This window comes from Microcaecilia unicolor, chromosome 7 (genome assembly GCF_901765095.1).
Source record: "Microcaecilia unicolor chromosome 7, aMicUni1.1, whole genome shotgun sequence".
NCBI classification, from domain to species: Eukaryota; Metazoa; Chordata; class Amphibia; order Gymnophiona; family Siphonopidae; genus Microcaecilia; species Microcaecilia unicolor.
This window is the reverse complement of record NC_044037.1, coordinates 100,793,665-101,082,022: the sequence shown is the minus strand read 5'-3', so window position 1 is coordinate 101,082,022 and position 288,358 is coordinate 100,793,665. Positions and strand designations below refer to the sequence as shown.

The following is a 288,358-nucleotide window of genomic DNA, read 5'->3' as shown; positions in this document are numbered from 1 at the left end:
AAAAGAAGAAGGGGTTTGGATGCCAGGATGGGTTGAAGAACAGGTAATGAGCTGGAGTTGGTTATGAAATGAGACTTGGAAGAAGATACATGAGGCAAAAGTGGAAGATAGCTCATAGACAGGTAAGATGTGAAAAGAGGGAAACAGGACTACAGGGTGTGAGAAGGGGAAAACAAGAGGTAAAATATAGTTGCTGAGTGGAGATGCACATAAGAGAGCAATAGAAAAAATAATTAAGGGGAATAATCAATGTCGGGGACAGATGCAGAGAGAAAAGGAAAACAGAAGTACAAATGAGACCCTGGAAAAGAGCTTAGATGAAGACAACAAAAGAAAAGTTGAAAGGAGAGGCTGGGACCAAGCAGTAAAATAAAATGCTCAGTCAACAAAGATAGAATACATTTTGGGCCCTGTTTACTAAGCTGCGCTAGAGGTGCATTAGCATTTTTAGTGCACGCTAAAATAATATTCCTATGGGCGTCTACAGGGTTAGTGCACGCTAAAAACACTAGCACACCTTAGTAAACAGGGCCCTTTCTTTTTAATTAAGTGACTGGCGTATGTCAGCTTTTGAAATATGCAACCCTGATAGCTTCATATTTTACACAGTATAGAATTAAATACATTTCTGTTTCTGACGTGTTGCACTGCATGCAGATTTCTCAACACTCCTATTTATAGTTTGTGGTTGTTATTCTGTATTTGCTGCTCTATCTGTATTCTCCATCGCCTCCATTACCAAGGAAAGCATGAGCTAAATACAAATCAATTTACTTAAAATACACTATAGAAATATTTACACCTTCAGTTTTTTTTGTAGATTGACCTTATTACTTATATTAAGCATGTGAATATTGTCAGCCCAATATTCAGCCATGGTGGCAAATGTGGTCTTTTAAAACACCAGCTGATTCACTGTCATCGTTGCATGCTAATAAAATGTTAGTGTGTGGATGTTAAACTTTTTTAGTTTGCATGCTAATATAAGGCCGCCAACTGGATCCAGATTTGCAGGCCAGGGTTGATCCAAGCCTTGGTTTACCCCAGTGCATGCTGGGAATGTAGTTCTGATTTCCTTATTGCATCCCTATGAAAAGCAAGAGTACAAGTCCCTGCATGCAGCGGGGTAAACTCAAGACTGGATCAACCCTGTCCTGTGAGCATGGATCCAGTTGGCAGCCTCATGCTAATTTCACATCTCTGCACTAATTGCTTGGGGTGTTTCAGTATTTACTCCATCCCTTAACACAGAGAAAATATCTTTAGCACATGTTTATGGCATGGCAAGTAATGCAATGCAATTAGTTAGCCCTTTGATGGTTAGCAACCCATTAACTGCTCTGCATTATCTGGTGAGTTAGGCCAGTGGTTCCCAAACCTGATCCTGGATTCACTCCAGCCCCAGTTTTTCAGGATATCCACAATGAATAATCATGAGAGACATTTGCATGCAGTGGAGGCAGTGCATGCAAATTTCTCTCATGAATATTCATTGTGGATATCCTGAAAACCTGACAGGCAGAGGTGCCTCCATGACCTGGTTTGGGAAACACTGGTAGTCATTAACTCATGGTAACTACCTCCTTGATAACTGTAAGGTACAGTCCCCACCCATTTCATGCCCCCTTCTACATTAATTGTTTAATGCAAGCATTCTGAATGTGTCAAGGTGTCTGCATTAACTGTTAGTGCACAGTAAGGTAAAATTAGTTCTTACCTGATAATTTTCTTTTCATTAGTCCCAACAGATTAATCCAGAGATGAGTGGGTTATGTCCCCCTACCAGCAGGTGGAGATAGAGAGAACTTCAGAGGTTTACTATATGTGGACACGTGCAGCCACTTCAACCTCAGTATGATCGATACCAAAGCAGAGGAAGCAGAATAAGAATAAGAAGATCAAAATGTGAGCCCTCTCCTGCCTCTATACAGCCTTAGCAGGCTTCACCTCCACCGCTCCTGTGAGAGGAAATAACCGAAGCTGGCACTGCCCCATGCCGCAACGTTCTTGTTGAAATATTTAAAGGTCCTGAAACAAAGAGGAAGAAATACCTCATGAAGAATCACAATGGGTTGGCCTCTGGATTGATCTGTTAGGACTAATGGAAAGAAAATTATCAAGTAAGAACTAATTTTACCTTCCATAGTTCCCACAGATCAATCCAGAGATGAGTGGGATGTACGAAAGCAGTCCCAAAGCGGGGTGGGACCACAGAGACAGACTAACCTGTAAATTGCAATGCCAAAACCAGACTCCCAACATGTAGGCAGAAGAAAAGTGAGGCCCGAAAGACCTCAACTTCCTGATCCTATGATCTAAATCCTCACCAGGAACAGCAGAGCCTACCAGAAAGCTGCGCACTGAGGAAGGCCCGTCAAACCAAGGAGGAACATGTAGACGTCAGACAAAATGTGAGCTTTCAGAATGAAAAATGAAATGGACGACCCCTGGTGACGAGGCCAGTACTGAATTCCCAAGACGCGACCAGTCAAAATGACCGACCTGCGCCGGAAGGCCTGACTGCTGCCCCGTTGCACACAAGAGGAAACCTTACTACTAATGCTCCAACAGATCCCCATTTCGACAGAGCAGGGCAGTCTGAGACAGCCCTCCAGACTCTCCAGCCAAGGCAAAGTCTGAGTTGTCTGCCCGAGAAGGAGCAAGACCCAACAGAACTAAAATTAGAGACCAGACCCCGACTGACTCAACACGAGGAGGCCACAGCTCAACCTGCAAGGCCAGAACCTCAGTAGAAGTGGAACCCAGGCTACCTCTAGCCAAAAATAACAACATGTTCACTTGCCCAAGATGGAGCTAGGTTCAACCAATGAGCCAGACACAACCGCCAGACCCTGATCCAACCATGAATGGGAAACAAGGAACCCTTCTCCACATGCAGCGAAGAACCAAGGTGTAGCTACTGTTGGTGGAGGTGTACATTGTACTTATGAAGGCCTGAACCAAGCAGTTTCAGTGCTGCTAAGTATCTAATATCTAAGAATTAATGTACAGACGATGAGAAGTGGAAATTTCTCTTTTTTCTGTAAATTACAATGATATTAAGCAGGCCAGGTGGAGCAAGTACCCCCCACCTCTTTCCCCCACCTTCCTCTGACCAAGCAAGTGAAAGATAATGAGCTCCTGCCATTTGTTGTCCATTTGCTGTTCACATGAATGTGTGTATTAGCCTTTGAGAGACTTTTAGGATGCAGATCAAAGGAAGTTCCAGGTGTAGGGGGCAGGGTTGACAGAGGAGAGAGAGAGATAGAAATCCTGTAGTAAGGACTGGATAAGAAAATATTATTGCAGAAGAGGGAGAATCTCTCCTTTTGAATATGGCCAAGAGACAGAATTCTTTCCCATGCCCTTGAAAGTAAGGCTACTATTCAGGACAGAATTACCCTTTTACAACCACGAATCAGGTAACACCTTATTTCCTTCTCTGCCTAGAACAATTCAAACACTATCTCCCTGACAAGAGAAACATAACACCTCTATAACAACTCTATAAGGAAGCAGTAATTAACTTTTGTCTCCTCTTTCAGAATAGGAGAAATACTAATTAAAGGTTTGAGAAATGTATGTCCAAGACACTTGGACAGCAGACCAAATGTTTTCCTCAAAACAGATGCTATGTATTTCTTTATTGATGGGAGATCCTGACTGACTGTGGGATACTAATTGAGGAGGTGAGGGAAGCCCTCCCCTATCTCTTGCTCTTTTGTACTGTAAGGGAAAGAAAGTTCTATATATTATGTCTTTGCCAGATAAGAAGTTGGTCAGTGTCTAGTGCACTCTGCCCCATGCCAGGGGATGGAGAGCCTGACCTGATCATTTCCATTGTCCTTTCATGTTTTTTCTCCTCTTTTCTATACTAGACAATACTTGAATATTTTCTTATTTTTTTATCCTAATCTCTGGATAATTAAATAAACCTGTGTTAACCCCAGGAAGCGCTTCCTTGGTCTCTTTTTGTCTTTGTTACAGTCTAAACAGTGCTACCAGTTGTCTGGTTCTTTTAAGGCATCGGTCTAGGGGATTGCATTTGTGTGAGTAGTGCCCAGACGTGATTAGAGACTCTGGAGGCGGCACAAAAAGCACAAACACTACAGAGACCAAGTCTGGCTCAACGGTCAGAGACGGAACAGGATTTCCCTGCAGAAACGGGAAAGGAATGCTAACCAGAGGCAAAGGCAATCCTGACCTCAACAGAAACCAAACAAGGCCCATTCAGCCGAACTGGGCCCCCTGGGACCTCTGAGTGAGGATGGAACCCCAGAAGGGAGTAAGGGAATGGCTCTGGAGAAAGAACTCCAGTCATGCTCCAGAAGATGAATGTGGCTCTACCTTAAGGTAAGGAGCCAATGCCGAGTTCTAGATGGAGACAGAGGGAACCCCCAAGACAGGGCAAGACATGTGACCAAGGGGAAGAGAAAAGCAGCAGATAAAGATGGAGGCAGGAGGGACATACGAACGGCCCGGCCTGACAGCAAAAAGCGGAGAAGCCTCAGCATGGAACGGCCTGTAGACCAAAACAAGACCAGTCTCGATAGCTAGAGACGAAGCTCAAAAAACATCATCTGGAGACAAAATAATCACGACGCCCATTCAAATAGACAAGCGCCAAGCAGGAAAGAGAGAAGACTGTTTCCATACAACAGGATCCAAGTCCCTGCCCCCAGGGAAGGAACAGAAAAATGAGGCCACTGAAGGCGCCTCTACCAGAATCAGAACAAGGCTAGATACCCCCAGATGGGGAAAAAGCCCAACCCCCCAAGTAGCCAGAAGGTTCTACTAAGGGAAGGCCCGGCAACCAGCATCAAAGCGAGAGCCAGAACAAGTCTGCCCTCCAGAGGTGGAAGACTCAACCTCAAAAGAAGGGCAAAGCTGAAAACCAACAGCCCAAAAGCAAGCCAGGCCCCCCACTCAGCAATAGAGGGAGGCTCAACACCGAAGCACACAGTAATGCTCTATGTCCAGAGACCGAGCAAAGCCTGACATTCATAGACAGAGCACGGTCTAATGTCCATAGGCAAAGCCAGGCTGACTGCTAGAGATGTAGTGAGGCCTGACATCCAAAGCAGGAGCAAGGCCCAACTCCCAGGGACAAAACCAGGTACATCATCCAGAAACAGTGCAAGGCGCGACAGAGAGACAGCACTAGGCCAGATGACCTGAGGTGCAACGGTTAATGTGCTGAGAAGGTGCAAGGCTGGAGGTCCCAAAATGGAGAGAGGTTCCCTATCCAGAGATGAGACAAGACTCAACGTCCACAGATGGAACGAGACTCAACATCCGGAGACGGAGCAAGGCGCAAAGCCCAGAGATGGAGCAAAGTGCAACATTCAGAGATTGAGCAATGCGCAATGACCAGAGACAGAGCAAGGCACAGCATCCAGGGACAGAGCTAGGCCCCGTATCTGGAGAAGAAGCAAGGCTTGACATCCAGAGGTCGAGCATGACTTGATGCCCAGACACCAAGCAGGGCTCGACGCCCGGAGGCGGAGCAAGGCCCAACACCCGGAGACAGAGCAAAGCTCAATATCCGGAGACAGAACAAGACTCAACGTCCGGAGACGGAGCATGTCTCAGCGTTCAAAGATGGAGCAAAGTCCAGACTGAGTAAAGAGCGATGCTCAGTACCATAACCAAGCTTCATGTCTAAAGTGAAATATCCCATGGTTTCTACGCCCTAACGATTTTTGACTTGACTTTGTCTTCCCATAACTCCTCACAATGTAACCCATAATCGTACTGTAACACACTGTATTTCCATCATTCACAATGTATTGTAAGCCACACTGAGCCCGCAAATAGGTGGGAAAATGTGGGATACAAATGCAATAAATAAATAAGTCAGAACAAGGCTCAATGGAAAGCAATGGTACAAGGCACAGCCTGAGTAAAGATCGGCGTCCAAAGCCGAAGAAAGACTCGATGTCCAGCGACAGAGCAAAGTTCAACAACCCAATGCAGAATAAGGCCCCGCATCCGAAAACTGGACCAAACCCAGCCCCACAGATGGAGCAAGCTCGACGCCCAGAGGCTGAGCATGATTGGGCACCTAGAGTCAGAGCCAAGTTCGATGAAAGGAGACGGAGCCAGGGTCAAAAAGCAATGCTGAAGCAAGGCTTGGCCCCCCTAGAGATCAAATAACTCCAATGATTAGCCACCCAGCAAGGCTTGTCTGCCAAGCAGGAGCGAGACCTGACCCTCCAGGACTGAGCGAGGCTGGGCACCCAAGCACTAAGAAACTCGACGGCCAGGAACAGTATCAGAGCAAACACCCTCATACTGCACCTGGACACCCAAGAAACGGAACCCACCTAGGGCACCCTGGGACCATAGAACAAATGTGGCTGTACAGACAAGTACTACACTCCACTTCGCAGAGATCAAGGGCACCATAAAAAGAAGACCAGAGCAGCCAGAAAGCGGCCCAAGTGACAGGGAAGAGGGCTATCACCCCACAGGGCACCAGGAAACCAAAAACTGCCCCGTATGAATCTCCCAGGGGGGCAGAATAAAAGACAGTAACCACCCCAAGGGTGCAATCGGACTGGCCACCTAGCTAAGAATACATCACACAGGAGACAAGGAAAAGGCAAAGGCCTGCCACTCCATGCTGCCAAGCCCAAGAGAAGCACTGACCCTCTACAGCAAAAAGGCCACTCAAAGCAAACCACACTAATGCAGAGCCCAGAGATGTGAAACAACCCGAGCACAAGGAATCTTATGCATAGAGACAACAGCCCTGAGGACTGCAGCCGCCTACCATCAATAACAGCCGAGCAAAAATTCTAAGGGGCTGCACCCAAGGAATTAGAGCCACCGCAAAATACAATGCTCCTGCTAAAAATGTTTGCTAAAAATGGCAACAGCAAGAATTGCGGCTTAAAACCAGAAAGGATTACCGAGCCCTAAACTAAGTTAGGGAAAAAGGCAGGCAGGAACGAGCAAAGGGAGAACAAAATGGCGGCTAAGAACGGCCGCCGCTCGCTCCCCAGAACCGCCCGCTCCGCCACACTAAAGTGCCTTATACTGCTGGAGCCCAGCGCATTATAGGAATAAACCAAACCCAAAGAAAATCGCCACTGCTAGGGAGAAAAACCAGCCTAAAGGCTGTTCGAGAAACCTCACGGCAAACTGCGTGTAGGAACGGCAGTGTCTCAAATGACAGGAGGTGCTAACGAGATCAGCACAGCTAGCATGCCGAAGCAGGGAAGATAAACGCGGGAGACAGAACCACCGGAGCAGAACCACTCAAAGCATCAAGCCCCCCCCCCCCCCCCCGGCCCCCAGCGGGTCACTACTATCCCAATAGCCTCCCAAACCGCAGAAGTAGGAAAAATCAAAATGGCGGGAGCAAGAGCTCCCAAGCCCGCCAAAAACACCACAACGCTGTCCTGGCCCGACTTCCCTCCATCCTGGACAGCCCAGGACCTGGAGAGTACCCAAGAACAAAAACACACAGGGCAGGACCCAATGTTATTAACCAGAACCGACACCGGACCCAGTCCTATAAACACAGAAAGAACTCACCCAGAACTCTCACGATCTGGAAGAAGCAAAGGAGAAAGATCCTCATATGGTGCAGCATAATCCCTACTCCTGCAGCACTTGAAATTTCTTAATAGATTTTTTTTTTTAAGAGACAGGAGTACAGGCTCACAGTGCCATCAGGGACAGAAGACGGGATGGGGGGAGGGACCTGTCACCATCAGGTGTACCCCGCACTGGCTAAACAGCGCCATGATCCCCAAGCTCAACTAATGCTGTGGGAACAGGCTAGGAGCACATCTCAATCCAGAGAGCTGCACAGGATATGTTCATCCACATGTTGAGATAGAGAGAATACTGAGGTTGAAATGGCTGCACATGTCCACATATAGTAAACCTCTGAAGTTCTCTCTATCTCCACCTGCTGGTAGGGGGACATAACCCACTCATCTCTGGATTCATCTGTGGGACGCTATGGAATTCCCATGTTGAACAGCTAATGCAAGCTAAAATACTGAGGTTGAAGTGGCTGCACATGTCCACATATAGTAAACCTCTGAAGTTCTCTCTATCTCCACCTGCTGGGACATAACCCACTCATCTCTGGATTCATCTGTGGGACGCTATGGAATTCCCATGTTGAACAGCTAATGCAAGCTAATAAGTAGGAGCTATTCACAAAGACAAACATATGCAGATTGCATAAACATTATTTGGGTGCTAAAAAGTTTATTGTGCATACTTGTGGAAAATTAACACTTGCAAGTTAATAATGGCTGTATGCCATGATACTTACTGTCATTGTGCTGTTCCCAGGGGCAGCATGTGGGAGATGTAGAAGGATGTGGGGCCATGTGTATAGACTCATCAAGGGACCTCATCTGTAGGGGCTGTAAAGCAAGACAAAAAACCAAGGCCATGTGCGAAAAATACAGTTGCTCAATGGTAGGGCCAGCCCTAGCTATTTTGCACATGTGCAGTGCTGCTTTTCTCCTAGCTCCCAAAATATATAAAAGGGAGGCAAGCACTTGCTCTCGCTATCAGTGTAGAAGGCAGACAAAGGAAAGTAACCAGACCTGAGTGTGAAAGCAGAAAAGCAGGTGACGGAGAAGATTTGGAAAGAGTGCCGTGTGCAGTGTCTTCTGCTTTTTGTTTTCTTTACATTTCCCTTCCTGTTTTTTTGCCTCTTTGGTGAGGGTTAGTGTTTGTTGGTTTCTGTCTGAGTCATGTGTTACACAGTAACATAGTAATATAGTAAATGATGGCAGATAAAGACCAGCATGGCCCATCCAGTCTACCCAGAAATGTGGCCAGGATTGTACCTGTGATTTTATGCAGGGCCGCCAAGTGACACAGCCAGGCTCAGGGCAGGGCCACTGCAGCCGCTGCCCCACCGCCTTTACCTTCCTTTGTCCGTTCATCCCTTGGTCTGTCACTCTTCTGCTCCTGTGTGCTGGAATCCAGGTTATCACGTTATGCAATCTCCTGGGTCCAGACACACAGGAGCAGGAGAGAGACAGATCCAGAGAGCAGAACCTTCTGCCTGCCTCCGGAAGCCTTGCTGGTGCCTCCCCCCCCCCCCCCCCAGCGGCCCTGATTCCATGCAGATTTACACTCCACCCCCCCACCCCCCCTTATCTTTAGGATTACAACTGACACCCAGTGAAAGTCAACCTCCTTTATGTCTCTTTTTTTTTAATTCTTTCAAGTTTGAAAGTCATTTAAGTTGTCAGTTTTTATATTAGGGTTTGAAAGAAAGGAATCACAGGGTGTCAGAATGGAAATAATGATGCATGACTGTTTTGGAACAAACAGATAAAAGAAGAACCACACTCAAGAGCAAGACAAGAGTGAAGATGACCAAAGGAAGAGAAAGGGACACCACAGGAACCATACAATGTTGATGAAATTTTGATGAAATGAATCAATAATATTTCATCATTATTGCACAGCTCATGTGGTGTTCCTTTGTCTTCCCTTGGCTGTCTCCACTCTTGCACAAGAGTGGTGAGCTGAAGGAGAGGGGAAGGATGAGCATAAGAAGAAAGGACTTACCTGCAAAGAATAGCAGTGAAGCTCAGCTCATGCTGGAGAGGGAGGCAATGTGGAAGGGAATGAAGAATCTAGTATTGGGTGAGTGAAACAGTAGGAAAGGAGGTAACAAAGCAACAAGAAGGCCTAAGAACACCAATGCAATGCGAGAGCATGAGGAAGAGAAGGAGGAGACAAGCACCAGTGGTCCTGAAGCAAGGGCAAGGTTGTGGACACTCTAGTACAGCAAAAAGGAACATAATGAGAACTTGGAATGCATTCAAAACAACTACAGTATCTTATATAGCCAGGGTCCTTAGTCGTTCAATAGTTTCACCTAGGCAGCTGCCTAATCATTGCCCAGAATCATAGCAATACCCTGCATATAATAATATTTATAGATTTTGGGACCAGAGCCTGGGACTGGATTACTCCATGAGGCTGGAGGCAATGCCACATGCTCTGTAAGTCTCTCACTCTCTCAATCAATAATGTAGACCAGTTGCTCTCAACCTTTTAATGCTCGCATACGGGACACACTGCATACCTAACCATCACCGATCTTTGTTCTGAAACAGTATACAGTTCTTATGAATTAAATGTAACCATTTTTTGCATCCACAAAATAACTTATCTCACCCCCCCAACAATAGGTACAAATCTGAATTAGCACTAATTATAGCACTAATTCCTATGATTCAAACAAAATGAGCCCTACCTAAGAACAGGCAAAGTTACAAATATTGCACGGGACCCTAAAACACCTACTACTCGTAAAACACAACACATGGGACTGCTACGGAGTTCTACACAGAAACTACATACAAGCAGAATCCTACACCTTGGTCACACACAAAACCCAGACAAACTTTCACCAAATACAGAACAAGGGAGTGGAGGAGTGGCCTAGTGGTTAGGGTGGTGGACTTTGGTCCTGGAGAACTGAGGAACTGAGTTTGATTCCCACTTCAGGCACAGGCAGCTCCTTGTGACTCTGGACAAGTCACTTAACCCTCCATTGCCCCATGTAAGCCGCATTGAGCCTGCCATGAGTGGGAAAGTGCGGGGTACAAATGTAACAAAAAAAAATTAGAAATAGAAAGACAAATATTGGACTGAGAACCACATGAAGTCAAACTAGGGAGCTACAACATGGGAGAAATAAAAACAGAAATGCTTTTCCTCCTGTACTGAACAAAATACAAAGACATCTGTGATTAACATTTCCCAAGGCTTTGGGAAATTTGACATGTTCTGTCTCTGGTAAAAAGCTATGTTGCTTAGGATCTTGTAAACGTCCTTTCCTTCAGCAGTATCACCATTACTTTTCCCACCACTGAGATGAAGCTTACAGGCCTATAATATCTCACCTCTTCTTTGCTCCCAGTTTTGTGAATATCATGGGTTCCTGGCTGCAGTATTGCAAAGTAGGCCTCAAGTAAGGCCTACTTTCTGTTAGAGAGGCAGATAGCAGGACTGCCGAGAGACTGAGTCGGGCCCGGGGCAAGGCCGCCCCCCCAATCCCTACCACTGTCACCTCCCTCTCCTGCTCCCAGGCCACCGGCGCTGCAGTCCCCGGTCTCACCTGCCCACCCTCGTCTCCGTCGATAGCCCCCCTCCGTCCGCCACCGTGACCAGGCCCCCCACTAGACACCTGAGAAACATCAGGTAAGAGCTGGGGTGTACAGGATGCGAAGGGTATGTTCTGATGCTGGCAAAGTTTTGTGGGGGAAGAGTTCAGATGCATACTGGGGGATTTGGAGGGGTAGAAATGTGTCCTGGGGAATTGAGGGTTTGCATTATTTTTGTATCTGGCTCTTTTCTTAAATCCCAGATATAAACTTGGAGCCACTACTTGGATTGTAAAATGAGAATATATATCTATTTTTGGTCAACACCATAGCCATACCCAAACCACACTTCTGCCATGTCCCTTTGAAATCTCTGCATCTCGGTGGATATGCACATACAAATAGTGGCTTTTGAAAATTGCTGTTTGCACATGTATGTGATCTAGATTTGTAAATTATGATATTTACACATCTATGTAATTCTAAAATGACCTCCAAAGGGTATCAACTGTGCAATGGTCCAAGCAACACATCTTATACACATCATCTTGACCTTGGATGAGTAGTAATAAATGATGTCCATACTGACAAAATAAGCAAGCCAGACAGCATTAGCACCTTTGTTACTACTCTGCCAGAGAATGGACACACATCATTATTTGAGCCATGTACTAACCACTTCTCCATAAGACAGACACTTGATCATAAGAACTGACCAAGTCATGATCCTAATGTAACCTCACCTCCAAGAGTGAATGGTTTACCCTATTGTATACCTCAGGTAAGTTTCATTAAAATGGAGGTAAAAATATTAAAACTAACCACGCCTGCCTATTTCTGTAAATAGGAGGGGAAACTATCTAGATAAAAGTAACTCAGAAGCAAGTATGTTATATTCAGATTTAATCAAATTTATTTATACCTTTAAGTTTTAACTTTAGTGATTTACTAACAATATTGTCTATTTTTCATAGGATAAAATTTAAAGTGTTTCAGTGAGTTCTCACTACAGTTTACAAAAAATTCTATCAGATAAGTACAGCTTAAAACAATTTTCATCCCTATTAACATGTAATTAAAAAAAATATCAACTCATTCATTGTGTTCCTTCTTAGAATTTGATTCTTTGTGCTCACTGGTTTTTCAGGTTCCTCAACTTTGCAAAGCAGGTAAGAATGTATTTGTTTCTCCCTTAACTCTATCTTCTCCCTATCTCAGTTCTCTTATGTCTTGCAATGTAGAATTTAAAAACTTAGCTGGGTTTCACGCTTTCTTGTATATCTTCTTTTCTTGGCCTTTCTTTACATTGGGTACCTTACTTCTGATGGAGATGAGCAGGAACCAGGTCCAGTAATACCTACTACACATGTAAAAACTCAATAAAACCGATTCCCTATGTTATTCAGGCAAAAAAATACTAGTCAGTTTGTTTTAGTCTATTATTATATTCTTATGTCTTTTCTAACTACCCCAAAAGAAATTCACAAACCCTAAGCTAGCCCACCCTCATTAAGGGCTAGGTTTACTAAGCGGCACTATGGGCATGTTAGCGTTTTTAATGCGTGTAAATGGTTTACGCAAATGCTAACGCACCTTAGTAAACATACCCCTAAGTCTTTTCTAGCTACCCCAAGAGAAAATCATAAACCCTAAGATAGCCCACCCTCATTAAGTTCCCCAGGAAAACCTTTGGGGGTCCTTTTACAAACGCACTGAAAAATGGCTTGCGGTAGTGTTGGCGCGGGTTTTGGGTGAGCATCGATCTATTTTTTAATATGCCTGTAAAAATGGCCTCTTTTTTTGCAGAAAACGGACGTGCGGCAAAATCAAAATTGCCAGGCGTCCATTTGAGGTCTGAGACCTTACCGCCAGCCATTGACCTAGCGGTAAAGAATCTGGGCAGTAATGATCTACGCATGTCAAATGCCACTTGGCGTGCGTCCGTTATGCATGCCAGAAAATGAAAAATATTTTTCAGACGCACGTAGTGGACACGCGCCAATATTGAAATTACCAAAAGGGCCACATGGTAACTGTGCGGTAATTCCAATTTGGTGTGCGGTCAGCACACTGCCAAAAGAATTTCTCTAATCTTTTAATACAGCACCACTGAACCTCTTTACCATTCACAGAAAATAGAGAATGACTGTGCCTCAGACAGCATTCAGAAATTGAATTCACATTAAATGTGGTCAGAATTCTGTTTCCACCCAATACAAGGTTTTTTATTCCCACCTTTACATTCAACACTGCAATGGAGGCAGTGCATGCAAATCTCTCTCATGAATATTCATTGTGGGTATCCCGAAAACCTGACTGGCTGGGGTGCCTCCAGGACCAGGTTTGGGAACAACTGACTTAAAAGTTTTGAGCTAGACCTGTTTTTATAAAAAAAAATAGCTGAGGAGGGAATTGAACCTGCTCCTTAGGATCAAGGTCATCAAACATATAATATGCGAGTGACCGTACTCACCCGCAAAGGCGCATTAGAGACTTCCCTCTCTGTCCCGCCCCCGAGTCAATACGTGATGACGAGGGCGGGACAGAGAGGGAAACTGCGCGAAGGGGAGGGAGGGAACCGCTCCCCCCCCCCCCGAGGTCGCCGCCGCCGCCCCCCTCCACCTGGCCCGGGCCCTCTCTTCGCTATTGAACTTACATCGCCGAAAACGCAGCAGGGCAGATCAGCTGAGCTCCCGTCAGCCTTCCTTCACTGCCTGTGTCCCGCCTTCGCCGACGTTACGTCACATGAGGGCGGGACACAGGCAGAGAAGGAAGGCCGACGCAGCTCAGCTGATCTGCCCTGCTGCATTTTCGGCGATGTAAGTTCAATAGTGAAGAGAGGGCCCGGGCCAGGTGGAGGGGGCGGCGGCGACTCCGGGGGGGGGGGGGGGACCGGTAGCAGCAACCTCGGGGGGAGGGGCGGCGGCGATGTTGGGGGGGAGGGCGGGCAGGAGAAAAGCTGGACATGGGAGGTATTAGAAGGAGGGGGACCTTGGAGCTGGCAGGGGAGGGAGGAACGGACGGAGGGGGGCCTTGGAGCTGGCAGGGAAGGAGGGAGAGCATGGGGCCTTGCAGCGGCGAGGTGGGGGGAGGGGGCCCTGCAGCGGCAGGGGGAGGGGGCCATGGAAAACCCCCATACCAATACTCGCCCGTTTTAACGGGCTTAATGGCTAGTAAGTACATCTATATAAATAAAATCCCCCCTCAGACGTTCTGAAGCTCACTCCATCTGTCCTGAACTCCTGTCCTCCTGATAGGCTAGGCTATTCGGACTACTCACCCTCAGTCTCAGCCATGCCCATCTGGGCCGTAGGCCACGCCCCATCTGCACATAAAAAGCACCCTCAACGTTCTAAAGCACACTCTGAGGCTTCAACAGTTCGTATGTTCGAAGCTCTGTAACCATTTTTAAGCACACTACATCTCTGTCCCGCCCTGACCTATCAGAGAAGGGAGGAGAGTCACAGCTGCACCGCTATGACCTATCAAAGGGAACTGAAACAGGAAAAGGGAGGAGCATCACACCGAATGACGGACCTATCAGAGGGAAGTCAAATAGAAGAAGGGAGGAGCGTCAGAGGCCAAGGGGATGGCTGTATCTACATCTCATAGGTTTCCTTGCTTTCTTTTCTGTGTATTGCAGCTGCAGCCACTTAGGTAAGTCTAGAAAGCCTGTCAGCTACTGAATACAGAAAGCAAAAGATAGCATGTGGGAACTTGCTCCATTTTGTTCTCTGGAATGCAGTGATTATTATACAAATGGTCTTGCTTTCATTATTTTGGTAGGGGCTGCCTTCATGACTGTCCACAGTCCCCCCAGTCCTGACACCTGACAGGGGGGCCAGGGAAGGACACTCACTGTCTCACATACGCACTCGCACACACTCATTCTCACATACACACACGCTCTCTCACAGACACACTCACACCCACTCTCTGTCACACACACACACTTGCACATTCTCACTCTCACACAGTCACTCTCACAGACACTCTCTCAAACATACACACTCCGCGCAAAACCTTGCTAGCGCCCGTTTCATTTCAGCCAGAAACGGGCCTTTTTTACTAGTAAGTACATAAGTAATGCCACACTGGGAAAAGACCAAGGGTCCATCGAGCTCAGCATCCTGTCCACGACAGCGGCCAATCCAGGCCAAGGGCACCTGGCAAGCTTCTCAAACGTACAAACATTCTATACATGTTATTTCTGGAATTGTGGATTTTTCCCAAGTCCATTTAATAGTGGTTTATGGACTTGTCCTTTAGGAAACCGTCTAACCCCTTTTTAAACTCTGCTAAGCTAACCGCCTTCACCACGTTCTCCGGCAACGAATTCCAGAGTTTAATTACGCGTTGGGTGAAGAAAACGTTTCTCCGATTTGTTTTAAATTTACTACACTGTAGTTTCATTGCATGCCCCCTAGTCCTAGTATTTTTGGAAAGTGTGAACAGACGCTTCACATCCACCTGTTCCACTCCACTCATTATTTTATATACCTCTATCATGTCTCCCCTCAGCCGTCTCTTCTCCAAGCTGAAAAGTCCTAGCCTCCTTAGTCTTTCTTCATAGGGAAGTCGTTCCATCCCCGCTATCATTTTAGTCGCCCTTCGCTGCACCTTTTCCAATTCCACTATATCTTTCTTGAGATGCGGCGACCAGAATTCAACACAATACTCAAGGTGTGGTCGCACCATGGAGCGATACAACGGCATTATAACATCCTCACACCTGTTTTCCATACCTTTCCTAATAATACCCAACATTCTATTCGCTTTCTTAGCCGCAGCAGCACACTGAGCAGAAGGTTTCAGTGTGTTATCGATGACGACACCCAGATCCCTTTCTTGTCTGTAACTCCTAACGTGGAACCTTGCATGACGTAGCTATAATTCGGGTTCTTTTTTCCCACATGCATCACCTTGCACTTGCTCACATTAAATGTCATCTGCCATTTAGCCGCCCAGTCTCCCAGTCTCATAAGGTCCTTCTGTAATTTTTCACAATCCTGTCGCGAGTTAACGACTTTGAATAACTTTGTGTCATCAGCAAATTTAATTACCTCGCTAGTTACTCCCATCTCTAAATCATTTATAAATATATTAAAAAGCAGCGGTCCTAGCACAGACCCCTGAGGAGCCCCACTAGCTACCCTTCTCCATTGTGAATACTGCCCATTTAACCCCACTCTCTGTTTCCTATCCTTCAACCAGTTTTTAATCCACAATAGGACATTTCCTTCTATCCGATGACCCTCCAATTTCCTCTGTAGCCTTTCATGAGGTACCTTGTCAAACGCCTTTTGAAAATCCAGATACACAATATCAACCTAGTGGTTAGTCTGCTGCACTAACCACTAGGCTACTCCTCTACTCCACACAAGAGGTGCCCCAAATGACCAGATGACCTTCCCTTACTCCCCCAAATCACAAAACATTTTTCCAAACAGCATTTTCAAAAGGAAAAGATAGACTTGTTTTTATAGAAAATGACTTTTCCTGTTCTGATTTTAGACGTTTTACAAAAAACATCCAAATTCAGACTTGGATGTCCTATCCAAAAATGCCCCTTGTGCAAATGACTTGCCCAAAGTCACAAGGAGCAGCAGTAGCGGGTATTGAACCCATGTTGCCAGGATCAAAACCCACTATATTAACCATTAAGCCACTCCTCCTCTGTTTCGGACTTCTTGCATTTGGACATCTTTTGTTCGAAAATGGACCAAAAAACGTACATCCAAATCACAAGACATCCATAGCATTTTTGAACACAAAAGATAGGCGTCTATCATTTTTGAAAATGACTTTCTTTCCTGTTCAGAATTTGGACGTTTTTGTAAAACATGTTCTATCGAAAATGCCCCTCTAAGTCACCTTGAGCCCAAAACGTTTGTGGAGCTCAAAACTAAAGCTAGCTCATTCACTTCAACACACGCTTTCTCTTACAGTCTATACTTTTTTTTAACTTAAATTTTAAACTATGACCACCCAGCACATTGGCGCATGTCCTTTCTATATCAACTAGCCGTTAAGCCCGTTAAAACGGGCGAGATTTGTAATTCTCACCTCCATGTCCAGTAAACCTCCTCTCTCCCCTGCCCTCCCCTCCCCCGATCCATGTCCAGCAACCCTGCTCTCTCCCATGCCCTCCCCCCGTCCAGCAAACCTCCTCTCTTCCCTGCCCTCCCCCCATGTCCAGCAACCCTCCTCTCTCCCCTGCCCTCCCCTCCCCTCCATCGATCCATGTCCAGCAACCCTGCTCTCTCCCCTGCCCTCCCCCCCATGTCCAGCAGCCCTCCTGTCTCCCCTGGCCTCACCCCGTCCACCGACCCTCCTCTCTCCCCTGCCCTCCCCCCATATCCAGCAACCCTCCTCTTTCCCTTGGCCTCCTCCCCCCCACCCTGCTCTCTCCCCTGCCCTCCCCCCATGACCAGCAACCCTCCTCTCTGCCCTGCTCTCTCCCCATGTCCAGCAACCCCCCTGCCCTCCCCTGCAGTGCTTCCACACGGAGGTGAGAGGCGCTGTCATGTCAGTGTAGGGGGCCCGATACGAAGAGGGGTGGGAGCGGCGGCGATGACGTCGGGCATGGGGGAGTGGCGCTTGGTGCGCCGGCGATGTTCCTGCTTCTCCACAGGCTCCAGTGGCGGCGTCCGTTTCCCTCTCTATTCCGCCCTCTGACGCCATCACGTCTTGACACGAGGGCGGGACAGAGAGGGAAGTCTCTACTGCGCATTTGCGGGTGATTCGGTCACTTGCCATTTATATGCTTGATTCACTCTCCCACCTAACACTGATCAGCAACTGTAGCATTTAGAATGTTTACCCTGGTACCCAGGGCAATCAGCAGGCACCTGCATTCTTGTCCCAGCACAGCTCTACTGCTCAAACACAACTTTTCCAAAATTAAACAAATTTAAATGTTTGGGGGTTTAAAATATTTTTTAATCCAAGGGGTTACACTAGGACCAGCATGAACATTTCCACAACAAAATATGGGAAGAGCATTTGGGGAACACAATATAACAAAAAAAAACTTGCCCTTTCCATGGAAGACACGGAATTTCTGAAAATAATTAACAGAAATTCTGTAAAGAATTCTGTAAAGATTTCACACACCCAGATTTTGACTCGAAAAACAGGCCCTCAAATGGTTTATTTCATTACATTGAACCCTGTAGAGAAAGCTAGAGAAAAATCACTACTTTGTGACCATCATGAAAGACATATTCAAGAATGCTTGTGCAGAGCCAGCTCCATCTCTGAAGGAGAACGTTGGTACCTTCCAACTTTTGGCTTATACCCTCCACACAAACCAGGTCAAATCAGAGTTGCATTCAATTCAAGTGGCCGGTTTCAAGAAGTCTCTCTGAACAGTATGCTCTTTACCGGGCCTGACGTAACCAACGGCCTTTTGGGATCTTGATTCATTTCAGGAAAGAGGCTGTTGCTAAACCAACTGATATCCAGCATGTGTTTTGCTGTTTTGTTGTTCAAGAAGGCTAAGGAAACTACCTAAAATTCCTGTGATACATGACATCAACAACAAGAATGCTGAGTATAGAACAAAAGTGCATGTCTTCAGCAACAATTCATCATTTGCAGTGGCAATGTAAGGACTTAGAAGGACAGTCCAGGAAAGAGAAAAGGAGTGTGGCATAGTTGCCAGACAGTTCATAAAAAGAGACTTTTATGTGAATGATGAATTAAAGTCCCTTCCTAAACAGAACCAAAGCAATGTTTAAGCTGATGCGAATCTGAGCTTATGCAAAACAGATTCCAACAGCACCAAAATAATGAAGGCAATTTCTTCAAAGGGCAACAAGAAAGACCTGAAGAACTATGTTCAGGGAAGGAAAGAAAGAGTAGGGCTAAACTTGCCATTACTTTAATACAATCTTGGACTCATTCATATTCCAAGTCTCAGTTCAGGAAAAACATTACACCCGTGTGGCATCTTGTCGACAAGTGAACAGTCTATGTGATCAAAAGAGCATAAGAATAACCATACTGGGTCAGATTAATGATCCATCTAGCCCAGTATCCTGCTTCCAACAGTGGCCAAGCCAGGTCACAAGTACCTGGCAGAAACCCAATTAGTAGCAACATTCCATGCTACCAATCCCAGGACAATCAGTGACTTTCCCCATGTCCATCTCAATAACAGACTATGGACTTTTCCTCCAGGAATTTGTCCAAACCTTTTTTAAACCCAGATACGCTAACCACTGTTACCACATCCTCCGGCAACGAGTCCTGGAGCTTAACTATTCATTGAGTGAAAAAATGTTTCCTCCTATTTGTTTTAAAAGTATTTCCATGTAATTTCATTGAGTGTCCCCCTAGTCTTTTTACGTGAAAAATCAATTTACTTTTACCATTCAGGATTGTGACTCCAGTCACCATATAAGGTAAGTATTAAGAGACCATTAGTCAGAGATAAGAGAATGTGATACTACCTCATTATCCCTACAGAAGAAGTATGGAAAGACGCCCTATGAATTCTTGCGTATCTCCAAAATTCTGCATACATATACATTTGTATCTCTCACTGCAGCTCAGTATAGAGAACATGCTTCAGTGAAGGCCGCAGCTACAGTAGCCTACTTAAAGGAAGGACTTAATTCAGTCAGTGGCATAGCTAGGGGGGTGTGCAGGGGGAGCGGTTGCTCCCCCAAATTGAGTTTTTAAAAAATGGCGCCTATGCAGGTCTCAACCGGCGGGGCTGGTACACTGCAGCCAGGATTTTTTTTTTTAATTTGCCATTACTTTCTAACCTCCGTTTCCCACCCCACCATGTTCCCACCACCACTTTCTGTTCTCCCTCTTCCACCCCACCCCGTCCTGGACTGTCATCAAGCAAGTCATAATGTTTAGCAGCCCCTGCCTGCACTCCTGCAGCTATAACACGCTGCCTGTTTGAGCCAGCGTCCAATCCTGCCCTCTGCTTGCTGCATGTCCCACCCTCACGTAACAGGAAGTACTCGTGTGAAGCCAGAGGCGCACTGCTGCAGATCCAATGCCAGCTCAGGCAGCGTGTTATCGCTGCAGGGACCGCTCAACAGAGCAGGCAGGCTTGACAGTCCGGGGGGTGGCGACAGGTGTGGAGAAAGAAAGGAGAAACAGAAGGTGCTGGTCTCGGGGAGGGTGATTGATGGCAGAGAGAGGGGAAACAGAGGGTGCTGGTCTCGGGGTGGGGCATTGATGGCGGTGGAGAGAGGGAAACAGAGGGTGCTGGACTTGGGGAGGATGATTGATGGTGGTGGTGGTGGAGAGAGAGAGGGGGGAAACAGGGTGCTGGACTGACAGGGGGATTGAAGGCAAGGAAGTTAGATAAAACAGGAGTCAGGGTGAGGCTTTCTAGCCTTTTGACCCAAAACAATAGCAAAAACTGATTATTAGAAATAAGGGACTGCCTATGCATAGTCCATCTATAAAACGTTTAAGCTGTTCTAGTTGGATAGGCAGTGCCTTAAAAGGTGGAGAACAAAACATATATTTTAATTTTTTTACTTATTTGATAGCTTTTTAATTTATTTGAAAGCTTCCCATATGTAGACATAAATATCATGAAATAATAACTGAATATCACTAAAACAGCTTAAAAATTTAATGTAGCTGGTAGAAACAACACTAGTAAACTCTGTATTTTGTGATCATTTTTCTACACAGTTCTATATAATACAGATGGCCAAATTTCAGTGAGGATATCCTGCTTCCTGATGGATTCAGTTTTATGTTAACTATTGTAATCTGCTTTGGGAAGCCTGGTGTTATAAAGATGGAAAGCGGGAAAAGAAGAGGAAGATGGCAGACCATAAGAGGAGGAGGAGGAGGGAGAGAGTGCGTAAGAGAAGGGGAGAGATATGATGCTGGACCTACAGGAGATGCAGCTACACAAACCTTGATGGCTTGGTTCCTTCCTGGATTGTGTACACTTAGCAGGCTTTCACTTCTTGTGTGCAGTTTGCTGTCTATACAACTTGGAAGGCACATGGCATTGGGGATTTGTGTAGCCATGTCTCCTGGCACAATAAGGAGGAAAGGGGGAGAGAGGGGACAGGGAATTGCTGGTCTGTAGGGGTGGAGGGGAGAGGGAATAGGGAAATACTGGACCATAATGGTGGAGAAGGGTTGGGGGGGACAAGGAGATGCTGGGCTACAAGGGAATAAGAAGAGAGAGGGAGGGGAGATGTTGGCATGGTGGAACAATGTGGGGAGAGATCATGGAGGTTCTGAAGGAGAGATGAGTGAGAGGAGGACGGTAAGTACAGAGGGTAGAATTGTATAATGTGGAGTGGGTGAAAAAGAAGGGAATATGAGGCTAGGGAAGGAGTGAGACAGGAGAGGTAGGGGTGAGAGAAGATGGAAAGTTGATAGATACTGGAAAGAGAGCAGAAGACAGACAGGGAAACAGAAAAGAAGAAACTGGGACCAACATGCTTGACAAAATAAAATACCCAGACAACAAAGGTAGAAAAAAGTGTTTTATTTTGAATTTATTTGGTGGAATATTTTAGCTTTGGGAAGTGTGCATCACAGATGCCTTTTGTAATTTTTTTTTTCAGTACAAGAGAAAATACATTTGTGTTTTCATTTCGCTTATGTTGTGGAACATGCCTAGTTTGAATTCTTGGGGTTCCCAGTTCAATTTTTATCTTTATATTTCTAATTTGTGATCCCTTGTTCTGTATTTGGTGTGTGACTAAGGTGTGGTATTCTGTGGGCAAGTAGTTTCTGCATAGAACTGTTTAGCAGTCTCACTTGTTCTGTTTTATCAGTAGTAGATGTATTGGTGTTCTAGGGCTCTGTGTAATATTTATAGTACTAGCTTTTCACAGGTGAACTAGGATTGATATGGTGTGGTGAGTTTTCTGTACAGGTTTTAGTGCCTTTTTGCAGGGTTTTGTGTTATTTCATAAACTGTCTGGCTCTATTTGAAAGTAGGCTCTGGAGCAAGGGCTGCCTTTGGTGGCCCTTGTCACCAAAAATAAAAATGCTCAGGACTAATGGGCTCTACATCCTGTAGAGTCAGCACATAAACAAAAGCCCATCTGATTAAAACAGTTTCTACTAGTGGAAGGAGTGTTCCTGAGGTGATGGCCACAATTTGAATAATTTTACTTGCAATTAAGAAGACAGGTTGCTTGCTCTGGCCGACCCGGGACCTCTGCTACCTCCCGCCTCCTAATGTAACTTCCAGTTTCCTTGTAGGTGGGATGCAGCAGGCAGCCTGTGTTAATCAATGACGGCCACAGTCATTGCACCTGAGCGACAATACCGGCACTGCCGCCTGTCCGACACTGACTAGCACCTAATTTACAAAAGTTTGCGCCCCCTGATGTCAAAACCTGACTACGCCTCTGAATTCATTGGTCCTCAGATCCAGTCTTTGAGGGCCACAACCCAGCTTGGTTTTCAGGATTTCTACAATGCATATGTATGAGATCTATTTTTACGCAATGGAAGCTGGGTGGGGGACCTTGAGGACTGGATTTGAGGACCATGACCTAATTTCTAGAGGAATGTCCTGCAGTTCTGTCACTTCTTTTCAGACCCCAGAAGCAAATAAGCAGCAGTGTTATTCTCCAGCCCCTCTCTTCCAGGCAGCCTACAAGGAAGAGGAGGAAAGGGAGTGAGCCTGGAGCAGACAAAACAGAGAGCCACCATTCTGCTTCTTAATGTACTCCACCATTCTTTTCAAATTGGTCCCTCCTGCAGGGAACAGGGAACCAAATATAAACTGCCATAGAGCAAACATGTAAGAGATTAATGGAAAGAAATAAAAAAAGAGAGAGGGAACACACTGTCCATGCTTCCCAAGCTCAGTGCATCCCTCTGCCAGTCTCTTGCCAACCAAAAAGGAGGGCTGCTATCTCATTCCTCACAGGCACCCAGAATACATTTCCGTTCACAAATTTCAGATTTCTGCCAATTCAATCTTTTTTTTTTTTTTGCATTTGTGGATGTGGATAGATGTGTTATCATACTTTGTTTAATTTTGTTATTCTTTCCAAACTAATGAAATATTTGGACATTGATCTATTCTAACTGACCCTCCACAAAACTAGGAAAAGCATGCAGAGCGTTGCCCATGGAATTCTTTCCAATTCTTCTGCATTTGTGTTTGAGTATGTGTTGGGTCTGTGTTTTGTGTGTATGTGTGTGTATCTCTGTTTTCTATGTTTATCTTTTGTGTGTGTGTATGTATATATATATATATATAAACATACTTTTATTCATGCACAGACGCAAGCATTCATGTACACACATACAATCAATGCACAGGCACGGATACAAGCATACATGCACTGACACACATGCGTATATATGAACATATATATATTTGCACTCTGGTGCATAAATCATCTACGGTGAAGCCCCAGCTTATATGGACACCCTAATCAACCTACCACCTAGGAACTCTCACAGATCAGCTCATTCGTACTTAAATCTCCATTACCCAATACTTTGTGGCCTCAAGTATAAGACCACCTACTCATCCACCTTCTCCTATATTAGCGCTCATTTGTGGAATGGTCTACCTAAATTGGTCAAACTTACCCCTGATCACCCGACCTTCAAAAAACGGCTCAAGACCTTTTTATTTGGAAACGCTTACACTCCAAACCCGCCTGCCATTTCTTACTGCTGAACTGTAACTGTCATAGCGGCATTTTGATCACCACTTCTCTTTCTCCTTTTCCCTCCTTTGCTATTTCCCTTTCTCTCTTTCACTCCTTTGCAATTGATTGTTTGCTGAATTGTTGTATGTTTTTGTAAATTGTTGTAAGCCACATTGAGCCTGCCCGTGGGTGGGAAAATTGTGGGATATAAATGCTATAAATAAATAAATAAACATGCACAAACATGCCAGCTCACAAATACATATATATATATATATATTTTTTTTTTTGCACAAACATGCCAGCCCAAAAATATATGTTCCTACATATGCATGTGTGTCAGTGCATGTATGCTTGTATCTGTGCCTGTGCATTGATTGTATGTGTGTGCATGAATGCTTGCAAGTCTGTGTCTGTACATGAATTGGTGTGTTAATAAGTGTGTGTATATGTATATTTATATCTGTGTTGAACAGTTATGTTACTGTGAATCAGTGTATGAATGTTGCAGCTTTTGGAACTACTTTTCTTATTTTGAGGTTGCTTCATTTCTCTTCCATCTCTCATCAGATGCAGAGATTTCATTTCTACAGCCCAAGATTCACCACCTCTCTTTCTGTAACTAGAGCTGCATTCCAGTAATGTGCCCCCATAACATTCCTGTTGGCTAGATCCTACCCACAGTCTTTGCTGGTAGTTACCCTGGAAACAGGGAGGGCAGACTCACCCATACAGGAAGGATGACTGGATAAATTCTAATAGAGATTTTCAACCAGTGCTTATCAAACTTTCTGTAGCTGTGACCCCACTATCACAGTCACAGAAAGCATATGGCTGATGAAGTTTCTATGGATTGTCCGCTCAGGTCATGACCTCAAACATGGGTTTTGTGACCCCATTTGAGGACATGACTCCCAGTTTGGGAAGCCCTGTTTTAAACTCTGAAAAATATCTAGACATGTTAGCCATCCCTGTAGCTTCCAAACATGAAAGTAAAAATCAGCAGAATCCTGGGGAAAAAAAAGACAGCTGCAAATCCTAACATCCTGGATTCTGAACAGGTCTGGTAGGGCTCCTCTAAAAGTATTTGCCAATGCCTTAATCTACTCTGCGTCTGCACTAGATGGCACTACCAATAAAAAAGCAGTACAATTCAGTGAGGAATAGTAACCAATAAGAAAGGAGTACAATTCAGTGAGGAAAGCATGAGAGATGATGGAATTATTTCCAACTCCACTGCATATACTATAAATACATCAATAGAAATCAAACAAAATAAAACATGGAAAAGAAAATAAGATGATACCTTTTTTATTGGACATAACTTAATACATTTCTTGATTAGCTTTCGAAGGTTGCCCTTCTTCGTCAGATCGGAAATAAGCAAATGTGCTAGCTGACAGTGTATATAAGTGATAACATTCAAGCATTACTATGACAGTCTGACAGGGTGGGAGGATGGGGGTGGGTAGGAAGTATGCATGGGGACATCAAAGCATATCATTGATATTCTAACAGGGTGGGTGTGGATAGGTGAGGGGAGGGTGATCAACAGAGACCTAACCTATTGATAACCTTAAGAGTGGACTAACACGGCTACCACACTCCTCTACTATAAATACATGAATGTGTGTGTGTGTGTGTGTGTGTGTGTGAGGGGTTTGTGTGTGTCTAGAGTCAGGAAAGATGAGAGGGGAAGGCAGTTTGAAAGGTGCAATTCCTCAAAGTATATGCAAAGTTTGTCAAAGGCTTAATCTGGTCCTGCCCCTGGAATGTAAAGAATAGTTGTAAGGGAATAGTTTTGTAGGCAATTTGTGGGGTAGTGAGGCAGTTGTGGATACAATAGTTTTAGAGAATGAAACGGTTTGAGGGTAGTATGGCAGTTGCATGGAATATTAGTTTTGAATGGGGCACTATGTGGGACAGTAGGGAACATTTTAGGAGTAGGGGCAGTTTGCAAGATGGTGGGGCATTAGTAGGGAGGATAAATTTTGGGGTGGGGCAATTTGTGGATTGTGGAGATTCCAGGGCAGTTGTAGAAGGACATTTTTAGGGTGAAGGCAGTTTGTGGAAAGGTGATACAATTCTGCAGAGTAGTTTTTGGTAGTGGGACAGTTTTGGGGGGGGAAGGTTTGAGGTGAAGGAGCACTTTGTGGGGTTGGGGCAATCATGGGTATGGTTTTGGGAGATAGGATTGTTTGCTTGGTAATGGGACAGTTGCAGGGTTAGATTATGGAGGTGGGAGCATTTTGCAGGATAGTGGGACAGTTTCAGGAGGTAGTTTTTGGGGGTGTGGGTAGTTTGCTTGGTGTTGGGGCAGTTGCAGGATGTAGTACAGATGACAAAAAAAACTATTCAAAGTTGTTAAATCACATTCAGACTGTAAAAAATTGCAGGAAAACCTTAGGAAATTGGAAAACTGCGCATCCAAATGGCAGATGAAATTTCATGTGGGCAAATGAAAAGTGATGCACATTGGGGAAAATAATCCAGATCATAGTTACTTGATATTAGGTTCACCTTAGCAGTCAGCATCCAAGAAAAAGATCTAACATAGTAACATAGTAACATAGTAATGACGGCAGAAAAAGACCTGCATGGTCCATCCAATCTGCCCAACAAGATAAACTCATATGTGCTACTTTTTGTGTATACCCTACTTTGATTTGTACCTGTCCTCTTCAGGGCACAGACCATATAAGTCTGCCCAGCACTATCCCCACCTCCCGCCACCGGCTCTGCCACCCAATCTCGGCTAAGCTCCTTAGGATCCATTCCTTCTGAACAGGATTCCTTTATGTTTATCCCACACGTGTTTGAATTCCGTTACCGTTTTCATTTCCACCACCTCCCACGGGAGGGCATTCCAAGCATCCACTACTCTCTCCGTGAAAAAATACTTCTTGACATTTTTCTTGAGTCTGCCCCCCTTCAATCTCATTTCATGTCCTCTCGTTCTACCGCCTTCGCATCATCATGGACAATATGCTGAAATATTCTGCCCAGTATGCAGTGGGAGCCAAAAAAGCAAACAGACTGCTAGGAATTATTATGAAAGGAATAGAAAATAAGACAAAGAATATTATAATGACTCCATATCGTTCCATGGTTCGACCTCACCTTGAGGACTGTGTGCAGTTCTGGTCGCCATATCTCAAAAAAAGATATAGAGGAATTAGAAAAGGTTCAAAGAAGAGTGACCAAAATGATAAAGGGGATGGAACTCCTCTCATATGAGGAAAGGCTTAAGAGGTTAGGGATCTTCAGCTTGGAAAAGTGACGGCTGAGGGGAGACACAATAGAGGTCTACAAAATCCTGAGTGGTGTAGAACGGGTAAAAGTGAATCAATTGTTTATTCTTTCAAAAAGTACTAAGACTAGGGGACACTTGACAAAGTTACATGGTGATACTTTTAACATGAATAGGAGAAAATATTATTTTCACTCAATGAATAGTTAAGCTTTGGAACTCATTACCAGAGGATGTGGTAACTGCCGTTAGTATATCTTGGTTTAAAAAAGGTTTAGACAAGTTCCTGGAGGAAAAGTCTAGAGTCTGCTATTGAGACAGAAATGGGGAAAGCAGTGCTATCCCTGGGATCGGTAGCATGGAATCTTGCTACTATTTGGGATTCTGCCAGGTGCTTGTAACTTGGACTGGCCACTGCTGGTAGCAGGATACTAGATGGGCAATTGGTCTGCCCCAGTTTGGCTATTTTTTATGTTCTTATATAGTTCTTGGGGGTGGTGCAACTGCAGGATGTAGTTCTTGGGGGGGGGGGGGTGGAGAGTTGCAGGGAATAGTTTTGGGGAGAGATAGTTTCTGGGAGTGTTGTGTACTGCTATGGATTTACACAGCCTGCCTTCACTGACACAGACTACTCAATAATTACTGTGGATTCTTTTGGATGCATATTAGGTAAATGAGACCTTTATTAGAGGTTCTAAAATCTACAATGATAAAGATATATATATATATATACAATGATTAAGCTATATACACACACAATGATTAGCAATATAACTAAAAAGAAACAATGCCTATCTATAAACAATCATTACATCACTGGTCTCTACATCTAAGCAATGCTTAGAGTTTCTAGACTAGGAAAAGACGCAACAAAACAATCTTCACTGGACCTTACAACATCCAGGCTCTTATCATCAGCTGGGGGAGGGGGGCCCTGTTCACAGCGAAAGCCAGGAGTTTCTTTGACTAGGAAACATGGTTCTCTGCGCAGTTTGTACGTTACTCACAGATGAGCTCCCAATTTCACTGAAAGAAACTCCCCTTTTTATTAGGCTTAGAACTCGTGTTCAGAGCTAAGGAAAATTACAGGATGCTTCTCTGTTTAGGTAAACAAGCCATACTGTGGGAATGTGGTCACATGTTTCCTAGTCCAGGTGGTCAGTCTGAACTCGAAAACAGGCCCCATCTTTCCCTTCACATAACAAATTAATTAGAGCTGTGTCTTATCTTCTACATTCCAACTTATTTTCACACAATCAAAGTTAAACAATCATTTCTAAACAGAATTACTTCTAATCACAAATACAGAACCCGAGTGCACTGGTCGGTCAAAGCAGAGTTGAAAAACAATCTTTAAAATTCACTTCCACTACATGTTGGCACTTGTGGGAGGTAATTTTTAGGGGTTGGGTAGATTTAGGTGGGGGGAAGTTGTGGAGAGGTTTCAGTATAGTAGGACAGTTGGAATAGTTATTGGGATGGTGTGCAGTTGCCAGTGCAGCTTGTGTGAGGCTGGGGCAGTTTTCTGGGTGGTATGTAGTTGCAAGAGATTAGTCTTTTTGAAAGGCACTTTGTGGGGGCAATTTTTGGGGTGGAGGCAATTAGTTTGGTGGTGGGTGTCTGTGGGGGGTTGCTTTTGGGGTGGAACTAGTTTGCTTGGTGGTAGGCAGCTGAGGGATTATGTTTTGGGGGATTGGCTATTACAGGACTAGCTTTGGGAATGTAGTCTTATGGGGTAGGGCAGGTGTGGGGGCATGAATTTGGAGTGGGGCATTTTGCAGGGGCTAGTTTTTTGGGGTGGGTCACTTTCCCAGGTGGTAGTACAGGTTCAGGAGGGTAGTTTTGGGGGTGAGGCAGTTTGCTGGATGACAGGCAGTTACAAGGAGTTGTTTTGGGGGATGGGGCTTTTGCAGGGTGATAGGATAATTGTTGAGGATAGCTTGGCAAAGGGGAAACAGTTGCAGGGATATTTTTTAGGGGTGGAGTTGGCAGAGTGGTGGAACAGTTGTGAGGCGGAATAGTGTTTGAGTGAGGGCAGTTCTTGGTGGGGCAATTGCAGGGGAAAGTTTCAGAGGCAGTTCAGAGGGACAAGAAGTTTTTCTGAGGTGGTGCAGTTTGCAGGGTGATGGGGCAGTTGTTGGGGGTAGTTTTGGGTTAGTGGCAGTTTACAGGATGATGGGACAGTTACAATGGTTGGGGTATGTGGGGTAGGTGCAGTCTCTGGGGGCAGTATTTCTTAAGGTATGGCAGTTTGCAGGGTGCTGGGCTATTGTGGAGATAGATTTTTAGGGTGGGCAGTTTTGTAAGGTCATTGGTAGATGTGGAGACAGTTGTAAGGGTGTATTTTTTGAGGGTGGTGGCAGAGTGGTAGGGAAGTAATGGGTAGTTTGGGGGAGATGGTGCATATTTCACAGTAGTGGGATAGTAATTTCCAAAAGCTAGGAATGGCCAAAATTATCTCCCCTCTCCCTGCCTGGAGAGGACATGACTATTACTGGTTAAAAAAAGACAAAAGAAAATATTTAGGATACTTGAAGCCATCAAGGAGCCATATTTACTCCTGGCAAAGTTGCATGTTTCCACATCTGCTGTGATAGTGCAGCCATGACAGTTACTGGCAAGAGTCAGAAGTAACAAAGACTACTAGTTCACCTTGGAAGTGGAACCATATTGATTACTGGCAAAGCTACCTAAGCTCCACCTTCCAGTTTGTCCAGCTCATCACAGGTACTGAGATGAGTGATTCCTCGGAGCAAGTGTCTGGCTTCCCTTCACTGCCTGAAGTCTCAGAAGGGGACAGCAAAGAGTCAGAGTTTAAAAGAAATAGCCCGGGAAGAAGTATCTGCAGCAACAGGAAGCAGGAAGAAGGCGTTCCAGAAAAAAAAAATCAAATACTATTTTATCTTACCCGGGCAGAAACAGGATCTTGGTTACTTTAAAGAAGGAAGGCTCAAATCTAGCTTCCCTATACACCACGTGGACTTAGCCCACAGCCCTCGCTGGGAATAACTAGCGCCGGGGGAATTGTGTGGTTTGTTTTGCGATTACTGAAGGTGGAGGGGCTAAGGGGATTAGAACTCTGAATTATGGAGAGAAGGAATATGAACTGGAAGCAACAATCTGATTCGGAGTGGGAAGGTATGGATGACTGCAACGGGGCGGGGAACAGCGATGATATTGTATCTATTATATCAGTTTGTTACTCTGTATTCTGTCTGCATCTCTTTTTTTTTTTTTTTTTTTCAGAACAGTGACTTGTTTGTTGTCCCTGCTATCCTCTTAATAGCAGTTTTATCTGGTGTTAAAACCAGTGCTTTCCCTTCTGTCTCTTCTCCCTTCACAGCAGACGTTATCACTGTTGATTGCCTCAGATTTTTCCTGTCTGCTTCTCTATCTGTTCAGCACTTCTTTATGCATCCAAAAGCTACAGTGGGATAGCAGCTACAGCCCTTGTTTACTGGGAATCGCATGCATCCTAGGGGTTAAAATATACGTAACACATAGAGAGAGCGTTCACGACTTGAGTGGGGGCTGGGAGTATCTGCTAGTGATATCTAGTAGGAATGTGCAGGTTCTGTATTTTGCAGTCTGTGCAGATAGATGCGCTCTGCAGCCTTGCCGAAGGGCTGTTACTGTAATGGCTATTGGCTAGGCTAAAGTGGAGGGAATTTTAAACTAGGGGGAAGACCCCCGGTTGTCATGCATGAAGGATATGGTGCTGGAACCTGACAAATCAAAACTGGCCTACTGACACCACATCTCATCAGGGTTTCAGGACATTCACAAGAACATTTGAGTCTGGTGGGAAATGGTGTACTTATATGTTGGGCTTGATTGTTGTAAATGGGTGAGAATGTTTTAATTTTTCATTTGATTTTATTTTTTTTTTACTTTCAGACTTTTATTGAAGTTTTCAAAGTACATAAGTAACAAACCAGTCAAGTATCACAAAAGATGAACATATGTGTTGCACAGTAGAATAAAACATATAGAACAAACAAACATAGGCATAAAAGCAAATTACTTTTGTATGTATCAAAGTATATACTGATATGTATCTGTAAATTTTGTAAAGCTTCTTCACTTATATGCCAAATGTTTCTCATGTTGATAAATTAAAGGGAACGGGAAATGGGACTTGATATACCGCCTTTCTGTGGTATTTTAAGTAGAGGAGTGTGGTAGCCGTGTTAGTCCACTCTTAAGGTTATCAATAGAAATCAAACAAAATAAAGCATGGAAAAGAAAATAAGATGATACCTTTTTTATTGGACATAACTTAATACATTTCTTGATTAGCTTTCGAAGGTTGCCCTTCTTCCTCAGATCGGAAATAAGCAAATGTGCTAGCTGACAGTGTATATAAGTGAAAACATTCAAGCATTCCTATGACAGTCTGACAGGGTGGGAAGGAAGTATGCATGGGGACATCAAAGCATATCATTGATATTCTAACAGGGTGGGTGTGGATAGGTGAGGGGAGGGTGATCAACAGAGACATACAGCTTTATGGTTTATAATGGGCTAGGTATTTTGCAACTACATTCAAAGCGGTTTACATATATTCAGGTACTTATTTTTGTACCAGGGGCAATGGAGGGTTAAGTGACTTGCCCAGAGTCACAACGAGCTGCAGTAGGAATCGAATCATAGGAGCCAACTTTTCAAAATTATTGGGGGTGCTAAGCCCAGTGGAAATAACCCCTCCCTGGACACATACAAGGAATTTTCACAATATTGGGGGTGCTCAAGCACCCACAGAGTTGGCTCCTATGCCCAGGATCAAAGTGCACTGCACTAACCTGCTACCAAAAATGAGATTTAATCAACTTTAAGATTTTCCAGTTGGATAAAACTTGGTGGACAGCTATCGCCAGCAGAATATCCAACAAAGGGTACAGGCTTGGAAATGTATCCTTCTTGTATCAATGCCATTGAGTGAAATATAACAATTTTTAAGTAAGATCAAAAATAACAGTAATCTTTTGCCACATGACTTCCCAAAAATACATAAACATGAACATTGAACCAATATGGGCTCCTTTTACTAAGTTGTACAAAAGGGTGACCTTAGTGTGCCCCTTACATGAGTCTTTCCTGTATGCTGAGGATGTTTTTAGTGCAGCTGGAAAATGGCCGATTTTCTGAATTAATGGCCATTTGCTAATGTTATTTCAACAAAGGGGAAGAGGTAAAAGTGTATCACTAAATACTGATTATCAAATCAAATTCAATGTATTGTTGGTGAAGCGTGAGTAAGGCTTCACTGCAAGTTAAATTAAAAACTAAAACCTCAACCCCTATGGTGGGATGCTGAATTGCTCCTTATCCCAAATATAGGCTACTATTACTGGTTTTCTAACAACCGGAAAGTGAGTTTCATTTCATCTCCTGATGCACCCTCGCGAGGCCGCCATGTGAAGTCTCGGCAGCCATTTTAAAGAAACAGTGACAGCTGGCAGGAAAGAGTGGGGATCTTTCCTGCCTGTAAGAGACCACCACACCACCAGGATGTACTGAGGCACGTTTGGGGAGGGCACCTAGGGCTGCAGGAGAGGGGAGGCAAGATTAGACTTGCCTGCACTTGGTGGGATCCCCGCAGGACCCAGGTCCATCCCCATGGGATCCCCGCTGGACCCGGGTCTATCCCCACTAGTCCCATTCCCATGCAGCTCTCTTCTATGGACTCTTTAAGACAAGTGAAAGCTAAAATTTTGGGACTTATTTTCTAAGCTGTGCACAGTATTTTTGAACTCGCATTGGACTTTTGGTTTGTTAATGCCTTTTGTTACTTGAAAAATACTCTTTGGTTCAATGGGTTGTGATGGGGCTAGCACTTCAGGATAATACCAGGTTTTTAAAGTAGTAATTTTTCTCCACAATTGTTTCTTACCACTTCTTTTTCCAGTTGTTAGAAAACCAGTGATGGTGGCCTTTATTGGGGGTTAAGGAGCAATTGAGCACCCCCCCCCCCCCAGGGCAGCTGAGGCTTTAGGTTTTAATTTAAATTGTAGTGCAGCCTTATTCACGCTTCACTGACAATACACATGTGCTAGCTAGTGTTGTCATTAGCACACAACCATTAACAAAAATTAGCATGGGAGTACATACTGACACCGAAGGGCTTATGTGCTATATCAGTTAGCGTGCGGTAATGCAAATGCGCTGATTAATGCAGAAACGCTCACTCTCTGCCCCTAAACATGCCCTCACTGTGAAAAAATATATAGTTTACTTTTTAGCTTGTGTTTTGCACACGTTCATTGCAGAGTTACCATGGGACACCTCAGCGTGTCACGCATTAATCCTTTTTAAGCTGTTTTTAAGCACACACTAGTTCATACCGCAGCTTAGTAAATGGACCCCTATATGGTCAAAGGTACCAGGAGCCATCAAATAAGACCAGTACAAAGAATTATGGTGAAGGTGTACCTGAAAATCTAACAAGAGTCCAATATACCCTATGAGCCACAAAATAGAGTTAAATTGGCAAAACCTATGGTTTTGATGGCCAGATATCTCTAGGATAGTCTAGTGGTCGGTGCAGTGCACTGTGGAGAAGGACGCCCAGGCCCATAATCCATGCTAACTGTTCACTTGTGGTGGAAAGTGTGAACCTTCCAAAATCCACCCAAAACCTACTGTACCAACATATAGGTGACACCTGCAGCCATAAGGGCTATTGTAGTGGTGTACAGTTAGGTACGGTGGGATTTGGAGTGTTCGCCATACAATATAAAGGGGTAACAGATGTGTATGTAGGATCTTTTATTTATTAATGTATTTATACCCCACATTATCCCCACAAACATGCAGGCTCAGTGTGGCTTACATAAACCGGAGTGAGAGAGAGGACTCCGGGTGATATCAGATACAAATGAGAATAGTAGAGTTGAAGGGCAAGAAAGAGAGGATATTTTACATACAACAGTACATAAGAATAGGGTTAATCAGGAGCCACGTATGCCAGCTGGCAGAGGCTATAGTTCTATATTCTTGGAGAAAATGCTTTGGTAAACAGGTGCATTTTTAATGCCTTGCGTAAGGTAAGGTAGTCTCTCAGACTGGTTATGTTTCTAGGGAGTGCATTCCACAGTTGTGCACTGATAAAGGGAAAGCTTGACGCCTGAATAGATCCGTGCTTACAGCCTTTCCACCTGGGGTAGTGCAGGGTGAGATATAATCTTGAGGACGGGTCAGCATTTCTGGCTGGCAAGTCAGTCAAATTCAGTGTGTAACTTGGGACATCCCCACAAGAAGAGGCTTCGCGCTATCGAACCGGGCTTTATTGAAGACAAGTCTCGCTGCCGTATTTTGGACAATCTGTAGTTTTCTCAAAACATAGCCCTTACACCCTGCTAATGTACCATTGCAGTAGTCCGTATGACAAAGCACCAAAGATTGTACCATATTTCTAAAGAGTGGTTTTGGGAAGAGGTGGCGTACTCGCTTTAGCTTCCACAACATGATGAACATCTTCTTGGCTTGCGCCTTCGCTTGACTTTCGAATGTTAAATATCGGTCAAATATTACTCCCAAATTTTTCAAACTATCAGAGATAGGAAGGGTTAGACTATTGACCACAATAGAAGTGGGATGGATGTACTTGCGCTGGGAAGCCAAAACAAGGCAGTGTGTTTTGTCTGCATTAAGTTTCAGCTTGAAAGTGTTTGCCCAAGAGTTCATTACTTGCAAGACATTTTCGATGGACGTAATAATCTCTGATACTGTAGAATAGAATGGAATATATACTACAACATTGTCGGCATAGATAAACGGATTTAGTCCCAGATGAGCTAATGTGTGTGCCAATGGGGTCATCATCAGGTTGAAAAGGATAAGGGACAGGGGAGAACCTTGAGGCATGCCACAATCTGCACTCCATGCCGTTGATAAGTGTGAATTCACTTTGACATGATATGTTCGAAGCGTGAGGAAACCTCTCAGCCACTTGAGTACGTTGCCACCTACTCCCAACTCATCTAGCAGTCTTAAAAGAATATGGTGATTGACCATATCAAATGCACTTGACATATCGAATTGAAGGAGCAGTATGTTCTTGCCGGTAGCAAGTTCCTGCCTGAGCTTTGTAAGTAGAGTGAGCAGTGCTGTTTCCTTGCTGTGCCCCGCACAGAAGCCTGACTGAGATGCAAGCGGATTGAAATTTAGTGTATACTCCATGAGTTGACTGGTGACCACACTTTCCATTAGCTTGACTAAAAGTGGAATGGATGCTACCGGCCTATAATTAGTCATATCGGCAACCCTTTTCTTGCAGTCTTTCGGTATGGGTGTTAAAACAATGTTTCCATAATCCCCTGGAAATAAGCCACACTGAAGCATATTGTTGAGATAGGATGTTAGGTGATCGAGAAAGCAGGATGGGGCTGATTTCATTAGATAATTCGGACGTGCGTCTAGACAACAATACTTTCTGGAGAATTTGCTGAGCGCCTTAGAAACTGTGTCAACGGTGACTGGTGCAAAGGTAGTCCAGAATCTGTCTGCCGGAAATGCATCCACGGCGGGCTCAAAAACAGCTAGGAAATCTTCAAAAGCAGAGGCGGCAGAAGGTAGTGATAAACGGAGTTTTGCAATTTTGTCTTTAAAGTACTGTTTAAGCTGAGCAGCAGACGGGTGGTCAGTGGTTGAAGAGACAACCATGTTGGTGTTAATTAGCTTATTTTAGAATTGATATACCTTCGAGTCATAATTATCTTTTCCCACTTTGACATAATAGTACCTGCGCCTGGCTTGCCTGATAGCGTACTTGTATTTCCTCTACATATTCTTCCATGTAAGGAAAGTTGACCCGTTTTTCGTTTTCATCCAAGCTCTTTCAAGCCATTTTGTTTGTTTTTTTTAACCGTTTGAGCTCATCAGTGAACCACGGGGAGAAGGAATGCACACGCGGAGTCCTAATTTGAAGTGGTACTATGTCATCCAGTACACGGGTACAGGTTGAAGTCCACTCCGCTAGGAAGTGTGTGGAAGCAGGCTGTACCAACCAATCCGTATCATAGATGGTCTGTCAGAATTGTACCGCATCTATACGACCCCTTGTGGTGAATGGAGTATAGTGTGCTGTTAGATGGGTTACCTTTTGTGTCCAGTGAATGGATAGATTAAATTTGAAATGATCAGACCATGGAACTTGTATCCATCTAGGATTAGCTATGGCTATGCAAAGTTCTCCATATAGATTATTTGAGAAAAGGTCTAAGGTGTGCCCTTTAATATTCGTCGATTGTGCTGTTGTACACGGGAGATCCCAGAGTTGAAGAAATTCCTTAAAATCTTGAGCTGTACTGGAGTCGTCGTCCTTGAGGTGAAGGTTGATATCCCCTAATAAGATAATGTTAGTGCTAGATGCAGAAGCCTGGGATATGTAGTACGTGAAGGTTGTTGTTGGACCCAGGTTTCTGTTAGAAAGAGAAGGTCAAGTTTGTCAGCCTCAATCCAATCGGAAAGTATAACTGTTTTGTTTACTGCTGATCTGGGGTTGGTGTAGCCTATGCGGATTAATCTGGAAGGAATATCCACAAATGGTTTCCTATGAATCTTCCTAAGCTGCCTCGGTAACCTCACCGGTTTTCTTTTTGGTTGTAGCCGCTGGCACGCAACTATCCTACCACTGCAAGGATTACCATTGATAAAGAGAAATTTGGAAGCACCGACCGGCCTAAGAAAGCGAATGATTATAGGAATGTTACTGGTATCCTCAGAAGGGGAAGTTAAGGAAAGGCGAATCAGATTTAGCGAGTGTAAAAAGAGGACTACTTTTAATAGATCCATTTGCTGTTATAATGTGAGTAAGGAGAGTTAACAAGTGGTAGCAGGACCCACTACAGAGAGGTGATTTAAACTCAGGAAACAGGCGCTGTAATTCATTGCTTCACTTTCTGAGCACAACTTCCACACAGCTGGGATGCCTGCAATTCTCTCCCTTTCTCCCCCTTTTTTATGTGATGTCCACTGCAGTGCTCCCTAGGTACCCCACTGCTTTGCTGGGATGTCTGTGTGGCCAGTCTATTAAGAATGCTACCTCCCCCCCCCCCCCCCCCCCAAAATACATACCAATGGCTTGATTTTCTGCATTTTTCCCTTGGACTTTTTTTTTTTAATTGTCATAAAAGAAAAATGCATGGAGCAAAAAGCATCTAGGAAATGGCCATTTTTAAAGCAAAAAGGTAAACTTTTGAAAATGGCCATGTTCACCATTTGATTTTTGGATGTCTTCAGCAAAACATCCAAAATCGGATTTAGAACTGTGGAAAATGCCCCTCTATATCCATTGTTTTTATTTATATAAGTGAATATGGTATGTTGTTTTTCTCCTGCTGATTTCAAATTGGCTACTTGTCATTATTTTACCTGTCCTTTTTCTACCCATTTCTGGGTGTTGTTTGTTGGGTGATCATGGCCCCACCTTTTCTTTTCAGAATACTACATTGCCTTTTGTGCCCATAGTACCTGTTCTTTATTGGCCTTCCATGTCCTGTGTGTGGCTCTATAACTTGAGTTCTGTCTATCCTACAGATGAGGAAGTGGGGTCTTTTCCGCTGGTCCCTCCACTCCAAGCCTCACGTTGGAGGAACACTGCTGGGTTTTGGTAAGCTGAAGGTTCTGCTCCTGCATTTGTATCAGTCTACTTACATGTGAACATACATATGCACACATTAATGCATGTCCATGCAATTATCTTTGAAAATACATCACTAAGTACTTGTAAAATTACATCACCCTGCATTAATAAATATCATGTGACAACAGGTAAGGACCATCCTTTCATTTTTGTTGAAGTACCATAGACCATACTTTATTATGTTTTAATACAGAAAATAACTGCAAATAAAGACCATGTGGTCTTATCAAGTCTACCCATCCATACCAACTACTAAGCTCTACAATCTCTTCCTCTCCCTTGGAGATGCTCTGTGCTTGTCCCTTGAATTCATATACAGTCCTTGTGTCCATCACCTTAGCTGGGAGCAGGGCCAGTCCAAGGCAAAATGCTGCCTGAAGCAGATCTAGAATGCCACCGCCCCCCTGGACGATATGCCGCCCCTCCCCGGCCTCACCCACCTCTTCCCTTTACTGTGGCTACCTGAGCCCCTGATGAAACAGGAAGCTACACGAGAGAGGTGGCTGCAGTAAAGGGTGCCGGCAGCTTGGCACGGGCGCCTAAGGTGGGAATCTTCAGGAGTGGCATCTCCCCAGCATTACCCGGCAGCTTGGCAGCGTATGGAAATCACTGCCGGGTAATGCTGGGGAGATGCCACTCCTGAAGATTCCCACCTTAGGCCCCTGCCTCAGGGGCCTAGTGGTTGGGCCGCCCCTGTAGGAGGCTGGTCCATGCATCCACCACCCTTTCCATTAAAAAGTATTATTCCTGAGTACATTCCCTTTCACCTCCATCCTATGCCCCTTCATTCCAAAGTTCCTTTCGATTGAAGGAGACTTGTGTTACTGTCCAGGTCAGTGCCCGGTGCTACTGTCCAATCCAAACACTGTCCAGTGTTACTGACCAGTATGACCTCACAGTCAGTTAAACCTCCTCCTCCTCCCTGAGTAGAAAACTTACATAAGTACATAAGTAATGCCATACTGGGAAAAGACCAGAGGTCCATCGAGCCCAGCATCCTGTCCCCTGACAGCAGCCAATCCAGGTCAAGGGTACCTGGCAAGCTACCGAAATGTACAAACATTTTATACATGTTATTCCTGAAATTGTGGATTTTTCCCAAGTCCATTTAGTAGCGGACTTGTCCTTTAGGAAACCGTCCAACCCCTTTTTAAACTCTGCCAAGCTAACCGCCTTCACTACGTTCTCCGGCAACGAATTCCAGAGTTTAATTGCGTTGGGTGAACAAAACTTTTCTCCTATTTGTTTTAAATTTACTACACTGTAGTTTCATTGCATGCCCCCTAGTCCTAGTATTTTTGGAAAGCGTGAACAGACGCTTCACATCCACCTGTTCTACTCCACTCTTTATTTTATATACCTCTATCATGTCTCCCCTCAGCCGTCTCTTCTCCAAGCTGAAAAGCCCTAGCCTCCTTAGTCTTTCTTCATAGGGAAGTCGTCCCATCCCCGCTATCATTTTTGTTGCCCTTCGCTGCACCTTTTCCAGTTCTACTATATCTTTTTTTTGAGATGCGGCAACCAGAATTGAACACAATACTCAAGGTGCGGTCGCACCATGGAGCGATACAACGGCATTATAACATCCTCATACCTGTTTTCCATACCTTTCCTAATAATACCCAACATTCTATTCACTTTCCTAGCCGCAGCAGCACACTGAGCAGAAGGTTTCAGTATATTATCGATGACGACACCCAGATCCCTTTCTTGGTCCGTAACTCCTAACGTGGAACCTTGCATGACGTAGCTTTAATTCAGGTTCTTTTTTCCCACATGCATCACCTTGCACTTGTTCACATTAAACGTCATTTGCCATTTAGCCGCCCAGTCTCATAAGGTCCTGTAATTTTTCACAATCCTCTCGCAAGTTAACGACTTTGAATAACTTTACCCCTAGACTCTTTATTGCAATTCTCCCTGTGCACAAAGAGAATCTGATCTACAATTCAGCTGCCTGTAAGAACTGTGCTATTGCAACATGGATTCCGTACCCCAGTGCCGAGAGGCCAGATCTCAGCACTGCTGAGAGGCAAAGCTGTAAACTCAAACAGGGAGAAACAAAGGGAAAATGCCTTTTACAGCACACTAAGGGAGAAGCCTCTAAGAGACTTGGGAAGGGACTTGCTCTAAGGAAAGAACTTAAAGGAGAGAGAAAGAGAAGGTATAAAACCTTGATGGAACCACAGTGAAACTAAGAAAGGTTAGCTGTCAGAAAAGCTGCTAGCACATGCCATGCAAGGCACAGACTGAGCCTCTCACACCCAGCCTGTGGGGCAAAGAAAGAGGGCTGGCCCTAGCTCAGAGCCAGCAACCAATAGGAACAAGCTCACAAGGAGCCAATCACAGGACACTGCAACTATAGACGGGGAAGGGGAAGCCCCAGCAAACAGTGCCATCCACACAAACACATTCCCATTAAATGTATACAACAGTGCCCCCTGCTCCCATGAATATGGGGCAGCACAACTTGCCTCCTGTGTATTTATGCCATGAAGGTGTTTAAATGCCCCTATCATATCTTCCCCCTTCATCCTCTTTCAAAGTATCACAACACTTTGCCAACAAAACTTTCTCGGTGCTTACCCCTTGATTTCTTGAATTCTCTTCCTGTATTTCAATATCTCTATCATAATCCCTGCTCCTCTAAGCTTTACGTATAAATCTGCATGTCTCATTTCATAGAGATTTTGCCCTATTTTGATAGCCCTTCTCTGGAATGCTTTTTTTCCATTTACTTTTGAAAGATATAGATGCTCATTTTCAAAGTACATAGATTTACATAGATGCTCATTTTCAAAGTACATAGATTTACATAGAGGCATATTTTCAAAGCACCTAGACTTACAAAATTATATGGTAACCTATGGAACTTTGTAATTCTAAGTGCTTTGAAAATGAGCCTCATGGCTTCCAGAATTGGACACAATAGACTACACAATGTCTCACCAATGACTAATAACAGACATTCTCGCTTCCCTATTTTCCTGCTGGTTTGTCTTTCCCTGTGCACCTTAGCATGTCTCTGACTTTAGCCACTGTCTTCTCAATCTTTTTTGCTACCTGTGATACAATATGTAATTCAGATTCTCCCTCCTGATTGATACATATCACTGTCTCACCCCTCCCCCACTCCTTTGTTCTTTGCTCTTTGCTTCCTTGCATTCTATCTATAATGTTAATAATAATGAACATGCTGCATAAATATAATGAACTCTACACTTTCTGCACCTAAGCCCTTGGCCATTCTTCAAGCTTTCTTAGACTGCTTGTGTTTTTACCCACCTCACTGAGAATATCTAGATATCATCTAGAAAACCTCAAACATTTTAGCTAAGTATTTTGAAATATCACTTATGAAACGAGTGAAAAGAACTAGTCTAGGCACGTAAGGCAATCTACCAATCATCCCTCTTTCTTTAACATGAACTCCATTTACCAGTATTACTTATCATTTATCGTATAATTAGACTTGATATATCGTCTTTCAGCCAGAGAACCGAAGTGGTTCACCAAATCAAAGTCAAATGAAACAGAAAGGAACTCTATCATATACAGGACAGAAACAGGAGGAAAAGAGAAGAGAGAGAGAGAAAGTTCTGTGCTGTCTACGGCCTACTGCACTCTCCTAGGGAGCTCTGGGGAAGGGCTAAGGAGAAAAGATGAGTTTTTGACGCAGAGAGGAATTTAACATAGGACTGCTCCACTCGAAGGTTGAGAGGAAGGGAAACCTAGAGGGCTGTGGTTTAAAAGAAAAAGGCAGATCGTAAAGTAGCGGAAAGATGGGAACAATACACTGAAGGAAGGACCAAATGGAGAGGGCATGGATGGGTATATGGAACAAGGAGGGAGGAGAGATATGAGGGGGGAACCCAAGATGGAAGACCTTATGTTCCAAAGTGAGGATTTTATGATGTATTCGGAAAGACTGAGAGCCAATGGTGCTGAATGAGAATTGGGGTAACATGATCCTGATGGTGTTCATGGGCGAGGAGTCTGACAGTTTGTAGATGTTTAAGAGAAGGGACAGGTAAACCTGAATACCCAATATTACAGTAATCAAGGGAGAAGAGAAGGCTCCCCTTGAGTACAGAAGAGAAACACAAGTAGAGTCATTGAGGTAAGTGTGCAGAGTTCTAATAAGACAAAGTGAAAAACAGGAACGAACAACAGTGGAAGTATGGTCATTGAACGAGAGTTCGGGATCAAGGTTAACGCAAGGACTCAACAGTGATTGGAGAATTCCTCAAAAGAGGGGACAAATCAGGGCGGGGCCTACACCCAAATACCAAAAGTGCTGCAGTTTAGTAGGATTCAGGATAAGCTTATTTGAGGATAGCCAAGTATCTATTAGCATTCATACAGTTCTAGAGAGAAGACAGATCTGAAGCAGAAGGGTTATGTTCTGAGACCAACAGGATTTAATCTGCATAGATGTAGAAATGAATAGAGAAAGACTGGTTCAGTGTTACGAGAGGGCTAAGGAAAAGATTAAAACAGTGGGGACAGTACAGAACCCTGGGGGATGCCAGAGGAAAGGGGGTGGGACTCAGAAGTGGAACCAGGGAGATGGACTTGAAAAGTACAGTCAGCAAGGAAGGAAGAAAACCAGTGCAGAACTGTGCCAGATATCCCGAAGGAAGATAGCCTAGCAAGCAAGAGTGAATGGTCAACCAAATTGAATGCAGTGCTTTGTCAAATGCCTTTTGAAAATCCACCACTTCACCTTTATCCACATGTTTGTTCACTCCTTGAAAGAAATGTAGTAGATTGGCGAGACAAAATTTCTCTTCACTAAATCCATGTTGGCTTTGTCTCATTAATCCATGCTTTTGAATATGCTCTGTAATTTTGTTCTTTATAATAGTCTTCACCATTTTGCCCGGCACCAACGTCAGGCTCACTGGTCTGTAATTTCCTGGATCACTTCTGGAACTTTTTTTTAAAAATTGGCTTTACATTGGCTACCCTCCAATCTTTCGGTACCATGCTTGATTTTAAAGATAAATTACATATTACTAACAATAGTTCTTCAAGTTCATTTTTCAATTCTGTCAGTACTCTGGTATGAATACAATCCGGTCCAGGCAATTTGCTACTCTTCAGTTTGTCAAATTGCACCATATCTTTCCAAGTTTATAGAGATTTCATTCAGTTTTTCTGACTTCTCAATTTTGAATTCCATTTCTGGCACTGGAATCTCTCCCAAATCTTCCTCCTTGAAGACCAAAGCAAAGAATTTGTTTAATCTCTGTGCTATGGCTTTGTCTTCCCTGAGTGCCTCTTTTATCCCTCGGTCATTTAGCAGTTCAACTGATTCTTTGCCACCTTCTTGCTTTTAATATAGCTAAAAAAGTTTTTATTTTGTGCTTTTGACTCCAACTCAATCTTTTTTTTTTTTAAGTCCCTCTTTGCCTTCCTTATCAGCACTTTGCATTTGACTTGCCATTCCTTATGCTGTTTCTTATTATTTTCAGTCAGATCCTTCCTTCTATTTTCTGAAGGATTTTCTTTTAGATCTATTAGCTTCCTTCACCTCACTTTTTAACCATGCCGGCCGTCATTTACCTTCCTTCCTACTGTCAAATGTGGAAAACAAGAAAACAAAAAAAGACTACCAACCAGTGGCGTAGACAGACTGCCAATTTTGGATGGGCCTGAACCCAAAGTGGGTGGGCTCTCTACCCCCCTCCCCCAGCAAAATTTAGTCACGCTAATCAGATGCATTTGTCACACAGGGTAAAGTGCTGCTTTTCAGTGCATCAGATTTCAGAAAATTTATTTAATAGCCTAACACCCTTTTCAAGTGAGCTTTCAGAGGCCAAAACCTCCTGCCTCAGGTCAGTATAATGCTGTTACGGTATCCTCGCCTGACCTAAGGAAGGAAGTATTGGTCTCTGAAACTTCATTAACACAGGTACCATATTACTTTATCCTAAATTAAAAATAAAATTATTTTCTTTACCTTTCTTGTATGGCCATTTACTTTTTCTCATTGTGTCGCTCCCAGTCTCTAGATTCTGCTTTCCTTCGTTTTCGCTTAACTCTTCTGCCACGGTTTCCTGGCCATTTCTCATTTTTCTCTCCTTTTTCTTTGCTTTCTTCAATATTTTTCTGCCTCTCTCTCTCTGTCCTGATTTAATTCATTCTTACTATCCATTCTTTAATTTCCTTCATCTACTTATGGCTTTTCATCTTTTTCTCACCCTTGTTCTCCCCATGCCCCTTCCTCTTATTCTCCAGTCTTTCACTACTCTCCTTTTCCATCCAGCAGCTCTCTTCTTTCTCTCCCCATCCTTCCAGTCTCCCCTCTCTCTCCCCATCCTTCCAGTAGTCTCCCCTCTTTCTTTCTGCATCCTTCCGTCCAGTGTCACCTCTTTCTCCCTACCCTTCCATCCAGCGTCTTCCCTCTTTCTCTCCCCATCCTTCCATCCATCTATCCTCTCTCCTGATCCTTCCATCTAATGTCTCTCTCCCTCTTTCTAACCAGTGTCTCTGTATCACTCTACCCTTTTCTGTTCAGTGTCCCTTCTCTCTCCACATCCTTCCAGTCTCTCCCCTTTCTCTCCCCATCCTTCCATCCAGAGTCTCTCTCCCCATCCATCCGTTTTCCCTCTTTCTCTCCCCATCCTTCCATCTGTTTTCTATCTTTTCTCCCCATCCTTCCATGTTTTCCCTCATTCTCTGCCATCCTTCCATCTGTTTTCCCTCTTTTCTCCCCATCCTTCCAAGTTTTCCCTCTTTCTCCCCATCCTTCCATGTTTTCCCTCATTCTCTGCCATCCTTCCATCTGTTTTCCCTCTTTTCTCCCCATCCTTCCAAGTTTTCCCTCATTCTCCCCATCCTTCCGTTTTCCCTCTTTCTCCCCATCCTTCCATGTTTTCCCTCATTCTCTGCCATCCTTCCATCTGTTTTCCCTCTTTTCTCCCCATCCTTCCAAGTTTTCCCTCTTTCTCCCCATCCTTCCATGTTTTCCCTCATTCTCCCCATCCTTCCATGTTTCCCTCTTTCTCCCATCCTTCCATCCTTCCATGTTTTCCCTCATTCTCTGCCATCCTTCCATCTGTTTTCCCTCTTTTCTCCCCATCCTTCCATGTTTTCCCTCTTTTCTTCGATGAGGCCCGCCCTGCATGCCAGCGCCAGCCCCCATTGCCGGCCACTGCTGCTTTTCCTGTTGAGCAGCAGGGCCAGCGCTACAAAAAAGAAGAAGCGCTAACGGCGCTAAGGACGAGAAATGTTAAAAAAAAAAAAAAAAGCGCGGCACCGGCAGGCACTGTCTCGGCAGCCTTAAGGCAGACGGGAGGAGCCTGCGAGCCAGCAGCCAATGCCTCAAGGCTGCCGAGACAGTGCCTGCCGGTGCCGCGCTTTTTTTTTTTTTTTAAACATTTCTCGTCCTTAGCGCCGTTAGCGCTTCTTCTTTTTGTAGCGCCGGCCCTGCTGCTCAACAGGAAAAGCAGCAGTGGCCGGCAATGGGGGCTGGCGCTGGCATGCAGGGCGGGCCTCATCGAAGAAAAGAGGGAAAACATGGAAGGATGGGGAGAAAAGAGGGAAAACAGATGGAAGGATGGCAGAGAATGAGGGAAAACATGGAAAACATGGAAGGATGGGAGAAAGAGGGAAACATGGAAGGATGGGGAGAATGAGGGAAAACATGGAAGGATGGGGAGAAAGAGGGAAAACTTGGAAGGATGGGGAGAAAAGAGGGAAAACAGATGGAAGGATGGCAGAGAATGAGGGAAAACATGGAAGGATGGGGAGAAAGAGGGAAAACGGAAGGATGGGGAGAATGAGGGAAAACTTGGAAGGATGGGGAGAAAAGAGGGAAAACAGATGGAAGGATGGCAGAGAATGAGGGAAAACATGGAAGGATGGGGAGAAAGAGGGAAAACTTGGAAGGATGGGGAGAAAAGAGGGAAAACAGGAAAAGCAGCAGTGACCGGCAATGGGTGCTGGGGCTGGCGCTGGGCGGGCCTGGGCTGAAATTGGGTGGGCCTGGGCCCACCCAGGCCCACCCGTAGCTACGCCCCTGCTACCAACTGCTTTCATACACTTAGCTTATCTGCATGTATGAAAGCTGTCTGTAGCATGTGCAGAGCAGCCATGCTTAGCAATTGGCTGTTCCACACATGCTCAGCAGACCGATTGGCTCTCCCCCTACTGAGCTGCTCACTGTTTTTGCAAGCAGGTCATTTGCATCCCATTTCTTGAGTATTGCTCACTATTTCCAACAATGTGATTTTTTTACTGAGTTGGAAATAGCAATCGGTGCTTTAACAGGAAATTAGTGCATCGAGGCCTGAGTTTGTACCCAAGGCAATGGAGCGGGGCTTCCATTATTTTACTCACCAGTGAGGTCAAACTGCCTGGCTGTCACTTACCAGCCTTCTCTCCAGTTTCATTTTTATGAAGAAGAGTACCCTCTGCCCTTCTCCAGTCCTGTGGAACCTCTTCTTTCTTAGGACACTGGGTATGACATCCAGGAGTGCCTGGTTCAAATCCCACTGCTTCTCCTTGTGATCATGGGCAAGTCACTTAACCCTCCATTGCCTCAGGTACAAAATTATTGTGAGTTCTCCAGAGACAGAGAAATACCTAGTGTACCTGAATGTAACTCACCTTGAACTACAGCTGAAAAAAGTGTGAGCAAAATCTAAATAATAATAAAGGGTGATTGAGCAGATCTGTTAGTGCTGCCAGCACCTGAGTTCTCTTAATTTCCTAGATTGGATGTAGTCCATTTGGCTCCATTGCCTGGTTTTTCTAGTTCCATGCACTTCCTTTCTTATGTACCTTAAATGGAGTGTCATTTATCGCTCTTCCTTATGCCTGCCAACTACCCCCTGTTCTTCTTTAGTTCCTTTTTTGTACACAGATTAAAAGTATTTGTTCAGTATTTCTCGTTCTGTCTTTTCACCTCTGTCTTAGTGATATCCCTGTACTGCTGATTTAAAGTGAAGTAAGGTATCAGCTGTGTTTTACTCCATGTACATGTTTGCTGTTGTAATTACCTTTCCTACTCCCCTGCTTCTGTTTCTGAGATCACCTTTGGAATGCCAATTTTGTGCCCTGACCTTGTCTGCCACCTCTTTTTTTAATTTTCTTCTCAGGAGAGTAAACATCTATGATTCTTTTTAGATTAGTCTTTTATTGGACAACATCTTCCAACCCTGCCAGTGTCTAAAATACAGTGATGCCCAGTCTTAACAGAGTTGTAATTCGTAAAGCTCAGGGATCAGACCTTTGTGTGACCATCTGTGCCTTTCCTCATAAGTAAACAACACCGTCTGATGATCATAAGAGCCCTGGTGACTACCATCTTGGGGGTCGATGCTCAAAGCCAGGTGCCAAAGCCCACAACTCAACAACCCTGCTAAAAAAAAAATAGCTCAGGGATGCTCAAAAGGAATCGATATGCAACTGATATACATGCTTAAGTCACGCTAGTAAACTGAAAGTAGGGGAAGGAACAGGACTGGCGCATGTGCACAAAGGTTTTGCATTAAGCATGGCTCTTGTGCGCATGTCCAGACAAAACCGGAACTGCAAACACACATCAGTGCTGTTTTCTGCGCTTTTATATGTGAGCCTTCCAAAATTTTAAGCGCAGAAAAGCAGGTGCCAGTGTGTGCTTTCACTTTTGGTTTGCTCGGACTCGCACACGTTTGTTTCTCACTATCTGTTCTTACAGTTGCAAGGGCTTCCTTCTGCTTGCAAAAGGAATCTCCTGAAAACCTTTAACACTACCTATGGCCTGAATGAACCCAGGATCTTTGATTTCTGCCAAAACCGAATCTGCAACCAAAGTTGGCTGCTAAGTTTCAGCAGAAACTGAAACTGTAAATGAAACTGTCCCCGCCTCACTCCCTCTTCCACATCTGACCAGAAAAGCTCCCCTCCCAGGCCTCTTCCCTCCTGGTGGAAGCCCCCCCTCCCCCAGCGATCACTGTCCGCTCCCCCATCTCACCCGACCACCCATAGGCCCTCCTGACACAATGACCACTGCTTCTGATTCAGTGGCTGCGGAGACTTCCTGAAAGGGCCTATGTGTGGTCGCGTGGGATGAGGGGAAGTGAGGCATTTTTTGGCAGAAATCTGAATTCAGATTTCAGTCTGATTTTGGTGAGGAAACTGAAATTCAGTTGGCCTCTAACACTACCCCTAAGCTAGCGGTAAGTTTTCAGTGTTAAAGGCCATCCTTTTGCCTCTGGGCATTGCAGTGCTTCTGTTTGAACATTGGGAAGGAATACTACAGACCTCATTTACACCCATTTAAATATAATTTCAAATAAAATTTGTGGCTATCTTTGGCATGCACGTTAACACTGGTGCTTGACGCCTCCGAGCTTTCGGCGCTGTATAACCTGCACGAAAACCTGGTGTTAACTGTATATTAATGCAGGCGGTAGTTTTGAATATCGGCCCCTTGGACATTAGAAATATTTTTCTTGCTTGTGAAAAGCAGGACCAGTATCGCCTTCTCCCTAGTGGATTCTCATAACATTTGTCCAAGGAGCGCTTGTTGAACAAAATCTGGGATCTAAAGCCATCTTAAGAGACTAAAATGCAACATGTAAAATAGAATATATTTATATTTCTTTTCTGTCTTTACAATGGTAGTTAAAGTTAATCAACAACTGGGAAAAGCATTCAGAGCTTGACTTGAATTCTTTCCAACCTCTCTGCATGTTAAATACATGTCTATGTATGTTAATGGAGAGAGGATTGATTGGGGGGGGGGGGGGGGTGCAGACTTGCCAGCATTCAATGAGTCATCTTCCTCACTCCTGCTAGGGAGCAAGGATCTCCCACTGAACCAGGGGCTGTCCTCTGCTCTCTGTCCCCACTGTTTGTCTTCCTTGATCCTGACCTGCTCAAGTGTCCAATACCACTCTCCTCATTCCCCCACCCCCTTGCGTGTCCAGCATCTCCTGCCCCCTTCGGAGGCCCTCCCAAAACAATGATGGCTGGATGGCAGAGGCAGTGCTATAACCAGGCTGCCTATGGATGGCTCCACCAGGGCCTTTCCTCTGCCATGTCTGCTTACAGGAAGTGATATCACAGGAGGCAGACATGGCAGAGAAAAGGCCCTGGCAGGGCCAACCTCAGGCAACCTGTTTACAGCGGTATCTCTGCTGGTGAGCCACTGCCGCCGCTTTGGGAGGGCCATGGGGTGGGTGAGAAAGGAGAGTTTGGACCTACGTGGAGGGGGAGGGGAACAGAGAGAGATGCCAGATCTAGGGGGGTGGGGAGGAATAAGCAGATAGAGTGGCCAGACATACACAGGGGGATGGGACATAGAAAAATGCTGGACCCTCAAAAGAGGTGGATGAGGGGAGAAGGAGGAGAGAGGCTGGACTGGGAGGGTGAAGGAAGAGAGAATGACCCGGACCAGAAAGGGGGGTGGGAAGAGGGGATGTATGCTTGACCAATGGAGAGAGGAAGAGATAGATACCAGACCATGGTGGAGGGAGGGGATTCAGGATGCGAGAGGGAGATATGCTGGCCTCAAGGTGGGTAGGTGGGTTGGGGGCAGGCGTAGCAGAAGACAGGGAGAAATGCTGGCCTCACGGTGGGTGTGAGGCTGTGGTAGCAGAGGAGAGAGGGAAGGGGAAATGCTAAAGCCAGAGGGGGTGCATGAGGGAGAAATGTTGATGGTATGGTAGGAGGTGCAAGAGGAAAGGATGAGAGAAGGAAGAAGCTGGATATGGAGAGGGGCAGTGCTAGATGCAGGAGGTGAATATGGAGAGGGACACAGAGGGGAGATATAGGATAGGATGGATAAAGGATGCAAAGGAAAGATGGATGGTGGACATAGAGAGAGAGAAAAAATGTGAAAAGGACAGAGATCCTGGAAAGAGAGTTAAGAAAAAATAGAAAAGCAGAAAAGAGACACTTGGACCAAAGCAATGCTGAGACAACAAAGGTAGAAAAATATATATATTTTTCTAAATTTGTTAATATGTCAGCTTTGGGAAATGTGCATCTCTGATAACTTGCATTTCAGTTTCTATTACTAGGATAGATTTTCTATATAAGTCTGGAATGTGTTTGCTTTTAGAATGGTTTAGTTACTGGAGCTCTGAAAGGGTTTTCCCTCCTCCCCCCTCATCCCCAGTACCTTGGGAGAAATGGTGTTATAGGAGTCCCGATTTAATTTTTTCTCCCGTGGTTCACTGTGCTAAGCAGCCTCCTCTTCCATCGGCAGCAGGAGATGGCGTTAATAAGACAAGACATCATCTCCTGCTGCCGCGAAGCCAGTCTCATGATAACTGCAAAATCTCATAGCTCTTATTGCAAGACAGAAGATAATATTTTATTAAGACATTTCCTGCTGCCTGAAGGGGAGGTGGCTTGTTGGTGCTGCAGCTGAGGACTAGTGGAGTGGCTAGGCCTGGGGGCTGTAGCTTTATCTATCTATCTGTCTTTCTGTCTGTCTATCTATTTATATTCTGTACAATCTTGGAATTCTTGTAAGAAAACAAAGAAACATACACAAAATAAAATATAGCATTCATCATACACATCAAATAGACAAAAGCTCCATCGTGCCCATAAAATAAAGTTATTACCATTTACCCTCTGATATCCCACTAGTGGAAATATATGCACTTATTTGACAAACAGTAGCACTGCTCTAACTCTTTCAGTATCACCGTCCACTGTGTTCTAATTCTCTGGTGCTTTCGCTATCCTGGATACTGCCCAACAGCTAAATTCCAAAAAGTGTTATAAATTCTTCAACAAGAGTGCCTTGTTTCGCCATTCACTTTTGCTGCTTCAGGAAGAATACCATTTCCACTCGAAATTGCGAACTTGCCTTATCCTGACAAAAGATGGCTTCGGATTTCAAAAAGACACCAAGAATCTCTGTCAAATCAACGAACTGAAAAATTTAAATGGGCCAGTGTAAGCTAATAAAATGCATTCCACTCAGTGCTCTTATTCAACCCCCCCCCCCAGCATCTCCACAGTGTCAAGCTGATAAATCCATTGTTGTTCTGTTCTCCAAAGAAGTTTTTTTTGATTCCCACACCCACAGTCTCTTTCCCTTAGAAACTTGAATCTATGACAATGCATTGCAGTTGTTCAAACGTATGATTCAAGGGGAGGCTGTTAAAATTGTAGAACAAGCTTTGGAGTCTCACCCTAAGCCAAATCAAGTACCTACACAATTTTTGTTAAGTTTTTTAGAGCTGGCCCTTAAAAACAATTTTTTCTTATTTGATGACAAGCTGTATCTTCAGGTTTCTGGAGTAGCAATGGGGGCATCATTTGTCCCTTCGATAGCTAATTTGTGTATGGGTCAGTTCGAAGAATACTATGTTCTTTCACAACAAGGTTCAAAAGATAAACCTTGCTTTCTCTACCTCACCACCTCTCCCTCCACTAGTCCCTTCCCCTCTCTCTCCTTCCCCTAATTCCCTTTCCTCCTTTCCTGAAGTTACTATTGAGGAAACTACACTTCTCCTTTCTTCCTCAAAATGTACCACCTGTTCCTCTGATCCCATTCCCACCCACCTTCTTAATGCCATCTCTCCTGCTCTTATTCCTTTTATCTGTCACATTCTCAACCTCTCACTTTCCACTGCGACTGTCCCTGCTGCCTTTAAACATGCTGTGGTCACACCTCTCCTTAAGAAGCCTTCACTCGACCCTACTTGTCCCTCTAATTACCGACCCATCTCCCTCCTTCCTTTTTCTCTCCAAATTACTTGAGTGTGCTGTTCACCGCCGCTGCCTTGATTTTCTCTCCTCACATGCTATTCTTGACCCACTACAATCTGGTTTTCGCCCTCTCCACTCAACCGAAACTGTGCTTACTAAAGTCTTCAATGACCTATTACTGGCTAAATCCAGAGGTCAATATTCCATCCTCATTCTTCTTGATCATTCCGCTGCTTTTGACACTGTCGATCACAGCATACTTCTCGATACCCTGTCCTCACTTGGATTCCAGGGCTCTGTCCTTTCCTGGTTCTCTTCCTACCTCTCCCTCCGCACCTTTAGTGTTCACTCTGGTGGATCCTCTTCTACTTCTATCCCTCTGCCTGTCAGTGTACCTCAGGGTTCTGTTCTTGGTCCCCTCCTCTTTTCTATCTACACTTCTTCCCTTGGTTCATTAATCTCATCCCATGGCTTTTCCTACCATTATGCTGATGACTTCCAAATCTACCTTTCTACCCCTGATATCTCACCTTGCATCCAAACCAAAGTTTCAGCGTGCTTGTCTGACATTGCTGTCTGGATGTCTCAACGCCACCTGAAATTAAATATGACCAAAACCGAGCTTCTCATTTTCCCCCCCAAACCTACCTCCCCGCTCCCCCCGTTTTCTATTTCTGTTGATGGGTCTCTCATTCTCCCTGTCTCCTCAGCTCGAAACCTTGGGGTCATCTTTGACTCTTCTCTCTCCTTCTCTGCTCATATCCAGCAGATTGCCAAGAGCTGTCGTTTCTTTCTTTACAACATCCGTAAAATCCGCCCCTTTCTTTCCGAGCACTCTACCAAAACCCTCATCCACACCCTTGTCACCTCTCGTTTAGACTACTGCAATCTGCTTCTTGCTGGCCTCCCACTTAGTCACCTCTCCCCTCTCCAATCGGTTCAAAACTCTGCTGCCCGTCTCATCTTCCGCCAGGGTCGCTTTACTCATACTACCCCTCTCCTCAAGACCCTTCACTGGCTCCCTATCCGTTTTCGCATCCTGTTCAAACTTCTTCTACTAACCTATAAATGTACTCACTCTGCTGCTCCCCAGTATCTCTCCACACTCGTCCTTCCCTACACCCCTTCCCATGCACTCCGCTCCATGGATAAATCCTTCTTATCTGTTCCCTTCTCCACTACTGCCAACTCCAGACTCCACGCCTTCTGTCTCGCTGCACCCTACGCCTGGAATAAACTTCCTGAGCCCCTACGTCTTGCCCCATCCTTGGCCACCTTTAAATCTAGACTGAAAGCCCACCTCTTTAACATTGCTTTTGACTCGTAACCACTCGCCTCCACCTACCCTCCTCTCTTCCTTCCCGTTCACATTAATTGATTTGATTTGCTTACTTTATTTATTTTTTGTCTATTAGATTGTAAGCTCTTTGAGCAGGGACTGTCTTTCTTCTATGTTTGTGCAGCGCTGCGTACGCCTTGTAGCGCTATAGAAATGCTAAATAGTAGTAGTAGTAGTAGTTTATCCCTCATCAGGTTATAATGAGGTTGTATACTTGGACAGATACATAGATGACATATTTCTGTTATGTAATAGAACTTCAGCTGAATTACGCCAATTTGTGGAAGAACTTAATGGATGTCATCCTACTATCAAATTTGATTGTAATTTCCATCAAGAACAAAAAAGCAGCATGAAACCGTGCATGGGGCTGTAGCCCTTAGTGCTGCTGCCCACTTCCTTTCCTCCTCCTTCCCTTCAGGATATAACTTCCTGTTTTGGAGAGGGAGGAGGAATGGAGCCAGCAGTAGTGCGCGCAGGTCTATGGCCCCACGCATGGTTTCATGCTGTTTTTTGTTTTGCCACTTCAAGGGTCGGAGAGGAGGAGAGCAAGTGAGATGTCCAAGCCACAGGGCAGCTGGACGCTGACGCCACCAGGAGGGGACCTGAGTCACCCCAGCCCAAATTTTTGGAGCCGGTTGTTAAAATTTAACAACTGGCTTCCAGAATTCTTTAAAAAATAACAAGCGGCTCTGGTGAGCCGGCTCCAGCATACCGCTATGTATGGTCATAATTTTAAAAAAAAACAATTAACTAAAAATAAGTCCAATCAGAGTTATTAGGCCCACGAAGAATGGAATCAACAGTGAATGCCTGAGATCATGGCCAGGATGAAAACCATGTTGATATGTATAAATATCATGAATATCCAGAATGCCCTGCAGCTGTTGACAAGCAGCCTGTTCAAATATTGTGGCAACAAAATGGAGCAATATTGCTTACCTCTGAAGGCTCAAATAAAGACTTCCTTCAAAACGGTGTGAATTAATGCCCACTTAAGAGAAGGATGCATCAAGCTTTCAGTAATGGTACTCATAGATTGTAAGATCATGAGAATCCTGTCCACATCAACCAGAAACATGTTTTTATGCCAAAATCATCTGTTCTTTGGAGCTAGCTAATTGCAAGTTACATCAGCTATTTGAACAGAATTTGTAATATAATCTACTTTTCTTCCATACAATGTGAAAGGATCCACTGAGGTGATATGAACGCGATGAGTCTCACAGCAGGTAACTGACAAAAGAGTTGTTGGACCATGTAAAGTAGATCTCAGGGATGGCTTAAAGCTAATTGAATTTTCCTGTGGATGGTCTTATCTGTCATAGAGCATGTCCAACACCAGATAAGCTCAGCTGGTGTACAGAACATTTTTTTTTTCACAACTAAATCCTGAGAAAACGAATGCCTTCTTTAAATTTGAGGAGACAGTTTTCACAAGGGCCTGCTCTACCAATCCTAGAGGCCCACAAATTCACTAATGAAGTTACATCCATCAACTTGGGGCCTCCCATTCTCAAAGGACCATTTAGCAAAAGCAACTAAGCCATCATTGTATTATCCTATATAATAAAAAGCACCTCCAACGTTCTGAAGCTGACTGCATGGACATAAGCCTTGAGGCATTCGTTCTACTGTCTCCCACTTCGGTCCAGAAGCGTCACCAGCGACAATGCCCAATCAGCAGCTTTCGGAACGTTGGAGGTGCAGTTTCAGGCTTTTGCCACGTGTCTCCCCCCCCCCCCCCCCCCCCGAGGTCGCCGCCCCTCCACCCCCCCCCCCAGGTTGCCACCCCTACCCCCTCCATCCCCCCCCCCCAAGGTCGCAGCAGCCACTGCTCCCCCCCCCCCCCCCCCCAGGTCGCCGCCCCTCCGTCCGACATCAGCTCAGCTGCCATTTCTGGCCACTGCTGCTTCTCCTGTCGAGCAGCAGCGACCGGTACAAAAACAAACAAAAAAATTAAACCTGCAGAAATGCTTTCAAAAAGGAAGCAGGGCACCGCAGGCAGCCATCGGCTGTCAGCTCTGCATCCGCTCTTCCTCTCACCTCTCACATCACTACCCCTAGAGTAGAACCCCGGAGGAGCGCAACGAGGTGAGAGGAGGAGCGGATGCAGAGCTGACAGCCGATGGCTGCCTGCGGTTCCCCGCTTCCTTTTTGAAAGCGTTTCTGCAGGGTTTTTTTTTTTTTTTGTACCGGCCGCTGCTGCTCGACAGGAGAAGCAGCAGTGGTCGGAAATGGCAGCTGAGCTGACGTCCAACGGAGGGGGGGAGCGACGGCAACCTCGGGGGGGGGGTGGAGGGGAGGAGCGGTGGCACCATGGGGGGGGGGGGTGAGCAGCTGCACCCTGGTGGGGAGGGCGTGGTGGCAAGGGCGGCAGGGGTGGGGCCTGAAACAACAGAGGGGGAAGGGGTCCTGAGACCAGAGGGGGGGGGTCCAGAGACCAGGGGGAAGGGGAGTCCTGAGGGGGGAGGGGTCCTGTGACCACAGAGAGGGAGGGGGAAGGGATCCTGCGACCACACAGGGAGGGGGGGGGAGGTATCTCTGGCACTCTCTCTCTCTCTCTCTCTCTCACACACAGTCAGTGTCTCTCATACACTGTCTACCACACACTCTATGTCTCACACTGTATCACATTCACTCTCTATGTATCACACAGTCACTCTCAAACACTCTCTCGATCTCATACACTCTCGCTCTCACAGAGAGTCTGTGTATCGCACACATACTCTCTCACACTATGAGGCATATTTTCAAAGCACTTTGGGAGGCTAAGTTCCATAGGTTTCTATGGAACTTTGGGAGGCTAAGTGCTTTGAAAATGAGCCTCTATATCTGTCTCACACAAACACTCTCTCACACACACTGTATCTGTGTGAAACACACTCTGTCACACTCACTGTGGCTCACACACTCTCTCAAACATACACACTCCGAGGAAAACCTTGCTAGCACCCGTTTCATTTGTGTCAGAAACGGGCCTTTTTTACTAGTGACATATAAATGAGCATGATTATAGCTTCACTATAGGCATCAGAATATTTAATTGAATATTAAGAGATCACATGATGGTCTGACCAGGATACAGAGAACACTCACAAGGGCAAGCTATTAATTAAATTCCTGAACCACTTGGCAAGAATGTAAGATTAAGAATATGGCCTTATTTATGTGGGTGTGGCCACCATCTGCATAATGCAAACATTACCAATAAAATTCCATTGGCTAAAGATAAAGAAGTAGAGCATCAATATGTGAATTAAAATCACCTAGTATAAGTAGATTAAAAACACCAAAATCCAAATGTATTTATTTGGTAAAGGCATTAATCACTAAGGCAGAATGTATACCTAACAAACAGTCCAGGTCTTAGTTCGGAACAAGGTCATTTTTGATTTATTAGGGAATGATGTTTCAACCCGGTGAAACTGTAGAGCTACCTGTGCTAAAATAAGCACTTCTCCACCACTACCTGATAGTCACGTTTGATGCCTTAAGTGAACAAGGCTTGATCCAGTAAGACTACATCCAGTTTAAGAATCTATGCTTCAGTAATGCATAAATGTTGCAAAATTAAAATCCTTCACAACTTCATATAATAATATAAATCTTTTTAAGAACTGAGAATCCTAAAATCACTTTCTACATTGTTCCCAGTGGCATTTGAATCAAAGCTGGTGGAGGCTGAATAGAGCACACCTTAAATATGGGGTTGAAGAAACCATGATGACTGTTCTCCAAAACTCAGAAGTAGGCAAGTGATTCATAATGCAAATAGACATCAACTGGTCTACAAAATACTACAAAAAAAAAAAATCCAGCATAAGCAAATTAATCCCCCAGTGGTCTGACAACTTGCAATCTTTTTGTGTGTAGAACTAAAAAGGTAAAAATATGCTGTGAATGGACTTTGTCATGACAAGGTTTGGATAAAATATCTGAACAATATTAAATGTTGGTTTGCCACCCTCTTCTCTGCCTTTCAGGAGGAGTTACAACAGCCCCTTGCGAAACTTCTGCCTGAGAGAACTGGGTAATTATTACAGCCTCTTGATGGGTTGATGGTGGGCAAACTGGCTTTTGTTATTATTCAGAGTATTTTCCAAAAGTTACCATGATATAAAAGTGCGTTCATAGTATAACCTATACTTTAAGCATTACAAACAGGTCACTCAATACCTATTCATTAAACCTTTAAACAGTATTTGAGAGGCTGGGTTTTCCATGATATACACCCAGAAGGGACAGATCACTATCTAACTGCTCCTCAGACAACCTCTCCCTAAGACTCCAATGCTCAAAACTCCGGCGCTGTACTAAACAACTCTGGAACAGTACATCTGAACAACTCCCTAATGCTCAACGCTAATGAGATGCAAGTATATGTGCGCTCATAGCGTTGAGCACCAGGGAGTTGTTTAGAAGTTAGGGGGAGGATGGTGCCTGGCTGCTCAAGAGTTGTGCGCTAAGCACAGTTCTTCAGCGTATCCCCAGAAAGCCGGAGGGAAGGAGAAGGAAGAGGTGCCAGTTACCAATTCGCGAAATACCTTTAGCACTGGTTCATGTTCTGAAGCACACATTGGGATTCTGTTTTCCGCGCCTTTAAATATGTGTTTCAATTTTTTTTTTTTGTTAGCTTTTGAAGGCTTATATTTAAATGCAGGAAACTGGTGCCAATGTCCGCTCTCACTTTAGGGTCTGCTCTGACTCGTGCACATTCGTTTTTCACAACCAGCTCTTAGGCTTCCACAGGCTTCCTTCTGCTTCCAAAGCCAATCAAAACTGGCAGATTTTAAAGAAGACTTGCTCATGTCTCTTTGCTTCAAACTCCCTAACGCCTGCTCCGAGCTGGAGTTATTTTTTTTTTTTGCAGAGGTAAGGCGGCTTTGTTTTGTGCTCTGTAATCCGAGCATTGGGAGGAAATAGGAAATGACCTCATCTACATCCATTTGACTATATTAGCATGCTAATTGCCCTAATCCTTGATGCACTCGTTTCCTGCGCTTAGAGCCTTCTGAGCATTCTGCGCTAGTTAATGCAGGCGCTAGTCTGGCGCTGATGGCCTCTAGTGCCCGTGTTTTCTTCTGAGCATCAGAGCCTACGGAGGGTAGGGGGTGGAAGCAGGGCAAGTCATCTGCCTCTCTGAATCTCATTTGTAGGATGTCTCTCTGATTCACAGTGCTTATGTGCCTGAACTCACTATAATCCAGCTACTACTGCTTGTTTTTCAGATCCTCTGTTGGAATGCAGTGATAATTAGTAGATTCTATATACCAGTGGTTCTTAGTCCAGCTAGTCAAGTTTTTAGGTATGATCAGGGCTTTTTTTGAGGGGGTACTTGGGGGTACTGAGTACCGGCACCTTTTCCATTGTCTGCTAAAATTGACCCATGGTCCTCTAGTTTTAATGAAAGAGCTCAGGCTCTACACACCAATTCTGCCTTGTCATTGATTCTGTGACTGGTTGCAGGGGGGCTGGCTATTGTGGGGTGGGTCCCTCAGTGATCACCCCACCCCTGAAGGGTGGCCTAGCATTTAAGTACCGCCACCTTTTTTGCTAAACAAAAATGCACTGGGTATGATGTATGTGCAGGTTTCATAAAATACATGAGTACATGCAGATATTTACACCACTTTAGAAGCAAGAGTAAAACATTTATTGTTTAATAGAACGTTCTATACCGCCTGGGCCATGTGATCATGACGGTTCACAAGTTCAATTAAAACAAAAATATAGAAAGGAATGTCATATTTCTAGGAAAGACCTATTCAGTCACTTCAGAGCCATGTATCCAACCCTGCACCCTAAAATCCTAGTATATTATTACAACAAGAAAACAGGTTTATATAAAAGCATATCTCTCAGATTACCCTAAATTCAGACTGTTCCCCCATCTGAAATATTCAATATTCCAAATGCTTGAGTGAAGAAGTACGTTTTTAACCTTTTTAAATGTGTGCATAGAGCATTTACATTCTGTTGTTTATAAAGTCACATATGTGCTATCTGGCGTTTGTAAAATAAGCACCTTTTGGGGTTTCTCACATAGGTGTTCTTAAAGCATATATACATGCACACCGGTTGGCCAAGCAACCTGCTTTATACAGTCCAGTCCTGTTCTTTAAGTAATTCCACTATGCTGCTTAAATATGAACAGGACATACATCTGTCCTGTTTTTCAATCTGACCATTGAAGAAGAAGACTTAGAAGAGATTGTTCTGAATATCATAGAGCATACATATGGATAGATCCAGGATTTTATAAAGGAGGCTACAGATGATGTTATGCTTCTTCTGATCTTATCTCGACCCATCTTATTTCTGCTCTGCTCTCCCCCTCTTTTGCTCATTCCAGTTTCCTCTTTACCAGCCTTTCCTGTTTCTGGCCTTTTCTTTGCTTTGCTTCCCCCAGCATTTCTTCCATTGCTGCCTCTTACTCTCTTAGGTTCCATTCCATATCCCCTTGCCCTTGAATTACTCTCTTTCCTCTTTCTCCAAGCTCCTCCTTATTATCTTTTCCTCCTTTTTGTCCATGTTCCTTTTCATCTCCTCCTCCCCCCATGCTCCGTTTCATCTCCTCCTCCTCCTCGCCCACCGCGTTCCTTTTCATCTCCTCCTCGCCCACCGCGTTCCTTTTCATCTCCTCCTCGCCCACCGCGTTCCTTTTCATCTCCTCCTCCTCGCCCACTGCGTTCCTTTTCATCTTCTCCTCCTCCTCGCCCACCGCGTTCCTTTTCATCTCCTCCTCGCCCACCGCGTTCCTTTTCATCTTCTCCTCCCCCTTCCGCGTTCCTTTTCATCTCCTCCTCCTCCTCGCCCACCGCGTTCCTTTTCATCTCCTCCTCCTCCTCCTCCCCCTCCGCGTTCCTTTTCATCTCCTCCTCCTCCTCCTCCCCCTCCGCGTTCCTTTTCATCTCCTTCTTCTCCCCCCATGTTCATCTCTTCTTATTCCCTTCTTTCATCTTCTGTTTTCTCTGTTCCTCACGTTCCTTTATCTCCTCCTTCCCCCATGTTCCTTTTCATCCCCCCCCATGTTCCTTTTTCCCCCTGTTCTTTTTCATCTCATCTTATTCCCTTCCTTCATCTTCTGTTTCCACTCTTCCATGTTCTTCTCCATTTTGTCTCCTCCTCCTCCCCCCATGTTTCTTTTCTTCTCTTCCTTCTCTTACCTCCGTGTTCCTTTTCATCTCTTCCTTCCATGTTCCTTTTCATCTCTTATTATTCCCTCCTTTCATCTTTTCTGTTTCTTCTCCTCCATGTTCTTCTCCATTTCTTTCTCCTCTGTCAGCATTCCCTTCACCATTTCTGCCCATTGGTTCTCTTCTGTTTCGTTTTCTCACTCTCTTCTTTTCTTTATGTTCCTTTGTTCCTTTCCACATTTTTCAGGTTCCTCTTCAGCTCCGGCTCCTCTCCTTCGTTGGTGCAGATAAGATGACTGGGGAGGAGAGAAATAAAGAAGGTTGACCTTTAAAATGTGGTAATGTTCAGTATAGATTTGTGCAAATGGATGTATTGTGTTTTAGAGATGCATCATTGGCCACTGCCCTATAACATATACATGTGTATATAAAACACACAAATGTGTACACGTGTAAAGAACAGGTATGCATGCAGACACATAAGTAAGACACTTTCTTCTCTGATATCTGATATTCTTAATTTAATTCTCCACAGGTTGCTGGGACTCTGTAATAACTTTGCCTATGTAGTGATGCTGAGTGCAGCCCATGACATCTTAAGGGGTCAGGAAGCTCAAAACAGGACTGCAGAGGTGAGTGATTTTAAAGCATTTTAAGAGGGAACCCAGGGGTGATTGGACAGGGGGACACTGGGTAGGGAGTATGGGTGACTGATGGAGAGCTTAATAGAAAGTTTTTACTGACACTGCAAACATGAATAAATGTATGTTGGAACAGAAAGGCAGGACCTTTTATACAAAAGGGGCATGGCATCAAGGAAGCAGACACACTAATGCATAAGGGAGGGAGAAAGGGAACTGGATGCATCATGAGCAGGGGAGTAGGACAGAAAAGAAAAAAGCAGAGTTCTATTCCTTTTATCTCTATCTATATCTAATGTCACTGTTTGTATTTTTTTCCAGTTTGAAGTCTTCACTACAAGTATCTCTTATAATGCCTCCTCCCTTCCACCATTGTCTTCACCTCCGCCCAACTCCAACAGTAGTCGTTATGATTGCAATGCCATCTCTACTGCGGTGAGTCCCTTAGGAAGAGGTGTGGAGAAAGGGACAACACCACCTTCATCACCATAAATTATCAAAGAAGAGGGGAGGAGGAGAGCTGCTATCACAGACACTGGCCATGTTATTGTGGGATGACTGAGTTATCTCCTTCTCTTTCTTTCTCCCTCTGCAGGCGATTCTGTTAGCTGACATCCTGCCCACCCTGGTGATCAAATTCACAGCTCCCTTCTTCCTGCACCTTGTCCCGTACAAGTAAGGAACTTCCTTACCCATTATAACCTGGGAGTATCTCTGTGTGCTGCATCAATCCTTGATCTAGGGAGAAAGTGTGTCCTGTGGCAGTCCTCAGTCCTAGAGAGATGGTGTTTCCTGTGACCATCCTCAGTTGCAGGGAGAGGGTGTATCCTGTGTAAGTCCTCAATCCTGAGGAGATAGTGTGTCCCATGATGGTCTTTGGTTGCAGGGAGATGCTTTGTTGGGGCAATTTTAAATAGCACAATACTAGTGAACAGCAAAAAATAGACCCAAAGGGTGAAATAATTTAAAGTTCTTAGTATATGGGTATAGCCCTCAGAGACCGAGAATTAACCAAGGTCTGACCTGCAAGACTCCAATATCTACATAAGATTGTAGTGTCTGCGGTCCTATCTCTTTCATAGGGCTATTTTATACCTTTTTACAGGCTTCTTCAGGTTTGGCCCAATATAAATGTTAAACCGGGGTGTCACTTGACCGTGCTGGGACGCAAATACTAGGACCAATTCTTAACGGGCCCGTTGTTTATTCAATTAGAGGGGTTATTGCGCCACTCCAGTGAAAGCTAAGTGCTGTTTTGAAGTCTTCACTGTTGTTTACTGAGATTGTATTATTCAGCAAAAAGAATGATTCTCTTGATATCAACTAAAAAAATGATTTTCTTTACATAAGTAAACACCAATATGGGTATAAAATAGCCCTATGAAAGAGAGAGGACCGCAGACACTACAATCTTATGTAGATATTGGAGTCTTGCAGGTCAGACCTTGGTTAATCCTCGGTCTCTGAGGGCTATACCCATATACTAAGAACTTTAAATTATTTCACCCTTTGGGTCTATTTTTTGCTGTTCACTAGTATTGTGGTATTAGATTACAGAAGCAAGAAGAACAGCTCATACTGTTTTTTTGAAGCAATTTTAAATAGCCCACATTATTTCCAATACATGAAGGCATTTTTAGCCTGCGCATTGCGGTAAATCTTCAAAGGGAAACAACATGCATTGTTCCCCTTTGAAAATTAGAAGCTGCAAAGTATGCATGGTAAAAGCACCATCGTATTTTGAACCTGCTATTTTGTGTAGGTATCAGAGAAGGGGATAACATAGCTCATGTTCTTTTGAAAATGCCAAGCATATATACTGTTGTTCTCCCCAGAGCTAAACACTCCTGGGAATGGTTCTTTTGAAAATGCCAAGCATATATACTGTTGTTCTCCCCAGAGCTAAACACTCCTGGGAATGATTCTTTTGAGCCTCATTGAAAAAAAGCATGCTGCACATGCCTGCCCGTACTTATATCCAGTTGTCAGCAAAGTTGTTTTATCCAGGTAAATGGAAAATTATCCTCTGCTTGTTTCCTCCCCTTGCTTAGTCCAAGGAGTCCCTTGTGGTAAAGCACAATTTTCAAAACCTTTCAACCAAGTATATAGGCCTGTCTGAAAATTGTTCCTGCTTAATCTGGTAAAAGCATACATGGGCTTCCATAGACTCCTTTTCAGCCCGATTGTAAGGAAATGTTCCCAAAGGGATGTTTAGGTAGGGGTGGGGGGAAGCATATATGTGACATTTTCACAAGCAGCTGTATTATTCTCTCCTCTCAATTGCTGTCACAAAAGAGCAATTGCAATGTAAGTGGCCATTTTAACATTTGTGACCAAGGTGAGATGTTCTACCAGCATGTCATTGCAATGCAGGGATCTGTAGCAGTCTAGCTGGTTATGTTTTCCTAACTATACCTTTCAATTAAAGATATATTATTGGTATAGTGCCAATGGTAATTGCAGTGGTTCTTTTTCAAAGTTTGGATTTTTACTGTTTAAATCCTGGGAGTTAGTACTGTTTTGGAATGGCAGGTTTTGGTGTTCTAGGAGATACCGTTTGTGCTGCTGTTACTGAGATGACACCAGAATTTGAATATTCTGTTTTTTTTTATGTGAGTGTCATAGTGTGTGGGGAGTTGTGGATGTGGAAGATTTACAGAATTGGAGGTTCAGGTTTTCTGTTGAGGTTCTTTTACCTTGGTTTCTATGACAATACTCCTTTTTATAGGCACATATTATATAAAGGAAAATAGATGCCTACTTCCCCCTGGTTCTCAGCCTGCTGCTCTAACTATTAGGCTACTCCTCCACTATGGCCTACCCGATTTCAGATATACTCTGTGCTTATTCTGCCTTTTACTGCCTGCAGGTTGCTTTATAATCTTGCCGTGCATGCTGGTAGATGCTGTATAAACCTTCCTTGAAGATCTCTGCTTCAAGTTAAATTATAGGCTCACTTTTTTGATCTACCAGGTTACTTTGAATTTGAGTTTTGTGTAAGCAGGCTAGTAATTCCCATACTGCCATGTGGAAATTTACATTTAAAATCTTCTTGCTTGGTTGGTATAATATAAGAGAAGGGTGTTGATCTGGTTTTGAGTCTCTGGGGAGGGGTCTGGGTTCTTTTTGTGTATTCTTTAATTTATTATATCCATGTTTAAGGGAAATCTTTTTGGGTGAGGCAGTGGCTATTGGCATTTTATATTTTGATGTATTGGTATGGTCTGACAGATAAAGATTATGGTCTCACTATCAGTGGATTTGATGTGTAGATCAGTTATAGCATAATCAATGACCCTGTGGCCCTGTATTCAGTTGAAAGAAAACTTGCCCAGGGAGGCTTCTTGTGTCTCTTATTGAAGATATGCTGACCTAAGCTGTCCAGCATATCTAAGAGTCTCTTCTCATTTCTGTTAATTACATTGTCGGAGCTTTTTCCTTTTTCTAGAATACTAAAGGCCATGTGTATGAAACGTTAGCTCTTGCTAACATTTCTTAAATATCTTACAAAGTTTCTTTTTATATACCGCTTGCAAATAAAAATAATCAAAGAACAAAAGATAATGTGCCTCCCTGTAACCACCTGCCTCCTTCCTATGCCCAATATATATCCTTAAAATATTTTGTCCTCAAGTATGTTGTGCTTCTTGCCCTGATTGAAACTGAATTTTGTTCACTGTATGCAAGACCACTGTAAAGGTATTAAGTACACTAAGAAAACCTTCAACGTGTTCCCCTCTTAACTTTTAGGCCCTTTGCTGCCTCCCTCCCCCCCACAAAAAAACCCATTCATGATCACCCCAATACCAGCCCTCCAATACCATCCCAATACCAGCTAATGGAAAACTGCTCACTCTTCCTGTAGGTAAAAGTATATACTGGTCATTAGATTTTCTCGGGCTGTCCATATCCATGTTTGGCTTTTACTGCACTGGCTTTTTGCTGCTGCCCTAGGTGACTGCCTAGCCCTGTCTAATGGCAGAGTTGGCCCTGACTGTATGTTAAAATGTTCCCTTTTGTTTGAGAAGTAGAATTTACAAATTCAATAGTTGCAAAATATTATGGATCAAAATAAGGAGAATCTTCAGGCTTTATCTAGAAGACGAGAGGTTTCATATGATATCTGGAGTAAATCATTTGCTATTTGAATCCACGACCGTGTTGCATTTTTCTTGAGAGGATGAGTATATCCATGTTCTTAGTACCAAACTACAATCCCTGCTGGTCACTGCCAATCCTGGTCCTTCTTTTTTTGTGGCTGAAACTAACCACTGTTTGAAACCTTGTAGACAGTCTGTAGTTGAGTCTTTGAATCAGCAAGTTTCACGTGATATAACCACACTGTAATTTATCACATATCCGTGAAATCAGTTTCTGGTTTAGTCTGTGAAAGCTGTTGATGTTCCAGTTACTGATTCAGAATGATTTCTTCTTATACTAACTGGGGAGGGAAATTTTCAATAAAGCCATTTGATCCGGGTAAATACCTTTTGAAAATCACCCTGATCAAGTGCAACTAAAAGACTAAAGAGCATTTTTTAGCACGTTTAGATCAGGGAAAGACAACATCATAATCTTCAAATATATGCATGTTAATTTGCCGTCCCTCTGCCACCTACACAAATAGCAGGATGCAAAGTGCACAGACACTTTTGGCGTGTATACTTTGTACTGGCTGATTTTTCAAAGAGAAATAGTACAGATCGCTTCTCTTGATAAACTTGCAGAAAGTACACACATTAAAATTGCTAGTGCAGAAGGTAAGTCTGTAACAGGGTGCCTATTAAAAAATTGAAAAACTGGCGGGCACAGGTGAAATTTCTGTTCCCGTGCAACTATCTAACGTATTCTTCTGTGTAATATATTCACTATCTAACATGTACCTTGCAGCTCTGGCCACACATCACCTGGCACACATACTTGTGTGTAGTTATACATATTCGATAACGACCATTCTCATGTCTAAAGCATGTTTTACATAAAGACGTGTGAAGCCCCATTTTGTATAGGATTGTCCAAAGCTGGGCATTCACAATTTCCAGCCTATTTTACAAAAGGCCCATTGAACACAAAGCCATAAGATACATAGAAAAATAACATATGTATTTGTCTAAATGTGCAGCTGGACTCCCCACCTCTGGAACAGTTTACGCATGTCTCTTTGATCTGAACCATCCTTATAAAGCCTTTCAAACCTTACTAAAAACAAACTGTTTTTGCATGGTGTTTTGTGGGGGCGGGGGGGGGGGGGGGCTAAACAATTGATCTAGGCTTGGTTGGATTGAGCAACTGTGATTCTCTTGGAATGTTTTTCTCTGATTATTTTAAACCTTTTCTATTTCATTTTTCTTATAAACCGCCTTGACTTGCTTTTACAAATGGTGCAGTATAACAAATCTCTAATAAATCATAAAAAGTGACGATTTTCACTACTTATTCATGTAAGTGCCAGCAGTTAAAGATAGTCGTATTTCAGATAATTATACATATACCAGTAGGCAGTTAAGATGCCAGGCTCTTAAAGTGAAATTATAACTTCTTATGTTTAAATCATATTTATTCAGAAATTTTGCAGCAAAACACAACACATTGCATGTTAGAAAAATACTAGACAGAGATACTCTAGTTTCATTTCAAACATTAATAAACCCACCCCCATTCAGCAGCCCCCCCCCCCCCCCCCCCCCCACTGCACAGCTGCAAAAGTCCAAATGACATAGAGGTGTATTTTCAAAGCACTTAGACGTACAAAGTTGCATGGTAACCTATGGAACTTTATAAGTCTATGTCCTTTGAAAATGAGCCCTGAAGTCGTTTAAGAATGCGGTTCTGGGCTGCTGGCTGCAAGGTTCCCCAAAAGCATTCCCAAATCCTTTGTAGAGGAGTGTGGTAGCCGTGTTAGTCCACTCTTAAGGTTATCAATAGAAATCAAACAAAATAAAACATGGAAAAGAAAACAAGATGATACCTTTTTTATTGGGCATAACTTAATACATTTCTTGATTAGCTTTTGAAGGTTGCCCTTCTTCGTCAGATCGGAAATAAGCAAATGTGCTAGCTGGCAACCTTCGAAAGCTAATCAAGAAATGTATTAAGTTATGTCCAATAAAAAAGGTATCATCTTATTTTCTTTTCCATGTTTTATTTTGTTTGATTTCTATTGATAACCAAATCCTTTGAAAATATTGTCCTTGAGTAGAGTCACATTTTTATGTAAAATACTAGACAGATAATCACAATTTGCCCCTCAGTCACTCCTCAAAAGTTAGAATGAACAGTTATCTAACACTTACTTACATGTGATTCAGAGGAAGTTCATAAACCAACAGGAACATTTTAAATAATATATCCGTCCAGTATTCAAAGCGATTCTGTTGAGCAGGAGAGGCTCCTGCCTGGCTAAATTGCATGTGGCTATCTAACTGGTGATATTCAGCGGGATTAACCACCCCTGCACTGCAGAGCATCAGCAGAGCCTGGGAGGAGCCAGTACTGTTAGCTGCATATGCACACCACTAACTGGTTAAGTAAATGGCTAAAGTTAGGACAGTGTAAAAGCTGCCCTACTGATAGCTGTGGAGAGAACCAGGCAACAGGATGAGTATCAGCCAGTGCCTGGTTAACTCCTTGGTAACGGTCTAAGGGATTCTTGGGCCCCCTCCCTCCCACCCTCGAAGGCAGTACACCCCAGACCAGGCCCCCACAAGTCCTCCTACTTCCATAGCGCCCCCCCCCCCCAATGGCCTACATGGTCATCTAGCAGGGTCCTACAGGCAGGAGTGATGCCCACTCGCTCCTACTGGTCATGGCTTCTGCAACCCCTAGCAACAGCCCTGCGGTAGCAAATGTGAGACTGCTGCTAGGGGTTGCAAAGGACGATATTTAGCACTTAAAAAAATGCTGACCACTACAGGCTAACTATCAAGCAGTATGTGTATTCCCATGCAAGATGGAAATGCATATATAAATTTGTGTACTGACTAGAATATGCACCCTTTTGAATCTGTATGTCCTGCAGCAATTATATGTCTAAATAGTGGTATTGTAAATGACACAGAAGGTTTCCAAAATGACCTCCTTATATATCACTGTATCAGTCAATTACTATTTTTTTTTAAGTAGAGTGGGTGTGGTAGCCGTGTTAGTCCACTTTTAAAGGTAATCAATAGAAATCAAACAAAACATGGAAAAGAAAATAAGATGATACCTCTTTTTATTGGACATAACTTAATACATTTCTTGATTAGCTTTCGAAGGTTGCCCTTCTTCGTCAGATTGGAAATAAGCAAATGTGGTAGATGACAGTATATATTAGTAAAACATCCAAGCATTTCATTGACAGTCTAACAAGGTGGGGATGGGTAAATTTTTTAAAATTGTATTCAGATTTTCTAAACATAAGAAAATACACGAAATGGAATTTACATTCAAAAAATATCACAAAGAAAAACCCATTGTTATTAAACCACCATCAAGCCCCAGTTAAGAGAGAAGTAGTAGCAAATAAAGACGTAAATATCGTAATATAATCAGATCTAGTTAATCACTTATCAGGTGCAATTAAATATTTAAACTCCACAAATACCATTTCTCATGTCCTTTAAGAAAAATCTCAAGCTGTAAAGAGTCCCATAAAACATATTCCTTCCCTTGATAAGTAATAAGACACTTACATGGGTATTTAAGAAAAAAAGTTGCTCCCAGGGCTAGAACTCGAGATTTCAAAGCCAACAAGGTCTTCCTTCTGAGTTGCGTAGCCCTGGAAACATCTGGAAAAACATTAATCTTCTCCCCACAAAAACTCACATGTTTTTTCCCAAAGAACAATGTGAAAATCATAAACTTATCTCATTCATTCTCAAGTGTAACCAGCAAGGTAGCTCTTCTACTAATAACATCATGCGTATCTTCTAGGAAAGCTGTTAGGTCAAACTCAGTTGTTACTAATTGATCAACCACTTCTTAATCTAATTGAAGCATCTTTTGATCTGGTAAATATTAACAATTAACCAAGGAAATTGTCTCAGATGTTGGTAAACTCAGAATTTCCTTGAGGTACTTCCTCAAGAGAATTTCTGGAGATAATAATAAATTCTAGGAAAGTTCAAAAATCGCAGGTTACAAGCTCTTCTGGCATTTTCTGTCATTACAGTTTTTAAGTGAATTGCATGAGAATCATTGAAATTCGAGATTGAAGCAGCCTTCAAAACTGAAACCTGAGATTCCAAACCTGAAACAGATGTATCTTACGACTTTAAATTAGTATCCCCACAGTCAATTACTGTTTGATACAGGGATACATTAAACTTTTGGTCATTCTGCTATTGGACTTTATACTATTGACCCAGCTTATACCAGTTTATAGCCGTTTCTGGTTCCATTTTATGAGTTTCTCACTGGTGGTTAAGCATTTTTTTTAAATCATTCAGTTTATGGTCTCTACGTTCAGTTTACCTCCTGTGTCCCATTGTGTTTGTTTAAAGGGTTATCCCCTAAGTCTGTAAATGTATGAGCACAGCATCTCCCTGTCTCTTGATACTCCTTTGAAGGCCTTTGCTGGATCTGTAATTTGTCCTGGGTTGATGCTGCCTCAGTGAAGGTTTTATATTAGTTCTGGTATTGTTTGTAGTGGATGTTTATGGGTATCAGGTGCGTGCACTTTTGGTGGGGGGGGGGGGGTATCTTTCCATATATGTTCTAAATTGATTCATGCCTCCATGTTACATCTTTATGGGATCGGACCAAAAGTCTGGCCCCATCTTGTGTTGTGGTGCACTTCGCCATATAAAGGTTCTCATTGCGGTTGATTTCCTGGTGATGAGCTACCTATGCATCAAGTATCTGAGAGCATTTCCATAACTGAGAGTTGTTTTGCAAAATACTGGTCTTTCCATCCCTTCTTATTTTCAAACTGGTGAGGATTACCTTTGCTGATGGGGATCTGTCATGGCTCCCGCCATACCTTACCGTCCACACCCCCCGGGCTGCGACTTCCACCTGTACTGGGAGGATGGCTCGGGGCAGAAGAGCCCCCACCGGTGTTCAGCAATGGGTTTGTGGCGGCAGCAACATTCCTGTCCACCGTTGCAGATGGCGGCATTCCTTTTTGGCCACATGAGTGCTTGGCAGCGTTTCTCTTCAGCCACATGACTGCTCAGCTGACTGCAACCAGGGATGAGCACGCATCCCTCCTCCTCTTCAAGGAAAAGCCACTGGAAGTTCCAGGGAGGACCTGGGAGATACCTCTGCCCTCTGGACAGTATTTAAGCTCTGCTCCTTTTCATGTTCTTTGCCTCAGCAACGGGTTCCTGGACTTGTCCTTCCTTGCTGGTTCGTTCTTCCTGTTTGATCTGACCCCGACCACTGCCTGTACCAGTATTCTGCATTGCCGCCTGTCTCGTCAGCTGCCTGTATATGGAATCATCTATCTCCTGACCACTTCTCTCCATATGGAAGCCTTGTCTAGACCAAGTCCTGCTGGCCGCCTGAACCCGAGGACTCAACTCTCAGGAAACGGTGGTTGGATCAGGTGAAGAACCCCAAAGGCTTCACAGTGGTCTTCTGACCGGTACTTGGGCATATTCCTCATCTCCAAGCCTGACAGGATCAGTGTGTTGGAACAGATATTGTGTTGATTTGAGACATTCTTCTGTTAGAATTGTTTAATTATTTGTCTATGGATGAGGATATCATTGGGCTTCCTTAGGATTTAGCATAACTTTCTTCTCTTTTTGCTCATGCAGTTAATTTTCATGATTTTGAAAATAAGTGCCTCAAATCTGTTGAATCCATTAGCAATAATACATCAACTTCTGGGTTCTTTGCGGTGCTACTTATGGCAGCGCCTTGTGATAGTTACTGCCTGGTAGGATTTGTTGACTGAGTCTCGGGGAACACCAGTCTTGAGTCCTCAAGACTGACTTATCTTCTCCATGGTAGGTTTTATTGACTGGGTATCTGTCTTTGTGTCTCCTTTTTTTTTTCTATCTTTTTCTCACAAGTTTCTCAGTTCCCATATGTCTCTGTATCTCATGAGATTGTCTCTCTTTTTCTCAGGGTTCCATCTCTCTGACTTTCATCTCGATGCCTATCTCTGTCTCTCTCCAGAGTCTATTTACCTCACTTGCTGTCTCTCTCCTTTTTTTGTCTGATGGATCTGACTCGCTCATACTTTCTCTCTGTATCATATGTCTCTCTCTCACTTTCCCAGTTACCGGGTGCTGCTATGTTTCCTGACAGCTGCAGGAAGCTTCCTCATTGTTTCTTACTCCACAACGATTACTGTCAGCCTTCTGGGTAAGTCCTATGTGGGAGGAGGGAATCATTTCCTGAGTGAGTATGGGGAATCTCTCCTCGGAGCATGTGTGTGTACGAGGGAGGGCTTCCCAGGATGAGTGTGTAAAGGAGATATACCTCTCAGATCTTTACATGTATGAAAGAGGATCTCCTTCAGCTATGTGTTTTGTGAGGATATCTTATCCAAGTGTATGTTTGAGATGGGAGCCTCTCTAGGGGGCCAATGCTCAGAACCAAACGCGGGCGCTAGAGGCAATTAGCACCGGACTAGCATCCACATTAGTGAGTGCAAAATGCTCAGAGGTTGTAGAGCAGGAGACAATTGCATGCCAAAGATTAGCACAAATAGCATGCTAATCTAGTCAAACGGATGTTAATGAGGTTATTTCCTTTTCCCTCCAAATGTTCAGAGAACACTGCACAAAACAAAGCCGACTTACCGCTGAAAAAATAATACCAGCTTGGAGCAGGCGTTAAGGTGTTTGAAGAGCAGAGTTCTCATGATCCTTTCTTTTTTAAATCTGTCAGTTTTTATATAATAAGGAAGCCCATACAAGCCCCTAAAGCACCGGTAGTGAGAGACGAATGTGTGCGAGTCAGAGCAAACTGAAAAGTGAAAACATATATTGGTGTCTGTTTCCTGTGTTTAAATATAAGCTTCCTAAGTAAAAAAAAAATTGAAACGCTTATGTTTAAAGGCGCAGAAAACAGAATTCAATGTGTGCTTCACTTTTGGGTTTGCCAGGCACATGAGCACAAGAACTGAGCTTACAGCGAAACTGTTCTGTGCATGTGACAAGCACATCCCCCCCCCCCCCCCCATGCTTTCACTCTTAGGAGTGGAGGAGTAGCCTAATGGTTAGTTCAGTGGCCTGAAAACCTGGGGAACTGGGTTCAATTCCCACTGCAGCTCCTTGTGACTGTGGGCAAATCACTTAACCCTCTATTGCCCCAGGTACAAAATAAGTACCTATATATAATATATAAGCCGCTTTGATTGTAACCACAGAAAGGCGGTATATCAAGTCCCATCCCTCGTATAATGAGAATACCATTTCCTTTGAGCATTGGCGAGCTAGAGTTTTGCACTGTTCCAGCGGTATGGTTTCTGCACTGTTGGCTTACAGCGGGTGCTTGAATGTAACGGAGACTAGGAGTTGCAAGGTGAAAGATGTCAGTGTTTCAGAGGTAGAATTCTTTACTAAATGCAAAACCTCAACACAGAGGAAATTAATCATTCATGGACATATCCCCACACTCCACAAAATATTATAGATATTATATTTATAGCGGGCAGAGTATCAATGTTTTGTTTGAGTTAAATTTTTTTTTCTTTGAGTGTTTCTGAAGTGACAGTTTCTCTCTCATACTTCCTCCAGGTGTAGTCTTTGCCAGTATCTCTTCTGGACTTGGGGAGATCTCCTTCCTTGGCCTGACGGCTTACTACCACAGGTATGAGATGGAGGGGTACAGAAGGAGTTGTGTACAGACCCCAGCACTGCAGATAAACACTGGTTTAATCCTGCTTCAGTTTAGCCAGGTTCTGTGGCTTAGTGCTTTAGCTACATACAATACAGTCACTGAGTTCTGGTCTAACTGCAGTCTCATAACTATTTTGTCAGTTAATTACCTAAGTTACAAGAGCATATGCATGTGGTGGTTAGTGTGTCTTTGTATATATTTCATAATATTAAATGAGCTGCTATGGAATTCCTTCTGTTTGATATAGAAAGATGTAGCTAATTATTTCTGGTACATTCATTGTTCAGATCTTCTTTGATTTGTTTTCCCCTGTTACCTCTCCCTCTCTTACATTTTCTCCCCACCCTGTTTCCTTGTTTCTCCTCTTATACCCTAGAGATGTTGTGGCCGGTTGGTCCTCGGGTACAGGAGGGGCGGGGATCATTGGAGCCCTGTCTTACCTCGGGCTGACGTGGGCAGGCTTCTCTCCACAATGCACCCTCCTGGTGATGCTGGTGATACCAGTTGTTATGTTGTGCAGGTAAAGAGCTCATCCTGGGGCAGAATCAGAGAGCTAGATGAGGTTACTGGGGGATGCGGGCATAACTGTCTCCGTATGCAGTGATGACAGAGTTCTAAAAAGTGATGACAGCGCTGCGTAAGTCTAGTAGCACTATAGAAATGTTTAATAGTAGTAGTAGTAGTAGTAAAAAGAAAGAATTGGAGAGGACCTAAAGAAGTCCTCTATCGGAAAATAGGGCTGGAAAGGATCACAGGAGGCTATCTAGAATTAAAACTTTGAGTAGGGAGAGTCCTCAGGAGGTCATCTAGAAACATGGAGACAGAGCTGAAGGAAAACTTGGAAGGTCATCTAGAAAAATAGAATTGTTGTATAACGAAAGGTGGTCTAGATGATCAGCTAAACTAATATTAGAAAAATGGGACTGGACGAGATCTGGAGAATCCATCTAGGGTGAAGAATAGGGCGGGACATGTTCATCTAGCATCAGAAAAAAAGATAAGACTGGAAGCTACCTGGAGATGTTATCTGATATTATCAGAGATAGTGCTGAAGATGACCTCAAGATATGATCTAGAAGTACAGAAAGATAGAGCTTGGATAAGCTTTGAAAGTTCATCTAGAATCCTAAATAGATGGAGGTGGAAGAGCTATCAGGAAGTTGTCTATGTCACTCTTTTACTTCTATACAAAATACAGTGTAGCTTAACCATTCAGGAAGGTGCTTTCCAACCTCCTATTAAATATTTGCAGTAATAAATTCCACCACCTTCCTGTGTAACTTGTTTCTGTGATCAACAGTCTTTTCCAGGAGTTTGTCCAGTGTCTTAGTGGCACTGATGCATGAATTCACACGTAGGACCTTACTTTGATTCCCAGGTCAGGTCTTTCATTTGCTGGGTGTGCCAGAACTGGTAATGCTGCAAAAGTAGTGTTCAGAGCCATTGACTGAGGGAGTGCCAGTTATTATGTAACAGTTACATCTGGGGGCTGAACATAAAGGCTAGAGTTGCAGGGTTCTGGCAGGAGCTCTGGTGCTTGGCCCATTGCAATTGAAGATTCATGGTGCCCAGCAGATTTTGGGCCCAAAGGAACAGGAGGAAACTGCTGGACCCAAAAACTCACCTAGTCTTCCCTAAGCCTATTACTTCTTGCCATTTCTTTGTCAAAATGGAGCACAAGCCCTTGCCATCATCACTGTAGCCCCCATGTATGTATTTGAAAACTGCTATTAAGTCACCACTGTGTCTTCTCTTTTCCTGGTTAAATAATCCCAATTTTTCTAGCTTCAGGTCATATTATTTCGACATCATATCATTTTTGTTAATCTGCTCTGGACTTTCTCCAGAATCTTCACATCTTTCTTGTAGTTTGAAGTTCCAAACTGGATACTACCTTTGAGTAGCATGAGAAAATTATTACTTTTATCTTACATGTAAAAAACGTCTTTCAGTATATCTCTGTGCTTTGATAGCCTTCTTTATAACAGCCTACATTGTTATCTACCGTAGCCCTCTAATTCTTTCCTACAGCAACAACCTAATTAGCCATACCCCCTTTTCTATGGGTACCTATGTTTTTCTCTCTCCAGCTACTTCTTGCTCTTGATCCATCCTCCATCTGTCCCAAGATGGAAGTGGCACACTCCAGCATGGAGGTCCCTTGAGGCAACATCTGACCGGCAGCCACTCATGGATCATGACAGCTGTGCGCAACACACAGGTATGTTATTTTATGGCCTGGAGTCATCTTGTAATTTAATCTCCAGAAATTCCCTTCCAGTTCTGAGTAGAGAGTTGCATGGGGACAGAAATCTTACCCATCCCCATTCGTCCCCGCAAAAATGTAACCTATCCCAACCCGTCCCCGCAAGAATTTAACCCATCCCCACCCATCACTGTAAGAATTTAATGGTACATAAAAGAAAATTCCAGTCAGCTCCTTCAGTCTGTCTCTGGATTTGAGCCACAGCACTGTAGGCAAGGAAGGAATGGAAGCTGAAACTTGGAACACTCTGGTGTGCACATGTAAGATTTGTCTCTGATTTACTGGCATTATGTGCTGAGAGGTCACCACATGCACATTCCAGTAGGTCAGGTGACATCTGATGCTCATGCCTGTGTCAGAGCTGAGGTCTGCTCATCAGCCCGGGAGCAAAGAGGATTAATTGTAACATAGTAAGTGACAGCAAATAAAGACCTGAATGATCCAACCAGTCTGCCCAATAGTCACACTCGTTATCAATTCATGATTAAATCAACGAGAGTGATGTTACGTACTTGATTATGGTCTTTCTTTTGTGTTTCTGGAACATAGACCATAGAAATCTATCTGGCCCTATCCTTATGTTCCAACTGCTGGAGTTGTCGTTGAAGCCCACTCTAGTCTATTCATCTTCTCATTTGTGGGACACAGATCATAAAAATCTGTCCAGAACTGTCCTTATGTTCCAGCCAATGAAGTTGCTGTCTAAGCCCTTTCCAGCCCATCCTAAACCAGACTTCCATATATTAGACACAGACCATACAAGTCTGCCCGGTATTGGCCCTAGTTAATCACAGCCAGAGTTGCCATCTAAGCATTACTTCACACATCCACACACATGCAGCCATTTAAGGTTAGGTTTTTTATATCCATTTTCTAATTAGAGATCCTTTGTGTTCATCCCACGCCTTTTTGAATTCCACCATCATTTGTGTCTCTACCACCTCCTTAATGGAAAATTTTCCACATTTGTGCTGTTAAAGCAAGGAGGAGGAGGAGAAGACAGCACTCAAAGAACTTGGTAGATGAGAGACTGGTGCAGGTGTAGCTTACACTTCCACGGGAACCCCACAGGAACTGCTTCCATCCCTGCAGCTCTCTAGTTCTGAGTTCCAAAGCATGTTTTTAAACTGCTGAAAACCCTTTTAAAACCATGCTTTCGTGCTTTATGTATATTAGTGTGACATCTACTTGGGGTTCTGAGTGATAATCAGCATGAAAGTGCCCCATGATTTCATTTAGCTTTGTAACCATAAGAATGACTAATCAAGAGGAGCTTTTAAACACTGTCCCACCAATATTCAGCCAGCAGTGGTCAGCATTTTTTAAACGCTGATCATCGCCGGCTAAATTATGCCCCAGTATTCAGTGCCAGGCCATGTCCAAGGTACTGATACTGAATATAGGCAGATAATTTTGGACAGACAGGCTGCTAGAGGTCGGGACAGCCATTTTGAAGAACCTGCCGCTAGGAGCAGGAGTGAAGGGTGGTTCGCTCATGCCCCCATGCCCTGCTGGACCACCAGGGAGGGCTGTTGTTGGGAGTGGGAAGGGGGAAAATCCATTTTTTATGCGGGTCCCAGCCCGTTGTTCGGCCGGGCCCTCATAATATAAGCAGATGAATTTAAGACAGCTTTTGAGCTGTCCTAAATTCACCTGCTTCACTTATGCGGGCCTTGGCTAAATATTGTCTTCACCCACATAAATCGCAGTGCTGCCCTCTGGCCTTCCCCCCCCGACCGGCCCCCCTTTTGGGGAGCCAGTCAGAGGTGATATTCAGCCTCCCCACTTTAGTGTCGCTGAATATTGGTGGTTGAGCAGCAACAGATGATTTTAAGCGAGCAGGAGAAGCTTAATACCCGTCTACCTGTGCCGCTGCCTCTTGGACCCAACTGGCCACATTTCCACCCCCCCTTTAGCCATCTGTTCAAAGCTTTAAAAATAGATCTGGAAATGGAATGGAGGGTGTTGAAATAGATAAAGCAGTCCAGGCAAAATATTCACCTTTATTAGGTTTATCCTCCTTCATGATATGAGCAGGACCATCCATAGCTTCAGACTGGCATTAATCTTGGTGAGGGTTGGGGGGAAATTAACCCCCTGGAGATCTCGCAGCTGGGATGGGATAAGGATCCCTAAGTAAGTAAACTCCATTACCCTATGGAATTGCCAAAGCACAGAATACAGGGTCCACTGAGCCCAGCATATAGATCTCAGATTTCCCACCACTGTCCCCAGCTCATCCAACAATGTCATCAGAGTTACTCCAGAAGTATCTAGGTGGCCCAAGCACTATACAGTGTCATCTGCATCAATTCAAATTTTATGTTGTGTCCCCTAAATTTTAACTGCTGTTTGGCTTCTATCAGTGGGTCTGCGTATTGTGTAATCCTGTCCCTTGCCCCTGGGGAGGGGAAAACACTTCAGCCCTAGAGGCTGGAATAAGAGAGAAAATCAGACTTAGATATAGGCGCAACCAGTAAAAATCTTTATTGGTATCTCACTAAGTCAATACAAAATAATTGTTCTCTCTGGAGCAGGTTGTCATGCAGTAGCCAGACGCACAGCCTGAATAACAAAACTGCCCAGCAAAAACTTTCGTAGCCATCACATATATACTGTTGTAAGTTTCGTTTCTCCCAAATCATGTGATTTCTCCTAAACTAACTTATGATCATATATGGATTTTCCTGTAATATTCTGTTATATTTTATATATGTACATATATGGCAATTTCCTACATTGTATCATCCTCTCCTCTTGTGTGCACATGCACACTTTGTGGCAATTGGCTAATTCCTTATCAGTAATGTGTGTTCACAGCGTGCCAAAACAATGTAGCAAGCTAGTATGAAACACCTGATGGCCTTCCTCTCTGAACACATATTTCCGTTGGAACATCTTGGACTCTCAGGGTCCTCAGTCTCTCATCACCACCAAGGTTATATCCAATTGTGTCTGCCATATATGGACCGCATAGCCTCATTTCATTTCCTCCCAAGTGTCACCTTGACATGTAACATGTACTTTCTATTTACTGAGAAAGCACTGTAGCTCACATGCAGCTGCAGGAAGAAACTAAAAATATGCTGAAGACAGCAAACTAGGAAATCTAAGGGCTAGCTGGACCATATTAGAGGCCTAGTATAGGAAGTAATATACAGTATCTCAGTCATTACATGACGCTAACGGACAGGAAAAATGGACCATAACAGGGTACTAACTCTTTCTTTTTGGGCATGTTTTTCACAGGTGTGGGGTCTCGCAATCTGACGTTCTCTGAGAAAGCTTGCATCATCCCTGTAAGAAAAGCTGCTGTGTGTTCCTGTGTGTATTAAGATGCAGTGGAGAGGGTCAGAGGAGACAGTACAAGCAATCCAAACAGAAGCAGAAAGGGCTCTCATTCATGGGACAAGTATACTTTATTAATGACCCAGCACGGACTGTGTTTTGGCGTAAACCAAAGCCTACCTCAGAGGTCAATCAACCAAGTATTTTCAAGCGTCCTGCTCCGCAATAGGAATTAATTTACTTTGTCTTCAGGTTTTCACTGTGACAAGCTGCAACATTTTGAGTATCCACAGTATTCAAGGTTGCTTGGTTGATTGATCCCTGAGGCTGGCGTTGGTTTATGCTGAAACACGGCCCATGTCAGGTAATCAATAAAGTATACTTGTCCCATTTATGAGAGCCCTTTCTGCTTCTTTTTGGATTATTTGTGTTCCTGTGTGTGTGTGTGTGTCTCTCTCTCTCTGACTGTTGTGTGCATACCTTTTATGTGTGTGTTCCTGTGTATATGTGGTAGTATTTTCCCCAGTGCTTTTGTACATACAATGGGCAGTTCTGTAAACTGGACACCTGCATTTGCCTGTGTATTACCTGTGTAAATATTTTAGAATACTAGTGTTAACACATGTATGGGCACTTATACCCACATAAATGCTAACAGAGCACTTAAACACTATTCTGCGAATACCCAGTTAATGTGTAGGGCAGGTATTTGCAAGGTGGAGACATACACAGGAGTGGGACATAGGTGAGGCTAACTTTTACAGAACAGTTTAAGTTACTCGTGTCCCTGCCACATTTAGATGCCCACAGTTATGCCGGCTCTATGGTTGGTGTAATTGGGGTTCCTGAATGCTGGCAGGGACATGTAACTTAAACCAGGCTATGTTTGTATCTGTAATGGAACCAAGGCCTTGAAGTACCTAAGTGGAAGCACCCAGTTCTAGATGTGGCTCCTTTATGTGTCCGTGTGTTTTCATGTGCATGCCTGTATAATATGTATTGCATTTTCATTAGAACACTCCAAAGTGACATGCCATCAAGTCTGAAAACATATTTAGCCATAATTCTAGCTAGCTAGGCTGTAGCAGAACATTTTCCTAACTTGGAGACCTGAGCAATTTATAAAACTAAGGGTACATAAACAGGCAGAAAGGAATTACAATTTGAGATAGAAAAGAATTATATCATACAGACGCACGGAGCATGTTTAAATTAAAAAGCAGCAAGTAGGAAGGGTCATAGAAGGAAAATGGGGATGGGAAGGAAGGAGAGCGGAAGAAGAGCTGAGTCGAATCCAACCTATAGAGAGGGTCACGAAACATCAAAGGCTTGATTAAAAAGCCATGTTTTTATAGCAATCTTGAATTTTCTAAAAGACAATTTGCCCCGATTGTTGAGAAGAAGAGAATTTTAGTGAAAAGGAGCAGCAAAGAAAAAAATTGTGGTGTCTAGTAAATTCTAGCTGTTTAGTCTTTGGGCTTGGGAGAACCGAGCGATGATCGTTAATCAACCGCAGGAGGCGAACAAGGGAATACAGAATAGTCAGTGATGCTAGGTAATCTGGAAGACCTAATCTGTGGGCTTTAAATGCAAATGTGATAATTTGAAAATGATTCATTTCTCGGCAGGGAGCCAGTGAAATTTCTGGAACAAAACGTGCATGTGATCGAACTTACTTGCATGAGATATTACTTTTATAGCAGTGGTTTGTGTTGATTTGAGTCTTTTTAGGTTTGCGTGTGAACAGCCAAGGTAGATTATGTAGCAATAATTGAGTCTAGTACAGTGAAAGGACGAGGGAGTGAAAAGTCTCATGTTTAAAATAACGCCAGACTGACCGCAGTTAACGCAGGACCAGAAAACTGGTTTTGGCAAAATGGGAAATTTGCTCAGTGAAAGTGAGATGTGAGTCGAGTATGACTCCCAGATACTGGAAAGAGTTAACTGGCTGAATGGAGGTACCACAGAGAGTCAAAGGAGTGGAGGGAATGGATACTACTCCCATAAACCCAACATGCTTATTCTACAATGGCATCTGGGCACCCAAATTCTGTAGTAGAATTACCAGCATAACAAGACGCCCCTTAAGGGAGGAATTCTGTGAATGGTGCTGAAAAAAAAAAGTGTGTAGTGGTATTCTATAATCCACACCTAACTTTAGGCACGGTTTATAGAATAGTGCTTAAGCCCAGGGATTGCACCTACATTGAGACGCAGCCATTTACATCAATGAAAATGTGAAAATGATAGGCGTGGAGCCCCCTTATTCTATAATTACGCATGTAACTAAAAGTCGCACCTTCAGTCCGCCCATGGCCCTCTCATTTCCACACTCCCTTTTCTGACTCGCTCATAAAATTTAAGCGTGGATCCCGCACCTAAATTTACATGCATAAATGTTAATTGAATCTAATTAGTGCCAATAGTTGCTGGTTAAGCCAATTGGTACTAATTAGCTCATTCAATTAAAATGCATATACTTTTTTATAGAATTAGGGGGTTAGTCTGTACATCTGCAGTTGCACCAGCCAGAGAGTGGCAAGGGGGTGTGTAGCATGTGCAAGTTGCAGCCCTGCCCATGCCCTTCCTATGCTGCACCCAAGTGACACACCCCTTGCATGTACGCACTATGCCACTTAAAGTGTACCCTTACAGAAGAGCACTAAGTTGTTTTGCTGCCACTTAAGTGCCAGTTTTCTATACATGTATGCATGCAAATGGTATGTAACTGAAAGCAACTTGTACATATGCAACTTTACATGAACTGAGTGGAGGTGTTCCATGGGCTGGGGACGGCTTTGCATGTATGTACATAATTTTGAAATTACGTACTTACGCACATAAAAGAAGTCAGGGGATAATTTTGTACACTTTTCCCACACGTAAGGCAGCTTTTATAAAATAAGCCCAGAGGATTTGTGTGTACAAAAGCACTTGTGATAAAACACATATTTGTACAGAATAACACATGTACAAATGTTGTGGGGTAGAGTTTAGGCAGAGTGCAGATGGGGTCTCCGAGTACACGTGTTCTTTATGTGTGCCATCATTTATGCCTGCTCCCATGTCTTCCATTTCAATGTAGACATGATTTCTGCCAGTTTACCACTTGTATATTATAAAGACACTATGGGGGGGGGGGGGGGGGGGGGGGGAATTGTATATATGGTGCCTAAAAATAATCTGCATGGAAAACGTTTCTGCCTAAGTGTATTCTGTAAGCGGCACCTAGATTTAGGCACGGTATATAGAATACGCTTAGTTGATATCCCGGCACCTAGATTTAGGCACGGTATATAGAATACGCTTAGTTGATATCCCAGCACTTAAAACTATGAGCATCCATTTACACCAATGAAAACATGGATTAAATCCCATTGTGTACATTTAGTACGCGTGTAAATTTTGGAACGCCCACTTCCCCACCCATAGCCACACCCCTTTTTGCCTGCACACATTAGAACTTAGGAACACTGCAATACAGAGTACGCTTAGTGAGTTGTGCATTTAAATTCTAATTATTGCCTATTAGTGCTCATTATTGTTAAGTGCTGTTAACGCTGATTGGCCTGTTAAGCCAATTAAGTTATGCACGTTGTTACAGAATATGCTTAGATTTTGACACAGATCTCTAGACAAGCTGTATAGAATCCGGGGGTATGGGGCTCATTTTCAAAGCACTTAGACTTACAAAGTTCCATAAGTTAAGCCTAAGTGCTTTGAAAATACGCCTCCATGAGTCTTTATAGAATAGGCACCTTGTTAACCTTCAAGTGTGTTACAAAGCAATCCTCATTATGTATGCACGCCATAGAGCAAGTGCAAATGCATAACCATAAATTCCCAGGAGTAATTTTTCCAAATGGAAGTAAGTGTGTATGTTCCGTTATTTTCCAGTACCCACATAGGGAGAAATAAGTGCATCCTATTGGTGCATGCGTTCCGTTATTACTCCCATTGCGAACAATTTTCAGGGGTTTTTTTTCCCTCTTTAATTTTAAAGAGGACTTTATTTTAATGGCGCCAGGGAAAATAACAACATAAAAATGAACACAGGCACAAACAGCCCAACCTTGAGACGTGTATGTAATATAAAAGCAAGCTATATACCAAACCGACGTAGTCTATCCACCCACTGCATGCTGCAGACCTTGCAGACTTTATACTGGCAGACTTGGAAGCTCATTTTCATATGGGAAATTCCCTGTAGTGCATAAATATAAGTGCCCTGTTATAGAATTGCCTCTCAGATGTATACATATTGCTTTGTATGTTGTGTGAATTTGTTTTCTTGTGACCTTTTTTCCTGAATCGCTGCTCTGTGAATCATTTCTCCTGTCTCCTCCCCTTTTCTTTCCTCCCAGGGACTACTGAAGTACATGCTGCCGCTGTCTATTGTTTACTTTGCTGAATATTTTATTAACCAGGGCCTGGTGAGTGTTACTGGGTGATCTGTCTTTGAAATGAAAGTGTGGAAGCCCATGAAAAATTGCAGAGTGGGTCTCCAGTCCTGCAGTTATTTCTTTCTTCATGAGCCCAAAATAGGAGATCCCTAGTACTGTATCTCGTGCTTCAGAGCCCCAGTGAAGGGATCACATGTTCTGTGGCAACTCCAAGGCTTGCCCTGATTTCTCTTCTCATGAGCCTAGGGATGGGTGTTCTGGACCAGTGCCATGTCAGACCTAGGGATGAGATCCCTGGTTTGTGCTGACTTTTGCGTTCTCCTGGGTTTCGAAGCTGGGATACTCCAGGTCTTGCGCAGGACATCGCTGGCTGCTCTAATGCTGCGTAGGTTAGCCATTTTTACAGCAGCTGCTGTAAGAGCACAGCTGCCACCTAGACCTCTTTTATCTTTCTTTCTTTTTTAAACACCAGTTGACTTTCATTCATTCATTCAAGTATTTATATACTGCTTAGGCCTAAGCAGTTTACAGTTTCATTTTACAGGTACTGGGTCTGTCGCTAGTGGGCTCACAATCTAAGTAATACATTGTACTACTGTTGTACCTGGGGCAATAAGGGTTAAGTGACTTGCCTGGGTCACACGGAGCCGCAGAGAGAATTGAACCTGGTTCCCCAGGATCTGAACTCATTGCTGACCATCAGGCAGCAGAGGGAATTGAACCTAGTTCCCCAGGTCCACAACCCACTGCACTAACCGTTAGGCCACTCCTCCACATGTAGTTTTTCAGAAGACACCTCGCTCTAGTTTCTTGCGTCATGGGCAGGGCCAGTCTTAGGCATGGGCGACAGGGGCGGTCACACAGGGCCCCGCATCTCTGGCATGTGTGTCCTCCTGTCTCGGAACACCTCCCTGCTCCGTACCTTAATGTGCATCCAACATTTCAGTAGAGAGCATCAGGCAGCAGCAGTAATTTCCATATCCCGTCAGTTGCTGAGCCCAGAGGCTCCTTGCTGCTGCGTCCCTCCCCCTTTTGATGTCACTTCCTGCTTCCACAGTGACAGGATGCAGCAGCAGCAAGGAGGCTCTGGGCTCGGCAGCTGATGGGATATGAAAATCGCTGCTGCTGTCTGTCACTGTCTACTGCAACATGGTGGATGCACATCAAGTTACAGGATAAGGTGGGGTTCCGAGAGCTCTAAACCTCTTATTAAACTCTGATAAATTATGACTTACAGTGGCGGGCACAGGAGGGGGGTGCAGGTGGGGGGCGCTTGCGGGGGATGGGGGGCGGGCATGGGGCCCCACTGAACTGGTCTGCACAGGGCCCTGCAATTGCTAAGACCGGCCCTGGTCATGGGAAGCAGCAGAAAAGTGCATTCACTCAGGATGAGTTCATTATTAGTTATAAAAATACTACACCAAGGGAGGGGTGAAGGGCCAAAAAGAGAGCTTTACAGGAATGCCTGGACCCAGCTTTCATTCCCCATGCTTCCACCATATCTTACTATGGGGCTGATACTCAAAGGTTCATAGTATAGTGAAACTAGCGCTGAAAAATTGCCGTGGCATGCTCAAAGTCATGAGCATCCAAATTAATGCTGTGTTAAAATTGAAGCAGTAATCTAGTGCTCAGTGTAAAATGTCAACATTCCTGTAAGTGCCTGAGCAGCAATTGGCTCAGGTACTAACATGAAAGTTGACATTTTAAAAAAACACACAAGCATCAACACCTTACCCCCAACCCAACTAGAGAGCTACACAGGAATGGGGATTGCTGGAATCCTGTGGAGATAAAAGAAGTTGCCACGGGATTCCTGTGGGGATAGAAGAAGTTGCAGTAGGCTAAAAGAGAATATGAAGAAAAACTTGCCATGGAGACAAAAACTCAGTTACACCTTTTTCAGGTACATCAGAAGCAGAAAGCTTGTGAGGGAATTCATGGGACCATTAGATCATGAAGGAGCAAAAGGGGCACTCAGTGAGGTCAAGGCCATAGGGGAGAGATTGAATGAATTCTTTGCTTCGGTCTTTACGGAAGAGTATGTAAGAGATCTACCTGTACTGGACATAGTTTTCAAGGGTGACAATGCGGAGGAACTGAAAGAAATTTTGGTGAACCTAGAAGATGTACTGAGCCAAATTGACAAATTAAAGAGTGATAAATCACCTGTACTGGATGGTATACACCCCAGAGTACTGAAAGAACTCAGACATGAAATTGCTGATGTTGTTAGTGATCTGTAACCTGTTAAAATCATCCGTAGTACCTGAAGATTGGAGGGTAGCCAATGTAACACCAATTTTTAAAAAGGGTTTCAGGGGTAATCCAGGAAATTACAGACTGATAAGCCTGACTTCAGTGCTGGGGAAAATAGTGGAAACTATTATAAAGAATAAAATTACAGAACATATAGACAAACGTGGTTTAATGGGACAGAGTCAGTATGGGTTCAGCCAAGGGAACTCTTGCCTCACCAATTTGCTTCATTTCTTTGAAGGTGTAAATAAATGTGGATAAAGGTGAGCTGGTTGATGTAGTGTATCTAGATTTTTCAGAAATATTTAGACAATTTAAGTTCCTCATGGAGAGACTCCTCCTGAGAAAATTAAAAAGTCATGGGATAAGAGGTATTGTCCTTTTGTGGATTAGGAATTGCTTATTGGAGAGAAAACAGAGGGTAGGGTTAAATGGCCATTTTTCTCAATGATGGAGGGTGAATAGTGGCTTGCCGCAGGGATCTGTCCTAGGAACAGTGCTATTTAACATTTCTAAATGATCTGTGGAAAGATGAGTGAGGTGATTAAATTTGCAGGTGACACAAAACTATTCGGAGTTGTCAAACCATATGTGGATTGTGGGAAAGGGAATGGGACTTAATATCCTTTCTGTGGTTACAATCAAAGCAGCTTATTTATTAAAAACAGGTACTTATTTTGTATCTGAGGCAATGGAAGGTAAGTGACTTGCCCAGAGTCACAAGGAGCTGTAGTGGGAATCACTAACCACTAGGCTACTCCACTCCTTATAATGTGAAATATAATGTGGAGAAATGCAAAGTGATGCATATTGGGAAGAATAATCCCAGTCATAGTTACCTGATGCTAGGGTCCACCTTAGGTGTCAGCACTCAAGAAAAAGATCTGGGTGTAATTGTAGACAATATACTGAAATCTTCTGTCCAGTGTGTGGCAGCAGCTAAAAAAGCAAATGGGATGCTAGGAATTATTAGGAAAGGGATACAAAATAAGACCAATGATATTATATTGCCTCTGTATCACTCCATGGCAGGGCCGATCTTAGGGCGAGGTGACCACATAGGGCCTCGCGCTCAGAGGGGCCCCACGCGGTGCGCCTGAAGTCACCCCGACCGCCCAAGCTCCAGTCCCCCTGCCCTCTGAATTTGAAGTTACCTCGTCGTCGACGTCGGAGCGGCCGGCAGGTAGTAGCAGCAGCGTGAAAAGCGTGCGAGCTGCTGGGCAGCGCTTCGGGAGCCTTCCTTTCCCTCGTTCAGCTCTGGTCCCGCCCGGGACCAGAGCTGAACGAGGGAAAGGAAAGCTCCCGAAGCGCCGCCCAGCAGCTCGCACGCTTTTCACGCTGCTGCTACTACCTGCCGGCCGCTCCTACGTCGACGACGAGGTAACTTCAAATTCAGAGGGCGGGTGGCTGCAGGTATCTGCAGTTTGCAGACTTTTTTCTCATATTTTTGGTTTAACAGACATAGCATATATGCAGGGCATCTTTGCCTGCCTTGTTGAAGAATTCCTAAAATTGACATCACTACAGATTGATTAAATTATCTGTATCTAAAAGGATTTTCTGGCAGAATCCAAGGGACATTCCAGTTTTAGTCACACAGAACACATTATCTGTATGACTGGACAGTGGTAGGACTTAGTGCACATGGATACTCAGTGTTTGAAGTTCATAGGGAGGTTAGCTATGGTTATGTTGGTTGGGTGGTTTATTCTTCCTCTTTGTTGCCAGCTTTTATAACAGAGTTTACTACAGATTTAAATCTTTCTGGATACTTTTTATTTCCTAGAAGTTGTCCTTAGCTTCGTGTTTTAAAAAGAGAGAGAGAGACCATACATTATCTCATTTTGCAGGCTGTACTGAAGAAAATTAAGGATAAGGCATGTAGAAATTATAGGCTTTGTGACAGATTACGAACGTTATTGGGGGTTTTTTTTCCTGCATTGGTTATTCACATGATTAAAGGCTGAGAAAGCAGTGGTGCCTTGCATTAACTTGTCACGAATCCTGTTTCACTTCTAAAACATTCATCTTCCTGTACATAGCAATGTGAGTAAATGATGGGGCTAGGGCAGGGGCGGGGCTAGGATGGGGCCCCACCAAATTGGTCTGCACAGGGCCCCGCACTTGCTAAGACCGGCCCTGCTCCATGGTGCAACCTCACCTTGCGTATTGCGTTCAGTTCTGGTTGCCATATCTCAAAAAAGATATAGTGGAATTAGAAAAGGCTCAAAGAAGAGCAACCAAAATATTAACGGGGATGGAACTCCTCCCATATGAGGAAAGGCTAAAGAGGTTAGGGCTCTTCAGCTTGGAAACGAGACGGCTGAGGGTAAGATTGAGGTCTATAAAATCCTGAGTGGTGTAGAACGGGTAGAAGTGAATCGATTTTTCACTCTTTCAGAAAGTACAAAGACTAGGGGACACAATGAAGTTACATGGAAATACTTTTAAAATAATAGGAGGAAATATTTTTTTCACTCAAAGAATAGTTAAGCTCTGGAACTCGCTGCCGGAGGATGTGGTTAACTTATCTGGGTTTAAAAAAGGTTTGGACAAATAAGTCCGTAGTCTGTTATTGAGATGGACATGGGGGAAGCCACTGCTTGCCCTGGGATTGTTAACTACTACTACTATAAATCATTTCTATAGCGCTACCAGTCATACGCAGCGCTTTACAATTGAACATGAAGAAAAGACAGTCCCTGCTCAAAAGAGCTTACAATCTAAATTAGGACAGACAGGACCAATAAGGATAAGGGTAGGACAGACAGAAGGACACATAGGGAAAGGGACTATTGAAGAGAGGAAGACAAGATAAAGCCGAGCATGTGACAAGTTAGGAGTCAAAAGCAGCATCAAACAGGTAAGCCTTTAGCTGGGATTTGAAGGCGGCCAGGGATGGAGCTAGACATAATGGCTTAGGAAGCCCATTCCAGGTATAAGGTGCGGCGAGACAAAAGGAACAGAGTCTGGAGTTAACATGGAATGTTGCTACTAATTGGGTTTCTGCCAGGTACTTGTGACCTGGATTGGCCATTGTTGGAAGCAGGATACTGGGCTAGATGGACCCATGGGTCTGACCCAGTATGGCTATTCTTATGTTTTCAAAGGAGTGCAGGGTTGCCAGGTGGAAAATTTTTTCCCCGCCCAAAGTCAAACCCCGCCCCTGACGCCCCCGCCGTCATCGACCCCGCCTCTTCCGTCACCGGCCCTGCCTCCCCCATCATCGGCCCTGCCCAGAACGTCACTAACCCCGCCCAAAACGCCACTAGCCCTGCCCCCCGCGGCCCGAAAAACCGCTTTAAAAAACCGCCGAAAGACCCCAAAACAAGCCCAAAAAACTGTGACCCGCCGCGGGCAAACATTTCCCACGGCGGGTCGCGGAAAACCGCCCAATTGGGCGGGAAAACCGCCCACCTGGCAACACTGAAGGAGTGTAGTCAAAATCCCAGAATGAGGTTTGGAATGCAGTGAGAGAAGCAATTGGAGCACCAAAATGAGGCTTGGAATATATGGAGAGAGGCAGTTGGACCACCAGAATGAGGCTTGGAACACTCATTAGCTGAACATTAAATACCATCCAAATAACCGCGGGAGGCTTGTGGGGTTGGGAGTAAACAGAAGGTTGCAAGCAAGTAAATAGCATCGACTCCTGCGGGTACGGGTGGGTATGGGTTAGATTCCATTGCGGATGGGTGAAATTTCTGTCCCCATGCAACTCTCTAAACCCAACCCAACTCCACATCTTTTCCCGCCTCCCCACCACCACCACACACACAAATATATCCCTGGTGTCTAGCAGCACCCACACTAACCCCACGTACCCAACCCCCTTCCCCCAAACATAAAACAAAAATGCCCTGGTGGAAACCCCCTCCCCCCCATACCTCATAGGAGACAGGAACGATACCCATTCGCGCCTGCTTCTCTAGGCATCATCTTCAAAATGGTGGTGGCCCACCCGGTGCATCCTTGGATGCAGGGCAGAGTGCTGCCATTTTGAAGATGGCATCCAGAGTGGGCATCGCTCCTGCCTCCTATGAGATGGGCTTCTGCTAGATCACTAGGGCAATCTATGACTGGCAGGGGGTGCAAGCCAGGGGGGCCACTGAACCACTAGGGAATTTTTTTTATTGGTGGGGGGAATGGGGTGTCCGGGGCAGATGCTGAAAACTGATTGGGCCTAGACCACCAGGCAATACTTTTATTATTATTATTATTATTATTATTATAGGAAGCAGTCCAGGTCAGAGGGAGAGAAGGGGTGTCTTTAGACACCTCACCTCTCAACCAACCCTTTACAACACTTTCCCAGAATTGGCAAAAAGTTTCCTGCAGTAAGTGCACATGAGAAACTTTTTTTTTTTTTAAGCATCAGTGAGGTGTGTGAATAATGTCTGCATTAACATAAATTTAAATGCATTTTAATGTGGTTTGCACTAATGGTTTCAGTGCCTGCGCTGAAACCATTAGAGCACTCAGCACACAGTAACGAGCACGCAAACCGAGGGTTAGCCCCATGTTAACACTGGCAGAAGTTTTGAGCATCGGCCCCTGTGTAATTTTCAACACCTGTAGCTCCATTTCTGAACCTCAGAATGTTTTCAAGTGAGATGATGAATTTCTCTTAAATTTCTTCTAGTTCGAGCTGCTGTACTTCAAGAATACAGTCCTGACACATGCACTGCAGTATCGCTGGTATGGACCAGACAGAGTGCTCTCCTTTACGCACGGTTTTGTTTCTTTACCTTTTGTTTCTCTCTTTTTGTTTTCTTTCATGCTGTCTCTCACATATGCTTCTCTGTCCTGTCTCTGCAGGTACCAGATGCTGTACCAAGCTGGTGTTTTCATATCCCGGTCATCTGTAAAGTGTCTGTCAATTAAGAAAATCTGGATGCTAGCCCTGCTCCAGGTAAAGCACCTTTTCTCTTATTTGCCTGTCTGCTCATTCTTTCTCATTACCCTGTGGAGAAGACGCCCTCCCTCTCTCTCTCTGACTGTGTGCGTACATCAGGTCTCCTGAGGAGCTATTTAAGAAGTACTCTGGGTTCACTTAAAGCAGGTCAGGAGATGGTGAATTGGATCATACATGGCAAGTTAGCAAATAATAATGAGCAACTTGATTCCATGCACCACAGTGGACACGTCCCCTAATCTATAACTTTAGCACTAAGGACTAAATTCTATAAATGGCGCAAAAAAAAACCCTATACTAAATGTTGTTCTATAAACGGTACTCAAAGTTAGACGCCATTTATAGAATAACACATAGCGCTGGGAACAGTGCCTAACTTTAGACACAAGGATTTACAACAAGTAAACCCTGTGTACATTCCCTCAACTAAATTAGGTACAGATCCTCCTTATTCTATAACAACACACATAAATTGCTGGAATGCCCCTGATCTGCGCATGACCCTCCCAAGGCCACTTACCCTTTTTAGAGCTGCACATATCCCAGTCCCTAAAAATGCACATAAATTTTAATTAATGTTCATTAGCAGCAATAATTGATAGGGCCCGATTATTATCGGTGCTAATTGGCTTATTATTGAAACACAAACAGCTCAGCTAGGCATGGGATGGGGAGGGGAAGCCCCACTGAACTAGTCTGCACAGGGCTCCTCAATTGGTAAAACCAGCCCTGACTGCTCAGTATTTCATAAGAGATCATTTACATGCATGCGTTTGTGGCCACATCTGCACATAAATTTATTTATTTTATTTAGATTTTTGCTCACACCTTTTTTCAGTAGTAGCTCAAGGTGAGTTACATTCAGGTACACTGGATATTTCTCTGTCTCAGGAGGGCTCACAGTCTAAGTTTGTACCTGAGTCAATGGAGGGTTAGGTGACTTGCCCAAGATCACAAGGAGCAGCAGTGGGATTTGAACCAGCCACCTCTGGATTGCAAGACTGGTGCTCTAACCACTAGGCCACTCCTCCACTCCACTAAAATACACCAGAATGGGCAAGTAGTTTACCACTTAAAGTACATACTCTCTTATAAAGTTACCCTCACTGTAACTCTTGGGCCTGCAGATAGTGTCCTGGACAGGAATGTTTATGGTGTTCCCTCCCCCCAACAGCCCCCATAACAATAGTGGTGCTCTCCTCCTGCTCCCTCCCCCCCTCCTAATTGGAAGTAAGTGCAATTATGTTTGCCTAGTCTTTTTCTGTGAAGGCAATAGTGGTAGATCAGACGGGTCAGAGCAGCAATGGCAAGGCAAAAGAGGTTGTGTTCTGTTTTTAGGTGAACACATGCCTCGCACTGAAGGCAGGTAGGAGATTGGTGTGGGGTGGCTGAAGGAAAGGGGGATATTCTTCGGGTTCACACATGCTCTAGTTCTCAATCTCCTTTTTCCCTGGTGTCAGATTTGCACAGAATAAATTCATTGAAGTGATCGAAATTGCATTAACTGCTGACTGTGTCACAAGAAATGTACAGCCTAGTGCACCAGTACTCTTAATTCAGAATGTAATACACATGGAAATCTATCTGGAGATGGCTACTGTCACTTCTGTGTAAGATCCAAAGGCTTCTTTGTCCAAAAAAAATCTGTCTCAACAGATAAAATACAGGAACCGTGGAGTAGATGTGCACAGGGATGGGGTCAATGGGAAATCTATGGTTACTACAGTTTTGGTGACAAAACAGTCATTACTACCGTGGGGATGGGAGGGAACTGATCCAAAGGGGATGGGGAGGACCAAAACTTAAAACACTAACACCTCAGCTAAAAAAAAAAAATTAAATCTTGTATATTTAACAACGTAATGCCTATTTTATGTTAAAATTTTAACAAGTTATATGTCGCATTTTATGTTTAGATTTACAAAATGTGGGTTGGTTATGCAAATGAGAGAGAAAACTGTAGGAATGATGAGGAGATGGTACCAATATGATGGGGATGGAAAAGAATTGATGGGGGTGGGTAGGGATGGGGACCAAATTATGTCTCCATGCACACCTCTCCTGTGGAGAGCGTAAGCAGAGGTTTTCCTTACCAACATCTCTGAGATTAAAAAAAGAGGACCAGTGATTTGTAAACCACACGCAGAGATAACTAAATACATCACACAGCAAAAATCATTTATTCATAGCCGGGGTAGATCTCACATAAAAGTTGCCCAACATGACTTTGAACTAGTTGCGGCCATCTGTATGTTGTACTGGCTTCCACATATTCTTGCTATGTAAAAAATTGTTTTATCTGACTTTTTGATCTGAATTTGTATCTCCTGACACAGCCCTTTTGTGAGCGAAACATGGCCCACGTTGGATAATTTTTGTGTGAGATCTATCTACCCCTGTTATAAATAAATGATTTGACTCCCTTTGATGTGTGATCTGCTTTATCTCTCCTACGGCTCTCCCAGAAATTCACCCACTGACTAACAGTCGGCACAGTCAACTTTATAAACAGAACACAGATGAATTAGGGACAAATAACTCTGGCTACAGCCAGAAGACTCTCCCCATCTCTTTCCCTTGTTGCATTCCTTTAGTGTAATGTAAATCGTTGAACAATCTTTGCATCATTTTACATAGGGGCTGAACATGGGAAATAGGATATTTTAGATCAGGCTGTTCACATTTCCCTGATATTTTACAAAAGGCTCTGCCAAATGTGGAATCTTTTGAAAGTACGTAAAGGGATGCCGGCAAACCCACATCTAGAATAAATAGAAATGGAAACTACTTGCCAGCACATACAGGGGGAGCGGCAATTTTCCAAAAATAAACGTAGAAAGAAAGAGCAGCCTCACTTGGCAGCTTCCACATATAGATATAAATGCTAGCACTTATACATGGAAGTGGTGATTTTGCAACCTCCATATGTAAAGGCAGCCCTTATATGTAAGGTGGCCTGCATAAGTGACACCAATAAGCAAGGGTTTAAAAAAAATATTTTTGTTATTTTAAATGCAAAAACGAATACATGAATGATTAACATTAGTAATGATTTCAGTCTCATAAGTGAAGCACTGACCGAAACACACACTTTTATAAAAGTTGCACTTGCTTCAGAGTGGGTATAAAAGCTGACGGGAGTGAAAGAATAGCCTAATGTTAATGCAGTGGCTTGAGAACCAGGGGAACTGGGTTTGATTCCCACTGCAGCTCCTTTTGACCCTGGGCAAGTCACCCAACCTTCCATTGCCCCAGATACAAAGTAAGCATCTGTATATTTATTTATTTATTTGGATTTATTTACTGCCTTTTTGAAGGAATTCTAGACAGTGTACATTAAGAATAAATCAAACATAAGCAATAGACAATTACAGCAGTAAAAATATTCAAATAACAATACAAAGTATGGCATAGTATACTACTTACAATGTCAACACTACGTAATAAAACATTTTAATAGACAGCGTAGGGTATAAGCAAAGATGAAACATATAGATAGGTAAGAGGAGTTAGAAAATAAGGGGACTGATTTCAAGAAAGTTGCACATGAGGTCAAATAGGTCATTAAATATTATCTCAGCTAGGGTAGGAGTAGATAAACATGTCCTGCTGTAATATGTGTGTGGGACTAACAGGTTGGTTACTTCTTCCATTAAAGGCCTGGTTGAAGAGCCAAGCTTTCACCTGCTTTGATTGTAACCACAGAAAATGCAATATATCAAATCCCATCCCCTTTCCTTTTCTTTTCTTTAATGGGAATATGCCTATAATCCCATTGTAAAATGAGAAATTACATGTATTGTGGCAAACCAAACCACATCAACGACATGCTCCTTTTGAATCATAACATCCCAGACATCTACATGTGTAGATGGTAGCCAGTCTACACATGAAAATGTCGCTGTTTGCACTGTAAAGACTTCTAAAGTGTTCTCCATTATATAGTAATTTATACGGTAAGTGCTCTGGCAGTATTCATATGTTCATACCCTGTGTCCAGCCAGGCTGGAGATGTGGCATAGACTCTGGGGGGGGGGGGGGGGGAGGATGTGTCATCATACAGCAGTCATATAAATATAACTCTCAAGGTAATTGACAAAAGAAAACTCTCAAAAGAACACAACATCTATAACTCTGTGAGGGAAAAAGCCTCTGATTCAAGCCCAACCTCCAACCCAATAGTTATAGGTTAATAACAAGGGTGGAGTTTTTATGTATGTAAATGTTGGGTATATTTTTCATCATAGGCAAAAAACCCTTTGATATACATAAATGCTATCTCCACAGAGTATATGAGGAATCCAAATAAAACATGAAAGAATCAAATCCAAACTTAGCTTTCAAGTGCGAGTGCAGGGAAATGTGTGAGTCATTGGTTCAGCACGCCGACTCTGGCCATAGTTTCACTAGAGAAGTGCTGTATCAAGGCGTGAGTAACCAGAAGTAATCACTCACGAACAAACTTCCTGCTTTCTAGTCCCTCATAACTATTGAACTCATCATACAGCAGTGACACCTAGTGGCTTAAGGATGCATATATGCAAGGTTTTGTAGCAAGCTGCAGTCTGGATCCAAAGACTTTTTGTGATGGCTTCATTGGACTAAGTGGTGAGAAGAGGGCAAGCCATATAAAAATAGGGAAGAATTCTTGATAGATTTAATTCTCCGAGGACAAGCAGGCTGCTTGTTCTCACTGATGGGTTGACGTCCTCGGCAGCCCCCTCCATCGGAAAGTTTACTAGCAAAGGCCTTTGCTAGTCCTCGCGCGCCCATGCGCACCGCGCATGCGCGGCCGTCTTCCCGCCCGAAACCGGCTCGAGCCGGCCAGTCTTCTTTCGTCCGCACTCGGTACGGTCGTGTTACGCCGTTCGTGCCCCAGAGAGTCGACCTCACGCGTCCTTTTCGACGTGTTTTTGTCCTTTTTTTCCTTGAAAAAGTTCGGGAAGCGCTCCGGTAGTATTCCGGAAGACCCTTTCGGGTTTTCTGCCCTTCCCGTATTTCTCAGTTTTTGCCCCGTAAGTTTTCTTTCGTTGTCGGGGTAGGCCTCTTTTGGCCTCGGTCGAGATTTTTCTCCCTCTAAATTTTGGTGCTTCAATTTTCGCCATTTCGGCTTTTGATTTCGCCGGCGTGATTTTTCCGCCCATGACATCGAAGCCTTCCAGCGGCTTCAAGAAGTGCACCCAGTGCGCCCGGGTAATCTCGCTCACTGATAGGCACTCTGCGTGTCTTCAGTGTCTAGGGGCCCAGCACCGCCCTCAGAACTGCAGTCTGTGTTCCCTGTTACAAAGGCGAACTCAGGTAGCGAGATTAGCCCAGTGGAACGTTTTGTTCTCGGGCTCTTCGTCGGCATCGGCACCGGAGGCATCGAGTGCATCGACGTCGTCAGCGTCCGGACCATCTTCCTTGGCTGCCGCTCCATCGACTGCATCGAGGCATCGGACCTCTGCATCGGCGCCGAGGCATCGGGCGACTGTATCGACGTCGGTGGTACCGAGACTTCGTCTGCTGATGTCGTCGGACGGAGGTGCATCGTCAGGAGTGCAGGTGAGGGCTGTCCATTCCCCTGCTGGTGGCGGTGAGCCTTCGGGTGGGTCTCCTCCTACCCTGAGGGCTCCTGCGGTACAGCCCCCCCGGGATCGACCTTCTTCGGTCTCGGCCCCGAGGAAGCGACGGATGGATTCTACGTCCTCCTCGTCGGTGCCGGGGAGCTCCGGTGACATGCTTCGGAAGAAGTCGAAGAAGCATCGACACCGGTCTCCTCCCTATGTCGGCACCGAGAGCTCTGGGTCGCCGAGGGATTCGGCACCCAGCAGGCATCGGCACCGAGAGGACCGCTCACCCTCTGTTCAGGAGGTGTCGATGCGCTCCACTCTGGACAGCCCGGAACAGCCTCCTCGCCCGGAACAGGTTCTGGCGTCGACGCCTGCATCGACCTCTCAGCCTTTCTCTGCAGCCGCTCTAAACGAGAGCCTCCGGGCCGTTCTCCCAGAGATTCTGGGAGAGCTGTTGCGCCCTACCCCTCCGGTACCGGCGGTGCTTGCGCCTCCGGTACCGTCGAGCGTGGCGCCGGCTGGCCCATCGCCCAGGTTGAGGTCCCCGACGTCGGTACCGCGTGCGGTGCCGACCGCGGCCACCTCCCAGGAAGGCTCCCCGACTATGTCGGCGGAGGGAGCTTCGCTGATGCGGGCGAGGGAGTCTACCTCTCGACGCCCCCACCGTGGACGGGGTTCCACCGAGTCGAGCAGGGCGAGGTTGCAAACACAGGTCCGTGAACTTGTGTCTGACACCGAGGGTGAGGCCTCGTGGGAGGAAGAGGAGGACCCCAGATATTTCTCTGACGAGGAGTCTGAGGGTCTTCCTTCTGATCCCACTCCCTCTCCTGAAAGACAGCTTTCTCCTCCCGAGAGTCTGTCTTTTGCTTCCTTTGTCCGGGAGATGTCTACGGCCATCCCCTTCCCGGTGGTTGTGGAGGACGAGCCCAGGGCTGAAATGTTTGAGCTCCTGGACTATCCTTCTCCACCTAAGGAAGCGTCCACTGTTCCCTTGCACCATGTCCTGAAAAAGACATTGCTTGCGAACTGGACCAAGCCACTAAGTAATCCCCACATTCCCAAGAAGATCGAGTCCCAGTACCGGATCCATGGGGACCCAGAGCTGATGCGCACCCAGTTGCCTCATGACTCTGGAGTTGTGGATTTGGCCCTAAAGAAGGCTAAGAGTTCTAGGGAGCATGCTTCGGCGCCCCCGGGCAAAGACCCTAGAACCTTGGACTCCTTTGGGAGGAAGGCCTACCATTCTTCTATGCTCGTGGCCAAGATCCAGTCTTACCAGCTCTACACGAGCATACACATGCGGAACAATGTGCGGCAGTTGGCGGGCTTGGTTGATGCTCTTCCCCCTGAGCAAGCCAAGCCTTTTCAGGAGGTGGTCAGGCAGCTGAAGGCGTGCAGAAAATTCCTGGCCAGAGGAGTTTATGACACTTTTGATGTTGCGTCCAGGGCCGCTGCTCAAGGTGTGGTGATGCGCAGGCTCTCATGGCTGCGTGCCGCCGACCTGGAGAATAGACTCCAGCAGCGGATTGCGGACTCGCCTTGCCGTGCGGACAACATTTTTGGAGAAAAAGTCGAGCAGGTGGTAGAGTCTCTCCACCAGCGGGACACCGCATTCGACAAGTTCTCCCGCCGGCAGCCTTCAGCCTCTACCTCTACAGGTAGAAGATTTTTCGGGGGAAGGAAGACTGGTCCCTATGCTTCTGGTAAGCGTAGGTACAATCCTCCTTCTCGACAGCCTGCGGCCCAGGCTAAGCCCCAGCGCGCTCGCTCTCGTCAGCAGCGTGCGCCTCAGCAAGGCCCCGTGGCTCCCCAGCAAAAGCAAGGGGCGAGCTTTTGACTGGCTCCAGCAGAGCATAGCCGACATCCAAGTGTCAGTGCCGGGCGACCTGCCAGTCGGGGGGAGGTTGAAAGCTTTTCACCAAAGGTGGCCTCTCATAACCTCCGATCAGTGGGTTCTCCAAATAGTCCGGCAAGGATACACCCTCAATTTGGCCTCAAAACCTCCAAATTGTCCACCGGGAGCTCAGTCTTACAGCTTCCAACACAAGCAGGTACTTGCAGAGGAACTCTCCGCCCTTCTCAGCGCCAATGCGGTCGAGCCCGTGCCATCCGGGCAAGAAGGGCTGGGATTCTATTCCAGGTACTTCCTTGTGGAAAAGAAAACAGGGGGGATGCGTCCCATCCTAGACCTAAGGGCCCTGAACAAATATCTCGTAAAAGAAAAGTTCAGGATGCTTTCCCTGGGCACCCTTCTCCCCATGATTCAGCAAAACGATTGGCTATGCTCTCTGGACTTGAAGGATGCCTACACACACATCCCGATACTGCCAGCTCACAGACAGTATCTGCGATTTCAGTTGGGCACACGCCACTTCCAGTACTGTGTGCTACCCTTTGGGCTCGCCTCTGCGCCCAGGGTGTTCACAAAGTGCCTAGCTGTGGTAGCAGCGGCACTTCGCAGGCTGGGGGTGCACGTGTTCCCATATCTCGACGATTGGCTGGTGAAGAACACATCCGAGGCAGGAGCCCTGCAGTCCATGCAGATGACTATTCGCCTCCTGGAGCTACTGGGGTTTGTGATAAATTACCCAAAGTCCCATCTTTCCCCAGTACAGAAACTCGAATTCATAGGAGCCCTGCTGGATTCTCGGACGGCTCGCGCCTATCTCCCAGAGGCGAGAGCCAACAACTTGTTGTCCCTCGTCTCGCGGGTGCGAGCGTCCCAGCAGATCACAGCTCGGCAGATGTTGAGATTGCTGGGCCACATGGCCTCCACAGTTCATGTGACTCCCATGGCCCGCCTTCACATGCGATCTGCTCAATGGATCCTAGCCTCCCAGTGGTATCAGGCCGCTGGGGGACTAGAGGACGTGATCCACCTGTCCACGAGTTTTCTCAAATCCCTGTATTGGTGGACGATTTGCTCCAATTTGACTCTGGGACGTCCCTTCCAAATTCCTCAGCCACAAAAAGTGCTGACCACGGATGCGTCTCTCCTGGGATGGGGAGCTCATGTCGATGGGCTTCACACCCAAGGAAGTTGGTCCCTCCAAGAACGCGATCTACAGATCAATCTTCTGGAGTTGCGAGCGATCTGGAACGCTCTGAAGGCTTTCAGAGATCGGCTGTCCCACCAAATTGTCCAAATTCAGACAGACAACCAGGTTGCCATGTACTATGTCAACAAGCAGGGGGGCACCGGATCTCGCCCCCTGTGTCAGGAAGCCGTCAGCATGTGGCTCTGGGCTCGCCGTCTCGGCATGGTGCTCCAAGCCACATATCTGGCAGGCGTAAACAACAGTCTGGCCGACAGGTTGAGCAGGATTATGCAACCTCACGAGTGGTCGCTCAGTTCCAGGGTAGTGCGACAGATCTTCCAAGCGTGGGGCACCCCCTTGGTGGATCTCTTCGCATCTCGAGCGAACCACAAAGTCCCTCAGTTCTGTTCCAGGCTTCAGGCCTCCGGCAGACTAGCATCGGATGCCTTCCTCCTGGATTGGGGGGAGGGCCTGCTGTATGCTTATCCTCCCATCCCTCTAGTGGGGAAGACTTTGTTGAAACTCAAGCAAGACCGAGGCACCATGATTCTGATTGCTCCTTTTTGGCCGCGTCAGATCTGGTTCCCCCTTCTTCTGGAGTTATCCTCCGAAGAACCGTGGAGATTGGAGTGTTTTCCGACCCTCATCACACAGGACGAGGGGGCGCTTCTGCATCCCAACCTCCAGTCTCTGGCTCTCACGGCCTGGATGTTGAGGGCGTAGACTTTGCCTCTTTGGGTCTGTCAGAGGGTGTCTCCCGCATCTTGCTTGCTTCCAGGAAAGACTCCACTAAGAGAAGTTACTTCTTCCATTGGAGGAGGTTTGCCGTCTGGTGTGACAGCAAGGCCCTAGATCCTCGCTCTTGTCCTACACAGACCCTGCTTGAATACCTTCTGCACTTGTCTGAGTCTGGTCTCAAGACCAACTCTGTAAGGGTTCACCTTAGTGCAATCAGTGCATACCATTACCGTGTGGAAGGTAAGCCGATCTCAGGACAGCCTTTAGTTGTTCGCTTCATGAGAGGTTTGCTTTTGTCAAAGCCCCCTGTCAAGCCTCCTACAGTGTCATGGGATCTCAATGTCGTTCTCACCCAGCTGATGAAACCTCCTTTTGAGCCACTGAATTCCTGCCATCTGAAGTACTTGACCTGGAAGGTCATTTTCTTGGTGGCAGTTACTTCAGCTCGTAGAGTCAGTGAGCTTCAGGCCCTGGTAGCCCAGGCCCCTTACACAAAATTTCATCATAACAGAGTAGTCCTCCGCACTCACCCTAAGTTCTTGCCAAAGGTCGTGTCGGAGTTCCATCTGAACCAGTCAATTGTCTTGCCAACATTCTTTCCCCGTCGTCATTCCTGCCCTGCTGAACGTCAGCTGCACACATTGGACTGCAAGAGAGCATTGGCCTTCTACCTGGAGCGGACACAGCCCCACAGACAGTCCGCCCAATTGTTTGTTTCTTTTGATCCCAATAGGAGGGGAGTGGCTGTAGGGAAACGCACCATATCCAATTGGCTAGCAGATTGCATTTCCTTCACTTACGCCCAGGCGGGGCTGGCTCTTGAGGGTCATGTCACGGCTCATAATGTTAGAGCCATGGCTGCGTCGGTAGCCCACTTGAAGTCAGCCTCCATTGAAGAAATTTGCAAAGCTGCGACGTGGTCATCTGTCCACACATTCACATCTCATTACTGCCTGCAGCAGGATACCCGACGCGACAGTCGGTTCGGGCAGTCAGTTCTTCAGAACCTGTTTGGGCTTTAGGATCCAACTCCACCCCCCGAGGGCCCTGTTTGTTCTGTTCCAGGCTGCACTCTCAGTTAGTTGGTAAATTTTTTAGGTCAATCTCAGTATGTCCTCGCCGTTGCGAGGCCCAATTGACCATGGTTGTTGTTTTGAGTGAGCCTGGGGGCTAGGGATACCCCATCAGTGAGAACAAGCAGCCTGCTTGTCCTCGGAGAAAGCGAATGCTACATACCTGTAGAAGGTATTCTCCGAGGACAGCAGGCTGATTGTTCTCACAAACCCGCCCGCCTCCCCTTTGGAGTTGAGTCTTCCCTTGAACTGTATTGTTTTGCTACATACTGGACTGGCCGGCTCGAGCCGGTTTCGGGCGGGAAGACGGCCGCGCATGCGCGGTGCGCATGGGCGCGCGAGGACTAGCAAAGGCCTTTGCTAGTAAACTTTCCGATGGAGGGGGCTGCCGAGGACGTCAACCCATCAGTGAGAACAATCAGCCTGCTGTCCTCGGAGAATACCTTCTACAGGTATGTAGCATTCGCTGTAAATGCTCATGGCACTGTAGACCAGAAGAGGCCAGTTTCTGTTAATTATGCTGTAAGTGAAGGCCAAAACATGTTTATTGTATATAACCTCTGCCATCTTTTTCTTTCTCTCTCCATCAGTGCGTGAATATGTTTTTCCTGCTTTTTGCGGTCTATTACCTGTTCATTCCCAGCATGTACATTATTATGACCCTCATTGTATATGAGGGGCTGCTAGGTGGGGCTGCATATGTCAACACCTTCAACAACATCTCTCAGGAGGTGAGTGTGACCTGGGTAGAAGGGGTAGAACGTGAGTGAGGGTGAGTGAGCATGAAGGGGAAAGCAGACTGCATGGGCTGAGGAATGAATGTGAGGGTGGTTTTAAGGTGGCAATGTATAAGTGAACGCAGAGCTGCCAAGTTACTCAGTTCCAGGAAGGAGACTTTGTTTTGGCCTGTCTTACTTTTGGAGTCACATTTCAAGGCAGTATGATATTGTAGCCTTTGACTCTGCTCATTGGCATCAGTGCCAGCAGTCCAATAATGCATCATGATAGGGCTGGCTGAAATCCAGGACTAGACAGGTGAACAAGAGAAGTGAGGATAGATTTTATGAAGAAAAAAGGAATGTGGGTAATGAAGAATGTGAGAAGAGTCTAATATATCAGTGAGAGTAAATATGAAGAGTAATAAATGAGAGTAAGTTTTTGAGGACAGTGACATTGAGAGAGCAGAGAATGAGTTTTTTTTTGTCTTTTAATTTCCCTGTATTTTAACTCTTTATATCTTCTCTCTGGCTCTCCAGAGTAAGGAGGAGCACCGGGAATTTGCAATGAGTGCAGCCTGCGTGGCAGACACATTGGGAATCTCACTGTCTGGGGCCGTAGCCATTCCTGTTCACAACTACTTCTGTAATCTGTCCTGAAGGATGGAGGAAGACTCCAAAGCAGATCAGCATGTCTCCCCCTCTGTCTAGGCTGTCTTCTGTCCCTTCCAGTGTATATTATGTGCACATTTTGTATATAATTTCTGTACAGTATGGGTATATCTGTATGTATATATTTATATATATATGGTTCTACTTGGATAAATCTGCTGCAGAATAAATTTCACAGGATCCTATTTCTTAGTTATTTTATGATGACTCATTTCCCCCTCCATTCATCAGGCTGTTCTATATCATTTGTTTTTTAAACAGTGTTCGAGGGAGGAAAATGGTATATCTCAATTCCAGCTGATGTGGCTGTTAACTTTGTAAAGCTGTCACCTGACTGTTTTTTCTAAGGTTTTTGGTTTGGGGTTTTGGGGTTTTGTTTTGTTTTTTGGCTAAATGATAAAACACTTTTCTGTCTACTTTTTAATGGTAACAACAGAAACTGAAAGTCTGACTGATTACTTTGTTTTTTAATACTTGCCAGCTGGTTACAGATAATCAAGACTTACGGGTTCACTTTCTGTAAGATAGGGGCTTTCTTTCACGTCTTTGGGGGGTGGGAGGGGGGGCAGTGATCATCTGGTTAATTAGGGCACTTTTTCATGGCATAGGGGGGCCGATTCACAAAGCTTACTGAGCTTGCAATGTTTCATTTACACTGGTTTTAGCCAATGTAAGTGAAACTTTTTTTCCCCGTGCAATGCACAGGCTTTCAGCCACTGCTTTACCGTGCAGGGAAGCAATGTCCGAAAGTCCTAAGCTAATGAGTATTAGCTAGCATTAAAATGAGCTCATTAGCTATTCCTTCCAATGCCAACGAGTTCATTAACAATTCTGTGGAATGCACAGAAAACTGACGTATGGAAAACCACTGGCCTAGCAGTTAAAAACTAATGATGGCTCTGGAACTGTCTTTGGGGTCCCTTGCAAACTTTCCTGTCCATGCTTGAGCCTGATTGGCTCAGGCATGGACAGGAACGTCTGCAGCATGCTGGTTTTCTGCAAGTCTGAATCTCCCTGGTGGTCTAGCAGTCCCCTCTGAATATAATTAGGTCTGCCTCACCCGTTTGGGCAGCGGAAGCCAGGGGCTCGCCTTACTATCCTGGATAGAACTGCACATCCCCTCTAGATACTTTTGTTGTTGTTTGCTTAAATTTGGAATACATCTTTCTGACACCGCCCAACCTCCCCTCCCCCATGTTTAAAAAAATCCCCTGGTGGTCCAGTGGACCACCTCCTGATCCCCTAAGAGCATCGTTGGTGGCCTACCTAAACCTGATGGGCCCCCCTGGTGTTTATTAAAAGCCCTGGTGGTCTAGCAAGATTCCCCTCCACCCCCAACCCCCCAACCAGAGCACCCTGGTGGCCATTAAAAGCCCTGGTGGTCTAGCAGGATTCTCCTCCAGCCCCCCAGACCCTCCCACCTACCATAAAGTAGGAGGCAGGAGGACTGCATCCTGCCCCAGGCCTGTCCACTTCCAAAATGGCAGTGCCCAGCCCTTGACCAGTGCATCCTGGGATGCACTGGGAAGGGCCTAAGCACCATATAAGGAGCAGTGCTTAGGCTCCTCCCAGTGCATCCCAGGATGCACCGGGCAGGGACTGGGTGCTGCCATTTTGGAAGTGGGCAGGCCTGAGGGAGGAGGCAGTCCTCAAGTTTTCAAGTTAGGGGGTCCACCAGACCCCCGGCAAGCTGTCAAGTTGGTGGGGGTGTTGGGGAGTCTAGCAAGCTGTCAAGCAAGGGCCCGATGCACAAAGCAGAACAATTTGTTCTGCGCATGTTCCAGGCACCCAAGTCGCAAGCAGTGACTGATGCACAAAGGATTTTCCATGCATCTCATTTACATGCCATCCCCTTTGTGCATCGGTGGCTGTTTGTGACTTGGTAAGTTCTCCCATGGCTGCATATTTAACAGTAACCTTTGTGCATCAGCACCTTGGTCATTATTAAAACAAGTGTAGCTCAAAATGTCCTAGTTTTAGACCTGGCCATTTTTGTTTTGTTCCATTATGTCAGAAAAATGTCCAATTGTTAGGTACACCCTAATCCTGCCCCATCATGCCCCCTTGTGATTTGGACGCATTGCAGATGAACTGTATAGATAAATATTTGCAAAACAGGTTTTGAAAATAGCAATTTGAATGTTTTGCCAAGCAAAACATCCAAATGCTGCTTTATGCTACTTGTTAAACATTTTTCTCTTTTGAAAATGAGCCCCATAGGCATCAGTGTGTCTTTATAAGATTACCCCACCAAACCCACTTCTATGAAGTTTGGAAAAATAGCACTCTGGTATTTAGATATATGTAATGAGACCTCCTTTTCATCTATAGATCTGAATTCAAAGCCCAAATCTAATGATAAGCAATAGACACAAGGATCAGATGTTGTTAAAAAAAATAGAAAGCTTGGCATCAGGTAGAATAATGGAAAAGTGACATCCCAGGAAAGCTATAAGGCCTCCTTGGGGGCACTGCAGTGGACTTTATAAAATGCTCCCAGGTACACATCTGACCATTGCTCCCTTACCTTGTCTCATGAGCCCCCCAAAACCCACTACCCCCAATTGTACACCACGACCATAGCCCTTACAGGTGAAGGGCATCAATTTGTGGGTGCAGTGGGTTTCTGGTGGGTTTTGGAGGGCTCACAGTTTCCTGCACAAGTGTATCAAGTAGGGGGAGGTAGAAGCCTGGGTTCACCTGTCTTCAGTGCACTGCACCCCTACTAGACTACTCCAGGGACCTGCATGCTATTCTAATTGGCCTGAGTATATCATCTGAGGCTGGCAAGTAATATTTTTAATCACATTTGTGGGAGGGGGATAATGACCATTAGAGGAGGTGATCCCTGAGTCCCTCCAGTGGTCATCTGGGGCACTTCTTGTGTGGAGTACAAGAGTAGCCTAGTGGTTGGTGCAGCAGACTTTGATCCTGGGGAAGTGGGTTCAATTTCCATTGCAGCTATTCGCTATAAAAACAGGTCTAGCTCAAAACATCTACATTTTAGTCTTGGACGTCTCTGTTTTGTCCCATTATTGCTGAAAGACGTCCATGTCCCACCTTGAACACACCCCTGGTACGCCCCCTTGAGATTTGAACGTCCTTCTGACGGACTTCAGAGAAAGACATACAAAAAGAGGTTTTGATAATACTGATTTGGACATTTCTGTGAGATAAACGTCCAAATGCTGACATGTCATTTTTTGGATGTCTATCTCTTAAAAATGAGCCTGATAGTAACCTATGTAACTTTGTTAGTCTATGTGCTTTAAAAATGAGACTCCATGTTTCCCATGTCAATGCCGATGTACTTAAATATCCTCTGAGACAAGAACTTTGTGAGATTGTGTAAAAAAAAAAAAAATCATTCTTACTAAACTGCACAAGTAACAAGAGGAAGTTTCCCATTTTGTATTTATTTATAAATCTGATTAAGGACAAGTATGATATAGATTCTTACTAAAATAGGGTAAAGGAATACTGATACTGGTGTACACTGCAGACATTACACCAGCCTGATGCACAATCCAGAATTTAAAAAAAAACAACACATTGTTGGTACTGAATGTGAGGACTATGTGCTCTGAAAAATTACAGTCAAAAGCAATATATTTCTCAAATTATTTTTCAATATATAAACTTAATTTCATTGTAATATTGTTTCTCAACTAAACTGACCAGTACTTGTGCTTGAAAATAATCACTTCAGGTTCCTTTCTCATAGAAAAATATGGGCAGATAGAGACCATCCGGCTCATTTTCGAAAGTGATCGCCGGCCATCTTCCGACAAATCGGGAGATGGCCGGCGATCTCCTGAAACCGGCCAAATCAGTATAATTGAAAGCCGATTTTGGCCAGGTTCAACTGCTTTCCGTCACAGAGCCAGCGAAACATCAAGGGGGCGTGTCGGTAGGGTAGTGAAGGTGGGACGGGGGCGGGACAGGGGCGTGCTCACGAGATAGCCGACTTCGCCTGATAATGGAAAAAAAAAAAGCCAGGCTTGACGAGCATTTCGCCGGCCTTACTTGGTCCCTTTTTTTTCACGACCAAGCTTCAAAAAGGAGCCCCTCATGACCAAATGACCACCGGAGGGAATCGTGGATGATCTCCCCTTACTCCCCCAGTGGTCACCAACCCCCTCCCACCCAAAAAAAACCTTTTTCGCCAGCCTCAAATGTCATACCCAGCTCCCTGATAGCAGTATGCAAGTCCCTGGAGCAGTTCTTAGTGGGTGCAGTGCACTTCAGACAGGTGGACCCAGGCCCATACCCCCCCCCCCCACCTGTTACACTTGTGGTGGTAAATGGGAGCCCTCCAAAACCCACTGTACCCACATGTAGGTGCCCCCCTTCACCCATAAAGGCTATGGTAATGGTGTAGAGTTGTGGGGAGGGGGGATTTGGGGGACTCAGCACCCAAGGTAAGTGAGCTATGCAGCTGGGAGCTATTTTTTTTTTAGAAGTGCCCCCTAGGGTGCCCGGTTGGTGTCCTGGCATGTCAGAGGGACCAGTGCACTACAAATGCTGGCTCCTCCCATGACCAAATGCCTTGGATTTGGCCGGGTTTGAGATCGCCAGCATTATTTTCCATTATGGCTGAAAACCGATGCCGGCCATCTCAAACCCGGTGATCTCTGACATTTCGCCGGTCCCAACCGTATTAGCGAAGAAAAAGATGGCTGCCATCTTTTTTTAAAATACGGTTGGCGCCGGCCTTGGAGATGGCCGGTGCCATTTGATTATGCCCCTCCATATGGCCTATTCAGTCTGCCCAACCATGCCATCTACTCTATCTCTCCCTTAGAGATCCTATGAACTTGTCCCAAGCTCTCTTGAATTCAGCAGTGGCGTACCAAGGTGGGGGCGGTCCGCCCCGGGTGCACGCCGCTGGGGGGGGTGCCGCACGCCTGTCGCCTCTTCGTTTTCATGCTCCCTTTGCCCCGGAACAGGTTACTTCCTGTTTCGGGGCAGAGGGAGCATGAAAACGAAGAGCTAGCAGGCGCGCGGCACCCCCCCCCCCCCAGCGGCGTGCACCCAGGGGGGGTTCTTTCGCCTGGGGGTCGTTGTGCTGTTTTGGGGGGGCACTGCACCCGGGGGCGGGGCACATCGGCAATCCGCCCCGGGTGTCAGCCCCCCTAGGAACGCCACTGGAATTCAGATACTGTTTTCATCTCCACTACTTCCACTGGGAGATTGTTCTATGAATTCACCACCTTTCTGTGAAGTATTTCCTCAGGTTACTTCCGAGTCTATCCTCTTTCACCTTCATCCTATGCCCCCTCATTCCAGAGTTTCCTGTCAATTGAAAGAGACTTGCCTCCTGTGCATTTATGCTGTATAGGTAAATGTCTATCATATTTTCCCTCTCCTGCCTTTCTTCCAAAGTCTACATTTTGATATCTTTAAGTCTGCCCCCATTCACTTTATGATGAAAACCACTGACCATTTTAGTAGCCATCCTCTGGATCAAATCCATCCTGTTTATATCTAGCTTCCGCATGCCACAAAGTTCGATTAAAACACTGCATCTTCATCATACCCAACAGAGCCTGGAAATCTTCATCATACCCAACAGAGCCTGGAAATTCTTTAGAATTACCCAAATAACATCCAAACCAAATAAAATCCAAATTATATATAATAATTTAAACAGCCTTCGCACACACAGACCTCAGCTAATGAAAACTGAAACTAAAAACCACAGTGCTTTTACAATGGCTGACTTTGTACCACATTTGGAGTGACAACTGATGTCATATCTACACAGAGAGGCTAATTCCTAAAGAGCTTATCCCAAATTTACAGTCTTAAATTTCTGCTAAACTTTTCTATAAAAAACATTTATTTGGAGCACTCTATTTAGCACATAAACTACTATGCAAGATCATAACTGCATTACTTGCAATTACATTGCACAAAAGCTGCAAAGATTAGCCTCCTCCCTCAGACTACCTTAACAATCCCTGGTGGTCTAGGGGTGTAGGCAGGGAAGGAATGATCCCCAGTTGATCTTGCCCATGTCAGCTCTACCTTCAAAATGGCTGCCATGACTTCTTCGGCAGTCTCACAAGATTGCTACTAGAGGTCGTGGAAGTCATTTTGACAGCAGAACCAGCATGGGCAGGAGTGACTGGGGATCATTGCTCCCTTGATTACACCCCTAGACTGCCAGGGATTGTAAGACAGGTCTGAGGGGAGCATCTATAGGTATGTGGGAAGGGGAGAAGAGGCAAGTCCTATTTGAAGGAGACAGGGAGAGAGACATACATGACAAATTACACATTTTTGACTTCCACTGAAAAAACACGATCATTTTAGGCTGAAAATGAAAGCATGGCCATAGCCTTATGGCTGAAACCAGACAGAAAATGGTTTTTGGACCGGTTTCAGCAGCGTAACCGAAATTTGGTTGGCCTCTACATCTGAGTTCCGTAAATGTAAATCATTCTTGTCACTGCATATACTTTTATGCGTGTAACCCCTATGGTAATTTTATAAAAGGCCTTTTTTGTGTGTGTGACAGGCTTTGGGGGAGATTCAATATGGCACCTGGAAAATCTGCAAGGAAATCATTTTCACCTAAGCGAATTCTATAAGATTTAGATGTGGTATATAGAATATGCTTAGTTGATATCCCAGCACCTAAAACTACACGCATCCATTTATACCAACGAAAATGTGACATAAATTCCTGCTTGTAGATTTATGCACACTGGGGCATATTCTATAACAATGCATATAAATTTGGGAATGCCCATGAAATGCCTATTTTCCTGCCCATAGCTATGCCCTTTTGAACTGCACGCTTTAGAATTTAGGCGCAGTTCATTACAGCATACGCTGAGTGAGTTATATGTGTGAATTCTAATTATTGCTTGTTAAGTGCTGTTATCAATGCTGATTGGCTTGTTAAGCCAATTAAGTTATGTACATTGTTATGGAATACACTTAGATTTAGGTGTGGAACACTAGGCACGATATATAGAATCTGGCAGTTTATGTGCAAAATATCTTTTATAAAAGTATCCCCAAAGAATATTCCTCAGATGTATTTACCCATTTACATGATCTAAGAACAAGGCATAGATTGGTTACCCAATCACAGCTATTTTTGAAATGTTTTAGCCTATACTGCAAATTCTGCTCTGCATAAAGTAGGACACTAAGCTGACGCAATGGCAACATGTGCAAAGCAGGAAAATCAGAACTCACGGCATCTCCTATGACCTGGAGCTGTCTAGCCACCCAATTTTTGAGTGTATGATAGACAAAATTAGCTACATTTTCTAGGCACCTGTTTCCCAACATGATCCTAATAATACTTACAATTTATTTTTAGCAGTACTGGACACATGCAGCACTGTACAGTGGTGATCATTATCTAGGTGCAATAATGTCCCTGTTCCAAAAGAGCTTACAATCTAAGTACCTGAGGTAGTGAGAGATAGTGACTGCCCAAGGACACAAGTGTTAGTGGCAGCAAAGAACTCTGGTTTCCTAGTTCTCTGCCCATTGCTCTAACCACTAGGCCACTTCCTTACCAACCTAAAGCCTCAACTGACAGATCTGGTTTTCAGGACATCTTTAATGTGTCACATTTTGCATACACTCAGGCATGTAACTTATGCATGAGGAGGGCAGTTTTCAAAGGGACCAAGACCTCCAGGTCAGCGGATGTGAAACCTGTCTGCTAAATACAGGTATGTACTTTCACAAAATGACTATATCTAGCTATTCCTGGAGAAGGGTTTGGATCAGGGTGGGGGAAAAGTATACATATAAGCCCGCTTTCCCAACCACTCTTTAAATAATTGGTCAGTGCTGAGCACTACAAAGGAGGAAGTTTTGGATCAGGATTCTTCCAATGGGGAGCAGTGTGAGCTCCTTTCCTTCTTTTGTGATTTTAGAAAAGGAAGCTGCACATCTTCTGTCATCCTCCAAACTCACTACCTGTTCCTCTGATCCCTCTCCCACTGGTCTACTCAGCTCTACCTTTCCTACTGTCATCCCTTCCATCTGTCATATCCTCAATCTATCATTTTCCACTGCAACTGTTCGTGATGCCTTCAAGTATGCTGTGGTTACACCACGCCTCAAAAATCGTTCACTGGAACCTGCATGTCTTTCAAATTATCATCCCATCACTCTCCTCCCTTTTGCATCCAAGCTACTTAAACATGATGTTCACTGATGCTGTCTTGATCTTCTTTCATCTCAAGCTATTCTTGATCCACTACAATCTGGCTTTCATCCTCAGCAATGTACAGAAACAGCCCTTATCAAAGTCTTCAGTGATCTGTTGCTGACCAGATCCAAGGTTCTGTATTCGATTCTCATCCTGCTTGACCTATCCACCACTTTTGACATCAATAACCACCACCTACTCTTTGATATGCTATTCTCACTAAGATTTCAGGCTCTGTTCTGTCCTACTTTTCTTCTTCTCTCTTCTATTGCACTTTAGTGTATGTTCTTCCTCCTCCATCCACTGCTATCCCACTCTGGCATAGCCAAACCTGACATTTTGGGTAGCCCAGAGTCAACATGGGTGGGCACTAGGGAGGGCTTAATTTCTAGGGGAACAGCCTGGAGCACAGCTCTGCCATTTTTCAGACTCCAGAATAGCAGGTAGAGGGTGACCAAAACCAGTTTTGTTTTGTTTTTTTTTGTTTCAGCTAAAACCGAATCTGCGGCCAAAATTTGCTGCTCAGTTTTGGTCAAATCCAAACCTGAAACTGTCCCAGCTCCCATTCCTTCCATCCCCCTCTCCTCCCCCCAGGTCTACCGTATCATTGGTGGTCTAGCAGCTGGTCGGGGCAGGAGTAATCCCCAGTCACTCCTGCCCATACTGGTTCTGCTGATAAAACAGCTGCGGGGACTTCCTGATAGATTCGGGTCACCAAATATTAAAGGGTCATGGATTTGGTACTGCCTTTCTGTGGGTACAACCAAAGCATTTTATCTTGGCCAGTGGCAAGTTGTGCGACTTACCCAGGGCCACAAGGAGTTGCAGTGGGAATTGAACCCAGTTCCCCAGAATAAAAGCCCACTGCACAAACCATTAGCTTACTCCTCCATCTCTCCCTTCATTTCCAATTTGATGATATAATTGATCAGATACTTGTTCAGTTCTTCTGTTTGAGTTGGCACCTCCATCTCCACAGATAGTCTGTAGGCTCTATCTTTTCTTTCAAAAGACTATCCCGTGCCACTTTTCCTCCCACATCCCTTATATTTCACTCACTTTAATGCTGTTCTTTTACATAGTGAGCAACTCCTCTTCTTTCTCTATCTCTTCTAAATTGATTATAGCCAGGTTTGGCAATATCCTATTCATGCAAATCACTGAACCATGGCTTCTGTATAAGCCACAACGTCCAAGTCCACTTCCATCATCGGGGCTTCCATATCAGCAATTTTGTTACCTACACTGAGTATTTGTGCCCCTAGCCTTCCAGCACTTTTTGGTTGGTGTGCTTATATTTTGTATAGTTTTTATTCCAGTCTTCTCTTCTCCTTTTTTGTTATTGAGTGATCTAAGATGTCGCCTTTTATTTTTGCTAGAATGGTAATGGTTTGTTTTGCAGGAGGTGACATCTTGTACTTTTCTTCCATCTGCTACAATGTTCACATATTGCCTGAATTTTTCATGTAGGATACTTCTTCCTGCCACAAAAAGACATAAACCATTATTACAGTATAGAGCAGAATTTTAGAAAAGATGTCCAGCTCAGAATATGGAGATTGAATTCTGTATATCAGATATGGACATCCATGTCTCCTGTATTTTAGAATGACAACTATGCTAATCTCCAAACACTTTATTATATAACTAAAGGGCTTATACTAAAAATATATAAGAATATTCAAACTCCTGCTTGTAGTAACGCTGTAAATGTAGCAGAAAACACATTGTAGATAAACATATCATAACAAAAATATGTTCCACAAGAACGTACGTCCAACCTAGTCTCTGTAAGATAAAATGTACTTATCTCAGTAGTGTCCCGGTAATTTATCTCCAACAGGGAATCCTTTGTAATCCACACCATTGCAGTTCTATTAAAAGTTTTCACAGAGCAGGAAAACATACTCCCTATAATGTCTTCTTCAGGTAAACAACCATCCAAAGGCATAAAAAGTCCAAAAGAGTCTTGTGCACAGTCGGGCTGTATCATTCCATAAAACTATAAAAACTATAAAAAATATTAAGACTTGAACCCATGCCAAATATGTAGCTGAACCCAACAGGATCCATGTTTCACTCCAAATGGTGTCATCAGGCTTCATATTCCTAAATACAAAACAACAGTTACCACAAAACACACCATCACGCCACATATATCTACTAAATATACACAAAAAGCTTTCATTTATAAAGCCTACCTTTCACTGATTCATAGACTAAGGACGGTCGAAGACTCCATCCCAGACTCTCACACAGCACAGCAGGTCTACCAAAAATATGCATATGGAGCCTGCCGGACATTCAGCGGTTTGAATAACATATGACTCAGTCCCCCTTACACACTCAACCAATCCACTTCCTTATTGAGGCCATGAGGTGCTACCGCATTCCAAGTAAAACTTAAACGCTGTTCTTTTCTTGGTGATATCAATGGGATATTGCCACCCCTTCTACATGTTATTTGACATAACACCACAAATCTCAAATCCTGAACTAAATGTCCTGCTTCCAGAGCTAGTAGATCTACTCATACCAGCAGATCTCTAACAAAAACTCATGCTGCATTTCCTCAGCAGCAATCACTTCAGTGTCCAGCAGCGCTGCTGCAATTATTGCAGCTTTTTTTGCTTCAACAACAATTTCCTTCCTGAAATCATCTGTGTCAGCAATCACTGCCCACACCATCATCAGTTGCTGCTCCTCCTGCAGCTGTGCAACAATCTCATGGATCACAAGCGCAGGTTCCCTTTTGAAAAAGCATAGCGAAACTTGGCCAGAGTCAAGGGGACATTATATGGTGTGTGCATGAATGTGCTGGAGCATTGGAGCCCAGCGCATGTTTTCACTAATTCACAGGATTTGGACATCTAACGGGGAAGCTGAATCAGCATAACATAAGGATGGTAACAATTCACATGGCAGGTCTGCTGTGTCAATAGACAAGCATGAATTATTGATGTTAATGTGGCACTTGCAAAGTTGTTTGCTCTTGCATTATTAGCACAATATTTAGGCGTTATATTTAGTTAATGATCTGAATACGTGAATATACGTTTGTTATTACCCTAGGTGAGGGTGATTTTGTATATTAAATATCTTTCTCCATATTCAGCCACAGGAGGCAATTGTGAATGTACATACCATTTACCTATGTAGTGTACCATGATGTTTCCTCTGATTCAACCACATGATCCCCTGGGGATGTAACGGTTTGAATAGAATAGAACTAAGCACGTTTTACTTTCACTTCATTTATTTGGATTAAGTGTTCATAACATACTCGGCTTGTGCTTATTTAAGTATAAATCATTAGGAGCACAATAGATTTTATTATATATTATTTATTTCCTAGGGATTTTTTGTTGGAAAGAAATACACTTGCCACTTCCTGAACCTGCCACTATTGACACTGGTTTGTTAATTAATCCAGATATACTACAAAAGCAAGCGCCAAAACAGAAACTTGGACATGCAGAAACAGAACTTTCTTCAGCACATGAGAAAATTAAATTACTGCTACAGGCCAAAAGTCAGTCACAGAAGAAAGCAGCTTATTTAAGTGCAGTCATATCTGATCTTAAGAAGCATGATATGCACTCCAGTAATAGTCTGCAAATCCAACTGTGGTGGTGGCATTAGAAACGTGCTTATAAGACAGACTGCCAAAATTGTATTATGTAGGCAAAATACAAAATAGCAAACAGCACACTATTAGCGGCCAAGTTCATACAAAGTTAATTATTTTCAGTGAAAATTAAATCTGTTGGCTGCCTGCTATGTGAATATTCCATCAATCTTTCATTATTGCTACTAAGTACAGTGCAATCTGCTTAAGTGCAAGGGTCTGGGACCAAAGAAATACATGCAGTTAACCGGAGCATGCACTTAACCGTTGTGACACAAAGAAGCTTGACATCTGATAAACATATGTACAGTACTGTTTATTATACATACAGTATACAGTCTCTGTTAACTGACGTTAGGCTTACTTGAAGTAATCAGTCATAGTCCTCTGTACACTCTTGTGTCTGTGAGTTCCATAGACTACGTCTGCCAGATGGTAAAAACTGTCATATCACTGACATCCAGTGGCCTCAAGATAGGCCTGCACAGTGTTGAGACTCTCCAGCACTCTTGCAAAAGTGACAGGAGGTTGTTGAATTTCGTCAGTATGTGCCTTGCTGCTCATTTCATCATCAGCCGTTGCCTGCATGAAGGCACATATCTGGACATCAGTGCTGTAGTCAGCTGTTTGTAGATCGCAATCAACAGCTACATAGTGATGAAACTCCTCTTCAGTAACACAGGCTGGGATGTCAATAGCCTGTGCAACAGCTGCATCTGTTTCGTCCCTCTCTACATCCCTAACAAAGCTTGCCCACTTGTAGCAGTTCACAATGGTTGCCTCTGTAACATGATTCCAGGCTTCTTTCTGCATATGTAGGGAATCCAACAGTGATAGATTACGAGCCAGTTCAACAGCACGTTTATCCTTGCCAGTCTGGTCATCCATAATGCTCATCAGACGACGTAGCACAAGAGCCCGATAATGTTGTTTGAAATTGGCTATTATGCTCTGATCCATAGGTTGGATCAGAGAGGTAGAGTTTGGTGGCAGGAAGGCCACCTTGACATTAGACAGCCTGACATTATCACTGTGTGCAGCACAATTATCACAAAGCAACAAAATCTGACGCTTTTGTGCCCACATTCTAGTGTCTAACTTCTTTAGCCACTGCTTCCAAATTTCCCCAGTCATCCATGAATTTGTGTTAGCCTCGTATGACACAGGAAGTCACTTAACATTCTTGAAGCAACGGGGCTGTTTGCTCCTTCCAATGACGAGTGGTTCCAACTTCTCACTCCCATCCATATTGCAGCAAAGGAGGATCATCAGTTGGTCCTTCGACGTTTTACCTCCTGTAATTTCGGCTTGTTTGAATGCAAGTGTTCCATCAGGAATCGCTCGCCAGTAGAGACCGTTTTCATCAGCATTGAAAATGTTATGAGGTGCAAACTCGTTCAAGATGGTAGGAATAACTGAAACAACCCAATTTTCAGCATCAAAGTCATCAGCGTCTTGTTTTTCACCATGCTGTTTCTTGAATTTTATGTTGTTCCTCTCTTTCCATCTTTCCAACCATCCAACAGTGGCCTTGAATTCAGTTAGTCCAAGACTTTCAGCTAGCTGATTAGCTTTCTCCATAAGCAGTGGACCACTGACAGGAAACTGTCTGCTCCTGACTTGAGAAAGCAACAAAGAGAGTCCAAAATCTCCCGCAAAAAAACAAGAAAAAACAACAAAACAAGCGGAAGATATCCAGAAAGACCATACTGAAGCCACAGATGTTGGAAACCAGAATAATTTATTACGACCTGACTTGAGAAAACCACCGAAGAAGAGCATCTTCTACCTCCTCAGCTTTTCTTGCCCATTTTCGTCTCTGTTGTGGATTTGTATTGTTTTAGCACATCCTCACATTCCTTATCCTTTATTATATAATTTTTATTTAATTTTCAATTTTACATATAAATTACACATAAATTCTCTCATTTTCTAGTTTTAATTTAAATAAAACGATAATGTTTCGTAATATAGATTCATACAGTATCCATTATATATGCCATGTGTTTTAAAATCCATATTTGTTAAGAAATTTTATTATATATTTTTATCATATAATTTTAATTCAAATTTACATAGTACCTGTTTGTCACTTGCTATTTTACTATATACAATATAATTATCCATAATGTTCTATTTTATTTTTTCCTTTGTTTATGTTTAGATTGTAAAAAGACCCCTGAGGCAGGCCTTTGGGCCGAAACACGGCCGTGTTGGGTCGTCATCTTTCATTATATATTTTTTATATGAATAAATATATTTTTTTGTATCCTCATTCATTCTCCTCACTTTTTGTATTGTTTTGCCAGTTTTCCAGAAGCTGGTCTTTCTGCTTCAAGATTCGTGAAATTTGACTGGGATTGACACCATATTCTTTAGCAATAGATGCTTGACTTTGTTTTCTAATTTTTTAAGAACTTCTATTCGTTCAGCCAGTGTTAAAGTCTTACAGTTGCGCAACGATGATCACCCCAGTGTACACTGGAACAACATTTTTTTCACTTATTCTGCCTGTGGCAGTTAAAGGGGTGATAAATTTGAAATCTCGTTGTTTGTCAGGCGCCAATCGGCTTCCATATTCCGTGCGCGTGCTTATGCGTAGGGTTACCATTCATCCGGATTTCCCCAGACATGTCCTCTTTTTGAAGGTATGTCCGGGGCATCCGGCGGCTTTGCCCACCCGCTTATCTGGATTTCTGGACAAACGGGCGGGCGAGCGGTGCCATGGGTCTCCCCTCCCCTTACTTACTATCTGCCCTGGTGGTCTAGTGACCTCTTCGAGGCAGGAAAGAGCCCCCTCTTTCCTGCCCGGAGCGCTGCCCTTGCCCTTCATCCTTCTCAGTCTCGGCTGGAGATTCAAAATGGCCACCGAGAGTTGAAGTCTCGCGAGGCCGCTTAAACTCTCGGAGGCCATTTTGAATCCCCAGCCGAGACTGAGAAGGATGCAGGGCAAGGGCAGGCAGTGCTCCGGGCAGGAAAGAGGGGGCTCTTTCCTGCCCCGAAGAGGTCACTAGACCACCAGGGCAGTAGATAGTAAGTAAGGGGAGGGGAGGGGAATATGTGTCCCGGGGGAGGGGAGGGGAATATGTGACAGGGGGCAGGATGAGGATCCGAAAGGAATGTGGTGTGGGCGGGGCAGGGTCTGGTGGTGTGGGTGGGGCAGAGGCAGGGCCAAGGGCGTGGCATGTGTCCTCTTTTTCAGAGGACAAAATAAGGTAACCCTACTTATGCGGAGTCTTTCCTGCAGAGGAGCAGTCTTAAACCATGCATATAAGCGAATCTTGCACTTATCAGTGGTGCGCTAAACCAAAGCTTGTCCCCATAGAAATTGATGGCGCCAAAAACGGGACCGAAGTATGGCATGCAGTTAAACAGAGCATGCGCTTATCCGACGTGCACTTCAATGGAGTGCATTGTATTACATATTTAGGGCATATGCCTTCAACAGAGATTGTTTAAATTAATTTATCTAGACCTTACATGCACTGTTAAACTCAAAGACAAAACCTAAAGGTGGTTAAACAATTTGATATAAACTGTGTTGTTTATGATTTTACTTGTAATTCTTGGGTCCTACTGATCTGTACATCTGTTGTGTTATTTTGGTGAGTGGAAACAGTCTGGTGGGCTTATAGGATGGTAGGGGAAGGGTTCTTGGGGGATGTTCTCTGTAAAAGTTTTTATTGTGCCATGTTGGAGAGTTCACAGTTTTTTCTTGTTCTGTATGAAGCTTATCAACCAGTGTTGTGCTTTGAATAAAGATAATTAAAATATAAAAAATGGATGTTACTGAATTCTATTACTCTGTCTCACTGTATTTCCAGTTTCAGCACAGTATAAGTCATCACAAGGTCAAAATATAAGAAAACCAAAGGACTGCTTTAGGGGCTATGGCCCATGTAGTTATGCTTAAACAAATGAGAGATCTGAATGAAAGAAAATATTTTTTATTATTTTGACTTATGAAAATCACTTGTCCCTGAAACATGCTCAAAACAGAATAATCCATTTGTACAAAAGAGATGAGGTGAAGATGTGATGCCATGTGTCCCAATGAAAGGAGTTTAATTTTACTTCCAATCTTTGTAATACCAAGCTTCCCAAGGCAGATTACAAGTTAAGATGAACCCATCAGTAAACCAAGATATCTTCACTGAAATTTGGCCATGTAGTACTGTATTGTATAGAACAGTGTAGAAAAATGAGGACAAAATACAACCTTTATTAGTGCTGTTTCCACCAGCTACAATAATTTTTTGAAACAGATTTAGTGATACTCAGTTTTTATTTCATGATCTTTATATATACAATGGGCCTTTCAAATAAATAAAAAAAAGCTGTCAAATAAGTAAAAAAAAAAATCTTTTGTCCTCTACCTTTTAAGGCACTGCCTATCCAACTGGAACAGCTTTTGACTTTTTACAGATGGACCACGCAACGCATAGGCGGCAGTCTAATCTTTTATTATTGCTTATGCTGTCACGTCCTGCCCCAGCAGAAACAGGAAGTTGTAATAATGGGGGCGGGACGTGGCAGAGGAGATGCTTCCGGGTTAGAAGCAGGAGGCAGCATGAGTCGCTACCGCTGCTGCTGAGACAGAGGGAGGTGCTCCACTGCTGGGCCCACCCGTGGCTACGCCCAGGGGTGTGCTGGTAAATTGTTAACAGGGGGCTCTCTCTCACCAGCAAAGTAAAAGAGAATTCAGGAGGGGCCCAAGCCCACATTTTGGGATCCATTTGTTAAAGTAGCCATGGAGAACCGGCTCCCAAAATTCTTAAAAACTTAACAAACGGCTCTCGAGAGCCTGTGAGAGCCTGCTCTAGCACACCACTGGCTACGCCCCCTGATTCCCACCTATGTAGAAACAGGAAGTTGCATCAGGGGGAAGGCTATGGAGCCAGCATGATCAGTGTTTATCAGTTGTTGCTTGCTGCCCGTGAAAATCTGCTATATAAGGTATGTGTGAAAGAGGGGATGTTTGAGAGACCATATTGTAATATATGGTAACATATATTAAATTTTTTTTTTCCTGAGGCTCGGGGGGGGGGGGGGGGGGGCTGTTCCAGGGTTTTGGTGGCTGGTGCTGGCTGGAAACGGTTTAAAGTTAGTTTGGTTATCAATAGAAATCAAACAAAATAAAACTTGGAAAAGAAAATAAGATGATACCTTTTTTATTGGACATAACTTAATACATTTCTTGATTAGCTTTCGAAGGTTGCCCTTCTTTGTCAGATCGGAAATAAGCAAATGTGCTAGCTGACAGTGTATATAAGTGAAAACATTCAAGCATTACTATGACAGTCTGACAGGGTGGGAGGATGGGGGTGGGTCGGAGGTATGCATGGGGACATCAAAGCATATCATTGATATTCTAACAGGATGGGTGTGGATAGGTGAGGGGTGGGGTGATCAACAGAGACATACAGCTTTATGGTTTATAATGGGCTAGGAACCCCAGGTCCTTGTTAAGTCCTTTCTGTTGGGTGTTAAAATATTCAATCATTTTAACACCCAACAGAAAGGACTTAACAAGGACCTGGGGTTCCTAGCCCATTACAAACCATAAAGCTGTTTTCACTTATATACACTGTCAGCTAGCACATTTGCTTATTTCCGATCTGAAGAAGAAGGGCAACCTTCGAAAGCTAATCAAGAAATGTATTAAGTTATGTCCAATAAAAAAGGTATCATCTTATTTTCTTTTCCATGTTTTATTTTGTTTGATTTCTATTGATAACCTTAAGCGTGGACTAACACTGCTACCACACTCCTCTACTTAAGTTAGTTTGGGAAATTATTAATGGAGTTAGCTGAAAAAAAAGTGTGAGATGTTTCTTAAATATGGTTTTATTTTACAAAGAAATAAACCATGATTAAGTGGGGATTGTACTATAAAATGTTTCTTGCTGTTTTGGGTACAAGCCAGGTTAAAATTGACTTTAAAATTCTCTATGTTGTAAGTTTTGCAGTAACTTCTATGGGGGTGCGTGGGGAAGCGTTTGCTATTGTTTTGAGTGTACTTGTGACTCCGCCTACTGCTAGCAAGTTACGCGTACTGGCTTCAACCCATATAAGAGGCTAGATAGGCCTCGTACTGTCTTCTGTTCTCAATCTAACTCCTTTGGTATGATTCACTGGCTCTCCGCTGACGCAACTTCCTGTTTCCGGTGACGGTGAGGCCTCGGACGTGAGAGAAGTTCAACTTCTGTCATAGCGCTGGAGAAGGAAAGTAAAGCTGCGGGATTTTTGGTGTGCATTGGTAACCCTCAGGTATGAGTTTTGATAGGTTACTGGAGAAGGAAAGCTGCGGTATGAGTTTGACGGGTGTGCCGGATCGCGGAGAGGGGTGATGGAGATATGGTAGACCACGAGGAGGGAGGGGTTCGGGTAACGTGGATCCTATGGACCCCGCGGATCTAAACCGCACGTTCTTAAAAGTCTTTGCGGTGGCGGCCGTGCTTCGCGTTTGAGGGTGCACCCGTCAAAGCAGTCCTGGTACGCAAACAAGGCTTGTAAACAGGAGACGTCTTGAGCCTTTAGGAACTTGTCGCCATATTGAGTGACGTCAGGACGGACGGAGCATCTAGCAGATGATATTGAAAAAACGATAGTTTTTGTTTTATCAGACTTCCCAGGTTTATCATTCTTTCTTCTAGCAGTGTGGATTAGGTGGCCGATGTAAGGGGAATTTTACCGGGGGGGGGGGGGGGAGTGGGTTCGAGGGATATATATTCACCATCTGTGTAGGGAGAGGGTTATAGAGTGGATCAGGTGAGGGATATAGGGGGAATTTTTCCAGGGGAGTGGGTTCGAGGGATATATATTCACCATCTCTGAAGGGATAAGGCTATAGAGAGAGTGGATCAGGTGGGGGATATAAAGGGAGTTTGCGTGGGGGAGGGGTTCGAGAGAGTTATGTTCATCTATGAAGGGAGGGAAGGGATATATTCAAATTGTATTTTATCAGTGTTCCAGAGCTTGCTTTGTTATATGAAATGTTGCATTGTGGTTATCAGTGTTGCCCTATATGCCTTCATTTTTTCCTTATTATGACAGTAAAGATACTTAGTATAAAAAGAATATCAAACTCATTACTTTTTATGTGGATTCTGTATTTTTATTTGACTTCTTTTTTTTTTTACTTATTTGAAAGCTTCCCATATCTACATATATAATGAAATAGAATTGATAATCACTACCCCCCCTAATTACAAAGCCGTTCTCGTCACTGTTGGTTTAGTCATGCAGACACAGCCCATTCCCATTGAACGAGGTGTGTTGGCATTGCCATGCAGCAGCTGCTAGCATGGCTTTGTAAGCATGGGGCGGTGAAACAGTACAAAAAATATTATAGCTGTTAGAAGCAGCAATAATAAACGTATTTTGTGCTCATTTTTCTACACTGTTCTATAGAATATAGTAATACATTTTTCAGTTTTCAGTGAGGATATCCTGTTTCCTGATAGGTTCTTCTTAACTGTTGTAATCTTACTTTGGGAAGCCAGGTGTTATAAAGATGGAATATATTGAAATTAAATGGAAGGAAAATTACATTTTCCTTTAATTGTAACACATAGAATTGCATCTTCACTTCATCTCATTTGTAGAAGCACACATTTTGGATACACAAATGGATTATTCTGCTTTGAGCATGTTTGTGGAACAAGTAGTTTTATAAATCAAAATAGTAAAAAAAATTATTTTCTTTCATGCCGATTTCTCATTCGTTTAAACAAAACTTGATAGTCTATAAGCTCCTAATGTGGTAAATCCAGTCATTATTTTGGGATGACTTATACTATGCAAAAAAACTGAAAACTCTTATCAATTTGAAAACGAGCCCATTGCTATCTATCCATCCTAAAAGTTTGTTTTGTGACTGTACATGAGGAATTATGATATTGTATAAATAAGTAGGGTTTTCTTTTTGTTCCTAGTTATGCATTCAAAGGTTATATAATCCTTTCAAGAGTGCCAGTTTTGCCACTTATTAGTGGGAGGAAATATAAAAAAATACACACGTGATGGATCCAATCATCACATATTGCATGTAATTTCCTTATATTTTTCTGTACCTGTTGTATCTTCTCCTGCTCAGAATAGTTGCTGGATCATGATGGGCCATCGCTTATGGTATACAGTTCCCCCCCCCCCCCCCTCTGTGTATATGTGTGGTTCTCCCTGGTAGGAATCAGTGCTGCATCCATGAAGGTCTGTCGCTTATATGCAGTATCTTTATATATATATATATATATATATATATATATATATATATATATACATGTGAGTGTATAATTTTGTAGCAAACAGCACAATTGGCACTGTATGTATGTGTTAGTGGATATTGGAAATGTATGTTGACTATTATATTAGTCAAATGATATGGGAATGTATATTCACTGGGGAAATGTTTAATGTTAAGTGACTAATTATTGAGTATGTAGCCCAGAAAGTGGTATTCAATGAATGTACATTAGATCTATTTGCATGTACTCCCTCCATTGTATATAAATGGATCTCTTGCATATTAATTGGGGAAATCCTGAAAACCAGATCTGGAAAGGGCTGGGGTTGGACACCCCTGGACTTATGTTTGCACATGAGGAGAAGAAAAGAACATTGTGCAGAGGTGGCTGAATCTTCGCACTCCAGTAGATCCTTTTCTCTGGATATTGTCTGTAGCTTAATCTTTGACAAATTTTCTTTCCATCTAGGATCCAGAAGCCAATACCTCTCGCTCTCCTTCCCAAACTTCCATTGCCCCTATCAAAGTTCAAGAATAGGAGAGAGAGGCGCATCCTCTGAGAGGTCTTCCACAGGCCCTTTTAGAGCTTGACTTACTAAGATGTGTTCCCATTATATATATAATTTGTTATTATTTATTTATAATTTCCAAGTAACAATACAAGTTAAACCACTTGCTTAAGAAAAGTGGAAAGAAACAACACTGGAAAAAAAACATTTCAATACAAAGCAAAAATTTCCTTCTTAAACCACAAACTGAGAGGGTGAGCAGCAAAAAAAGACAAGGAGGTCTAAAGAGAGAAAAACAAAAAAAAATGTTAAAGGCCATTAACTTAATATGCCATACTGGGACAGACCAAGGTAATACTTATGTACTTAACTTTTGGAGAATTTTCCAAATGTTCTCAACGTTGGCGTCGCAGCTAACTCAGACACTGTCTGCACCGGCAGCCAGTCAGTGATGTTCCTTCCATTCATGCCGAATTCAGCAGCCAAATCACTCCAGTGTGAGGTCTCATCTGAATGACTTCCGTTGAGGCAACCTCCACCTTTGCTCACAGCTATTGCCAGGCTTAAACATCGGGTAGAAAGGGCAGGAGTCTTGGCTGTGAACCGCACAATTATCTGCTGCATGGGGAAGGAAGTTCGGGCAGCCGAGGGAACATCCCAAATGACCCTCTTCCTCTTCGTATGCGGCATAGTTACAAGGAAAAAAAACCCACAGTGTAAACAGCAGATAAGAGACGGCAAACTCGTGGCACAGCTTCAATCTGCTATCTTGGCCATTTCCATCTCTGTGTTCCCATTATATTTCCATTGGAAAACTATGACGTGGAGGAGTGGCCTAGTGGTTAGGGTGGTGGACTTTGGTCCTGGGGAACTGAGTTCAATTCCCACTTCAGGCACAGGCAGCTCCTTGTGACTCTGGGCAAGTCACTTAACCCTCCATTGCCCCAGGTGTAAGCCGCATTGAGCCTGCCATGAGTGGGAAAGCGCGGGGTACAAATGTAACAACAAAAAAAAAATTAGCAAATCAAGCTCCTAATACACCCCTTCAGTACTGTCTGAATCCTGCAATCCCCTTCCCGTGGCATGCTTTCAGCACCATGCCAGAAGATTCCTCTTTAGTTCCTTATCAGCTATGCCATAGATCTCCACCAGTCTGCCCCTCTTTCATCCCCCACAACCCTCTCATCCATTCTCCCTATTTCAGGTCCCTCCTTTCATCCTCTCTCTGCTCTCTCTCATTCCTGTTCCTATCCAGCAGTCTGATTTCTTAGTAACCACCTTCCTGCCCCAGTAGGACTAATGAATATATACCCTCCTTATCACCTTGCTGTTTAATGCTGCCACTGCTGTGACTAGGGAGTTTTGGGGGTTTTTTTGTCTGCACGGGATGACAACTCTGATTTTGAGCTGATATTGTGTTTTCAAATCTCACAATGCATGAGAACACAAGAGTAGTACAAGGGTTTCTGCAATGCGTTATTCAAACTCAAACTTGAACTGAATCGAGCGATGCAGTACTGCCTGTTTTTGCAAGAGCAAATACAAAAAAAGCCACATGAAATCCTGGGTACCAGGGTGCAGTTTTTAGGCACCATGGTGACCTGGCATGTGGTGTGTTGATTCCAGCTGTTCCTCCTTGCACAGTGAAGTGGAAGAGTCCAGTCACAAAGGACAAATTCCATAAATCTTCCTATGTGGTACGAGTCTCTTTCAGGACTACAGCACAGTTGTCCTGAACACACTCATACAGACCTGAATTTAAGGCAACATCAAAGTCTCCCTCCTGATCTGACTTAACTTGAACCTGGGTTCTCTGACTCAGGTTTTTGTCACTTTCACCAGAAAGAGACTTAACCAGGTCTTGACTACCTTAGCCCCATGCCCATCTGCTTCAGGAGGAAGTTAAGTCTTCCTTAAACAAAGAGACGCTTTCACCTCAGGACAGGAGGATTACGTCCTCTTTAGACCTTGGGAAATTCAATGTGCTCCTTTACAAAGAAATTTAAAAAAAAAATGAAAATACTCCTTGAAGAAAGGTTGTCCTTTTCTAGTCTTCTCACTTATATCCTGTTGAATCCCTTATGGTCCGTGGCACCTTACAGCAACAAACCAAGGGCTCCTTTTTACAAATCCGTGATAGTGATTCTTGCATGGCAGATGCGCCAAAGCCCATAGGAATTGAATGGGCTTTGTCGCATTTGCTTCACCAGGAATCACTACCATGGCTTTGTAAAAGGAGCCCCAAATGAACAAATTTGAGAAACAAAATTTATATAAGGTAAACAAGTTATCATAATTATAGTTCTATACAAATCCACTGAATTCCTGAGAGAAAAGAGATTTTTAAGTGTCTTCAAAAGGAATAGTAAGATGATTGTGGTCTTTTCTGGAGATGTTTAGGCTATCAAAGTCGAATGGCCTACAAGGCTGACTCTAAACATGCTCATATTGAATACCCTTTTGTTAATAATTCTGCGTGTTCCCCCACCTATTCTGACCTCATCCTCCCCCAGACTGCTCTTACACAGTCCAGGAATTAACGGACTCCATAATCAGAAGGACTCGTTGGGATATAAGAAGATAGTTTATTTCAATCTTACCAATAGCAATACAGGCAAATCAGGTATTCGTATGGTTTGAACAGCAGTTCACGGCACATCTGTCATCCTCCTTCTCTTGTAGCCTTCCTTCTGTTGTCTGATCTAATACCCTTCTGACTCCCATTTTTATACTATTTTCACCCTATTCATTTCAATGGACCCTAGCTTTGTCACCAGGGTTCTTGGACCTTATCAGTTGATCGAAATGACTTCACATACTATCAAGCTCTAAGTATAAACAAGATATGCTCAGAGCGCATCTTATTAGATGACTTTGCATTTTCCCCAAACTTTCCCTAGCCCCCTCCTTTGGATGTTCTCACCCGGGGTGCAGCTGACCCAGTACTATCTCTACATAACCATGGCAATCTTGCTCATGACGTCTTGCAGGTGCCAGTCCTAGGATTGTAGACAAGAGCAAATGCCCCCTCCCTTGCCAGCTCTCAATTACCTCATTTCAGTACTTGCTACAGTGAAATGTAACTGTGTCAAAGGTGATCACTGATTCTTACAAGCTAGCTCTCTTTTGTATCAGAGATGATTTTGATTTTAAGAAGCCTAGCTCTTATTATGACCCATTGGCCTGTATGTTACTGAGAGCAAGAGCTAGCATAACTCTTCGTTCCCATCTTGCTAGGCCCCTCAGTGGGTGTGGCCATCTTTTCCAGAGGGCTGTTAGAGTCCTGTGGGGGGGGAATGTATAGGGTTGAGGTGACAGGGGTGCTCTGGCACAATAAGGGACAAGGCCATAGCAAGAGTCAGTATGTGGATACATAATTATATGCTGGATGAAATGCAGCATTAGGTTTCCCCTTTTATAAATGTCAACATATCTATTTCCAATTTTTCTGACAAAGAACCAAGGATGCAAATGATGATTCGTATTGTCAGGAATAATAAAATTAAATAGAATTAAAAAGGGCAAGTAATGATTAGATATAGGGTTTCAATTAAAACAGGGTAAGTCTACTGTTGGGGTACCTAGGGTAGATTCTTGTGATTAGTACTATGTACACTGAAAAAACCTGTGAGTCTTTTCAAATATACAATAGATTAGTCACAAATAATATAGGTACAACAAGTCCCAATACAGTTTTTGGAGTTCAGGTAGGTGATTTCTTCCTGTAAAGTAATATCTGTAGTTGTTATAGGAAAGAAAGTTTTAGTCCATCAGCATAAAATGGTAGTCAAAAAGTCTGTATAACTCAAAGAGGTCATGGTAAAGGTGGTGAAGATGTTCAATGTCAGGAGCATCAGGAGTGATTAAGGCCTCAACCAAATCAAGTATATGCAGAATCCTGGCTTGTAAGTAGGGGATGTGCACCTCAGGTACAGGGATGGCACCTGTGGAACTGGTGGGGGTGATGGATCTGGAATCATCAAGTGGCTTGAAAGGAACTGAATCAGGAGCCTTGTAGATGCGGATGTCCTTTAGGTGGACCCAGGAAGTGTGGTCTTGCAACTTGACTAATTTGGAAGGGTTCTATGTAAATAGGGATGTAGTACTTCCAGTGAACCAAATCTCCAACTTTGAGAGCTTTTGGATGACCGGTGGCAGGGGAAGGGCTATCATTACCCCTCCCTACAACCTTTAAAACCATGAATAATCTAACCAACTTTCGCAAATCTTTGAAGACACATCTCTTCAACAAAGAACCCTTAATGACTTAATCCCACCCAACCCACTTAAGGATTAAAATACACCTCTTACACCACCCTGCCTAATCACTTACCTCTCTAATCCCTCATACATCTTCTGAATACTACCGATTGTATCTTAGATCCTGTCATGACTATGTCATAACACTGTAAGCCACATTGAGCCTGCAAATAGGTGGGATAATGTGGGGTACAAATGCAATAAATAATAATAATAAATGAGAAAAATTATTTGGTGCAAAATTTGTATGGACTGAAAAGCAAGCAATTTTGAATATTATTTGTATTGTATTGGCAGCCAGGGCAGTTTTAACAGTGAAGGAGAAACCTGATCATATTTGTGAGAATTAAAAATTAATTTAGCCATGGATAATCAAATATCCTAAAATGGTCCCCAGAAAGTAGGTGTCTAATTGATCACAATTCTTAGGGATTTCTTTTTTTGAGTTATTTTTAAAAGATTTACTTGAGATTCTATAGATAAATTGGAATCTAAAATCATTCCAAAGACCCTGTCTGTGCTTTAGATCTCAAGGATGCCTATAAATACCTTCTTCCATATCATCAAGCTGATCAATCCATAGACTGGTGGGTTGTGTCCATCTACCAGCAGGTGGAGATAGAGAGCAAACTTTTGCCTCCCTATATGTGGTCATGTGCTGCCGGAAACTCCTCAGTATGTTCTCTATCTCAGCAGGTGGTGGTCACACACAGCAGCAGCTCTGGCTAGGCCTCCAAGCATAATCATTAGGTTTTGTTGAGGCCTGGGGTTGAGGGCTCTTTTGAGCAAGTGCAAACCTGGTGGTGCCAGGTCCCTCCTTTTCTCCCCCCTCCCGCTGGCTCCGTTTAAAAAAAAAAAAAAAAAAATTTTAAACGTCTTTAAAGGCGTTTAATTCGACGTTTCTTTAAACGTTCATTGCAGCTACTCACTGGGACACCAGTTCGTTACAGCTCGGAGCGGCAAGCAGGTAATTTTACCTTTTTATAGCGGGCAGGGGGTTCCCCGATTCTTCTCCTCGTGGCATATGGCGTCGGAGGGCGAGGGCGCAAAGGGTCGCTCCCCGGATCGCTGGAGCGCTTCTAGAGGGGATGCGGGGGTTTTACAACCTGATTCGCCCTTGATGGGTGACAGTTTAGTGACCGATGAATGTCCCGGTCGTTCCTCCGGCGTGGCGGTTTTTTCCCACCATAAACGCCCATCCCCCGCTCCTCGCCTCCGCCATCTTGGCCGGCCACGCGGCTCGGACGGCTTCTTCGTGGGCCGCCCTTGAGGTTGGAGACATTAATGCCATGAACGCCCTTAATTTGGGCGACGGCACAAAGCGGCTAAAGTTAAGCGCCGTTCTTCCCGCGCGGCTCCTTCGCGGAGTTTCGCGCCGGACGCCATTTTGGATGCGCAGCATGTCTCTCCCCCGCTATTGCGAGCGCCGGTTGAGAGTGCGTCTAGGGCTGTTGCCCAGGCTGCGGAAGTGCACAGCTGGGGGGTTTCTCCCCCGAGTTTGTTTTGCTGCTGCATCAGGCTTTCCTCATGCAAAACGCTGCCCCTGCTCCCTCTTCTGATAAAGAGGTTGAGGTTCCCAGAGGTAAACGCCCTCGGGTTGATTTCCAGGCCTTGGAGGACTTTGTCTCCTCCGATGTAGATGAGGGCAGCGTGTCTGAGGTCTCCCAACGGTCCTTTGCGGATTCCTTGGAGGAGATAGATCCCCGCTCGGATGGAGCGGATGACCCCTCTGCAGCGCGGCTTTTTAGCCCAGAGGATTTGCCCAACCTGTTGTTACAGGCCATGGACACTTTGTAGATTTCCTCTCCGGAGGACGTCTCTCCCTCAGCCCCTGTTGGCTCTGCCATTAGGCTGGGGGCGAAGCGCCCGCCTAGATCCTTCCACGTGCATGATGCCATGCACACCTTAATTGCGGCTCAATGGGATGTCCCGGAAACGAGCCTTAAAGTGGCTAGGGCTATGTCCCGCCTCTATCCTTTGGCTGTGAGTGAACGTGAGGCCTATCTGTGGCCTACCGTGGATTCTTTAATCACTGCGGTGACTAAGAAAACGGCGTTGCCGGTGGAAGGTGGCACGGCCCTAAAGGACGCCCAAGACAGAAGATTGGAGGCGGCCTTAAGGTCGTCCTTTGAGGCAGCTGCTTTGTTTGCAGGCCTCAGTTTGCAGCTCCTATGTGGCCAGGGCGTGCCTGACTATGGTGCAGCGGGCTTCCCCCTCGGATCTTTCCTTGAGGGCTGATTGGCCGGCCCTGGAATTGGGCTTAGCCTATTTGGCAGACTTGCTGTATGATGTCTCGAGAGCCTCAGCTAAAGGCATGGCTCAGACAGTCTCTGCGCGGCGGTGGTTTTGGCTGAAACATTGGTCTGCTGACCACGCCTCTAAATCCCGCCTGGCTAGATTGCCTTTTAAAGGCAAGCTGCTCTTTGGGGTCGAGCTGGACAAAATCGTGACCGATCTCGGCACGTCTAAGGGCAAGAAATTACCAGAGGTCAGGGCTCGGGCTAGTACTCGTCCCGGTACCTCCAGAGGACGGTTGCTGGAAGCCCGTCGGTACCGCCCGGGCAAGTCGGGTTCCTCTGCCCCCTCTTCCTTCAAGAGGAATTTCTCCCCCAAGCAGCATTCCTTTCGCAGAGACCGCCGTCCCGGAGGTGCTCCCTCCGGACCTCCCCCAGGGTCTCGTACCCAATGACCCAGTGCAGATTGGAGGACGGCTGTCCTCGTTTCTGGGCGAGTGGACCACTATAACTTCAGACGCGTGGGTGCTGGAAGTCATCAGAGACGGCTACAAGCTAGAGTTCTGCCAACCCTTAAGAGACGGGTTTGTACTCTCTCCCTGCAAGTCTCCGGTCAAGCTGTGGCAGTGCAGCAGACCTTGGACAACCTGATCCGCCTGGGTGCGGTCGTTCCGGTGCCAAAAAATCAGATTGGCAAGGGACGTTACTCCATTTACTTTGTGGTTCCAAAGAAAGGAGGTTCTGTCCGGCCTATCCTCGACCTCAAAGGGGTCAATCGGGCCTGGAAAGTGAGGCACTTTCGCATGGAGACTCTCCGCTCTGTTATAGCGGCAGTGAAGGCAGGAGAGTTCTTGGCTTCCTTGGACATCAAGGAAGCGTACCTGCATATTCCCATCTGGCCTCCTCTCCAACGCTTTCTGCGTTTTACAGTCCTGAGACGACACTTCCAGTTCAGAGCCCTCCCTTTCGGGTTGGCTACTGCTCCGCGGACCTTTTCCAAAGTAATGGGGGTCATAGCGGCCTTCCTGCTAAAGGAAGGAGTACAAGTCCATCCTTATCTGGACGACTGGTTGATCCGAGCCCCCTCTTATGCAGAGTGCGGCAAAGCTATGGACCGGGTAGTTGCTCTTGTGAGCTCCCTGGGATGGATCATCAACTGGAAGAAGAGCCAGCTGCGCCCGACTCAGTCCCTGGAGTATCTGGGAGTTCGATTCGACACCCAAGTGGGCAGAGTGTTCCTGCCAGACAATCGGATTGTCAAGCTTCAGGCTCAGGTGGACTAGTTCCTAGTAGCCTCTCCTATTCGGGCTTGGGACTACGTGCAGCTGTTGGGCTCTATGACGGCCACGATGGAAGTAGTGCCCTGGGCCAGGGCTCATATGAGACCACTACAGCTATCTCTGCTGCTGCGCTGGACTCCGATGTCGGAGGGTTATGCTGTGCGCCTTCCCGTGGACCCAGCAGTGCGCAAGGCGCTGAGCTGGTGGACGCAGACAGACAAGTTGTCTGCAGGATTGCCTCTGGTGACCCCGGAGTGGATTGTCGTCACGACAGACGCCTCTTTGATGGGCTGGGGAGCCCACTGCTTGGGAAGGACAGCGCAGGGGCTCTAGTCTCCTGCAGAGGCAAGTGGTCTATCAACCTCCTGGAACTCAGAGCCATTCGGTTGGTGTTATTGGAGTTCATCCCGGTACTGGTGTTGTAGCCTGTACGGGTCCTGTCGGACAATGCCACGGCTGTGGCCTATATCAACCGCCAGGGAGGTACCAAGAGCGCCCCTCTAGCCAAGGAGGCTATGAGTCTTTGCCAGTGGGCGGAAGCGAACCTGGAGCAGCTTTCAGCGGCCCACATTGCCGGAGTCATGAATGTCAAGGCGGACTTTCTCAGTCGCCATACCTTGGAGCCCGGAGAGTGGCAACTATCTGCTCAGGCGTTCTTGGACATCACGAAGCGCTGGGGCCAGCCGAGCCTAGATCTGATGGCGTCATCGGCCAATTGCCAAGTGCCGCGCTTTTTCAGCAGAGGACGGGACCCTCGATCCCTGGGAGTAGATGCTCTTCTCCAACTGTGGCCGACACAAGAGCTCCTCTATGTGTTCCCGCCCTGGCCCATGTTGGGCAGGGTGCTAGACCGGGTGGCAAAGCATCCCGGCAGGGTAATCCTGGTGGGTCCGGATTGGCCCAGACGTCTCTGGTATGCGGACTTGATCAGGCTCTCAGTCGACGATCCTCTGCGGCTGTCAGTGGAGCAGGGCCTGTTACATCAGGGTCCCGTGGTGATGGAGGATCCCTCTCCCTTTGGTCTTACGGCCTGGCTATTGAGCGGCAGCGTCTGAGGAAGAAGGGCTTCTCAGACAAGGTCATCGCCACTATGCTGAGAGCGAGGAAGCGCTCTACTTCTACTGCTTACGCCAGGGTTTGGCGTATCTTTGCAGCATGGTGTGAAGCAGGCTCACTTTCTCCCTTCACTGCTCCAATTTCTTCAGTGTTGGCGTTCCTGCAAGAAGGTCTGGAGAAAGGCCTGTCGCTCAGTTCCCTTAAAGTCCAGGTAGCGGCTCTGGCTTGCTTCAGGGGCCGCCTGAAGGGTGCTTCCCTGGCTTCGCAGCCAGATGTGGTGCGCTTTCTCAAGGGAGTTAATCACCTGCGCCCTCCTCTGCACTCAGTGGTGCCTGCGTGGAATCTCAACCTGGTGCTAAGAGCCTTGCAGAAGCCGCCTTTTGAACCCTTGTCGAGGGCATCTCTGAAAGACCTGACGTTGAAAGCAGTCTTTTTGGTGGCTATCACTTCAGCCAGAAGAGTTTCCGAGCTCCAGGCGCTCTCATGTCGAGAGCCTTTTCTGCAGTTCACTGAGGCAGGAGTGACTATTCGCACAGTGCCTTCCTTCCTGCCCAAGATTGTTTCTCGCTTCCATGTGAATCAGCAGCTCTGTCTCCCTTCCTTTCGTAGGGAGGACTACCCAGAGGAGTACTCTGCTCTTAAATATCTGGATGTGAGACGAGTCATCATCAGATACTTGGAAGTGACCAATGATTTCTGGAAATCGGATCATCTGTTTGTCCTGTTTGCAGGTCCTCGTAAGGGTCTGCAGGCTGCTAAGCCTACAGTGGCAAGATGGGTCAAGGAAGCCATTGCAGCGGCTTATGTGGCCGCGGGGAAGGTGCCGCCTATCCAGCTGAAGGCTCACTCCACGAGAGCTCAGGCGGCCTCGATGGCAGTGGCCGGATCCGTCTCCTTGGAAGAGATATGCAAGGCGGCAACGGGGGCTTCGGCTCATACATTCTCCAAGCATTACCGTTTGACTGTGGCTGCACGGGCGGAGGCCCGGTTTGGAGCTTCAGTGTTGAGGTCAGGGATTTCTATGTCCCGCCCTGGGTGAGTACTGCTTCGGTACATCCCACCAGTCTATGGATTGATCAGCTTGATGATATGGAAGGTAAAATTATGTATAATCATACCTGATAATTTTCTTTCCATTAATCATAGCTGATCAATCCATAGCCCCTCCCAGATATCTGTACTGTTTATATTCTGGTTGAATTTTAGGTTCAAGTTTAGCCTTCAGTTAATTCAGGAGGACTTCGTGTTCAAGTTCTTCTTTCACTTGGATTCTTCAAGAGTTGAGACGAGTTTGTGTTACAGTGAGCTGCTGCATTCCTCTCCCCTCCGTTTTACGGGGCTGGATTGAGACATAAATTCTGCCGGCACTCCCTCCCGCTTCGTGCGGCTGTAGGGCAGCTTTGTACCCCTCCCGCTTCGGCGGTGTTAGGGTCAGTCAGCTCCTCCCGCGGTTGCGGTTGCAGGATAAGCCAGATCCCCCCGCATCGGCGGGTGTGGTGTCCCTCCCCCGCTCCGCGGGGATGAGCTGGACGGATTCCCCTCCCCCACTTGTGTGGGGATGAGCTGGGTTAATTCCCCTCCCCCGTTTCGGCGGTGGTGAGCTGGGCAGAGTGTCCCTTCGTGGGTGTAATTCTCTAAGTGCTGAGTCCTGCGGATGGAGCTTTGATATCGACATACTGAGGAGTTTCCGGCAGCACATGACCACATATAGGGAGGCAAAAGTTTGCTCTCTATCTCCACCTGCTGGTAGATGGACACAACCCACCAGTCTATGGATTGATCAGCTATGATTAATGGAAAGAAAATTATCAGGTATGATTATACATAATTTTACCATCTCAGTTCCTACCAACTGCAGAAAGTATCAGCAGTTTCTCCTACACACTTATTACAAATACAAAAAACTTCTGTTTGGTATTTCTTCTGCCCCCAGGATTTTCACCAAATGACCCTTCCATATCATCATGCTGATCAATCCATAGACTGGTGGGTTGTGTCCATCTACCAGCAGCTGGAGATAGAGAGCAAACTTTGCCTCCCTATATGTGGTCATGTGCTGCCGGAAACTCCTCAGTATGTTCTCTATCTCAGCAGGTGGTGGTCACACACAGCAGCAGCTCTGGCTAGGCCTCCAAGCCTAATTTTTAGGTTTTGTTGAGTGCCTGGGGTTGAGGGCTCTTCTTGAGCAAGTGCAAACCTGGTGGCGCCAGGTCCCTCCTTTTCTCCCCCCTCCCGCTGGCTCCGTTGAAAAAAAAAAAAAAATTTTTGAACGTCCTTAAAGGCGTTTATTTCGACGTTTATTTAAACGTTTATTGCAGCTACTCACTGGGACACCAGGTCGTTACAGCTCGGAGCGGAAAGCAGGTAATTTTTACCTTTTATAGCGGGCAGGGGGTTCCCCGATTGGTCTCCACGTGGCCTATGGCGTCGGAGGGCGAGGGCGCAAAGAGTCGCTCCCCGGATCGCGTGTGCGCTTCTAGAGGGGATGCGGGGGTCTTAAAGTCTGATCGCCCTTGTTGGGTGACAGTTTCGTGACCGATGAGTGTCCCGGTCCTTCCTCCGGTGTGGCGGTTTTTCCCGCCATAAACGCCCATCCCCGCGGCTCGCCTCCGCCATATTGGCCGGCCACGCGGCTCGGACGGCTTCTTCTTGGGCCGCCCTTGAGGTGGGAGACATTGATGTCATGAACGCCCTTAATTTGGGAGATGGCACAAAAGCGGCTAAAGTTCAGCGCCGTTTTTCCTGCGCGGCTCCTTCGCGGAGTGTCGCGCCAGACGCCATCTTGGATGCGCAGCATGTCTCTCCCCCGCTCTTGCGAGCGCCGGTTGAGGGTGCGTCTAGGGCTGTAGCCCAGGCTGCGGAAGTGCACAGTCTGGGGGGGTTTCTCCCTCGAGTTTGTTTTTGCTGCTGCATCAGGCCTCCCTTATGCAAAACGCTGCCCCTGCTCCCTCGTCTGGTAAAGAGGTTGAGGCCCCCGGAGGTAAACGCCCTCGGGTTGATTCCCAGGCCTTGGAGGACTTTGTCTCCTCTGATGTAGATGAGGGCAGCGTATCTGAGTTCTCCCAACGGTCCTTTGCGGATTCCTTGGAGGAGACGGATCCCCGCTCGGATGGAGCGGATGACCCCTCTGCAGCGCGGCTCTTTAGCTCAGAGGATTTGCCCAACCTGTTAATGCAGGCCATGGGCATTTTGAAGATTTCCTCTCCGGAGGACGTCTCTCCCTCAGCCCCTGTTGGCTCTGCCATTATGCTGGGGACGAAGCGCCCGCATAGAACCTTCCACGTGCATGAGGCCATGCACACCTTAATTTCGGCTCAATGGGATGTCCCGGAAGCGAGCCTTAAAGTGGCTAGGGCTATGTCCCGCCTCTATCCTTTGCCTGAAAGTGAACGTGAGGCCTATCTGTGGCCTACCGTGGTTTCTTTAATCACTGCGGTGACTAAGAAAACGGCGTTGCCGGTGGAAGGTGGCACGGCCCTAAAGGACGCCCAAGACAGAAGATTGGAGGCGGCCTTAAGGTCGTCCTTTGAGGTGGCTGCTTTAAGTTTGCAGGCCTCAGTTTGCGGAGCATGTGGCCAGGGCGTGCCTGTCTATGGTGCAGCGGGCTTCCCCCTCGGATCATTCCTTGAGGGCTGATTAGCCGGCCCTGGAATCGGGCTTAGCCTATTTGGCAGACTGGCTGTATGATGTCTTGAGGGCCTCAGCTAAAGGCATGGCTCAGACAATCTCTGCGTGGCGGTGGCTTTGGCTGAAGCATAGGTCTGCTGACCACGCCTCTAAATCCCGCCTGGCTAGATTGCCTTTTAAAGGCAAGCTGCTCTTTGGGGTCGAGCTGGACAAAATCGTGACCGATCTCGGCACGTCTAAGGGCAAGAGGTTACCAGAGGTCAGGGCTCGGGCTAGTGCTCGCCCCGGTACCTCCAGAGGACGGTTTCAGGAAGCCCGTCGGTACCGCCCGGGCAGGTCGGGCTCCTCTGCCCCCTCTTCCTTCAAGAGGAACTTCTCCCCCAAGTAGCATTCCTTTCGCATAGACCGCCGTCCCGGAGGTGCTCCCTCCGGTCCTCCCCTAGGGTCTTGTACCCAATGACGGGGCCTTGGTCCACGCCCCAGTGCAGATTGGAGGACGGCTGTCCTCGGTTCTGGACGAGTGGACCACAATAACTTCAGACGCTTGGGTGCTGGAAGTCATCAGAGACGGCTACAAGCTAGAGTTCTGCCGACCCTTAAGAGACGGGTTTGTACTCTCTCCCTGCAAGTCTCCGGTCAAAGCTGTGGCAGTGCAGCAGACCTTGGACAATCTGATCCGCCTGGGTGCGGTCGTTCCGGTGCCAGAAAATCAGCTTGGCAAGGGACGTTACTCCATTTACTTTGTGGTACCAAAGAAAGGAGGTTCTGTACGGCCTATCCTCGACCTCAAAGGGGTCAATCAGGCACTTTCGCATGGAGACCCTCCGCTCTGTTATAGCGGCAGTGAAGGCAGGAGAGTTCCTGGCATCCTTGGACATCAAGGAAGCGGACTTGCATATTCCCATCTGGCCTCCTCATCAACGCTTTCTGCGTTTTGCAGTACTGGGCCGACACTTCCAGTTCAGAGCCCTCCAGTTCGGGTTGGCTACTGCTCCGCGGACCTTCTCCAAAGTAATGGTGGTCATCGCGGCCTTCCTGAGGAAGGAAGGAGTACAAATCCATCCTTATCTGGACGACTGGTTGATCCGAGCCCCCTCTTATGCAGAGTGCGGCAAAGCTGTGAACCGGGTGGTTGCTCTTTTGAGCTCCCTGGGGTGGATCATCAACTGGGAGAAAAGCCAGCTGCGCCCAACTCAGTCCCTGGAGTATCTGGGAGTTCGATTCGACACCCAAGTGGGCAGAGTGTTCCTGCCAGACAATCGGATTGTCAAGCTTCAGGCTCAGATGGACCAGTTCCTAGTAGCCTCTCCTCTTCGGGCTTGGGACTATGTGCAGCTGTTGGACTCTATGACGGCCACGATGGAAGTAGTGCCCTGGGCCAGGGCTCATATGAGACCACTACAACACTCTCTGCTGCAGCGCTGGACTCCGATGTCGGAGGATTATGCTGTGCGCCTTCCCTTGGACCCAGCAGTGCGCAAGGCGCTGAGCTGGTGGACGCAGACAGACAAGTTGTCTGCAGGAATGCCTCTGGTGACCCCGGAGTGGATTGTCGTCACGACGGACGCCTCTTTGTCGGGCTGGGGAGCCCACTGCTTGGGAAGGACAGCGCAGGGGCTCTGGTCTCCTGCAGAGGCAAAGTGGTCTATCAACCTCCTGGAACTCAGAGCCATTCGGTTGGCGCTTTTGGAGTTCATCCCGGTACTGGCGTTGAAGCCTGTACGGGTCCTGTCGGACAATGCCACGGCTGTGGCCTATGTCAACCGCCAGGGAGGTACCAAGAGCGCCCCTCTAGCCAAGGAGGCCATGAATCTATGCCAGTGGGCGGAAGCGAACCTGGAACAGCTGTCAGCGGCCCACATTGCCGGAGTCATGAATGTCAAGGCGGACTTTCTCAGTCGCCATACCTTGGAGCCCGGAGAGTGGCAGCTATCTGCTCAGGCGTTCTTGGACATCACGAAGCGCTGGGGCCAGCCGAGCCTAGATCTGATGGCGTCATCGGCCAATTGCCAACTGCCGTGCTTTTTCAGCAGAGGACTTGACCCTCGATCCCTGAGAGAGATACTCTTCTCCAACAGTGGCCGACACAAGAGATTCTCTATGTGTTCCCGCCCTGGCCCATGTTGGGCAGGGTGCTAGACCGGGTGGCAAAGCATCCGGGCCGGATAATCCTGGTGGGTCCGGATTGGCCGGACGTCCCTGGTATGCGGACTTGATCAGGCTCTCAGTGGACGAACCTCTGCGACTGCCAGTGGAGCAGGGCCTGTTACATCAGGGTCCCGTGGTGATGGAGGATCCCTCCCCCTTTGGTCTTACGGCCTGGCTATTGAGCGGCAGAGTCTGAGGAAGAAGGGCTTCTCAGACAAGGTCATCGCCACTCTGCTGAGAGCGAGGTAGCCCTCTACTTCTACTGCTTACGCCAGGGTTTGGCGTACCTTTGCAGCGTGGTGTGAATCAGGTTCACTTTCTCCATTTACTGCTCCAATTTCTTCAGTGCTGGCGTTTCTGCAAGAAGGTCTGGAGAAGGGCCTGTCGCTCAGTTCCCTGAAAGTCCAGGTAGCGGCCCTGGCTTGCTTCAGGGGCCGCCTGAAGGGTGCTTCCCTGGCTTCGCAGCCAGATGTGGTGTGTTTCCTCAAGGGAGTTAATCACCTGCGCCCTCCTCTGCACTCAGTGGTGCCTGCGTGGAATCTCAACCTGGTGCTAAGAGCCTTGCAGAAGCCGCCTTTTGAACCCTTGTCGAGGGCATCTCTGAAAGACCTGACGTTGAAAGCAGTCTTTTTGGTGGCTATTACTTCAGCCAGAAGAGTTTCCGAGCTCCAGGCACTCTCTTGTCGAGAGCCTTTTCTGCAGTTCACTGAGGCAGGAGTGACTATTCGCACAGTGCCTTCCTTCCTACCCAAGATTGTTTCTCGCTTCCATGTGAGTCAGCAGCTCTGTCTCCCTTCCTTTCGTAGGGAGGACTACCCAGAAGAGTATTCTGCTCTCAAATATCTGGATGTGAGACGGGTCATCATCAGATACTTGGAAGTGACCAATGATTTCCAGAAATCGGATCATCTGTTTGTCCTGTTTGCAGGTCCTCGTAAGGGTCTGCAGGCTGCTAAGCCTACAGTGCAAGATGGGTCAAGGAAGCCATTGCAGCGGCTTATGTGGCCGCGGGGAAGGTGCCGCCTATCCAGCTGAAGGCTCACTCCACTAGAGCTCAGGCGGCCTCGATGGCAGAGGCCGGGTCCGTCTCCTTGGCAGAGATATGCAAGGCGGCAACTTGGGCATCGGCCCATACATTCTCCAAGCATTACCGCTTGACTGTGGCTGCTCGGGCGGAGGCCCGGTTTGGAGCTTCAGTGTTGAGGTCAGGGATTTCTATGTCCCGCCCTGGGTGAGTACTGCTTCGGTACATCCCACCAGTCTATGGATTGATCAGCATGATGATATGGAAGGTAAAATTATGTATCATACCTGATAATTTTCTTTCCATTAATCACAGCTGATCAATCCATAGTCCCTCCCAGATATCTGTACTGTTTATATTCTGGTTGAATTTTAGGTTCAAGTTTAGTCTTCAGTTCCTTCAGGAGGACTTCGTGTTCAAGTTTTTTCACTTGGATTCTTCAAGTGTTGAGACGAGTTTGTGTTACAGTGAGCTGCTGCATTCCTCTCCCCTCCGTTTTACGGGGCTGGATTGAGACTTAAATTCTGCCGGCACTCCCTCCCGCTTCGTGCGGCTGTAGGGCTGCTTTGTACCCCTCCCGCTTCGGCGGTGTTAGGGTCAGTCAGCTCCTCCCGCGGTTGCAGGATAAGCCAGATCCCCCCGCATCGGCGGGGTGGTGTCCCTCCCCCGCTCCGCGGGGATGAGCTGGACGGATTCCCCTCCCCCACTTGTGTGGGGATGAGCTGGGTTAATTCCCCTCCCCCGTTTCGGCGGTGGTGAGCTGGGCAGAGTGTCCCTTTTTGGGTGTAATTCTCTAAGTGCTGAGTCCTGCGGATGGAGCTTTGATATCGACATACTGAGGAGTTTCCGGCAGCACATGACCACATATAGGGAGGCAAAGTTTGCTCTCTATCTCCACCTGCTGGTAGATGGACACAACCCACCAGTCTATGGATTGATCAGCTGTGATTAATGGAAAGAAAATTATCAGGTATGATACATAATTTTACCTTGGTTGTTGCAGCTTACTTCACAGGCAGGGACATCTGGTCTTTCTGTATATTGTATATATATGGCCGCCCTTGCTCTCAGTAAAATACAGGTCAATGGCTCAGGCTAAAGAGCTAGGCCTCTACAAGCAAATGGCTCATAATAAGAGCTGGGCTTCTTTTAAAAATCCAAAGTCATTTCTGATACAAAATACATTTTTCTGCAGCACAAGCTGAACCGAGTTCTCAGGGAGCTGGCACGGGAGGGGGTCTTTTGCTCTTATAAACATGCCTGGGACTGGCATCAGTGAAGAGTCATGAAAGATGTTTTGGGCTAATGAAAGTAGATAAGGGGGTAGATGTACGTAGTTAGAGAGTACTCAGAGGGAGGGGGAGCTGAGAATAGCTGAGAAGAGCAGAATGACCGATGAAGTCATCTCGCCACCTGTGCTTTGCACCCCTTTTGTGTATAGTTGGAACCTGGGACCTAATGAAGTCACCCTTATCGCTGTCCCTTATCAGTTGATAAGGAACCAAGTTCTGCTGACATAGCTAGATCCCATTGGAATCCATTGGGTTGAGACAGTATAAAGGAAGCACCCCGAGAAGTGTAAGACGCAGAAGGAGAGACAGAGAGCAGGAGAGACAGACGCAGATACAGAGTACCACCGAGAGCTGATGTGTCGTGTGATTCTGTTCCACTGTATGATTGACTGAATTGCTGGTATCCTCATTATTGGGTAATGTATCAATGCTAATTAATACTATATCTCTTTAACTAATTGAAACTGGGTTCCTCTTTAATTACAGACTTAGCTACGGCTGAGCCTGTACTGAGCTGCCATGAGCAGATTCAAGGTTGGGAAAGCTAGATATTGGGAGGGCATATGTAACTTTGCCAAGAGAGATGAGACGGGCCACTGCTTCCGCTGCTTGATTAGCAAAGGCAGATTCAGAGAAAATAAACAATATCAACAACTGGCTTCTGTCAGCTTTCATTAAAGCCCTCATTCCTTGCCTTAGGAGCAAAATCATCTTAAAGGCCTAGGCTTTCTCTTCAACTTCCAAAGGTCAACACTACAACCTAAAAACCAGATTTTGTTAATTAAAATTGTTCTAGATATAGACAAAGTGAAAAAGATTTTGCAACTAGACAGATGCTTGTCACAGTGTATTGTATCCAGAAGGTTCAATGCCCCCTGCAGGTTATGGCCAGAGACTTCTTTCAGGTGTAAAGCCATATGACTACTGTAGTACATGCCTGCATCATGAGAAGACCACAATGGGATCTTGGTGAAACAGTGCACCCAGTTCTGTAAGGTATGTCTGTTGCTAGGTGCCATGTGATTAACGCCTCTGTTCTATAGAACTACATCTAGCACTTCCTTGTCATCAAGCAGATGAATCCATACATATGGGTTGTGTCCATCAACCAGCAGGGGGGGGGGAGAGCACTCAAAAACCACAGTTCCTCATGGCCAGCTAGCTCCACTGCCTCTTCAGTATTCTCTATCTCCCCAAGCAGGGTGGTTGCAGCTTGTTCAAGTTCCTTCAGAATTCTGCCTGGGGGTGCTCCTGTGCTTTGCCAGTTGTTAGCAGGGGTGTTGAGGCTATTGCATCATCACTTTAGAGGCACATAGGTTAGCCCTTTCCCTGCCTCACCCATCCCCCCATGTGGATGTGAGCACATTAGTTTCGCTTTTCCCTGCTCTTTCCCACTCTATACTTGGTGGATGCAGGCACATTGGTTCGCCTTTCCCTGCCTTTCCCACTGTTCTGTACCTCTTTCTTTTTCTTCAGTGTGACCGGAGCTTGTATACTCGGTCCAGTAAGGTAAGAGTTTTCTGACTCCTCCGGGGAGGCCCGCGATCGGGACGTTTTTGGCGATTTTGAATTTTCCGCCATTTTTCGGCGATGGCTGCAGAGGCTGTAAAGCGCTGTTCTAATTGTGGCAAGCGCAGATCAGCAGCGGGGCTCTGTAAAACGTGCTGTTCAGGCGTAAGAGCCGGCCCGAGCATGGCGAGCGATGATTCTTCCCGCTCGGTGGAGCTGGCAGTTGGGCGCCATTTTGAAAGCGCCACATGGCGCGACCCACGCTGAGGCGGAGGGTCTGGAGACCGAATTGAGGCTGGCCAAAGAGCTACTAGCCCCGGATTGGAACCGGGTGCCCAGGGCGAGTTTTTCTCCCCTGATTTTGTGTTATTGCTTCATAATGCATATATGCTTAAAAGAGCTTAGCCACAGGGGTTTTCTATGGCCCTCCTTACTGCCCCTCCAGTGGATGCAGGCCTGGGATTGCCCTCTGAGGTGTTTTTCCCTGATATCTGGCCGCAAGAGAAGCGCAGAAGGGTAAATTCCCCTTCAGAGAGTGGCGCACCCCCCCCCCCCCCCCGTGGTCGGGATGTGGTGACCCTGAGGGGTCTGGCAGGCCCTCGTGGCCAGAGGAACCAGAGGAAGGTGCAGAAGGGCCACTGGATCCAGATGATCCATCAGCGGTGAGGATTTTCCACCGCGAGGAGCTGCCAGCGCTTATTTCAGATGCCTTACAGGTCCTATTGAAGATCCTGGGAGTAGCGTGGCCTCCTCTGGAAATCCGAGGATGGCAAGTACCAAAAAGCCTGCTCGAGCCTTTCCTTTGCATGACTCCATCCAAGAACTTATTTCAACTCAATGGGCTGACCCCGAGGGACCTTTGAAAGTTTCCAGGGCTATGGGGCAATTATATCCTCTAAGTGAGGAAAATTTGGCTCGCTTTGCAGTGCCTAAAGTGGATGCCCTAGTCACAGCTGTGACAAAACGAACTACTCTTCCGGTTGAAGGAGGTGTTGCCCTAAAGGACATACAAGTCCGCCGGTTGGAATCAGCGCTGAAGCGGTCCTTTGACATTGCAGGTCTTACTATTCGGGCGTCTGCATGCAGTTGTTATGCAGCGAAAGCCTGCCTAGCGTGGTTACAACAGGCAGTTGAATAGCCCGGTGATGGTGTGGAGCCCTTCTCTGATGTGGCTCCACGGATGGAGTCGGCCTTGTCCTTTTTGGCTGACGCCCTTTATGATATTGTCAGAGCTTCGGCTAAACAAATGGCAGTAGCAGTGGCGGCTTGCCGTCTTATTTGGCTACGACACTGGGCGGCGGACATGACCTTTAAGCAAAGGTTGGTGAAGTTGCCCTTTCAAGGCCTTTTCCTGTTTAGTGAGGAGTTGGAGAAAATTGTGAAAGGCCTGGGGGATGCTAAACCCCAGCGCTTACCCGAGGATAGGCCGCGGCCTCCCTCCAAGGGTCAGGCGGTTCACTCCTCTTCTAGACCTCGCTTCCGTGAAGCTAGAAGGTACCGCCCGGGGCGTTCTGCTGGGTTCACTTCTCGTGCCCGTTTTCAGCAGTGGAACTCCTTTCGCTCGGACAACGTTCCGCAGCAGCCGACTCAAGGCCTGGAGTTCAGGGGCGACCCTCTCAATGATGGTGCGCCGGCCCCCTCCTCGTTTCCTGCAGTAGGAGGACGACTTTCCCTCTTTTTCAAGGAGTGGGCCAAGATTTCCTCAGATCAGTGGGTCTTGGACCTGATCAGAGAAGGCTATCGAATAGAATTCAATGCCCCGGTAAGAGACGTGTTTGTGGAGTCCCGATGCGCGCCAAACGGGCGGCGGTAGAGGAGACCTTACAAGGCCTGATTCAATTAGGGGTGGTGTCTCCGGTACCTCCCGCCGAACACAGCTGCGGCCGCTACTCCATATACTTTGTGGTGCCGCGAAAAGGTGGGTCATTTCGCCCTATTCTGGACTTAAAAGAATTAAACAAGTCCTTAAAAGTGCGGCATTTTCACATGGAAACCCTGCGCTCCGTCATTGTGGCGGTACAGCCAGGAGAGTTTCTCACGTCTCTGGACCTGACAGAAGCTTACTTGCACATTCCAATTTGGCCCCCGTACCAGGAGTTTCTGCAGTTTGCGGTGATGGGAAAACATTTCCAGTTTTGGGCCTTGCCTTTTGGCCTCGCCACAGCTCCCCAAACCTTTTCCAAGGTAATGGTGGTAGTAGCTGCTTTTCTCAGGCGAGAAGGTATCCGGGTTCTCCCGTACCTAGACGACTGGCTCATCAGAGCGGACTCTGCTACAGAGAGCCATCAAGCTACAGCCAGAGTGGTCTCAGTACTTCAATCTCTGGCCTGGGTCGTCAATATAGCCAAAAGTCACGTGTCCCCTTCGCAATCTCTAGAATATTTGGGGGTACGGTTCGACACAGACTCGGGATAGGTATTCCTATCCGAGCAAAGGCGGTGCAAGCTTTAGAATCAGGTCTGTCTGCTGTTGGGATCTATGACGGCCACCTTTGAATTGCTGCCCTGGGCTAGAGCGCACCTGAGACCTTTGCAGTATTCCCTGCTTCAAAGATGGTCTCCAGTATCTCAGGATTATAAATGCAGACTCACGTGGCTCCCTGCGGCCCGGCTCAGGATGGGAGTGGTGGCTCTCAGACAGCATGCTGTGGCGAGGAATGCCGCTGGTGGTCCCCGATTGGTGCCTAGTGGTGACAGATGCCAGCCTGCAGGGCTGGGGCGCACATTGCAAGGGGAAGCATGCCCAGGGTCTATGGACACCCGAAGAGTCAGAGTGGTCCATCAACCGCCTTGAGTTGAAAGCGGTATTCCAGGCGCGTCTGGCCTTTCAATTGACCCTGGAAGGATTGGCTGTCAGAGTTCTGTCGGACAACACGATAGCAGTGGCCTACATAAATCGACAGGGTGGCACACAGTGCAGAACACTAGCCTCGCAGGCCGAACAAATTTGGGCCGAGCTACATCTGCAGTTTCTGTCAGCAGCTCATATTGCAGAGGTCAAAGCAACATGCAAGCCCGATTATCTAAGCAGGCATCAAATCGATCCAGCGGAGTGGGAACTTGCAGACGAAATATTCCTGCAGATCTGTGCCAAATGGGGGACACCCGTAGCGGATCTTATGGCCTCAAGCGCAAATGCCAAAGTCCCGTGCTTTTACAGCAGACGGAGAGATCCTCGCTCGGCGGGGTTGGATGCCTTGGCTCAACCCTGGCCTCTGGGCCTCCTGTATGTGTTCCTTCCATGGCCCTTTTTAGGGCAAGTGCTCCTGCGGATTCGGCTTTATCCAGGAGAAGTGGTTCTCATCGCCCCGGATTGGCCCATGAGGCCATGGTATGCGGTCCTCCAGCGGATGCTAGTGGAAGCTCCCCTTCCTTTACCTCTGGTTCCTAACCTGTTGTCGCAGGACCCGGTGACCATGAAGAATGCCTGCCGCTTTGGTCTCACGGCATGGCTATTGAGAGGGCGCAATTGAGAGACAAAGGCTATTCTAACAATGTTATTTCCACTTCTGCAGGCCCGCAAGCGGTCCACTTCTGTGGCTTATGCCAGGATTTGGCGACTGTTTGAGACTTGGTGTGTTTCAAAAGAGTTCACACCCATGCGGGCTCCTGTCTCGCCAATTCTGGACTTTTTGCAGGAAAGGCTTCCCTGCGGGTGCAAGTGGCAGCATTCGCCTCCCTTCGTGGTAAGGTGGAAGGCGTGTCTTTAGCTGCACATCCAGATGTGGCACGGTTTCTTAGAGGGGTGCTTCGGCTCCGTCCTCCCATGCGGGCACCCTGTCCTGCTTGGAACCTGGGGCTGGTTTTGAAGGTTCTTCAGAGTTCTCCTTTTGAGCCGCTGCGGCGTGCTTCTGAAAAGGATCTCACCTTAAAGGCCATCACTTCGGCGAGACGGGTGTCAGAACTCCAGGCGCTGTCCTGTCAAGACCCCTTTCTGCAATTCTCAGAGTCCGGGGTAATGGTTCGTACTGTGCCTTCCTTCATGCCTAAGGTGGTTTCAGCGTTTCACCTAAACCAACCTATTTTCTTGCCCTCCTTTTTCTAGAGAGGAGTTTCCAGAATCTTTTGGGCAGCTGCACCTTTTGGATGTGCGCAGGACTCTGTTGCAGTATCTGCGAATTACAAATTCTTTCAGGACCTCTGATCATCTTTTTGTACTGTTATCAGGTCCTCGCAGAGGGTCTCCAGCGTTTAAATCCACTATTGCCCGCTGGCTCAAAGAAGCTATCTTTTCAGCTTATCTGCTAGCCGGCCGGTCTCCGCCTGTAGCCTTTAAGGCACATTCCACAAGAGCGATTTCTTCCTCTTGGGCTGAAACTGGAGCACTCTCTCTTCATGAGATATGCAGTGCAGCAACATGGGCTTCTAAGCTCTCTTTTGCTCGACATTACAGGCTGGATGTGGCTGTCAGGAGGGATGCACATTTTGGTGCACAAGTGCTAGTGAGTGGTGTGGCATGTTCCCACCCTACATAGGGATTGCTTTGTTACATCCCATACGTATGGATTCATCTGATTGATGACAAGGAAGGGAAAATTAGGTTCTTACCTTGGTAATTTTCTTTCCTTTAGTCATAGCAGATGAATCCATGAGCCCTCACTGTCTGATTGATGTGACTCTATTTTGCAATTCTTTTCCTGAAGATCCTTCCTTGGGAGAAAGTTGGAAAACAGCTTTGGAAGCTTCAAATACTGAAGAGGCAGTGGAGCTAGCTGGCCATGAGGCACTGTGGTTTTTGAGTGCTCTCTATCTCCCCCTGCTGGTTGATGGACACAACCCATACGTATGGATTCATCTGCTAAGACTAAAGGAAAGAAAATTACCAAGGTAAGAACCTAATTTTCCCATAATTGGCAGTTAAGCATTCCAATCCCACACATTTGTACTTGTATTCAGTAAACCTTGATGCAAAATTGGTGCCTAATTTTTGGCGCTACATGTAGAATTGCCTTTATAGCATACAGGGCTCCATACTCCCCCCCCCCCCCCCCCCCCCCCCCTCTGTTTAATTTATTTCTTAGTTCACAAGCTTCAGTCATTCAGAGTTTCTGTATATTTACATATATTTACACTGATGATGTCCTCCTGCTTTATTACACCGATCCATCTTTCATGTTTGGATGCTGTTTCTCATTGGCTCACTACTGATGGTATGGTCCTGAATCCCAGCAAGACAATTGCTTGCTGGATCACTGGTGAACATTGTCCATCTTCTAATCTCCTTCTTGGTACACCTATCACACCTGTCTCTTCTTACCGTTACCTAGGGGTTCTGATTTCACAGCTATCTTTCTCACCTTACACTTTTTAGTTAAATCCCTGTTTTTTTTCACCCTTGGGCAATTACACTTGGTGCACAGATTTTTTTTTTACCCTTGATGCCTTTCATATACTCATTCTCACTCATTACTTTCAAAATTGACTATTGTAACATCGTTTTTGCTGGAATCTCTCAAGTTGTTGTTAAGAAAGTTCAGTCCTTGCAAAACACTGCTATAAGGCTTCTGTTATGCCAGCAAATACAACCGGGTGTCTCCTCTTCTTAACACAACTGGTTACCATCACTTTTCATTAGCCTTTAAGGCTTTTTGTATAGGCTCTCCTCCCTATCATGCTTCCCTTATTATTCCTTATTCTCCTGCTAGGGTTTTGTGTTCCTTTAATGACCATCGTGTGGTCTTTATGTCCTCGTATTGTGAGACATGACGTGAATGTTATGGAACACTCTCCGTTCTGATATCTGTGCAGAATTGTTCTACCAAGATTTTAAACAGCCATAAAAACCTAGCTTTTCCGGAATTGCTTCAGTGACTAGTCTGCCAGACCACTGGTTGCCCTATCTTTTCCCTGCACATCTCCTCTCTTCCCTTCTTTTGTTTTTTTACCTCTTTTCACTGATACCCGTTATACAGTTGTGTCTTGCTTATTGTTGCTCTGTCCTTTCCTATCTTACATTGTAGTTCTTTTCTGACCTTTTTCGTTGGTTTGTAAACCGATGAGATCTCTGTCCAGCTGTAGTGGTATACGAAATATTGAAATAAACAAGTACAGCAGAGTTCTTTAAACCCATGAGTAGTCTCGGAATTCTCGAACCTTGGGGAACATTTTTAAACCTGCCCATTCCCCATATGGGCTTATGAAGAGTGCACTAGCCATCAATTAGCCTTGACCTCTGATATGTTTATCCACCCACCCCTCTAGTAGCAAAATCCCCTGCACAAGTTTCAAAAACAGCCCAGCATAACGATTCTCAGTGTGCTATAGTGGCCTCATCGGAACTGGTTCCCTCTTCTCCAGACACACACTGGCTGATATTCAAAACTATTAACCAGCCAGAGATGGGCCCTGGTGGACTACTTCGATGCAGTGGTGGCCAGAGGGTTCTTTTCATCAAGCGAGAATGAAGCTTTAATCTCACTAATCCCAAAACCCGGCAAACCTAAAGATCATGTAGAATCGTACAGACCTATCTCACTCATCAATGTAGATATCAAGATCTTGTCTAGAATACTAGCAAATAGATTGATGGTGTATATCCTGGGGCTGATTGGGGAGCATCAAGTGGGATTTGTTAAAGGGCGCCAGTCAACCAGACAGGTAAGCAAAGCCCTTCTGGCAGTAGCGTATAGTCAAACACGAAAAATCCCCTTCTACTGGTTAGCCTAGATGCGGCTAAAGCCTTCGATAAAGTCAATTGGGACTATTTGTTCCAAGTACTGGACTATATCGGGCTGAGTGGCTGGATTTTAGATGCAATACGAACACTCTACAAGAACAACACAGCGCAAATATTAGTTAATGGTACCAGAACCAGGCCCTTCCCAGTAGAACGGGGCACAAGACAGGGATGCCTCCTCTCCCCAATACTGTGCCTTCTGTATCTAAAGCCTCTTTTACGCACAATTTTGTTAGACCCTGATATAGGGGGAGTGGAACTACATGGGAACGTGATAAAAATACTGGCCTTTGCTGATGATATGTTTTTTACGCTCACACAACCAAGAAATTCAGTATCGCGTCTATTAGAAGTTTTAGATGAATTTAGTTTTTATTCAGGACTATAGTTAAATTTACAAAAGTCCCTGGCCTTACCAATACAGGAGGCGGTGCGGTCAGAATGGGAAGGGCTGTTCCCATTCGCGTGGGCGACAGAAACCCTCAAATATCTAGGGGTCTACATCACAAGGGACCTGAGCAGTCTATGTAAAGTAAATATAGACCCTCTGAAGAAACGTACGAATGAGGTTCTGCAGGGATGGCAGCGACTGCAACTGTCTTTAAGGGGGAGAATCACCAAGTACAATATGTCCATTTTTCCCAAATGGATGTATGTCTTCCAGATGATTCCGGCGACCCTGGGGTATACAGGGAGGAGAGGTGGCAGGGCAAGCGTGCACGCATAGGTCTGAAGAATCTTATGAGGCCCTGTGCAAAGGGAGGGTTGGGGCTGCTAGATTTAAAATTAATAGCAATGACATGTAACCTGCGACACCTGTCTGATTGGTTCCGCTCGAGGGAGTTTTTCTCAGGCACCAGAGTGGAAACCTCCTTGATGGCCCCAATGGGATTTGCCTATTGGTTACATGCCTCCTCTGGGGAGCTACCAAAACTGGGACCCTACAGGTTTATTTTGAATCCCCAACGTAAAACGTGGAAGCTCTTGAGCAAGGTCTACAACTGGAATAGAAAGGTCACATCTTTAATCCCTATCAAGGGTAATCTAGCATTTCCAGAAGGGGGAAAGTCAGCTTTTGTTTCAAAAATGGGACGCTTGTGGCATTAAATATTTGTTTCAGGTAGTGTCGGAGACCGGAAATATGAAATCCTTCCAGACATTGTGTGATGAGTTTGGGCTAGGACAGAAGGATTACTTTCCTTATATACAACTTTGTCATTATGTCAAAACACTGCCTACACTGGATCTCACGCAAGCCAAGTGGGAATCTTTCAACGAGGTACTTGATTTAGAGGCTCAGCTAAAAGTACTACTTCGATACTTCCATCATAATCTCAGAGACTCACAAGACACATTGGATTACACACAGGTGTCACAGCAATGGCACCAGGAACTGCAATGGAAACCCGATCCGGGACAGATCCAACAATGCCTGGCGAGCACATACCAAGTGACAGAGAATGTGACATGGCAGGAAATGCAATACAAATTCCTGCTGCGCCTATATATATCGCCATATAGAGCATATAAAGCGACGTTGAGAAGCACGGATGATTGCCCTAAGTGCGGACACGTTGGGGGCCTCCCTGGGACATATGTTCTGGCTCTGTGCGGGAGTGACTCCTCCTTTCTGGACGGAACTAGGAAAACAAATATCAAAAATGTGGAGGGTGCAGTGGAAACCAACACCAGGATAGCTTTTTGATGTTTATGACATACACGGTAGATCGCCAAAGGGACTTAAGGCCTTTGTGAAGTGAGCAATACTGATGGGCAAACGGAACATACTGCAATTATGGCTACAACCAGACTTGCCTGGAGTCCCACAATTGCGAGGAGCCATGATGCAATGTTGCATGTTGGAAAAGAAGAAAGTGGGAGATCTGGCTTCAAAAAGGGGAGACCAATTTTGTAAAACCTGGCTACCCTTTTGGGATACACTAACGCCTGTTGCGAGAAGCAGGATTTTGAATTGCTAAACGGATCACAAGGGGGGAGGGAGTGTAGTGGGAGGGTGTCAAGGGGAGGGGGGGGGACATAAAAGATGGCATATACCATATGACAATCGTTAAGAGCTTAGCAAATTGTCTGATGTTGTGATACAGTGGGGGAAATAAGTATTTGATCCCTTGCTGATTTTGTAAGTTTGCCCACTGACAAAGACATGAGCAGCCCATAATTGAAGGGTAGGTTATTGGTAACAGTGAGAGATAGCACATCACAAATTAAATCCGGAAAATCACATTGTGGAAAGTATATGAATTTATTTGCATTCTGCAGAGGGAAATAAGTATTTGATCCCCCACCAACCAGTAAGAGATCTGGCCCCTACAGACCAGGTAGATGCTCCAAATCAACTCGTTACCTGCATGACAGACAGCTGTCGGCAATGGTCACCTGTATGAAAGACACCTGTCCACAGACTCAGTGAATCAGTCAGACTCTAACCTCTACAAAATGGCCAAGAACAAGGAGCTGTCTAAGGATGTCAGGGACAAGATCATACACCTGCACAAGGCTGGAATGGGCTACAAAACCATCAGTAAGACGCTGGGCGAGAAGGAGACAACTGTTGTTGCCATAGTAAGAAAATGGAAGAAGTACAAAATGACTGTCAATCGACAAAGATCTGGGGCTCCACGCAAAATCTCACCTCGTGGGGTATCCTTGATCATGAGGAAGGTTAGAAATCAGCCTACAACTACAAGGGGGGAACTTGTCAATGATCTCAAGGCAGCTGGGACCACTGTCACCACGAAAACCATTGGTAACACATTACGACATAACGGATTGCAATCCTGCAGTGCCCGCAAGGTCCCCCTGCTCCGGAAGGCACATGTGACGGCCCGTCTGAAGTTTGCCAGTGAACACCTGGATGATGCCGAGAGTGATTGGGAGAAGGTGCTGTGGTCAGATGAGACAAAAATTGAGCTCTTTGGCATGAACTCAACTCGCCGTGTTTGGAGGAAGAGAAATGCTGCCTATGACCCAAAGAACACCGTCCCCACTGTCAAGCATGGAGGTGGAAATGTTATGTTTTGGGGGTGTTTCTCTGCTAAGGGCACAGGACTACTTCACCGCATCAATGGGAGAATGGATGGGGCCATGTACCGTACAATTCTGAGTGACAACCTCCTTCCCTCCGCCAGGGCCTTAAAAATGGGTCGTGGCTGGGTCTTCCAGCACGACAATGACCCAAAACATACAGCCAAGGCAACAAAGGAGTGGCTCAGGAAGAAGCACATTAGGGTCATGGAGTGGCCTAGCCAGTCACCAGACCTTAATCCCATTGAAAACTTATGGAGGGAGCTGAAGCTGCGAGTTGCCAAGCGACAGCCCAGAACTCTTAATGATTTAGAGATGATCTGCAAAGAGGAGTGGACCAAAATTCCTCCTGACATGTGTGCAAACCTCATCATCAACTACAGAAGACGTCTGACCGCTGTGCTTGCCAACAAGGGTTTTGCCACCAAGTATTAGGTCTTGTTTGCCAGAGGGATTAAATACTTATTTCCCTCTGCAGAATGCAAATAAATTCATATACTTTCCACAATGTGATTTTCCGGATTTAATTTGTGATGTGCTATCTCTCACTGTTACCAATAACCTACCCTTCAATTATGGGCTGCTCATGTCTTTGTCAGTGGGCAAACTTACAAAATCAGCAAGGGATCAAATACTTATTTCCCCCACTGTATGTGCCACCAATAAAAATTGTTACCAAAAAAAAAAAAACAGCCAGAGATGGGTCCTGGCCAATTAAATAGCATTTTAGTGCCTATCCATGAATATTAAGTGGGAGATAACTAGTTATCTCTGCTGAATATTAGCAGTTAGTGGCTAGCCATACAATCTAGCCAGTTAGATGTGGATATTCAGTGCCAAACTGGCTATGTTTAGCGGTTAAAATCAGCTGCATATCTAGCAGGTCTATCTTTTAACCACTAAGCACTTAATGGTTAGTGCCAAATATCAGCTTAACCGGTTAAGATGCTGTGGTCAAAATTGAAACCGGATATTCAGCCCTGTTGCTGTTGGGGCTATCACATTTTTAACAGACCCAAAAGCGAATTGCTGAATGAGTGGGAGGAAAAATATATTTTAGCACTCTGGAAAAATAAGACCTTAGAAAATAATCTCTCACTCTAGATGCAATCCGAATCCACAGTCCTAATATTATGCACACAATTCTTATACTTTATACTGAGAGTAAGACTCAAGGCTCTGATATTATTATAAAAAGGTAAGCTGATTATTATGCCATAGGCAGCAAATGATAATAGATGTACTCAGAGACAGTGAATCATGCTAACCCAAAATAATGGCAGAAGGGTGTAGATTTAGCCAAGAAAGCGCACACTCACCTAATCCCAACTTAGAATAACCTAACCTAAACCCCAGGCACTTATTGGCACTAAGGAGATAGCTGTTCAGACCTGACAGATGGTATCACTCACGAACACTGGATCAGGAAACAGCACAGGCACTTACTTGGTGGTAGATCAGAATCAGGAACACCGATACATGATGGATCAGGAACTCGGGTACTGGCAGCAGTTGGACTCCCCAACTGGGAAGTCTCAGGCAGTGATGCCAAAGATTAATGAGCCTTCATTGGGTAGCAAGGTTCGGAGCCAGCTGAGGGCTGTTACAGAGGTTGAGGAGATACCGTGCATTCCAGCTAATACCTTCAAGGAAGGGATCTTTATACCTTTCTTAGTGCCAGTTGGTCTGGCGCTTGATGATCTAAAGTTCCAGTAGTGACGTCCATGCTGATAACAATATAACACCTATAATTTGTTGTCCAGTTTTCACTTTTGGCAGACTGGGTGACTACTTATGCACCTCAAGGCCTCTGCATTAAGTCTGAAAATGGTCAGGTCTGTAAAAGTCAGTTTCATATTGCAGGCTAGTGCTGAATTGTAGTGCCTTATGCAGGGTTTTAGCCCTACAGTTGCCAGTTTATCGACATTGAATATCTGGTCTGAGCGCCGGAGTTGGGCAGTCATGACCAGCCTAACGCTGGCTGAATGTCTGGTGAGGGAGTCTATTCTTCCTCCATGCAGGCTTCAGCTTTTTCAAATTTGATAAGACAGAATGATAGCTCCCTTGCATCCAGACCTTGAATCACTATCCCTGATGGTATGGAAATTGAGCAGCCTTTAGTTTCCGTTCTGGTTCCACCAACACCTATTCAAGATATCATGGTGGCAGCAAAGAAACTTTACATCGGATGCACCTACCCATTTTAAATGGAAGGGATTTCCTAATTGGTCATAACCCTATTTGATGTTCCCGAAACACAAAGATCAATAAATGTGAACTCCTTTACATATATCCAGAAATGTCTTACAATATTTGCTTGTTAAAATACTATCATGTTTTTATTATCATGTTACCCAAAATCCTTCTGTAATACTAAATGTATGTTTTCTCATGTTGTCACCATTCATGATGTATTGTAAGCCACATTGAGCCTGCAAAGAGGTGGGAAAAATGTGGGCTACAAATGCAATAAACAAAATAATTAAAAAAAAAAAAAAAAAAAGACTACAAAAACTTCATCATCCCTATCACCTTGAATTGCAAACATCATAAGAATAGCCAGAAACCCAAATCGTTGGAACATTCCATGCTACCGATCCCAGGGCAAGCAGTGGCTTTCCTGTGTCTATCTCAATAGCAAACTATAGATTCTTCCTCCAGGACCTTGTCCGAACCTTTTTTTTTTTATCCCAGATACGCTAACCGCTGTTACCACATCCTCTGGCAATGAGTTCCAGAGCTTAACTATTCATTGAGTGAAAAAATACTTCCTCCTGTTTGCTTTAAAAGTATTTCCATGTAACTTCATTGAGTGTCCCCTATTCTTTTTTATTTTTGAAAGAGTAAAATATCAATTCTCTTTTACCCATTCTACACCACTCAGGATTTTGTAGACCTCAGTGATATCTCCCCTCAACTGTGTTTTTTTTTCCAAGCTGAAGAGCCCTAACCTCTTTAGCGTTTCCTCATATGAGAGGAGTTCCATTCCCTTTATCATTTTGGACACTCTTCTTTGAACTTTTTCTAATGCCACTATATATAGGGAGGAGTGGCCTAGTGGTTAGGGTGGTGGACTTTGGTCCTGGGGAACTGAGGACCTGAGTTCGATTCCCGGCACAGGCAGCTCCTTGTGACTCTGGGCAAGTCACTTAACCTTCCATTGCCCGCCGCATTGAGCCTGCCATGAGTGGGAAAGCGCGGGGTACAAATGTAACAAAAATAAATAAATAATATATATATTTTTTGAGATACGGCGACCAGAATTGAACGCAGTACTGAAGATGAGGTTGCCCCATGGAGCAATACAGAGGCACTTTAATATTCTTGGATCTTATTTACCATCCCTTTCCTAATAATTCCTAGCATCCTGTTTGCTTTTTTGGCCATCGCCTCACACATTCTCAATTAAGGTACACCTCAGCTCATTCTCAGCCTATCATGTCCTCATAGACAGAATTCCAGCTTCACAGTGTACAAGTGCTTCTAGATTACATAAAGGAGCTTCTTCATGTCAGGCTACCAGTACTGGATCCTCATAGTCCATTAGACCTCCGTCATCCTTACAGCTCTCCTGAAACCGCCCTTGGAATCTGTATCTCACTTGAAAGGTATACTTTTTGTCACTTCGGCTAGAAGAATTGATCAACTTGTAACATTGGTTGCCTATGAACTGTACACTTGGTTAGATCATAACAAAGTAGTTCTATGTACTCATCCTAAATTTTTAACAAATATAATGAGTTCCATATGAATGGAGAAATAGTACTTCCTATGGTTTATCCTGAACTACCCAAGCACCCATGGAGAAGTTCCGTCACACTATAAACTGTAAGAAGGCTGTCACATACTATGAATGGAATCTATCGTAAAGTCTGTGCAGTTGTTTGCCTCCTCAGATCCTAATAAACATGGCATTTCAGTTGCCAAATGGTCTATTAGCTCATTGACTCCTAGGTTCAGTAGTAAAGATAAACTTTTTTGTGATAACAGAGCCACTGCTACTCTTGAAATTTGCTTCTCTGGACATTATATACAGAACAGGTGGTCTTCACTTCGCATTTTTTGCTTCTTACTTGTGATTGGACCAGTTTTCCATCAGAGAGAGTTCCTTTCATCAAGCTATACTGTCTATCCTGTTTCCAACTTCAGCAACTCTCAGATTATCTGTGAGTGTGCTTCTCCTGTATAATGGACAAGGTTGTAACTGCAACTAGAAATTTCCCTCTGGTGACTTGGATTTCCTTGCCCTGTTTTTCTTTTCTTGATGTTGCTGGAAAAGGACCTTCCTCTCATCTGTAAAATGTAGCTTTCAATGAGTTTGAGCCAAATAGTGCAGAAACTCCTGCACTGGTTTTGTAGTCTGTCTTTTAAGCCCACCATGTGAGTTCTGCTGCACACAGCTCAAATTCAGAGTTGTGTAATGCAGAGGAGAGACAAGGGTCAAGGTATATGGCTGGCTTAATGGAGAATCTGGGGAGTTGCTAGTTGGGGGCATTGGTTGTGAGGAGCTGCTAAATTGTTTGCTTGGTAGTGAGAGCTATTTGGGGGAGGATAGCGATGAGAGCTTCCAGGGGAGTGAGGGCTAGCTGGCACAGGGTGGTCAGTTGGAGGAGGATGAAGATAGTGGGGAGGAGACGGAAGACTATGAAAGGGAGGGGATGAGAGAGAGAGTGCAAAATAGAGTGGTGGCAACAAGATGGAGGAATGAGACAAGTCAGAGTGATGAAAGGGTTGGGCAGAATATGAGAGAGATGAGGTGGTAGATGCGAGGGACAGGGTGGGGAAGGGCACTGCTGGCTTTCAGCTGTCTGTTATTTGATTTTCTAAGCATCTTACCTTAGTAAATTAGTCACTAAAGAAGCTATGGTAGACTGTAGCAGGAATCTATTTGCACACTTTAACCCTAAACCAATCTTAAGCTTTGTTGGAGACACATTTGGCAGAGGGAAGGCTGAAAGGTCTAAACTGGTAGTTCCTAAGATTTTGGGCTAGCTAAGTTTAAAGAAAAAGCCAAGGCCTATTCTAAGTGATCCAGATTTGCCTCTATCAAAGTCACGATGTTGGGCTTGATAGTTAATTGTATGTTTTATAATGTCTTTGTGGTCCAGCCATTGATAGGCTTTTGTGTCTGTTTTCTTCTTTAGGTGCCTGTAAAAGTCCTGAGAAGCAGAAACTGCTAGGATGTCGCGTTTCTTTGCCACAGGCTCTGACAGCGAGTCAGAATCTTCACTGTCTGGCGATGAGCTCATTCCCAAGCCAGCTGGAGGCACCTATGCTAAACAGTGAGTGCTGCTCTGGATCTGGTGGGGGAGAAATCTTCTAGAGCATGCGGCTTGACAATTTTTTTTAACTTTATTTTTATTATGTGATTAATATATACGAGCAAGAACAAACACATTCCTTGTCATCAAGCAGATGAAGCCATTACGTATGGGTTATGTCCATCAACCAGCAGGGGAGATAGAGAGCACTCAAACTTTCACAGTGCCCTCTTGGCCAGCTAGCTCCACTGCCTCTTCAGTATTCTCTATCTCCCCTAGCAGGGTGGCTGCAGCTTGTTCGAGCTCCAGAAAAATCTGCCGGGAGGTGGTTCCTGGCTTGCCAGTTGTTAACCGGGGTGTTGGAGGCTATAGCAGCTTCACTTTAAAGGCACATAGGTTAGCCCTTTCCCTGCCTTACCCATACCTCTGTGGATGTGGACATATTGCCTTGCTTTCCCTGTCCTTACCCACCAACAGTGGATGCAGGCATATAGGTTCGCCCTTTCCCTGCCTTTCCCACTCATCTGAGCCTCCGGAGTCTTCAATACCTCTGCTTTCCTCACAGCTTTTTAAAAAAAAAAAAAGAACAGAGGTTTTTGACCTGATTTTCAGCAGGATCGTAGTTGTACACTAGATCCTTTGAGGTAAGAGTGTTTTCCAACTCCTCCGGGGCGATTTTGGCGCGAAACTGCCATTTTGGATTTTACCGCCGTTTTTCGGCGATGGCTGCGGACAATGTAAAGCGCTGTTCCACTTGTGGCAAGTGCAAATCAGCAGCAGGGCTCTGTAAATCGTGCTGTACTGGCGTAGGAGCCGGCCCGAGCATGGCGAGCGATGTTTCTTCCCGATCTGAGCTGGCAGCGGGCGCCATTTTGCTTACACCGCATGGCGCGGCCTCAGTGGACACGGAGAGACCTGAGCCGGGTGGGGCACCTCGAGATGAGGTTATTTCAGGAGTGGCTGGCACCGGACAGGATTTGGGTGCCCAGGGTGAGATTTTCTCCCCGGATTTTGTGCTTTTGCTGCATAAAGCATACATGATGAAAAGAGCCCTTCCTCAGGGGTCGCCTGAGGCTTCTATGATTGCCCCCCCCCCCCCCCCCCCCCCCCCGATGGATTCTGGCCTGGGACTGCCCAGTGAGGCTTTTTTCCTGGATGCTTGGCCTAAAGATAAGCGCAGAAGGGTTAATTCCCCTTCAGATTGTGGTGCACCTTCCCCCCCCCCCCCCCCCCCCCCCCCCCCCCCCCCCGTGGTCGGGGTGTGAGGATTCAGAGAACTCTTGACAGACGTTCTTGGTCTGAGGAACCAGAGTCAGATGCGGATTTACCACAGGATCTGGATGATCCCTCCGCGGTGAGGATTTTCCACCGTGATGAGCTGCCAGCGCTTATTTCAGATACCCTGCAGGCCCTCTCGATTGAAGATCCTGACAGTGGCATGGCCTCCTCGGGTAATCCCAGGATGGCTAGTACCAAGAAAGCTGCTCGGGCCTTCCCTTTGCATGACTCCATCCTAGAGCTTGTTTCAGCTCAGTGGGCTGACCCCGAGGGACCTTTGAGAGTTTCCAGGGCTATGGGGCAGTTATACCCTCTGCCACGATGGAAGTGGTACCCTGGGCGAGAGTGCACCTGAGACCTCTACAGTATTCCCTACTCCGGAGATGGTCTCCTATTTCTCAGGATTACCAATGCAGACTTACTTGGCTCCCTGCAGCCCGATTCAGCATGGAGTGGTGGCTCTCGGACAGCATGCTGCGGCGAGAAATGCCGCTGACGCTCCCCGTTTGGTGCCTAGTGGTAACATATGCCAGCCTGAAGGGTTGGGGCGCACATTGCAAGGGGAAGCATGCCCAGGGTCTATGGACACCCGAGGAGTCGGAGTGGTCCATCAACCGCCTAGAGTTGAAAGCGGTGTTTCAGGCGCTTCTGGCCTTTCAAGTGACCCTGGAAGGATTGGCTGTCAGAGTGATGTCGGACAACACGACAACGGTGGCCTATATAAATCGACAAGGCGGAACACGGTGCAGAGCACTAGCCGCGCAGGCCGAACTGATTTGCCACTGGGCCGAGCTGCATCTTCAGTGTCTGTCGGCAGCTCATATTGCAGGTCAGAGCAATGTGCAGGCCGATTATCTGAGCAGGCATCAGATCGATCCAGCAGAATGGAATCTGGCAGACGAAGTATTCCTGCAGATCTGTGCCAAATGGGGCAAGCCCGTGATGGATCTAATGGCGACAAGTGCCAATACCAAAGTTTCGTGCTTCTTCAGCAGACGGAGAGATCCTCGCTCGGCGGGGTTGGATGCCTTGGCTCAACCCTGGCCTCCAGGTCTACTTTATGTGTTTCCCCCATGGCCCTTGATAGGGCGCCTGCTCTTGCGGATTCGGCTGCACCCAGGAGAAGTGGTCCTCATTGCCCCGGATTGGCCAAGGAGACCTTGGTATGCAGACCTCCGACAGATGCTCCTGGAGGCTCCTCTGCCGTTACCTCTGGTACCGAACCTGTTGACTCAGGGACCGGTAGCCATGGAGGACGCCGGCCGCTTTTGTCTTACGGCTTGGCTATTGAGAGGGCGCAATTGAGGGATAAAGGTTATTCCAATAAAGTTATTTCCACTCTCCTGCAAGCCCGCAAGCGGTCCACTTCCGTGGCTTATGCCAGGATTTGGTGCCTGTTTGAGTCTTGGTGTGCTTCCAGAGCCATTGCTCCAATGCGGGCTCCTGTCTCGCCGATTCTGGACTTTTTGCAGGAAGGTGTACAAAAAGGCTTGGCCTATAATTCCCTGCGGGTGCAGGTGGCAGCGTTGGCCTCCCTTCGTGGTAAGGTGGAAGGCGTGTCTTTGGCTGCTCACCCAGATGTGGCACGGTTTCTTAGAGGGGTGCTTCGGCTCCGACCTCCAGTGCGAGCACCCTGTCCAGCTTGGAACCTGGGGCTAGTTTTGAAAACCCTGCAGGCATCTCCTTTTGAGCCGCTTCGGCGAGCATCGGAGAAAGATTTGACACTGAAGGCCGTTTTTTTGGTGGCCATTACCTCGGCGAGATGGGTGTCAGAGTTCCAGGCGCTGTCCTGTAGAGACCCATTTCTGCAATTTTCAGAGTCCGGAGTCACGGTTCGGACCGTGCCTTCCTTTATGCCTAAGGTGGTTTCAGCCTTTCACCTAAACCAGCCCATTTTCTTGCCCTCTTTTTCAGAGGAAGAGTTTCCAGAATCTTTTGGGCAGCTGCACCTTTTGGATGTGCGCAGGACTCTGCTGCAGTATCTGCGAGTTACTAACTCTTTCAGGACTTCTGATCATCTGTTTGTTTTGCTATCCTGTTCTCGCAGAGGGTCTCCAGCGTCTAAAGCCACTATTGCCCGCTGGCTCAAAGAAACTATCTTTTCAGCTTATCTGCTGGCCGGCAGCGTTCCGCCTGTAGCCTTTAAGGCGCATTCTACTAGAGTGATTTCTTCCTCTTGGGCTGAAACTGGAGCACTCTCTCTTCAAGAGATATGCAGTGCAGCAACATGGGCTTCTAAGCTCTCCTTTGCCCGACATTACAGGCTGGATGTGGCTGCCAGGAGGGATGCGCGTTTTGGTGCACAAGTGCTAGCGCGTGGTGTGGCTTGTTCCCACCCTATCTAGGGATTGCTTTGTTACATCCCATACGTAATGGCTTCATCTGCTTGATGACAAGGAAGGGAAAATTAGGTTCTTACCTTGGTAATTTTCTTTCCTTTAGTCATAGCAGATGAAGCCATGAGCCCTCCCTGTATGATTGTCTGTATGCTGTGAATCTGTTTTTCAGGTTCTGTTCTAATTTCCTGAAGTTCCTTCCTTGGGAGAAAGTTGGAAAACAATCTTCAGGATTCATGTTCAGTTTAAATTTAGGAGGATGTGTTCATTCCTTCCAGTGTGTTGGGAGGATGTGTGATTCCTTCCAGGAGGCGCGTGTGTTCCCCTCCACTTATACAATAAGGAGGATGAGTTTATTCCCTCTAGGAGGATGTGCATTCCCTCCTTTATGAGTTCATGCCCTTGTGATGGGCCATCGTTCGCTGTGAGGAAAGCTCTTGTGATTCCCATTGCGGTTTGCCATACTGCTGTGGAAGCTTCAAATACTGAAGAGGCAGTGGAGCTAGCTGGCCAAGAGGGCACTGTGAAAGTTTGAGTGCTCTCTATCTCCCCTGCTGGTTGATGGACATAACCCATACGTAATGGCTTCATCTGCTATGACTAAAGGAAAGAAAATTACCAAGGTAAGAACCTAATTTTCCCATATTTCAATTAATCAAAAACCCACAATGTAAAGCATTTGGTTGCTGCAAGTACCTACCCTAATACAAAAACAACTAAACTGATCACCATTAAATCCCCCACCCCTTCCCGCCATTATTGGAACAATTGAAGAAGGAAATGATTTACCACCACCACCCCCCCCCCCCCCCCTTAGATACTCCATCTCCTAATGCCGCAGTAAGTAGATCATAAACAATGCCCAGCGCCCAAAGTTTGTTTTAAACTTCTAAACAGCAACATCCAGCTTGATTAAATTGACCTCAACAGCAACTGTTTTCACAAGAGCCACTCAGATGTTGGCTCGCCCATCTCGTCATCAGTCAGATATAAACATTTCCTTTATGATACTCATATTATCCATTCAAACTCTTTTAAAATATTTTTAACTTGTTAGCTACTTAGCTCAATGTTTGGTGGGACCGTTCACCGACTTGTGTCATGTTTCACCTGGAAGTTGCCTCAGGGTTCAGTCCAAAGGGTTGCTTCCACCAGCCTACATATTCATTCGTTGAGCTAGGTAGCTTGTACATTAGGTTTTGTTTTTTGCTTTTGTTTGTAAACAAGTTAAAAAGAATGTTTGAAGGGAGTTTGTATGGATAATAAATTGAGTGTCATAAAGGAAATGTTTATATCTGACCGATGAGGAGATGGACGAGCCAAAAGTTCAGTGGCTCTTGTGAAAATAGTCACTACTGATGTCGATTTAATCATGCTGGATATTGCTGTTTAGAAGTTTAAAAAAAAGACTTTGGGCGCTGGGTATTGTTTATTATTATATTGTGAGCCCCCACTGTAGTAACTGACCGTTTTAACCAGTAAGTAGATCAGTAGTTACCCAACCATCAGTTCTGAAATGTTTTTCACCGGCTGTCAAAGAACCACACGTGATTATATTTAAGTGCACTTGAACAAAATATAATCTCAGAACCACACATCCATTTTGCCCAGAACCACCCTCAAATCTGGGCATAATGACTGCTTCTATTGAGCTGCAAGGGCCATCCGTGCTGCCACAATGCCCAGTCGTAATAACATATCTTCTTCCTCGTCCAACCCAGGCACAGACACATTCAACAAATCCACCTCTAGAGAGGGGGAAATCTGCTTCTGTAAGATTTGAGAGAAGAGGATATAAATTCTGTCCCAGTGTCTCTTCTGAAAAGTTTACACAGTCGTACTGGAGTCAAATACCAATGTAATAGCATCTTGCACCCGTTTTGCACAATAACAGTATCTATTCCAAAAGACCTTGTCCTGCGCCGAACCTCCCACTCAGACTCTGTGAGACTCTTCCCCAAGTGGTCCTCCCTGTTCCTCATATATTTGTTTCACATTTAAAATTTGCAAAATAGCCCCCTTTTCTAATGTAGGCCCAAGCAGCTTCTCAAAATCCATCTTCTGTTGGGCCAATTCCCTCAGCATACCAGAGTGTTGCAAATAATGCTTGATTTTGTAAATGGGGGAAAAGATCGCGAGGCTACAAATGATACTTATCCTGCAGTTCACAAAATGGACAAACATCTCTGGAACTCTGGTTTACGAACTGCCCCACACAGATTAAAGCTGGGTCTCCCTCAAGCAGAGCTCCTCTAAATTTTCTTCCAGTCCTATGGGACTGAAGAAAAGTACGGAACTTGTCAAAGTGGGGCCTTTGCACAGGCACCAAGGCTCCACCATACTGAAGTTCATTGCCGGTACTGAGCTGGGCATGTATGAGAGAGAGAAACAAGGGGTGATGTTGGGATTGGAGGAGGAGGGAGGATAGAGACGGGAACCGGGGCACATGGATTGTGGGGCAGGGAAGAGAGGGGAGCTGGGGTACATGGAAGTTTGGTGCAGGTAAGGGAGGGAAACTGAGGCACATGGATTGTGGGGCAGGGAAAAGAAAGGAAAACCGGGGCACATTGAATTTTGGGGCAGGGAAAAGAAAGGGGAACAACTGTGGTACATGGCTTGTAGAGTAGGTAAATGGAAGGGGTTAGGATGGAGAGAGATGGTGGAGATGGGGAAGAAGAGATTTAGATGTATTATTTTTCTAGTCCATCCTTATCCAGAACAGATTGCAATAAAACATCCCATAAAAAGTCAACAAAAGCAAAAAGAAAAATCAAATATATTGCAGTCCATCAAAAGCCTTAAACAAGATGAAGACCATATGTGGGGGGAATTTTGTGTGTGTAGGACTTAATGTGGAGGGAGATAATTTTATATTGGGGGATATTTTATCTTGAGAGCGAGGAAATTTTATGTGTGCGGCCCCCTAGGGATAGTGCTGACATTCATGCAGCCCTCTGTGTAAAAAGGTTGCCCACTCCATTCTAGAGCTTGAGATCAGTATTCCGCTCATATTCTCATTGCTTCTATCTCTGACTCTATATAGCAATATAACAGCCACCTTCTAACTGCCTCAGCTTTTTCCATGTACACAAATGATAAATTTTAAAAAAGACCAGGGGCTCAAAAGATGAGAAGTGAAATAAGTCTCTGTTAAGATATTTGTTTTAATGACAATGTGGCAATGCAGCTAAAATGTAAGGCATCTTTTCTTAAGTCAACTACATAGTTTTGATGTATCCATTGACAAGAGTAATGCTTTCCTATCTATCCTTAGGCCACATCTACTGAGTGATGATGAGGAGGATACCAAGCGTGTTGTGCGCAGTGCCAAGGACAAGCGGTAAGGCTACATTGGCAGCAATGGCAACCAATCCTGCCTATGTCTTAGTAGCAGAGCATAAAACAGGGGCGTAGCCAGACAACAGATTTTGGGTGAGCCTAGGTAAGAAGTGGGTGGGCATCAAATGTTCTTCCCCCCCCCCCCCCCCCCCCCCCCCACCACCACCAAAAAAATATCTCAGCTGGCAGGAAAATGCTTTATTCCACCTTGGCAGTCTGCAGCAGGCATGCACTGAAAACTGAGCATGTGCAGGTGCCAGTATTGTGGAGAGCAGAATTTTGTTAATATCAGGGAAAAGTCTTCAGCTGGCAGAGCTTGGGATCTCCACCAGCTACCGCTAAACATGTGCTACTGTTGGATGGGCCTGAGCGCTAAGTAGGTGGGCCCTGGCCCACCCAGGCCCACCTGTGCCTACGCCACTGGCATAAAAAAGTCATATGTCTAAAGTTGGGTTTATAGACTGCCATGATCTGAAAGTGTGCTGGCAAGTACAAGCCTGCAAATGCATAGGATGTAGGCAGAATGTGCAAAGATCTGGAAAACTGTCATACACGCTTTCATAATTCTTTTTGTCACCATACCTTGACCAGGTTTGAGGAACTTGCAAACTTCATCAAGACAATCCGTAATGCCATGAAGATCCGTGATGTGACAAAGTGCCTGGAAGAGTTTGATCTGCTCAGCAAAGCCTTTGTTAAAGCCAAGAACATTGTGGATAAAGAGGGGGTCCCCAAGTTTTACATCCGCCTCTTGGCAGACCTAGAGGATTACCTGAATGAGGTGAGGAAGAGAGCTTCAAGTGAGCGGCAGGCTTCAAGAAGTGAGGACAGTGTTATCTGTAAGCAAGGATGATGGAAGTGGTGAATAGAACTTCTACAAAATTCTTGCAAGAGTGTAAAAACTTCATAGAAACATCATTTAATACCAGTGTATTGGCACAGTAAAAGCCAATGTTTATTCTTGCCTCATCTGAGGGCAGACAACAGACAGCTTTTGCCTGAAAGCCAGTTCATCTCTGTATGCTGATGAGCTGGGTTTGGTTGCGTAGTTGGTGAGTGGTAGTAAACAGGTAGCTTCTTTAACAAAGGGCTAGTCCTCCTGTGTTCCATTTCTGTGTGGTAGAAGGAATTTTGAGGTATCAGATGAACATAGGTCTAGTTTCTAGAGCTACTGAAGTGAGAGGTGGTATGGGGGGGTGTATTCCCCCCTCCCCCTTTTCACCATCTGTGACTTGGTACCCATTTCTGTATGAATTGTCTACCCTTTCTAGTTATGGGAAGACAAGGAGGGAAAGAAGAAAATGAACAAGAACAATGCAAAGGCACTGAGCACCCTACGCCAGAAAATCCGCAAGTACAATCGAGACTATGAAATGCAGATCAGCTCCTACAAGCAGGTGAGGAGATGTTGGGAAAACAGGAGAGACTGATAAGGCTTAAAAGCAGACAATCTGCGCACTCTTGTTATACGGTGTGGAAGTTTTCAAAATATCTTTTCCTAGAGAACATGGAAGAAATCTGAAACTTACATTTTTATTCCAGTTGCTAAAGCATAGAGACTCTGATCTCCTCCAGTCAGCTTGATCTAATTTAAAGTGTTCTTTCTTTCTCCCAGAATCCTGAGGAATCGGCTGACGAAGATGAGGAGAAGAATGATGAAGATTCAGAAGGTGATGATTGATTGGTCATAGTGTGTGTGCATAGTATTTATGTTTCAGGGTTTATACTTCAGGAGGAGTATTTTAACATTAGAAGAAATGTTTGTTTATTTAAAAGATGTGATATACCGCTATATCTGGATGCAGGTCATAGCGGTTTACATTACAATAAGATAAAAGACATCACAAAAAGAAAGAAAAGAGGAGCTTCATAATTGATAGGAAAGAGCGCAATCGTTCTGTAAAATAACATAACTAACAATAAATACCATCATTGGGTCTGAGCAGATGCAAACAGAAGAGCCCTTCTCTGTATATATAGGCTGCGTCCATTTCTGTGCATCGGTTTGTGTTCTGTCTCAAGTAGAGGAACATCTATATTTTAAAAAAAAAGAACAAAAAGTTAGTTTGTTACCCTGGTGCATTTCCCCTTCCACCATTTGAAGATTCAGGCTCATGTGTATGAGGGACTCAGTAGGATTGGATTCAATTAAGTTTGTCTCAGTCGGGTGACAGGAGGAGAGGGTATAGGAGTGGGGTAGGTGTATGTGTCTTTGGGGATGTAGCAGCTAAATGTGTTCGGAAAAGGGGCATGGACTGTGTCAGGGTGAGCTGCTGTCCGGATGAGCAGATGCAGTAGTAGGCCTGTGATCTTCCTCACCTGTTCTTAGTAATGGGGTGAGTGTACTACACATATATGTGTTGGTGTGGTGGGGGCTATACCTATGCCTAGTGTTAAAATTCTTTCTCCCTCTTTACTTGCTCTAGGTTCCTCTGGTGATGAGGATGATGATGAAGGAATAACCCCAAAGAGTCTCCTGAAGAAGAAGGCCACTGAACCAAACATGGCAGAGGCGCGCAGCAAGTTCCTCAAGAAGATGGAGGTTGATATCATGAAGTGGAATAGTATAACTACATAAAACTTAGGGAGCAGAGCTGGTAGCATCTACATCAAGAGTGGTGAAAGAAGGGAGTGTTATGTGTTTGTACTTTTAGTGGGTGACCATGCTTTTTCTACAGGATGAAGAGGATGAGGAAGAATCATCTTCTGATGAAGACTGGGGATCGGACTCATCAGACTCTGAATCTGAATCAGATGACGATGACAGTAAATACACCTCACTAGCCTCCAAGTTTCTGAAGAAGTGAGTATACACAGGTGGAGTAGAGTATAAAGCCAGATCCTCTTTCCCGATAGTGTGTATTTGTTCTTATTTTCTTATTTTACACATTTCTATACCATGTCTTTGATCCAAAAGCAATCATAATGGTTTACAAGCACATTAAACAGTCGATATAATCCTACCTGACCCACAGTTACTCCTTTCATTCATAGGGCTGTGACAGAGGAGGAGAAGGCAGCTGCGGAGAAGAAAAAAGAAGATAAAGCCAAAAAGAAGCATGAGAGGAAAGTGAGGAAGGCAGAAGAGGAGGACGACGAAGAGGAGCAAGGAGAGTGGGAGAAAGTGAAGGGTGGAGCACCTCTGGTGAAGGTATAATAGGGAACATGGAGAAAGGAATTCCCCCACTAACTTTTTGGCTTCGTCAGCTCCTGAGAATTGTGCTGTTTTATCTTTTCGGATTTTTCAGTTCTATTTGTCTTTGCATCTCCTTCTTTTGCCCTTGTATCTTTTCCTCTTTTTCCTTCCCCCTCTGTGTGCTGCTGTATCTCCTGCTTGAGAATGCCTTTGTCTTTCTAGGATCCTCTTCTTTTCTTTCTTAATTCTCCCTTGGTATTTTTATTTTAAGTTCTCGTGTAATCTTTTTTTTTTTTTTTTTTTGCATTGCAGGAAAAGCCAAAGATGTTTGCAAAGGGGACAGAGATCACTCATGCTATTGTAGTGAAGAAACTTAATGAGATTTTGCAAGCGCGAGGCAAGAAGGGGACTGACAGGTGAGCGAGTGAGTGCATTGGACAGGGTGGAAAAAAAAGAGCAGTGCCAAGGACAAGCGGTAAGGCTACATTGGCAGCAATGGCAACCAATCCTGCCTATGTCTTAGTAGCAGAGCATAAAACAGGGGCGTAGCCAGACGACAGATTTTGGGTGGGCCTAGGTAAGAAGTGGGTGGGCATCAAATGTTCTTCCCCCCCTCCACCACCACCACCAAAAAAATATCTCAGCTGGCAGGAAAATGCTTCTTTCCACCTTGGTAGTCTGCAGCAGGCATGCACTGAAAACTGAGCATGTGCAGGTGCCAGTATTGTGGAGAGCAGAATTTTGTTAATATCAGGGGAAAGTCTTCAGCTGGCAGAGCTTGGGATCTCCACCAGCTACCGCTAAACATGTGCTACTGTTGGATGGGCCTGAGCGCTAAGTAGGTGGGCCCTGGCCAGATAGATAATGGAGGGAGAGCCTAACATAGGGTGGAAAAAAAAGGTTTCCAAGTTAGGCTGTGCACTGTGTAAGTGGTATTGCTGAGAATATCGGAGGGAAGGGAGTTAAGATATATAATGGGAAAATATGGTTTTTTAATGTTGTATCACTTTATTCTGTGAACAGGGCAACTCAGATTGAGCTCCTGCAGCTACTGTATAATATTTCAGCTGAGAATAACCTTGGGGAGGGTGTGTCTGTCAAGATAAAGTTCAACATTGTGGCTTCGCTATATGACTACAACCCCAACCTAGCCACATACATGAAGGTAAAAAGCATCATTGCCTGCACTCCTGGAATTTGTGTTAGGTTACTGATTGTGAGCTGCATGTGGTTTGTTTGTTTTTGACTACAAAGTAGGTTTAGGCAGGAAGTAAGGGATGATACAGTTGAATGATGGCTCACCCTCTTGTCTTGGGGGAAAGGACATGCTATGATATCCATGCTCTGATGTTCTGCCCTGTTGTCATTTTGGCAGGCTGAGATGTGGAAGAAATGCTTGGACTGTATTAATGAGCTGCTGGATATTCTCTTCGCCAATCAGAACATGTTTATTGGAGAGAACATTGTGGAAGATTCTGAGAACCTCAGCAACATGGACCAGGTAAACATTCTTTCCTTGTCCCCCCCAAGGACTGAAGCCGTGGCTAATGAGGTATCGCCAAAATCATTGTGGCTTCGTCTATCTTTGCTTTTTGCAGTGTCTTGGATATTAATGAGATTAGAGAGAATGCTTAAAGAAGGTGAGTTTTCCACAATAGTTGGAACGCAGCCTTTTCTCTGTTCAGTGCTGGATATCTGGAGCAGAATCTTATGCATTTGCTGTTCTGTTGGATTGCAAATAGGTCTGTATCTGGGGTTCCCCATTTGGTGAACAGATATTGAGTAGCTGTTGTCTTGAAGGACCACTTGTGAGGCTGAAGTTAAAGGCTCATCACATCTGCTATGAGGTCTTGTTTTCCAGAGAGATCAGATACTATCAGCTAAGATTCGTGATGCAGAACCAGATCCCAAACCTACGTGGCTTCCCTGCATAGGGTGTGGGACCCCACCCTGCTTTTTTGGTATTTTATTTTTTTATTTTTTGTTACATTTGTACCCCGCACTTTTTCCCACTCATGGCAGGCTCAATGCGGCAGGCAATGGAAGGTTAAGTGACTTGCCCAGAGTCACAAGGAGCTGCTTGTGCCAAGAATCGAACTCAGTTCCTTAGTTCCCCAGGACCAAAGTCCACCACCCTAACCACTAGGCCACTCCTCCAGCAAAGAGCTGGTTTTGATTGCTCTCCACAGCCTGTATTGCAGGATTGGAGAATGCGAAGGTGGACATTGAGTCAGCAACCTCTGAATCCCAGGGGAGTGTGAGTTGTCCAAGGAGGCATTTTTGGTTCTTTGTGAATTGCTGGGCCAGCCTGTCTATAAACTTCATGGCCGCAAGATTGAACACCAAATCCCCATGGTTCTGCAGCAGGAGGAGGAAGCAGGACTAGACAAATCAACACAGCAGCAGCCAACCCAAGGAGAACTTTGTTTCTATGGCCCACTTCTGCTGAAGGATGATTTATCTGATTATGATGCTCTTACATCTATATTCTGTCTTACAGCTTGGCAATTGAAGTCTTGTTTGAAAAAGGAGTATTCTACTGCAGTTACAGCAACTCTTTTGCAGACACAGAAGAGGTGTATGTCTCTGACCTGTGTTAGGGTCTGGAGGCCTGGCATGAGCAGCAGTGGGTCACTCTGTTTCAGGCATCACTGTTCATCTTGTTTTTGCAAGGTCTACAGAAGGGGCTTTCTTTCAGGGCACTGATTTTTGAGTGCATCCTAGTGTGGTTAATTTTTTTAACCACTTCTGTGGGCTTCTGTGAACGTTGACTGGTTTTTCTTTCAAGCCTTGGTGGTGGATGTCTGTGAAGAATTTGATCCTAAAGGTGGTGGTTTGTGCTGGCTGTTCAGCAGGATGAAACTTGGAGCTGCAGGCCCTTTTAATGTAGAGATACCTTCCTTTGTTTTTCAGAAGAGAGGTCTCTGTCCAAAAGGGTCTGTCCTTTTTGCTAAGTGATTATGTTGGCAATCACTTCACCTTAATTATGAAGAGTAAAATGGTCCACAAAGGACTTACAGTCCATTCTATCAGGATGTAAGAGACCTTGGACAGAGCTGCATTCTTTCCCTGTTGTGATCTTTAGGGTGGTCATTATACTCATTTGCAAAACATTACAGGTTGCATATGTGTGGGAGTGCATAGGGTGAGCATTTGGTTCTCTCCCAGATCAAAGGTTCTTTGTTACATCCATGTGTCTCGACTGATCTGGTGGGCCAATAAGGAAGAAAAAATTTATTCCTGCCTATTCATTTTTTTTTTTTGTGTCCTGCTAGATCAGTCCAGATTCTTGCTTTGTTGCCTTTGGTTAGGTATTTCACAGAGTAATTGGATTATTGTTTTTTATGAATAAATTTTAGGATTCCTTTGTTGGATTCCTCATGCTTATGGGTTCAGGCAACTGTGATGGCTGTGGGAATCCGCTGTGTAGGGGATTGTTTTGGTTAAAAAAAATATTGGAAGCCTATAGACTACATGGAACCCAACACAAGCTTGTGGACCCTACTCCTTTCTTCATCTACTGGGGAGTGAAACCCATGGGTCTGGACTGATGTGGTTGGACATGAGGAAACAAATTAGCAGCTAAGACCAAATGTTTCCTTTTTATTTATTATATCAATTCGTGTAGCAGAATTTATCCCCTTGCTTGTTATATTGAAACGTAAACTGTTATCTATTGTTCTACATGGGGAAAAAGGGTCTGAAACTCCTTTTAATAAGAACTTGGATATTAGGACACTTGAATAATTTTTTAACCTATAGAATATGATAGTGTGGAACCTTTTGGGGGTCTGGATGATTTGTCATGGGTTGTACCCTGATTTTTGTTGGTGTTCAGTTTACACTGATTCTCTTTAGAAATTTTCATTATAATTGATAATAATTAGAACAGCAGGATTTGTAAGGATGCAGGCCCGTGCTTTTATATCTTTCACTTTATTGTTTTAGATCTATTGTTGATCAACAGCTTGATTAGGTTTTTTTTTTTTTCAAGAAGATGGTATACAAAATTATATAAATTCATTAATAGATAAAATGAGCCATGTTGGATCAAGACAAAGGCCTATCAAGCCCACCATCATGTTTCTGATAAGGGTCAATCTGAGTTACAAGTACTTGGCAGGATTCCAAAGAGTGGTACCACCATTGACACCACAAATCAAATTGTGGATTTTGTGGAAGAAAAGAATTTGCTAGATGGTGGTTTGGCAGGGTTTGGGGAGAGAGTCAGAAGTGGAATCATGTTGGCTGCATTTTTGGATTGTCTCCTTTGGTTAGATAAATAGAGAAACGTGATTTTGATTTTCTGTTGATTTGATATGTTGGATGTGAGGCTTTTAATGCTGCGCTGAGTACAATTGGGGGAGGGGGGCAATTCTTTAGTGGTTGTGTTCCTTCTTGGAAGACTGACACTTTAGTGTTTGATTTGCTGGTGATTTATCACAAAATGGGGGGTTGATCTGTGGAGAGTACTGCAAAGCTCCCTCTTATTCTTTGTTTATTTAATATTCATTTGTTGCCTTTGGGGGATGTGGTTAAGAATTGTGAACTTTTTGTTTTATGGTTATGCTAATGGCATACAGCTGTCACCAGTGGTTGATGGTGGGGTGGAGATGCAAGGGATGTTGGTGAATTGTATGAAGAAGGTGGGGATGTGGTTTAAGGATAGCTAAATCAGTAGCCTTTTGTTTTGGGGGTGCCATTTAGTAATCTCTGAGGCTTAGGGTACAGGTGGATGAGGAATATCGGACGGTGATTGATCATGTAAAGGTGTTGGGGGTTTGGTTGGAAGAAGAATGGGTGGGGAAAAACAGGTTATGGGGGGCTATATTGCATCAGTTTTATGGGACGTTGAATGTGGTGTGTAAATTGAAGCCTTTGTTACAGGAGAGTTCGTTTTGGACAGTAGTTCAACATGTGTTAGGGAGTATGTTGTACTACTACAATGTTTTGTACTGTATATGAGTTTGTTGAATATTTTGTTAGGTTTTTATGTAAGGTGCCCTGGAGGAGCGGAGTGGCTCAATGGGTTAGACAGTTACATTGGTTACTAATGCGGGAAAGATGTGTTAAAGTAGTGTGTGGTGATTGGCCACAGTTGCTGGCATCTCGATTAGCACAGTATGTGTCTGTGTCCTCTTTGATTCTCCTCTTGAGGTCTTTAGCATTTCCTAATGGGGGGAGGTGTCGGGCTTGCAGTTTAGGAAAGCAGTGAAAGTGCTGTTTCCTTGATGTTACGTTAACTGGGGTTTTTTAATGTTTTATGATTGTACATCATCTTAATTGGCGTTTTGTAATGCCAAGGAGAAAGTATATACATTTTTATAATTGATAAAATCATATTTTCACAATCAATTCCAACTTATGTGGGTCTGACAGCTTTGCTATGCTTTTGCTTCTAGCTTTTTTTGTTGATGATTTTTGTAATGGGAGGGGTGACAAATTACAGGAGGACCTTGCAGATGTGCTGCAAACTATAGTAGAAGGATTTGCTGGTCAGGAGGGAGGGAGAGGAGTAGATCCAGCAAGGATGAGTAGGTTGATTTTCAGATTTGTAGGGCTATATGGGTCATGGTCCTACACTCCCATTTCAGGTTCAGGAGCTACAGCACGCTGCCACCGTGAAAGTTACTGAATACTACTTCATTGATTACCCAGTGCAGTGAAAGAGGCATAGAGCTTTGGCGGAGACATATAGCTTTGTTTTTTATTGACTAAGATTCTGTCTGGCATCAGTCAAAGAAGATGGAGGAATACATCTGAGGCATGAGTGTTGTCCTTGGCTTTGGTGGTTGCTGGAAGCAAGGCCTTTGAAGAGCTCATCAGGACTAATATCGATGTTTCAGAATTTGGTTAAGTTATGTTATGGGTTGAATAGTACTGTGAATGAGGGGAGGGGTGGAATGTGTGTACAAGGGGAGGCAGAGAGATGGGGTAAGGGAATGGTATAGAATGTTCCCAGTGTGTCATTGAGGTATATTTTCAAAGCACTTAGCCTTCCAAAGTTCCATAGAAACCTATGGAATTTTGGAAGGCTAAGTGCTTTGAAAATATGCCTAATTGCCTCTGTGGCCTGCACGTCAAACCAATTCATGTTTTGTAAGCAAATAATAAGGATGGCCAGGAAGCAGCTTTTCACATATCTTCTAGGGACACATTTTAAGACGCCACCTAGGAGTACTCGGGTACTGGATTGTCTTTAAACAAACAACCAACAAGAGAGTTTCCTTTATCCAGCAGGCTAGGGAAGCTTTAAATGTGGCCTACCCCTTGTGAGGATCACTGAATAGTACAAAAAAAAACTTTCATTTGTGACCCATAAATAACAAAGGAAGACTCTATACATCTAGCTTGAGGAGAGGTTCTCCCTCATCATGACAGTACTTCTTAGAAAAGGCTGGCAAGGAGATGATTTAATATGTAATAAAGAAACCACCTTGGACAGGAAGACAGACACAGTTCCCTGTGAATTGGTTAGATACAAGTCCCACCACAGCAGTTCGTGGAGCTCTAAAATGTGCCAAGCCAACATAATGTCACCAAGAAGATAGACTTAAGTGAGAAGTCCTTAACTGGTGTGTGCTGTCACAACTGAAAGGGTGGTCATGTCAGGTTCAAATCCCACCGGGGTACCAGAGTCTGGGATGGAGGTTGGATTTGACTGAGGAACCTCCAGACCCTGAAAACATGAAGTGGTTTTCGTCTTCAGCAAATGAAGCATCAAGCTCTCATCTAAGCCTTTCTAAAGAAGGCCAAGAATAAAGGGGATGTTTGCTTTCAGAGTAAGAACTGCCTCAGGTCTTTACACCTCCGCAAACGTATGCCAGATCCAGACATAGCCCAAAGAAGTTTACCATGGCGGTATGTCATTCTGTCCCCTTTCCCGTTCCCTCACTAAAGGGATAGAAATGCTGCCAGCAAATAACTTCCTAAGTAGCTGGGTCCTCCTAAAACCTATGTGATAGAACAAAACAGAGATGGCTCCTCCATCTACATCAGGCCTTGACACAGCAGATCTGTGTTTTTGGCATCCACAGTGAGCCTGCCAGGATGATCCTCATTAGGATCTCCTTGGCCAGTCTGGGCCACTAAGCACCACTGCAGAGGATGATCTACTCTCCTAAGCATCCTTCCTATGAGAGACCATGTGAAAACACATAAAGCACAGTGCATAGGGGATCTGCTCTTTTCTGTTGCTGAAGAAACTGGCGCATTTGACATTCGGACACATTGCTACCAGGTTTGTGTGAGGACTTCCCAACGTTCACAATCTTCTGGACATTGACGAACTCGGCTTCTACTCTCCTAGACTCAGCAAGTCTCCTGCCTGCAGATTATTTCCTCGGTGGTTTCTAAGGACACTGGGGCCACAAAGCCAGGGGTCACAGTTCCTAGAAAACACCCATAGACCAAGAACACAAACCACCAGGATTCAGTCCAGGGCAACAGAGCTAACAAAGGTTTATTATAAAAAGGTAGAACAGTGAAAAGGTGTAAACAACAAAAGGTAAAATAACAGGAATCAACATTAAAACTGGCTAAATGCCGTCTTATTACATAAGTAGTACCTGTGGAGTTCAGGAAAAATGCTGATAGGATTTGAACAGGGTCTCAGTGCAGATGTCTTCACTTTCCTCACTCCCACTCTGGGACTGGAGAAATTCCAGCACATTCTGGCTAGATCTTAGCCTTCAGGGCTAATCAGGGCCTAGAGCACTATCACTAAAGGGTTTCTGGCCAGTGGCACTGCAGGTTACTCTCCCCCAGGGGTTTTCCTCTTTCTCCTGTGAGGGACGATAATCAGAAAGGAAAGCAGACCTCTGCTGCAGCTTTAAAGAGGAGGACAGACAAAGGAAATGTATTGAAGGGGAAAGTCTCATAAAACGTTACAAGTCAGAAGCATGAAAATCTATTTCACCACAGCATGTCTTTGGCAAGAAAAGCCATTCCTGATTCTATTGGAGCAAAGTACGCACTATTTAGTCTCCGAAGATAGCTGCCTGGACTGCCCAGCTGGAAGAAGCACCTCTATTCTGAGAGTCCTCTAACTGGTAACCACTGCGCTTGGGGTGTCTATACTCAGCCACTTGAAAAAAAGCTGTCTTGATGTAACGCAGAGATTGACCGTCTGAAGCCCATATATGGAAGCTCTTATTCTACCAGAACCACCTGTCTTAGCACCTTGTGAAGAAGAAATGATTTGAGAGGCTTGCAGACTCCCTTTAGAATGTTATCCCTGTCTGTAGAATCTTGACCCATGGGCTCAGAAATTCAGAGGACCTTTAGGGTGGGGAGGCATGGATTGGCCACTGTTGGAAAAATTATGCTGGGCTAGATGAACCTTTGGTCTGACCCAGTATGGCAATTATGTTTTTATGTTCTCCAGCAGGAAACAGGGCAGCAGATTCCTCTTGCAAACTGGGGGGCTCGTGCTAGCCTCATTGCTCTCTTCTGGGTATTGGGTACTCCCCAGAGAATTATATCCACAAAATAGAAATTATGCAAAAGCAGTTTCTATAATTAAAATAGTATTTGCATATTCAGAGAAATGTTTACAAGTATTTTAATACCTTACAACAATGTAATAGGGCTTATGCCATTCCAAACACTTCTAGGAGAATACTTCTTGCACATGTGTTTACTGTTTTCCAAGTCTTAGAACAGCATGGCGATAGGGAGACTTGCACACTGTGCAGTGCAGGAAGGAGTGGCTCCAGCTCCTCTTCTGCTGCAGACCATTGCTGCTTCCAATTGTGCAGTTTATGCACATACTCAAAAATTATGCACATATGTAATCATGTAATTTCTCAGGGGTATACTTGGGATTTCTACGGTTATCTGCCTTTACCCAAAACATCTTTGCTCACAAACTCTTGGTATTGTCTTGTTGTTGTCTATCCACCTGTTGTTTTGAGAACAGATTCCGTCTTCCTCTGTCAGCTTCTCAGTTGCTTAATTCAGCATTTTGTCACAGTGACATTATCTGACTCAGACATGGTCTTTGATTTTTAGAGGCCTAGCTCTCATCTCTAAGCCTGCCTTGTATTTCACTGAAGGCAACTGATAGCATTTTTCTACATTACTGACTTGCATTGACTCTCTTGCACCTCAGTCTTTTGTCCCTTTAATCCATTTTCATTAGGCTGCAGAATGAACTCCTTAATTTCAGCTCTGCAGCCCTTGTTTCTTCAAAGTGTTTTATTGGCATGAAGTTTGCACTGTCTTGAAAAGTGTAAAATTCACGGAATTGCGCCAAGTAGAAAACATTGCGTTAGAAGTTTTGCTAGGCCAAGTTGATAATGTATAGCAAATAACGGTGTTTTGCTTTATTATTTGTGATGGATCATTTCTTCTACCACCTATTTGTGCATATCCAGCAAAGAATTAAGACAATCTGAGCATAATGAAACAGCTAGTTTTCTTAATACATCTGTCTACCTGTGTGTTTTTTTCTTGTCTATACTGTAATGTGCATGATGCTGATCCTTTTTATTTCAGATGCACAGTGTTCAGTGAGCTACCTTCTAACACAGAGCTGATCTCATCTCTCCCTACTGTCTTTCAGCCCCTGCGTGTCCGAGGCTGTATCCTGACTTTGGTGGAGCGGATGGATGAGGAGTTCACAAAGATTATGCAGAACACAGACCCTCACTCTCAGGGTTAGTATTGATGGCATCTCATTTTTGGGTCATGGAAGCAGATGAGCAATGAACTCGCCTCTCTCTGGCAGTGCCTTGTGAGCATAAGGTGTGTCAGCTCTGCATGCTGAGCTTATAATGTGATTGATGGTGCCCTTTCCCATTTTCCAACCATTTGCTGTTGCTTCTGATGCTGACCGATGAGCCCATTTCATGTCTGTCTCCTGCAGAGTATGTGGATCACCTGAAAGATGAGGCTCTGGTATGTAATGTGATTGAGCGTGCACAGAAGTATTTATATGAGAAGGGCAGTACAGAGGAGGTATGCCGCGTTTATCTACGCCGCATCCTGCATACCTATTTCAAGTTTGACTACAAGGCACACCAGCGTCAGCTCGCTTCATCCCAAGAGTCCAAGGTATGTTGGGAATATGGAGAAAGTGTCTTATTAGGGTTCAACTTATAACATTCTCCTCACCTCTTCTTTTTTTATTTTCCCCCTCCTTCCTTAGTCTGAGCAAGATCAGGCAGAGAATGAAGGAGAAGACAGTGCAGTGCTCATGGACCGTCTCTGCAAGTATATTTATGCCAAGGATCGCACAGATAGGATCCGAACTTGTGCCATTTTGTGTCACATCTACCACCACGCATTGCACAACCGTTGGTTCCAGGCCCGCGACCTCATGCTTATGTCTCACCTACAAGATAACATCCAGCATGCTGACCCACCTGTACAGGTAACACCCCTCTGGTTCCACCTTATACAGATAAGTTCTCCTTCCCTGCTCGCATACCTTTCCTATATTAGTGACTTCCCCTATTCCTTCAAAGTTGCTTGTAAATACCTGATTCTTCTGTCCATCCCCCTACTTCTTTTTAAAAGGGTAGCATCACATATATGTAGAGGTCACTAACTTTCAGTTCTTGTTGTATCTCTCTGCCCACTCCTCCCCCAGATCTTGTACAACCGAACTATGGTGCAGCTAGGCATTTGTGCCTTCCGACAGGGCATGATCCGGGATGCCCACAATGCCCTGTTGGACATCCAGTCCAGTGGCCGTGCCAAGGAGCTGCTGGGGCAGGGGCTCCTGATGCGTAATATGCAAGAACGAAATCAGGAGCAGGAAAAGATTGAGAAGCGGCGGCAAGTTCCCTTTCATATGCACATCAATCTGGAGCTTCTGGAGTGTGTCTACCTAGTGTCAGCCATGCTGCTTGAGATCCCCTATATGGCTGCCCATGAGTTTGATGCCCGGCGAAGGATGATAAGCAAACAGTTCCATCATCAGTTGCGTGTGGGGGAGAGGCAACCGCTGCTGGGTGAGTCCAAGAGGAGGGGAGGGTAGCAGCAGCTAGTCCTAGGTGAGTAGGGTGGAGGTGGTTTTGAGAGTAGTCGCATCTGGGTGAACTCTTGAGGGGGGGAGAAAGGCAACTGCTGTTGGCTGAGTCCCAGAAGAGAGGGAGAAGAGGCAGGCTTTTCTCAATGAGTCTCAAAGCAATATGGTAGAGTTTTTTTTGGGGGGAGGGGGGGTTTCCACTTCTGAATAGATCCCAGAAGGAAGGAGATTGGAAGGAGGTCTTTCATGATATTTGGGTGGAAGGGAGGGAGGTTCAGAAGGAGAGCTTTTGTGATGTTTATGGTTAGGAGGGAGGGGGGATAGGAAGGAGGGCTTTTATGATCAGGGAGGGTGGGAGTGAGGGCAAGGGGATTGGCACACTTCAGTCTAGTACCTGGAAGCTATTTAGTTGAGGTGACTTTTGGTTTTGAGGAGCTGTACATTGGAACAATTTGTTCCTGGTGACCTGTAATAGGTTATTGTCAAACTTCGCAAAAGCCAAAGTACTCTGGTTATTTAGAACAGGAATTGTGGACTGTCCTGATTTTTTTTTTTTTTTTCCCAGTTTGAGAGCTCTAGTATTTCTATTGTTCAGGAAATTAGAAGTCTGAGTATTGTTAAACGGTAGTCTTTCTTTAAAACCACAGGTGAAAAATGTGATTAAAACAGTTGTGTGGTTTTTTTTTTTTTTCAAAATTAGAATGGTGAGGAGATTGAAGGATCTGCAGGGTGCTAGAAACTCTCACACTGTAATGCAGTCATTAGTTATGCCCCCTTCTTGACTATTATAATGCTTTGTATTGTGGGTTGCCTCAGGCATTTATTCAACCCCTTCAGATAGCTCAGAATGTTGCTGAACGCTTAATTACAGGAATTCTCGATTTTAGTCACATTACTACAAGAGCTTCATTGGTTGCCAGTGATGACGCAAATTTAGTTTAAAATTTTGATACTAGTCTTCAAAGCGCTAACTAATGATGCACCTTTAGCCACTGCATCTAATATGAGGTTTTATCGTCCCACCAGAACTTTAAGATCACAGGGTAAATGTTTTAAATGTCCCCTCTTTCCATTAGTTCCGTTCGAAAGAAGATCGAGCACTTTTGGGGGGGGGGGGGGGGTGTTTCCGGGACCTACTCTGTGGAATAAGCTTCTGTTTTATGTTTAAATATTTTTATTGGTGCAGAAAATAAACAGACACAATACTGTCACTGTGATAACACTCCATACACCACTAAGGTAATGTTATGCTGCTATAATACAACTCACCACAAATGCATTTTTGCTTCCCCCCTCCCGTACCCCTCCCCAACCCCTTATACAGTGCAATTTAAAACGGTTCAACCAACTCCATCTGCTGAGACCTAGGGCTCTCCTTTAAACTGTTCGTGCCCAGGAACCACGTCTCGCTCCACACTTTAACCACCGTAGTTAGAAGTCCCATCTCCATGTCCTGGACAAAGCGTTTACTTTAATTGATATCACCCTAGGTTAGACACAAATTGAGCTCCTGTCATATCCCCTCCCCCTTGTCACACTTAAGAATTCAAAATTCTACTACGCGCTACTGCAGTCAATGAGTCCCAGAAGGGAGACCAGACTTGGCAAAGCCGGTCCCCTCGTGGCGAAGATAGGTCATCCACTCCCCTGCGCTCCAATGCGCAGAGGTGAATCATATTGGATCGCCAGTGTTGCAATGTAGGCGGATCCGTGGTTATCCACTGTTGAAGAATCGATTTCTTTCCAACCAAGATTGTTTGTTTGTTTTTCCAAGAAGCATTTGAGGCCCCGGGGCGCAAACGGGGACACCCTGAACACCTCAAATAACTGAGATGTAGTTGGTCTCCAAACAACCCCCAGAGCCTAGACACATGCTGACAAAAGCCAAGGATCTGCAGGCACGTCCAGAGCATGTGTCCCAGGTCGGCCGTGGATTGAGCACACTTCTTACATCTGTCCTCCGTCCCCAAGGAATGCCATATGCTCTATGAAGGGAAATATACATCCGCATCAAAAATTTATAATGTTTCTTAAGACACATTCTTCATCTGTCGTTGGGTATCCAAGAGACAGACCTTCACCGTTTCCGTCTGGAGGCTTATCGCTAGTTCTGAGGCTAGAGTAGCAGATTTGGTGGAGCTGAGGGAGACGGGGGTACACAGAGGAGACCTACAGGGATGTTGTAGAGAAGTCCCTCCTCCAGTCTTGCACCGAGGATATGTCAGTGCTGCCCAGGAGAGAAGGGTTAGGATAGCTGTTGTAGTTGGTGATTCGATCATTAGGCATATAGATAGCTGGGTGGCTGGTGGATGTGAGGATCGCCTGGCGACTTGCCTGCCTGGTGCGAAGGTGGCGGACCTCACGCGTCACCTAGATAGGATTTTAGATAGTGCTGGGTAGGAGCCAGCTGTCTTGGTATATGTGGGTACCAATGACATAGGAAAATGTGGGAGGGAGGTTCTGGAAGCCAAATTTAGACTCTTAGGTAGAAATCTCAAGTCCAGAACCTCTAGGTTAACATTTTCTGAAATGCTACCCTTTCCACACGCAGGGCCCAAGAGACAGGTAGAGCTCCAGAGTCTCAATGTGTGGATGAGACAATGGTGCAGGGAGGAGGGTTTTAGATTTGTTAGGAACTGGACAACATTCTGGGGAAGGGGGAGCCTATTCCAAAAGAATGGGCTCCACCTTAACCAGGGTGGGACCAGGTTGCTGGCATCGGCATTTAAAAAAGAGATAGAGGAGATCACGCGAGGCGATGAGCTGAGCAGACGTGCTCCGCTGCAGCTCGAGAGCCCTCGCCCCGTAATCGCGAAAATACTGCCAAGATAAGGTTTGCAGCTTAGCAACTGGACCTTGTGTGACTTTATGGACAAATATATCAACAAGTCCCCAGTCGGAATGGCGTTGCGCACCGGGAAAAAGGAGAAAGTGAGGAGCAAATTGCCTACCCCGGATTTCAAAATGGCGGGCGATCCGCAACAGGCCGACCAGGTATTCTCAGCACTGCAACTTGAACAACTAACCGCTGCTGTAACGAGAGCCTGGCAGCCTAAGTGGGAGGCAATGGAATAAAAGCTAGATGCCTACCACACGAAGCTGGAAGGATTGGGGACCCGTATGGAAGACCTCGAAACGAGGGTCTCAGCCCTTGAAGACGATTCGCAGGGCTACAGTGCAGATCTTCGTGAGGTTAAACAGCAGCTCCAGGAACATATAGATAAATTGGAAGATCTTGAAAATCGTTCCCAGAGGAACAATGTCCGAATCGTGGGCATATCGGAGAATATACCGGACAGAAATTTAGTGGTGTGGCTCACGGACTGGTTAAACAAGGAGCTGGCTCTGTCGGATTCCCTCGGGCCTCTAGTAATTGAACGCGCACACCGCATGGGACATAAAAATGAAAACCAAGCAAGACCGCGGGTCATAGCGCGGATGTTAAATTACTGGCATAAAATGGAAATACTGAATGGTTTCAAGATCCACAGATGGGACCTAACGCACGAGGGCCGACAAGTTCTCATGTTACAGGACTACTCGGCAGGAGTCCAGGAGCAACGAAAGAAATTTCACCACATATGCTCAGCACTGGCCCAGAAACAAACTTGCTTCATATTACCATACCCAGCACTGCTGAAAGTCTCAATTCAAGGACAATGGCACACCTTTAAATCTCCATAGGAGGCAAAAGTTGGATTGCATGAGCAAGGAATCATTGAAGGAGACTGAGGATAATGTTGGCAATTGTCGGGGACCAGTTGCTAAAGTAAACATGCTGTGGTCACACCTCTCCTTAAGCCTTCACTCGACTCTACTTGTCCCTCTAATTACCGACCCATCTCCCTCCTTTTTTTCTCTCCAAATTACTTGAGCATGCTGTTCACCGCCGCTGCCTTGATTTTCTCTCCTCACATGCTATTCTTGACCCACTACAATCTGGTTTTCGCCCTCTCCACTGAACCGAAACTGCGCTTACTAAAGTCTCCAATGACCTATTACTGGCTAAATCCAGAGGTCAATATTCCATTCTCATTCTTCTTGATCTTTCCGCTGCTTTTGACACTGTCGATCACAGCATACTTCTCGATACCCTGTCCTCACTTGGATTCCAGGGCTGTGTCCTTTCCTGGTTCTCTTCCTACCTCTCCCTCCGCACCTTTAGTGTTCACTGTGGTGGATCCTCTTCTACTTCTATCCCTCTGCTTGTCGGCGTACCTCAGGGTTCTGTTCTTGGCCCCCTCCTCTTTTCTATCTACACTTCTTCCCTTGGTTCATTAATCTCATCCCATGGCTTTTCCTACCATTATGCTGATGACTCCCAAATCTACCTTTCTACCCCTGATATCTCACCTTGCATCCAAACCAAAGTTTCAGCGTGCTTGTCTGACATTGCTGTCTGGATGTCTCAACGCCACCTGAAATTAAATATGACCAAAACCGAGCTTCTCATTTTTCCCCCCAAACCCACCTCCCCGCTCCCCCATTTTCTGTTTCTGTTGATGGCTCTCTCATTCTCCCTGTCTCCTCAGCTTGAAACCTTGGGGTCATCTTTGACTCTTCTCTTCTCTCCCCTTCTCTGCTCATATCCAGCAGATTGCCAAGAGCTGTCGTTTCTTTCTTTACAACCTCCGTAAAATCCGCCCCTTTCTTTCCGAGCACTCTACCAAAACCCTCATCCACACCCTTGTCACCTCTCGTTTAGACTACTGCAATCGGCTTCTTGCTGGCCTCCCACTTGGTCACCTCTCCCCCCTCCAATCGGTTGAAAACTCTGCTGCCCGTCTCGTCTTCCACCAGGGTCGCTTTACTCATACTACCCCTCTCCTCAAGTCGCTTCACTGGCTCCCTATCCGTTTTCGCATCCTGTTCAAACTTCTTCTACTAACCTATAAATGTACTCACTCTGCTGCTCCCCAGTATCTCTCCACATTCGTCCTTCCCTACACCCCTTCCCCTGCACTCCACTCCATGGATAAATCCTTCTTATCTGTTTCCTTCTCCACTACTGCCAACTCCAGACTTCGCGCCTTCTGTCTCACTGCACCCTACGCCTGGAGTAAACTTCCTGAGCCCCTACGTCTTGCACCATCCTTGGCCACATATAAATCTAGACTGAAAGCCCACCTCTTTAACATTGCTTTTGACTCGTAACCACTTGTAACCACTCGCCTCCACCTACCCTCCTCTCTTCCTTCCCGCACACATTAATTGATCTGATTTGCTTACTTTATTTTTTGTCTACTAGATTGTAAGCTCTTTGAGCAGGGACTGTCTTTCTTCTATGTTTGTGCAGCGTTGCGTACGCCTTGTAGCGCTATAGAAATACTAAATAGTAGTAGTAGTAGTAATTAAATTGCAATAAGTAAAGAACATAAACTTTACACGGGAGGGAGGGCTCCGTTCCATTCCAGGTGATCTTCAGCCGATACCAGGCTTGCCTGGAAGATGGCCAAGGGCTGGATAGAGAGGGGGGGGGGGGGGATTGAGATCCGGGGTTACATTTATCATGAGATCTGGAAGGTACCAAGAGTTCAAATATGTTTTTAGCTGGGGTCAAGCGGGTCTGCATTTGGTTAACTGGGTAGATAGGACGGGTGAGCTGCATGAACGAATCTGGAGCTGGGGGGACCCCGTAATATCTCGGGGATGGAGAGGGATTGAGGGTAAATTTGATAAGGACAGAGAAGCCTGAAAAGATGACTACTAGGATAATATCCTGGAACGTCGGAGGTAATAGTTCCCCAATAAAAAGATCTAAGATTCTCACAGCACTAAAACGACATAAAGCCAATATAGCGTGCTTAAAGGAAACACGTCTCACAGATAAAGAACACCTTAAGTTGCAAAGACTATGGGTCATTGAAGTGTTGCCGGCCTCACCCCAGAGTAAGAAAGGGGAAGTTGCAGTGTTATTCCGGAAGGGACTTCCATATAAAGCAACGGTATTGGACAAAGGGGTTAAAGGGGACTTTATCCTACTCAAAGTGTGGTTGTCAGGGAGAGACTTAACGCTGCTGGTTCTCTATGGGCCTAATAATTATGATGCAGCTTTCTTTCAATCTCTGGTCGGGAAATGCTTGCAAGGTGGTGGAGGAGAATTGATAGTAGCGGGAGATTTTAACGCAGTAATTGACCCTCGACAGGACTGTTCCAATATTAAGGCTTCTGAATACCAAGGGACGCAAGCTAGAGAGTTCCAGGCGTTTAATCGGACCCTGGATTTGGTGGACCCGTGGACGATACATCATCCAGGAGATAAGGATTACACGCATAGATCAAGGGCCCATGGCACATTTGCCCGGATTGATTATATCCTGCTGGCCCACTCTATATTTCACCTAGTAGAAGCAGCAGCTATTGGTCCCGAAGAAGTAACGGACCATGCACTAGTGTGGGTAGACCTTAAACTTGTGATTAACCCTAGGGGGGGAGACAGGGTGGAGATTCCCAGCCCATTTGTACCGAGATCCACATTTGCGGACACAGGTTCAGAGGGGCTGGGCACACTACATAGAACATAACAAAATCCATGCTGACCTCCAGCCCGAACTGTTTTGGTCAGCCTCCAAGGCAGTTTTGCGAGGCGTCATTATATCATACTGTAGCACTAAGAACAAAAATAAGGCAATAAGCATCCTGAGGTTGGAACGGCAGTTACAAAAGGCCAAAAGAGTGCATTTACACCATCCTATGCCTACCACTTTAGAAAATTTAAAAGTTGCACAGGTAACACTAAATAGTCTGTTGCATGAAAAAGACATGCAATCGGTCCTAATTTATAAATACAAATTGCAGCGGTTCGGTAACCGGTCAGGTAGAATGCTGGGAAGACTAATTAAAAATACAGGAACCCCAAGGACAGTGGCTTCACTAAAAGATTCTAAAGGGAACCTCATCACTGATAGTAGGAAGATAGGGCAGGTGTTCACGGAATACTTCACAACTTTATACCAGGCAGGGCCACCCCCTAATAACCAGGCAATACGAGAATATTTAAGCCAAACAGGCCTCCCTAAGTTAACGGGGGAGCAGTTAGAGAACCTAAACAAACCTTTAACAGTGGCTGAACTGCAGCAGGGGATCAAGTCTCTAAAACTATGGTCAGCACCGGGCCCAGATGGTCTATCAGGGGAATACTATAAAATCCTGCCAGGGGAGGCTCTGGCAGCACTACTGGAGTACTATCAAGAGGCTGTAGAAGAGAGAGGTTTTCCGAGATATGCCAACACAGCGTTAATAACATTAATACCCAAGCCCGGAAAACCTCTAGTCAAAGTGGAATCTTACAGGCCAATATCTCTGCTAAATGTTGACACAAAGCTACTGGCAAAGATGATGGCAGAGCGGCTGGCACACTGCCTGCCAACATTAATAGGTCCAGAGCAGGTGGGGTTTGTGAGAGGTTGCCAATCAGTTCACAATGCTAGAAAAACCCTGCTAACCATAGCAGCCAGTCAGCAGGCTGGGACACCCACCTTGATCCTGAGTCTGGACGCCGAAAAGGCCTTTGACCAGGTCGGGTGGGACTTCATGTTCCAAACACTAACAATGATGGGTCTGGAGGGATGGTTTTTGTATGCAGTACGAGCACTTTACAGTCAACCTCGGCTGGTGTGGTAGTGAATGGTGTTAAGGAAACGGAGTTCTAGATTGGTCCCCATTACTATTTTTGCTGTCCTTAGAACCACTGATGCGGAAAGTCCTCTCAGCTCCAGATCTTCAGGGGGTTACTTTGGCGGGTCATGACATTAGAATTTTAGCTTATGCAGATGACTTGTTAGTGATAATACGGGAGCCCTCTAAAACTCTGGGAAAGTTGTTAAAAATTATTGAACAATACTGGAGTCACTCTGGCTTTCGATTAAACCTGCACAAATCTACAGCACTTCCGGTCTCCCCGGAGGTATGTACAAAGTGGCCCGGGATGTTCCCGCTGCAATGGGCGCAGACTTCCTTAAAATATCTGGGAGTGTTTATTCCTATGGACCTGTCCATGCTTTATGAGGAGAATGTGCAGCGGCTATTGCAAGATACCAACAAACAGCTGCTAGCTTGGGGACACTTACCACATTCCCTAATGGGGCGGATTGCCTTAGTCAACATGGTCATAGTCCCCAGGTGGCTATATACATTCCAAACTCTCCTGCTTTTTCTTAAGAGGGTTGACGAGAGAAAGTTAATAAAGATAGTGCAAACCTTCCTATGGAAAAGGAAAAAGCCTCGTCTCCCCTATTCCACACTGTGTGTCTCGGCAGAGTACGGAGGTTTGGGTCTCTTAAACGTGAAGTATATGACTGTGGCCAGTGGTATGCGACACGTAAATGACTGGTTCAGGGAAACCCAAGACTATACGAATAAAGCAATTGAGATGCAGTTGCACTCAGGAATCCACAGTAGCTATTTGCACATGTCGCAGCTCCCGATACCATACATTCTGCGGAGAACAGGAATAATGGGGTCAGCGAAAGCGGTGTGGAAATGGATTTGCAAGCTTCACAGATTCTCGGCAAAAGTCACCCCGTACCTGCCAATATGTGGGAACCCAGCTTTCAAGCCCGGAATACTTTATCCAGCATTTCAGCGATGGAAACGGAATGGGATCCAGCGTTTCAGCGATGGAAACGGAATGGGATGGTGTATCTACTGCACGCAATTACCCTCGAGGGGAAGCTCAAATCTTTCCAAGAGTTACAGACCAAGTTTGTATTGCTCCCGTCAGATAAATTTCACTATCTGCAGTTAAAACAATATGTACAGTCCCTATCATGGGAGGAGCTAGCTGAGGATGTTCAGGAGGAACTAGCCTTGGCTCTTTCGCTAGCAGCGCAGCAAAGGGTTCCACTTAAATTTCACCACAGACATATTAGCGATACTGCTGAAGAACTAGACTATGATAAACTCCTAAACATGTGGAAACAGGACATACCAGTAAATCTGACGACATCCCAGTTTAAAACATACATTCTAACAATGCGTAAGCATTCTGCCATGGTTTCGCACTGGGAGACGCAATATAAAATGGCGCTCCGCCTGTGCATTTCCCCAAGAAGAGCCTTTCATATGGGTCTCTCTCCGGGGGAGTGCCCCAAGTGTGGGGAATCTGGGGCCACCCTGGGGCACATGCTTTGGGCATGCAGAGGTATAATCCGATACTGGACAGACTTGATTCAATATATTTCAGGAATTTGGAAGGCAAAGTGGAAATATGATGCAGGACTATTGCTGGGACACCCAATACTCATACATCCCGTACCAACGGGACTCGCAGCGTTTGTGCACAAGTCCATCATAGTAGGTAAACAAGTGATTTTGTCAGAGTGGATATCCCAACGCTACCCTACACTCTCCCAGTGGCGGGCAAGCATGATAACAGTATTGCGGATTGAAAGAATGGGAGTTTCGGACTTCAAATCTAAAATTGGATTACAATTTCAGAACACCTGGAGCCCGTTTCTTAACACATTGACCCCGGTGGCTAGGAGCAGACTATTGAATATCTAATGGTACCACAAAGGTTTACGTAAAGGGTTTGGGAGAAAGAAGGGGTTGGGGGGGGGGGGGAAGGGGGAGGGGTTTAGTTTAGAGGGATGTTGAAAGAAAAGAGTTATGTTTATCATGTTTATGTATTATCACATTTTCTTTATTCAATAAAAAAGATTGAACTTAAAAAAGAGAGAGAACGACAGTCGCTCAAAAGCGCATGGTTTGGGATAAGGTATATTTCAAAAAGATATCACCGTAACAGGGAAGATAGGGTATCCTAATAGTGAGGCTGCAAAAGAAACCATAGTAGATCAGGTATAAAAATAAAAAGCAAACAAAAGATTGCAAATTAATACTGTCAAGTACTGAGCATGATGTAAATAGGAACAACAAACATAGTTTGAAATGTCTATATGCGAATGCCAGGAGCCTAAGAAATAAGATGGGAGAGTTAGAATATATTGCACTAAATGAAAAATTAGATATGATAGGCATCTCTGAGACCTTCTGGAAGGAGGATAACTAGTGGGATAATATCATACCAGGGTACAATTTATATCGTAGTGATAGGGTGGATTGAATTGGTAGAGGGGTAGCATTGTATTTTAAGAAGGACCTTGAATCGAATAGATTGACAATTCTGCAGAAAACAAATCTTGGAATCCCTATGTGTAAAGGGGAAAAGGATAATGATAGGAGTGTACTACCGCCCACCTGGCCAGGATGAACAGAGAGATGTAGAAATGTTAAAAGAAATTAGGGAGGCTAACAAACTGGGCAACACAATAATAATGGGTGATTTCAATTACCCCGATATTGACTGGGTAAATGTAACATCGGGGCACGCTAGGGAGGTAAAATTCCTTGATGAAATCAAGGACTGCTTTATGGAGCAGCTGCTATAGGAGCTGACGAGAGAAGGAAAAATTCTAGACCTAGTCCTTAGTGGAGCGCATGATCTGGTGCGGGAGGTCATGGTGCTGGGGCCGCTTGATAACAGTGATCATAATATGATTGGATTTGATATTAGCTTTGAAGTAAGTATACATAGGAAATCAAATACGTTAGTATTTAACTTTAAAAAAGGAGACTTTGATAAAATGAGAAGAACTATGAAAAAAAAAACTTAGAGGAGCGGCTGCGAGGGTCAAAAATTTACATCGGGCGTGGATGCTGTTCAAAAACACCATCCTCGAAGCCCAGGCCAAATATATTCCGCGTATTAAAAAGGAGGCTGGAAGACCAAACGACAGCCAGCATGATTAAAAAGTGAGGTGAAGGAAGCTATTAGAGCTAAAAGAAAATCCTTCAGAAAATGGAAGAAGGAACCAACTGAAAATAATAAGAAACAGCATAAGGAATGTCAAGTCAAATGCAAAGCGCTGATAAGGAAGGCTGAGAGGGACTTCGAAAAAAAGATTGTGTTGGAGGCAAAAACACATAATAAACACTTATTTAGGTATATTAAAAGCAGGAAGCCGGCAAAAGAATCGGTTGGAACCTCTAGATGACCGAGGGGTAAAAGGGGTGATCAGGGAAGACAAAGCCATAGCGGAGAGATTAAATTAATTCTTTGCTTCGGTCTTCACTGAGGAAGATTTGGGTGGGATACCGTTGCTGAAAATGGTATTCAAAGCTGACGAGTCGGAGAAACTTAATGAATTCTCTGTAAACCTGGAGGATATAATGGGGCAGGTCTACAAACTGAACAGTAGCAAATCTCCTGGACCGGATGGTATTCATCCCAGAGTACTGACAGAACTGAAAAATGAACTTGCGGAGCTATTTTTAGTAATATGTAATTTTATCCTTAAATTCGAGCGTGGTACCGGAAGATTGGAGGCTGGCCAATGTAACGCCTATTTTTTAAAAAGTTTCCAAAGGAGATCCTGGAAATTATAGACCGGTGAGTCTGACGTCGATGCCGGGCAAAATGGTAGAGACTATTATAAAGAACGAAATTACAGAGCATATTTAAAAGCATGGATTAATGAGACAAAGTCAACGTGGATTTAGTGAAGGGAAATCTTGCCTCACCAATCTACTACATTTCTTTGAAGGGGTGAACAAACGTGGATAAAGGTGGGCCGGTTGATATTGTGTATCTGGATTTTCAGAAGGCGTTTGACAAAGTAACTCATGAAAGACTCCAGAAGAAATTGGAGACTCATGGGATAGGAGGTAGTGTTCTATTGTGGATTAAAAACTGGTTAAAAGAAAACAGAGAGTAGGGTTAAATGATCAGTATTCTCAATGGAGAAGGGTAGTTAGTGGGGTTCCTCAGGGGTCTGTGCTGGGACCGCTGCTTTTTAACATATTTATAAATGACGTAGAGATGGGAGTAACTAGTGAGGTAATTAAATTTGCTGATGACACAAAGTTATTTAAAGTCGTTAAATCGCAGGAGGATTGTGAAAAATTACAAGAGGACCTTACGAGACTGGGCATCTAAATGGCAGATGACGTTTAATGTGAGCAAGTGCAAAGTGATGCATGTGAAAGAGGAACCTGAATTATAGCTACGTCATGCAAGGTTCCACATTAGGAGTCAGACCAAGAAAGGGATCCAGGTGTCGCTGTTGATGATACGTTGAAACCTTCTGCTCGGTGTGCTGCTGCGGCTAAGAAAGCAAATAGAATGTTAGGTATTATTAGGAAGGGAATAGAAAACAAAAATGAGGATATTATAATGCCTTTGTATCGCTCCATTGTGCAACCGCACCTCGAATATTGTGTTCAATTCTGGTCGCCACATCTCAAAAAAGATATAGTAGAATTAGAAAAAGTACAGAGAAGGGCAACAAAAATGATAAAGTGGATGGGACGATTTCTCTATGAGGAAAGGCTAAAGCGGCTAGGGCTCTTCAGCTTGGAGAAAAGAAGGCTGAGGGGAGACATGATAGAGGTCTATAAAATAATGAGTGGCGTTGAACGAGTAGATGTGAAGCGTCTGCTTCCGCTTTCCAAAAATACTAGGACTGGGGGCATGCGATGAAGCTGCAATGTAGTAAATTTAAAACGAATCGGAGAAAATCTTTCTTCACTCAACGTGTAATTAAACTCTGGAATTCGTTGCCAGAGAATGTGGTGAAGGCGGTTAGCTTAGTGGAGTTTAAAAAAGGTTTGGACGGCTTCCTAAAGGAAACGTCCATAGATTATTATTAAATGGACTTGGAGAAAATCCACTAATTCTGGGATGAGCAGTATAGAATGTTTTGTACTTTTTTGGGATCTTGCCAGGTATTTGTGACCTGGATTGGCCACTGTTGAAAACAGGATGCTGGGCTTCATGGACCTTTGTTCTTTCCCAGTATGACAATACTTATGTACTTATGACATTGGCACTGAAAGACTATGTGCAGACGTTGCATTTGCCTATCATCATTCTAGGCCAGTCCAGATGCTTGGGTTTGCCTTCTCTTGCCAGCAGATGGAAATTTGAGAACTACTTTGGCGTAGGAGAAAATGTGTTCCAGCACAGAAGTTTTCAAGGCATTTAATAAAAGCAGTTTTAAGTGCAGAATGTTTGCTTAGTGCTAGTCACTAATATTGTCTTCAGTGACGATGATTCCTCATCTAGATGCTCCTCAAGTATGGTAGGGCTGCAGTCTGTTTTCTTAGATGAAAGCATGAAGAACTGCGTTGAGGAGTTACTAAGCAATTTCTTTGACATGCTAAGGCCATTTCCCTTTAAAAGAGCAAGTGAGACCAGCAGTGGAGATTTCCTGGACCAGTTCCCCCTTGGAATCATTTTAGGTTACCTTTATTAGCCAGTATTCCCTATCTTACTCTACAGTCCAACCAGGAATTGCTCTCTGTTGCCAGGAATGTCTAGAGATGCAAGATGTAACCAGGTTGGTTCAAGGAGATGAGAACCATATCCCACTTCTCTTAAATGTAACTTGATCAGCTTCAATTAAGACCATTCTTCACTGTCAGGCTTACAATTGCCCAAGCATTCATAGGGAGATTGATAAGACTGATCAGATAAGAAAAATTTGACAAAATTCCCTTTAAATCCTTAATATCCTTGCCTTGAAGTAGCTCTCCATCTCATGTAATCACAGTTTTTATAGAAAAACAGAAAGACCCTCAGGATTTGTAAATAGAAGCCTTCTTGATGCAAGCTTTTGATGTTTTTAGCCCTGGCCTTATAGGCAGCAGTCTGGTGGATTTGTGGTGAGGGTGTGCTTCAGGTGGGCATAAGAACATAAGAATAGCCATACTGGGTTAGACCAATGGTCCATCTTTCCCAGTATCCTTTTTCCAGCAGTGGCCAATCCAGGTCACAAGTACCTGGCAGAAACCTAAGTAGTAGCACCATTCCATGCTACCAATCCTAGGGCAAGCAGTGGCTTCCCTATGTCTGTCCAAACCTTTTTTTAAACTTGGATGTGCAAAGCGCTGTTACTATATCTTTCAGCAAAGAGTTTCAGAGCTTTCCTCCTATTTGTTAAAAAGTATTTCCATGTAACTTCCTTGAGTGTCCCCTAGGCTTTGTACTTTTGGAACGAGTAAACAATCGAGACACACCTGATTGGGTAGAGATGGGTGGATAGAAACTGGGATGAATGGTGGGAACTATGGGCAAAATGTGGCAGAGCAGACAGTGAACAGAACTTTCCTTGGATAAGAATCAACCAGGGGAGGAATTTTACCTAACATATGTTTGTTATTGCTTCATCTCTTGACAGGTTGAGACTATAAAATGTTATTCCATGATATGAAATTGTTTTGTGGTAGAAAATGATGAGAGAGTGTTATCTGTTGTCTTTGCTGTAGAATAAGTAAAATAAAAACAATCGAGACTCTTTGGAAATATGTAGCTAAGATTTTGCTTTATAGAAGTATCATCTTCCTTTCTGCCCAGGGCCCCCTGAAAGTATGCGGGAGCACGTGGTTGCTGCCTCCAAGGCCATGAAGATGGGTGACTGGAAGACCTGCCGCAACTTCATCATAAATGATAAAATGAATGCAAAGGTCTGGGACCTCTTCCCTGAAGCAGAGAAAGTGCGAACGATGTTGGTCAGGTAATAGGAGATATTGTGTTTGGGTGGAAAAAGAATTGTGTCTTGGTTATGTATTAGAGAGTTGTGAGTAAAAAGACAGATCAAAGAAACAACAAGTCAAGCGGAAGATATTCAGAAGGACCAGACTGAAGTCACAGATGTTGACAGTCAAAAACGATGGTTTATTAAGACCCTACACGGTCCGTGTTTCGGCCAAGAGGCCTTCAGGGGTCTTCAAATTGGCAAACACAGATAATCCAATCAAAAGTGCTTATGTAATAAACCAATCTGGATGGAACTCTTTTCCTTAGGATTCTGCGGGATGCTCATCCTCTGACTGTTAAGTTAAAGAAGACAGCAAGAGGGAAAAGTTTTTTATAGCTCTTATCCTGAGTTCCATCCAGATTGGTTTATTACATAAGCACTTTTGATTGGTTGGATTATCTGTGTTTGCCAATTTGAAGACCCCTGAAGAAGGCCTCTTGGCCGAAACACGGACCGTGTAGGGTCTTAATAAACCATCGTTTTTGACTGTCAACATCTGTGACTTCAGTCTGGTCCTTCTGAATATCTTCCGCTTGACTTGTTTCTTTGTGTGTTTTTGCGGGAGAATTGGACTCTCTTTGTTGTTCTAAAAAGACAAATCAAGCAGTATTGAAAGTAGAGAGCATGATATATGGTCATGGTTTATTGATTTATATTCTACTTAAACCTAAGTGGATCATATCTACTATAATAAAACTCACCCTCAACGTTCTGAAGACAACGTTCTGAAGTCACTCAGTCACTCACTGAAGGGTTCGTGGATTCATGGTGGTGAAGCCACAGCACTGACCATGTCTCTCTGCCCCGCCCTCGCATGACGGACCAATCAGAAAAAACACCCTCAACATTCTGAAACACAAAGGACCATCACAACACCGTTCCCAGGCAACACTAGGCAACGTAAGACGGACCAATCAGAGGAAACTACGTGACAATAAGGGAGGAGCATTCCCCAGCAGAATGGCTCATTATCTCTGCAGCACGGAGAGCACAGAACCACCGCTGGAACGAGAGAAGAATATTCCTGCTGTGGGTATGTGCAAAAGTAGACCGGGGGGGGGGGGGGGGGGGAGAGAAATTTTTAAATGCCTAATGCCAGTACTGAAGAGTGCCAGAGGGCCTATAGCACAGATTATATGTGGGATCGCTTGACATGGAGTCAGAGGAGCTGGAAAACAATGTGCCCGTCACCATCTGGGACGTGGGCGAACAGGACAAGCTGCGGCCCAGCTGGAAGGATTACCCGTGACCCAGCCAGTCAGCAAACAGCGACCAAGGAAGGGGGAGGAGTACTCCTTCCCTGCCTAGGAATCACTGGAAACTGGCTGCCAAACTAACGAAACAACCGCACACCGACGCACCACCTCCATCATTCGAAAGGCATCCACTCTTTCTTCAACAGAAATGCAAACTAATAATACAAAACAAAGAATACATGGTTTCTCAGGCGGCTGCAGGTAACTCCCCACCCCCTTCCTCTTCTCCTTTTGCCGAAGCGGCCAAGGACGTGCCCAACCATCCCCAGCCTCAGGCAAGCTGTCTCCCACTTTGGGGATTCCCCGAGCACCCGGAAAAAGATGGCGCTGATTCCTGCAGCGCATAAATGTTCCAGCATTCCCCTGCAGCCGACCTGAAATGGACCAAACATACCGGATCAATTATTGATTATTCTCATATTATTACTATAGCCTTCTGTGTCTTTCTGTCCCTCCACCTGGTGTTGTTAGGACCCTAATCTCTGGAGTGCTGGACATTCCAGTTTGCAGGTAAATAGTACCTATACCTGGGAGAGGGCAGAAAGATAAACACATCCTTCCAGAGCAGCACAGTAGGGTTATGGACTCTGACCAGCGAAGACTGAGAACCCCAACTCTTCAGAACACCTATAACTGTACTGTGCAGCTCCCTGAGAGTCAGTAGTTCTCAGTCTCTAGCAGATGGTGGTTGTGCTTAACCTGTGCAGTCCTGGTCTGATGTTTGAGATCCGGATGCAAATGGAGAACATATAGAAGAGGACTCTAGGATGGCAGAGTTGCCTCCTGGGGAGGATTCCTCAATGGTCATTGTCTTTCATAGGGATGAGCTGCAGGAGCTGATTAGCCACGTTTCTTTGGTGTTGCGATTTGAGGAGGATGCTAAGAAGGATCCACCCACAGTGGATCTGTTGCTGAAGAGCATTCGGAAGTCCTCTCAGTTTTTTTCCTATGCACCAGGATATCAGGGACATTATCCAAGCCCATTGGCATGTGCCGGATGCCACGTTCAAGGTGGCCCATTCCATGGTGCGACTGTATCCCATCCTGGATTTTGATAGGGATTTGCTCCAGCCTCCAGTGGTGGATGCTGTGGTGTCTGCAGTCACTAAGAAGAATACTATGCCAGTGGACGGGGGTATAGCTTTGTGAGAGCCACAGGATTGTGGGATGGAGTTTCTCTTAAAGCAGTCCTTTGATGTGGCTGTTTGTGGTGGTCTGGTATCTAGGGCCTGTTTCTGCTGGTCTGAGAGGTTTCTTGACCACTTCTCCGATAATTGGGCTCAGGTTGAGTGGAGGTGGCCAAGCTTGAGATAAACTCTTCTTTTCTTTGTGACACCCTATATGATGACCTTCAGGCTTTCTGCCAAGTGTATGGCCCTCAGTGTGGCAGCTCGATGGTCCCTAGGGTTGTGGAGTTGGTCTACGGATACGGCTTCTAAGTTGACGCTTGGTAAGTTTCCCTTTCAAGGATCTCTCTTGTTTTTGGTGAGGAGCTTAATCAGCTGGTGAAGAGTTTGGGAGACATGAAGGTGCCCCGTTTGCTGGAGGATAAGCCTAAGGTGTTGAGGCACGGTTCCTTGGTTCAAAGCCGCTTTAGAGATTCCTGTCTGTATCAGCTTGGCAGAGGCGGTGGGGCTCTGCATAGTAGATTTTTTTTTTTTTTTTTTTTTAGCGAACATAGTCCTTTCGTGGTGGCTGCTGTAGGGGTCGAGATTCGGGCTTCAGTATGCAGCAGCCCGAGTGTAGCTCCCATTGATGGTGTAGGGCAGTGATGGCGAACCTATGGCACGCGTGCCAGAGAGGGCACGCAGAGCCCTTTCTGTTGGCACACGCGCCCAGCCACTTTCCCTTCATCCTTCATGGCTGCTACAAAAAGATAAAAAAAACCTAAGCAATCGCGGCACAGCAGCCATCGTATTGGCTGTGGCTCTGCAGCTAGGGGGGTGTCACCGGCGCATACCTTCCACTTCCGCCGCGTTCGCTGTCTTACTCACTGCATCATCTCCTGTAAGGCTCCTCTCTCTCGAGTTCCGCCCAAGGAAGTTCGCTCCGTCTCCAGTACAGCCCATCTGGACTAAACGTCACGGCGTCACGTCTTCCTCCCCCTGCGGCACCCTGTGCGCCAGCAGGCAGCCACCGCTCCGCGACTCCCACCTTGTGCTTCAGCTGCAGTGCTGCACTCCACCCCTGCCGAGCCACCGGTATCGTCGGCACTCGGCAGAAGAGAAGAATCGGCTTGTAGTTGGAGGAGCAGAGCAGACAGAGCCCAGGTAAACTTTGAAGTTTAATTTGCAGTGGAAGTTGAGGGTGGGGGGTGGGTAAACTCTGAATTTAGTGCTCATTTTTCAACACTGTTTTATAAGAAGTATAAATGCGTTTTTGGCAGGAGAAGTTGAGGGTGGGGGTGGGTAAACACTGTTCTCCGAGGACAAGCAGGCTGCTTGTTCTCACTGATGGGTGACGTCCACGGCAGCCCCTCCAATCGGAACACTTCCTAGCAAAGTCCTTTGCTAGTCCTCGCGCGCCGATGCGCACCGCGCATGTGCGGCCGTCTTCCCGGCCGAACCGGCTCGTGCCAGCCAGTCTTCTTTTGTCCGCGCTCGGTACGGTCGTGTTTCGCCGTTCGCGCCCCAAAGTTGACCTCACGCGTCGTTTATCAACTTCGTTCTTCGAAAAAAAAAAGGGTGTCGGAAGGAGACCTTTATGGTTTTCTCCTTTCCCATACTTCCAGTTTTGCCCCGGTAAGTTTTCTTTCGTCGTCGGGGTAGGCCCTATTAGGCCTCGGTCGAAGTTTTTCTTCCCCCTATTTTTGTGGTGCCATTTTTGCCATTTCGAGTTTTGATCTCGCCGGCGCGATTTTGCCGGCCATGACATTGAAGTCTTCCAGCGGCTTCAAGAAGTGCACCCAGTGCGCCCGGGTAATCTCGCTCACTGACAGGCGCGCGTCGTGTCTTCAGTGTTTGGGGGGCTGGGCACCGCCCTCAGGCCTGTAGTCTGTGTTCTCTTTTAGAAAAGCGGACTCAGGTAGCGAGATTAGCCCAGTGGAACGTTTTGTTCTCGGGCTCTTCGTCGGCATCGGGAGTATCGACTGCTTCGACGTCGTCGGCGCCCGGACCTTCATCCTCGCCCCCGAGTGCATCGAGGCATCGACCCTCTGCATCGGGGCGACATCGGAGGGCTGCGTCGGCGTCGGTGGTATCGAGACCTCCTCGTCTGCTGATGTCGTCGGACGATGGTGCTTCGTCTGGAGTGCAGGTGAGGGCTGTCCATTCCCCTGCTGGTGGCGGTGAGCCTTCGGGTGGGTCTCCCCCTACCCTGAGGGCTCCTGCGGTACAGCCCCCCCCCCCCCCCCCCCCCGAGACCGACCTTCTTCGGCCTCGGCCCCGAGGAAGAGACGGCTGGATTCTACGTCCTCCTCGTCGGTGCCGGGAAGCTCCGGTGACGTGCTTCGTTCCAAAAAATCGAAGAAGCATCGTCACCGGTCCCCTTCCCGTGTCGGCACCGAGAGCTCTGGGTTGCCGAGGGAGTCGGCACCCAGTAAGCATCGGCACCGAGAGGACCGCTCGCCCTCTGTTCAAGAGGTGTCGATGCGCTCCCCTTTGGACAGCCCGGAACAGCCTCCACGCCCGGAACAGGTTCTGACATCGATTCCTGCATCGGCTTCCATGTCTTTTTCTACAGCCGCTCTGCACGAGAGCCTTCGGGCCGTTCTCCCAGAGATCCTGGGGGAGCTGTTGCGCCCTACCCCTCCGGTACCGGGGGTGCTTGCGCCACCGGTACCGTCAAGCCAGGCGCCGGCTGGCCCATTGTCCGGGGTGAGGTCTCCGACATCGGTGCCGCTTGCGGTACCAAGTGCGGTAGCCTCCCAGGAAGGCTCCCCGACCACGTCGGCGGAGGGAGCTTCGCCGGTGCGGGCGAGGGAGTCTACCTCTCGACGCTCCCACCGTGGCCGTGGTTCCATGGAGTCGAGCCGGGCACGGTTGCAGACACAGGTCCGTGAACTTGTGTCTGACACCGATGGTGAGGCCTCGTGGGAAGAGGAAGAGGACATCAGATATTTCTCTGACGAGGAGTCTGAGGGTCTTCCTTCTGATCCCACTCCCTCTCCTGAAAGGCAGCTTTCTCCTCCTGAGAGCCTGTCTTTCGCTTCCTTTGTCCGGGAGATGTCTACGGCCATCCCCTTCCCGGTGGTTGTGGAGGACGAGCCCAGGGCTGAAATGTTTGAGCTCCTGGACTATCCTTCTCCACCTAAGGAAGCGTCCACAGTACCCATGCATCATGTCCTCAAAAAGACATTGCTGGCGAACTGGACCAAGCCTCTAAGTAATCCCCACATTCCCAAGAAGATCGAGTCCCAGTACCGGATCCATGGGGACCCAGAGCTGATGCGCACCCAGTTGCCTCATGACTCTGGAGTTGTGGATTTGGCCCTAAAGAAGGCCAAGAGTTCTAGGGAGCATGCTTCGGCGCCCCCGGGCAAGGACTCTAGAACCTTAGACTCCTTTGGGAGGAAGGCCTACCATTCTTCTATGCTCGTGGCCAAGATTCAGTCTTACCAGCTCTACACGAGCATACACATGCGGAACAATGTGTGGCAGTTGGCGGGCTTGGTGGACAAGCTCCCCCCTGAGCAAGCCAGGCCATTTCAGGAGGTGGTCAGGCAGCTGAAGGCGTGCAGAAAATTCCTGGCCAGAGGGGTGTATGACACCTTTGATGTTGCGTCCAGGGCCGCTGCTCAAGGTGTGGTGATGCGCAGACTCTCATGACTGCGTGCCTCCGACCTGGAGAATAGAATCCAGCAGCGGATTGCGGACTCGCCTTGCCGTGCGGATAATATTTTTGGAGAGAAAGTCAAGCAGGTGGTAGAGCAGCTCCACCAGCGGGACACCGCATTCGACAAGTTCTCCCGCCGGCAGCTTTCAGCCTCTACCTCTACAGGTAGAAGATTTTTTGGGGGAAGGAAGACTGTTCCCTACTCTTCTAGTAAGCGTAGGTACAATCCTCCTTCTCGACAGCCTGCGGCCCAGGCTAAGCCCCAGCGCGCTCGCTCTCGTCAGCAGCGTGCGCCTCAGCAAGGCCCCTCGGCTCCCCAGCAAAAGCAAGGGGCAAGCTTTTGACTGGCTCCAGCAGAGCATAGCCGACATCCAAGTATCAGTGCCGGGCGACCTGCCAGTCGGAGGGAGGTTGAAAGCTTTTCACCTAAGGTGGCCTCTCATAACCTCCGATCAGTGGGTTCTCCAAATAGTCCGGCAAGGATACACCCTCAATTTGGCTTCCAAACCTCCAAATTGTCCACCGGGAGCTCAGTCTTACAGCTTCCAACACAAGCAGGTACTTGCAGAGGAACTCTCCGCCCTTCTCAGCGCCAATGCGGTCGAGCCCGTGCCATCCGGGCAAGAAGGGCTGGGATTCTATTCCAGGTACTTCCTTGTGGAAAAGAAAACAGGGGGGATGCGTCCCATCCTAGACCTAAGGGCCCTGAACAAATATCTGGTCAAAGAAAAGTTCAGGATGCTTTCCCTGGGCACCCTTCTTCCCATGATTCAGGAAAACGATTGGCTATGCTCTCTGGACTTGAAGGACGCCTACACTCACATCCCAATACTGCCAGCTCACAGACAGTATCTGCGATTTCAGATGGGCACACGTCACTTCCAGTACTGTGTGCTACCCTTTGGGCTCGCCTCTGCGCCCAGATTGTTCACGAAGTGCTTGGCTGTAGTAGCAGCAGCACTTCGCAGACTGGGGGTACACGTGTTCCCATATCTCGACGATTGGCTGGTGAAGAACACATCCGAGGCAGGAGCCCTGCAGTCCATGCAGATGACTATTCGCCTCCTGGAGCTACTGGGGTTTGTGATAAATTATCCAAAGTCCCATCTTCACCCAGTGCAGAAACTCGAATTCATAGGAGCTCTGCTGGATTCTCGGACGGCTCGCGCCTATCTCCCAGAGACGAGAGCCAACAACTTGTTGTCCCTCGTCTCGCGGGTGCGAGCGTCCCAGCAGATCACAGCTCGGCAGATGTTGAGATTGCTGGGCCACATGGCCTCCACAGTTCATGTGACTCCCATGGCCCGCCTTCACATGAGATCTGCCCAATGGACCCTAGCTTCCCAGTGGTTTCAGGCTGCTGGGGATCTAGAAGACGTGATCCACCTGTCCACGAGTTTTCTCAAATCCCTGTATTGGTGGACGATTTGGTCCAATTTGACTCTGGGACGTCCTTTCCAAATTCCTCAGCCACAAAAAGTGCTGACTACGGATGAGTCTCTCCTGGGGTGGGGGGCTCATGTCGATGGGCTTCACACCCAAGGAAGCTGGTCCCTCCAGGAACGCGATCTGCAGATCAATCTTCTGGAGTTATGAGCGGTCTGGAACGCTCTGAAGGCTTTCAGAGATCGGCTGTCCCACCAAATTATCCAAATTCAGACAGACAACCAGGTTGCCATGTATTACATCAACAAGCAGGGGGGCACCGGATCTCACCCCCTGTGTCAGGAAGCCGTCAGCATGTGGCTCTGGGCTCGCCGTCACGGCATGGTGCTCCAAGCCATATATCTGGCAGGCGTAAACAACAGTCTGGCCGACAGGTTGAGCAGGATTATGCAACCTCACGAGTGGTCGCTCAATTCCCGTGTAGTGCGACAGATCTTCCAGGTGTGGGGGCACCCCCTTGGTAGATCTCTTCGCATCTCGAGCCAACCACAAAGTCCCTCAGTTCTGTTCCAGGCTTCAGGCCCACGGCAGACTGGCATCGGATGCCTTCCTCCTGGACTGGGGGGAGGGTCTGCTGTATGCTTATCCTCCCATACCTCTGGTGGGGAAGACTTTGTTGAAACTCAAGCAAGACCGAGGCACCATGATTCTGATTGCTCCTTTTTGGCCGCGTCAGATCTGGTTCCCTCTTCTTCTGGAGTTGTCCTCCGAAGAACCGTGGAGATTGGAGTGTTTTCCGACCCTCATCACACAGGACGAAGGGGCGCTTCTGCATCCCAACCTCCGGTCCCTGGCTCTCACGGCCTGGATGTTGAGAGCGTAGACTTTGCCTCTTTGGGTCTGTCAGAGGGTGTCTCCCGTATCTTGCTTGCTTCCAGGAAAGATTCCACTAAGAGGAGTTACTTCTTTCTGTGGAGGAGGTTTGCCGTCTGGTGTGACAGCAAGGCCCTAGATCCTCGCTCTTGTCCTACACAGACCCTGCTTGAATACCTTCTGCACTTGTCTGAGTCTGGTCTGAAGACCAACTCTCTGTAAGGGTTCACCTTAGTGCAATCAGTGCATACCATTACCGTGTGGAAGGTAAGCCGATCTCAGGACAGCCTTTAGTTGTTCGCTTCATGAGAGGTTTGCTTTTGTCAAAGCCCCCTGTCAAGCCTCCTACAGTGTCATGGGATCTCAATGTCGTTCTCACCCAGCTGATGAAACCTCCTTTTGAGCCACTGAATTCCTGCCATCTGAAGTACTTGACCTGGAAGGTCATTTTCTTGGTGGCAGTTACTTCAGCTCGTAGAGTCAGTGAGCTTCAGGCCCTGGTAGCCCAGGCCTCTTACACCAAATTTCATCATAACAGAGTAGTCCTCCGCACTCACCCTAAGTTCTTGCCAAAGGTTGTGTCGGAGTTCCATCTGAACCAGTCAATTGTCTTGCCAACATTCTTTCCCCGTCGTCATTCCTGCCCTGCTGAACGTCAGCTGCACACATTGGACTGCAAGAGAGCATTGGCCTTCTATCTGGAGCGGACACAGCCCAACAGACAGTCCGCCCAATTGTTTGTTTCTTTTGATCCCAACAGGAGGGGAGTGGCTGTGGGAAAACGCACCATATCCAATTGGCTAGCAGATTGCATTTCCTTCACTTACGCCCAGGCTGGGCTGGCTCTTGAGGGTCATGTCACGGCTCATAATGTTAGAGCCATGGCAGCGTCAGTAGCCCACTTGAAGTCAGCCACTATTGAAGAGATTTGCAAAGCTGCGACGTGGTCATCTGTCCACACATTCACATCTCATTACTGCCTGCAGCAGGATACCCGACGCGACAGTCGGTTCGGGCAGTCAGTGCTTCAGAATCTGTTCGGGGTTTAGAATCCAACTCCACCCCCCTAGGCCCATGTTTGTTCTGTTCCAGGCTGTACTCTGTTAGTTGGTAAATTTTTTAGGTCAATCTCAGTTATGTCCTCGCCGTTGCGAGGCCCAATTGACCATGGTTGTTGTTTTGAGTGAGCCTGGGGGCTAGGGATACCCCATCAGTGAGAACAAGCAGCCTGCTTGTCCTCGGAGAAAGCGAATGCTACATACCTGTAGAAGGTATTCTCCGAGGACAGCAGGCTGATTGTTCTCACAAACCCGCCCGCCTCCCCTTTGGAGTTGTGTGTTCCCTTCTCTTTGTTTTGCTACATATGAGACTGGCCGGCACGAGCCAGTTCGGGCGGGAAGACGGCCGCGCATGCGCGGTGCGCATCGGCGCGAGGACTAGCAAAGGACTTTGCTAGGAAGTGTTCCGATTGGAGGGGCTGCCGTGGACGTCACCCATCAGTGAGAACAATCAGCCTGCTGTCCTCGGAGAATACCTTCTACAGGTATGTAGCATTCGCTTTCTATGATGTCAGTTTATATGCGGCATGGCTGGTGTAAGGGGTGTGGCTATCATAGGGGTGGAGTCATATGTGGTGACCTCGCCCCTAATTAGTACCAGCACCTGTTGGCACTTTGCAATAAATAATTAGATTTTGGGTTGCTGTTTGGGCACTCAGTCTCTGAAAGGTTCACCATCACTGGTGTAGGGGGTCCAACCTCCCGTTCCTGTAGGGGTGAGATTGCAAGACTTTTACTGGAGGTGGACCCAGGTTACTATGAATCAGTGGGTCCTCCAGTTAGTTTGAGATGGTTACACGCTGGAGTTCCACCATCTCCTGTGAGATCTCCTTCTGGGCCTCATGGAATGCGGTGGCAGTCAGGGAGACTCTTGACAGGTTGGTCCGCCTTAGGGGAGTTATTCATGTGCTGATCACGGAGAAAAGTACGGGTCAGTATTCATTTTGTAGTTCTCAAGAAGGAAGGTTCATTCTGGCCTATTCTGGATTTGAAAGGAGTTGAACCGAGCCCTCCAGGTGCCGAGCTTTTACATGGAGACTCTTTGGTCAGTCATTTTGGCGGTGCGGCCCAAGGAGTTTCTGACATCAGTGGATCTGATGGAGGCTTATCTGCAAATTCCTATTCGGCATAGTCATCAACAGTTCCTCCAATTTTCAGTTTTATGGGAGCATTATCAATTCTGTGCACTCCCTTTTGGGCTGGCTATGGTGCCACAAACATTCTCCATGGTAATGGTGGTTGTACAGGCAGCTCTGTGACGGGACAGCATTTTAGTTCATCTGTACCTAGACAATTTGTTGATTTGGGCGAAATCCTTTCAGGAGAGTCTTGCAGTCACAGCACAGGTAGTTCAGATGTTGCAGTCATTGGGCTGGGTGGTGAACTCGGCAAAGAGTCATCTAGTACCATCTCAATCCTTGGAGTTTCTGGGAGTGTGCTTCGATACTTGGGCAGGGTGTTTTGTTTGATTGATTTAAATTTCTACAACTAAACAGATACATAAATAAAAACTAACACAAATAAAACTCTTCTTACATCAATCAAGACAGAAAAATCAGCCCCATGCCTGCACAAACATATGTGTCTTCAATAATTTGCGAAAGGATGCCATACTGAAACACAATCTTAACACCCCAGGTAAAGTATTCCAAATCTGCAGACCAGCAAATGAAAATACAGTATTTTGAGTACAAGTATATTTCACAGAATGCAATTCTCTAGTTTCCAGCAACATCGCATGCTCTGATCTCAAATTCCGGTAAATCAGAAAAACCTCTTTAAGATACCAGGGAACGGCATCTGCATACAACGCCTGATGAATCAGACATGCAATCTTATACAATACCCGAAATTGAACAGGTAACCAATACAGCTGATAGTTTGCACAGGGGAGACGGCTTCAGCTTTCTGATGTTATGCCATCTCCTGTTATAAAACCTCCTTGAAACCAAAAGAAAAAGTAAACCAGTTATTCCACTGGAGAATAGCCTCCGAAAAAGGTAGCAATGAAGGAGCACAGAGAAATATCTGAACTGGCAGCATACAAGTCCTGGTTGTCCAGGAACACATCCTATAAAATCTCCTTGGCCATTAAACGCGATTCCGGTAATTCTTAATATAATGCTTTACAGTAATCCAGGCCATTGATTATTTAGACTTTGTGTGACTGATCTAAAATCATTTGATGGAATACAACTTTCCAATCTAATCAACATCCGCAAAAATTGTGAGTCCAACATGACCCTCCTCCCCCTCCAAATTATAAACTTGTTGAGCAACTTGAATTTCCTGACCACACAGATCCACTTTTGCAGGAACACTTTCTTCATATACTTCTCCTATCACCATCACTTCTGTTTTATCAATATTTAGCATCAATTTATTTCTTTTCATCTAAGCCACAACAGCAAATGTTGATTGTAGATATCTAACAGTACCATCAATAGAAGTATCAACTGCAAAGAAGAATTAAATATCATCCATGTAACTCTAGTGTACATTGAGATTTCAATTTCTGACACAGCGGAATAAGATAGATGTTAAACAGTGTAGCCAATAAGGAAGATCCCCAGGGTACCACATTATGAGATCGCTAATATCTGACGTAAGATCATCAGTACATACCTCCTGTTTTCTCCCCTTTTAAAAATGAAAAGAATCAATCCAATACAACTCCCAAAACATCACACACATCACAAGATCTCAAGTGGCCTAATAAAATAGAGTGGTTTACCATATCAAACACAGCAGCTGAGAGACCTAACATAACTAAATACATAAATTAAAACATTAACATTGAATAAATGTAGCAGTTTTGTAGATCCTTTGCCTGTGCTGCAGAGCAGTGGGGAAAAATCATGCTGTCTATCTTTCCATCTCTCAGGAAGATCCAGGAGGAGTCTCTGCGCACCTTTCTCTTCACCTATAGCAGCGTGTATGACTCCATTAGGTAAGTTATGCCTACGTGCCCTGTTCTCATATCTGGCATGAATCCATGAACGTAAAGGGGATATAGTGAATGATTATTTACAGGGAAATTGTGAAACCCCATGGGGAGCTTGCAGCACTGGGTTCAAAGGGAACCCTTACCTCAGCTTTCCCTGTGACAGTTTTAAGGGCCTGGCTGCATTGCAGGTACATCATTGTTAGGGGATTTTGAAGATCTTGCACTTTCTTTTCAATGGGGGCAAAGCACATGGCTGAAACCACTTATTGAGATTTCAAAATGAAATTCCCTCACATATGTGTTGCTGGCTAGCTCTGCTGTGCCCTAAATCTGACTCTTTGTTACAGTTAAGTACCCATGTGGGCACAGGTATTTCTACCCATTGAAGGGAAGGGCAGTGTTCAGCCCTCTTTCCGTGGGTAAACAGCTGTTTGTGGAAAGACGTTTTTAAAATGTGTCATCTTAATAAATTCCTTGTTCTTTGGGGCACACTTTAGTTCTGTAAGTATCAAATTCCTTCTCCTTTCTTGCTTGCTTCCTCATTCCTTGTTTTCACACTTTTGTCCCTCTCTGTGCCCACACAGTATGGAGATCCTTGGTGACATGTTCCAGCTGGAGCTCCCCACAGTTCACAGCATTATCAGCAAAATGATCATCAATGAAGAGCTAATGGTAAGTGTAGATAACTCTCCTCTTTCTTCCCTACTCTATGCAGCACCACATGGAGTACAAAAAAGTTAGTTGTTTCCTGCGCTAGTTTTCAAATTTTCTTTCCTTTATTCCTAGCCGATCAGTCGAGACACATGGGTTTTGTTCCCCTACCAGCAGATGGAGACAGTGAACAAGATTCATTCTGGTCTCACCCTGTTATAGCAGCGCTTGACAAATCCCAGGCACCAGGTTGCCATGGCAACTAGAAATTCTCTCTTGCACCTGGGATTTTTGTGCCCCACCCAATGCCTTTAAAAGTTTTGGGTTACTGTTGCTACCACAACAACCTTTGGAGCAGGGACTTCCTCCTCTCTGCACTGTGTGCAGTTCTGTGTGAATCTGAGCTGCATAGTGCAGGAACTCCTCTTGTTCTGTTGCTGGTCTCATGAGACTTGAAACCTGGAGACCAGTGCAAACGTTCCTGCATCATGTCTTTCAGGGTCATGCAGAGCCACTCAGTACAAAGAGGAGGAAGCTTTTGCTCCTGTGATCCAGACAGCAGGGTATCTGACTCAGAGGGTGTGGAAGGAAACAAGGAGACTGATTGGTTTGTAGGGATAGGGCCTGGGAGGTAGGGGGTCACTGGCTCATAGAGGTGGGGGCAGGGCCGCCGAGAGACTGGGCCGGGCCCGGGACAAGGCCGCCCCTGGGCACCCCCCCCACCCCCACTGCCGGGCCCTTGCACTATATGTAGATCCTTCAAGAGGTAGTGTGTCATGATTTAGGCTCTACACCTTTTCTGATGTTTTGGTGCCACCTCAGTAAAGCCAAAACACAATCTCTCCACTGCAAAACACTATACACAAACTTATGCTGTTATGGTTTGGTAAGGTTATGAGTGGGTTTTTGCACAACAGCACTAATTCCAAGGACAGGACGAACTACAACCTTATGTGTAGAAAGGCAGCACTATAATTACACCGGGCTCTAAAACACCAGTACACAACCTAATGAAAAACAAAACAAAAAGGGCTGCAAATACTACACACTAGCAGAATACTGTACCTTGATCACACATGAAAAACACATGGCAACAGATATGACATAAGGAACTAGAAATAAAAAAATATGAAGGCAAAATACTGAACTAGAAAGTTACCTCAAGAAGTCAGACTCAGCATGCAGCAATACTAGAAAAATTGAAACTTGCATAAAAAATATCACAGATACACATTTCCAAAAGCTGACATATTCCAATTAATAAATTCTGAATAAAATACTTTTTTCTACCTTTGTTGTCTGATCATAGTTTTTCTATTCGCTTTGGTCCCAACTTCTGTTTTATGCAGTGTCTTCTTTCCATTTGATATTTTTTTCTCTCACCATCCTCCTGTGTCCTTATGCGTCCTGTCTACCATCTGTAGCCCTGTCCCTATCCTTCCTCAAGTTTCGGCATCTGTCCTGAAAGTGTTCCGATCCAGCCCTTAAATTGAGCATTTCTCCTCACTCTCCTCCCCTCCATCCATGTGCATGTATTTCCTGTCTTCCCTCCCCTCCATCCATATCCAGCATTTCTCCTCTCTTCCTTTTCCCTCCACCCGTGTGCATCTCCTTCCTTTGTCTTTCCTTCCCTTCATCCTTGTCCATCATTTCTTCTCTCTTCCCTGCCCTCCACTCCATCCATCCATGTTCAGCTTTTCTTCTCTCTTCCCTTCCCTCCATCCATGTGCATCTCCTTCCTGACTTCCCTCCCCTCCATCTATCCATGTCCAGCAACTCCTCATTCTCTCCTGGCCTCTCCTCCATCCAACCATATCCAGTAAATTTCCTCTCTCCCCTGCCCCCTCCAATCATCCATCCAAGTTCAGCAGTTCTTCTCTCCCCTCTGCCCTGCCCAGCAATCTCTTCTCTCTCCCCCCTGCCCTTTTGTCCAGCAATCTCTTCTCTCTCCCCCCTGCCCTTTTGTCCAGCAATCTCTTCTCTCTCCCCCTGCCCTTTTGTCCAGCAATCTCTTCTCTCTCCCCCTGCCCTCTTGTCCAGCGATCTCTTCTCTCTCCCCAATGCCCTCTTGTCCAGCGATCTGTTCTCTCTCCCCCTGCCCTCTTGTCCAGCAATCTCTTCTCTCTCCCCCCTGCCCTCTTGTCCAGCAATCTCTTTTCTATTTTCTCTCCCCCTGCCCTCTTGTCCAGCAATCTCTTTTCTATTTTCTCTCCCCCTGCCCTCTTGTCCAGCAATCTCTTCTCTCTCCCCCTGCCCTCTTGTCCAGCAATCTCTTCTTTCTCCCCCCCTCTGAGATCCAAGGCCTGCCCCCCCACTCCGAGATCCAAGGCCTCCCCCCTCCCTCCAAGATCCAAGGCCCTTCTACTACTGCTTATCATTTCTATAGCGCTACTAAACTCCCTCCCTCCCTCCCAGATCCAAGGCCCCCCTCTCCTTCCGTCCATCCGACTGAATTCCAAGGCCCCCCTCCGTCCCTCCCTCCGAATTGCAAAAGCGATCTTGTTCTTACTTCGTCGGGGGTTACGGCGAGAGCAGCATGCAGAAGAGAACGCAGGGAAAAGCGTGCAGGCTCCCGCTTCAGCCTTCCCTCGTTGTCTGTCTCTCAGCTCTGGTCCCGCCCACAGACAACGAGGGAAGGCCTGAAGCGGGAGCCTGCACGCTTTTCCCTGCGTTCTCTTCTGCATGCTGCTCTCGCCGTAACCCCCGACGAAGTAAGAACAAGATCACTTTTGCAATTCGGAGGGAGGGACGGAGGGCGGGCCCTGGGAGTCGGAGGGAGGGAGGGACCTAGGAGTCGGACGGAGGGGCGACCACCCACGGACTCGGCGCCGGGCCCCCCTGGAGGCCCGGGCCCGGGGACTTTTGTCCCCCCTGTCCCCCCCTCTCGGCGGCCCTGGGTGGGGGCCCTCTAGCTTACTGGATGGTGAGGACTGGGTGGGCCTGGGGATTAACTGATTTTAAAGGAGAAGATTGATGGGTGGGGAGGAACAGGCTAAAAGAGAGGCTGGGTGGTGATAGGTTGGAGGACAGAGCAAGAGTGAGTGGTTGATAAGAGTGGAGACTGGGTGATGACAAGGTGCCGTGGAGAGAGACTAGGTTGGGAGGGGGATTGCTGATTGTAGGTTTTTACCAGGGGCCTCCAAGAGTGTAAAGGGCTGTTTTACTAAGCTTTCTCTTTTCCCTTGGTCGGGAATGGGAAAACAGCTTTAGTAAATCAGGCCCTAAAAGAGATGGGGTAGACCTTAAGACATATCCTCTCCTCGTACTCTTTAAATTAGTTGAAACAAGAGTAGAAGTCTCAGCCATAGGCTCCTAAGTCTTTCTCCAGGCTTCTAAATCCAAAGTAAATTTGTTAAGGCCTACTGGGTAGGGTACTATGTAACCTACAGCGTTTCAGCATTTCTGTATCAAAGCAATATTCAGAAAATTCTCCTGACCCCAGATGGGCAAGGGTGTGTCTATAACCACTGCTGACCCAATGGCCACCTGGACCAAGGGTTTCCCACCAGATTGCACTAGTATATTCTAAATTTTGGACACAAAAACTGACCAAATATATGAACAGGCCACCAAGGATTACAGAAAAACACACAAAATGGGCAAATCCCTGGACTGGTCTGGTAGGATACAAAGTATGACCATTTTATATAGTAAGTACAGCAAAACAGCACCAGGAGCCTTCAGAAACAGGACACAGACGTATCTTATGACCTTAACACATCAAATTACAGGATATTTTCCTTTCTGATTGAGAAAACTCGATTGCTGCATATTATATTCAATTCCTGTCTGAGATAACTTTGACCCCCTGCTGCAGGCACTGTGCGCCGAAACACTGCACATGTCGAGTCTATATTGGAATATCAATTTTTTAATAAACAGAACTGTGTCCCATTTCTGAAGGCTCCTGGTGCTGTTTTGCTGTATTTTGGAGTGTGTTTTGTACTTTGGACCCTCTCTGTACTGTTATACTGGACATTATATAGTAAGTAAAATCAAATTTTTCTTTCCTGTTTGTCCCACGAGACCTGCCTAGATACATGGTATGTAACCATGCATCTCTTAAGCAGGGATGTGATAAACTTGTCCTGAAGATGCCTTCTACAAACACAGCGTGCTTCCTAGCCTGACTGTCCAGATAGTAATGTTAGGAAATGAGTGCAAGGACAACCATGTGGGTGTAAATAATCAGTTCTGTATTCATATACAGTTCTGCCCAAGAGGATGCTTCAACCCTGGTTGAATAAGTATTTAGAACCTTGGGGACAAATCATCCCCTCAAAATATAAGTTGAAATGAGTCTTCGAGCCATCTAGCCATTGTAGACTCGATGTGTCCTCTTCTTGGACCTCCGAATAGAACAAAAAATAGTTGTACTTTCCAAAATCATTCATAACCTTCAGATGGTGCAGTTGACCCTACGAATATCCAGAAGGTGCAAGCTCCTGAAACTTTTTTTTTTTTTTTTGAAGGCTGGCAGACACACCACTTGATTCAGCTTGGGCAGGAATGAGAGCATAATAGAGACCCCTGCTTCTGAAACCAAAAGAAAGAGTTTCCTACAGGAAAGGGCCCTGCAGTTCCAAAATTTCTCTCAGAATAGATTGCTACTTAAAAGGTGGCCTTGTCAAGTCCTTCACAGACACCCATTGCAGGGGCTCAAAGGGAGGAGATGCCAATAGCTGAAGCACTATATTGAGGTCTCAAGAAGGTACCACCTCCTACTGGTGGACGAATATGCTTCATCCCTCTCAAAACTCATGATGCATCGGATGTGCCAATAAAGGTAATCCCTTTTATCTGTCCCCTATAAAACGCAAATACCACCACTTGGACTTCCAGAGACTTCAGTTGTCAGTCCCTTATGCAGACCCCTTCTACCAAGAGGCCAAGATTTAAGCAGACAATTGCCTGAAAGGCAGAAGCTCTGCCCCACCCAACCCCCATTCCTTATACTAGGACTAGATAGACTCGCCATATTCTGAAAAATGACAGAGAGGTGGATCTCTTATGCATCTGCAACAGGGTAGCTGAAGGAGGAGGAGAAGTTGAATGCATCTTCTAAAACATCCCACTGCTGCGATCTGTGTGGGATGGCTTTTTTTCTCTGGACGAGCAGGATATGATCAGTTACATGAGGGTGTTGTCATCTCTGACGGTGCCAGTTGGATCCACTCTCCCCACACTCAGAAGTGTCTAAAATATTCTCTGGGCATGTGCCTGTTCTCTCCACCCCCTCAGTCCATTCGAAAGCTTAGTTGACTTCAACTGTAAAGAAAGGCAGGAAGGGTCTATGGGGCTGGTTTATCCTGCTGTCCACAGAACATCCAGTACAGATAAATAAGCCCAGTTTCTCCATGAACAAGCAAGATATAGAAAGCCTTCCTTGGGTTTCTCCCAAGCTGAGGGTGCAAGGATGTTTTGGGGGTGTTTTTTTCTTTTCTAAATGTGGACAGTTGATCCTTGCAACCCAAGAATAAGTGCTGTGTTAGGTTGAAGCTAACAAGGAAAAATAAATCTTGAGGAAACAGGTCCCACAAAGGATTTTTTTTCTCTCTCTCAGTAGTAATAAACTGCTCTGCTTTCAGCTTCTAACAGTAACCTTAATTTCCTTAGCGTCCCTCCGGACCGGACCAGGATTGGACTGATGGGTTGTGCTCGCCTACCAGCAGGTGGAGACTGAGAAAAAACTCTGACTCTAGAGAGCCAATAGGAGCCCTGGCCATGTGACCTTAGCCTCAGTATTTTCTCAGTCTCCCAGCAGGTAGGAAGTGAGCCCATTAGTCTCTCTCCTTTTCTCTTTAGATATTACAGATATTTGTGATAATTCTTCTGTGCCTGGAATCTTATTTAGAGGCTTGACAGGGTTTCCTTTCTCTTCTTTCTTTGACAGCCTCGGGGGTGTTAAACTCGGGTGTCTCGAGTCCACCCCCCTTCCTCCCCATCTCCCTGGCTTAGCAGGGAAGGGCCGTCCCTTTCTCTGGAAAGGTGTACCGTCTTTGGGAGAGGCAGCCACTTTTAACAGGTAGCTGCTTTAAAAGAATTAAATCAAATAAAAGGAAATTCAAAGAAGCAGCCTTTCTTTCCTCAGACTTCTAACGAGCAGGCAGCTCCAGTGTTTTATTATGATTGAGGGGTTATAAAAAAATAAAAAAAACAAACAGAAGAAAATAATTCAGTATCTGTGACTTTAAACAGCGATTTTTCTCGTCAGATTTAATTTCCTCCATTTTCTTGCGTTTTGGCGGCGGCAGTTTAAACAAATGAAAAAAAAAAAGAAAGAAAGGTGCGAACCGCGTAAGCGCGGCCACCTGTTTTTTCCGATATGGCTTAAAAGTTCAAACAGCTGCTGTCGGTCAGCGTCGCGCAGTTCACGCAGCCGGAACGTGTAAATTTTGCTCTCCCTTCAAGGTTTCTTCGGGTCCGGTGCTGCCTCCAGTTTTTTCGGGGCCTTTTTCGCCGGCTGTTGTTTCTTCGCCGTTCCACTGGGCTCCGCTTGTTCGGAGGTGTCGGGCGCGCTGTCAACGATCGCCACAGGGCCAGTGGAGCGAACGGCGGCCATTTTGTTTCTCCCTCCATCTTATCAGTCGGGGATCTCTCTGCTGAAGGTAAGGCTGCAGTTCATAGAGCAGTTCGGCTCCAAGATGTGTACACTTTTGTATGTGCTGAACGGCGTATTCTAAAATGCTCTTCACATCAGCAGGCAATATTTGGTTGAAAAGGGGGCTCCTTTCATATATGGATATATAACAAGCTTTTCTTGTTTTAAATTTCTATGTATCACGGGGCTGTTAACACTAGTTTTTTCTGGTGCTCAGTCATTTTTCATTGCCTGGTGGAAAATCTACATCTTATCATAATATCATAATTCATTTCAAGCATTTTCCTCAATAGCTGTAGTATTATACAGTGTTTTAAGAACTTTAGAAACTTTCTCTATAGGCATAGAGTAAATTTCTGTCTTTCTCATTCCCTGGTGAATAGGACTACATTGCCTAAGAGTCAATTGATTGGTACTTTGCAATTCTGACCATAATATCTTAGTTCCTTTCAAGCATTTTACTCCATGCCTATGATGTTATATAGTGTTTTAAGAACTTAACAGACACTCTCAATGGCTGTAGTGTTATACAGTGTTTTCTTTTTCCGACTTTAAGAAGCCTTCTCTAGAGGCATACAGTATATTGTTCAGATGCCATGGGGATATATCAGCTCTTTCATATTCTCTGAGGGACAGTCCTGTCTACCAAGCTCCCAGTCACTCAGCTGCCTTAGCAGGCATGCTTTATTCATGTCTTCCCTTCTTTTCCAACTGCCTTGAAGCCTCTCATATTTCAATTTAGCTTTCTTCTGGTTTTTACAGGACATATGGTCACTTAGAGAATAAAGTCATCCTTTCACTTAAAGATAGTGGACGGTCCTCAAACCATCTACTCGTGTTTGTCTCTACTCTATCAATTTAACCTTTTGCAGATTATAAACATCCTGGTTTGGTCCAGTATGCCTATACATACCATCTGCTATCTCTTCCTCTTCCTTAGAGACCTGATGTTATATCAAGCTTTCTTGAATTCAGATACAGTCTTGTCTACACTGCCTTCACCAAGTGGCTGTGGCACAACTTCACTTTTTTCGTTACAGGTAATTTCCAAGTTTGTCCTTTTTCATTTTCATTCTATGCGCCTTCACTCCAGAGTGTTCTTTCAATTGGAAGGGGATTCACTCACTTCCTGTGTATTTATACCATAGGTACATAAGTATGGTTATGCTGGGTAAGGCCTAAAGTCCATCAAGTCCAGCATTCATATCTAATGGGCATAGGTACATAAGTTTTGCCATTCTGGGGAAGCTCAAATGTCCACCTTTCTACAGCCAGAACAGCATTAAAGAAAAAAAAAAAAAACCTCTCACGAGAGTATCGAACAGAAATCTCTGCTCCAAAAGCAAGGCTTTGCAGTAATTCTGCAAACTAACGCATACAATATTTGCCATGGCTGTTCACCACTAGGAACACCGGGGACCCTGGGCCTAGGTTCGGTGTTTTAACCTGAAACAAGCTCAACATTCATATCTATTGGGTGTGAGTCTGGTACTACTACTTAACATTTCTAGAGCGCTACTAGGGTTACGCAGCGCTGTACAAATTAACAAAGAAGGACGTTCCCTGCTCAAAGGAGCTTACAATCTACATCTCAGTGAGGGAGGACGCATGACCGTGGTACGTGGATTAGTGGTATGTGGATTAGGGAGATCCAAGAAATTACAGGCCGGTGAATCAGACGTTCATACTGGGACAATTTATTTCTGTCCGGAGCGTACTACCATAGCTGGTGGACTCCTATATTCAGAACTTTCTATATTCAGAACTTACCCAACTATGGAACGCCATAGAGATAGGGTTGGAGTTTGTAGCCCTATTTAACTGGTGTCCTTGGTCACCCTTCCTCTTCTCCTCAGGATCCAGAGAATGGCTAGTTTTTTGCTTATGCATTAACCGGTCATTTTCAGCAGTACTCTCTCTTCCGTTCTTTTATAGATCTAAGAGGATGTTCATTGCGCTCTTAGGGTCATTTCATTCTTACCTAGACGACTGCCTAATTGGAGAAAGTCTTATCAGCAGAGTTCTCAGGTCACGCACCGGGTGTTGCATTTCTTACAGTCTCTAGGTTGGGTGGTGATTGTAGCCAGGCCTCTCATTTGATCTCTCATTTGATCTCTCATCAGATATCTCTGATTTTCGCTTTGTTTAGTCAGGTTGGCGCACAGTCTTTTGTCTCCTCTGCAAACATCCCAGTTTATATTTTTCTTGGTGACCTTGGGCCTTCGGCCATTTCCTCGCTCTATTCTGCAGAATGCAATTTTACTTTCTAATGCCCAAGAAGGAATTTTCCTTCATCCTATTGCGAATCTCAGGGTCATCAATCGCGCTATTTAAGTGTCATCTAGTTATCTCAAGAACCTTAGTTCTGTCATTGGGATACTTCGTGCAGTACACTTTTTGGCAGAAGCTTGTTTGTATATATATTTTTTCTGGGGGACCTCAGCAATTCGTTTTACCTTCGGGTGAATTTTGTTTTCCCTACTGACAAACAAGGCGGAGAGAGCTATGTTGGCCCTTGCCATGGCAATGGGTTATGTCATCCGCCAAGGAGGAGTTAAGAGTATACTCTTGAGTTTGTACTCATTTTTTCTTAGTTGTGTCACCCTGCATTTAGGTGAATGGACTCTCATTTTTTCAGCCTTACTTCCTCACTGCGACACTTCAGGGCTATCTCTTTTTGCCTTCAGGCTCACGAACATTTCTTGCTTCTTCCGTTCAGCAACAGTCTTGACGGAGACAGGGACAGATGCCAACGTCCAGCAGGGGTTTTTCAGCCTTCTTTATGCGTTTCTTCCATCATCTCACTAGGTGTTTACGCAGAACCAAGGCACCCTTCTACATCCGGACCCCCAGTCACTCAAACTTATGGCGTGGTTACTGGGTCTGCAACATCTTTGATATTTTCGCAGGAAGTACTTCAAGTTTTAATTGCTTCCAGACAGAAATCTACATTAAAGTCCTATGAATCAAAGTGGCGACGGTTCACTCTGTGGTACTCCTCTCGCCACTTCATTCCACAAACAGTATCCATTTTGCATGTTTTGGAATATCTTCTGCATCTTGCGAAATCTTGTCTGTCTTACTCATCCATTAGAGTTCATTTGGCAGCTCTATCAGTGATGCATGATACTTTTGACAACCGCACGCTTATGCAGCATCCACTGTGAAAGCGGTTTCTTAAAGGAGTCCTGCACCTGTACCTCCCGCTTCGTCCACCAGCTAGGTGAACTAGGTGAACAGACTCTTAAAGTTCTGTTTTCTAGTAGCCATAACTTTTTCTATAAAGTTTTCCTCTTCAAGCAGTGTTTCCCAGTAGCCATTGCAGCAAGTAGATCTATGTGTGGAATACTTCTACGGTTGGTAACTTCTTTTCGGTCTGCTGTAGTTTAAAGTTTTCACCTTTCCCAATCGGTTTTTTCTTATTGGTTTTGTCCTTCTAGCCAGTAGGCGTAAAAGTTTTTCATTGTTTCTAACCCGCTATATCGCGAAGGATCAAGGAAATGAGAATGTCTATTTCTCTTCTCGCTGAGAGGGCAGTTCCACAGCGTATTACAACATATTCCACAACTTCAGAAGCGGGCTCTATTCTTACTACGGCGATTTTTGGTGCTCTCGGTGCACATTGGTAAGTTGGCAACTTAGTCCTAGTTTCATTTTATTTTGCTCATTGGGACACACTACATGTTAGTTGTCGCCAGGTGGCCTATGCAGCATGAACATTTCTCTGCAGTTTTCATAGGGTCCCTCCCTTCAGATTACTGCTTTGGTACTTCCCATCAGTCCAATCCTGGTCCGGTCCAGAGGGACGCTAAGGAAGGAGAAATTAGATCTTACCTGCTAATTTGCTTTCCTTTAGTCCCTCCGGACCGGACCAGGCCCCTCCCATGTTCTCTCTACTCTTTAGCTTCTTTTATTAAGTAGGAAGTGTATTCAGTAGGAAGTGTATTCATTCCTTTACGATTCGTGGAACACAATACTATATATATACAGAACTTTACGTGGTCTATACCACTTCTCTGGTGGTTGCTGGTGAGCTCAATTGCTGGAATCTATCTATAAAACCTTAAATACGCCATACCACTTCTCTGGTGAGAGTTGTGGCTGAGCTCAGTTGCTGGAATATCTATAAAATCTTAAATATGATTTACCACTTTTCTGGTGAGAGTTGCTGGTAAGCTCAGTTGATGGAATATATATAAAATCTTAAGTGGGCCATACCACTTCTCTGGTGAGAGTTGCTGGTGAGCTATAAGACAAGTGAGCCATACCACTTCTCTGGTGAGAGTTGCGGGTGAGCTATATTATATGTGAGCCATACCACTTCTCTGGGGAGAGTTGCTGGTGAGCTATATTACATGTGAGCCATATCGCTTCTCTGGTGAGAGTTGCTGGTGAGCTATAGTACAAGTGAGCCATACCACTTCTCTAGTGAGAGTTGCTGGTGAGCTGTAATACATATCGGGCCATACCACTTCTCTGGTGAGAGTTGCTGGTGAGCTCTGATACTTGGCATTGCCGAGTGCTTTGTGGCTGCTAGGATTCCATACGGCACAGCAGGTCTTTCTTTCTTTCCTGCTTTGTTATTCAAATACTGAGGCTAAGGTCACATGGCCAGGGCTCCTATTGGCTCTCTAGAGTCAGAGTTTTTTCTCAGTCTCCACCTGCTGGTAGGCGAGCACAACCCATCAGTCCAATCCTGGTCCGGTCCGGAGGGACTAAAGGAAAGCAAATTAGCAGGTAAGATCTAATTTCTCCATTTACAAGTCTTTATCACGTACTTTATTTACATTTATAAACTGCATTTGTGTTCATTCTGTGTGGTGTATAGCAGCAATTAATACATCAGCAAAAAAATAAATAAAAACCACAATCAAACAAAAATGATACACAAACATAACTCCAGCAATCCATTACCTGTCTCCTGTTCAGTCAGATACACTATTTAATAAATGTGAATTGAGATGTAGGTGAAGAAATAATTTACTTCAAGGAATGCAGTGGTAAGGATTGTCTTGCCTTGCAAAGGAAGTCTTTTAAATATGGGCTTCTGGATATCACTCGACAAGGCCAAAGGGCTAACATAGACAGGGGCTTGTTCAACTGGGTGGAGGGGGGAGGAATGATTTGATTTACCAATCCAATTCATAGAAGTTGTCCACAAATCTTAAGGTGTTTAGCAGCTTTATGCATTGTATATCTACAGTCTGTTGGAGACTAGAATACTGGAGAGCTGCTGGCTGCACAATATCTTATAGGGTAAGACCTGATAATGATGGATACTTGTAGTCCACTTTATCCCTACAAATAGGTTCAGAGCACATTAACAAATAGTACTAATTAATCATTTACAAGAAATTCAACCTATTAAACAATAAACCTAATAAGAATTTCTGAAACAGCTTTTAACAGACCTTCAAGTTTCTTGTTCTGTTTCCATCTAGGGAGTAAAACCCATGCATCTGGACTGGTCTGGTGAGACAAAGAATAGATAAGTGATGAATCGGTGGATTATGAGGTAGCAGTGCAGGGGAAGGATTGCAGAATATAAGGTCTGATCCTTGGGGAGGAAGTACAGAGAAATTAATTTTCCTTCTTTACATTCAGGCATCTCTAGACCAGCCAACACAGACTGTGGTGATGCACCGTACTGAACCCACCTCCTTACAGAACACAGCACTGCAACTTGCTGAGAAATTGGGCAACCTAGTGGAGAACAATGAGAGAGTATTTGACCATAAGCAGGGTACATACGGTGGATATTTCAACCGAGGTAGGTGTTGGTTAGCATTTAACTATTAAGCATTACTAGTATTTTATCTGCATGGTGTCCTGATCTGCAGCACCACCAGTATCCTTCCCAGGGCACATTGCCCCAATCTGATTGTGCTGTTTCCTACCCTTTGGCATGATCATGTGCTTTCTGGGCCTCATAATATTGCCAGGGTTTATCCTGTGTATTTGTTTGGACCCTGCAGCACTGTTGGTGACCTTTTATACAAACTGTTGTAAAGTCACAGCACTGCAAGCCTCATGTGTGCGTTGCTGCTTCCGTTATCTCTTGGAAGAGGAAAAGAGAGGGGATGGGATGAGCAATCATGAACTATTAATTACTTTTTCTCTGAAATTGATCTGCACAGTGAGAAACTTTTATTCTACCCCATCATCTTTCTTTCTGCTCTCGCCTGCATTGCATTGGCTGTGTCTCACACGTTTCCCCTTCTGTTTTCTCTCCAGATCAGAAAGATGGGTATCAGCGGAAGGAAGGTGGGTACATGAGGAGAGGATACCGCCAACAGCAGCAGTCTCAGACCTCATACTGATCACTTTTGAAAGCCTTCCACCCTCTACTTGTGAGACTTTATTTCAGTGCTCCATCCCTGACATCAAATCTTCCTGGGTGGGCATAAATCATAAAATTCATGTGTGTGATCTTAAGGACCAAGATGACATCTGTTTTGTGACTTTGTCAGTAGGGTTCTACTTCTGCTGGTGGCCTTTGGATAGAACTTTGCGACTGACTGCTCTTGCTCTTTTTTGACCTCTGTGATCGGTCCCAGCGTTCTTACTCTCTTTACATAAATGATTGAATAAAGAGCTAAAGTTTAAGATCGAGCACACTCGTGTCATCTGTTGTGATTAAGGAATGAAGTGTATGCCTCCCTCCTTCTTGAAACCATTATTTGTTAACAATGTTATTTCCCACCCATGGTTGAAGGGGTGTCTTAGGACCTATAGATGCTGCTGTTTTTGAAGGAGACTAATATCAGGACAGAATTGCCCTTTGCCCACAGATGTCAGTGCAATTAGGGATGAGAGCCAGGTGTGTGCTCTGCATTTGAACTTTATCTTGCAGCAGCCCTCCATTTTCCCAAGTGCTGCAAGATGATTGGCTACTGCCTGGCTTTTCTGGCCTGCTGCAAATAAGAGGAGATAAAATTGTACACAGGGAACAGAAGAACAGGAAAGATAGGGGGGGGGGGGGGGGGGGGAGTGCGCCATTTGTGAATGTTTGGGCTTGTCATATGAAAGGGTAACTGTGCTTCACAGTATCTACACAAAGCCAAGAGAACTTGTTGTCCTGCTGGTCACAGGAAAAACTCCCAAAATGTGGTGAGGTGCAAAACTGTTCTGAATCTGCACTCGAAGTGCTGTGCTCTTAAAAAAAAAAAAAAAAAGCAACAAAAGTACCTGTCAGCTGTGGAATTTTATATATGCCCTAAAAAAAAAAAAAAGCTCCATTTATGCTGGTGGTGCTGCTTTACAGAATCTGACCTCAACAAGTGGAGAAAGCATGCAGAACATGGCTCAGTATGATTGTGCACAAACGCACCTATCTGTTTCTGTATTGCAAGCATGTGTGTAAATATCCGTGTGTTTGTGTGTGCATGTGGGCTGATATGTTTTTGCGTGTTTGTATGGGTAATACATTTAAAATACTCTCTTTGTAGCACAACCAAAGCATTTTACGTGTTATATACAGCACTTTCTCTGTTCCTAGTGGGCTCACAATCTAAGTTGTTTTTGTAACTGGGGCAAAGGAGGATTAAGTGACTTGCCCAGGGTCACAAGGAGCATCGTGTGTGTGTGTGCTTGCATTTGTGTGTCTGCATGTGAGGTTGTGCATGTGTGTGTGATTTGCTGCGTGGCTGTGATGGGGAGAGAGAAAAGCTGTTTGAAAAGTGCAGTTTCTTTATCACTGTATTGCAGTGAATGTAAACTGCAGCTGTTGGAAATTCTACTTCATATAAATATATTGGGGCATTTTTTGGAGAGGGTTCATTTCTCTTCTACCCCCCATCACATTCAGGTAGTTCACTTCTACAGCACGGCAACTTTCTCCAGATCGCCATCTCCCTTCTTGTGACTGGAGCAGTATTGCAGTGCTTTGCTTCCACAGCCTTGGCATTGGCTGGATCCTACCCACAGCCTCTGCTGTTCAGTTCCATTGGAAGTAGGCAGGGCAGGCTCACATTGGGAGGGGGGGGGGCACTGGGACTGCAGATATGGTTTATGGTTATTACATTTGATATACTACCTTTCATGAAGACATAAGGTGGTGAACAACCTAAAACTTCATATAGAAAGGGACTCCATTCTTCATAGGAAAGAGAGGACAGCAGACAATCACAGAGTAGAATATAATACGTAGACTAAAGGTAAGTGCCACAGGTGACTTCCAGTCATTCAGAGCAAGACGCAGTTTAATATCTCCCAGTGAGCACACTACATCCCATATTTTCACCAAAGGCTGTTTTAAATAAGCTTTTAGCGTGGCCTTCAATTTAGAGAATGAAAGTTCCAGATGAAGACATGCTGGGAATGTGTTCCACAGGGATGGCACAATACAGTACAAAGTACAGCTGTACCGAATAGCACATTTTACTGTTCGGCTGAATGCGAATAATGAAAAATATTATTTGGCTGAATATGAATACCAAATACGAATAATTGGCATTGAGCTTTAACATAACAAATAATAAAAGAAGCAACATGACATCAGAAACCAAGTATTTATTTTAGTAGGATTTAGCACAGTAAAGCTGTGGATTATTTGTATTTAAATTACTATTCAGCTGAATACAAATAATGTATTCAGGGCTAAATTGAATACAAATATTCAGTACAACCCTAGTAATGCAATCTCTTGTGGAGTCCAGTCGCACAAAATAGATGTTAAACTCAGAAAAAATGTCCAGACATATTACCCATCTTTCTACTGCCTCCAAAACCAGACTGTTAGCCATCATGACCTTCCAAGTCCTGAATACATCTCAGAATGCCCTCCTAAACATGTAGACTGAAGAGTTATGCTAGCCCTTGCTCTCAGTAAAATACAGGCCAATAGCTCATAATAAGAGCTAGGCTTCTTAAAATCAAAATCATCTCTGATACAAAAGAGAGCTAGCTTGTAAAAATCAGAGATCACCTTTGGCACAGTTACATTTCACTTTAGCAAGTGCTGAAATGAGGTAATTGAGAGCTAGCAAGGGAGAGGGCATTTGCTTTTGTCTACAATCCTAAGACTGGCACCTACAAGATGTCATGAGCAAGAGTTGCTATGGTTATGTAGAGATAGTACTGGGTCAGCTGCACCCCGGGTGAGAACATCCAAAGGAGGGGGCTAGGGAAAGTTTGGGGAAAATGCAGTCATCTAATAAGATGCGATCTGAGCATATCTTGTTTATACTTAGAGCTTGATAGTATGTGAAGTCATTTTGATCAATTGATAAGGTCCAAGAACCCTGGTGACAAAGCTAGGGTCCATTGAAATGAATAGGGTGAAAGTGGTATAAAAATGGGAGTCAGAAGGGTATTAGAACAGAAGGAAGGCTACAAGAGAAGGTGGGTGACAGACGTGTCATGTAATGCTGCTCCATCATAAGAATACCTGATTTGCCTGTGTTGCTATTGGTAAGATTGAAATAAACTATCTTCTTATATCCCAGCGAGTCCTTCTGATTATGGAGTTTGTTAATTCCTGGACTGTGTAAGAGCAGTCTGGGGGTGTATGAGATCAGAATAGGTGGTGGGAACACACAAATTATAAACAAGACACACAGTATTTGCAAACTTTACCAATGGCTTAGTCTGGCCCTGCTCAGAGCATGTGGAGGACAAGTTTTGGGGACAGAACAATTGGTGGAGTGGTAGGGCAGTTGCAAGGGGTAGTTCTTCAGGTTGGAATAGTTTGTGGAGTGTTGTCAGTTATGGATAGGCTGGGGTATAGGTCCTGGAGTAGTTTGTGCGATGAAAGGGACAGTTACAAGGAGTAGTTTTAGAGGGGGTGGTGCTGTGGTAGGTGCAGGGGATATTTTTGAGGTAGAGAATGACAGGGATAAAATTTGTCCCTGTCCCCATGGGTTCTAACTCCATCCCGTCCCCGCAGGTTCTGTCCCCGCTATGTTCTCATCTGCAGAAGCCTCGAACACTACGATTTTATATTTCAATCTTTTTATCAAAGTATAAAAAGGAACAATATGCTGTGCAACTGTTGTGTATAAATTACAAACAGAAAACAATAATAACAATGAGCAACTATAATAAACCTGCCCACCACCATCACCCTCTACCCTTCCAACCCCAATAATAGCTGACTTCTACTACCCCAAGGAATCCTAATCCACCCTGTTAAAATGTCGAGGGGTACAAAATACAACCTGTTCTGTATGCCCTAGAGGGGAGAAATATGCACTATGAAGCACTTATGATTTTTTAATCTGTGGATTAATAAATCATCAACAATCTGTCTAGCTCTCCTGTCTTCCACAGTCCCTCCTGCAATAGAAGATGTCTTTTTAGAAGATGTGCTGGCAGCAGGATGTACAGGATTTTGCTAGCTGTGGCCAGCATGTTTGCTTGTTTTTTTCCAAAAAATAAAAATATTGTCATCTATATCAATCAAACATAAATAACAGTCCAGTTCATTAACAGGCTTCAAAGTAGAAAGTGACACGGGGAAAAAGTTTGTCCCCGCCCCATTTCCGTGGGATCTGTCCCCATCCCCACCCTGTCCCTGTGGGCTTTGTCCCTGTCCCTATCCCTGCAGTTACTGTGGGTTCCTGTTCCCATGTCATTCTCTATTTTGAGGTGTTGAGGCAGTATGCAGAGTAGTGTAGCAGTTTTTTAGGGAGTAATTTTTGGCAGGGTAGTGTGGCAGTTGGAGTGGGTAGTTTTTGGGCTGTAACAGTAATTTGGGGTGGAGCAGTTGTAAGGGGGGTAGTTTGGAGGTTTGGAAGAGTGGGGAATTCCATCCTTTAAACTGCCTCACCCTGTTGTCTGCTACATTTCACACTGTTTCTATGCTACAGAAGCCGGGACACCTAATGAATTGGGCCCTATTTTGAGGGGGTCATTTTTCTGGATCCCTCAATCTGATATGGCCCATTTTCAAACTCTAGTCTTTTTCCTTCATGCCAAATTTCATTTCATTCCATTCTTTTAAAATTTCAGAAAGTTATTTTGCCTCCAGACAGACATTCTAGTCTCTTTTTGGAATTGGGGGGTGGGGGGGGGGGGGGTTACCTATTTTTCCTATGTACCAAGATTAATCCCATTACATTTTTGGAGAGATTTTACGGCCAGACATACATTCATTTCTGACCCTAGTTATGTAATTCTTTTCAACTTCTAGTGGGTTGGAAAGAATAGAGGAGGAAAGGGGAATGAAGGCTCTCATCTCATCTTTCTGAGTCTGGAACTGGGGAGCCTGGGTTTCAAAACCACTAGACCTCCCATTCAGTTTGTTTATCCACGTTTTTCTGTTTGCTATCTGTCTCATGAGTCCTCCAGCTAAGCAAGCCTGTTAATGACTGATTGATATTAACCCATTGGTTAGCCCTCGGTAATGGATACAGTACTTTTTAGCTTCCAAAGTTCATCCTGCAGTGTCGGGAACAGGGTTTTGGGGAAACATAAGTCAGAAACTTTAGTTGAGGGAAGAGAGGCATAACACGTCTATAATAAAAGGCTTCAGCAGCATCTGGAACTCCAAGAAGTAGAGATCTTCCTTGTCTATCTGCTCCAGCATACATCTCATCTCTTGATGCGATCTGTCTACATGCCTGTTGCCTTCTCCCATTAGCCAATCGGCATCTTTGAGATTTGCATATTGATTTTTCCACCTTCCCCCAAAATACACATGCACACTTTTCCCGTTGAGTAATATGGTAAACTTTCAGTCTCAAAATTCATCCATCCTTTTCAGTTGTCTTGTTCTCTGGTCCTCCCAACAAAGAGATGAGACAACAGGCAGTTGAACCAACAAGGGGGACAGAAAGACAAAATATCAGACGCTGGTTCCTGTAAAAAAAGAAAAAGGGACTTAACAGCAGGCACTGGAATATGTGAAGGCAAACGACGCAGGAAGCAACAGGTTGTAAAAAGGAAATACAGACTGGGGCTTTTTAAGGAAGAATTTTGTATCTGTTCCATAGACTTGTTGAGCTATGTTGGCTCTAGTAGCTCCCCTAAAGAGGGATGTGCTAAGACTCCCCTCTCTGTGCTGCCTGTCACTTCCCCTCAGACCTCCCTTGTCCCATTCTGTTCTCTATACAACACTAGAACCATCTGGTGCTGGAATCAACTTCAATGATGGAAAGGTCTTTCGGCTGAAAAGCAACTGGGAGATCCTTCGGGGACTCTTCATATTTCGCCTCTGCTCCTTCCCCACCTTGGTCAACAACTCCCTGAAGGTAAGGGTCAGGGGAATAACACAAAAAAGGAGTCTATGAGTAGTGTCAAAAGTGCATCCAGTGTGTGAGAAAGGGAGGATGGTCCTATAATGGGGCTGAAGGGGAATTTGGGAATATCAAGATCCTGAAATTGTCAGTGAGTTCTTACATATACCTACTGTCTTTCTCCCTCTTCCTGCCTTACAGTCTTCCAATTTTCTTCCATCTTTCCTTTTTATCATTCTCTCTTTCGCCGGCCTCTAATGTGATCCGTGCCATCTGCCATATTGCATCTGTCATCTTCTCCTTCCCCTCACACACTATCTTTCAAACTAGTCTCCTTTCTCTTGCCCTGTATCCCAGATGATGAAATTTGGTAGGAGAATTGTGGGCCAGCGGATATTTGAGGCGGTAATGCGAGCCTCTGTGTATGGGCAGTTTGTGGCTGGAGAGAGCCTGTCAGAGATTCAGCAATGCATGGAAAAACTGAGGAAGATGGGGATTCGCCCCATGCTGGCAGTACCTATTGAAGAAGATGTGGGAGAGGACAAATCTGGGTAAGTGTGAAGAAGAGCAGGTACAGGGTGTTTCTGTATGCATGTCTATAGGAGTGCCTCTAGAGAATATGGTTTATGGTTGGAGTGTTAGTGATTATTTTATTTTTGGTTTAAGTGATTTATGTATATTATGAATTATTTCTTATGTGTTTTGTTCGTCATTAGGTCCTGGGAATAGTCAAGTTAGAAATAATTTTAAATAAATGGTCTGTGTGTCTACCATCTATTTTTTAACTCCCAAGCATCCCTGCCTGAGTATATCTGAGTCCATCCCATATCTTTTTGTTCTCTCCCCTTTAAGAAAAGTGTCCCAGGCTTTCTGTATATTTTACCTTCACTCTTTTCCCTTTTTATAGCAGTCACCTTTGTCTCCCTTTATTTCAGTCTTACCTCATGCCTCTTTCTCCTTACTTGCCTTTTCCTCAGTTGTGACAAAGCAAACCTGCCAAGTTTCCCACATTAGTCTCTGCTTTGGAAGACTGCCTCTTGTACAAGACTTGAGAGGGTGTGTACATTGTTGGTACTTGAATTAAACAGTGGAGTTTTGCCATGCCTCAAGCATGTAGGTAGAGTGGTTGGAGCCAGATGTGCTGTGCATCAACTGACCGTGCTGTTTCTTCTCTGCCAACATCAAGTCTATGACAAATTCAGATCTCACTGCTCATACTTCTGCTGCGGACCCTATGAGATTTGAAGTTGCTTGCTGTTGCTGTGTTGGCAGAGAAAACATTGAATACTGAGCTGCTGAATGAGAGCTGCTATAAATCAGTGTTTCCCAAGTCCTGTCCTGGAGTACCCCTTGCCAGTCAGGTTTTCAGGATATCCACAATGAATATTCATGAAAGAGATTTGCGCATTTAAACTATTGTGAGTAGCCTCTATTGTTCTCTCACAGCCAAATTATACTCTTAAGATCCAAATTTTTCAGAATACGGCCACAAAAATAATTTTCTGTTTAAAGAAATTTGACAGAGCTACTCCTGCTTTGATTAGTCACTCAAATTGTTTTTCAATTAGCATGCGTAATAGTGGTTCTACTCCTGAGTATTTGCTTGGTTGATTCTCGTTTTCTCCCTATTCTAGAAGTTCTAAAGCTAGAGATTCATGCCTCCTGTTTTTTCTACCTTTTTTTCTGGTGTTTGATATAAGAAAATATTGGAAAGTTCAATTTATCAATGCCAATTTTGGCATTCTTGGTCACAGGATTTGAGAACCTCTATCTCTTATTATTCTTTCTGGAAAAACTTAGAAATTGTCTGTCATAGTTCTTTGTTTATGGTGTTCCTTTTTGTTATCCACTTTGAACCTTTTTTGGGAGTTGACGGAATACAAAAGCTACATTACATTACATTGCCGTGGGAAAGGGGGAGGAATGGATTGCTCTGGGGATGGAGGAAGAGAGGGAAGCAGGACGGGGGGGGGGGGGGGGGCATGTGCTGTAAAATCTCCTGTTTCCTCCCCATCGTGCTAGACCAGTCCAGATGTATAGATTTATGTCACTCTGTCAGCAAATAGAGACACAGACAGTAGTATAAGGAGAGTTAAAGCACAAGTATGCCAATGTATTCTCTGTCTCCAGCAGATGGCAGATCTGCTACGTCACTCCAGAACAAGTGCTAGGCTTCCAGGGTTCCAGTGTCTGAGGTGTCTTCCCTGGTCAAGCCAGATTCTGGTTTGAGCTCCCAGGATTATGTTCCTGATAAAGTTGCCTTCCCCTGGTTGGAGGTCCACCTGTCCACTCCCTGAGTGGTTTTGCTGTTCAGAAATGGGTTTGAGAGAGGAAGGACCTCAAAACCTTGGTGCATAAGATCCTTCCCTGGTTGGAGAAGAGGGTCTGTGGGCTCTCCTGTTGAGGTTTTTTTTCCTCAGCTTCTCTCCCTCTCCCCTCCCCCCTTCTGGCATTTGGGCAACTAGGAAGTCTGGCAAGAATAGTTTTGGGTTTTGTTTTGTTTTTTTTTTGGGGGGGGGGTGATTTCATTTTTTAAATGAAGTTTGTATGGCAGACAGCAGAACCTGGGTGCTGGGGGTTCCCGAGGCAAGGCAGGTTTGAACAGTTGTGCACACCAGGCCGCAGAGAGAGGGAGAGATCCCTAGTGCAGACTGTATTGAAAAGGGGGCTGACACTACCTTGGCTGCAGGAGCCATCAGATAAGTAACATTGCTAGCTCTTTGTCCTTCATATGACAGGCAACCCTCAATGCTGAATTGTGAGGTCAAGTAGACCTCCATTGGGAAACATGGGCACCCAGCCATGGGAAGCATGAGGATCCAAAGTCACAGAGATTTTCCCATTTGCAGGAACGGCCACCATTTTGTGCCCATGCAAGGATGCCTGTTCCCCCTCCACCCTCTCGTGAGCCTCCATTTCGATTTTCTAGTGCCCTCCCCACACCACCTCCCAGTGCTAGAGCTTAAATTAGCTATGGGCAGTCAGGTATGTAAGAGCTTCCCCTCCTTCTTTTCCCTTAGACTTGTGATTTGTCATACAGCAAGCCCTCGGAAGGGAGGACATGGCTGCAGCATGCAGAGGGCCAGCATGAAGAGGGGGGCATAGCTGCAGTATGCAGAGGGCCGGCATGAAGAGGGGACATGCCCAAGAAGCTCAGACTCTCAAAGAAAGGCTGAACTGGGGGGGGAGGGGCATTTTTCACAAAAAGAATAATAGCAAGGCTCAAACTTTGTCCAAAAAGAAAGTTATTTTCTGTTCTTTGCCTGCTAGAGAGGTAGCACTGCTACTGACCTGAATTAGGTGTTAATTAAGGTGTGAGGAAGTAGAAATTTGCAAAGGTTACTAAGAGCAATCTGATTACTGGGTTAGCTTCAAAGGGTTTGTTTCAAGCAGTCTCCTTGGAATTCAAATTATATATATTCAAGTCACTTCACTGGCTCCCTGTCCGCTTCCGCATCCAGTTTAAACTTCTCGTACTGACCTTTAAATGCATCCACTCTGCAGCCCCCCCGTTACCTCTCTGCTCTCATCTCTCCCTACATTCCTCCCCGTGAACTCTGCTCGCTTGACAAATTTCTCTTGTCGTCCTCCTTCTCCTCCACTGCTAACTCCAGGCTTCGCTCCTTTTCTCTCGCGGCACCTTATGCCTGGTTAGACTTCCTGGACCTATACGTCTAGCTCCATCTCTACCTGTTTTCAAATCTATGCTGAAAACCCACCTTTTCATTGCTGCTTTTAGCTCCTAGCCACAATTGCCCTCCCCTTGTCCCTTCCTCCCTTCTCACCCATTACTTCCCTCACCCGTAACTGTCTTGTTTGTCTGTATTACTTAGATTGTAAGCTCTTTTGAGCAGGGACTGTCTCTTTGTATCAGGTGTTCAGCGCTGCATGCATCTGGTAGTGCTATACAAATGCTAATAATAATAATAGAGAGAGAGGAAAGGTCCCACTTAACTTTCTTTCTGAGAAGTTCTGAGAGAAGAGGACATTTCTCTAGGTAAATAACATTATTTTCCTCTGTGCTTGGTAACTTAAAAATTGGGTTTAGAAGAGGAATTGTAGGTTATTGATAAACACTGAATTAAAAAAAGGAAGAAGCAAACTTTATTAACTAGAATCCATACCCTTTCCCCCATAGTTTTAAAACTTGAATTTTTTGCCACAGCATTAACAGATAAACTCTAGAAGGCACAGCAGGGCCTAGTTCAGTCCCCATTCCCAACCCCCTCTCCAGCTCCCTACCCACCACTAGTTCATTTATGGTCAATTCTTATTAGGGCAACAAGAGGAGAGTTTTTATTAGAGTTTTAATTACATTTAATTAATTTCTGAGAAGCAAATACTAAATAAATTACATATTATACCATATAATCTTAAGGCTCTTTATATTCATCTGATATGCCTAGTACCTTAAGAAGTTTTAATTAAACAACTCTATAATTCTAAGATGCAGACAGTAGTCAAGCAGCAAGAGGGGTGCTATCCAGTCTTTTGCACTGAATATCACATATATGATTATCTCCTAGTTGATAAGAGGTTATATGTGTTTGCTCAATGCAAAGAGCTCCTAGCTCTGAGAACTAATCCGTTCTCTTGAGGCTAGAGTAGCAGACTTGGAGGAGCTGAGGTAGACAGAGAGAGGAGGCCTACAGGGATGTAGTAGAGAAGTCCCACCTTCAGTCTGGCAGACCCTGTGCTGCCTTGGAGGAAAGTGTTCTATGTTGAAAACAATTTTATTAAAGAATAAACCAGTGCTTAACAGCAACAAAACAAAACTTATGTATGAACCGACAAACATTATTGCAGTCTTCCCCCAACTACCTCCCCATTCCCCACAGACATATTCAAAGAACATGGAGGGCTTGTGTTCTTGTAACCCTCTGAGCTCAAACAAATAGAAAAACACCTCTCTAAACACTCCCTCTTCCCAGCCTAACAATAACAGCAGGACTGCACAGGCATACAAATATCTAGAAAAGCATGTCCCACAAAATATTCATGATCAAACCGCGCTCTCTTGGATATAGGGATCTAAAATGAATTGGAGAAAATATTTCTTCACTCAATGTGTAATTAAGCTCTGGAATTTGTTGCCAGAGAATCTAGTAAAAGCGGTTAGCTTAACGGGGTTTTAAAAAGGTTTGGATGGCTTCCTAAAGGAAAAGTCCATAGACCATTTTTAAAATGGACTTGGGGAAAATCCAATGCTTATTTCTAGAATAAGCATAAAATGTTTTGTACTGTTTTGGGATCTTGCCAGGTACTTGTGACCTGGATTGGCAACTGATAGAAACAGGATGCTGGGCTTAATGGACCTTCTGCATCTCTAGCCTCCCATGTCACCAAGATATGGAGTTGGTTTTTCCAGTGCCAAAAGTTCAGGGGCTGAGAAGACAACCAGTGTTGTTGTAATACGCATTTGCATGCCACCAAACTCATCTTACAAAATAACAAGGTGTTGGCCCTGTATCTACTGCAATATACCCCTTATTTATCTAATAAAAACTGTTCCACTGTATGAGTCACCCCTCCCCCCAGAAGTGGACCAATGTAAATTTTGAGGGAAATCCAAAAACCTTGAATTTTGGGAAAGCTCCTGAAGGAATGATAATAGGAATTATATACCATCCACATCTAGGGCATGTTGAGGACTGTATTCCTCCCATATTGTATAATTGCAATTGGGCAAAGTAGGAGGGAGGTCTTCTAAAAGGAGAGCGTCACTCTGGTGAAGCTGGAAGTAACCTGTAGCCAGGACCAGCCACACAGAGATGCAGTGTCCTCTCTCACTGAGGATATGTTTCCAGGAGCTTCTGCTCAGGAGGGAAGGGTTAGGATGGCTGTTATAATTGGTGATTGCAATTATACAATATGGGAGGGATACAGTCCTCAACATGCCCTAGATGTGGATGGTATATAATTCCTATTATCATTCCTTTAGGAGCTTTCCCAAAATTCAAGGTTTTTGGATTTCCCTCAAAAATTACATTGGTCCACTTCTGGGGGGAGGGGTGACTCATACAGTGGAACAGTTTTTATTAGGTAAATAAAGGGCATATTGCAGTAGATACAGGGCCAACACCTTGTTGTTTTGTAAGATGAGTTTGGTGGCAGGCAAATGCGTATTACAACACTGGTTGTCTCCTGGCAAAAGTACATGTGAGATTGGAGTGGATATAGCACCGTTCACGGAAGAGAGTGTGTATGAACAACTTACAAATCTAAAGGTGGACAAAGCAGTGGGACTGGACGGGATTGACCCCAGGATATTGAGGGAGCTCAGAGAGGTTCTGGCGGGTCCTCTTAAAGATTTGTTTAATAAATCCTTGGAGACGGGAGAGGTTCCGTGGGATTGGAGAACGGCGGAGGTGGTCCCTCTTCACAAAAGTGGTGATAGGGAAGAAGCTGGAAACTACAGGCCGGTAAGCCTCACTTCGATTATTGGAAAAGTAATGGAAACGATGCTGAAGGAAAGGATAGTGAATTTCCTAGAAGCAAATAAGTTGCAAGATCCGAGACAACATGGTTTCACCAAAGGGAAATCGTGCCAAACGAATCTCATTGAATTCTTTGACTGGGTGACCAGAGAATTAAATCAAGGACGTGCTATGGACATAATCTACTTAGATTTCAGCAAAGCTTTTGACATGGTTCCCCACAGGAGGCTCTTGAATAAACTAGACAGGCTGAAGATAGGACCCGAAGTGGTGAACTGGATTAGGAACTGGTTAACGGGCAGATGCCAGAGGGTGGTGGTAAATGGAGTTCGCTCAGAGGAGGGAAAGGTGAGTAGTGGAGTGCCTCAGGGATTGGTGCTGGGGCTGATTCTATTCAATATATTTGTGAGTGACATTGCCGAAGGGTTAGAAGGTAAAGTTTGCCTATTTGCGGATGATACTAAGATTTGTAACACAGTGGACACCCCGGAGGGAGTGGAAAACATGAAAAAGGATCTGAAAAAGCTAGAAGAATGGTCTAAGGTTTGGCAATTAAAATTCAATGCGAAGAAATGCAAAGTGATGCACTTAGGGAGTAGAAATCCAAGGGAGACATATGTGTTAGGCAGGAAGAGTCTGATAGGTATGGACAGGGAGAGGGATCTTGGGGTGATAGTATCTGAAGACCTAAAGGCGTCGAAACAGTATGACAAGGCGGTGGCTGTAGCTAGAAGGTTGCTAGGCTGTATAGAGAGCGGTGTGACCAGCAGAAGAAAAGAGGTTTTAATACCCCTGTGTAAGACGTTGGTGAGGCCCCACCTGGAGTATTGTGTTCAGTTTTGGAGGCCGTATCTTGCGAAGGATGTTAAAAAAAAATGGAAGCGGTGCAAAGAAAAGCTACGAAAATGGTATGGGATTTGCATTACAAAACGTATGAGGAGAGACTTGCTGACCTGAACATGTATACCCTGGAGGAAAGGAGAAACAGGGGTGATATGATACAGACGTTCAAATATTTGAAAGGTATTAATCCGCAAACAAACCTTTTCCGGAGATGGGAAGGCAGTAGAACTAGAGGACATGAAATGAGATTGAAGGGGGGCAGACTCAAGAAAAATGTCAGGAAGTATTTTTTCACGGAGAGAGCTGTGGATGCTTGGAATGCCCTCCCGCGGGAGGTGGTGGAGATGAAAACGGTAACGGAATTCAAAAATGCATGGGATAAACATAAAGGAATCCTGCTCGGAAGAAAGGGATCCCCAGAAGCTTAGCCAAGATTGGGAGGCAGAGCCGGTGGTGGGAGGCAGGGCTGGTGGTTGGGAGGCGGGGCTAGTGCTCGGCAGACTTATACGGTCTGTGCCCTGACAATGGCAAATACAAATCAAGGTAAGGTATACACAAAAAGTAGCACACGTGAAATTATCTTGTTGGGCAGACTGGATGGACCGTGCAGGTCTTTTTCTGCCGTCATCTACTATGTTACTATGATTTGATTATTAAGCATGTAGATAGCTGGGTAGCTGGTAGACCATGAGGATCGCCTGGTTACTTGCCTGCCTGGTGCAAAGGGGTAGTGCTGGGGAGGAGCCAGCTGTCTTGGTACATGTAGGTACCAATGACATAGGAAAATGTGGGAGAGTGGTATTGGGAGCCAAATTTTTTTTTCTTACATTTGTACCCCGCGCTTTCCCACTCATAGCAGGTTCAATGCGGTTTAGACTCTTAGGTAGAAAGCTCAAATCTGGAAGTACTTCCTGTTCCACATGCAGGACCCAAGAGACAGGAAGAGCTCCTGCGTCTCAATGTGTGGATGAGGCGATGGTGCAGGGAGGAGGGTTTTAGATTTGTAAGGAACTGGGCAACATTCTGGGGAAGGGGGAGCCTATTATGCGGAATGATGAGCTCCACCTTAACCAGGGTGGGTCCAGGCTGCTGGCATTGGCATTTAAAAAGGAGTTAGAGTAGCTTTTAAACTAGAAACTGGGAGAAGGCCAACAGTCATTCAAAAGAGCATGGTTCAGAATAAGGTGTCTGTTAAAGATATCACAAAAACAGGGAAGATAGGGTATCCCGATAGTGAAGTTACAATAGTGACCATAGCAGACCAGGTGTATAAATAAAGAGCAGATAAAAGATTGTAAATCCGAGGACAGCAGGCCATTCCTTTTCCCATACCCTCCCAGCTCCCCTTGGGAGCTGTCTCCTATTTTGGTAGCTATTCTATTGTACTGCTGGTCCTGCACACTCTCGGCAGGTGGGAAAGCACTTGTGCATACATGGTGGGAACTCAGCGTGTGTTGTTGAAAAGCTGTAATACAGTATCAATTGTTCTGCACTTGGCAACACAGATGATATGACCTACATGTGAGAATGAATTGTTTGCTGTTTTTGGAGAATACCTACTACAGGTAAGTATCTTCGCTTTACCTGCTGCTTCTAGGGTTAATGCCCACAAACTGAAGCTGATATCTTGGGCAAGGACACATATGAGGACTTTGCGGGACTCATTGCTGTGTTGTTGGTCTCTTCTGACTCACTTCTGGGTCTCTATTTTTGAGCCCTTGAGGCATGCTTTCTTGAAAGATTTCAATCTTAAGCTGGTATTCGTAGTGACAATTTGTTCATTATGTTGTACTTCAGACCTTCAAGCCCTCTATTGTTGGAATCTGAGTGGAGGAGTGGCCTAGTGGTTAGGGTGGTAGACTTTGGTCCTGGGGAACTGATTCCCACTTCAGGCACAGGCAGCTCCTTGTGACTCTGGGCAAGTCACTTAACCCTCCATTGCCCCATGTAAGCCGCATTGAGCCTGCCATGAGTGGGAAAGCACGGGGTACAAATGTAACAAAAAAAAAAAAATCAGTATCTTTTTTTCTCAAGACTTGGTTAACTTTTGTCCCATTCCCTCCTTACTGCAAATGGTGGCACACTCTCTTTCGTTTGAATCAAGCTATGTGTCTACTTGCCTTTTCTGGAACAGCCAGGCACAGGGATGACAGAGACCTTTATTTGTTAGATGTCTGTCTATTGCTTCTCCAGTACTTAGAGGATTAATTTTTGTTCTGTGGGCTCATTCTAATAGGACCCAAGTCTCCTCTTGGGCAGAGGTTAGTGCAGTCGCACCAGAGGACATGGTAAGGCTGCTATATATTCCTCTTTGCATTCCTTTGTCAATATGACAAGTTGCATGTGAGGCTAAAGAGGATGCAGCCTTTGGGGGCTGGTGTTCTCAGTGCAGCCTTGGTTTACTCCTGCCTACAATAGGGGAGGCGGGTATTTCCCATGCATCTGGACTGGTTTAGTAGGATGAGAAGGAAGGAGAAATTGGTGCTTACTTGATAATTTCTTTCCCTTGAATCCTACTAGACTAGTCCAGGACCCTCTGTGGTCACACTCTGCCTCTATATCCATAGATTGTTCATATATTTTCAGGTCTGTATTGGTGCCTTTCCTGGGAGGAAAAGGACTACAGAGAGAAGGGGAGATGGGTCTAGAGTTGGGGGTTCATATTCCCAAAGCAGGGAGTGGTTCAGTTGTTAAATTTTGACATTTTTCTTGGTTTTCAGGGTTCTTAGTGTTGCCTTAACAGTTTGTATAGTGACACATATTTGTGCTACACCTCTCCTTGTTCTACTAGTAAAGTAACTGGGCAACCATGGGATCAACATTCAAAGCAATTTAACCGGCCAGAAACGACTCCTGGCCGGTTAAATCGATTGTGTGGGGCTATCCACTCATATTCATCGGCACTTAACAAGTTAGTGCCACTCAATATCACCACAGACCACTAAAGTGAAAGCTAGCTATTTTGTGGATACTCTGGAGCAGTATCTGCTCATATGCGGTTAAGTGCAATATTTGGTATTTAACCGCCTAAGTTAAATGGCCATATCAGAACACACAAAGCACAGTCATTTATGTGGTGTTGCGTAGGCAGTTAAGTGCTGAATATCGCACTTAGAGGCAGATGCACTAAACGTTTTTCATCGTTAAATGAGCCCTCAGGGAAGAATTTCCTATCCTTTCCATGCACTTAAGCCTATTTTCCGACGACAGTAGCAGCTAACGAAAACGGAATGGAGATGAGCAATTAGTGTGAAAACCCCATTGAAACGACATGCACTAACCTTTTCCGATTGCCTTTACGCAGGAAAAAGGCAGGAAAACTAACGAGAGGTCTGGACCTCTCGTTAGGACAGCTCCGTGGCAGGAAAAAGTGTTAAGTGAAAAAATAAACAAACTTTGAGCCAATCCCAGCGCATTAGCAGAGCTAAAAGCGCTGTGATTGGTCCAAAGGACCTCAGAAAACACATAAAAATAAAAAAAGGATCGGGAGGGGGCAAGGGCGCTCATCAGGAGCGTCCTGTACGGACGGCCTTGCCCCCCCCCCACACTTTCCGCTGCTCCCCCCACCCCGAAAAAGCAAACTTCTAGAAGCCCCTGCCCCCCTCCCTTCCTCACTACTCTGTCACCTCAGCTCCGCCTCCCGACATCCTCCGTCCGCGCCCCGCCCCCTTTTGGGGTCGTCGCCGCCATTCCCCTCCTCCATCGGGCCCCCCTTCCTCTTACCGGGCCCGTGCAGCGCCTCTCTCCTCTGTCCGAAGGCGCTGCACGGGCAAGAAGAACGCTGAATCAGCTGATGCCTGCCTTCGCGATGGGCGTCTTTCTCCTCCTGGGCCCGCCCCTGTCTGACGTCAGTAACCTACGTAGGTTACTGACGTCAGACAGGGGCGGGCCCAGGAGGAGAAAGACGCTCTATCGAAGCTAGGCGAAGGCAGGCATCAGCTGATTCAGCGTTCTTCTTGCCCGTGCAGCGCCTTCGGACAGAGGAGAGAGGCGCTGCACGGGCCCGGTAAGAGGAAGGGGGGCCCGATGGAGGAGGGGAATGGCGGCGACGACCCCAAAAGGGGGCGGGGCGCGGACGGAGGATGTCGGGAGGCGGAGCTGAGGTGACAGAGTAGTGAGGAAGGGAGGGGGGCAGGGGCTTCTAGAAGTTTGCTTTTTCGGGGTGGGGGGAGCGGCGGAAAGTGGGGAGGGGGCAGGGGCTGCTAGAATTTTGCTTTTTCGGGGTGGGGGGAGCGGCGGAAAGTGGGGAGCAGCGGGGGGGGGGGCAAGGCCGTCTGTACAGGACGCTCCTGATGAGCGCCCTTGCCCCCTCCCGACCCTTTTTTTTTATTTTTGTTTTTATTTGGGAGCCATGTGCTTGCGATTTGACTGTGTTTTGACTGTTTGTGGCATGCGCAGAGCAGCTAACATAACGCTTGGCTGCTCTGCGCATGATTTGGGGGCCGATTAACGATGTGTATTGTGATTCTTTGATACATTGTACGTTTCACTACCGATCTCAGCATGTGTGACTTTTTTTTTTGGTGCATGTTTCGTTATTTTAAAATCGTTAGGGACTTTAACGATTTAGATTTTTTTACGTTTGGTTGCTGCATCTGCCTCTTAATCGCATAAAAGATAGCCAGCCACATAAACCTTGGATATTCAATATCAGTGCCCAGACATGGTCCAGCATTGACTATCTAGGAATAATGCTGCCAGCAGACAAAAAAAAAAGGTTCACTTCTGCCGGCTGAATATCTACCCCAATATATTCTCTGTCTCCATCTGCTGGCAGGGTGGTATAAATTTGTGCATCTGAACTGGTCTAGCAGGACTGAGTAAATTAACAGGTATGAACATATTTCTCCTTAAAAATGACTCCCCCTTGGCAGCTCTGTATAAACAGATACCTTGCTAATTTCCTCCCTCCTACTTCTGTACCCTTACAGAGAGATCTGGTACTCAAAGAACCTGGACACTATGCTGCGCTGTGTGGATATCTCTTGCATCGGTGGTTCCCGCTCCATGATGCAACTGAAAGTCACTGCTCTAATGAGTGCAGATTTATGTGTGAGTCCTTGAGGTGCTATGATATAGAAGGGTGGACCCTTAATTTAAATTGAAAAGAGTGTGACGTTTGGGGGACTGCAAAAGGGGAGAGGTAGACCATGTCAATAATCTCAGCAAGCGATGTTGACATCCCTTGAGCATACTTCATGTCACATGACTCCAATCCCACTTCTTCCATCATTGCGGTATGTGACCTTCAGTGCCACTCACCTGCTGATCCAACTTCATATCCCACTACTATCTCCAGCTTCCAGTGTGTGATCTTTGTCTTCAGATCAGATTACATGAAGCTGTAATTATTCTTTAGGTGCAGCTTCTGATCCCACTTCTGTCACCAGTTTACAATGGGGTTTCTCTTTGCTTCTGCCAAGGATCTGTGCTCATCAATGCAATTATTTTTTTGTTGGATTCTCTTTCAGAAAAAGATTACCATATGTCTGAGGGACCCTGTGTTGGCAAAGGAACTGAGCATAGAGAAACTCACCACAGTCATGAATGGACAGGCATGCATTTCACTTTCTACTGCTTGTTAAATGTGTTTTGCACAAAAATGCTAGTGCCTCTTGTCAAGCTATTTCAGTCTGTATTTGTTTTTGTTCACATGTGTAGCATAGCTTAGTTTGAAGTGCTGGCTGGGTCCCAACCTCCACAAGAATTAAAGCAGTAGGGCCGTCACTTACCGTACATGTTGCTCCTGCATTGGCATGGCCTCCCTCCACCCCCACCTACTCCCCCCCACCCAAGTACTCGCTCACCAAAAATATCCTTTGTGCAGGGCCGCCGAGAGACTGGGCTAGGCCCGGAACAAGGCCGCCCCCGGCCCCCCCCCCCCCGAGGTCGCCGGGCCCTCTCTCCACCCCGGGCCCTCTGCACTGATCTCAAGTGCCTCACCTTCGAAAGCGCAGCAAGCAGCGGCAGACCACTCCTTCCTTCCGTGTCCCGCCCTCGCGGAAGTTACGTCAGGCGAGGGCGGGACATGGAAGGAAGGAGTGGTCTGCCACTGGTTGCTGCGCTTTCAAAGGTGAGGTGCTTGTTCAATGCCAGGGAGCGACGGAAGGTGGCGGCGCCGGGCCCCCTCCCCCCCCGGAGGCCCGGGCCCAGGGAATTTTGTCCCCCCTGTCCCCCCCTCTCGGTGGCCCTGCCTTTGTGCAATGCTTAGAGCGTGCATTTTTCAGCTCATTCACATCCAGTCACAGACACGGCTACACAATTAATCTACTTGCACAAGCTCTATATAGACTCGCACAAGTAAGCCAAGTACTGTATATAAACTGTATGCAGAGATTCTCATACAAATGCACTTTATATTCACAGCACCCAGTTTCCTGCAGTAGATTCTTCAAGATTCTGAATTCAATGACAGATATTTCAAAAATTCTGCTACAATTATGTGGCACACGGTGATAAATCTGCATGTATTCATAAATTTCCATATATCTGCATATGAAATTGTTGCTTTTTTAAACTTTAGTTTAAAAATATTTCTTTTGTGTCCATTTACTGTCATTGGCTCTTTTTTGGGAGAAAAAGGATCATCAAGATCAGCGCTGCAAAGGGAAGAAGAGAACAGATAATAGAAGAAAGAGACAAGGTCTTGGAGATGAAGAAGAAGGGAGAATCTCAATAGAGGGAGAGTGGATCTCTGGTAAAAGGGACAGGAGGATAGAGAGAATCAGGAAGTAGGTGGAAAGGGAGGGAGAGAGGATAGCCAGGATTCAGGAGAGTGAAAGGCAATCTACTCGTACCCCTTTTCAAGACATTGATACCTTCTGTCGCTCACACTCCATCTCCTTCAATCCCGTCATTTGCTCTTTCCCCATGCCCTCAATCCCTGATCTCCTTACTTTCATTCCATATGATCTCCCAATACCCTCCATCCACTTTTGTTATCCCCCATGTACTTATGCACACTGTCCACTTCCCTTCCCCAGTCTCTCTCTCCATCTGCTTACTCACTTTCTTGGTCCTCCAACCCATTCATTCTCCCCTTTGCCCCATTCACTCACTTGCTCACTGTTTCTTGTCTCTCCCCCCCCCCCCCCCAAGATAATCTCTCCCTTGTGCTCCCTCATCATGAGAAGCATAAGAGTCCAGTCAGATATAGAGGGGAAGGAGTGTGTTGATGTGCTGGGCTGCCACCAGACTTAGCATCACATCGAGAGATAGGGTGACTACTGTCAACACCATTAATAATACACCAGTTCATAGTCTTCCTGTGGTAACTACAGTAATGAGAAATTCTGCAGGAAGGGCCAGATTTTGTGGCCCTTCCCATGAGCATTGAATTGCAGGAGGCCGGGGGCCATGATTATATGCCCTCTTTCTGTTTCAGAATAACCTGTTCTCCTGCCTGACAGAGCCAGAGAACCAGCACTTCCAGGCTTCACTCCAGCGCCTCAGCTGCATTGGGCGGGTAAGCACAGATCCCTACCATGACCACTCCAAAAATACACAAACCTTCCCTCATTTCTGCTACCTTACTGCCTTTCGAGTACTTGAAACTCATTATAGATAAATGCTTATTTTTGTTTTAATATAGCTTATCATTGCCATGAATGCTGTATATACTTGTGCTTTTGCTTTGCTAACACGAACTCACTTGTTAAGGTATATGACACCAATTTCTATTACATAACAAACAAAACAAGTGGGAAAAGCATGCAGAGCATGGCTCATGAAATTCTTTCCAATCTTTCCATGTATGTGCATGTAGGTACATTTTCTCTGTGTATACCTTTGACTGAGAGGGAAGGTGCAGTTGGGGGGGGGGGTGTTAAGCACTGGAGGTAGTTGACGTGGTAATTCGGGGGGGGGGGGGATGGTGTAGTTATGTAGCGGTAGCTGAGGGCAGTTGGGGGTGGGGTGGAGAGGTAGGGGAGTTATGGCAGGCAGGAATATTTTTGGGGAGGATAGTATAGCAGGTAGTTTTGGGGGTGGGAGTTCTGTGGAATGGGGGGGGGGTAGTTTTGGAGTAGGGGTAGTTTGGGGTGGGAAGATATGTCAGAACAAGTGAGGTGGTAGTTTTGAGAGGTGGGGATAGTTGAGGGAGGAAGGCAGGGAATAATCATGGAGGGTAGGATTAGGTAGTAGTCAGTTCAAGTGCTTTGTTTTACTGTATCTAAATGTCTATGTTGCAGAAACTGGAACTGCTTCTCCCATGGAAATGCATTGGAACATTTTTTGGGGGGAGGGGGGAGAGCTTATTTCTCTGGATCCCCCAGTCCAATCTGGCCCATTTTCAAACACAATGTCTTTTTCATTGGTTTTCACCATGCCAAATTTAACCCTGTTCCATTAAATTTTTGGAGAGTTATTTTGCCCCAAACATCTTCAACGCTTTATGTATAATTCTTTCCAAGTTCTGTTGGGTTGGGAAAAAACAAAGTATGTATCTTTCATTCTCATTCTTAAAATCACTTACTACTTTCATTCTTCTTCAGTTCTTCACATCCCTAATTTAATAGCATGAGCCAAACCTCTCTAGTTGGTTTCTGTGAAGATAATGTGTACGATCTGCTTTGCTTTCCTTGGAAGCTAATCACTAAATTTGCCCTATGTTGCTATTATTAAATTATTTTTCTTTAAAACGGTCACATTTTCACAAGTTGGTTCCAGGTCTTTCCTAGCTGATTTATCATAATTTGTAATCCAGAAGGCTATATCTGGTAGCTGATATTCAATCCACTTAATGAACATTAGTTTCCTGGTAGCAATTAAACATATGAAAAAAATGTATTCCACCAGTTAAATGTCAATCGCCTATATATTTAACAGTATACTGTAGACCCCATATAATGCAGTTGTTAGGGTTCAAGATATTTAACCACACGGTATGTGAATCCACAATTTAACCGTATTGTACATGAATCTATATTATATCTAGACTATGGCATAATATCCAATAAGAAAAAAGAGGTCCTATCCTTGATTGCATTATAACTACATGATGCAAGGTTCCACATTAGGAATCACCGCCCAGGGAAAGGATCTAGGTGTGATCGCTGATGATACGTTAAATCCTCTGCTCAGTCTGCTAAGAAAGCAAATAGAATGTTAGGAAACATTAGGAAAGGAATGGAAAACAAAAATGAGAATGTAATAATGCCTTTGTATCACTCCATGGTGTGACCACACCTTGTTGAATACTGTGTGCAATTCTGGTCACCATATCTCAGAAAAGATATAGCGGAATTAAAAAAGGTACAGAGAAGGGCAACGAAAATAATAAAGGGGATGGGACAACTTCCCTGGTAGGAAAGGCTAAAGCAGCTAGGGCTTTTCAGTTTGGACAAGAGAAAGCTGAGGGGAGATATGATAGACATTTATAGAATACTGAGTGGAGTGGAATGGGTAGATGTGAATCACTTGTTTACTCTTTCCATAAATACTAGAACTAGGGAGCATGCAATGAAGCTACTATGTAGTCAATTTAAAACAAACCATAGAAAAAACTTCTTCACTCAATGTATAATTGAAGTCTGGAATTCATTGCCAGAGAATGTGGTAAAAGCAGTTAGCTTAGCAGGGTTTAAAAAAGGTCTGGATAAATTTCTAAAAGAAAAGTCCATAAGCATTATTAAGATGGACTTGGGAAAATCCACTGCTTATTTCTAGGATACTACAATATATGGAAAGAGGAGAAAATCATTCAGAACATTTGCAATTAGTAACAAGGTGGAGTCTCATATATTTTCTTGCACGAATGTTCACATCACTCCCTTGGTGACTCTACTGACGTGCATAGATTTAATCATCGACTGAAACCACCTCCACCCTAAAGTTGCAATTCATTAAACTTAACATGCTGAAAAGTGCAGATATATATAAATATATGCATATATTTATATATATCTGCACTTTTCAGCATGTTAATGAATTGCAACTTTAGGGTGGAGGTGGTTTCAGTCGATGATTAAATCTATGCACGTCAGTAGAGTCACCAAGGGAGTGATGTGAACATTCGTGCAAGAAAATATATGAGACTCCACCTTGTTACTAATTGCAAATGTTCTGAATGATTTTCTCCTCTTTCCATATATTGTAGTAGCCTATATTATATTAGGAGTAAGTCAAGCCATACAGTTTTTTATTTCTAGGATAAGCAGCATAAATTCCATCTTACTCTTTCTCCAAGGACAAGTATTCTCACATGTGGATGATGTCATCCGATGGAGCCCAGTGCAGATGCTGACTAGCGAATTGTAGAAATTTCTAGCAGCATCCCACTGTGCATGCGCTGGTGCCTTGTCACCCAACGTGCAAGCATAAGTCCCTCAGTCTTTGTTTTTCCACGGAGCTGAGAAGACACTTCTGTCTTCTCTTCACGACATGTACTTTTTTTTTTTTTTTTTAAATTTATTTATTTATATATTTTTACATTTATATTCCATCATAAATGTAATGAAATACAGAAAATATAATAATCCAAACAAATAATTAAAAGGAAATAATTCTCTACATCGTTTGTCCACATGTCATAAAGAGATCCAAGTACTAGGAAAAAATGATACAAGCAATAAAAAAAGTATAATACTGAAAGTTTCAGAACAGACATAACCCTGATAGCCTACATTGTAGCATATATCTCACTGGGAGGCAGTTAAGGGTTTACCCACACTTTCTTGTGCCTCAATAAATTGTAACAGTTTTAAGGGTTCAAAAAAAACATAATTAGTTTCATTTAATGACACTAAGCATCTACATGGAAATTTCAAATGGAAAACCGCTCCAAGCTTGAGAGTTCTAGTCTTATAAGACAGGAACTCTCTTCTTTTTTTCTGAGTGTCTCTAGCTAAGTCAGGAAAAATCTGTACTCTTGAACCCAGAAATTCCGTGTTTATATGGCGAAAGTAAGTCCGGAAGACATTGTTTCTATCCATTTCTAGTGCAAAAATTACTAAAAGTGTAGTCCGTTCAGTCACTATGTCCAAGGAACTTTCCAGGAAATTAGTTAAATCTAGGTCCGGCGCAGCCTGAGATTGTCCAGCAATATTCTTTATTCCAGTAATATATTGGGCCCTAGCGACAGGTGGAAAAGCCGTCGCTGGGATCCCCAATACCTCTATAAAATATTTCCTCAGCATGTCCAAAGGGGCAATTAAAGGAGATTTCGGGAAATTAATAAATCTCAGGTTGTTCCTGCGACTTTGATTTTCTAAATAAACAATTTTACGTGAAAAAATGTCTCGTTCCCTGACAAGAGCGGCTGATAAGTTTTGAGATTTAGTCAATTCAACCTCCAAATTCTGAACTCTTTCAGCCATATTATTTTGCTTTTCTTTTAAATCCGTTATTTCACCCCCTAAAGAATTAGAAATAGTTTGTAAGGAAGTGTGGATACCTTGAATTGCGTCCCAGAGCGCTTCAAGCGTTATTACAGCCGGTTTAACTTTTCCTCGGTGCCCTTCAGGAGTCATCTCGCCCGCTAGAGACGAAGAGAGCACTTCTTCCGCACTAAAACTAGTTGGCGTCGAAAATACTACGGGAGCTCCCAGCACAGGTGCCAGGGACGGCGTTCCACCAATCGCTCTGGTCTCCTGTGCCTCCGTAGCATTCGCAATAGCTCCCGGACGGGGAGGGGCTGTAGTCGGGGGGGGGGACTCAACGATACCCCCTCAATGCTATGGTCCGCTTGAAAAAAAACGGACCCTGCAGAATCAGGTTGTCGCTCACGGAGGACCTTCACTCCATAAGATTCCAAGACGGTCTGGCGCTCAGCAGGGTTCACAGCTACGCTCGGGGAGGTAAGAGCTTTAGCTTTCCCCTTTCGCTTTCCCATGATTTAATTAGAGAAGCTGGCGTTCGGTCGACTGGAAGCTCGGGAGCTCTGATCCTCACGTCCTTTCAAGACGCCATCTTGGATCTGTCGTCCACGACATGTACTTTTTGTAGTGTTGCAGTGCCTTCCCGTGCGGCTCTTTTTCATCTTAATTCTTCATTTTTCCTCCTCTTTTCCTTTGTTTTTCCTTTTATTTTTGTGACTTTTTTCTGCAAATGGCTAGGCCCATTTTTAAGCCAGAGCCCCAAACTCAGTTGAACACTGCCCCTTGTTTCTGTTCAAAACTGAGGAGTTTTAATTTGGCTTAAATCCTTTTTTCAGTGTCTCAGAAGACCTTCAGTGGCTTCAAGTGGTGCACCCAATGTAATCGAGTGATTTTGGTAACGGACCCACACTCATGGTGCATCGAGTGCCTTGGACCTGACCATGAGCCTAACTGTTGTTTTCTCTGTTTACAAATGCAGCTGTGGTGATGGCTGCAAAGGCTTCTACATCTACTGGGAGTTCACAGCATCAAGGTCCTCCACCTGTCTCAACATCGGGCACTGAGAGTCGGCCCTGGGACAGGTCAGCATTGGACCCATCACCAAGGGTGTGTACAGATTCAACGTTGTCCCAAAGAACTGACATAATGAGCATCTGGGAAACACAAGCATCGGTCCTCTTCGACACACGGTGCTAGGAGCACTGGGGCATAGGCATTGCCAATACCCTAGAAGCACCGGCACCAAGAGGGGCGCTCCCCCTCTTTTGGCAGAGGTACTGGTGCATGAGCCTATTAGATTGTAAGCTCTTTGAGCAGGGACTGTCTTTCTTCAATGTTTGTGCTGCGCTGCGTATGCCTTGTAGCGCTATAGAAATGCTAAGTAGTAGTAGTAGCCTCAAAGCAGCCAGGTTAGTCACTGACAGCTTCTCTCTGAGGCTTCTTCTATGTCTGTGCTGACATCCTCAGCACTGGGGCTTCAACAGGTGTTGGCGTCGACATCGGGGAAAGAAGCTTCCCCGGAGTCAGAGAGTAGGGGACTGTACCTTGGTGCCCTTCAGGGTGAGGACATGGTTCCTCTGAGCTGAGGCAGACAGACAGACTCTCCCAGCCCACTCTGAGTATGAAGAAGAGTCTGAGTAGGACCATTCAAGGGACTCAGAGGAGGACCCACATTACTTCTCATAGGAGGAATCGTATGGTATTCCCTCTGATCTCTCCCCGCCTCAAAAGAGACAAAAATCTCCACCTGAGAGTCTGTCTTTCATCTACTTTGTTAAGAAGATGGCTTTGGCCATCCCATTTAAGTTGGAAATGGAGGAAGAGCCCAGGGTGGAGATGCTGACTGTCCTGGCCTATGAGTCCTCCCATGGAAGGGGTCACAGTATCATTGCACCCTATCCTTAAGGAATGCACTGACAAAGAACTGGAAATCTCCCCTCTCAATACAGTTGGCACCAAAGAAGGTGGATACAGAGTATTGTATCCCAAGGTCCAATTGCCACACCATTCTCTGGTGGCAGAATCCGCCCTCAAATGAGCTAGGAGTTCCAGGACTCATGCCTCGGTGCTCCAAGGTAGAGAGGCCAGGACACTGTATTCGTTTGGGAGGAAAATATTTCAGGCCTTGATGCTCATTGCCCACTTCCATCATACCAGATCTACACGAGCCTGTACTTGCAGGCCCCTAGTCCACAGTATACTCAGTCTGGCGGATTTTCTCCCACAGGAGCAGGTCGCTGAGCTTTGCCAGCTGGCAATAAAGCAGCTGGAGTGTAGAAAATATCTGGCCAGAGGGGGCTTATGACTCTTTTGATGTGATGTGGGGATACATAGACTGTCATGGCTACATCTGACCTGGAACTGGCAGTTCAGGAGAGGTTGGTGGATGTACTACGCCGAGGGAACAACTTGTTTGGAGATAAAGTAGAAGAGGTCGCTGACCTAATCAAGAAACACACAGATACCATCCAAACATTATCTCGGCACCCTCCAGATGCACCTTCCACCTCTCAGAGTTTTCCAGTGGACTAAGGCGGTGACCCTATTACTCTCATAGATGTAGGTTCCTGCCGCCCTCCCGCTCTGCCCAGCAGTGCCAGGGCCAGTGTCCCTGGGCCCACTAACTCCATTTTCAGAAGTCCAGCCAGCACCCCTGGCTCCAGGACAGCATAACCACATTCCAAGTGACCATCCCAGATGGCCTTCCGGGGGAGGGGGGAGGCTGAATTTTTACAATCATGTGGCCCCTTGTAACTCAAATAGTCCATCTCGGTTATGCGCAAAATCCACCAAATTTGCCCACCAAGAGCATTGCCACTCAGCTCTCAGCACAAGCAGGTACTTTCAGAGGAAATCTCTGCACTTCTCCAGGCCAATGCAGTCAAGTCCATGCCAGCAGGGGAAGAAGGGAAGGGATTCTATTCCGGGTACTTCTCTTGTGCCTAAAAAAACAAGGGAGGGTGGATTTCGTCCCATCCTATACCTAAGGGCCCTGAACAAATTCCTGGTCACAGAAAAGTTCAGGATGATTTCTTGGGGCACCCTTCTCCCTGTGATTCAGGCAAATGATTGGGTATGCTTTCTGGACCTAAAGGACTCCTACACCCACATTTCAGTACTTCCCAGTCACAAGAAGTATCTCAGTTTTCGATTAGGGAAACACCACTACCAATGCCATGTACTGCTGTTTGGCCTTCTCCCAATCTAGCGATTGGAGTACATAGGAGCCCTGCTAGATACATTGCAAGCTCAGGCCTTTCTTCCACAAACTAGAGCAGAGACCTTATCAATGCTCACCTCACAGGTCCGTGCAAGCAAGTAGGTCACAGCTCGGCAAATGTTGTGGTTGGTTCATGCCCTTGTCTGGTGGACAGTTTGGAAGAATTTAACTGTGGGACTATCATTCCAAATTCCACCTTCACATCCAACCTGGACTGTGGAGCTCATGTAGATGGGCTTCACACCCAAGGGTCTGCTCAGGAAACAGATTTTCATATCTATCATGTCGAGCTGCAGGCTATTTGGAACTCTCTAAAGGCGGAGATCGGCTGCAAAATCAAATTATTCTCATCCAAACAGACAACCAGATTGCAATGTTTTATATGAACAAACAGGAGGGTACAGGATCCTACCCCTTGTGTCAGGAAGCAGTAGAGATGTGGCAGTGGGTCCTCCTTCCTGGGATGGACCTCCGAGCTATATACCTTCTAGGAAAGGAAAACTGTGTGGCGGACAGACGGAGCAGGGTTTTGCAACTACACGAGTGGTCTCTCAATATGGGTGTAGCCCACAAGATCTTCCAAGAGTGGGCACCCCCCTTGATGGATCTTTTTGTCACATCTCAATAACAAGGTCCCCCAGTTCTGTTCCAGGCTCAGATCACATGGCAAACTTGTTTCAAGTGCCTTTCTCCTGCATTGGGGGAAGGATCCTGTATGTGTATCCTCCAATACCTCTTATAGAGAAAACGTTTGCTGAAACTCAAGCAGGATCCTCATTGTGCCCTACTGGCTGAGACAGATATTTTTCTCTCTTTTTCTGGAGTAAACCTCTGAAGATCTATGAAGACTGGATTGTTTTCTAACCCTTATCAAGTAGAACGAGGGGTTGTCTCTGCATCCCAGCCTCCAATCCCTGGCTCTCACAGCTTGGATGTTGAGAGCGTAGAATTTGAAACCTTGGACTTGCCGGAGGGTGTCTCCTGCATCTTGCTGGCTTCCAGAAAAGACTCCACTAGACGGTATTACACTTTTAAGTGGAGGAGGTTTGCTGTCTGGTATGAGGGCAAGACCTTAGATCCCTTCACTTGTCTGACACAGAAGCTGCTTGAATACCTCTTTCACGTCTCTGAGCCTGGTTTGAAAACCAACTCTGTAAGGGTTCATCTCCATGCGATTAGTGCTTACCATCACCATGTGGGAGGTAAACCCATCTCTGTACAGCCTCTAGTTGTTCGCTTCATGAGAGCTTTGCTTTTGACAAAGCTCCCAAACCTCCAACTGTGTCATGGGATAGCGGCGTTTGAACCACTTGATTCCTGTCATCTGAAGTATTTGACCTGGAAAGTTGTGTTTCTGGTGGCGGTCACTTCAGGCCCTAGTAGCTGACTTACTTTATACTAAATTTCACCACAACAGAGTAGTTCTCCGAATGAACCCTAAGTTTCTTCCTAAGGTAGTGTCATCTTAATCAGTCAATCGTCCTGCCAACATTTTTTCCAAAACCACATGCCCATCCTGGCGAGAGTGTACTGCATACTTTGGACTGCAAACAAGCCTTAGCCTTCTACCTGAAGTGGTATAAAGCCCATAGACAGTCCACCCAGCTTTTTATTTCTTTTGACCCAAACAGGATGAGAGTAGCCATCAGCAAACACACAGTTTCCAATTGACTAGCAGATTGCATTTCCTTTACTCAGGCTGGGCTGACTCTGGAGGGTCATATCAAGGCTCATAATGTCAGAGCCCATTTGAGTTCAGCCTCCATAGAGGAGATTTGCAAAGCTGCAACTTGGTCATCTGTTCACACGTTCACATCTCATTACAGCCTTGAGCAGAATACCCGATGTGACAGTCGGTTCAGTCAGACAGTCCTGCAGAATTTGTTCAAGTTCCTATTGTCCTAGCATTATTTTTGGTGAGCCTGGTAGCTAGGAATTCCCACATGTGAGAATACAATGGCCTGCTTGTCCTCAGAGAAAGCAAGGTTACTTACCTGCGGCAGGTGTTCTGGCCAAATATTCTCACATACCCTCACACTTGTTTGGAGTTGCATTCTGTAGCGTTTTACAATGACTGAGGGACCGAAGTTCATGTTTCGGATGGGAAGGCACCAGCACATGTACAGTGGGATGCTGATAGAAATTTCTACAACTCGCTAGTCAGCATCTGCACCAGGCTCCATCAGATGACATCACCCACATGTGAGAATGTTTGGCCTGTTGCTGTCCTCAGAGAACAACTGCTATAGGTGAGTAATTTTGGGTTTGGGATCTTGTCAGGTATTTGTGACCTGGATTGACCACTGTTGGAAACAGGATACTGGGCTTGATGGACCTTCACTCTGCCCCAGTATGGCAACACTTATGTTCTTATGATCCTGCATTATATTGAGCCTTGTTATACGGGGTCTACAGCGTATATGAAATTTCCCTTACTGTACTTTAACACATTTTCCCAAAAGTTTTGACCACCTATTGTCTATAAAATCATGAACCATAGACCAAAAAGCTGTTCTTACACTTGAAATAGTTGGGAGATTGCAATCATTCCATTTTGTGTCTTTTGACTTGATCGATAGATGCTTCACACAAGATGTTATTTTGCATTTCTTTTTTTTTTTTTTAATTTTTTTATTTATTAAATTTTTTACATTTATATCCACCAACATAAATGTATTGGAAATATCAGAAATTATAATAGCAGTATAATACATTATATCAAACTGATATAATCTTAAAATAAACATTATAATTTGTCCACAATAAGAAGAAATAGATCAAGATACTAAGAAATTTCTACTGAGTAATACAATAACATAGTATAACTATTACAAAGGGAAGGGAAAAACTGATGATCACAGCCGGCTTAAACAGCATTAACTATGGGAGTCTCTACAGGTGACACATCTTTTTCTTTTAATTCAATGAACTCCAATAATTTCTTGGGTGTAAAAAACACAAAATTTACTTTTGCAAAGGAGACATAACATTTACAAGGAAATTTTAGAATGAATGTTCCACCTAGTTTAAGAACTCTTGATTTATACATCAAGAATTCTTTTCTCCTTTTTTGTGTGTTTCGCGCCATATCAGGAAAAACCTGTATCTTTTGTCCCAAGAAAGAATCATTAATATGGCAAAAGTATGAGCGAAGAATATTGTTTCTATCAGGTTCAAGAGCGAAGGTGACTAGTAATGTTGTTCTTTCAGTTATTAATTCAAGAGAGCTCTCCAAGAATTCTGTCACATTTAGGTCAGAACTAGGAGCAGGCTGAGGTTGTTCTTTAGGCACCTTAATTGTCCCAGTTATGTACTGGGCCATCCTTATGGGGAGATATCCCTCAACGGGTATTCCCAGTACATCACAAAAATATTTCTTAAGCATATCCAAAGAGGAAATAAGAGGTGACTTAAGGAAATTCAGGAACCTTAAATTGTTCCTGCGTCCATTATTTTCCAAATATTCCAATTTTCTTTCTTGGATTTCTCTTTCTTTAATCAGAGTCGTGGTTAAGTTTTTTAGTTCTTCAATTTCTCCTGACATTTTAATAATTTTCACGTTCTGTTCTTGAGTTTGTTCAAATAAACCCTTATTAGACTTTTTTATCTCAAGTATTTCACCTTTAACTGAGGCATTCATTATAATAAGGTACTATTCACACCTTGTATGGTGTCCCATAGTGTGTCTAACGACACCACTGAAGGTCTTACAATTCCTCCGGTACTCACTGCTACGATCTCCCGGGTTGATGGAACAATATCCAGCATAGATGTTTCCTTTCCCGGGGTCGAAGTGCCCATAGGTCCTCCTTCCACAGCCAACACCGGGTTTTCATCCTCGGGAAGCCGTGACCCCATGGTCAGCAAATCGTCTCCGGGTCACGGAGGAGCAGTGTGAGAAGGAGGGCTCAACGACACTCCTTCTATGCTGCACTCAAGGCCCAAAATGGCTGAGTCCGCCGAAGTGGGCGCCCGCTCTCCAAGGGCTCGAACACCAAAGTTCTCCATAGTCGTCTGGCGAGAGGTGGGTAACGGAGGCGGTACCGCGGAGGAAGGAACCGCCGTCTTCCCCTTTCTCTTACCCATCGTGAAGTCGGGTAAGTGAACCTCTCACAGAAGCAATGTTGATTCTCGGGAGCTACTGAGCCGCACAACCGTTCACGTTGCCATCTTGATCCACCTTGCATTTCTTTTTGAGTCTTGCATCTACAGTTATTACATTGCCCTCTTCAAGAACCCTAATTGGAGCATCCAAGTTACTCTGTCCCTTAATTTAAACAACAGAGTAGTTTGTATTAAATCTACTGTTAAGAAATGTATACCAAGATAAGTTATCATTCCCCCCTATCTGTTGCATTGCTTGTTCTAAAGAGTTGCCTCTTATTGTAACCAGTCTTGCATTTACCAATGTCTGGGTACAGAGGACAATTTTCAAAAGGGATTTAGGTTCTTAAAGATCTCTGGGTTTTAAAAACTGTTAGCCCCCACATATAAAGCTAGATTCATTAAATGGTGCCTAAAGATAGGCGCTAAGCACAAACTATAAAAGCAGTTCTGTGCCTACCTACTGGCATTTAGATGAATAAATACAAGTATTGTATAAAATCGTGCCTAAATACTGGGCATGCCCCTCCCATGGCCATATCCCATTAGCAGATGCTCGCTGTTTATAGAATAGGGGCATAGATGGGCAGACTGGATGGACCGTGCAGGTCTTTTTCTGCCGTCATCTACTATGTTACTATATACACGTAACTCCTAATTAGTGCCGATTAATGCTTAAGGCCAATCTCTATATAATAATTGGTAACTGCCTCCCTGGATGGCTGGCTGGGTTCATAACAGCATGCGCCGCCAGCGTTCCCTTCCCTCTCAGTGTCCTACCCTCGCGTAAAGACAAAATGACATCAGAGGAGGGCGGGACACTGAGAGGGAAGGGAAGGCTGGAGGCGACGCAAGAAGAGCCTGCCGCCGCTGCGACCTCAGGTAACATGAATGGCTTAAAGGCAGGGTGGCAGGAAGGAGAAAAGGGCAGTGGAGAGGAGGGGAGAATGTCTGCACATGGATGGGAGGGGAGAATAGAAGAGCGGAGAGTCACTGACCATGGATGGGAGGGGAGGGGAGAATCTCTGGACATGGATGGGATGGGAGGGCAGAGGAGAATCGATGGACATGGAGGGGAGGGGAGGGGAGAATTGCGGGACATGGAGGGGAGGGCAGGGCAGAGGAGAACAGCTGGACCTGGATTGGATGGGAGTGGAGGGCAGGGCAGAGTAGAATCGCTGGACATGGAGGGGACAGCAGGGGAGAGAGGAGAAATCGCTTAGACGAGTTTCCTAGGGCCCGTTTCATTATTCACAAAACGGGCTTTGTTGCTTGTTATTGATAATTATCACCAATTAAGCCAATTAGTTTATGCACGCAAAGGACCCTATTGTATAATCTCATGCCCAATTGCACGTCTAAATTTGGGAGTCATTTATAGAACCAGGGGGATAGTGTGCTGGAAAATACCCTGTTTCCCCGAAAATAAGACATCCCCTGAAAATAAGACCTAGTAGAGGTTTTGCTGAATTGCTAAATATAAGGCCTTCCCCGAAAGTAAGACCTAGCAAAGTTTTTGTTTGGCCCCGATGGGACATGGACACAGAAATCTTAATTTTTTTTGCTGCAACCCAAAGACAAAATAACATTAAAGAAATGCAAGAAACAAGACTGAGTTGGAAAATCTATCGTCCAGCGGACTCCTACCATCCTCCTTCACGCTTTTGTGAAGATCAACTACCGGTAAGTGAGCCCGGAAAGAAAAGAAACATCCCCCTTGCAGAAATAATAAAAGAAAAGAAAATGAGTAACCGAGCCCTTTCGGCGCTGCTCCATTGCCCAAGGGCTAAGTCAGACTAGAAGGATGGAAAGTGTTGCGAATGTACAGGAGGAGTGCATAAAGCACCACCAACGGGGAATGGAGCTACCATAGAATTTTTTTTTTTAACGTTTGTATTACGATAGGGATGATCCTGCGCCATAAGCCCTCTCACAACCTCCCGAGACCCCCAGCCAGAGCAGCCCGGCCCCACATTCCATTACCTTTCCTAGTGCATACCCCTCCTCCATTCCCAGCCCGGCCAGGGCGGCTCTGCTTCGCTCGAGTCCTGCGGTCACTGTGGGCAGATAGGCGAGCCACTGCCTACTCCTGTAGGATACCGCCCCCCACTTCAATACTGTTCCCGACTACCACAGTCCCCCTACTACTCCCGAATAAGACATCCCCTGAAAATAAGACCTAGCACATCTTTGGGAGCAAAAATTAATATAAGGCACTGTCTTATTTTCGGGGAAACACGGTACTACCTTGAGTCTTATAAGCAGATATGGTTAGATTCTGTGCAAAGGTTTTAGGACAGATTTATAAGATCCTGTGACATTTATGTGGCAAATTTTGTAGCAATATTTACATCACTGATTATGCACAAATCCAATTGTTGATAACCTTTCACATTTAATTATTAAACAATTTCCCATGTACATTAAAACTATTTGTCAAGTAAAGAGCTGTATTGTGTTACAAATTTTAAAATGTCCACTTTGTCCTGACCATTTTGTTTTTATTTTCATGGTCATGCTCTTCTCTTCATTCTGAATATCAAAATTTGCTTGCACTTTTTTCCATGGAGATAAAAACAGAGAAAAATATGGGCAGATAAAGACCATATGGCCTATCCAGTCTCCCTATCTTGAATTCAGATACTGTTTTCCAGTGGCGTACCAAGGGGGGGGGGCAGTCGGGGCGGTCCGCCCCGGGTGCACAGGAAGTAACCTGTTCCGGGGCAGAGGGAGCATGGAAACGAACGACGCTGACCGGTGCACGGCACCCCCCCAGTGGCGTGCACCTGGGGGTGGGGGGTGTCCTTTCGCCGGGGTGGGATCACGCTGCACGGGGGGGGGGGGGGGTGGCGGGCCACATCGGCGATCCGCCCCGGGTGTCAGCGCCCCTAGGAACGCCACTGCTGTTTTCATCTCCACCACTTCCACCGGGAGGCCGTTCCACAAATTCACCACCCTTTCCATGAAGAAGTATTTTCTCAAGTTAATTCTGAGTCTATCCCCTTTCACCTTCATCCTATGTCCCCTCATTTCAAAGCTTCCTTTCAACTGAAAGAGACTTGCCTCCTGTGCATTTATGCTGCATAGGTAATTAAAAGTTTCTATCATATGTTCCCTCTTGTGGTACTGTTCCTTGCGGTTGCCTGCAGAAAACGGCTGCAATGACTTCTCATGGCAGTTTTGCAGTACTACACAAGTACTAATACTGTTCTTACTTCAACCCATCAAGCCATTTTCACCATTTCTGTTAAAACAAGTACTTTCTCCTCAAGTTTCCATCACTGTCTGCTAGCTGGTGATGTTTCCATCCCTAGCCACAGGCTTCTCCCAGTCAGCTGATTTTGTGTTATGCCTCCTATATCCTGCACTCAACACTTTTTTTTTAAACTGGTATTCTTTTTTTTTAATTTTTTTTTATTTATAACCATTTAAATTTTTACAAGCGATAAAACAACTTGCTGAAAATACAGAGAAAGTAATATATAGGAATTATTTCAGTCACGTAATTCTATTCTCTTCCTTAGACCACTAAATGGGGAGAGTGAAACAAGATAAGGAGATCAATTCAACAGTAAACAGAAAAAAAAAACATGGTATTAACCTGATTATCCCCAGATATTACTCGTCTAATTCATTATTCCACATTGATCATCTGGTTGGCTTCTTCAAGGCCAATACGGTGTATAGTCGAATCATTTAACTGAAAACATACTTATTGTCCAATATTAGTTAGAAATAATACATCTGATTACATTCTTTCTCTTTTAAAAACCAGAAGTTATTTAACAATACATATACTTAAGTCTCTAATTCAAATCCCACTGATTAAAGTAATCCCAGTTTTCACAGGCTTCACTCCTTTTAAAGTAATAATTTGAGGAAATATTTCTGAGGAAAACTTTAGGAGTCATACCCGGAACTCTGGGAAAAACAATAATCTCCGATATTAATCATCTATAATAATATTCATTTTATTATTCAAAGTTTCTGGTCTATTATCATTTTCAAAATCATAACCACTTCTTGCTCGTGTAGAATCATTTGTTATATCAATTTTTTACTCTCAAAGGGTTCAGTTGAATTGTCCATGTAACTCTCTAATAAAATTATATCTGAAGCAAAATTATTTACTGCCACCGTTAGGTCCCGAAGCGCCTTCCAGATGGTATTCAATGTAACCTCCACGGGAGTCAAAAACTCCAAGTTGATTTCTCTTAGGTGTTTAGGAGTGGTTCCGCCGATTCGGGTTCTGCTGTAAACGTCCTCAGTTTCAGCATATGCCTCTAACTCGCTCCTCCACTCCTTTGGACATGGTGGTTGAATAATTCGGGGGCGATGGAGTTGTTTTTTTCCAGGTCCAAGAGTGTCGACGCTCGTTCGCCGGCGCTAATCAAAGGACTCGCCAACCCTTTCATCTGTGGGCAGTTCGTCACGCAGCGGTCCCGCACTTGCTGCTCAGGGGACAAAACACTGGCCATCGGCGGCTGCCCGCCAGTTGTCCACTTCCTCTCAGTTAAGGTAACTGCAATTGCAGAGAGGAAATTTACGTAAAGACGAAACTTCAGGTCGCCATCTTACCACTCTCCCAGTTTGGGGCACTCTTTGTCTGGTTTCTCCTCAGAGGCCTGTCTGATATATGTAACCCTTCAACATAGCCCTCTGAGCCATTGAAACACAGAAGCCCCTCCACCACTACAAGGTGGTGTCCCTTCGGAGGGGTAACTGGTATTCTATATGTTCAATCAAGAGCCAATGTCTTCATAAGGATGAGAAATAAGTAGTAGTAAAACATACAAAAGCATCAACTACTGAGAAAAAAATGTCAGACCATGCTAAAGGCATCAGCCATTACAGAGTTAGTGGTATTAGATTACTTGAAATGCATTAACCAATAGAAAATGATAATCAGTAGACTACAAAAAGGCATGAATAAATTAAAAGGGAGTACAAGATCAAGCTAAGGTATTAAGACAACAAAGAATGAATATTACTGGATCCTGTTGAAGGCATCAGCCATAGGAATTATTGGTGTAATCTTTTATTACTTCCACAGTATGCCAAAGACCATGGAGTACGTGTTTTGGTGGATGCGGAGTATACATACATGAACCCTGCACTGACATTGGTTACTATGGCTATGATGGCACAATGCAATCAGATAGAGCCTTGGATTTGGAACACCTACCAGTGCTACCTTAAGGTGACCGCTGTCTCAACTATGGGGAAGGAGGCTTAGACCCAAGATAGCCTTAGACTGGATGTGACTGGGGAATGAGGATGCTATATACTGCTGAGACTGGGTTGCCCAAGCGCATCTGTTTGTTTAAGTTCTCATTATATTGGGACTTGCGGCTAAATCCTTTTTCTGTAGGTTACTTGGGTTTTGGGGTCCACATGTTGGCATTAGGGCAGATGTATGACCCTATCGTTTTGAGTACCTGAGATTGGAACAAGCAGATAGATCTTTTGCTTTATGGTTTCTCATACCTTTAACTCCAGATGCTTTGCATTGCACAGGAATCATATGACCTCCTCTGCCGAGATGTGGCATTGGCTGACCGGTTGGGCATTTGTTTTGGTGTGAAGCTTGTTCGTGGGGCATACATGGATAAGGAACGAAAACTGGCAAAGGAGAAAGGCTATGAGGACCCCATCAACCGAGACTGGGAGACAACAAATCAGAGGTGCAGACTATGGATGGAAAAGTAGCTGCTAATAGTGATCAGTCCAAAGAAAGGGAGAAGCAGGACAATAAGAACGGTCTCTTAAAAGCAACTAGAGATGTAGGGCTTCTGGCCCATAGTTATCTAGCAATCCTTTAGTGCTATGTGCTGAGCTGCTGGAGTTTGATGATTATTATTGGAGATTCTGGATTTAGGTAGGGATTTCTGGGGGTTTAGGTTTAGTGCAATTTTATTGGTCGTGCCTGACCTCTTTACTGAGGACAAAAGAGGGTTTTTTTCTTTAGCCATAGCATGGGACTGAGAATGCACACTTTCTTGCTCTTCCTTAGAGCAAAAGACAGACATTTGATTTGCATTATATACTCAAGAGATTCCTATCTGTCCTCTAGATCATTACACATTATAGACTCAGAGGTTACTAATCTGTCTCTGCAGCTATCAGCGTTCCCTGGACATGATGCTGGAACTTATTGGGAAACATGGGAACTGTTACAATATAATTGTGGCAAGTCACAATGAAGAGTCTGTGCTTCATGCAGTGCAGAGGTGAGAGGGGGGAGACCATAATTACTATATGATGGGAGGGATGCAAAGAGGAGATTTATGGAGAATAAAAAAGGTTGAAATCTAACTGAAGTAGCATAGAAAATCCCAGTTTGACTTATCTCCTTCCCATTGCAGAATGCGTGAGCTGAATATTCCCCAGGACGGAGGTGCTGTATGCTTTGGGCAGCTGCTGGGCATGTGCGACCAAGTCTCCCTCACCTTGGGTACAGAAGCATTCTACATACCTTCCTCTCTTTTCCCACTGCAGAAGCTGATTCTGTTTTGAAAGATCTGCAATTCATCCATTTTAGTCCTCTCCTGAACACTTTCATCATTCCTCCTACTTATATCCATTCTCTTAGAATTTTCCCCCTCTCTGTCATCTCTTCCATCAGTGCATGTGAAATGGTCATCTTGTTTCCTCCTCTTGTCTCTACAGGTCAAGCCGGATATGCAATCTACAAATCCATCCCATATGGCTCTGTGGATGATGTTGTACCATACTTGGTCCGCAGGGCTCAGGAGAATCAAACAGTACTGCAGGGAATCCGCAAGGAGAGAGATCTTCTACGGAAGGAGCTGAAGCACAGAGTCTTCCGAAGGAACTAGGGGCTGAAGAGTTACTCTAGCAGTTTCCTCTTACCTTGCAGACTGGTCACCTTCCCCAGTCCTTTCTCTAAGCATCTAAATCCTATTAAATCCTACTGCTTAGCTATGCTCTCCTATTATTCCAGCCCTTTCCTCGGCCCCTGCTCCCTGGACATGCTTGCTTCTCCATAGTCTATGATCTCCTTTCTCATCCTTTCTTTAGAAGAAGCTCTTCAGTGACACTCTCCTCATCCTCCTCTTTCTCATTCCTCCTTCAGACCCTGCTGCTTAGCCTTGTCCCCTCTCCTTAGCATCTGCTCTCTGGTAATTCTCTTCTATCAATCACAACTGGCATGTTTTCACTATAGGTGCCAGTCAAGAATGCAATATCATCTCTGTACAAAACTTTTAAGACATAAGTAAAAGACAAAAACACTTAAAAGATTTTTTACACAATATGTATTGGTAAAGATAAATACAATATCTAAAACAATGCTTCTTTAAATTAATTTTAATTTTCTTAAACCTCTCCTTCCATTGCCTTTTTACAGGTCTCTTCAATCGTCCTTTAGCTGAGATAAAGAAAACACAGTATGGTCTCCTATTTATTTAAAACTTTACTCACTTTGATGTAATAGAAACTTTTGTTTCAAATGGACTGGTGAAAGTGGGGGGAACTTTAGATATCCAATTAATCAGAAGTGCTTTTCATGCCACAAATCAGAGAAATTCTACCAAGGCATTGCTTGCTGTAGTTATGCATCTTTCTTCCCTATGCTTCCTCTACTCCCAGTATGCAATAGCAGGAGTCAACTCTTACCTTCAATTGTGTCCATACCAGACCAGTCCAGAATGTCTAGTGACCAGCGGATGGAGACAGAAACAAAGTAGGTCTGAGTGATTCATCCTTAAAGGGCACCGTGCAGCCTTAGAATGTTCAGTACTTCTCTGTCTCCAGCAGATGGGATAGACAGACTGTGCAGCTCCTGGCCTGTTTCTGAGAAGCTCCTGACCCACTAGAAGAACTGTTGTGTCAGTAGAGCAGAGGAATTCCTCATTTGAGAATTATGCTCCATTAAAAAAAAAAAAGTAAAGTGGTCTTGAAGCTGGTTTTGTTACTGATGTTCCATGGTTAGCTGGAGAACTTATACAAGTTCAGTAAGGGATGGCTTTAATTAGTTTTCATATCTAAATTTATGTACATTTGGATAAACATTTTTGTAAGAGAGCTGAGGGGATAACTTGGAGAAGTCAGTCCCTCGCTCCCCCCCCCCCCCCACCCCACTACATATACGCCTCTCACAACTGAATTTCTTTCTGCAATAGTTCTACACCGGGTGAGAAATTGCTTCCACATTGTGTTTGGGGAAATCCTTTTGCTGTGACTAGTCCGAAGGGTGCTTGGGTCCCAAGCCTCAAATTGATGCTGCAGTGTACTACAGTGCTTGGGGTGAACTGGCCAAAGACTGGGCTGCTTATGTAGGGCGCTCGCTGAGAGACTAATCCTTCTTCTTTTTTTTGCTGTGTGGGAAGGACATGGTAAACCACAATATATTAATAAGAGTACTAGATAAGTTCGGGATTGGTGGCAACATACTTAGCTGGATCAAGGGTAGAACATACCAAGTAAAATCAAACTGAAACATATATCATCACCATGGAAAGCAGACTGCGGAGTACTACAAGGATCACTTGAAGAGAAGAGAACACAGCTTAGCCTTAGAGGCCGCGTCCGCGACCCAACCGCGTAACCAGAGGGCCCTACGTGCCCCCACTACCATAGCCATATTTTTTGCCGAAGCACGCAATAAATCATAAAGAGCATCCGACAAAAAGGACGATCCCATTTCCAGCTTGGCTAACTCCTGGACCCCCGAGGAACCAACCTCCACCGAATCATCCAGAAGTTTCTCGGCCCAGCGAAAACCCGCCTGAGCTACCAGGCCCCCACACACCGAGGCCTGCAAGGCTAGAGCTGACAGATCGAAAGTACGCTTGAGAAATGATTCTAGCCTCCTATCCTGGGGGTCACGGAGAGCGGTACCTCTATCTACCGGGATTGCCGTAACCTTAGTAACTGCCGTCACCACGGCATCCACTGTGGGAGCCTTAAAGGAATCCCTATCCTCCTGCGGAAGAGGATAAAGCCTCGCCATGGCTTTCGCGATTTTACATGGCGCATCCGGAGCATTCCACTCCTGAAAAACCATATCCCGGAGATCCGTGTTCATGGGGAAGGACCGGGCTTTCCGCTGGATACCTTTAACTAAGGGATCCACCTGTCTAGCCTCCCCCATGGCCACCTCTGGCTGATCAAACTTAAGGGTGGCCGACACCTGATCTATAAGCTCCGACAGCTCATCCCTGTGGAAAATATGAACCACCGAGGGATCCTCCCCAGGAATCAAGCACCCCGCATCCTGCGAGCCTTCAAACCCCTCTGGGTCCCCAAGCTCACTAAGCGCCAAGTCAGAACCACCCGGAGAAAAGAACTCCCCGTCATCTGACCAATCCACCCGTGGTCTTTTTGCTAGCGAGGTACTAGCCCCCTCCTCCAATTGGGGGGTCCCGTCCTCCATGCCTGATAGAGGGTCCACACAAACTCAGGGGGAAAGCCAACCCCTCCAGGAGCCTCCGACGGGCCTTTTGCAACCAAAACGAGGGAAGTGGGCCCAAAAACCGCTGAATCCGCAGCGTGCGCCGCCGACAAAATGGCGGACGTTCCCGCCAAAACCGGAGCCATCGCTGATGTCCCAAGTGGCGTCCCCACTGCCCCAGCAACTCCCGAAACTGCCGGGACCTCCGCAGTTAACTCGGGGGGAGCCGCCGCCACCGTCGCCTGCTTTGGTTTGCCACAAAGACGACACTGCGCTCCCGGGGATTCAACACCGCGGCGCGCGCACACGCGACACCGGAGCAGTTTGCCCGCCATCTAAACACGAGGGCAAAAACCACTGTTGCGCGAAACGGCCCCAAAATCTCTCACACACTCAACACACTCGCGCTGCTCTCACGCTCTAACAAAGAACTGAAACTCCGTTTGTTCTGAGCAGGAGAAAAATTCACTGTTGCTCTTAAAGAAACAGGAACATAAATTGGCAGCTGAGAATTGTGAGGCACTCAAGGCTACAGTACTAGGAAAGCAGCCGAGGCACAAAGCTGCCAGGATCTCAAAACAGAGAGCAGCACAGGGGGAGGGACCCAAATTAGGTGTGACACCCCAGGGGGAAAACACTGGGCCCCACCGGACCCAGGGCCCCGAAGCACTTAATTATTAATATGATTTTTTTTTTAACACACGTACAGGGTAAGCCAAGAAAAGAAAATGGTCAGGAAACCAACAAGTCCCCGTGACCTAGTATCCAAACTACCTCACCAGACTATTGAAGACTGCACAGGCTGTCCTTCTACCTCTGCTGAGACTGAGAAAATACTGGCTAGTGGATGTACTGCACAGGTTATATATACAGTATTCAAAAGCTCAGTGTTTCTCAGTCTCCCTCTGCTGGTAGGAGGACATAACCCACGCGTCTTGACCGGTCTGGAGGGTTGTGGAGGAAGTTCGGGATTGGTGGAAACATACTTAGCTGGATCAAGGGTAGAACATACCAAGTAAAATCAAACTGAAACATATATCATCACCATGGAAAGCAGACTGCGCAGTACTACAAGGATCACCGCTATCACCGATTCTCTTCAACTTAATGATGACCCCACTAGCCAAGTCCTTATCCAACCAAGGCCTTAACCCCTTCATCTATGCAGACGATGTCGCAATATACATTCCTTACAAATCTAAACTGACAGAAATCACTAACAAAATCAAGATCAGCTTGAACATCATGGACTCTTGGGCAAATGCATTTCAACTAAAACTCAACAAAGAAAAAACACACTGTCTTATCCTCTCATCCCAACACAGTGCGGACAACCCCACAATTATCAACACCCCAGATTACACCCTCCCTATCTCAGACAGCCTGAAAATCCTCGGCGTTACATTGGACCGCATCCTAACACTAGAGAGCCAAGTGACATCCACAACAAAGAAAATGTTCCACTCAATGTAGAAACTTAAACGCGTGAAACGATTCTTCCCGAGGGGAACATTTTGCAACCTGATACAATCAATGGTACTAAGCCATTTAGACTACTGCAATGGAATTTATGCGGAATGCAAAGAACAAACATTAAAGAAACTTCAGACCGCTCAAAACACGGCAGCTAGACTTATCTTTGGAAAAACGTGATTTGAAAGCGCAAAACCCCTCCGCAAAAAACGACACTGGCTCCCAATCAAAGAACACATTGCTTTAAAAATCTGCACTCTGGTTCACAAAATTATCTACGGTGAAGCCCCGGGATACATGACAGACTGATCGACCTACCAACTAGAAACACATCCGAATCAACATGAACATACCTAAATCTGCACTACCCAAGCTGCAAAGGACTCAAATACAAATCAACTTACACATACAGTTTCTCCTACATAAGCACACAACTGTGGAATGCATTACCAAAAGCCTTGAAAACTACGTACGACCACCTAAACTTCTGGAAAAAACTAAAAACTAACCTGTTTAAAAAGGCATACCCTACCGATCCAACATAAATGCCTGATCTCTGCAACATAACAAAACTAAAGTACATAATGGACATAACACAACTCTTCTGTTGTACGATTCCCTAATGTGGCTGTGCCACATGAACTTTATCTTACCACAATATCACTTTGTATTTGTTTACACCGGAGTCTGCAAACACCTCTCCAGTATTATGTAAGCCACATTGAGCCTACAAATAGGTGGGAAAATGTGGGATACAAATGTAACAAATAAATAAATAGATCTTATCTCTAAAGCAGCCTCTGAGCCTTAGTTTGAGTTTTGACCACAGGCTCTCAGGCCTTCAGGTTCTTTTCTCCAGGTTCTCCCTTACTTTACTAGTGAAAATCATTATTTATTTTTCATGCATGCACACTTAGCTCTGCCTTCCTAATGATAGAATCCCTTAAAGCAGAGGATTTTCCTTAGTAATTAGTTTGGGCAGTGTGCTATTTCTATTGGGGGGGTCTGCCTTTTCCATGGCGAGTTTGGCCAGGAGGGTATCATATAGAGATGCTGTTTTCTATTTGCAGCTTTGCCTTTCTTAGTCACATTAAAAAAAAATAAAAGTAGCTGTTTCTAAGCCTGAGGGTCAAAGATTCAAGCTAGTTTTGGCATGCTGTTAAAAACTAAAGCGAGAGAGGAGGAGGAATCCTCCAAGTCTCTGTCCCTTTCTTTTTACTTCTCCGTTCCCTTGGTGGGGGTATTTTGGGGTTGAGGTGATTTTATTAAAGTTTGAATTCATAAGTTGACATCTGTGGCCCAACATTTAGGTGACATCACTTACACCAGTGTTTCCCAAGTCCGGTCCTGGAGTACCACTTGCCAGTCAGGTTTTCAGGATAGCCACAATGAATATGCATGAGAAATTTGCATATAATGGAGACAGTGTATGCGGATCAAGTTTATGCATCAGGGGCGTAGCCAGACACCCAATTTTGGGTGGGCCTGGGCCCAAGATGGGTGGGCAGAAGAACCCTGCCCCATCCTACAGGTGATTTGGTATCTTTTTCTCTCACCAGCATGCCATATGATCTCTCAAACATCCCCCCTCTCCCGCATACCTTTTAAATAGCAGATTTTCACCAGCAGCAAGCAACAACTAATACACGCTACTCATGTTGGCCTCACATCCTTCCCACTGATGCAACTTCCTGTTACCACACAGGTAGGAATATGTCAGAGGGAAGGCTGCGGGGTCGGTGTGAGCAGTATGTATCACTCGCTGCAGATGAAGATCTATTTACAAGGTACGCAGGAGGGACAGTTACTACTACTACTACTATTTAGCATTTCTATAGCGCTAAAAGGCGTACGCAGTGCTGCACAAACATAGAAGAAAGACAGTCCCTGCTCAAACAGCTTACAATCTAATAGACAAAAAATAAATAAAGTAAGCAAATCAAATCAATTAATGTGAATGGGAAGGAAGAGAGGAGGGTAGGTGGAGGCGAGTGGTTACGAGTCAAAAGCAATGTTAAAGAGGTGGGCTTTCAGTCTAGATTTAAAGGTGGCCAAGGATGGGGCAAGACAAGGGGTATTCCAGGACAGGACTTGGGAAATAGTGACTTACACTATGTAAGCCGCATTGAGCCTGCCATGAGTGGAAAAGCGCGGGGTACAAATGTAACAAAAAAATAAAAGGCAGGCATAAATGTTAGTGTGTAAATTGATAGCACATTTATAACCCACTTAACCATTAACATAGCTCAAGGCAGAGCCAGAAAAAAAATACATAAAGTAGCCATAGTTGAAGAATACTTCATCTTACAAAACAAATCACAAAATCAATAAATTAGAAGACTAAAATAAGAAAGAAATACACTTATAGTACATATGTTATAGTGGAGAATACAGCGGTCTGTCTGATTTTTTGACTCTTCAGGTATGATAGTATATCCTCATTTTATGTTGTTACACTGGTTGCCAATAGAGGCCAGTATTATTTTCAAACATGTCTGTTTTTTGTTTAAAATTGTGCAAGGTTGGATTCCAGAGTATTTTTTGTTTTGGTCCTACCTCGAGACTTAGAAGAGCAGGCAAAACTATTGTAACCCTATGGGTTAAATTTTAAAAGATTACCTGGCTCATTCTGAATCTGGTGTGGAGACAGTTAAACTGAGTGTTCTCCAAAGACAAGCAGGCCAATATTCTCACTGATGGGTGACGTCACGTCGGCCCGGAGGACTTTCCAGCAAAGTCCATGACAAAACTAAAAATGTCCCCCGTCGCGTGGGCGGATGCAGTGCGCATGCGCGCGTCCACTTTCCCGCCCGCCGCGCGGGCACATTCCTCAGTTTTTTCTTCTCCGCGTCTGAGGTGACACGGAGCTCGACCTTCGTCTTCGTGTTCCTCCTGTGCCCGGAGGTGAAGATTCATCAAAAGGAAGTATCCTTTATAGTTAATTTTAGAGTTTTTTCGTTTATTAAGTTTCCTTTCTTTTAGCCTGCGATTTTATTTAAATCGCTCGGTCGGGTTATTTTCCCGTTTTTTTCTTTGATTTTTTTGTGTCATCTTTTTATAGACACAATCGCGTCTTTTGATTTGGCAGGGACAATTTTTCCCGAGATGTCAACGAAGACGCCCAGCGGCTTCAAGCCTTGTGCCCGCTGTCATCGGGCCATCTCTGGCACTGATACACACTCGTGGTGTATTCAGTGCCTTGGGCCGGATCACCGCTCGGAGAGTTGTAAATTGTGTCTCGCCATGAAGAAGCGGACACTGCTCTCTCGAGACGCCCAGAGAGAAAAGATTTTTGGGCCCGGTGCTTCGGCGTCGGCGCCGTCGAAGTCGGCGCCGTCGACGTCGTCTAAGTCGGCGCCCTCCAAACCGGCGCCGGGTAAGTCGGTGCCGGTGAAGTCAGTGCCGTCGAGGATGATGTCTTCGAGGCCGGCGTCGTCGAGGTCGACGTCGAAGGAGGCGTCGGCACCGGGAGACAGGGGACAGGCTGCCATTAGACCCATGCACGCTGGGAGCAGTGATGCATCGAGTGGGTCCCCACCCGCCTCGGCGCCTCCTGCTGTGCAGGCCCCCCGGGACCGTCCTGCGTCGGACCCGGCCCCGAGGAGACGTGTGGATTCCACGTCCTCCTCTCCGGTGCCGAGGAGTCTCGATGACATGCGTCGGGCGAAGGCCAAGAAGCATCGTCGTCGATCTCCTTCGAGACACGGCACCGGGAGCTCCGGGTCATCGATACACTCGATACCCGAGAAGCGTCGGTGCCGAGAGGATCGCTCTCCCTCTATTACTGAGGTTCCGACGCGTGGGGTCGCTGGCAGCCGAGTCCCCACTCCCCAACCTCAGCAGACTTTGCCTCCGACACCTCAACCGACCCCGCAGCCTTTTCCGACACCAGCTCTGGATGAGAGTATGCAGGCCATGTTCCCATTTTTCATGAACATGATGCAGCAGTGGCAGTCGGCATCGAGGTTGTCGGTGCCGACGGCGTCGACGGGGCCGGTGTCGATGCTTTCAGAGGCACCGGTGCCGACGGCGTCGAAGGTGTCGACATTGCCGATGCCGGATGTTCCTGCATCAGGCCTTCAGCCTGTGGTGAGGTCTGTCTCACCGGTGCCGCCTCCGGTGCCGGTGTCTTTGACTTCCCGAGTTGACTCTCCCGAGGCATCAGAGCAGGAAGCTTCCCCGGAGCCTCAGGGACCATCAACTTCTCGGCACCATCATAGAGGCCATCAAGCCTCTTCGTCGAGACGGGCTCAGATTCGGGCGGCTCTGTCTGAGCTTTTAGCCCCATCTGATGATACCTCATCCGAGGATGATGAAGGAGTGCATGGGGAGTTCTCTGGCGAGGATTCTCAAGGCATTCCATCTGACTCCACTCCCTCGCCACAAAGGCAGCTGTCTCCTCCCGAGAGCTTGTCTTTTCCATCTTTTGTTCGGGAGATGTCTGAGGCCATCCCCTTCCCCGTGGAAATTGTGGACGAGCCCAGAGCCAAAATGCTGGAGGTTCTGGACTATCCATCTCCACCTTCATCTTCTGCCACAGTTCCTTTTCATGAGACTCTTAAGGAACTTATGCTGAGGAACTGGGAGAAGCCTTTTTCTAGTCCAACCGTCCCTAAAAAAGTTGAGTCCCAATATCGGATCCACGGGGAACCCGGTCTCATGCAGACCCAATTGCCTCATGATTCAGCGGTGGTGGATTCTGCCCTCAGAAGAGCCAAGAGTTCCAGGAATTTCTCCTCGGCGCCCCCGGGGCGAGAATTTGCAACTCTGGACTCTTTTGGGAGGAAGGCGTATCAGGCTGGTCTGCTCGCTTCCAAAATCCAGTCTTACCAACTCTTCACGAGTGTGCATTTACGGAACTCTGTGAGGCAACTTGAGAGTTTAGTAGATACACTCCCTGAGGAGAAAGCTGAACCCTTTCGCCAAGTGATCAGGCAACAGAAGGCGTGTCGCAAGTTCCTGTCCAGGGGCATTTTTGAAACTTGCGATGTGACATCTCGCTTTTCCGCTCAAGGTATAGCGATGCGCAGGCTCTCATGGCTGCGTGCCTCTAACCTGGAGGAAAGAACTCAGCGGAAGATAGCAGATATCCCATGCCGGGGGGATCACCTTTTTGAAGAGAAGGTTGAAGAGATGATTGATCATCTCTACCAGCGTGATAACGCTATGGACTCTCTCTCCCGCCGGGCGCCTTCTGCAACCACTTCCACTGCTAGGAAGTTTTTTAAGGGGAAAAGAAGTGCTCCCTACGCTTCTAGAAATCGTAGGTACACTCCTTTTTCCCGTCAGCCGGTTCAGGCTCGACCCCAGCCCGCTCGCTCTCGTCAGCAGCGGGCACCGAAGCAGCCCCCTGCAGCTCCCCAGCAAAAACCAGGGACGGGTTTTTGACTGGCTCCAGCAGAGCATAGCCGAAGTCAAAGTGCTTGTACCGGACGATCTGCCGGTCGGAGGGAGGTTAAAAGTTTTTCACCAAAGGTGGCCTCTCTTAACCTCCGATCGGTGGGTTCTTCAAATAGTCCGGTGCGGGTACACCCTCAATTTGATTTCCAAACCTCCAAATTGCCCACCAAGAGCTCAGTATTTCAGCTCCTGCCACAGGCAGGTACTTGCAGAGGAACTCTCCGCCCTTCTCAGCGCCAATGCGGTCGAGCCCGTACCACCAGGGCAAGAAGGGCTGGGATTCTATTCCAAGTACTTCCTTGTGGAAAAGAAAACAGGGGGGATGCGTCCCATCCTAGACCTAAGGGCCCTGAACAAATATCTGGTCAAAGAAAAGTTCAGGATGCTTTCCCTGGGCACTCTTCTTCCCATGATTCAGAAAAACGATTGGCTATGCTCTCTGGACTTGAAGGATGCTTACACTCACATATCGATACTTCCAGCCCACAGGAAGTATCTTCGATTTCGGCTGGGATCACAGCACTTTCAGTACTGTGTTTTGCCTTTTGGCTTGGCGTCTGCACCCAGGGTTTTTACAAAGTGCCTGGCAGTTGTGGCAGCGTCGCTACGCAGACTGGGAGTGCATGTGTTCCCTTATCTGGACGATTGGCTGGTGAAGAACACCTCCCCGCAAGAAACTTTGCAGTCCATGCGGATGACTATTCAGGTGCTAGAGATGCTGGGCTTTGTCATCAATTACCCCAAGTCCCATCTCGTCCCAGTTCAACAATTGGAATTTATAGGAGCTCTGTTGTGCACACAGACAGCTTGTGCTTATCTCCCAGGGCCCAGAGCAGACAGACTTCTGTCTCTGGTTTCCAAAGTACAAGCATCTCAGCAGATCACAGCTCGGCAGATGTTGAGATTGCTTGGCCACATGGCCTCCACAGTTCATGTGACACCCATGGCACGTCTACACATGAGATCGGCTCAATGGACCCTAGCTTCTCAGTGGTTTCAAGCCACAGGGAATCTAGAGGATGTTGTCCGGCTGTCCACCAATTTTCGCAATTCCCTCACTTGGTGGACCATTCGATCCAATCTGGTCTTGGGGCGCCCATTTCAAATTCCTCAGCCTCAAAAAGTGCTGACGACGGATGCATCCCTCCTCGGGTGGGGAGCGCATGTAGATGGGCTTCACACTCAAGGAGCTTGGTCTCTTCAGGAGAAGCATCTCCAGATCAATCTCCTGGAATTGCGAGCGATCTGGAACGCTCTGAGGGCCTTCAGAGATCGGCTAGCCAACAAAATTGTTCTCATTCAGACAGACAATCAAGTGGCAATGTATTATACCAACAAGCAAGGCGGGACCGGATCTCGTCCTCTGTGCCAGGAGGCCATGCAGATGTGGCTATGGGCCTATCAAAACGGAATGTTTCTCCAAGCCACTTATCTAGCCGGTGTAAACAACGGTCTGGCCGACAGGCTGAGCAGAGTTATGCGGCCTCACGAGTGGTCCTTGAACATGACTATTGTCAAAAAGATCTTTCGAGTTTGGGGAACTCCATCGATAGATCTTTTTGCTTCCCAGGACACTCACAAGGTTCCTCAATTCTGTTCCAGACTCCAGGCCCACGGCAGACTAGCGTCGGATGCCTTCCTCCTTTTTTGGGGGACAGGACTCCTGTATGCTTATCCTCCCATCCCTTTAGTAGGGAAGACTCTCCTGAAACTCAAGCAGGACCACGGAACCATGATTCTGATAGCGCCTTTTTGGCCCCGCCAGATATGGTTTCCCCTTCTTCTGGAACTTTCGTCAGAAGAGCCATGGAGATTGGACTGTTTTCCGACCCTCATTACTCAGAACGAGGGGGCGCTTCTACATCCCAACCTCCGATCTCTAGCTCTCACGGCCTGGATGTTGCGAGCATAGAGGTTGCCTCCTTTGGTCTCTCTGAGGGTGTCTCCAGAGTTCTGTTTGCTTCCAGGAAAGATTCCACACATAAGTGTTACTCTTTTAAATGGAGGAGGTTTGCCGTCTGGTGTGACAGCAACGGTCTAGATCCTTTCTCTTGTCCTGCACAGACCTTGCTTGAGTACCTTCTGCATTTATCCGAGTCTGGTCTTAAGACTAACTCGGTCAAGGTTCATCTTAGCGCAATCAGTGCTTATCATTCACATGTTGATGGCTTGCCGATTTCTGGACAGCCTTTAGTCACGCGTTTCATGAGAGGTTTGTTTTTGTCAAAGCCCCCTATCAAACCTCCTCCAGTGCCATGGGATCTCAATGTCGTTCTCACCCAGCTGATGACAACTCCTTTTGAGCCACTGGATTCCTGTCATCTGAAGTACTTGACCTTGAAGGTCATTTTCTTGGTGGCTGTTACTTCAGCTCGTAGGGTCAGTGAGCTTCAAGCCCTGGTAGTTCATGCACCATTCCTTGTCTTTCATCATGACAGAGTAGTCCTCCGCACGCACCCAAAGTTTCTACCGAAGGTGGTGTCGGAGTTCCATCTGAACCAGTCAATTGTCTTGCCAACATTTTTTCCCCCTCCTCACATGAGCCCGGGCGAAAGCAAGTTGCACACTTTGGACTGTAAAAGAGCACTGGCCTGTTACGTGGAGCGGACGCGCCCCTTCAGAAAGTCCGCCCATCTGTTTGTTTCTTTTAATCCCAACAAGAGGGGAGTTGCTGTCGGAAAACGCACCATCTCTAATTGGCTAGCAGATTGCATTTCCTTCTCTTACGCCCAAGCCGGGCTGACTTTGGACGGTCATGTCACGGCTCATAATGTTAGAGCCATGGCGGCGTCACTGGCTCATCTAAAGTCAGCCACCATAGAAGAGATTTGCAAAGCTGCGACGTGGGCTTCGATCCACACATTCACATCACATTACTGCCTTCAGCAGCATAGCCGACGCGACAGTCGGTTTGGGCAGTCGGTGCTGCAGAGTCTGTTTGGGGTTTAGAATCCAACTCCACCCCCCTAGGCCCATTTTATTCTGTTCCAGGCTGCACTCTCAGTTAGTTGAATTTGGTTTCAGGTCAATTTTGTTTTTGTCCTCGCCGTTGCGGGACCCAATTGACCATTCTTTGTTGTGTTGAGTGAGCCTGGGGGCTAGGGATACCCCATCAGTGAGAATATTGGCCTGCTTGTCTTTGGAGAAAGAGTAGTTACTCACCTGTAACAGGTGTTCTCCGAAGACAGCAGGCAATATATTCTCACAACCCTCCCACCTCCCCTTTGGAGTTGTATTCCTCTAATTCTTGTAATTAACTGAGGAATGTGCCCGCGCGGCGGGCGGGAAAGTGGACGCGCGCATGCGCACTGCATCCGCCCGCGCGACGGGGGACATTTTTAGTTTTGTCATGGACTTTGCTGGAAAGTCCTCCGGGCCGACGTGACGTCACCCATCAGTGAGAATATATTGCCTGCTGTCTTCGGAGAACACCTGTTACAGGTGAGTAACTACTCTGTCTGTGTGCATGCGCTGAGTGTTCCGCATGCTAATGGAACTCTCAGGAGAGTGACAAACAGCTCAGGCTGGCAGTTGGGATGGAGCTGTATTGATGAGAAGATGTTACTAGGAAAAGACTGGAAGAAAGTTTATGCTAGAGATCATCACCTGAAAGAAAAGGCGCCCACCGTTCGAGAGAGAGAGAAAACAGAGAGAGCAGCTAAGTGACTGAGACTATTTTAAAAAGTGCACAAAAGAGAAAATAGTAAAGGAAACCTGAACAATAAGTGAGAGATAACTAAGGAAAAAAGAGTAGAGTTATATGTTGAGATCCTTGAGGGTCTATGGAAATCTGAAAGACAGGAGAAAAGAAATGTTAAAGAATCTAGTGTTTTGTAAAATTGAATGTGCTTACATGATTTATGTACCTAATATTTATAGTTATCTGAAAATGCTCCCAATGTTTAAACCTGTAATTGAAATACATATGTTGAATGTGCAAGTTGGTAAAATTTAATTAACATTTAAATATAATACTAATAAAAAAATATGGTTTTTTTTTTATTGTTAAACTCCCTGGTTGGTGTTGTCATTTTGGGGAAACACTGTGACATATTTGGTACCATCATTGTAATACCTTGCTCTGCCACCAGGGGGTTTACAATTGGCGTCACAGACAGGATAAATCACCCCACTTAACACCCTGGGGGGTGGCCTTGCCTGTAAATTTAAAGTGTATTGTGGAATGTGTATCAGTGGGTTCCTTCTGGCTAATTTTTAGGTCCCCCGAGGGTCTGAGTTCACTCCCAGCCACAGAATGGAGAAACAGAGAAGATTTTGTGATCGAGGAGCAGAGTATAAAAGAGAAGATTACTGGGAAGAAGAAGAATACTGCAGAAAAAATGCATGTTGGCATCATGGACAGTGGTGTGAGAATGCTGGGAGGTTCTCATTTCAAGAGGACCGGAGGCCTCTCATATGTTACAAGTGTGGTCAAGCAGGTCATGTCTGGCGACACTGCCAAGCTGAGTGGGCAGTGGAAGACCTCCATCATGACAGGACACAGAGGTCCATGGCAACCAGAAGCAGCAACCTAGGCCTGTGGGAATATGAGTCAAGCCCTGAAGTTGAAAGGGTCCGGCAACCCAGATCTAGTCCAACACAGTGGTACCAGGTCTATCCAGACCACTGAGGTCCTGACCCTCTCGTCTGAGGAGTTGGTTCTGATGGAAGAGAAATTACATAAGATTGAGAGGGCGTTTGAAAAGTTGGTTGAGGAAGAAAGAAGGGAAAAGGAGAAAGCTGTGGAAAATTTGGGTGTTCAACAAGGTGTGGAGTCGGTGTTTGAAGAAGAGCGGGCAGTTGCAGAGGGGAATGGAAATGAAAAAGCCTCAGTTCCTGAGTTGGAGGTATCACTTCCTAAATCAATATTGTTCTCTCACTCTGATGAAGTCGAGCTGCCAGAAGGAGAAGTGGTAAATGAGGATCCTCTGGTGATACAACCACACAGGGAATCTGTGCAAGAGGAAGAGCTCCAGGTGGAGGAGGAGATGTTGGAGCAGCAGGAAATTTTGGAACCCCTTGTGGAAAACAGAAAACTCCAGGCAGATGTTGATGAGGTAAAGAAAATAAATCCTGAGAGAAATGGTTCTGAAAATTTAATATGGTCAGAAATAAGTGAATCAGCACATTCAGAAGAGATTGAATGGACAGTCATTTCAGAAAGAAAAGAAATGGTACTGAAGGAAACGTTACCAGAATCTGAAAATAAATACAATAAATTGAGGAAAATTGTGATCAGGAAAGACACTAAAGAAATAAAGCAAAGAGAAGTAAGGGGCCAGGATAAATGGACAGAGATGCAGCTAGCGTCTGTTGTGGGGCAAGAATGGCAACTGTTTTCCTGGCCTGTGAGACGAAAAGGTACAGATGGGGAATTGGACTTCAGTCAGAGAGATCCAGCCAGAGAGTGTAAGGCGGAGAAGCATGTAAGAAGATGCAAGGAAAGAAAGACCTATGATTTCAAGAAGAGGAAAAAGAAGAAACATTTTGTGACTGAGGGGTGACTCTGACCTGAGGGAAGGACTGGGGGTTACCCAGAAACAACCTTGTCTGTTTCTGCTAGAGACTGTGCAATCAGGAGGTAACATGTAATTACTTATTGTGCTTGTGGTAAAAGAAAAGTATATTGAAACATATTCACCACATAAAAAAATTTGTGATAAAAACTGAAGTTAAAAAGGGTGGCATGTAAAAATTAAATGTATATGTGGGTAAAGTGTATGGAAATTGAAATGTTGGGGATAGTTTAAGATGTATTTATTAGACAAATGTAGATGGAATGGATTGTCTAAGGGGGTGTTGGTTTTGGGGTGGTGGTTGGAAAAAAAATTATTATATACATTTTTTTTTTATTTTGCCAGCCCGAATGTAACCCTATGGGTTAAATTTGAAAAGATTACCTGGCTCATTCTGAATCTGGTGTGGAGACAGTGAGCAGTGCAGTTAAACTGAGTGGTCTGTGTGCATGCGCTGAGTGTTCCGCATGCTGATGGAACTCTCAGGAGAGTGACAAACAGCTTAGGCTGGCAGTTGGGAAGGAGCTGTATTGATGAGAAGATGTTACTAGGAAAAGACTGGAAGAAAGTTTATGCTGGAGATCATCACCTGAAAGAAAAGGCGCCCACCGTTCAAGAGAGAGAGAGAAAACAGAGAGAGCAGCTAAGTGACTGAGACTATTTTAAAAAGTGCACAAAAGAGAAAATAGTAAAGGAAACCTGAACAATAAGTGAGAGATAACTAAGGAAAAAAGAGTAGAGTTACATGTTGAGATCCTTGAGGGTCTATGGAAATCTGAAAGACAGGAGAAAAGAAATGTTAAAGAATCTAGTGTTTTGTAAAATTGAATGTGCTTACATGATTTATGTACCTAATATTTATAGTTATCTGAAAATGCTCCCAATGTTTAAACCTGTAATTGAAATACATATGTTGAATGTGCAAGTTGGTAAAATTTAATTAACATTTAAATATAATACTAATAAAAAATATGGTTTTTTTTTTATTGTTAAACTCCCTGGTTGGTGTTGTCATTTTGGGGAAACACTGTGACATATTTGGTACCATCATTGTAATACCTTGCTCTGCCACCAGGGGGTTTACAATTGGCGTCACAGACAGGATAAATCACCCCACTTAACACCCTGGGGGGTGGCCTTGCCTGTAAATTTAAAGTGTATTGTGGAATGTGTATCAGTGGGTTCCTTCTGGCTAATTTTTAGGTCCCCCGAGGGTCTGAGTTCACTCCCAGCCACAGAATGGAGAAACAGAGAAGATTTTGTGATCGAGGAGCAGAGTATAAAAGAGAAGATTACTGGGAAGAAGAAGAATACTGCAGAAAAAATGCATGTTGGCATCATGGACAGTGGTGTGAGAATGCTGGGAGGTTCTCATTTCAAGAGGACCGGAGGCCTCTCATATGTTACAAGTGTGGTCAAGCAGGTCATGTCTGGCGACACTGCCAAGCTGAGTGGGCAGTGGAAGACCTCCATCATGACAGGACACAGAGGTCCATGGCAACCAGAAGCAGCAACCTAGGCCTGTGGGAATATGAGTCAAGCCCTGAAGTTGAAAGGGTCCGGCAACCCAGATTTAGTCCAACACAGTGGTACCAGGTCTATCCAGACCACTGAGGTCCTGACCCTCTCGTCTGAGGAGTTGGTTCTGATGGAAGAGAAATTACATAAGATTGAGAGGGCGTTTGAAAAGTTGGTTGAGGAAGAAAGAAGGGAAAAGGAGAAAGCTGTGGAAAATTTGGGTGTTCAACAAGGTGTGGAGTCGGTGTTTGAAGAAGAGCGGGCAGTTGCAGAGGGGAATGGAAATGAAAAAGCCTCAGTTCCTGAGTTGGAGGTATCACTTCCTAAATCAATATTGTTCTCTCACTCTGATGAAGTCGAGCTGCCAGAAGGAGAAGTGGTAAATGAGGATCCTCTGGTGATACAACCACACAGGGAATCTGTGCAAGAGGAAGAGCTCCAGGTGGAGGAGGAGATGTTGGAGCAGCAGGAAATTTTGGAACCCCTTGTGGAAAACAGAAAACTCCAGGCAGATGTTGATGAGGTAAAGAAAATAAATCCTGAGAGAAATGGTTCTGAAAATTTAATATGGTCAGAAATAAGTGAATCAGCACATTCAGAAGAGATTGAATGGACAGTCATTTCAGAAAGAAAAGAAATGGTACTGAAGGAAACGTTACCAGAATCTGAAAATAAATACAATAAATTGAGGAAAATTGTGATCAGGAAAGACACTAAAGAAATAAAGCAAAGAGAAGTAAGGGGCCAGGATAAATGGACAGAGATGCAGCTAGCGTCTGTTGTGGGGCAAGAATGGCAACTGTTTTCCTGGCCTGTGAGACGAAAAGGTACAGATGGGGAATTGGACTTCAGTCAGAGAGATCCAGCCAGAGAGTGTAAGGCGGAGAAGCATGTAAGAAGATGCAAGGAAAGAAAGACCTATGATTTCAAGAAGAGGAAAAAGAAGAAACATTTTGTGACTGAGGGGTGACTCTGACCTGAGGGAAGGACTGGGGGTTACCCAGAAACAACCTTGTCTGTTTCTGCTAGAGACTGTGCAATCAGGAGGTAACATGTAATTACTTATTGTGCTTGTGGTAAAAGAAAAGTATATTGAAACATATTCACCACATAAAAAAATTTGTGATAAAAACTGAAGTTAAAAAGGGTGGCATGTAAAAATTAAATGTATATGTGGGTAAAGTGTATGGAAATTGAAATGTTGGGGATAGTTTAAGATGTATTTATTAGACAAATGTAGATGGAATGGATTGTCTAAGGGGGTGTTGGTTTTGGGGTGGTGGTTGGAAAAAAAATTATTATATACATTTTTTTTTTATTTTGCCAGCCCGAATGTAACCCTATGGGTTAAATTTGAAAAGATTACCTGGCTCATTCTGAATCTGGTGTGGAGACAGTGAGCAGTGCAGTTAAACTGAGTGGTCTGTGTGCATGCGCTGAGTGTTCCGCATGCTGATGGAACTCTCAGGAGAGTGACAAACAGCTTAGGCTGGCAGTTGGGAAGGAGCTGTATTGATGAGAAGATGTTACTAGGAAAAGACTGGAAGAAAGTTTATGCTGGAGATCATCACCTGAAAGAAAAGGCGCCCACCGTTCAAGAGAGAGAGAGAAAACAGAGAGAGCAGCTAAGTGACTGAGACTATTTTAAAAAGTGCACAAAAGAGAAAATAGTAAAGGAAACCTGAACAATAAGTGAGAGATAACTAAGGAAAAAAGAGTAGAGTTACATGTTGAGATCCTTGAGGGTCTATGGAAATCTGAAAGACAGGAGAAAAGAAATGTTAAAGAATCTAGTGTTTTGTAAAATTGAATGTGCTTACATGATTTATGTACCTAATATTTATAGTTATCTGAAAATGCTCCCAATGTTTAAACCTGTAATTGAAATACATATGTTGAATGTGCAAGTTGGTAAAATTTAATTAACATTTAAATATAATACTAATAAAAAATGTTTTTTTTTTAATTGTTAAACTCCCTGGTTGGTGTTGAGTCATTTTGCAGAAACACTGTGACATATTTGGTACCATCATTGTAATACCTTGCTCTGCCACCAGGGGGTTTACACTATGTTTGCCTTTCCTTCCGCTAAAGGAAAGAAGTGATTATCAGTTTTTGAGAAATCATTGACTTTTCAAGCAGCAAGACTTTGGAGAGATTTTGGTAACTACTGTAGTTCCTCAATAGTATCTTATATTTACAAGGGAGATTAAAACATGTTTATTTATCTTACGGGAAGCTTAGTAATTTTAGGTTTGAGATATTTTATATTGGGCTTATATAATTCCCAAGGACTGGCCTGGCCTCTTGATCTTTGTGACCCACTTAGAACTGTGATGTGTTAGCGGGACGTAAATCAGAAATGTAATTTAATATTATCCCATTGTCTACAAACAATTACTCTTGTGAAACCTTTATCTTCTCATTTAAACAAATAATTCCAACTAAATATAAAATTAGTATTCCCACAAATTGGAAAAAGGAGAAATTAGATTTCACCTGATAATTTTCTTTCCATTAGTCCTTCCCAGTATTCCAGAACCTGTAGGATAGTTGTGTCCATCAACCAGCAGGTAGAGCTAGAGAACTGAAAACTGAGATGAAACGTATCTCTCTTGCCATCCAGACTAGCTCCTCGGTATTTATGTAGACTAGTAAGGAGAAACTCATAATAAATACAACCTTAAACAATTCAACCTAACGCTAACCAGCAAGCAAACGTGTGGACCTCTCTCATCTCTGAACAACTTGTAGAGAGCAAGAGATATACAGGAAGCCCCATGCAAGGTGACAGTTACTTTGCACTGACTACACATCTCAGAAACCTCAGGCCTCTGGAATAGTGGGAAGGACTAATGGAAAGAATATGATCAGGTAAGACCTAATTTATTCTTCCATTATGTAGCTTCCCACTATTCAAGAACCTGTGGAATGTTCAAAAGCAATCCCTAGAGTGTGTGGGATCCTGGTGCCACTGCCGCCCTGAGGACTGAAGCCCCAAAACTGTCTTCCGAGTGTGCCACAAGTCAACCCTGTAGTGCTTGTCACCTTGCAAATATTCACTGGAGAGACAAAGGTAGTCTCTGCCCAGGATGTCGCTGTACGCCTGAGGAGCCTGCTTCCCTGTAAGCAAATAAGCTGACGTGATAGTCTCCTTTAGCCATCTAGCAATTGTGAGCTTGGAAGCCATAAGGCCAAGCTTCTGTTTAGCAAAAAGCACAGTCTGATTTGTGAAACTCATTTGTGACTTCCAGATATCTAATGAGGACTCTACACATATTGAGTAGCTTCAAGGAAGAATACTGAGCCTCTTTGTCCTCTATGCGAAAGAACAGAAGCTCCACAGATTGAGATGAAATGCTGATACCACTTTGGAAGAAAGGAAGGAACCATGAGCAGGGAGACCCCTGCCTCTGAAAAGCAAAGAAAGGGATTCCAGTGAGAGAGCCTGGAAGTCTAAAACCCTAAGTGCTGACGGAACAGCCACCAAGAACATTATCTTTAGCATAATATCTTTCAAGAAGGCCTTACAGAGTGGCTTATAAGGAGGCTTCTGAAGAACCCAAAGGATGAAATTAAGGCTCCACTCTGGACATGGTGTACGAAAGGGAGACCACAAGTGGCCCACTCCCCACAAGAAATTAATGATATCTGGGTAAACTGTGTGGTAAGGCTGTCTCTGCAGGCAAGGGAAGTAATGCCATAACAGACCTCACGAATCACATAAATTACATGTTACAAATTGAACTCTTTCCGATGGAAAAAGGAAACATTCTACTCACTCCTATACCCAAAGACGCAAAGAAGAATGGCAGTGAAGTAACCAACTACAGGCCAGTAGCATCCATACCCTTAATAATCAAACTAACAGAAGGAATGATAACCAAACAACTCACAAACTACTTAAACAAATTCTCAATATTACATGACTCCCACTCAGGATTTCAGACTAACCACAGCACAGAAACAGTACTAGTTACTCTAATGAATAAATTTAAACAAATGACTGCAACTGGCAAGAACATACTACTGCTACAATTCGACATGTCTAGCGCCTTCGATATGGTTGATCATGGAATACTATTACATATCCTCGAATATTTTGGAATCTGAGGAAATGTTCTCAATTGGTTCAAGGGGTAAGGGGTTCCTAACCACACGATCATACCAAGTGACATCTAATTCAACAACATCAGCTACATGGATACCTGAATGTGGAGTACCACAAGGACCTCCCCTCTCACCGACTCTATTCAACCTAATGATGATACCTTTGGCAAAACTACTAGCAAACCAAAACCTTAGCCCATACATATACACAGATGACGTAACGATCTACATCCTATTTAAACAAGATCTAAAGGAAATTTCCAATGACATCAAGCAAAGCCTACACATCATGCACACATGGGTGGACGCATTCAAGTTGAAACTCAATGCAGAAAAAACCCAATGCCTAATACTCACCTCGCAATACAACACGAATAAATTCACCACCATTGACACACCAAAACTGAATCTTCCAATTTCGGATACCCTAAAAATTCTTGGAGTTACCATCGATCGACACCTAACACTTGAGAGTCACGTAAAAAAACACAACCAAGAAGATGTTCCATTCAATGTGGAAACTAAAAAGAGTAAGACCTTTCTTCCCAAGAACCGTCTTCCGCAACCTGGTACAATCAATGGTACTCAGTCATCTAGATTACTGCAATGCACTCTACGCTGGCTGCAAAGAGCAAACAAATTTGCACCCTAGTTCACAAAATTATTCACGGACAGGGCCGTGCCTAGGGTCTCTGGCGCCCCCCTGCAGACTATCAGTTGGCGCCCCCCCTGCAGACTATCAGGTGGCGGCGGCGGTGGCGCCCCTCCCCCTGTGAAAATGATCGCTCACCACTTGCCACACTGACAGGAATTGTCAGCAATATTCTTAGAAACAAATTGCTATACATTGCAAAATAAGATGATAGATGTAAATTCTCAAAGTGGACATATTCCAAACACTAAAATGAAAATAAAATGATTTTTTCTCTACCTTTGTTGTCTGGTGACTTTTTTTCTGATCATGCTGGCCCAGTATCTGATTCTGCTGCTATCTGTCCTCTTAACTCCGTTTCCAGGGCTTCCTTTCCATTTATTTCTTTCCTTTCCTCCTTTCTTCTTCATTTCTGGTCCTTAGCTTCTGCCTATTTTCTTCATCCATGTGCAGTTTTTCTCCTCTCTTCCTTTTCCCTCATTTCATCTCCTTCATCTCTCTTCCCTCCCCTCTATGTCCAGCAACTTCTCCTCTCTCCCTGAGCCCTGCCCTCCCATCCATGCTCCTCTGTCCCCTGCCCCCTCCATTCATCCCTATCCAGCAATTCCCCTCTCTCCCTGAGCCCTGCAATCCATATCCATCCATGCCCATCTGTCCCCTGCCCCCTCCATTCATCCCTATGCAGCAATTCCCCTCTCTCCCTGAGCCCTGCCCCTCCCATCCATGCTCCTCTGTCACCCTCCATTAATCCCTATCCAGCAATTCCCCTCTCTCCCTTCCATGACCCCCCCTCGCATCCATGCTCCTCTCTCCCCTGTCCTCCCGCTCCCATCATGTCCCAGTTGGCATGGCCCGCCCTCTTCTCCCCTCCCCTTTGCATCCATGCTCCTCAATCCCCTGCCCTCCCACTCCCATTGTTCAACTGCTCGCCCTCTTCTCTCCCCCCAACATCCCTTTTCTTTTTTTCTTTTTAAATTTACCTCTGTGGCGGTCCAGCAGCGCAGCGTCAGTGAAGGAGGCGGCGCTCCCGACGTCTCTAGCCTTCCCTTTGCTGTGTTCCGCCTTCTTCTGATGTCATTTCCTTGATGTTCTAATTTAATACATTTTTGAATAGCTTTTAAATGGCAGAAGGTTCTGACCAGGACTAGGTAAAAGTCATAACCTCTGGTTACTACGTTTTTCACCTTAAAGGTGCAGATCTGCACCGTATCCTCTGGGTCACAGCTCAAGTGTAGGATTTGGCATCCTTCTCTGCAGGGGAGATGCTCAGAGCAAACTGGGCTTGCACTATTTCAGTAGTTCCCAAACCTGATCATGGAGGCACTCTAGCCACCAGGGCTAGAAAGTAAGTGAGGGGAGGGGGGAGTATGTGACGGGGGGGGGGGGGGAGGAAGAGTATGTGACGGGGGGGGGGGAATAGGGGGTGGAATGAGGATCTGAAAGGGGTGTGGTGGGGCAGGGGGCGTGGCATGTGTCCTCTTTTCAGAGGACACAAAATGGTAACCCTACTCTAATATTTACTGTTTGCATGTCCCAGGGGAGGGAAAAGCCAGGGAGAAAGAGACAGAGCCTTACCAGGAGCTGCTGGGAGGTTAAAGCAGCTCAATTGTTTACAGACACACCCTGAATTGTGTCCAGACTCCAAGAACCTTCAAGTTAATAAGGAGAAACAGCCCTGGCACTAAAAAATGAAAGAAGGTGAATCTGCTTGGACTTTTACTTTTGTTTTAAGGAACTGTATTTCTTGGGACATTAAGCTATTCCTCTGGTAGTCTGGACTATTAGCGGAATTAAGCTTGTTGTTTTGTTTGGATGAGCGAGGGACATGGGCTGTAGTTTTCTTTAATGTTCAAAGACCACAATTGTTTTGGAATAAAGACCAGGAAAAAGGACAAGCTCAACACAAGTCCGAGTGGTTGGTTTTGGTTTGTTATTTTCAAACTACTAAAGTAGACTTTGAACGCTATGAGGTGACTAGAGCCAAGACATATAGTACGGGAGCAGCAGAATCCAAAGGAGAGACAAGCAGGACCTGGTGGAAAATAACGGCAGCCGAAGGGGGAGGAGCAGGACCTGGTGACGTATGAGCGAGACCTGGTGGTGACGGCTGCAAGAGCCATCGTCTGTAATCAACCCCTGAAACAGGCCAAAGCCACAACCTGAACTATTAGAGAGCCCAACGCCAATCCTTTTCTGAAGACCTGCTTGGAGAAATGCTAGGATGTGTGTAATCTGAGCAGAGAAGGGAGTTTTTCCTGTGATGTGCTGCTTTGGCTTTAAGCTTGTTTAAACTGATATAGCTATACAAAGAGCTGCTTGAATTAAGCAAACGCTGACGTTTTTTCTTCACTATAGTCTTTTAAGTATACGGACAATCAAAGGGCAGTTCTTACCTCATTAGCTACTGTATTAGAAACACTTTGTATTTAGTGATTTTCCTTGTTTTATATTGTTTCACTCCAATTTGATTTAGTTGTGTAGATGTTGAAAAAGCTAGTAATGAGGCTAGAAGAACTTGATTACAGAACTAATTTTTAGTGGTAAATTAATCTTCTGTATAAAAATCCAAGATCTTGTGTCAACATGACTCGTGGTACGTCAGGATATTCCTCATGAATATGCATGACATAGTTTTGCATACAATGGAGCTAGTATCTATGCAGATCTATTTCATGCATATTCATTGGGGATATCCCTGAAAACTTGGCCTGTTGGCAGCACTTGAGGCTACTACTACTATTTAGAAGTTCTATAGCGCTACAAGGCTTACGCAGTGCTGCACAAACATAGAAGAAAGACAGTCCCTGCTCAAAGAGCTTACAATCTAATAGACAAAAAATAAAGTAATCAAATCAATTAATGTGTACAGGCAGGAGGAGAGGAGGGTAGGTGGAGGCGAGTGGTTACAAGTGGTTACGAGTCAAAAGCAATGTTAAAGAGGTGGGCTTTCAGTCTAGATTTAAAGGTGGCCAAGGATGGAGCAAGATGTAGGGGCTCAGGAAGTTTATTCCAGGCATAGGGTGCAGCGAGACAGAAGGCGTGAAGTCTGGAGTTGGCAGTAGTGGAGAAGGGAACAGATAAGAAGGATTTATCCATGGAGCGGAGTGCACGGGAAGGGGTGTAGGGAAGGACGAGTGTGGAGAGGCCTGAACTCCTGTATCCCTGCTGTATAGGGCCCGGAGAAAATGCAAACACATTCCCTTCTGCGTTTGGCAGGCACTCTGATACTAGCTGTGCAACAGGACTAGAGGATGTAGGGGCTCAGCTTTTCTTTGTCCATACACTGTATACAATCCCCATGGGCAGCTGAAGTGTACAGATCACCATGCCCAGATGTTGAAGGCTGTTCCATGGAAGATTGTTGACTTGTATGTGCAGGGGTCACTGCTAATTGTCCAGATTTCCAAATCTTCTCTTGGAGGAGAATCTTCTCTGTCTCCAGCTGGTCATGAAGTCAAAGCAAGTTATCTCTTCTCACTCTGGGACATTCTAGCACATTGCTTGCAGTCTTTCTGAGCATAATTCAAATATAGACAGAGCAGACTCTTAAAATGAGTGTCAAAGTTCTGGATCTTTCTGCTGCATTTCAGTCAAAGTTAAGGACATCCAGAATTCAGCAAGTTCTCTCTCTCTCTCTCTCTCTCTCTCTCTTTAATAAAATAAATAATATAACAAGAAAATCTTATTCCAAGAAAAAGAAAAAAAAAGGGGGAAACAATGTCAGAAGATGATGATAATAATTATTACAAGTAGGGAGAGCTTTAACTCATGCCTGTTCACTAGAGTGGAAGAAAAAACTGAGGAGACCGCTGCATATAGGAAACTGGGCATACTCAGAACTCTGATGACAACACCCTTCTGTGTGCCTCACACAATCCTGCTTGTTAAATGTCAAATTAAAATGTCATGTTTTATATAGTAGACCTTAAATCCAGACACAGCATTGTATTCAGAAATTTAAGGGATTTACATAAGTACATAAGCACTGCCATACTGGGAAAAGACCAAGGGTCCAATCAAAGTCGTTAAATCGCGACAGGATTGTGAAAAATTACAAGAGGACCTTACAAGACTGGGAGACTGGGCGGCTAAATGGCAGATGATGTTTAATGTGAGCAAGTGCAAGGTGATGCATGTGGGAAAAAAGAACCCGAATTATAGCTACGTCATGCAAGGTTCCACGTTAGGAGTTACGGACCAAGAAAGGGATCTGGGTGTCGTCGTCGATAACACACTGAAACCTTCTGCTCAGTGAGCTGCTGCTGCTAAGAAAGCGAATAGAATGTTGGGTATTATCAGGAAAGGTATGGAAAACAGGTGTGAGGATGTTATAATGCCGTTGTATCGCTCCATGGTGCGACCGCACCTTGAGTATTGTGTTCAATTCTGGTCACCGCATCTCAAGAAAGATATAGTAGAATTGGAAAAGGTGCAGCGAAGGGCGACAAATGATAGCGGGGATGGGACGACTTCCCTATGAAGAAAGACTAAGGAGGCTAGGGCTATACAGCTTGGAGAACAGACGGCTGAGGGGAGACATGATAGAGGTATATAAAATAATGAGTGGAGTGGAACAGGTGGATGTGAAGCGTCTGTTCACGCTTTCCAAAAATACTAGGACTAGGGGGCATGCGATGAAACTACAGTGTAGTAAATTTAAAACAAATCGGAGAAAATTTTTCTTCACCCAACGTGTAATTAAACTCTGGAATTCGTTGCCGGAGAAAGTGGTGAAGGCGGTTAGCTTAGCAGAGTTTAAAAAGGGGTTGGACGGTTTCCTAAAGGACAAGTCCATAAACCGCTACTAAACGGACTTGGAAAACTCCAAAATTCCAGGAATAACATGTATAGAATGTTTGTACGTTTGGGAAGCTTGCCAGGTGCCCTTGGCCTGGATTGGCCGCTGTCGTGGACAGGATGCTGGGCTCGATGGACCCTTGGTCTTTTCCCAGTATGGCATTACTTATGTAAGCCCAGCACCCTGTCTCCCACAGTGGCCAATCCAGGCTTCAAGAACCCCCCCCCAAAAAATTAATAATGTTCAATGGACTTTTCCCTCAGGAATCTGTCCAAACCCCCTTTAAATTCCGTAAGGCCAGCTGCCGTCACCACATTCTCCAGCAACGAGTTCCAGAGTCCAGCTACACGCTGAGTAAATAAAAACTTTCTCCTATTTGTTTTAAATCTACCATATTCTAGCTTCATCTTGTGTCCCCTGGTTTTGTTGTTGTTTGAAAGTGTAAACAAACGCTTTGATGTGTTCAAAATGATTAGGGTAAATTTTTAACAACCGCCCTAATGCTTTCTGCAAAGGGATCCATAGAAAAAGCAAAGAACAAGAGAGAAAGTGAGTAAGCCCAGTCTCATACCCTCTCTCGTTTGAATACAATTGCCCTGAGTATAGCTGTGATCCTTTGCATTTGCTTGAGAGCTGGTTTAAACGAAAGATCATACTATACACACATTATATAATCTACATGCCTAAATAACTCTGCCCAAACTTCACCCCAGTGCATGCCCAGTGGCAAAGTACACACTATCAACATCATGGTGCACCCTTTTACACCAGTTAATATTTTATAAGCGATCATGTAAGCACATATGCACATGCAGAAATAGATTTATAAAATTAGCCCCTAAAGGTCAATGGATGAGAGAAGTGTGGGTTTGTCATATTTAGAATATTATTGGAGAGCCTAGTTGGTTATAACTGAGTGATGATTTCAAGGGGATGGTCCTTCCTTTTATACTACCTCCCCCCCAACACACACAATTCTTTTTATTATGAAGACCTTTCATAAATTCCAAAAGAGGCCAAGCATGATGATCCTCATCATACCCTACTGGTCTTGGCGGAACTGGTTTCCAATTTTCCAACACCTTATCTAGAAAGGGGTCTTCTTCATCCAGACTTTGACGTCTCTGGCTCTCCTGGCATGGAAATTGAGCAATCACTATTTTCTCACCTGGGCCTGCCTTAACCCATGCAAGACATTCTTACAGCTACCAGGAAGCTGTCAACTAGACAAATATATTCTTTCAAGTAGAAATTACTTACTAACTGGTGTTTAGCTAATAGACATGATCCCACAATGTGTCCAGCAGCTACAATTTTACAGTATTTGTATCATCTGCGTCAATTAAGCATTCAAATATACTCTTGGCCTACCATGCCCTAGTGCATAACCTTCCAGCTTCTCACTGTACTGTTATCTCACAGTTCATAAAAGGAGGAATGGCCTAATGGTTAGTGCAGCAGGTTGTGGACCTGGGGAACTGGGTTCAATGCCTGGTACTGCCTGACAGTCAGCAGTGGGCTCAGATCCTGGGGGCCGAGTTCAACACCCTCTCTGCAGCTCCGTGTGACCCTGGGCAAGTCACTTAGCATTCCATTGCCCCAGGTACAATATATAACTTAGATTGTGAGCCCTTTAGGGACATAATAGAAATTGTAAACCACATAGTCACCGCAGGGATTACTTGCGGTATATCAAGTGCTGAAAATAGAATCTTCTCCATGTGAAGCCTCCAATACAGAAGCTCCCTGTACCTTGGGACCTTAACTTGAGCAGACATAATTAAAGAAACCACCCTTTGAGCCATTGGAAACTTCATCCCTGAAGTTCAGTATTTGGAAAGCCATTTTCTTCATGGCAGTAACCTTGGCTAGATGGGTGATTGAGCTTCAAGCAGTGGTGACTTCATAAGATTTTTCTCCAAACTCACCCTAAATTCTTGCCAGATTTAGTGTCACCTTTCCAAGGTTCAAGTTTCCACATTAATAAGAAACGAGTACTTCCCACCTTTTTTTCCAAAACTACATACAAACCCACGTGGAAAAAGCCCTTCATGCTTCAAACTGTAAGCATACTCTCATATACTATCTTAAAAAGACTGAATCGATCAGAAGTCTATGCAGCTGCTTGTCTCATTAGAGTCCAATATGACTTGTTCACCAGTCACAAAATTGAACTTTAGCAAACCGGCCAGCTTCTTGTGTTCAATACTGTTATGAAAAAGCAGATGCACCCCTCAGCTCCAGAGTGAGTCTCGAATTAGAGCTACTGCAGCCGCTAAGGTAAAATTATGTATCATACCTGATAATTTTCTTTCCATTAATCATAGCTGATCAATCCATAGACTGGTGGGTTGTGTCCATCTACCAGCAGGTGGAGATAGAGAGCAAACTTTGCCTCCCTATATGTGGTCATGTGCTGCCGGAAACTCCTCAGTATGTCGATATCAAAGCTCCATCCGCAGGACTCAGCACTTAGAGAATTACACCCAAAAAGGGACACTCTGCCCAGCTCACCACCGCCGAAATGGGGGAGGGGAATTAACCCAGCTCATCCCCACACAAGTGGGGGAGGGGAATCCGTCCAGCTCATCCCCGCGGAGCGGGGGAGGGACACCACCCCGCCGATGCGGGGGGATCTGGCTTATCCTGCAACCGCAACCGCGGGAGGAGCTGACTGACCCTAACACCGCCGAAGCGGGAGGGGTACAAAGCTGCCCTACAGCCGCACGAAGCGGGAGGGAGTGCCGGCAGAATTTAAGTCTCAATCCAGCCCCGTAAAATGGAGGGGAGAGGAATGCAGCAGCTCACTGTAACACAAACTCGTCTCAACTCTTGAAGAATCCAAGTGAAAAAACTTGAACACAGTCCTCCTGAAGTAACTGAAGACTAAACTTGAACCTAAAATTCAACCAGAATATAAACAGTACAGATATCTGGGAGGGGCTATGGATTGATCAGCTATGATTAATGGAAAGAAAATTATCAGGTATGATACATAATTTTACCTTCCATATCATCATGCTGATCAATCCATAGACTGGTGGGATGTACCGAAGCAGTACTCACCCAGGGCGGGACATTGAAATCCCTGAACTCAACACTGAAGCTCCAAACTGGGCCTCCGCCCGAGCAGCCACAGTCAAGCGGTAATGTCTGGAGAAGGTATGGGCCGACGCCCAAGCTGCCGCCTTGCAAATCTCTTCCAAGGAGACGGACCCGGCCTCTGCCATCGAGGCCGCCTGAGCTCTAGTGGAGTGGGCCTTCAACTGAATAGGCGGCACCTTCCCCGCGGCCACATAAGCCGCTGCAATGGCTTCCTTGACCCATCTTGCCACTGTAGGCTTAGCAGCCTGCAGACCCTTACGAGGACCTGCAAACAGGACAAACAGATGATCCGACTTCCGGAAATCATTGGTCACTTCCAAGTATCTGATGATGACCCGTCTCACATCCAGATATTTGAAAGCAGAATACTCTTCTGGGTAGTCCTCCCTACGAAAGGAAGGGAGACAGAGCTGCTGACTCACATGGAAGCGAGAAACAATCTTGGGTAGGAAGGAAGGCACTGTGCGAATAGTCACTCCTGCCTCAGTGAACTGCAGAAAAAAACTCTCGACAAGAGAGTGCCTGGAGCTCGGAAACTCTTCTGGCTGAAGTGATAGCCACCAAAAAGACTGCTTTCAACGTCAGGTCTTTCAGAGATGCCCTCGACAAGGGTTCAAAAGGCGGCTTTGTAAGGCTCTTAGCACCAGGTTGAGATTCCACGCAGGCACCACTGAGTGCAGAGGAGGGCGCAGGTGATTAACTCCCTTTAGGAAACGCACCACATCTGGCTGCAAAGCCAGGGAAGCACCCTTCAGGCGGCCCCTGAAGCAAGCCAGGGCCGCTACCTGGACTTTCAGGGAACTGAGCGACAGGCCTTTCTCCAGACCTTCTTGCAGGAACGCCAGCACTGAAGAAATTGGAGCAGTAAATGGAGAAAGTGAACCTGCTTCACACCACGCTGCAAAGGTACGCCAAACCCTGGCGTAAGCAGTAGAAGTAGAGCGCTTCCTCGCTCTCAGCAGAGTGGCGATGACCTTGTCTGAGAAGCCCTTCTTCCTCAGACTCTGCCGCTCAATAGCCAGGCCGTAAGACCAAAGGGGGAGGAATCCTCCATCACCACGGGACCCTGATGTAACAGGCCCTGCTCCACTGGCAGTCGCAGAGGTTCGTCCACTGAGAGCCTGATCAAGTCCGCATACCAGGGACGTCTGGGCCAATCCGGACCCACCAGGATTATCCGGCCCGGATGCTTTGCCACCCGGTCTAGCACCCTGCCCAACATGGGCCAGGGCGGGAACACATAGAGAAGCTCTTGTGTCGGCCACTGTTGGAGAAGAGCATCTACTCCCAGGGATCGAGGGTCCCGTCCTCTGCTGAAAAAGCGCGGCACTTGGCAATTGGCCGATGACGCCATCAGATCTAGGCTCGGCTGGCCCCAGCGCTTCGTGATGTCCAAGAACGCCTGAACAGATAGCTGCCACTCTCCAGGCTCCAAGGTATGGCGACTGAGAAAGTCCGCCTTGACATTCATGACTCCGGCAATGTGGGCCGCTGACAGCTGTTCCAGGTTCGCTTCCGCCTACTGGCATAGATTCATGGCCTCCTTGGCTAGAGGGGCGCTCTTGGTACCTCCCTGGCAGTTGACATAGGCCACAGCCGTGGCATTGTCCGACAGGACCCGTACAGGCTTCAACGCCAGTACCGGGATGAACTCCAAAAGCGCCAACCGAATGGCTCTGAGTTCCAGGAGGTTGATAGACCACTTTACCTCTGCAGGAGACCAGAGCCCCTGCGCTGTCCTTCCCAAGCAGTGGGCTCCCCAGCCCGACAAAGAGGCGTCCGTCGTGACGACAATCCACTCCGGGGTCACCAGAGGCATTCCTGCAGACAACTTGTCTGTCTGCGTCCACCAGCTCAGCGCCTTGCGCACTGCTGGGTCCAAGGGAAGGTGCACAGCATAATCCTCCGACATCGGAGTCCAGCGCTGCAGCAGAGAGTGTTGTAGTGGTCTCATATGAGCCCTGGCCCAGGGCACTACTTCCATCGTGGCCGTCATAGAGCCCAACAGCTGCACATAGTCCCAAGCCCGAAGAGGAGAGGCTACTAGGAACTGGTCCATCTGAGCCTGAAGCTTGACAATCCGATTGTCTGGCAGGAACACTCTGCCCACTTGGGTGTCGAATCGAACTCCCAGATACTCCAGGGACTGAGTTGGGCGCAGCTGGCTTTCCTCCCAGTTGATGATCCACCCCAGGGAGCTCAAAAGAGCAACCACCCGGTTCACAGCTTTGCCACACTCTGCATAAGAGGGGGGCTCGGATCAACCAGTCGTCCAGATAAGGATGGACTTGTACTCCTTCCTTCCTCCGGAAGGCCGCGATGACCACCATTACTTTGGAGAAGGTCCGCGGAGCAGTAGCCAACCCGAACGGGAGGGCTCTGAACTGGAAGTGTCGGCCCAGTACTGCAAAACGCAGAAAGCGTTGATGAGCAGGCCAGATGGGAATATGCAAGTACGCTTCCTTGATGTCCAAGGATGCCAGGAACTCTCCTGCCTGCACTGCCGCTATAACAGAGCGGAGGGTCTCCATGCGAAAGAGCCTGATTGACCCCTTGAGGTCGAGGATAGGCCGTACAGAACCTCCTTTCTTTGGTACCACAAAGTAAATGGAGTAACGTCCCTTGCCAAGCTGATTTTCTGGCACCGGAACGACCGCACCCAGGCGGATCAGATTGTCCAAGGTCTGCTGCACTGCCACAGCTTTGACCGGAGACTTGCAGGGAGAGAGTACAAACCCGTCTCTTAAGGGTCGGCAGAACTCTAGCTTGTAGCCATCTCTGATGACTTCCAGCACTCAAGCGTCTGAAGTTATTGTGATCCACTCGCCCAGAAAAATGACCTGCTGTCCGCTCCGAGCTGTAACGACCTGGTGTCCCAGTGAGTAGCTGCAATAAACGTTTAAATAAACGTCAAAATAAACGCCTTTAAGGACGTTCAAAATTTTTTTTTTTTTTTTTTTTAAACGGAGCCAGTGGGAGGGGGGAGAAAAGGAGGGACCTGGCGCCACCAGGTTTGCACTTACTCAAGAAGAGCCCTCAACCCCAGGCACTCAACAAAACCTAAAAATTAGGCTTGGAGGCCTAGCCAGAGCTGCTGCTGTGTGTGACCACCACCTGCTGAGATAGAGAACATACTGAGGAGTTTCCGGCAGCACATGACCACATAGGGAGGCAAAGTTTGCTCTCTATCTCCACCTGCTGGTAGATGGACACAACCCACCAGTCTATGGATTGATCAGCATGATGATATGGAAAGCCCTGTTAATGTCTGCGTCGCTTGGTACCACCTGCAAAGTGGCAACATGATCCTTGCTCCATACCTTTACTTTGCAATAAGGGCCAATACAGAAAACTACTGCAGGTAGCAATGTGTGTTCACTGACCAATGATGCAGAAATGGATCAGGAATGGGAGTTAGCTCGCATGGTGAACATCAGCACACAACATATTTAAATCAATGATAGGTTGGATATTAGCTATTCTTCCCAGATGCAGAGAGAATTTGTGAAGGGAGCACAATGTGAGATAATTATGGTCAGGTCTGAGGCAGTGTATAAGGGTTGGCTTCCTCACTACATGGGGCAGAAAAGCAAATATCATCTGATCACCAACACCCCCTCCCCCAAACATCCCTGAGTCTAGCAGCTGCTTGCCCCTGATATTTAAAAAAAAAAAATCCCTGGTGTCTAGTGTGTCCCTAACCCCCTCACCCACAGGCCCTCAAGACCCCTACCCCTTTGAAACAGGCTCACTGTTCCTGCCTGTGACACTTGACACTGTGGGTATGGGGGGGGGGGGGGGGGTCCAAATACCAGAGAATTTTTTTTTTAATCAGAGGTGTTGGATCTGGGGACCAGTGGGTGCCCATTCTTGGTTTAGAATGAGGGCTCATTTTATTGTTGTTTCTTTTGTGGTAAAAGCTGCATGTTGAGCTGTCTCTACTAAATGGCTTTTCTACATCTGCCATTTTGATTGTAAGCCTTCTTGGGACAGGGTCATACCCAGTGTACTTAACTTTTTCAGTAGTATCTAAAGGTGGTGTTTAGA

At 45.4% G+C, this 288,358-nt stretch overlaps 3 protein-coding genes across 5 annotated transcripts; all 3 read left to right on the top strand.

Moving 5' to 3' along the window:
• The first annotated feature begins 29,650 nt into the window (after positions 1–29,650).
• CLN3 (CLN3 lysosomal/endosomal transmembrane protein, battenin) lies at positions 29,651–101,156 on the top strand. Of its 2 annotated transcripts, XM_030210162.1 has the most exons (15): positions 29,651–30,113; positions 37,515–37,587; positions 60,299–60,395; positions 60,726–60,839; positions 61,000–61,079; positions 70,615–70,700; positions 72,080–72,152; positions 72,559–72,702; positions 74,273–74,403; positions 77,698–77,747; positions 82,101–82,169; positions 89,041–89,096; positions 89,217–89,310; positions 100,305–100,445; positions 100,971–101,156. In XM_030210162.1, the coding sequence occupies exons 1-15, from the start codon at positions 30,062–30,064 to the stop codon at positions 101,088–101,090; spliced, it is 1,380 nt and encodes a 459-aa protein (XP_030066022.1). In that variant the 5' UTR covers positions 29,651–30,061; the 3' UTR covers positions 101,091–101,156. The 2 variants fall into 2 exon arrangements, with proteins under 2 accessions (XP_030066022.1, XP_030066023.1); XM_030210163.1 differs by lacking the exon at positions 72,559–72,702.
• A 17,887-nt stretch (positions 101,157–119,043) lies between these two features.
• LOC115473840 (eukaryotic translation initiation factor 3 subunit C) lies at positions 119,044–216,844 on the top strand. Its single transcript, XM_030208973.1, has 21 exons — positions 119,044–119,185; positions 154,964–155,101; positions 161,969–162,034; positions 162,625–162,814; positions 163,305–163,430; positions 163,649–163,703; positions 164,460–164,575; positions 164,712–164,836; positions 165,028–165,184; positions 165,482–165,585; positions 166,193–166,334; positions 166,545–166,670; positions 174,735–174,828; positions 175,038–175,225; positions 175,320–175,544; positions 175,764–176,127; positions 190,501–190,660; positions 202,915–202,980; positions 203,562–203,649; positions 215,834–215,999; positions 216,464–216,844. The coding sequence occupies exons 2-21, from the start codon at positions 155,001–155,003 to the stop codon at positions 216,547–216,549; spliced, it is 2,745 nt and encodes a 914-aa protein (XP_030064833.1). The 5' UTR covers positions 119,044–119,185; positions 154,964–155,000; the 3' UTR covers positions 216,550–216,844.
• Positions 216,845–221,622: 4,778 nt separating this feature from the next.
• Positions 221,623–255,635, top strand: PRODH2 (proline dehydrogenase 2). Of its 2 annotated transcripts, XM_030209740.1 has the most exons (10): positions 221,624–222,420; positions 222,763–222,956; positions 234,617–234,737; positions 235,157–235,240; positions 237,070–237,150; positions 253,378–253,524; positions 253,842–254,008; positions 254,444–254,554; positions 254,690–254,778; positions 254,994–255,635. In XM_030209740.1, exons 1-10 carry the CDS (start codon positions 222,175–222,177, stop codon positions 255,161–255,163), a joined length of 1,410 nt encoding a protein of 469 aa, XP_030065600.1. In that variant the 5' UTR covers positions 221,624–222,174; the 3' UTR covers positions 255,164–255,635. The 2 variants fall into 2 exon arrangements, with proteins under 2 accessions (XP_030065601.1, XP_030065600.1); XM_030209741.1 differs by lacking the exon at positions 254,444–254,554 and having other exon boundaries at positions 221,623–222,420.
• Positions 255,636–288,358: the final 32,723 nt, after the last annotated feature.

Coding starts and splice junctions, on each gene's coding strand:
- LOC115473840 (XM_030208973.1), top strand. CDS start 155,001: ATGTCGCGTTTCTTTGCCACAGGCTCTGACAGCGAGTCAGAATCTTCA. Junction 164,576..164,711: donor AGTTCCTCAAGAAGATGGAG/GTTGATATCATG, acceptor CTTTTTCTACAG/GATGAAGAGGATGAGGAAGA. Junction 190,661..202,914: donor GTGCGAACGATGTTGGTCAG/GTAATAGGAGAT, acceptor TCCATCTCTCAG/GAAGATCCAGGAGGAGTCTC.
- PRODH2 (XM_030209740.1), top strand. CDS start 222,175: ATGTTGGCTCTAGTAGCTCCCCTAAAGAGGGATGTGCTAAGACTCCCC. Junction 222,957..234,616: donor GTGGGAGAGGACAAATCTGG/GTAAGTGTGAAG, acceptor GTACCCTTACAG/AGAGATCTGGTACTCAAAGA. Junction 254,779..254,993: donor CCAAGTCTCCCTCACCTTGG/GTACAGAAGCAT, acceptor TTGTCTCTACAG/GTCAAGCCGGATATGCAATC.
- CLN3 (XM_030210162.1), top strand. CDS start 30,062: ATGGAGAGAAGGAATATGAACTGGAAGCAACAATCTGATTCGGAGTGG. Junction 60,840..60,999: donor GCAATGCCATCTCTACTGCG/GTGAGTCCCTTA, acceptor CTCCCTCTGCAG/GCGATTCTGTTAGCTGACAT. Junction 82,170..89,040: donor ATTTTATTAACCAGGGCCTG/GTGAGTGTTACT, acceptor AATTTCTTCTAG/TTCGAGCTGCTGTACTTCAA.